The sequence below is a fragment of the Peromyscus maniculatus genome, chromosome 5 (assembly GCF_049852395.1).
Source record: "Peromyscus maniculatus bairdii isolate BWxNUB_F1_BW_parent chromosome 5, HU_Pman_BW_mat_3.1, whole genome shotgun sequence".
Taxonomy (NCBI): Eukaryota; Metazoa; Chordata; class Mammalia; order Rodentia; family Cricetidae; genus Peromyscus; species Peromyscus maniculatus.
Window position 1 is genome coordinate 114,626,084 of NC_134856.1, and position 288,358 is coordinate 114,914,441.

General features: G+C 43.8%; 7 protein-coding genes, 2 long non-coding RNA genes and 2 pseudogenes across 23 annotated transcripts in view; 5 read left to right on the forward strand and 6 right to left on the reverse strand.

The window, feature by feature from the left end:
- LOC102909278 (serpin B6-like) overlaps positions 1-7,205 on the reverse strand; it is a 9,938-nt gene extending 2,733 nt beyond the window's left edge. The window contains exons 1-2 of the mRNA XM_042278327.2: positions 7,090-7,205; positions 5,152-5,294 (exon numbers count right to left, since the gene is read on the reverse strand). Coding sequence (XP_042134261.2) covers positions 5,152-5,294; positions 7,090-7,168 — 222 coding nt within the window. The 5' untranslated portion in view covers positions 7,169-7,205. The remainder of the gene's footprint in view (positions 1-5,151; positions 5,295-7,089) is intronic.
- Positions 7,206-45,521: 38,316 nt separating this feature from the next.
- LOC102908962 (serpin B6) lies at positions 45,522-142,766 on the reverse strand. 8 transcript variants are annotated; one of them, XM_076573149.1, is made up of 11 exons: positions 142,635-142,766; positions 117,246-117,335; positions 71,447-71,516; positions 64,327-64,425; positions 62,376-62,458; positions 56,944-57,118; positions 55,514-55,666; positions 53,202-53,319; positions 49,862-50,004; positions 46,348-46,503; positions 45,522-46,049 (listed from the first exon to the last, which is right to left on the reverse strand). In XM_076573149.1, exons 6-11 carry the CDS (start codon positions 57,106-57,108, stop codon positions 45,648-45,650), a joined length of 1,137 nt encoding a protein of 378 aa, XP_076429264.1. In that variant the 5' UTR covers positions 57,109-57,118; positions 62,376-62,458; positions 64,327-64,425; positions 71,447-71,516; positions 117,246-117,335; positions 142,635-142,766; the 3' UTR covers positions 45,522-45,647. The 8 variants fall into 8 exon arrangements, with proteins under 8 accessions (XP_076429264.1, XP_076429266.1, XP_076429265.1 ...); XM_076573151.1 differs by lacking the exon at positions 142,635-142,766 and adding an exon at positions 142,457-142,595; XM_076573150.1 differs by lacking the exon at positions 71,447-71,516.
- LOC143273455 (uncharacterized) lies at positions 62,419-65,051 on the forward strand. The gene is made up of 3 exons (XR_013051551.1): positions 62,419-62,531; positions 64,405-64,458; positions 64,914-65,051. It is a non-coding gene; the product is annotated as an uncharacterized LOC143273455 (long non-coding RNA).
- Nqo2 (N-ribosyldihydronicotinamide:quinone dehydrogenase 2) lies at positions 90,816-109,075 on the forward strand. Of its 3 annotated transcripts, none has more exons than XM_076573143.1 (7): positions 90,816-90,971; positions 94,496-94,582; positions 97,137-97,394; positions 99,309-99,439; positions 100,892-101,005; positions 102,787-102,888; positions 106,014-109,075. In XM_076573143.1, the coding sequence occupies exons 3-7, from the start codon at positions 97,355-97,357 to the stop codon at positions 106,188-106,190; spliced, it is 564 nt and encodes a 187-aa protein (XP_076429258.1). In that variant the 5' UTR covers positions 90,816-90,971; positions 94,496-94,582; positions 97,137-97,354; the 3' UTR covers positions 106,191-109,075. The 3 variants fall into 3 exon arrangements, with proteins under 3 accessions (XP_076429258.1, XP_042134260.1, XP_006983570.1); XM_042278326.2 differs by having other exon boundaries at positions 97,167-97,394; XM_006983508.4 differs by having other exon boundaries at positions 97,230-97,394.
- LOC143273453 (small ribosomal subunit protein eS10 pseudogene) lies at positions 106,545-115,294 on the reverse strand (annotated as a pseudogene). Its single transcript, XR_013051549.1, has one exon. The product of XR_013051549.1 is annotated as a small ribosomal subunit protein eS10 pseudogene (transcript).
- On the forward strand, positions 118,513-119,057 carry LOC102917965 (large ribosomal subunit protein eL42-like; annotated as a pseudogene).
- Ripk1 (receptor interacting serine/threonine kinase 1) lies at positions 142,541-175,985 on the forward strand. 4 transcript variants are annotated; one of them, XM_042278325.2, is made up of 11 exons: positions 142,541-142,678; positions 148,602-148,809; positions 149,497-149,653; positions 153,171-153,308; positions 155,152-155,380; positions 157,664-157,813; positions 161,925-162,001; positions 167,344-167,434; positions 168,311-168,844; positions 170,667-170,807; positions 173,403-175,985. In XM_042278325.2, exons 2-11 carry the CDS (start codon positions 148,646-148,648, stop codon positions 173,687-173,689), a joined length of 1,968 nt encoding a protein of 655 aa, XP_042134259.2. In that variant the 5' UTR covers positions 142,541-142,678; positions 148,602-148,645; the 3' UTR covers positions 173,690-175,985. The 4 variants fall into 4 exon arrangements, with proteins under 4 accessions (XP_042134259.2, XP_076429259.1, XP_076429261.1 ...); XM_076573144.1 differs by lacking the exon at positions 142,541-142,678 and adding an exon at positions 142,839-142,972; XM_076573146.1 differs by lacking the exon at positions 142,541-142,678 and adding an exon at positions 143,146-143,347.
- Positions 175,986-178,496: 2,511 nt separating this feature from the next.
- On the forward strand, positions 178,497-210,057 carry Bphl (biphenyl hydrolase like). 2 transcript variants are annotated; one of them, XM_006983510.4, is made up of 7 exons: positions 178,497-178,739; positions 184,085-184,188; positions 185,952-186,118; positions 189,628-189,781; positions 196,506-196,637; positions 200,788-200,911; positions 209,635-210,057. In XM_006983510.4, the coding sequence occupies exons 1-7, from the start codon at positions 178,639-178,641 to the stop codon at positions 209,720-209,722; spliced, it is 870 nt and encodes a 289-aa protein (XP_006983572.1). In that variant the 5' UTR covers positions 178,497-178,638; the 3' UTR covers positions 209,723-210,057. The 2 variants fall into 2 exon arrangements, with proteins under 2 accessions (XP_006983572.1, XP_076429271.1); XM_076573156.1 differs by lacking the exon at positions 209,635-210,057 and adding an exon at positions 202,295-202,415 and having other exon boundaries at positions 178,583-178,739.
- A 148-nt stretch (positions 210,058-210,205) lies between these two features.
- On the reverse strand, positions 210,206-214,123 carry Tubb2a (tubulin beta 2A class IIa). Its single transcript, XM_076573147.1, has 4 exons — positions 213,830-214,123; positions 212,502-212,610; positions 212,093-212,203; positions 210,206-211,456 (listed from the first exon to the last, which is right to left on the reverse strand). The coding sequence occupies exons 1-4, from the start codon at positions 213,884-213,886 to the stop codon at positions 210,396-210,398; spliced, it is 1,338 nt and encodes a 445-aa protein (XP_076429262.1). The 5' UTR covers positions 213,887-214,123; the 3' UTR covers positions 210,206-210,395.
- Positions 214,124-223,622: 9,499 nt separating this feature from the next.
- LOC143273454 (uncharacterized) lies at positions 223,623-233,818 on the reverse strand. The gene is made up of 4 exons (XR_013051550.1): positions 233,707-233,818; positions 232,812-232,927; positions 224,433-224,541; positions 223,623-224,143 (listed from the first exon to the last, which is right to left on the reverse strand). It is a non-coding gene; the product is annotated as an uncharacterized LOC143273454 (long non-coding RNA).
- A 37,782-nt stretch (positions 233,819-271,600) lies between these two features.
- On the reverse strand, positions 271,601-274,795 carry LOC102919406 (tubulin beta-2B chain). The gene is made up of 4 exons (XM_006983513.4): positions 274,512-274,795; positions 273,642-273,750; positions 273,274-273,384; positions 271,601-272,912 (listed from the first exon to the last, which is right to left on the reverse strand). The coding sequence occupies exons 1-4, from the start codon at positions 274,566-274,568 to the stop codon at positions 271,852-271,854; spliced, it is 1,338 nt and encodes a 445-aa protein (XP_006983575.1). The 5' UTR covers positions 274,569-274,795; the 3' UTR covers positions 271,601-271,851.
- Between the last annotated feature and the right edge of the window lie 13,563 nt (positions 274,796-288,358).

Genomic DNA, 288,358 nt, shown 5'->3' on the forward strand with positions numbered 1-288,358 from the left:
GGATTTCCATAAGGCCTAAAAGAGTTTAAAAAGGGCTGCTAAACACACATTAACGGAGCCAAAAAAAAAATAGCTTTCTACTTCATGCCTCATGTGGGCTAAGATATAGAGATGCCAAGGTACAGAGATGCCATGGAGTGCAGACTTAAGTTACAGTATGGCGGGTTCATGGCATGTGGGCTTGAACTATAGCATGGTGGATTCCTGCCAAGTTACACAGAGGTTTCACCAAGCCATACAGTGCACTACATGGTAGATTTAGCTTTTGCTAGTACAGACAAAAAAAATAAAAGAGGAAAGAAAGAAAAGGTTTTGAGCTATACATTGCTGGAGGGAAGCATAGACCCACTGCCTCCCAGACTCAGGAGAGAGCATGACATTCAGGGCTGGCTGTAAACATACCACCACCATATTGGGAAGCTGAGGTGAGTAAAGTCAGCAGCCAAGGCTGCGACTTTTTGTACTAGCCACACAGTTTAACAATTTAAAATCTCTCCTGGTCAGAGAAAGATTATAGACTCACAATAAGACAGATTCAGATGAAATAAAACTCTAAACCGTTTACAATGTGTGTAAAAATGTACGTAGGCTTGAAAGAGAGAGAAAAAGGAATACAGACAGTTATATTAAAGAAATAAAAAGTTTTAAAAAATAAAGTCTTTAAAGAGACAGTAAAAATATAAAAATAAGCCACTTAAAGATGGAAATTACACAAAGAATCTGGATTATATTGTCTTTGGGATTTTAACTACAAAAAGAAATTTGATTGTAAATGCTGCTGAGTTAAATCAATATATATATTTTAAAGTTATCTTGACTTCAAAATTTGGATCTAAGGATATGTTGCTTTGGAAAGGAGGCTCTACTTTTGTTTCCACAGGAATCAAGAGGTTATGGATTTGTTCCAGGTTATAATGGATAAATTTGATCAAGCCAGAACCTTAACAGATGGTACCTATCAACAAAGGTTATAGCCGGCCTTCCCAGGACTTAACCATTATCTCAAATTTTCTCAGGATCCCCATAAGAATTCAGCACCCTTTATCAGCTGGAAATAGACTAGAAAACTATACCCACATTCCAAAAAAAATGGATTATGGATGTTTGTCTTTCTTTAGGTTGTTGGTTACAAATTGTTATTGGTCATAGTCAATATCTTTCTAAAAGAAGAAAGGGGGATATGATATGGAATATAGGATATAGATATGATAGGATAAAAGAATGGATTGTTGAACCTACTTTTAAATAGCAACTTGTTTAAAATGTTTTACATTGGTATAGATTTTAGTTTGATACAAATTTAAAGTTAATTTTGTTATACTATGTATATATTTCTACTATTTAAGGTGTGTTTATGTAACTCATTTAAATTGTAATGGATAATTGAGAAATATAGATTAATAATTGGTCTCCATGATAATCAAACTTACAGTCTTGTTAGTTAAGTTTTCTAGGTATACATACATATATTTCAATTAGGTAAGTAATCTTCAAACACATCAAAGACCTACAGAATATGGCATTTAAAATGTTTTAAGAACTTTGACTTTTTGGACAATGAGACACATCTGCTCCTGGGAGCACCAATTTACTTCAAAGAGAAAGATGGGCATCGAAGACACTCCATATGAAGTTTATCTTCTTCTTGGCAAAAATAGCCATTTGGGGAATGTTCTTGCCTGGACTGCTTGACAAAATGTTGTACTGATTGGACATGCAAGACCAATAAGAAGGTGACCACTGAACTTTGCAAGGGAAAATGGTCCTTCAGGTTCCTGCTTTGCAGAAGAAATTGCCAGACATTCTATAGGACATAGGGAAAAGTGACTGAGAGACTAGGCCTATGGGCTGAAGATGGATGCCCCAAAGCTGCAGAGGAACTTTGGATGACTGTTCAGGCAGGCAGCGGTCTCTGTCATTTCCAGAGTTTTGGAAGTTGCTTACAATGCTCCTCCTGTTTACTTAGGTAATATTATATCCTTCTGGGGTCTTTGATGTAGTTGAATACTAGATAGTTATAATTATGGTTTTCCTTAGTTATGATAATAGATAAGGTAGATATGAAACTTTAGACTCACAAATATAGGATAGATGATAGAATATTTTCTTTGAATTTGCCAAATACAAATAGACTAGATATTATAACTGTAATTCTTGCTTGATAACTGTTTTATTATTTGTAATTTTACTATGTTAAAGTTAAAACCTTCCTTTTTGATTAGACAGAAAAGGGGAAGCACTGTGGGATGTCGTTCTGCATGATGTGAATATGTGTTGGGCTAATTGGTTGATAAATAAAACACTGATTGGCCAGTAGCCTGGCAAGAAGAATAGGTGGGGTGAGCAGATGAGAATTCTGGGAAGAAGAAAGCTGAATCAGGAGTTGACAGCCAGAGAGAGGAAGCAAGATGTCAAGGTAGAACTGCAAAAAGATACCAAGCCACGTAGCTAAACAAAGATAAGAAGTATTTGGTTAGTTTAAGTGTAAGAGTTAGTCAGTAATAAGCTTGAGTCATGGTCATATAGTTCATAATTAATATAAGCATCTGTGTGTTTACTTGGGTCTGAGCGGCTGTGGACCGGGCAGGACACAGGAAAACTTCCAACTACAGACCCTCTATAGTTTAAGTGTAAGAGCTAGTCAGTAATAAGCTTAAGTCATGCCCATATAGTTCATAATTAATATAAGCCTCTGTGTATTTATTGGCGTGTGAGTGGCTGTAGACCAGGTGGGCCAAAGGAAAACTTCCAACTACAGACCCTCTATAGTTTAAGTCTAGAAGCTACTGTAGAATCTATGGAATTTCTTGTGATAGGCACAACTGAAGACCCTTTGCAGTCCCACTTCTCTGGTATAGCACACTATTCTGAGCTTTGAAACACATTTCTATAGTCCTATTCTGTGATCAGTTTATCATGGCTCCTTGAACTAGCCATGAGCCAGGTATCTTGCTACCCTTCTCCTCATTCATGTCCTTGACCCCAAACCAACATACTTTATACATAATCAACTATGATTTATGCACTCTTGCTTGGTTCTGTGGATCACACACTTTCTGCCACAACTAGTCATTAGTAAACAAATAAGGGTAAATGTGTAATATAAAACTCTGTCTAGGAAAACTAGTCTGGGCTGGATTTGGTATACAGGGTGCTAACCTCTACTTTAGACAGTTTCTCCCCACATACCTCTGCTGTGGGATGTTCTATATGTCAAATGTGTTGCTCTGATTGGCTAATAAATAAAACACTGATTGGCCAGTAGCCAGGCAGGAGGAGTATAGGCGGGATGAGACTTCTGGGAAGTGGAAGGCTGAGTCAGAGAGATACTGCCAGCCACCGCCATGACAAGGAAGATGTAAGTATCAGTGAGCCATGTGGCAAAGTATAGATTAATAGAAATGGGTTAATTTAAGATATAAGAACAGTTAATAAGAAGCCTGAGCCATTAGGCCAAACAGTTTAAATAATGTAAGTGTCTGTGTGTTTATTTTATAAGTGGGCTGTCAGACTGCTGGGGCTTGGCAGGACCCTGAGAGAAAACTCTCTAGCTACATACCTCCTGGATCCAAAGCCTCTAATCATACAATGTGAAAAGAGCCAATCTTAGCAAATTAATGATTCACTATTTGTGTCTATAAGTTGCATTCCATTCATATGGAATAAAAATGAAAGCTCAGATCACTTCAAATTCTGTGTCTTTGGAGGCACTGTAACATGTACTCCTCAGATTCCAGTAACACAGCCAGCAGGCAGAGCCCAGTCTTTCTCTACTGATGAGACAAGAAAATAAGACATATGGCTTCACAGCCCTGCACTTAGCATAAGCAATATTAAACAGTTCCATTTATACAATATCCAGGAAAGGGCTCAGAGGGAGAGACTATTAACTCCCCACCTCTGTCCTCCCCCTGGACTGTAAAGTTAGAGTCTAAGCCATCATGTAACCATGAGGGAATAAGCCCATGTCAAGGATGGCAGAGCAGAAAAGGAAAGCCAGTTCTCAAGAGCTCCACCCCAGTGCATGGCAGGCCCAGGCTCCACCCATCTCCTGCCTCCTAGTAGGTGATGAACTTATAAGAGTTCAACTACAGATGTCTGGGGTCTCTGTTTCTCACAGTTGAAGGAAGTCGTAACATACATCTTGTCAATAAATAATATCAAAGACAAAAATAGTTTTGACAAAAGAAAAAATGTCATTTAAGAACAAAGCTTGAAATAAAAGGCATTTCTGAAGAAACTGAAGATTCAAATCCAATTTGCATGGGAGCTCTGAGGGCTGGTTAATTGTCCAGAATATCATGCAATTAATCTGGTCTTTTGGCCTAGGAGTATGTGTGAAAGAAAAACCAAACAAAACTAAACAAAAAAAAAAACCACATATGAATGAAGTGAATTGGTGACAGAAAGATGGTAGTCCACCAATAAGTAATATCCTGCATACACATCCTTTGTGTGCTTGTCTGTGAGCAAAAATCTGTGCTTATCCCATCAAACCACGACTGAATTTCACACACTGCTTCAGTGTTTACTGAGCACCAGCCATAAGCCAGGCACTCAGTAGACAGCTGTCTGCCCTCTGCTCTTTTGCCAGCAGGGTGAGAAAGGTTCTTTTCCCACTACATTGTTTCGTGGCAACCAGCTGGAGTTGTGGTCCTCTTGAAGGAAGGAGAAGACATAAGACAGCACTTATAGAAAGACACACTGAAAAGAAAGGAATGTGCACCACTGAGGGGGATCATGAGGAATGGGCTTCATTCAGGGCCACAAAGAGCCTCAGAGACCACAGCTGGAGTTCAGACTTCCATATCTGCAAAGGTGTATGGCAGACTGTTTAAGGTACACTGCAGAGCTCTGCCATCAGGTCTGACCTCAACAGCTGCCAGTGACACCATGACCAATGAGAGAAGCAGGGCCAGGCCTGGACCCATGTTGACTGCAGCCACCATTGGCAACATGCAAAAGGAAAGGGAAGAGAAAGGCCTCCAAGCTGAGAAAGCAGTCCTGGCTGCTGAGCTGCCCAGAGGCATGAGAGGCACAGGCTACGTGAAGCAGTAGTAGACTTGTAGAAGCAGCCTCCTTGTGTTTCAGAAGCCAATGTGAACAGGGGACCTGACCCAGGAGTCTCCTCTGCTCCTGCACTGTGTTTACCTTGGAGATTTTGAAAGGCATCTCCCAGGTGTCCTGTTTGTTAAACTGCTTCTCCCAGTTTCCTTTGAAGTAGACGGCATTCACAAGGACCAGCAGAGTGTCTGAATTCAGTGTACCTGGAGACAGCAACTCTCTGATTTTATCTGAAAGGAATAATTAATAAGCCAGTTAACTAAAAGAATTGGCTGAAGTAAAATACAGGAAAATATTCTGGGAAGAAAAACTTTACTCTTTGAATGAACACAGTAGATGCCAACAGGTCAACAGGTACAGCATGAAAGCAATGATTGATGATTGATGTCTACAGCTTAAATAGTTCAATAGGGTGTTCTAAGACAGAATGGTTATAAGCTCATATTTTAAAAATATTTGAAGGAGGGCCTAGAGAGATGGCTCAGCAGTAAGGAATTTGGTTGTCAGTATCTACAATGGATAGTTCACAAACACCTGTAACCCCAGCTCCAGGTAATCCAATACCCTCTTCTAGCCTCAACAGGTACCTACACACATGTGGCATACATTAACACAGACACACACTCACATAGATAAAAAAAAAATTACATATATATGAAACAACAAAGTGTTTATCCTGATCTTAACATTACAGAGTACATGTGTATTAAAAATCACGCAGAGGCACCACAAGTACACATAATCTAATGTATCCATTTAAAAATTAAATTTAAGCCGGGTGGTGGTGGCGCACGCCTTTAATCCCAGCACTTGGGAGGCAGAGGCAGGCGGATCTCTGTGAGTTCGAGGCCAGCCTGGGCTACCAAGTGAGTTCCAGGAAAGGCGCAAAGCTACACAAAGAAACCCTGTCTCAAAAAACCAAAAAAAAAAAAAAAATAAATTTAAATAAGTAGAAGAGCAATTATAAAATGTGCCTTACAAGTATAAAGCACAGGTTAAAATGGGGGTGGGCCAAGCACCTGAAATGATGCAGGAAAACTGTAGAACACCAGACAGCACCAGACAGGGAAGAGCTGCAGCACAAGCCTTCTACACTTTGCTTGTAAAAGTAACAACAACAACAATAATAATAACCTAAGAGGGGAGGGTAAGAAGGGAAGGAGGCAGAGAAGCAAGGCCAGGAGGCTGGGTGGCTCTGGAAGAGATGTATTAAAGGTACATTTCTAAGAGCCAGAAAGGGCTAGGCAAGGTGTCAGACCCTGACAATATTGAAGAAGCAGATTTGTAAAATTTGTAAATACTTGGAAGAAAGCTTCTTAAACTCTGGGTTATAAGCTTATTGATACTGAATGTGGGGTCAGCAGCAAAACTTGGACAGTTAAAGCTTTCTGAACATGTAACAGCCGAAACTTCATCCAAACTCAAATGCGTGATGGACCCAAGGTGCTTCTGGCAGTGGCTCACCTCTTGCTTCACTGTTTCCATCTGATGCCTTGGGGAAGGGACTAAGGAGACAAACTACTGAAAGCACATTAGGGCAAGAGAGGTGGCTGGGCAGGTGAAGGCGCTTGCCATCAACTCTGAAGACCTGAGCAGAATCCCCAGAAACCATCAGAGTGGAAGGAGAGAAGGACTCCTGTAGGCTGTCCTCTAACCTACACACACACACACACACACACACACACACACACACACACACACACGCACGCACGCATGTGCACACACACACACACATACACATACACACACACATACACACACACATACACACAAACACACACACACATACATACATACGCACGCACACACACGCACACACACACATACATACGTGCGCGCGCACACACACACACACACACACACACACTAGATGATAGATAGACAGATAGATAAACATAATGTTTACTGTACACTAAATTGGTCAATAAGACTTCAGTGGCAAGGTCCTACTCAGCATGTTCAGGCCCTGGGTTCAAACCCCAGCTCTGAAAACAAACAAACAGAACAGATCGACTCTGTGTTCACCTTCTGTCTTTTTGGCCACCCAGGTGTTGATGTGCTGTCGGGACTGCTCTGTATCTCCCTGAAAGTCCAGCTCTTCCATCTCTGCTTCGTAGAAATTGCGGCAGGAATCTTTAAAAGACTGAGACAGAGCAACATAACTACACAGCCACGAGAGAGATTAGCACCAACAGCCTCCTTCCTTGATGATCAAAAGCAGAAAATCAAAATGAATGGTAATTTACAAATAAATATGAGGAAATAACTCAAAACCCAACTGTGGTAGTTAGAATGAGAATAGCCCCCATAGGCTCATATATTTGAACACTAATTCCTCAGTAGGTGAAAATCTTTGGGAAAAATGAGAAGGTGTGGCCTTGTTGGAGGAGGTGTGTCACCGGGATCAGGCTTTGAGGTTTAAAAAGACTAGCTCCAGTTCCAGGACAGCCAGGGCTACACAGACAAACCCTGTCTCCAAACAAACAAAAAGACCAGCTCCATTCCCAGGGCGCTCTCTCTGCTTCCTACTCTCAGCTTTGAGAGCTGCACTCTCAGCTGCTCCAGCACCATGCCTGCCTGACTGCTGCCATGTCCCTGCCAGGATGATGATGGACTCTAACCTCCTGAAACCATCACCCGATGTCTTTTACAAATTGCCTTGGCCATGGTGTTTTGTCACCGCAATAGAAAGTAACCAATACACCAACTTCTCATTTCCAGCTCTCTTTAATCTTAGTTTATGAACAAAGTGGAGTGGTGGACTGAGTGTCAGTAAAAAAAAAAAAAAAAAGTCAAACAGCTGAAACCTTGAAGTAGTAGCCGAGGCTCAGGAGACAATGGGGAAGACCCCCAGATGCAGTACTACACTGCTGTCACTCTAGTAGGCCACCACATGGGCAGAGGGAGGCTTAACCCCACAAGGGCTATGACACCTCTGCACTGCACAGGATGGACCTTCTTCTACCACAGTTTTCCATGATAACAGAAATACAAATGTGCACCATTCAAAATGGTGTCACCTATAGCCCCAGAACACCAGGGAATGGCCATAGAAGCTAAGAAACTGAGTATTTCATTTTAATTTATTTTACTTCATGATGCGGAATTTGAAAAGCTATGTGTCCATGGTCACCATTTCACAAGTTCAGTTTCGGGGAGTGAGCAGTTCACAAAAACACAGTCCATGTTGGGGTGGGGTTAGGTGGTGCAGCCCAGAGGTGGAGGACCAGCCTGGCATGCATAAGGCCTTAAAGCAACTGATCACCAGCACCACAAGACAAACCAAAGTTCCATTCATTTGCTGATATGTTCTGTAAAATGGCAATGGCATTGATGACCACCCACATTCTGCCTTATTACAACAGAAAACTCAATATGGTGTAAATGGGCTGAAACTCCCACTATACTGAGTGTATATGGGATATATATATTTATTACATAATATATAAATAATACATATATTATATGTTGTATATTTATATAATGTATGTTATATATTATATTTATATACTTAAAAAATATACATTTATATATCAATATGCTATCAAACAGCTCATAGCTGCATATTTAACTCCTTTTTGAAAGAACTATCTCTTATTTTATTTGTATGTTTATGTGTGTGTGGCAAATAAATGTACATATCATTTGGATATGTGCACATGTGTTGCAGGAGTGCATATCAGTGTGTATAAGTCTATGTGATATCTAGAAGATAACTCCAGACTACTGTCTCTGAGTACCACATGACACTTACTGCTAGGACAGCAAAAGTCTTTTCCCCGAAGAGCCTGTTGGCTGTTTTGAGCAAGTGCTGTGTTCCGGTCTTGTTCACTTCACTGAGAAGTGACTGGAAGCCCTGGTGGACATCTCCACCTCCACTGCTGCTGCATTTAACCAAAGAAAGCGCCTGAAATCAAAACAGATTCAAACACAACTTCAGCAAGCCCAGTTATAGGAAATGAGTCAACACTCAACTCATCCTCAAAATCTTATAGATCCTTGCTGCCACACAAAGAGCCACCCAGTTAAAGATGAAAGTACCTTGACTGCTCCCTCTCTAGGAGCCTGCCCTGTTCCCTGTCAGCCCTGAGCAGAAATGACCCTTCACAAGCCCAGTCTTCACACTCACTAACTGTGCTCTGGCCTCAAGCATGGCTGCCAAGCAGACCTGCCATGACTCCAGTGCAGCCAGTTCTGACCTCAGACCATGCTGTCTCTTCCCTGCTCTTGGGTCTGGATGGCTCCAGAGTTGTCTGCCCAAGAGAATGGAGGAGAGTGACCCTGTTCCAGGCTGGGCTTTAAAAGGCCTGGCAGCTGCCACATTTGTTCCCAGACATCATGGTGGAAGGAAATCCAAGCCATCCTCCAGGAGACCACATAAAAATCCTGGAGTTAGCCGGGCAGTGGTGGCGCATGCCTTTAATCCCAGCACTCGGGAGGCAGAGCCAGGCGGATCTCTGTGAGTTCAAGGCCAGCCTGGGCTACCAAGTGAGCTCCAGGAAAGGCGCAAAGCTACGCAGAGAAACCCTGTCTCGAAAAAACAAAAACAACAACAACAAAAACAACAACAACAAAAAAAAAATCCTGGAGTAACTGCCATCACATAAAGCTGCTGGAAAGAGATGTAAGACCCCAGCCAACAGTGAACACCTAGATAGACGCCAGACCTCAGACACAATTCCATAGGCCTTCCAAGCCTCTGATAAAGCTACACAAATGACTTCAGCTGCTCCCATAGGAAACAGATGAATTGCCCATCAGTAGTTGTAACAGCTTAGAACTAAAAGAGAGAGACAGAGGGAGAGAGGGGGGAGAGAGGGAGACAGACAGTTTAAACTGAAGGCAAGACTTTAGGTCCTAACTCTCTCCAATAAGGAGGCAGGCTAAGGAAGAAACAGACACATTTGTCTTGTAAAAACAGAAGGGTACTGCGAGGAACTAACCCAGAACGCAAAGTTGTGGCTCAAGGTGGTCATAGATTAGGAAAGACTCTCTTCAAACACAAGTGTGGGGGTGAATCAAGATACCCCCAACCTTGGCATTCAGGAAACTGGACATACACACTTTGCTGTGGTTCAGAATTGCTAGTTCAGAGACTGAATGTGTCCTTTCTCATGTGCTGAATGTGTACCCCAAATTGGCATATTGACATCTGGCATCCAGTTCCTCAGAATGTGACCATATTTGGAACTAAGCCTTTATAGGCACAAAGAAGTTAAAAGGAAGTCATTAGAGTGAGCTAAATCCCATCTGACCTGTGTCCCTATAAGAAGACCATGACCTAGACAGCCAGAGAGGACAAAGAGGCCATTTACAATCCACAGAAAACCAGATTTCCAACTCCTTGATTTTTAGAATTCTCTGGAACTATGAGAAAATACTGTGTTACTTAAGCCACCCCATCTGTAGTAAAAATTTGTTACACGGTCCCTAGCTAATGGTCCCTCACGGAGTGTGCACTGTCCTTATCCCTCACTGTCTCTCCACCTTATTCTGGGGCAGCCTGTCTCTGTAGTTCATATACTTCTGCAGAGAAAAAGCGCTGTACCCAACAAGAACCCCAGTGGTTCTATCCCTCTCTGCCAGCCAAGGGAGACCCCATTTGGGAATGAACTTCAAGATCCTAATTGGAGACCTTATCTGTAGGAAAGTTGAGATCCATTGGGTACAGACAGCAGACAGTGAAGGTCATGGGAGCCTTGGTGCCATGCCTTTGGTATTTCTGTCCCAAGTTAACCCTCACATACACAGTCCCCCACCAGTGGAGCAGGATGCTATAGCTAGGGTTCCAGCATAGATAGCACATTCCCCCATCAACTCTCCAATCACACTCCAGTCATCTGCAAGGGCAATGTGGAATGTGGAGGACCAGCTCAACTGATAGTCCATGGTATTTATCTGCTGTGAAATGGTGCTGGTTACCTGAATCATCTGGCTTGCAGTGTCTCCCTTTGCCCCCATGCAGACCATGGCCAGGGCCGAGGAGATGCCCATGGGTGAGAAACATACATTTTTTGAGCTGTCTTCTCCCAGTATTTTCAAAAGGTTTAAGGCAAAGGTGCCATTTGCTTCCCGCAGAGAATCCCTGCTTGCAAGCCTGGAACGAGGGATTAAATCAGTATCACATGAATACAGGTTGATGTGTAGGCCTGGTCTTCACTCTCACTCACACAGTGACGCTGCAGCTCAGTGAACAAAGGGAAAACACAGCCTGGAAAGTAAAGGTCACGTGCAGAAAGTGATACAGCCCTGCTGAGGTAAATCAGGCCAGCGCCTTGTCTTCCTCATGTGCAGTAATCAGTACACGGGGAACCAGAAGGAAATGGCTCAGAGGACAAGAGGCAGGTAAGGACCCACCAGCCAGGAAGTCCACAAATGCAGCAGTGCAGGCTGGAAACAGGCAACTGCAGAAGCAGGGCCTGTCAGCTCTGATATCATCCCATGCAGTTGTCAAATTCCTTTCCCCAGTTAGGCAGTACAACAGTTCTAAGATTTCCCATCAGCCCCCCTGAGCAGTGGCTGGGAACTAGAGCATGGGAAGGGCATGTAAGAGGCCACAGGGAAGAGAAGTGTGCCCAGATGTAGTGATAGGAACAGAATACACAGCACAGCTTTCCACTACTGCCGTGGACAACTAGACTGGACTGTGAGATTCTTTGGGCCCTGGGATGGTGACACACTCCTCTAATAGTAGCATGCAGGAGGCAGCTCTCTGAGCTCCAGTCCAGGCTGGCCTCAAACTATCATCCCTCTGCCTCAGCCTCCTGAGTACTGGGATTACAAGTGTGCAGCACCACGCCTGGCTTCCCTCCCAGTTTTTTCTATTTGCTGTTGATTTCTGTCTGTTGATTCTACACGTGCAATCCATGAAAACAGACACGCAGATAGAGGTGCCAGGTGAACTTGGTTTTTGGAGCTAAGTGTGAACCATATGCTCCCTCTGTGTGATGACACAAGTCACAGGTGCAGTTACTAAGGGTAGTCCTGAAACACAGGAAACTCCCATTATGAAATGATAACATCAGCCATCCCTGTAACCTGGGCTCCCAGCACTAAAATCCCTGATCACATGACCTTAACCCAAAGATTACTCAGTACATCAAATATCACAGCATAGTCCTAAACCACACCAGAAAGGTACAAACATCCTTAGGAATAGTCCTATCACAAAGTAACTGTCCCCCTATAACCCCCCACAACACACACACACACCTCACCCAGCATTCCTTCACAGACCAGTGTTCCCGATGATAAGAAAAGGACATAGAAACTGGCTAGGCACTTGAGGGCTAGGGCCACCAAAAGAGTCACTTCCAGTAATGATCCTGGCTCACTGGCCTCAAATGCCAGAAGGGAGCTCAAGTTTCTAATCTCCCTTGCCTGGAGGCTACACGTGAGGGTGGGACCAAACTCCAGTCCAGATACAAGTCCTTCTGAACAACTGTAGAACTGGATCTCTAGATTTTCATGGTTTAAAAAAAAAAAAAAGTTACATCTATTTCCAACTTTAGTCCATCTCCCAAATGATTGAATGTTATCTTTTCTCAGGGAGGAATGTTGCAGGACTGTGCTCAGGGCTCTCTGTTGAGACCCATGAAGGAAAAGCTATTTCCTTCTGACCAAGAGATTGGACTCTTCCTCTGCCTAGGTGCATCTAACATTCCAAGCTACTCTAAAACAAAAGAGTTAATCACCTGGCTAACAAAACAAGGAGAAAGGGAGGGGGAATTAATTCACAGGACAATTTCATCCGGAATAGAAAACAGATCAAAACTTTTCATATGATCTCCTAGCCTGGCAGACATAGAATCACTTAACATTTCGCCCAACATGAGTTTAAGAAAAAATACACTAAAAGATCTGGAAAGGTCCTCACGAGTATCTATCTTCACAGATTGAGGGTCTCCAAAGAGCTATGATCTGAGCCTAACTTTCCAGACTCACACACAACTCTCAAAGACCATGACACATTCCAGAAGAGACTCCAGAAAAGAAGGTCCAACACCATTGGCATAAACTCCCAGGCCTCTCTCTGGCCCCGGCCCTCTACGATCCCAAAGCCTATCGCATGTGTTAGGAACCTGGGATCTCACCATCTGGTCAAGCAGGGCCACATATGGCTCCAGGTGCCCGGTCCCCATACATGGACCCTATTACTCACAAGGCACCTCCTTAGTAGATGCTTAGCCAGCTCACCTGGAGGGCCCAAGATGGACCACACAACAGCATCGCCGGGAAGCCATGTTGAGTGGCCTATAGCGGTCTGAGCTGAGATCTGGAAGCACTGGTCCAACCTTGGGTCTCAAATACCGGGAGGGGTGGGGAGGTGGGTGGAGTCTGGAGTGGCCTGAGCCGGAAGATGAGGGAGTGGGAGTGGGGAGTGGGGGGGGAGGGGTAGGAAAAGCAGAGAGTAGTGCCAGATGACCATAACTCAACAATCCATCCCTTCCTCTAGCTCCTGGCCTCCCCGCCTGCCAATTGTTTCCATCCTGGATTCCTTTGCTTACTGCAGGCTCTTGGGAAACAAGGACTAGAACAAACCTAGGTGGTGTCTTTGGGTTGTTTCCTACACAGGACCAGAGTGAGATTTTACCAGCCTGTTCACTGTGTCTTCTTCAAGACTGAATGACAGCCTTAACACCACCAGAGTGTGCCAGCACTTAGCGGGTATAAATGGGATAGAACAGAAGAGAAGTTTAAAGTGAGAGAGGAAAGAAGACTTTTATTACCGAGGCTGGAGAGAACACTTGTTTCTCTCTAGAGAGAGAGCCCATTTTCGGGTTCCTCGTGGCTTTACCCAGCATGTCCGAATAGAGGATGATTAGGACCACGGGCCTGAGTGCAGGTGTCTGAGATGGTCTGCACTTGGCTGTGCTGGGGGAGGAGGTCATTTGTTCCACCCCTTGGTGTCTCTATAAAAACCCTGGGGCAGAGACAGTCGGGCCCGTTGGAAAAGGTTCCAGGCCCTCTCGAGGCTATCCTTTATTTTCTGTTTATCTCCACAAGATTCTCCATGATAAATCCTTCTATCTAATATTTCCTGCTGCTCACACTCAAAACACTGGGGAACTGTGGGGTTGGTGGGTAAACGCCCCACAAAATGGCGCCATGAACAGGGACTAAAGAAAAAAGAAAAAAAAGGGGACTAAAGAAAAAAGGGGGGACTAAAAAAAGGGGGGACTAAGACAAATGAACAGAGACTAAAGACAAAGTAATAGGGACTCAAGATAAAGGAAAACAATAGGTTGTTTTTACAGAGTTTTGGTGAAAGTGTGGTCAGCCCTGCCAGTGGAAAGGCATGCCAGTGTTATAGAATATATATATAATTGAGGGGCGGGGGTTTTATCCTCAAGAGAAAAGGAAAGCAGACTGGAAGGATGTCCGATGCTGTAGCACAATTCTTTTCTGTCAAAATTTTCTATCTTCTATCCCTTTCTCAATTTCTGTGAAAAATAAGTATAAGGTATAGGGTAGTAATATAGTGTAGAAAAAAGACAACTAGACAGAAAAACTCAATTTTCTAACTTTGGGGGCTTTGAATGCAAACTGGGGGAAAAAATCTTTCTTTGGGCTTCATGGTTAGTAAAAAAGCTCTTCTCTGAGCTTATGGGAAAGAAAAAGTTTCCTGTGAAAGCTTTTGACCTGGGGACAGCTGAAATGCTAAGTTCAAGCAGCAGGAGAAAGTGATTTCTCCCTGAGGCAAAAATGGGGGTGTAAGAAGCCAAAGTTTAAAGTTCATAAGTTTTGGGGAAAGTTGGTCTTTCTCTCTTGGGGGGGAAAAAGTCTTTCTCAAACTATAAAACTTTTCTTGGAAAAATTTGGGGGAAAATCTCTCTAAAAAGCTTTAATCTTTCTCAAAAGCTCTCTTAAACTTAAAAACTAAAGCCTTTCAGAACTCTCTCAGAAGGACAAATTAGAATCACCTGAAGATATTAGTATGGGGACCACCTGTGATTAGCTCTAAGGGAAAACAACAAACCTCTTAAGACAACAAAACCTCTCTAAGTTCTGTCTTTCAAGCTTTAAAAATCCTCCCTGCAATACAGGAGGCAGGGATGGAGTTCCTAAAAACCTCTCTTCTAAGCTCTGTCTCTTCAAGCTAATAAAAGGTAGTGGGTCAAAGTCCCCTGAGGGAAACGCTTGGGAGAGTGTGGGTGAAGAGCTACAGAGAGCCCAAAATGGTAAGAAACTTAACCTGAGAAAAGCAAAAAAGCCAAACTTTTCAGTTACAGCCAAGCTGAGGCATCAAGGGTTTTGTTTGAGTGAGCATTACAGAATGAAAAGGTGCTCCTAATCGTCCTAATGCAAAGATCCCCTGAAGCAATGCAAACTGTTAACATTGTATCCTCGCTTCTGACCAAAAACCCAGGGGTGACTGGCCAGCATCTCTGAGTTGGAGTGCATTTCAGGAATGCTAGGGTTCCTGTAGTTGTAAACTTCCTGGAGCACAGAGCTGAGGCAGGAAGGTGCAGGACCCAGGGGAAGAATGCTATGGAACAAACAAAACTAAAGCTGGTGGGAACGGCACAGTTGTCCACTTTCCTACAAGTCCCGGGTTGATAGGTCCACAGGTGCAAAAAGAAATCTGAGAAAAAGCTTTCCTATCAGAGAAAGGACCTTTCTGGGAAAACAGTAAAGCTGAACTGTGTCTGAAACAGTTGTGCTGCTGAGTCAGAACGCTGTCTGGGGAAAGAGCCCAGCCAGGGTAGAACAGAACTATCCAGGAGTAAATCTTTCTTTTCTGTCAGAGAAAACACCTCTTTGAGAAAAGCTTTGTTTCAACTGATTCCCTGAGATGAGGGAGTGTAGCCCTGAGGGGTGATTGCCTCTGGCATAAGCTCTGTCCTTGAGCACCCAGACAAGCAAATGCAACCCACTGAGGAACTGGGTCAGGTGAAAGGCCTGAGGGAAAAACACCTGTCCTAATGTGAGCTTAGAGATGGCAAAAACCTCCCTCATTAGATTTTCAGTCTGTACGCAAACCACACAAACGGACAAAAAGCCCCTACATTCAGTTGCAGGGAAAGCCGCCACAGTAGTGTCGGAAACTGTTTCTGGGGTAGTGGGATAAACTGAGACCAAACTGGGAACTGTCAGGGAGAAAGACTCTGAAGAAACAGAGAGGGGACATAATCCTCCCCAGAAAATTCATGACCTGTGAAAGCTGCTAAGAGTTTGAGGCAGATTGGTGGGGCGGGGGAGCCCCTACCTTACTTCCAAAGGCAGCTAGCAGAGGAACAGAGCAGCCTGAGATATCTGAAGCTCTGCATCTGGGGGGGGGGGGGGAAGAAACAAGCAAAATGAGAATAAAATCAGTAGGAGAAAATCTCTGAAGGAGCTTTGGAAAAGCTCTGTTGTAAATATTTGTTTTTCACTGACTGGCTAAGGCAAACACAGCCCCCAGGAAAGTTGCTATCAGAAATGCCAGGCTCAATGCGCGCTAAAGAAGCAGGTGCAGTTCTGATTCGGGGGGGGGGGGGGGGGGGGGCCGGGGCGTCAAACAAAGGAGAGACACCTGTTAAAGCCAGCTGAGGAGAGAATAGGAATCTCCCAATGTGCCATAGCTGAAAATGTAAAATGCTTGTTCAAATCTCCCGTTGCAAAAGCAAAAAACTTTGTTCAAACCTCCCAGGCAAGAATTTGTAAGCAAGTCTGGTTTGAACTTAAAAGTTGACTCTCAGACCCAAAAAGAACTATGGGAAATGAAGTCCAAAAGCTAGCTTGCAATAAGGGACTGATATAAGGGAAATGCATTCTGGGAAAGGTAGTTTTTCTGCTAAAGATGGCGACATTGCCCTGAAACAATTTTGTCAGCTCAAAAATACGTTCATGGTAAACTTAAAATACAGCTTTTAAAAGAATAAGGAGGAAAATCGTCTAAGAGTTTAAGTGTCAGTTCCAATGAAAAATTGAAAGGATACAGAACTAGGTGCTTCGCGGTTTGGGGCTCGTTGGTAAAATGCCTTATTTACCCTAATAGCTGTGCAATGTTTTTACAGTAGTTGGATGACAAAAAGCTACCTTTAAGAGCAAACAAGCCACTTTAAAATCCTTAAAACAAGGGAAAGCAGTTTTATACACTGAACGTTGTCTTAGATATGAAAAAAACTTATGTTGAAATTAAAGTTCTTTGCCTTGAACGAACAACCTGCAAATCTAATAAGGAGACAAGGAAACAGGCATTCAAAAAAGAAATGACTGCTTTATAGACTGGAACAAACTTCAGAAAATCTAGCTGTCTTACAAAAGAGTTGCTTTACCTGAAAGTTCCTTATAAGAAATCTATGCTAAATATCACAGCTGCTAATACCATCAGGAGTTAAAGCTAATGAAATGAAAATACTAAATCCTGAAAATGCTTTTTCTCAAAGTAAGCTAATGAAGAATACATTTCATAAAAGAACATCTATGTTCTTGACTCCTTTGAATAGTAACAGTTTTGGTGAAAATATTGGAACTAACAACAATCAAGTCAAAATGTTTCAACAAATTCAAGACGCTATTCCACAAAAGAAAGCTGCCATGCTCTGTGGGCCATCTTAGAGCTCACTCCAATCTTCCTGGTCCTTTAGCTGAGGGTAATGCAATCACTGAGCATTATCCCAAGTGGAAATGGCTCAACAGCCACATGCTCTTCATTAAAATAGCAAAAGTTTAAGAAAGCAGTTCAATCTTACCAAAGAAGCAATTCGTCAAATAGTTAAATGATGTGGGATATGTCCAAAATATTTTTCCTATCCCTCACTTAGGGGTAAACCCTCGAGGTCTTCTTCCTAATCATCTATGGCAAATGGATGTTACACATATTGCAGAATTTGGCAAATTAAGATATGTACATGTGACCATTGACACTTATTCAGGATTTTTAATGGCTAGTGCACAACCTGGGGAAGCTATAAAACATGTAATTATGCACTGCTTGAAGTGTTTTTCGTATATGGGTATACCAAAAATTATTAAAACTGATAATGGTTCTGGATATAGTAGTAAGGCATTTCAACAATTTTGTACCCAATGGGAAATCGTACATAAAACAGGTATTCGTTATAATCCTCAGGGACAAGGTATTGTAGAAAGGGCTCATATAATCCTCAGGGACAAGGTATTGTAGAAAGGGCTCATAACTGTCTTAAAATACAACTTCAAAAAATAAAAGGAAGAAATTTACCCTCAATCGCCACATAATGCATTAAATCATGCTCTTTTTGTTCAGAACTTTTTGAATATGGATGTCTATGAACAGTCTGCCGCAGATAAATTTTGGCACAGTGGCACCCAAGCGACTTTTGCTCAAGTGAAATGGAAAGATCCCTGCTCGGGATTATGGAAGGGTCCTGATCCTGTTTTAATATGGGGTCGAGGACATGTTTGTGTTTTTTCACAAGGGGAGAATAAAGCTTGGTGGTTACTGGAGCATCTGGTAAGGAGCATGGAACTAAGGAAGGTCAGCTCCAATGACGTTCCTATAAAGGAACGAGAATGAAAGTGGCTCAATTAGTGTTTCTGAGGTTTTGTCACTGGTTAATGCAAACAGTGAGGAAATAGAGTTCGGAGCTGTGCCGCTTTTGGCTTTACTAGCTCCTTTAGAAAAATACTTCTAATACAGCTATTAGGTGAAGAGCTTTACAGCAGCTAAATATGGTAATTTCACGCTCAGTGTGAAGTAAAGTTTTTCGGTAAAAGGAACCAAAAGTACTGCTGTAATAGAAACGTTAGTCTGAATTGAAGCTTAGGAGAGCTATTATGAATCTGGGTGAAGGGACAGCCTCTAGTTAAAAACCGTTTACCTCTGACAGTGCATCTCTGCTGGTTCATGAAAGGCTGAGAGAACTCTGCAACTTTGGGGTGTGGCTTCGTCCTGAGAATGTGTATCACAACTCTAACAACAACACTCACTAAATCCCAGTGTTGTGTAGCAAAGCTGACTATAAGCTCTAAACTTTAGAAATGATGTACGTACTTCCTGTCTAGTTAAGAGAATCTTTCTAATATAGTGATAATAATTAAGAGTAAGAAGTAGAAAAAGATGAAAATAAGATATGTGAGTTTGTAGAAATTCTGTCTTGTTAGATCTGTGTTAAGAAATCTTTAGGTGTTTGCTAAATTAGATATATGCTAATGATAGCCCTATATAAGTTTGTAAATTAGGTCTATAGAGTGACGGGAGCCATAAGCCTAAGCAACCCTTGACACACATGCTGCCATATTTGGGGTTCTCTCCTCTTTTCTTAGATCTAGGCCTTGCTTAAGTCTCCATAGCACCAGAACCTCTCCCCACAGATACCAGACCCTCTTCTCAGATATCAGGTGAACAAGCTGCAGTTAAGCAATTAGGCAGTTAGACAAGGGTAGATAGATAACCCCCAGAGCAACATTTCCTGCTGGCCGAACAGCCCATAATTAAGTCCCTTTCTCCTCTCAACCCCTTTGCCTACCTATATATGCCTTGAGAGTAAAATAAAATTTTGGAGCTTGATCAGATATCCTGTCTTGCTCTCATTCTTTGTGTCTCTTGTCCCTTTCATTCGCCAGCCCTCCCTTTAGGTCCCCGTTGAAGACCCCGCTGGCTGGAGCAATAGAGTTCCTTTAAGAATATAAGCTTTCAAGAAGTATATAAGGTAGTCTTAAGACATGTAGTAATAAGCTTGTAAGATGCTAGTTGTAAATGTAAGTTTAAATAAGAAATAAGATGGAATGAATATAAGTATATAAGAAGTAATAAGAAATATATTTGCTAAAGTAGTTCTATAGTTCCCTTAAAGAGTATAAATAAGTAGATGTTAATGTTATATGTGAGTTTGTAAAAATGTGTAAATGTTGAGTGTGAGTTTATGCTTAAGCACATGTTATATGTGAGTTTATGAAAGGGTAAATATTGAGTGTGAATCTATGCTTAATGTATATGGTGAAAGAACCTGAGACACAGAAGGTGGTGTCATAGTAGACTGCAAAGCAGGCAATCTGAATGGTTTCAAAAGCTCCAGAAGCCACTAAGAAGCTAAGAATGGCAGTCGCCAGAACCATCACAAGCTGCATCTGTAGCTGAGATCCATGGAAAATCAATGCAACACAGAAAAACCTGAGCTAACATCAAAAACGGTACGGTTTAAAATACTAATGTACCTAAAAAGGTCTCTGTCTGTAAGAACAAAAGTTAGAGACGCTTGTTTGAACTAAAATTGTTAACAGCAAAGAGTTTTGGTTGTAAAACGTCTCTTCATATTTGGAAGTGAAAGCCTGATACCAGAATTTACTTTTTTGAACTTTTTGAAATTAAAATAATGAGATAAAACTACAAAAAGATTTTGGTTATGGATTTCTTCATATTTGGAAGGCTACTACCAGAATTTTGGGACTTAAGAAATGAAATGAACAATAGAGATTTCATTGCAATGGGACAATTTTGAGTTTACTTATAGTAATGACCTAGGAACTGTTTTCTGGAATTGGGTTAAAATGGAACTGTTTAAATGAAGAAATTTATTGTTTCTATCTAGAATCAAGATGCAGTTTTGTGAGAACAAGGGAATCTGTGGCTGTTACATAGAACTAAATAGTATTGTAAAATAAAATAATAATAAAAAAGATGCAGTTTTGTGTATGCATATATACTTTATTAACTGGTGATTCATGAATTGTTTTATGGAACTGTTTATGTAAAAATGGAATTACTAGAGCCGGGCGTGGTGGCGCACGCCTTTAATCCCAGCACTCGGGAGGCAGAGCCAGGCGGATCTCTGTGAGTTCGAGGCCAGCCTGGGCTACCAAGTGAGCTCCAGGAAAGGCGCAAAGCTACACAGAGAAACCCTGTCTTGAAAAAACCAAAAAAAAAAAAAAAAAAAAAAGGAATTATTTATGGAACTGGTTTTGTGTTGCAAATGGAACTGTTTAAATGGAAAAGTTTGGGTTTTCTAACTAGGCTTGAGACTTTGCTCAAAAAATTATAAAGAAAAGGGAGAGTTAATATTCCTTACTCTATTTAAAAAATCGTTGTTTGAGTGGATTAATGTCATGTTTTGTTAGTAAGAAATGCAAATGGGGTATACTAAGAGACTACTTTTAAAGTGTAAAGAGTTTTATTATGAAACTGCTTTTGGATGTTTTGCTAAACATTTTCAAAGTGTTAATAGTTAGATTGAGAATACTGCATTTCAATATGGGTTTATAGGAATTGTATAAGTTTAGGTTCCTCTAACTAGGTTTGAGATTTTGTTTAAAAAATTATAAAGAAGGGGATGGAGAGATGGCTCAAAGATTAAGAACACTGGCTGCTCTTCCAGAGGTCCTGAGTTCAATTCCCAGCACCCACATGGTGGCTCACAACCATCTGTAATGAGATCTGGCTCCCTCTTCTGGCCTGCAGGGATACATGCAGACAGAACACTGTATACATAATAAATAAATAAATCTTTTTTTTAAAAAAAAGGCAAATGTCATTTTAAAAAATTATAAAGAAAAGGAGGAGTTATGAGGTTGAATTATGTTTGCAGAAATTATGTTTAACCTATTGATATTAATGCACCCTGGTTTTGTGGAGTTAAGGAAATATTTAAGTTTGATGTGAATACATCAAAGTTTTTCCTATGTTCTGTTAGCAAAAAAATTCAAATGATTAAGAGTTAAAGTTGTATGCCGGGCAGTGGTGGCACACGCCTTTAATCCTAGCACTCAGGAGGCAGAGCCAGGCGGATCTCTGTGAGTTCGAGGCCAGCCTTGGCTACCAAGTGAGTTCCAGGAAAGGTGCAAAGCTATGCAGAGAAACCCTGTCTCTGAAAAAAAAAAAAACCAAAAAAAAAAAAAAAGAGAGAGTTAAAGTTGTAAGATGGAGAAAATTGTTAACTATATATAGCACCATATATGCTAATTCAAATGGTTCTGTTAAGAGTTTGCTTTGAGTTGTAAGATTGAGAGAATTGTGACTATGTATAACAATATTTATGTTAACCTGTTAATGGTAATGATGAAGCTAAGGGATTCTTTAAGTTTGTAGTTGCCTTAAGAATTTTTGGTTTAGAAAGGGCTTGAGGCAGCTAAGACTGCTGTAGTCACCCTTGGACCTAATTCAAAAGAGAAATGCCATCTTTAACATCCTCTACTCCCATACTGAGAGGTGTAACAGCTATGGAATTGCTGTAAGCCATTAATAGTTATTTTTTATATATTAAGAAAGGGGACCTGTGGAAGTCCATTCTCAAGTTCCTCGTGGCTTTACCCAGCATGTCCGCATAGAGGATGATTAGGACCATGAGCCTGAGTGCAGGTGTCTGAGATGGTCTGCACTTAGCTGTGCTGGGGGAGGAGGTCTTTTGCTCCACCCCTTGGCCTCTCTATAAATATCCTGGGGCAGAGACAGTCAGCCCCGTTGGAAAAGGTTCCAGGCCCTCTGGAGGCTATCCTTTATTTTCTGTTTATCTCTGCAAGATTCTCCGCAATAAATACTTCTATCTAATGTTTCCTGCTGCTCACACTCAAGAAAACTCTGGGGAACTGTGGGGTTGGTGGGTAAACACACACACACACACACACACACACACACACACACACACACACATATACATATATGCCAAGGGTGTTGGATCTGCTTTTCTGGAGCCTCTTCTGAAATGTGTCTGGGTCTGTGTGAGTTATGTGCAGGGTTCTGAAAAGTTAGATCAAACTGATGATCTTTGGAGACCCCCACTATGTGAATATAGAGTCTATTGTGAGGAACTTTTCAGATCTTTTTCCAGCAAGCTGACCCCTCTGCCTAGCAGATGTCAGTGGAAAACAAGGGAATCAGCCTAGCTGTGAGTTTCTACTTTTAAAGGACTGAAACATAAGGAATTCTCAAAGTATCTCACTCCCATTAGCTTCTTGGATCCTTTCCTCTCTAACAATGTTTCTGGCCTATCCTTCCAGCATATCCTTTGGGAAAACACACTCTGTATGTATATATACTAGAATTCTATATATAACTCTAATTTCCACTTTTCCTATTGAGGAATAGCATTTTGTTATCTCTCGGTGGTTTTGTAAGTTGAATTTAAAACATGTGGGCGTGCACACACACACACACACACACACACACACACAATTTTGGAGATCCTTCTATTATGGTATGTAAAGCCCTTCCTTATTCCCTTTCCTGGCTGCACAGTATCCCTTTGTGTGCATATGGATCAGTTCCTTTGGTTTTAGGTTTTTAAACAATGTTATCTGTACCTAGTCCGGCACCCAACAGTGTCAGCATACAAAGTTATCCAGAGGGGTATATTGGTGAAATTATTATGGCCACTCCACGTAATTAAAAGGATATTTATTTAATGGCGTAACTCACAAATTAAGGGATAGGTAGGTCGCAGGGTCTGGGGAAGGTGTATCGCAATCCAGCGGTGTTCTCTGGAGCACTGCTCGGTCTACCTCCACCGTTCAGCGTCCCGGCACCGAGAACCCTCGCCCATCCAGCTCTCAGGTCTCCAGGCACCTCCCCTGGCCCCGCCTCATAGGCATGACAGTTGCCAGAGTCTCAATGGAGGTTGGAACTTCCAGATCCAAGCTGGAATGGCTACCCACTACATCTCCCCCTTTTTGTCTAAATAAGAAGGTTCTAAACTAATACAAAACTATATACAAAGGAATGGTTATCAAATATTGTCCAGGAATAATGAGGGATAATGACCTAGATAAGATGGAACTACAACCAATGCAAACAATATCAAGCAAGAAACACATACTAAAATCCAGAGAAGTATAGAGCATAGGTAAATGGCATGTTATAAAGATCATTCCAAAAAGTGTCCTATCCTAAAGAACCTGAATCTAATACTTAATATATTCTATCTAAGATATTATATATACTAAGTTGTAACTATAACTGCTAGTCTTCAATCCCATCAAAGACCTGAGTAGGAACATAATGGTACCTGAGAAATGGTAGATGGATGCAAGCAACTTTTGGGAATCTTGCAAGAGTAGACCAAGACAGCTGGCAGTCTGGACAGTCACCTAATGTTTCTCAGCATTGTTGGTGCATTCAAATTGGCTACAGGCCTAGAGTATATGACAGACCATTTTCATAAGCAGGAATTCTGAAAGACCATCTTACCCTGTCTTGGCAGAGTACAGTGGTTGCTTTCCTTGTGTCTCGATTGTCCAGAAAGGACAGCATTGCATTTGTACTGTCAGCCGTCAAGGCAAGGGCAGTTCTTTGCCCAGTAGGCCATTTTGTGCCAAAAAGACAAACTTCCAAATGGGAATGTCTTAGAAGCCCAACATTCTCTCAGGATCAAATTGGTGCAGCCAGGAGCAATTGTGTCTCACGTCAACAGAATTTTAAGTTGTTTAAATGCCATATTCTCTAGGTCTGTGAAGTGTTTGAAGATTACCTGTCCATCTGACCTATGTATCTGTAAATCTGGATAACCTAACTAACGTAGCTATAGAGATGACAGGCATAGGTGACTATAAATCTATAAGTCTTATCTGCCAAAATAACCTAAGGACTGAGGCTTCATGTCAACAAGGTAAACAGTCTATAAGCAAATGTATGGTGAAGAACGATGACTTTAAAATTGTGACAATACACAAGATATTTATAACAGAGGTAGGAATATATAGTGTGATATGCAATATGACAATAATCTTAAATATATATCAATATACTGAATATCCTAAACAGAAGTAGAACATACATAAAGTATGACAGATATAAATTTACATTTGTATCAATATAAAAATATTTCAAATAAGAGTAGAAATATATGTTGCCAGAGTCTCAATGGGGGTTGGAACTTCCAGATCCAAGCTGGAATGGCTACCCACTACAGGGGTACATACATTTCAATTCAGTAGAAACTAACAAGAGTCTCCATGGCTAATCCTGAGGGTGATAACCCACCCTATGCATAACAAGAACTTAGTATGCATATTGTGTAGTAATGGCAGAGATTCCTGGATTCCTAAAAGGAGGATTGTCATATCAAAAGATAAATATACTAATCTTTTTCTATCAACTCCCCCACTATAAAGATTGCCATTTCCTCCCTGACAAAGAGTCTCTGCTTGGTCCGACCTTACTCATTCTTAGGAATCTTTTGCAAGGTTTGTCTCTGCACTTGCTGGTAATATTCAGGTTTTTGTGATTTCATTTTGAGCCAGGGTCTTGCCATGCAACTCAAACTGGCCTCAAGCTTGTAATCCTCCTCCCTCCACCATGCCATTTCCAATAGTACGAGAACACATCATCAAGTCCAGCTGTAAATCTAACTTTAACAAGAATCCTGATGCACATCAGTCAACTAGAAACCCCCGTCTTCAATATCTAGTCAGCTTTGATCTGATCAGCCTGGCATGTGTTCAAGAAGAATCTACTGGGTAGATATAGCTAGAACCTTTCACTTCTGAGGTGTCCTTTTAGCAATTTTCTATCAACCAGCACCCACCTACTCCTTAGCTATAAGTTACCTACTATCCATGTTTTATTGTGAACTGAGCCCCAATTTCTGTCTCCCACTACACGATCTTGGTGCAGTGGACCCTAATGCCCATGATGATGAGCCTTGGTAACACTGTCTTTACTGTATTTTCATCAAGCAGACTTTTCAGGCCAAAGCCCTGGCTTTACTCTTTCCAAAGGTCTAGACTCAGTCACTGGGCCCAATATGGTAATTAAAAGGGTAAATGATGGAGAAAAGCTGAGAAGATTCAATCAACATGTGTAGAAAAAGGAACAGGTAAAAATGGACCAGGGGCCCTATGTTCATCTTCAGAGTACTGATGTGAGCTTTATGTTTAAACAGGGTGAGATTTGGGGCAGGGAAGTGAGGCATACATAATTAAACAGTACTGGTCAAGGTGCGGTCTAGTTAACCATAGTCTAAGTTATGGTTCTTCGGTGTGATCCAAAGAGCTCTCATTATTGGAGGGGACAAGCAGGCCCATGGCAGGTGAGTATCCTCATTTGGAGGCTCTGCTGTTGCTGAAGTCCAGAGTGACTCTAGGCTGAACAATAATGGGAGACCCAACACACCTTTGTGGGTTCTGAGAAAGGATATTGTTAAAGATGCCTTTGTGCCTTTAGCCTTGAAGGGAGAAGTTGGGTACCCAGGTTTTTAGATAGACACCCCTTGAATGGTTAATGTCCCTATGTGCAGATCTAAGCGGATGATCCAAGGTAAGAAGACATGCAACGTGACAAGAGTGCCCGGCTTCCTTCTTACTCTTAGTTACTTTGTGGGCCACGTAGAAATCTAGGCTCTCTAACAAATCAGTTTCTAAGAGCCAGTTACCATTTAACAAATGTCATTGAGAAATGTGTTATTTAAGGTGTTATTGGTAACCTTGCTAACAGTTAAAGACAGAGTTTCTGTCAAACCTTGGACTTTTGCCACTCTGCTGGGTGAGAGATGCTCTCCAGGTGTTTTCTGGTTAGCACATGTTTCTGTGTTATTTTTGTGTATCTTGATCATATTTTTATTTCCTTGTATTTTTTAAGACTATATTGCTTCTGGGAATAAAGCCAGAGCCTTGCGCATGCTAAAACAGTGCTCTTCCCTCTGTCTGCTCTCTGTCTCCAGCCCTGACCTTTGCTTTATTATGAGTTCAGACGCTCAAAAGCTATTTTGTCTTTCTGGTTGTCTACCTGTTCCTGACATCTGTTCAATTTTTAAAAATTGTTTATTTTTCTTCTTGGGAATTTATGTTGTTAGTTTGTTTGAGACAGGGACTCACACAGCCCAGGCTGGCCTTGAACTCATTATGTGGCCAAAGCTAGCTTCAAACTGATCACTTTGCCTCCCAAGTAGTGGGATTACAGACTGCGCACACTTGTGTATACATTGCGTACACACACCACACTCACACAAATAAAGAGGAGAGAGACCGGAAGACAGAGAGATTTACCAGGAATGTTGTTCATGAGTGGCAAACGCAGCCCACTTTACTCACGTATTTTGGATTTTTGCTTTCAGCTAAGTGTGTTTTCCTGTGTTATGTTTTCAGTGTGGTGTCTTCCTAGGAATCCAATTCAAGGCCTTGCACATGCTAAGCATGCACTCTGTCACTTAGCTCTAGCCCCAGCATGTGCTGTGGCCGACTCATGGAGACAAATTGAAGTGTTGGATGCCACAGACTGACACAAACCCATGCAAAGTGAGTACTGCCACCCATGTGCGGTTCCCTGAGCGCAACCAGGAAATCCTTCTCCGTGCATGTGCTCCCTCCTGCTGCCTCAGAAAAGAAGGAAAGCACCCTCCCAGCGGCTGTGCAGGCTTCGCCCTGCACATTTTGCAGCTTTAGGTAACACTCCTGTTTTCTGTGTGAACTGTTTGGCATCCCAGGGATCGGCTGACTGATGGAATGTGAACAGCACTTATAGCTGGAGGTCAGTGGTGAGGTGGATTTGTACTAATTTAGCAATACTTCCTGGAAACCAGAACTCAGTGCGTGGAACCAAGGAAGACTTAGTGTCTAGTCAACTGGAACCTTAGCGGAGTAGAAAGCTACCAATGGACTAAGTCCCCATGATTTTCAACTGCTTGGTTAACCCAATGTGATTAAATGTGTAATTGCCACGTAACTAGAGTACAAAAGCAAAGACTGTTCCAGAGGTAGACTCCCTGCATGTACGTTTCCAGTTTAAAAAAAAAAATGCCTTTGTAGTTTTTTATATGCACTATGGTGCTTTCCAAAAACACCAGACAAGTTATTCAAATGGCATATAGCAAAACATCATCACCATGTCACGTTATTTCATATCAAGTGACCCAACAGTTTTCACCAAGGAGCAACCGATAATGGTCACTTATAGTGACTCATCTGTGAAGCATGTTGGGTTACACATCACTTCTAAAAGATATAGATCAGGCATGCAGCAGAGAATATTACAAGACCATGAACATGAACAAGGTGTTTTGCCTTATTCTAGTGAAAGCCAATCAGGAGGCCAGTTTTTAAAAAGTTCTTCTTCACAGCCGGGCGGTGGTGGCGCACGCCTTTAATCCCAGCACTCGGGAGGCAGAGCCAGGCGGATCTCTGTGAGTTCGAGGCCAGCCTGGGCTACCAAGTGAGCTCCAGGAAAGGCGCAAAGCTACGCAGAGAAACCCTGTCTCGAAAATCAAAAAAAAAAAAAAAAAAAAAAAAAAAAAAAAGTTCTTCTTCACAGCAGACCTGGAGTATAATCACAAAAGAGTTGATTCTACTAAGGTTTATAGAGTAAAACAGTGCAGAGATAGAGAGACCAGAGAATGAAAGGGTTTTTGTTGTTGTTGTTGTTTTTATCACCAAGCCAATGTGTTGGAAGGTGAATGGCTATCTAGAAACCATTTATATATCTCTTGTAGGAATGTTGCCTTGGGCTCAGGCTGGTGGTCCAGGATAGTTCATTAGTGTTGCGAAATGAAGAGTTCTACAATGTGTTTCCAAGTGTCTAATCACAGGCCTTAGGGCACTGGGTCATGAGAGGCCTGTGATTTTAAAGTGTGACTACTTACAGATTTGTTTGAAAGTCTGTATGTTTAACTGCTGTCTCTATTTTAAACAACTACAACTATCAACTATTGATACTTTTCCCTAACCTAATGGAGTGTATGTAAAGAAAGGTTCAGTCATAAAGACTTGGAGAGTACAGACATTTAAAAAAGCATGCTCCTAAATTGTAAAGAATGGAGAAAACCTAAAATGGTGACCCATGCTGTAATCTCAGAATGCATGAGCATGAAGCAGGAGAGTTTCCATGAGTTTGAAGTCAGTCTTGTCTACGTAATGAGTTGTAGACCACTTCAGGTCAGCCTGAGCTGGAATGTAAAACCTTCACACACACACACACACACACACACACACACACACACACACACACACACACACACACACACACATTTTAAATTCAAACCAAATGTGAGAGGATTGAAAGGGTTACATGAATCACTAGGGGTCACCCTCTGAGACTCTCCACTGGTTGTTACCAGGATGCCTAAAACAGGTTGCAGCCAGAACTTGAGTTACTCTTTCTTGTCCTGTCCAGAGGCACCAGTGATCTTGCTCTGAGCCAAACCTGCTTTGAGGTAAAAGTGACCTTGTTCTGAGACTTGAACAGTTCTGTGAGTACAGCCACCCTAGAACAACATCTGCAATGTGATATGCAGATCGTGGCTGTAGAAGGATAACAGTTGTCTAAGTTACTCTCAAGAAATTGAAGGCCACTTTTGTTTCTCTCGTTTTTTTTTTTTTTTTTCCATCCACCTACTCTATACTCGCATTGAACCTGAAGCCTTATGCATGCCAGGCAAAGTGCTGTACTACTGAGCTGTACCCTCGATTCTTCTTACTTTCTTTTTTTTTAGTTTGAGATTGGGTCTCCCTAAGATACCTGGGCAGACCTTCAGATCTGTCTGTTGCTATGGGATATCTTTTTGTATATTGTAAATATGTGTTGCTCTGATTGGTTGATAAATAAAGCTGCACTGGCCTATGGCAAGGCAGCTTAGAGGCAGGCAGGAAATCCAAGCAGGTATAGGGGGAGAAGAAAGGAGAGAGTGGAGAGACAGCAGCCACCGCGGAAGGAGAGCCAAAGTCAGCAGACCAAGAATGGCACTGCCATGTGGCATCATATAGATCAATAGAAATGCGTTAAGTTATAAGAGCTAGTAAGCAAGAAGCCTGCCATAGGCCATACTATTAGTAATTAATATAAGCCTCTACATTATTATTTTACAAACAGCTGAGGGACTGCAGGGCCAGGCTGGACTGGAGAACCCTTCCAGCTACAGTCTGTATTCCAGGCAGGCCTCAACTTCGGATATTCTTGCCTCCTGAGTCTCTGGGAGTATGGGCCTGAATCACCAACCCTTATTGCTGAAAACACTGACACTAACCTTGAGACTATTCAGGTGTTGGATGAGTGACCATCGGCCTCAGAGAGCTGGAAACTCTGCCCTGAATGAACTATTTTCTGGACATCATTCCATGAAGAGCCATGAAAACTGAGTGACAGAGGCAGATATTGTCACTTCCTCTACTGTTACTTTTCCTTTGACTTAAGCCAGTCTACCTCTCTGTCCCCAACTATCCCAAACCACGATCCTTGGAGAGACATAGTTCAAACTTGGGGCCACCTGTCCACAATCAGCACTTTGGGAATCGACTTGAACTGTAAACTTCTTCTCAATGATCAGCCTCCTGGATGTCCTGGTTCCCCGACATGCTTCTGTGTCTCTCTTTTTCCACAGCAAAAGAAGCTCATCTTCTTATCCACCTCAGCATCAATGGGAGATCTGTTTCAAAATGCAAATGAGGAGGCTGCTGAGCAGGTACAACCATGCCAAGACAGAGTGCAGCTAACCAGTAGCCTGACCCCGAGATCTCAGATCATTGCTGAAAAGAGCTATTCAGTCTACGTGAGGAGCCCCAGGCCAGTGCTCCCAGGAGACACCTAGAGAGGTTGTCTACAAGGTTGTCATGAGTGAAGTTCTTAAAATTAAAAATACAAAAAATGTAAAAATAAAGCAAAAGAGAAGGCAGTAAACCTGTGATGGGTGAAGTTTGAGAGCTAGGAGGCTAATTTTAGGCAGTCTCTTATGGTACCTAGGCATACCAGGTTCCACCAGACTCTACTACTTGCTCTGGTGGCTATTCTGGGAGACAGGGCTGATAACTAGAGCTTGTACTGCAGCCAGATGGTCTTGGAGACCTAAAATGTACCTCCATGGTCCGATTTCATGGTCATCTTGAAAGAATCCTCTCGAAGACCCACTGGATTCCATACAAAGGAGTTTAATTCTAAAATGCCATCCTGGTATTCTAGAAGGAAAGTAGGGGGTGGTATGAGGTGTATATGTCACTGTTCACCTTGGTGAGGGTGTCAGAGAGCTTAAATGAAGGCACAAAACTTCTCTCCTCAGTGCCTGACTTAGCCTGTTTTCTTTGGCTTTTACCAAATATTTTATAAAGAGGTTTATTTAACTTGTAATTCTAGAGGCTGAGAAGCCCAAGATTGAGAGACTGCATCTTAATGAGAATCTCTTCTTCAGTAGAGATTGTCTGGAGAGTCCTGTTGAGGTGCAAGTCTTGACACTATGAGGGGAATACATACAAGTGACAAGGACAAATGGGCTTCCTAATAGACCCATTCAAGATAGCCCATCGGCAATAACTCTATTAGTCCATAAATGGATTATTCCACTTACAGCGAAGCTCTCATGGCCTAATCATTCCATAAAGACCCCCACCTCCTATTTTACCTCACATAAAGGATTGGCTTCAGCGTGAGTTTCACTGAGAACATTCAAAGGACTGCACCACCCCATCCTGAACCAGAGAACTCCAGCCTCTTGTGAGGAAGGCATCTGTTTGCTGAGCTCAAGGAGAAAGCAATTGGGTAGAACAGGACTCTATCATCTAGTTATCACTGCAGTATTCCCCGGACTTTCTCTCCAAAAAGACACACTGACCCTTCTGTTTTCCAGGGCCATTAGTGTGTCTAAATAAAATATTAGACTTTCACAAGGACAGGGGTATTTCCTCACCTATGAGATAACTATGTAATGTCATAGTCCAATCCTTTAGAACATTTACAATCCTGTTCTTTGCATAGTTTGATGTTTGATCATTGGCTTTGATGGCTTTATTATATGAACTGCCTACAATTGGAAAAATAGTGCCAGTGAATTGCCACACATGGTGTAATTGTTTCATTTGTTCCACAGACTTATTCTACTTACTGAATGGGCCAGGAGCCAGAGAGAGAGAGAAGACACAGTCTCGGCCTCAGTACAGATGTGCACATAGATGAAATATGGTGTGGTATGTGCGTACCAGTACTGAATGTAAGGGGTAAGAACAAGTAGAAGCAGGAACGATAAGTTTTCCTTTGGGAATATGGACCAAAAAGGGTGTCCAGGTCCTTAACACAGAACTGGGAACTGAAGAATGAGGACAAGCTGAGGAGATGACACACAGGAGGGAATATTCCAACCCCGCAGACTAGGAAATGTGGAAGTGTGTGCACACCTCTGGAAACCCATAACTTACTAGTGTATCATTAAATATGAGGCATTGTGGCCTAGTCTGAGTGTTTCATATTCATGACATCATGCCGGTGGGTTTCCAGACTTCTGAGCATGTGGCTACGGCCTCAGAGTTAAGATAGGAAAGCTTCCTTCACAGCAGAGAGGCAGAAGTGGGAACCAGGCAGGGGAAGAAATGCTGCCAGTTTTTTCAGATAAAAAGCACTAACAGGGAACCAGAGGAAAAAGCTGTTTTCTCAAGAGGGTAGGCCAAGCACTCCTTTAATCCTAGCACTAGGAAGGCAGAGATAGGAGGGTTTTTACAAGTTCAAGGACAGCCTGATCTAAATAGAGAGTTCCAGGCTAGCCAAAGCTATATAGTAAGACCTTGTATAAAAACAAATAAAATGAGTACAACACAAAAGAGATATATACCCTGAATGCTTGTGGAGTAGGTGGGTAGGGAAGGAGGAACTTAACATGACCCAGATGGTTGATTTGGCCCAACAGGTGAGTCAGTGACTACAGCAAGATGGGAAAACAGAAGTTAGATGAAGTTCAAAGAAACATGGTTTGTTTATTTACTTTATTGCTACCAGTGTGTGTGTGTGTGTGTGTGTGTGTGTGTGTGTGTGTGTGTGTGTGTGACTCTGTGTGACTCTGTGTGAGGGTGTGTGGCAGTCCACACATGAAGGTTGGAAGTTGATTTTGTGGAAACTAATTTAGCTCTGCCTTTATGTGGGTTTTAAGGAACAAACTCAGGTCAGTAGGCTTGACTGACAAGCACTTTATCTACTTAGTCATATCACTAGCCCTTTACTTTTCCCCCCAGGGTGCTGGGGACTAAACACAGGCTCTCCTAAGTGCCACCAAGGCACTCTACCACTGAGCTATATCCACAGCCCTCTTGTTACTTTTTATTTTGAAACAAGGTCTCACTAACTTACCCAGGCTGGCCTTCAAATTGGTCTGTAGCCCAGATTGGATTCAAACTTGAATTTCTCCTGCCTCAGCCTCCCACATAACTGGGATAACAACCCTGTGCCACCAGATCCAGAATCAATTTCAGTTTTGACATGGAAAGACTGAGGTGCCATGGAAAGTTCAGGAGAGGTCTAGGTACCAAGTGCCAATGTGACTGTCAAATACATATAGCTTGAAGTCACAGGCCTTGGTGAGGTTTTCCCAGGGAGGGAAAGGATTCCTATGAATGCCAATACACAAGGTGAATAGACAGAAAAGAGCTAGAAGCTGACTCTTAGAGGGCAGAGAAATAAGTTATTAAGGACAAAAAGAGGGTCTAGTTCTAAAGAAGGAGCTGAGTGGTTTGGGGCCCTGAGGAATCCCTGTTGGATGGAAGTGGGTGTCCAGAGCTGACACAGTGGCCCTCAAATAGAAGGGGGGGCAGTTTGTTCTTCTTGGAGGACAGCGAGGAGTCAGAGGTGTGAGTGGATTTTACAGGGTGACAAATGGGAGGAAAGTAGAGTCAGATGCTCAGATTCTCTGTGAACAGGCCTGAAGCACTAGGGTTGGAGAACAGGGTGAGGCCAGTGTGGCCAGGTCTACAGGCCCATGAGCTGGAGAGTCTAGGCTGGGCTTCCCCAGCAGGTGCTGGAGGGGTAGGCAGGGCATTTGAGAATTTTCAGCAGAGGTGGAGTAAGAGATGACAGAGCCTCTCCCTGAGACACCTGGAGGATGAGACTGGTAAGGGCCAAGGGAACCGAACCAAGATGACCTCAGGAGCAGGCAGGGAAGGGCTGAGCCAGATGGAGAGAGTATGGTCAGACCCTGGAGGCAAAGTGCACACCCCAATGGCCTGTCCCCATGGAGCCCTGGGCTTCCTAGGGCTCATTGGCATCTTCTTGGAGGTGCAGCACTTAGGGAAGATTTCCGGCCCTCAGCTACCGCCCACTCCCAGTGTGTCCATTCTTTCCAAGGAATGGGCACAGAGCCTAGCATAGCAGGAGCCACCTCTCCATGGCCACCTGCCTCAGCCAGAAGGGAATTCATAACCAGGAGTCCCTATCCCCAGGTCTCATAGCTGAGCCCTGGGCAGCTCTCTTACACCAGTCAGCCAAGACCACAAGACCTGGGACACAGGACTCCTGGTCAGGAACATCCTTCAGTGTGAGGGAATGGGGCTATGACTACAGCAGCCTGGACTCCAGCCGGGGGGACCACAGGGCTGGGGACAGGGGGTAAAGTTGAGGATTAGAAGCTCAAGAGAGGTGAGACCAGACAGGACAAGGCTGTAAGGATGGGACAGAGACTGGGAGGCTAGCTAAGGGCTGAGACTGCATTGGTGAGAGAAGAGGATCCTTAGTTAAACCACTGGCCCTGGTGCATTATGAGGCCGGTGAGGAGAAGGCTGGGTTTAGAAAACCGTCATGAGATTCCTGTCACACCCTGAGGCAACCAGTCTGCTAGTTCTGAGCCCAGCTGCTTCTTCCTTTCTTCCCCAGCTCTAGCGGGGAGTAGCATTAGCCATTCATTCTGTTTCCACAAGAAAGTGCCCAACCGCACAGAGAGCCAAGGCTCCTGGCATCAGTCCCCCAACACTGGAGCAGCACCCCATCTGGGGCAGGTGGGAGGAAGATCAGGCCCAAGGGGCTTGGAACCCCAGGAGGAGCCATGGCTTGTGCTCAGGGAGATGGGGCTTGCTGTCCAACCACTCCAGGCCAGGCTACATAGGTGCTTTCATTGACCGGGTCTGTAGCCTAGCAGGCAGAGAACCTAATCACATCCCATCCTATCTGCTAGTGCTCCTGATGACACTCAGACCGTTTCCAGGAGCCCCTGGGCTCTGCCAAGGTAGCACTTGGCAGGCACAAGTGATGGTAACTGGCTTTGGTCTAGTTTGTCCTGGCTGAGCCCTGCACGTTCCCTTTCTGTTGTCATTGCGTTGTATTTGAGCCCTTCACTGGACCTTAGGGCATTTTTATAGTCATTTCCAAGTAAGGTATGAACTGATCTGGGAATGAATCTCAGTGAGCAGAGTGTTTGTTTCCATCCAGTAAGTTCCAAGTCTGATCCCCAGCACTGCATAAAACCTGATATTTCACTTCCAACTTGACACAACCTGTGAAAAGAGTCTCAATGAGAGATTGTCTACATTGGCTTGGCCTATGGGGATATCTGTTGAGGGATAATTGAGTTAACTAATGTGGGCAGACCCAGCCCACTGTGGGCACCACCATTCTCTATGCATAGGTTTCTGAGCTATGCAGGAATGAAGAAATTACCTGAGAGCAGGCAAGATAGTAGCACAGGTATGAAATTACTTGCCAGATTAGAACTGATATAAGATTTAGTAAAGAATGTATTACAGGAGAAACAAAAACACAGAAAGAAAATTCTCAGAGAGAATAACAGGGGAGGAAGTTATCTGGTCTTAGTTCATGGGCCATTCGTGTGATGTCGTATCTGGACAGACAGGAAGTCTCCATATCACTATCCTGATAAGGAATACATTTGCAGCAGCATTAGTCCTTCCTGAGCCTGGCCACTTGGGTGAGGCTCCCTGGATCATTAGGAGGATCCCATGATGGACAAGGCATCACAAGTTACTGGGTCAGGCTTGAAGCAATCAGGTTCTGACTGCTGAAGGGTGGGCTGTGCTTTTATTTTTGGCCTTTGTGTCTCCAGTTTTCCCTGACAGATCAGCAAAGTCAAGTCACTGACACTAGATCATGGTCTCCTCTCTTCGGGGCCTGCTTCAGAACTGAGAAGGGATGTTGGGGGCCTGACTGACATTGTTGGTCTGTCATAGGGGTGTAGGACTTTGAGGCATAAAAGGCTTGAGTTGCATTTTTGAGAGAGGAAGGAGTGGTCATCACATACAGCACTGTGCCATGGTTTCAGGGGTGTGAGGCAGGCACTGAAGCTGATGGTCATGGGTGATACTCTAAAACCATCTGGAGCTTAATGGCCTGTGATTTGGAAGATACCAATCACATTAGAAGATTAAGGAAGCAAATAAGACCTATGACAGCAAGTAGATCCAGGCTGGGCAGTGGCCAGGGGAGCCAGCCCCTTGTGTCCTCTCATAGAAATAGTTTTCCTGAGAAACGGTGTTTGAAGAATGCCTTTCAAACTTTCACCCAACCTGTAACCAAGTGTCTAATGGGCTCTGCAATCATTTATAACTATATATTTATTCTGTTTACACACGGTATGTTCAACCTGTTCAGAATTAACTGACCTCTACAATAAACATTATAATCGTTGTTACTGGACTTTGGACTTCCATAGTAATTAACTAACTCCTACAAGCTCAGATGAATGCACAGCCTCAATTCTACCATGCTCCCTAGTTTTCCTTTATGACTCATTCATACCCAACTCAAATGAGGTATATATATACAATGTGGCCACCATATCTAAGTCATTTACTGGAAGCATTGAGGTATTGAAAACAACACCCTCTCCTAAAAATAAAAATAAAATAAAATAAAATGTTGGAAACAACCCATAGTTGGAGATGGACTGATAAGATCCAAATGTGGCTTTGTGTGCTGTTCTGAGTCACAACACCAAATCAAATCCCTTTGTGAGGCTCCTGTAAAAGTTCAATGAAGACAAAAGTTCCTCAGTACTTTTCATTACCTTCTTTGCTATGTTGTTCAATAAATAAGGAGGGCAGCCTTTGTTCAGAACTATTAGATCAGAACAGGAGAGGCCAGAACTCTTCTGCATGAGTCAGGCCTGTTTCTTGTATGAGGTATTACCACACCCTCTTAAAGCATGTTAGGTTTTTACCTGCATTTTGTTGATTGACATTAACAAAGAATGCTACTCCAAGTGCAGGGGCTGCTGTAAGTACCTCAAAGGCATCATGGTTAAGGGGTTCCATGAGGCAAAGGAATCGATTTGGTCCTGAAACACCTCAAGAAACATTTCAATGTGGTCTATGAAGGAGCCTCCAGAAGAGAGGACTTGGCCCACATGCCGGAGTCAGTCTCTCTCTTTTTTTAAATTTAATTTTATGTGCACGTGTATGGGTGTTTCACCTGTATGTGTGTCTTTGCACCACATGCTGCCTGGTGCCTTTGGAGGTTAAAGGAGGCACTGGATCCCCTGAGTCCTCCAAAAGAGCTGCCAGTGCTCTTAACTACTGAGGCTGTCAGCAGGCCCAGGGTCTCACTCATACAGCTCTCTGAGGGAGTCAGTTTCAGAGCAGGAGCCTGTTGCCAGACTCTCTGATTCCTCAGGAGGAGACGGGAAAGGTGGTAGGGAGCAGGATTTGTGGCCATCGGTACCCCTTCTGTTATAATCTCACTGTTTCAGTGAGATATCATAGCACCTGGAAGTTTGTTAGCTAGAGATATTCACAGGCATTGTATTGTGGTCAGAGCAGCAGTCTGGTCTGGAGTCTAATGCTACATTTCTAGAAAATTTTTTTATGTCAAAAAGGAATAGAAGAATACATTTAGAGGAAAGGAATGTAGAGGAGACCCAAGGGATAATGGGTGTCAACTGGAGTCTAGTTTCTTCTAAGCTGAAATTGGACGGTCACAAATTAGGGTGGGGCTTCATGATCTACAGTGAGTATTGCTGGTCTCTGGGGCAGAAGCTGGTGTTTACACTAGTGCATCAAGAGGCTGTTGTCCACACAAGTCCAAACAGTGTAGCCGGACAGTATTCTGGGTGAACTGGATCAGCATGCAGACTGAAGAGGTTCCTACCTATGGATATAAGAGTCAAGGTAGTTATTTTAAAGAAACACCTATAAGCATATGCTAGGAAGTCCATGAAGAGTTTTAAAATAATTTTAGATGGAAATGATTAAGGGATGGAGATAGAGGGTAAATAGAAGAGTTGATGATGAAATAAGTATCAATAAAGGGAATGCCAATATGATTTGAAGTTTTGATTTTAGAGGACATTGTGGGGGGGGATCAAAGATGGATTTTTATAGGGTTGCTACTGATCTCATTGAAGTTAATCTTATTAAATAGTTTCATTTTAGATCACAAGAATGCTATATACAGAAAAAGGTAATAGATAAGCTGTTAAAAAAGACCAAACAGCCAAACATAATTTTGACTTTCAACTCATAGCATTTTGACTCTCCACATTTAGGGAACATCGCTGAAGTTCTAACCACACTTGTACAGCTCATTGAGTTCCAGTTAGAGGTCGAATGACCCTTTCACAGGAATCTCCTAATACCATTGGAAAACACAGATATTTATAATTCATAGTAGTAGCAAAATTACAATTATGAAGTAGCAATAAAAATAACTTTATGGTTGGGGGCCACCACAACATGAGGAATTATATTAAAGGGTCACAGCATTAGGAAGGTTGAAAACCACTGTTTAGGCATTTATCCTAAAATTTGATGCAGCTAAGATATGAGAAAGGCAGACATTAATTAGGGAGAAATGGTTACCAAAACCTGAAGGAAGAATTTTTTGGATCACATTATCTAGTAGCCATTATTATCTATTGCCAAAAGCACCTCAGCTAGGAGTAAAACTTTTGAGTATTAGCTATTTCTCCCTACACCCCCCCCTCTATCCTGCCCTCCCATTCCTCACACCACCCAATCCTTTTTGCACCATTATTTCCCGTTTCCTCTTCACACCATCTCCCCCACCTTAAAGGGCACCCCCATGGTTCATTACCACTTTCCTGACATACATGAGTACTTCAATTGAAATGCACATATCCAAAGATTCAAATTTAGCATCCACATATAAGAGAGAACATACAAAGTTTGTTTTTTTCTGTATTAGGTTATCTCCCTCCAAATGATTATTTCCTTCTTCATCTATTTGTCTACAAATTTCTTAATTTCATTATTATGAACATCTGAATAATATTCCATTGTGTAAGTGCACCACATTTTTTATTATGCATTCATCAGTTGGTGGGCATCTAGGCTATTTCCATTTCCTGGCTATTGTGAACAGAGTAGCAGTGAGCATAGATGAGATAGTATCTATCTAGTAAGATACAGGTTTTTTTTTGGGGGGGGGGGTCTATGCTCAAGAGCAGTATAGTTAGACCATTTGGTAGATTTATTTCTAGATTTTTAAGGAAACTTCACACTGATTTTCACACTGCCTGTACCAGTTTGCACTCCCATCAACAGTGAATAGTGTTCCCCTGTCCCACATCTACAGCAGCATTTGTTTTTTGGTGTTTTGTCTTGTTTTGGTTTTTGGTCTTAGCCATTCTGACTGGGATAAGATGACATCTCAAAGCAGTTTTAATTTGCACTTTCCTGATAGCAAAGAATGTTGAACATTTAAGAAAAAAATTCTCAATTGCTGGGGGATGTCTTTCTGCATTCTGTGAATATGTGTGGCTCCCACTGGATAGTAAATAAAGCTGCACTGGCCTATGGCAGGGCAGGATAAGGTTAGGCAGTACATTCCAACTGAAGATGAGACAAAGAAGGATGGAGTTGGAGGACACCAGCCCACTGCCCAAGGAGCAACAAGATGCCAGCAGACCAGTAATACAATGGCCACATGGCAATATACAGATTAATAGAAATGAGTTAAGTTATAAGAGCTAGCTTACAAGAAGCCTAACCCATAGACCATACAGTTGTAAGTAATATAAGCCTCTGTGTGTTTACTTGGGACCAAGTGGCTGCAGGGACATGAATGGAAGAGATTTGTCTCAACTGCAGGGCCGGGCAGGACCAAGGAAACTTCTGGCTACATATGGCATCCAACATGGTAGCAAGAATTTCCACCCAAAACCTGAGAAAGCTTTTAAAAAGGGTTCTAAAATGGAGCCAAGACCAGCTTCCTAATTGTATCTCTTAGACAAGCCATGATACAGAGACACTGCAGCATACCGGCTTGAGCTATAGCATGGCGGATTCCTGCTGTGGTAGATAGAGGTGTCTCCAAACTGTGGAGTGCACTACATGTGGATTTAGCTTTTGCTAGTACAGACCAAAAGAAAAGTTTCTGGGTTACACACTGCTTGATGGAGGTATAGATCCACTGCCTCCTAGACTTGGTGGTGAACATGGATCCCAGAGCTGTTAGTAAACATACCTCCACCATGTGGAGAAGGTGAGGGGGGACAGAGTCAACAGCCAAAGTCATCAAGCAGCTTAACAGTTTAAAATCAGAGGATTATAGATTCACAATAAGACAGATTCAGATGAAATAAAACTAAATGGTTTACAATATATGTAGAAATTTATGTAGGCTTGGAAGAGAGAGGAAAAGGAGTATATACAGTTATATAAAGAAATAAATAGCTTTAAAAATAGTCTGCAAAGAGACTATAAAAATACTATAAAAGTTAATCCAGGTAAAGATGAAGATAAGAGTCTGGATTGGGTTGTCTTTGGGATTTTTAACTGGAGAGAGACATTTGATTATAAAGGCTGCTGAGTTTTTCAAACAAACATATATATTTAAAGGTATCTTGACTTCAAAATTTGAGTCTAAGAATATGTTGCTTTGGAAAGTAGGCTCTGCTTCTGTTTCCACAGGAAGCAAGAGGCTGTGGATTTGTTCCAGGATGGATCAGATTTGATCAAGTGAGAGTGTCTGAACCTTGACAGATGGTATCTATCAACAAAGGTTATAGATGGTCTTGGCAGGACTTGATCATTATCTCAAATTTTCTCAGGATCCCCATAAGATTGCCAGTGTCACTAATCAGCAAGAAGTAGCCTAGAAAACTACACCCACACTGCCAAAAAAGGATTATGGATGTTTGACGTTGTTTAGGGTTTGGCTACAAATTGTTATTGGTCATATCAATCTCTTTCTAAAAGAAGAAAGGGGGATATGATATAGAAATGATAGGATAAAGGGGTAGATTATTGAATCTACTTTAATCCAAAAACCGACAGTTAATCTCAAAATATTTTACATTGGTATGGATTTCAGTTTATTGATACAAGTTTAAAGTTAATTTTGTTTTACTGTATGTATATTTCTATCATGTTTTAAGGTATTGTTTATGCAACTCATTTAAACTTGTAATGCATAATTAAGAAATACAGATTAAGTATCCTAGGTATACATAGATATATTTCAATCAGGTAGGTAATCTTCAAACACTTCAAAGACGTACAGATTATGGCATTTAAAATGTTTGAAAAATTTAGAATTTTCTGGATAGTGAGACATGTCTGCTTCTGGCAGCACAAATTTACTTCAAAGAGGAAGATGGGCATTGAAGACACTCCATATGGAGTTTATCTACTTCTTGTAAAAACTGGCCATTTGGGCAAGAAACTGCTCTTGCCTGGACTGCTTGACAATGTTGTATAACCTGGACATGCAGGGCCCATGGGAAAATGACCACTGAACTTTGCCAAAACAGGGTGAGATGGTTCTTAACATTCCTGCTTCACAGAAGAAACTGGCAGACATTCTACAGGACATGGGTAGACGCAATTGACAAACTTTACCAGAATGGGCAGAAGAGTCCTTAAAATTTCCTGTTTCACTGAAAGCTATGCCAGAGACTCTAGGCCTATACACTGAAGATAGATGCCCCAACAATACAGAGGAACTTTGGGTGACTGTCCAGGCAGCCAGAGGTCTCTGTCATTTCTAGTATTATGGAAGTTACTTTCAATGCACTTCCTTTTTACTCAGGTAATATTATATCCTTCTTGGGCTTTTGATGAAGTTGAAGACTAGATAGTTATAATAGTTTTTCTTAGTTATGATAAAAGGTAAATTAGATGTAAAACTTTAGACTCACAAATATAGGATAAATGATAGAATATTTTCTTTAATTTTACCAAATACAAATAGAATAGATATTGTAACTGTAATTCTTGCTTGGTAACTGTTTTGTTATATATAATTTTACTATGTTAAAATTAAAACCTTCCTTTTTCATTAGACAGAAAAGGGGAAATGATGGGGGATGTTTTTCTGTACGCTGTGAATATGTGTGGCTCCCACTGGATAATAAATAAAGGTGCACTGGCCTATGGCAGAGGAGGATAAGGTTAGGCAGTACATTCAAACTGAAGAGGAGCTGAAGAGGGGTGGAGTTGGAGAGATGCCAGCCTGCCACCCAAGGAGCAACAAGATGCCAACAGACCAGTAATACCATGTCCATGTGGCAATATATAGATTAATAGAAATGAGTGGAGTTGTTATAAGAGCTAGTTTACAAGAAGCCTGACACATAGGCCATACAGTTTGTAAGTAATATAAGCCTCTGTGTGTTTACTTGGGAATGAGTGGCTGCAGGATGCAAATGGGAGAAATTCATCCAACTGCAGGGCCGGGCAGGACTGAAGAAACTTCTGGTTACACTCAGTCTTTTACATTTATTCTTTTGAGAAATCTGTTCAGTTCCATGTCCCTATTTTAAATTGGGTTATTTGTTTTCTTGATATTTAAGGCTTTTCCTTTTTCTTCATATATTCCAGATATTAATGCTGTCAGATATACAACTGGTAAAGTGTTTTTTCTATTCTGCTGGCTGCCTCGTCACTTGAATTATTGTATCCTTTGCTGAAGAAGCATGTTTTTTGGGGGGAGAGGGTAGAGAAATTGTGAATAGTATTTTTTAAGGCAATTGTGCATGCTATTGTTTCCCTGTTTTCATTTTTGGCATGTTTGCAGATAGAAGGCAACTTTTATGCATTAATTTTGCATCCTGCTACTTTGATGAAAGTGTTTGTCATCTGTAGTTTCCTTGTGGAGTCTTTAAGATCTTTTATACATAGAATCATATCATTTTCAAATAAGGATACTTAAGCTTCTTCCTTTCCTGTTTGTATCCTCTTTATCTCGTCCACTTGTCTTATCCTCTAGCCAAGACTTAAAGCACAATATTGAACAGGAATGGAGAGAAAGAGTGGGCATTATTGTCGTGTTCCTTATGCTAGTAGAAATACTTTGTTTTTCTCCATTTAGAATAATGTTGCATTTGGTCTTACTGTATGTTGCCTTTATTATATTGAGGTATGTCCCTCATATCCCTAGATTACTCATAACTTTTATCATGATGGAATGTTGAATACTGTTGAAGGCCTTTGCTGCATCTAATGAGATAATTATGTGGTTTCTGTCCTTTATTTATGTGGTAGATTATGTTTATTGCTTTATGTATGTTGAACCATCCCTGCATTTCTGGGATCAATTCAACTGACCATGATGGATAATCTTTGTGATGTGCTGTTGAATTTGCTTAGCAAGGTTTTTTTGCCTGTTTGTTTGTTTTTGGTTTTTCGAGACATGGTTTCTCTGTGTAGTTTTGGTGCCTGTCCTGGATCTCACTCTGTAGACCAGGCTGGCCTCGAACTCATGATCCTCCTGGCTCTGCCTCCCAAGTGCTGGGATTAAAGGCGTGCGCCACCGCCGCCCAGAGCTTAGCAAGGTTTTTATTAGAAATTTTTATGTCTATGTTCATAAGGAAGGTTGGCCTACAATTTTTCTTACCTTTTTTTTTTTCTTCTTTTATTAGTTTTTTTTTTTTTTTTTTTTAAATCTGGTTTTGGTATCAGGGTAATACTGGCTTTGTAAAGAGAAATTAGAAATGTTCCTTTCTTTTCTATTTGGGGGAATAGCTTGAGGCACATTTGTGACAAACTTCTACACAGAATCTACCTGGGCTCTCTTTAGTTGAGAGATTTTTAATTACTATTACCATCTCATTGTTTGTTAAAAGTTTTTTACATTATTTACTTCATCTTGAATTAACTTTGGTAGGTAATATAAATCTAGAAATTCATCTATGTCTTTTGGATTTTCATTTGGTAGGATAAAAAATTTTTTAAGTATGTCCTCATGATTTTCTGAGTTGCTGCACTGTCTATAGTGATGTCTACTTTTTATCGCTAATTGTACTAATTTAGATCTTTTCTCTTTTTTGGATAATTTGGGTAAAAGGTTATCAATCTTGTTAATTTTTTTTGAAGAACCTACTGTTTCTTTGATTCTTTGTATTTTTTGTTTTTGTTTGTTTCTATTTCATTAATTTTAGCCCCACATTTGATTATCTCTTCCCATGCTGTTTTGGGATGCTGTTTGTTCCTGTTTTTTTCCAAGGATATCAGGCGAATCATTAAGTTACTAATTTGATATCTCAGATTTTTGATGTAGGTACTTAATGCTATAGTGAACTTTTTCCTCTTAAGACTGTCTTATGTCCCATAGATTTGGGTAGGTTGTGTTTTCATTTTAATTCAATTCTAGGGATTATTAATTTCCTTACAGATTTCTTCCTTGACCCAACTGCCATTCAGTAATGTGCTGTTTAGTCTCCATGAACTTATGTACTTCCTATAGTTTCTATTGGCAGCCAGCTTTATTCCACTGTGGTCAGGTAGACTGGAAGATGTTATTTCAAGTTTTCTAAGTTTGTTGAGACTTGCTTTGTGTCCTAACATGTGATAGATTGTAGAGAATGATCCATGGGCTGCTGAGAAGTGTGTACTCTTTAGTTATTGGATGGAAAGCTCTGTAGATGTCCACTAGGTTCATTTAATTTGTTTCACTAAACTCCAGTTAACTCCAGATGGCTTTGATACCTGATCCTTCCACCTCTACCTACCAAGTGCTGGAATCACATGTCTATACCATCATGCTCAGCTTTTCCAGTCTCAGGTATTTTTGCTATAGCAATGGGACAGTGACAAAGGGTGGACATCAAAGGCAGCAAACTTTAATCTCCCTTTCTTCACATCAGCTCCTAAATTCCATGTCTCTTAATGTCACCCACTTTGTCACCGCAGCTTAGCAGTGTGTGAGCAGCATCGGTGCCCTTCACAGAAGAACATCTCTTTTACAGAGCAGCATCTCTTTCACAGAAGAGACCCTGGCTTCTGTAAAACTGCACACAGGTCATGGAAGATCCTTCCTGCCACCCCTTAGAGTCCCAACATGACTCTTTCACATAGACCATGCCCCCCCCCTCAGTTTCTTCACTTCCATTTGAATGCTTCTATTGTATTTCCAGCAAGTGGCAAACACAGCTTCAGAAACTTGTCACCTTTTTATCTGTATTATGTCACTAGTTAGAAAGTCACCTGATGTTTATTCATGCAGCTATGCTCAACTATATTCCCATGAATGACGGAGTATTTCCAATCCGTGGGAGAAAGTGGACAGTATGTATCTAAAGAGGTATGTGTGTCATACTATATGAGAGAAAACAGATATAAGGGGAAATAAATGAGCTGTTCTCACTGGGCTGGGTCCCTGATCACCCCGCCTATCTAGCTTACATAAATTTTGGCACACAGTTCTACACAGACTGTCAGAGGCATGTCTCTGCTGCCCACTCCTCAGAGCTTCAACTCACTGGCTTTTTTTTAACTTAAAGTGGAGTAAGATCCTGATGCTACCAAGAGAAGAGACAGAAGCACTGCTTTTCTGCTCCTGTCACAGGGGGACACATGGCTGCCTGTGTTGGCAGCCATAGGGTCCTTCAGCAGGGATGAACTCTGTAGTCAGCAACACCACAAACCCCCAGAAATGCAATTTCAGGTCACAGAAAAAGCCTTCCCAAGAGACAGACAAACAATTATGAAGGTGGGATGCTAGAAAGCCCTTTATTTCAAAATTATCATTGCACTTATGGATAAGGTCACTTGGGTTACAGACAAACCATGGAGAGTGGATAAAAGGCAGACACAGGAACACCTTTTCCTCAGGGAGAGGAGAACCGGCCACAGAACAGAATGCCATTGGTCTTAACATGCTGAATGAAGAAAAGGAAGGGGTGGTCGGCACAGAAGCGGGGGGTGAACCTCATGCACCTCAGCATCATGATGGCAGCTGTGGCAGCAGCAGCCTCCGTGCCCTCCTCATTGACCTCCACAAAGGACTTATGCACAACCTTGGAGAGGAACAAGTTTTCCTTAGAAGATATTCCAGAAAAGTCTGCCCTGTAGTCAAAGGCATCAGTCATGCCCAGCTTGCACAGGAATTCCTTCATGTCATAATTCTCCTCCAGTTTAAACCGTGGGAGGAAAACCTCCACCTCTTCTTCATCCATCTTGTCCAGCCTTGTCCACTCAATGAATTTCTCATAAGTTATTTCCTTTTCCACCTAGAAGAGAGTTAAAGACTTCAGGACAGTGTTGTCACAGGGCACTTGAGATGATGGGGAGGCTCTACACTGCACGGGGAAGTGTGGCTGTAAGTCAATATAGTAGCTGGGAGGGGTGAGTACAGCTCAGTGGTGAGTGTTTGTCAAGCAGGCTCCAGACCCTGAGTTCCAGCCCACCCTCACAAATGAATGGAAGACAAAAACATGATCATGGGAGCCTAGGAGAGCTGCCCCAGAAGAAACCCAAGTGCCATTCAATTTTTCTCTCACAGCCCCATCAAGGCCCCACGCTCCTTACCGTTCTCAGTTCAACGTGCTCATCTGGAAGCATGATGATCATGTTCAGCTCATTGCCAGCATAGGGAAGCAACAGAATCTTGGTGAATATCTCTCCAATATAGGTCATGTTAACAGTAAACTTCTTAAACATCATTTGCACAGGTTTCTCCTCATTCTGTGGATAGACAAATATTAAACTGAAAGGAGACACAAGTGAAACATTGGGCAGATTCAATCAAGGGAGCCAGTCACTGCAACTAGGAATACTTGGCTTTTTTTTTTAATTATATTGTATATGTGTGAGTATTTGGTCTGAATGTATGTGTGTGTGTACTATATGACTATGTGCATTTATTACACAGACATTTCAAAAAAGAGTGTCAAACCCCTCTGTAACTAGAGTTATGGATGGTTATGATCATGTTTTTATCTTCCATTCATTTGTGCTGGATTCAAACTCTGCTCTTCTTCAAGAACATTTTTTTCTAATTATTGAGCCATCTCTTCAGTCTTAGGAGCATTTTCTTAAATTGACTTCTAGAACACTTCATCAGCCTCCCAAATACTTGTCTAGACCTTACATGCCCCAAAGGCCCCCCTTTTCAAAGCTTGGTCCTCAGGAGTGCTAGATTGGGAGGAGGTGGAATCTTGCCTATTTGACACAGAGTCTCACTATGCAGCTCTAGTTGGCCTCAAACTTGCTACACAGACCAGGCTGGCCTTGAATGCACAGAGAGCTACCTACCTGTTTCTGTTTCCCAAGTGTTGTGAGTAAATATGTGTGCCACCATGCCTGGCAAGGGTACAGAATCTCTAACGGTGGGGGATAGAAGGAGGTGTGTGTGTCATGGGGATGTATCCTTGAAAGGGATTGTGGGATCCTGGACTTTTCCTTTCTTTCACTTCCTGCTCTTGAGCTGAACCATTTTACTTCAGTACCTGTTCCTAGGATGCCATTCCAGTACCCTGAAAACAGGCCCCAAAACAATGGGTTCATGTCATCACAGACTTAAACCTCTAACACCGAGTCAAATAAACTCTTTCTCTTATTAAGTTGGCTGTCTCCACACTTTAGTGTCAGAAAGTTGACTGACCCAATCGCCAAACACCTGTGATGTCCTGGGCCCACAATTCTTCTCTACTGGGGGTCTCATTTATTATCTTTGAACATATTCCCAAATTCACTGTTCTAGCCTGGACTCCTCCCTGAACTCTGAAATAATGCATTTTATAGTCGATTTGACTCCGGCACTTTGATATTCCTTTGTATAGCTGCTCTGCCTACAATTCTTACATGTCCTCCTTTCACTTGCCAAAACCAATCTGTGTCCTTGACTTCTGTCACTCTCATACCCTGCATCTGACTCATTACCAAACTGGGTTGTCTGTCCCTTTGAAATAGAACCCGAATCTGACTTTATTTTTAAAGTCATCAGCACAGCCCTGGGGTACAGTGATGACCTCCTTGTCACTGACCTCAACACAGCAGCCAGAGTTCCCAGCACAGTGTAAGTCAGACCACACCACTGTGGCTGTACACCTTTGTGTGGTACCACTCTAGCAGGAACAAAAGTTGAAGTCCTTAAAACACCCTGGTACAGAAAAGAACCTGCCCTGCTTATGTTCTACTCCACTCTATCTTCTTTGATCAGTCATAGGGCTGTTTGTAGTGTTGTGGTTAACTAGATTAAGTAAGTCCCTTTCTGCCCAACAAACTAGTCCTCAGACCTGGAACATTCCTCTTATGTCCTGGTGTCTGCTCACATATCATCTCCCAGGGAAGGTTTCCTCAGCAGCTCTCCTCTGCAACCACACTCAAGTACAGCATCCTGCCACCTCCTTTGCATGTCTCTGATGCCCTCCCAGCAACCTCTGTGGTCTTACCTAGGCTTATCTCCAATTTCTCTCCTCTAGGAAAACAAAGCTTCATGAGGGCAGACACACTCAACCAGTTAATGTCTGGTGCACAGTGGGCTCTTATGTAACATTTGAAGACCATATTAGTGGCAAATTAGTGAGCAGGAATATTGCTCGTAATATAAATACAAATCCATATCAATGGAAAATCTTGTGCCTTTGGAGGCATGGCAATATATAAGGATTATAGTCAACATCTGATGAAGCCACAGACCAGTCTGTGTTGACAGCAGAGACAAGGAAGCAAGACAATGCCTCCTGACCCTGTACTTAGCAGGGGCCACAGTAAGTAGTTCCTTTTATATAATAAATGGGGAAGGTCTCAGAAGGAGGCTTCTTGTTCTCAGTCCTATGCCCTTCCCCATGGACTGCTGAGTCAGGGTCAAAGCCCTGGTGTGAGCATGAGGAAAAGACCTCATGCTAAGGATGGTAGAGGAGGAAAGGAGAGTCAGTTCCCAAGAGCATCACCCCATTCAGGAAACTCCAGGTTTCACCCATTTCCCACCCTCCTGGTGGCTGATGAACTTGTATGAGTTCAACTATAGTCATCTAGGGTTTCTGTTGCTTGCAGTTGAAGGAAGTCATAATGGATACTTTGTCAACAACTGATTTCAAAGACAGAAATATTTTAATCAGGAAAAAATGAACAGTTTATTTAAGAATAAATCTTGAAATAAATTGCATTTCCTAAGAAAGTAGAGGTTCAAAATCAAGTTTGTCTGGGAGATCTGAGGTCTGATTAAAATCCAGAATTTGATGGAATTAATTTGTTTTTTCAGCCTAGGAGTATGAGAGAGAGAGAGAGAGAGAGAGAGAGAGAGAGAGAGAGAGAGAGAGAGAGAGAGAGAGAGAGAGAGAGAGAGAACTAGATATGGTTACAAACAAACACTGGGCCACCAGCAAATAACATGATCTAACCTCAAAGAGGTTGAATTTTTTGTGTGCGTGTCTATAAGCAAAAATCTGTACGTATCCCATCAAACCAAGACTGAATTTCACACACTGCTTCAGTGTTTACTGAGCACCAGCCATAAGCCAGGCACTCAGTAGACAGCTGTCTGCCCTCTGCTCTTTTGCCAGCAGGGTGAGAAAGGTTCTTTTCCCACTACATTGTTTTGTGGCAACCAGCTGGAGTTGTGGTCCTCTTGAAGGAAGGAGAAGACATAAGACAGCACTTATAGAAAGACACACTGAAAAGAAAGGAATGTGCACCACTGAGGGGGATCATGAGGAATGGGCTTCATTCAGGGCCACAAAGAGCCTCAGAGACCACAGCTGGAGTTCAGACTTCCATATCTGCAAAGGTATATGGCAGACTGTTTAAGGTACACTGCAGAGCTCTGCCATCAGGTCTGACCTCAACAGCTGCCAGTGACACCATACCAATGAGAGAAGCAGGGCCAGGCCTGAACCCATGTTGACAGCAGCCACCATTGGCAACATGCAAAAGGAAAGGGAAGAGAAAGGCCTCCAAGCTGAGAGAGCAGACCTGGCTGCTGAGCTGCCCAGAGACGTGAGAGGCATGGGCTATGTGAAGCAGCCTCCTTGTGTTTCAGAAGCCAATGTGAACAGGGGACCTTACCCAGGAGTCTCCTCTGCTACTACACTATGTTTACCTTGGAGATTTTGAAAGGCATCTCCCTCGTGTCCTCTTTGTCAAACTGCTTCTCCCAGTTTCCTTTGAAGTAGATGGCATTCACAAGGACCAGCAGAGTATCTGAATTCAGTGTACCTGGAGACAGCAACTCTCTGATTTTGTCTGAAAGAACGAATTAAAAAAAGAAAAAAAATTAAAAGGCATGAGAATGGCTTCCCTAGACTCATGTATTTGAATGCTTGGTTCCCAGTTAATGGAACTGTTTGGAAAGGATTAGTAAGTATGGCCTTGTTGAAGGAGGTGTGTCATTGGGGGTGGTCTTTGAGACTTCAAAAGCCTGCTGCCTCTGGATCAGGTACTGCTGCAGCACCATGCCTGTCTGTTTCCTGCCATGATCATCATGAACTAACCTTTCTAAAACCATAAGTAAGCTAATTTGATGCTTTCTCTTATAAGTGTTGCCTTGGTCATGGTGTCCCTTCACAGCAATAGAACAGTAACAAAGACAAGACCCAGTTGGCTAATAGAGTTGGCTGATACATGCAAAGGGCTGACAGGCAAAGAGTACCACCTCCTGCTCTGGTCAGGAGCATGGATAAGGGATTTCACTTTCTCTCAAAATAAAAGGACATTTGTCCTTAAAGCAACAACCCTGATATCAACATGAACACACCTCTTTTGGTTTTTTAAGATTTATTTTGAATTAATGTTTTGTGTGTGTGTGTGTGTGTGTGTGTGTGTGTGTGTGTGTGTGTGTGTGTGTCCACATGTGTGCTGATGTCCACAGAGGCCCCAAGTGTTAGATTCCCTGGAATTGAAATGATAGAAAGTTGATGTGGGTGCTGGGCACCAATTCAGCTTCTCTGCAAAAGCAGTTTGTGCTCTTAACTGCTGAGCCAGCTCTCCAGCACTAAATCCAAACAAGTTTTAGTGAGAAAAAAAATAAACCCAAAAGGTTCTAGTACAAAAAACTTCATTGTTCAAAAAACCACATAAAATATATGAGTTGATGCTAAACCCACAGTTGGAATTTAAAAGCATTGCTTGAGCCAGAAAAACACAACTTTAAGAAAGGAACTTTAGGTTGTTTTTAAATAGACTGATTACAAATTCAAATTTAAAAGTATTTGAAGTGATAGATATATTTATCTTAATCTGAACATTAGAGAATGCACATTGAAAATTAATGGAACCTTGTCAATATGTATATTTATGCATCAGCTTAAAAATAAATTGGAAGTAGAATAGCAGTAATAGAATGGATCTTATAAGTATAAAGCAATACACAATCACAGGTTAATGGGGGTTGGGTCCAACACCTACAGCCAGCCTAGCTAACTAGAGAATGGCAGCATCACCCTCAGAGAGTAAAGAGCTATAGACCTAGAAGGAAAGCATTCTGGACTCTTTGGGCACCAAGGATGGGAGAGATAGCAGCAGGTTGGTTCATTATTGAATAGATGTATCAAATACTGGGAGACACCACATACAGCTGGAAAAAGCCAGATGTAGTGACACATTTAATCCCACCACTGGGAGCCAACACAATCTATGTAACAGGATATAAGTCAGCCAGGGTTACATAGCCACAGTCTTTAAAGAAGAAAAGGGAACAGGAAAAAACTCTGCAAAGTGTCAGAAACTGACAATATTTTAGAGACAGTTTTGTAAAGTTTTCATTTATTTAGAGCAAAGTCTCCTAAGCTGCAGATGGTGATCATACTGCCTGACTGTGGGGCTTGTGGGAAAAACTGCAGCTTTCTGAACAGGCAATAGCCAAAACTTCATTCAAACTCCCATGCCTGATGAATCTGAAGAGCTTATGACAGCAGCTCCCATCTAGCTTCACACCACTTCACTGTGACCTTGCTCCTGAACATACATGAGCACTTCGAACTGTGCATGCCATGGTGTTATCCTATAAAATGCAATGCCAACAAACACTGCAGCATCTGTGATCTACATTCAAAGATTTCTGCCCTTAGAGAGACAGAATGGCTTTATTGTGAAAACTAGACTTTCACTTATTTTCATGTTCTCATTCTCAGTGTGTAAACATCGAATTATTACATCTTTGGGGAAAGGAAGAGATGACTAAATGGATACAATTTCATACAGTATCCTCATCAGGTGGTTCACAACTGCCTGGAACTGCAGTTTCAGAGGATCTGGCACTCTCTGGCCTCTGCAAGGCCCTGCAGGCACAGGCTGCACATAAATGTATGCAGACATATACACATGTATATAAAGATTTGTATAAGTTTCAAATTATTCTATCTTCTGATTGTATTGTATTACATAAACTCTTTACCTCATTAGTATGCACATTTGACTCCATCTTTAATTATGACAAAATTATAATTTTACCAACAGTTTTAAAACATATTTCTGTAGATATATAAATGTGTAACTGTTTTATACACTGTAGAAGGTAATATAAAAATTCCTTAGGCAAAAAGGAGTTGGGATGGGCAGTTTAAGAGTTCTGATTTAGGGGCTGGGCAGATTGGTGCACACCTTTAATCCCAGAACTCGGGAGGCAGAGACAGATTCCTGAGTTCCAGGCCAACTTGGTCTATAGAGTAAGTTTCAGGAAGCCAGGGCTACATACAGACACCTTATCTTGAAAGGAAAAAAAAAACAAAAACAAAAACAAAAAACAAACAAACAAAAAAAGAGTTCTGATTTCTGATTTAGGGCTAAAGATCCAGATCAACGTTAGAGAACTTTACAAGTCCTTGGTTTCGATCCCCAGGCACGTCAAAAAGAAGTCCTGATTTAAAGAACAACGGTCATTATTGTTGACATTTGAAGCGCCTGTGAAGGCATTAACAATATGATTATTAACAATAGACTATGAAGCCAGGCATGGTGGTGCACACCTTTAATCCTAGCACTTGAGTGGCAGAGGCAGGTGGATCTCTGAGTTTGAGGCCGGCTTCATCTACATGGGGAGCTTCAGGACAGCCAAGGCTACACAGACAGACCCTGTCTCAAAACAAAACAAAACAAAACAAAGAACCAAAAACCAAAATAAAAATAAAAAAAAATATACACAGATAGATGTCCTGGTAAGTAAAGATGCTTGCTAACACACCTGAAGAACTGAGTAGAATCCCTAGGACCCAGTGGTAGAGAGAAAACCAACTCCTGTGAGTTGTCCTGAGTGCAGGTTGCACAGATAGACACAAGCACACAATAAACAAACCAACAAATGTACCATTTTTTTAAATAGGCTAACTGCCTAACAGGGACTGGGGTTTAGCTCAGTGGCAAGGTCTTGCTCAGCATGCTCAGGTCCTGGGTTCAAACCCCAGCTCTGAAAACAAACACACAGAACAGAACAACTCTGTGTTCACCTTCTGTCTTTTTGGCCACCCAGGTGTTGATGTGCTGTCGGGACTGCTCTGTATCTCCCTTAAAGTCCAGCTCTTCCAACTCTGCTTCGTAGAACTTGCGGCAGGAATCTTTAAAAGACTGAGACAGAGCAACATAAGCATACAGCCACGAGAGAGATTAGCACCAACAGCCTCCTTCCTTGATGCACAAAACCAATAAATCAAAATTTAATGGTGTACAGATGGGTTTTGCAAACAAATACACAGAAAGTGTAAAATCCAGCCTTCCTGTCTCCAGATCTCTTTAATCTTAGTTTATTAACGAGGTAAGATGGTGGTTGATCTGAATACTACTAAAAATCGCAATGAGCAGCTGGATCCTAAAGGTAGTAGCCGAGGCTCAGGAGACAATGGGGAAGACCCCCAGATGCAGTACTACACTGCTGTCACTCTAGTAGGCCACCACATGGGCAGAGGGAGGCTTAACCCCACAAGGGCTATGACACCTCTGCACTGCACAGGATGACCTTCTTCTACCACAGTTTTCCATGCTAACAGAAATACAATTGTGCACCATTCAAAATGGTGGCACCTACAGCCCAGAACACCAGGGAATGGCCATAGAAGCTAAGAAACTGAGTATTTCATTTTAATTTATTTTACTTCATGATGCAGAATTTGAAAAGCTATGTGTCCATGGTCATCATCTCACAAGCTCAGTTTCGGGGAGTGAGGAGTTCACAAAAACACAGTCCATGCTGGAGTGGGATTAGGTGGTGCAGCCCAGAGGTGGAGGCCTTAAAGCAACTGATCACCAGCACCACAAGACAAACCAAAGTTTAAGCCATTTGCTGATATGTTCTGTAAAATGACAATGACTTTAATGACCACCCACATCTGCCTTGTTACAACAGAAAATTCAATACAACATAAATGAGATAAAACACCCATTATGTTGATGGTGTATATGGAATGGTTTCTCAATATTTCTATGAAATAGCTCATTTCATGGCTATATATTTAATTCCTCTTTGAGAGAATTGTTTTTATTTTTCATTTGCATATTTATGTGTGTGTGGCAAATATATGTATACATATGTGTGCGTAGATATGTACACATGTATGTGCAAGTGTACGTAAAGTCTATGTTAATGCTAGGAAGTTACTTGAAGTATCTTTCTCAAGAGTTAGTTCTGCACCTTATTTTTTGAGACAGCTTCTCACTGAACCTGGAGCTCATCAACAAAGCTGGGCAGGCTGCCCAGTGTACTCCAGAAATGCACTCCTCTCTTTATCCCCCAGTACTAAGCTTACAGACATGAAACTTCATGTTGGGTTTCTATGTGGGTGCTTGGGTCTTCATGCTTTTGTACCAGGCATTTTATTTACCAAATGAGCATCTCCATTCCCTGAGGGAAACAGAATTATGATACAGGATTACAACACCACAGTCTGAGTATCAGCTGAGTGGTCTTAGAAGAGCCAATCTCTCTACACCTCCTCAACCACTGTAAATCAGGAGAGAGAGGGCTATACCTCACAGGGTCACTAGAAGATTTTTTTCCCCTGATTTACTGAGGCTCAACTTGAGCATTCTCAAAAAAAAAAAAAAACCTTTCCAATCTAAAGGTCAAAACTGAAAAGATTAAGATTGTGCAAGCCCCTGACAGGGAAGGAAATGAACACTCTGCTGATATCTCTGGCCATCTGGGAGAGCAATGGAGCAACACACATTACAGTCTTAAGGCTTCATCTTCTTTTCACAAATGTATCTGCCAGCAATGCACACACATGGGCATAAATCGACATTCAGTAACTCACTGTTGGTAATGGCCCACACTGTCACCCACACACACACAAGCGGTTCACCATGTCACTGTACATCTATACTCAGGATTATCAAATGATGGCTAATACTGAACAGTGCTTGGGCTGTGGGTCAGTGGTAGAGTTGGGGCTTATATGTGTGATATCCTGGGTTCCATCTCTCACACCAAAAATGGGAATAATAATAATGAGACAGAGTCATGTGATTCTGAGATTCAAAGAATGAAAGAAACACACAAAAAAAATACAGTTAATGGTATTACACAGGGAAAATTCTCACCTACTATGTTTCTGTATGTGCAGGACATACACATCACCCTATATAAAAGGAACTTATTTCTGGAAAGGTTCAGAGGTAGAGAATGGCTCTTGCTTAAATATTCTCTACAATAAGAATATGCTCACATGTCGTTCCAAAGCATGTAACCAAATACAAAATCACATTAGTGGGCAAAGGAGTAGGGTGAATCCTTAGCCTACTGTCTCGAGTACCACATGATACTTACTTCTAAAAGTTCACAAGTCTTTTCTCCAAAGAGTTTATTAGCTGTTTTGAGCAAGTACTGTGTTCCGGTCTTGTTCACTTCGCTGAGAAGTGACTGGAAGCCCTGGTGGACATCTCCACCTCCACTGCCGCTGCATTTATCCAAGGAAAGCGCCTGAAATCAAACAGATTCAAATACAACTTCAGCAAGCCAAACTATACGAAATGAGTCAACACTCAACTCATCCTCAAAATCTTATAGATCCTTGCTGCCACTCAAAGAGCCACCCAGTTAAAGATGAAAGTACCTTGACTGCTCCCTCTCTAGGAGCCTGCCCTGTTCCCTGTCAGCCCTGAGCAGAAATGGCCCTTCACAAGCCCAGTCTTCACGCTCACTGACTGTGCCCTGGCCTCAAGCATGGCTGCCAAGCAGACCTGGCATGACTCCAGTGCAGCCAGTTCTGACCTCAGACCATGCTGTCTCTTCCCTGATCTTGGGTCTGGATGGCTCCAGTGTTGTCTGCCCAAGAGAATGGAGGAGAGTGACCCTGTTCCAGCCTGGGCTTTAAAAGGCCTGGCAGCTGCCACATTTGTTCCCAGACATCATGGTGGAAGGAAATCCAAGCCATCCTCCAGGAGACAACATAAAAATCCTGGAGTAACTGCCATCACATAAAGCTGCTGGAAAGAGATGCAAGACCCCAGCCAACAGTGAACACCTAGATAGACGCCAGACCTCAGATACAATTCTGTAGATCTTCCAAGCCTCTAAAAAAGCTACACAAATGACTTCAGCTGCTCCCATAGGAAACAGATGAACTGCCCATCAGTAGCTGTAATAGCTTAGAACAAAAAAACAGAGTCAGTTTAAATTGAAGGCAAGCCTCTACGCCCTAACTCTCTTCAAACAGGAGGCAGGCTGAAACAGCAACAAACACCGTTTGTCTTGTAAAATGGAAAGAAGCTGCCAAAACTTAACCCAGAATGCAAAGTCACTGCCCAAGACAGTCTCCCCTCTTATGCCGGGACAGCCTGTCTCTGCAGTTCATACACCTCTGCAGCTAAAGCTCTATGTCCAAGAAGAGCCCTAATGGATATGTCCCTGATCTTCCAGCCAAGGCTGAAACTGTTCCAGTGTCCCTTACCTGTGAAAAAGCTGAGATTCATTAGGGGCAGAGAGGAGACAGTGGGCATCACAGGGGACCCTGGTGTCACCGCTTTGGTGTTTTTACTCAAGCTAACCCTCACACACACACACACTGCAATCACCAATGAGTCAGTGATAGGGTCCTAACAGATAGAGTGCATCCTTCCTCTCAACTCTCCAAACCCCTCTGTCATTTCATTCCCATTTGTACCTCCAGATGAATTATTTTTTGAGACTGAGAACGTGGAGGACCAGCTCAACTGATAGTCCATGGTGTTTATCTGTAGTGAAATGGTGCTGGTTACCTGAATCATCTGGCTTGCAGTGTCTCCCTTTGCCCCCATGAAGACCATGGCCAGGGCCGAGGAGATGCTCATGGGTGAGAAAAATACATTTTTTGAGCTGTCTTCTCCCAGTATTTTCAAAAGGTTTAAGGCAAAGGTGCCATTTGCTTCCCGAAGAGAATCCATGATAGCGAGTCTGGAACGAGGGATTAAATCAGTATCACATGAATACAGGCTGCTGTGTAGGCCTGGTCTTCACTCTCACTCACACAGTGATGCTGCCGCTCAGTGAACACAGGGAAAACACAGCCTGGAAAGTAAAGGTCACGTGCAGAAAGTGATACAGCCCTGCTGAGGTAACTCAGGCCAGCGCCTTGTCTTCCTCATGTGCAGTAATCAGTACACAGGGAACCAGAAGGAAATGGCTCAGAGGACAAGAGGCAGGTAAGGACCCACCAGCCAGGAAGTCCACAAATGCAGCAGTGCAGGCTGGAAACAGGCAACTGTAGAAGCAGGGCCTGTCAGCTCTGACATCATCCCCATGCAGTTGTCAAATGCCTTTCCCCAGTTAGATAGTACAACAGTTCTAAGATTTCCCATCAGCCCCCCTGAGCAGTGGCTGAGAACTCACAGAGCATGGGGAGGGGAAGTAACAGGCCACAGGGAAGGGAAAGGTGTCTAGCTGTAGTGATGGGAACAGAATACATGGCACAGCTTTACAGCTATAGCTGTGGTCAGCTGGACAAAGAACCCAAAGACACCAATTCCCAAACCGTGGAACCAGGGAAAGTTTCTTCATGCCGGAAAACACTTTGTGGTAAGGATTAGGATCTTGAGATGAAATGTCTTGCATAATTCAAATGATCACTAAATGTAATCACATACAGTCTTATAGAAGAGGGGTGCTCATTGGAAGACAGGCAAGAAGAAATTAATTCAGAGAAGTGAGTTCTCTAGATCAAAGGACTGTGGCCAGCCATGATACCTGTAATCACAGCCCTGGGGAAGCTGTGGAAGAAAGCTCTCTATTTCAAGACTGGCTGAGATGCAAACAGAGAGGAAGAGGGGGTGAGGGAGGAATCAGAACCCTGAGATTTGAACTGAGAATAGCAAAGTCATGCAAACTGGTTGTGACAGTGTAACAATCCAGGGCACAGCAGGGGGACCACACAGAACCCCCAGAGACCAAGAACTGTGCAGACACATCTGACCTTCTCCCAGGCTTACTTTAGTGATTTCCCAGGATTGAATTATCTCCGGGGAGCGTCCTCTCCCTGCAGAAACAGGACTAGGACTGCCTTGTTCAAGGTCTCCCTGTCATCCCACTGTGGTTTAGCACCAGGCACTCACTCCTGCTGTGGCCAAGCACGTGTCTAGCTAAAATAACTTTGGGTTTCAATCCCACCTTCATGGGGATTTGCAAGACCCCATCCAAACACCAGGTTTCTTCCTTCCTTCCCTGGTATCTCTCTGCAGTATTATCACTTGAGTTTTCCTCTACATGAGCTGCAAATTGTAGGAAGTATTTTGTTACTAATCCAATATTCTTCAGGCCTTTTGGACTACTGCACTTGACCTGAGAACTTTAATATTTAACATTCCTAGAAGGAGTGTAAATAGTGCTGAATTCTTTTGTGCCTTTTAAATCATCTTATTTGCCTCATTTAAATTTATTTATGGACTCAAGCCTTTGTATTAAAAAAAATCCAATTAATGGTATTTTTTTCTTGTTGGTGCACAAACCTGTCCTTATGTGGCTAGTGAGAATCTCTTTATACTGGTTACTTGACCCTGAGCTCTTGGTCTCAAACATCCTGACTCCACAGTAAGAAGAGAATATTATACTGACCAAGGGCATAGTATGGATCCTCTCCTGGTTTCTTTCAGAAGAGGATTTGTGAAGTACTAACTCTGAGTGCTTGAAGAAGAGACTGAGTATTGGTGCCAATTTAAAATACAGCAGTTGGGTTGGAGAAATGGTTCAGTGGATAGGGACCTGCCATGCAAGTGTGAGGACTTGAGTTTAAAGCCTCAGCACCCATGTATGACCAGACAAGGTGGCACATACCTACAGTCCCAATCCTGTGAGATGGGAGGTGGAGACAGGAGAATGTCTGGAAGCTCATAGGCTAGAAGCCTAGCAAATGCAGAGGCAAACTATGAGACCCTATCTCAATAAGGTGAAAGGCATGGACCCATAGCTGAGGTTGGTCTCTGATCTCCACAGGAAACCAAGACACAAGTGTCTACATCTACACAACATAAGTGTGCATGCATGTGTGCATGTACTCACACACATACACACAACAAAAAGAAAATCCAACTGCTATGGTTGGATACATCAGATGACAAGATAGGATAGATGATGCCTTTAAGGCCCCCATGGGCCATACTTTAAATTAGATCACCATTGCAAGTTCTCCTACATTCTACTCTTCTGAGACCCACTGGCACTTGGAGGCATTCATAGCCACACTCACTACTCTTCTCTTTCATTATATGGATGCTTCATACCAACTAGAGTTTATTGAGCACATCAGTCAGAAGACCTCTAGACCCTTGCTCTATGAATACTACACAGTTCATACCTCTTCATATACGTCATCTGTTCTGGGTCCAACATATTGTTTTGTTATTTATTCCCTTATTTTGATGCAGCACACTGTCAAACTTACTTTCTAAGAAAGATTATAGTTATTCTGGTTTCTTAAACATCTGAAAATTGATTATCCTTCCCTGTTACTGAGTCTGGCAGGGTCTAAAAAAGGTTACATGTGACTTTACATCCATAACTTTCAGTTATGGTACTGCTTCCCGGCTACCAGTTTTGCTGTTTGAAGGCGCGATGATAAGCTGATCCCAGATCCATCTACTACTTCCCCTTTCCAACCCCAGCTCTGAAAGCTTATAAACTTATTCTTATTTCTGATATTCAGAAATGGCCAATTTTGTGTCCCTCTCTGAGCTCCACTCATGTGTTTTGCTGGACTCTTGGAGGATTCTTTCAAACTAGCAATTCAAGAAAATTTCCTCTTCACTCTGGAAACAGTTTTGAAGGTACTGCTCATTTCTCACAGACTGACTCTGCCTCCCCTTCCGCATCATCTATTGGTCAGATGCTAAAACTCTTGAACTGACCTCATCCAGGACTTCACCAACGTGTGCTGCTGTGATAAAATACCCTGACAAAAGCAACTTCAGTGAGCATTTACTTTGGCTCATAGCTCCTCATACCTCCAGAGTTCAGGGGGAGATGAATGCTTGTGCATTCAACTAGCTTTCTACTTCTTATGCAGTCCAGAGAATGGTGCTGCCCACTTTTCTGGTTGGTTTTAAACCTCAGTTAATCTAATCAGGATAGTCCCTCAAAGGCCTGGCCAAGATACTGACCTAATCGAGATAGTACCTCGAAGTACTAAGTGATTCCAGAACCTGTCAACTAGAAAGTCATCACCAACTTCTCCAAGTCCAGACACATAAAAAACCCAGCATTTGTATGGCACTTTGAGGCAAGTGGCTACAGAGATGGCTGATGAGAACGGCAGCTAAGTGATGGGGTCAGATACGTGTACCTTTCACCAGCACAATGGCCCAGCACGCAGCTGAAATATCTGAAAACAGAAACTGGGACACAGAGGGTTGGTGTTCCGTGTGATCCTAGAGCATATCCTTGCAGGCTCCTCTTCCTGGCAGACACTGGGATGGGGGGGGGATACAATTGTTGATTATTCTAATTCAATCTATTGCTATTGGTCTGAGTTAACTGGAACTCATTAAACTAATTTTAAGGTGCTTTTGGCAGGAAATGGTCTAATAGAATTTTAAGTACAGTATTTCTGGATATCTAAAAGATATCAGTTGGTATCTGAAGATGCCAAAATCCTCAAGTGCTCAATTTACATATGTAAAATAACTTAATATTTGCCCTAACCAATGTACAGTACATGCTCCTGTGTACTTTAAATGGTCTGGAGATGAGTAAATACCCAACACAATGTAAGTGCTAGATAAATGGTCCCTGTTACCATACACAGTTACAATGTTTAGAAAACAAGAACAGAAAAAGGTTTATATATGTCTATATAGCCTCAGGCTGGCTTCAAACTCTTATCCCCCTGCCTCAGCATCCTATGTGCTGGGAGTACAGGTGTGCAGCAACACATTTCAGTTCTCCTACCATGTTTGCTGTTAGATTTTGATTTCTATTTGCTATTTCATGCTGACTTCGTGTGAAATTCACGTGTGGGGAGACCTGCAGGTATATGGAGCCAAATAAAGATGGTGTATTGAGCCAAGAGCAAACCAAATGCACCCTCTCTGTGTCAAGACACAAGTCGTAGTGGATACAATCACTCGGGGCAGCCATGAAACACTGGGACACTCCCATGTATACTGATAAGAGTGGGGTCATTCCATGTGCGCCAGGACTATAAAGTTAGTCTCTGATCACACACAGTTACCCAAGGTTCCCTGATACATCAGCTCCCACACCCAAGTCGAAGGAAGGAAATAGCAGCCCCGGAAAAATCCTAGCACAAGCAATTGCCTCCCAAGTGGGCCAAGAAATACTAAGTGCCAAACCCCACCCAGCTTTCCCTCACACCCAGCTTCCTGACACCACATGACTGTTAGATTCCCGTACTTCTGATTCTCACAACTAACGTAAGCAGTAAAGGAGGAAGAGCAGGCCTGTGGCTCATGGCAGAGCCCTTGTTCAGCAGAGCAAGGCTCTGGGTCCACCAACAAAACAAGGAGGGAGGAAAAACTAACTCATATGCCAGTTTCATCTGGCACAGAAACCCTGTCAAAACTTTGCTCATGTCTTTCCTCCTAGCCCGACAGACATCAAATCTCACAACAATTCTTCTGTCGTGAGTTTAATGGGAAAAAAGTTCAAAGATCTGGAATGGTTTCTCTTAAGTATCTGTTTGAAGGCCTCCCTGTATTTGCTGGAACTTCCCAGCACAAGGGCCGCGCCCCTGGTAGAGCCAAGCACACTGGACAGGAAAGAGGGACCAGAGCACCCAGCCCTTGGCTTCTCTCCGAACCCCCATCCCCCACCCTAGATCCCAACGCCTGTCGCAGGGCGTCACCAGCCCGCGTCTCCGGGGTCTCCAGGATCACTCGTAACCGAGAGGCATGCGTGGTCACCTGTAGCCCGGGACCCCAGCGCAGCAGCCGGGTCGGCTCTGCGTCGCTCCCATCCCTCGCCAGCCGCCTCCTCTAAGGAAGCTGGCGGATCTGGGAAGGCCGCGATGTCACCAGCCAGCCAGGACCACAAGGCTACTAACCCAGCTGCGTCATGGGTCGCTGAGGCCGCTATGCAGCACAGGAAACCCGAGCTGGGACCACGGGACTCTTCGCCGCACGCTACTCCCACCCCCCCGCCCGCGTCCACAGCGCCCCTTGTCCCCAAAGCCCTGCATCCCCAGCTAGCCCGCCGCAGAACATACCCCGGATTCTCGGTTTCCCGGCCGGCCGATAGAGAGCAGAGCTGAGAGGACGAGGAATCCACCACGCCCGGGGCCTCAAATACCTGAGGGGCGGGGGAAGCGGGCGGAGTCTACAGCCTGGCCACACCCTGAGGCAGGGGCAGAGGACAAGGCCAGGTGAGCCCCTAAGAACCTCCATCCTAGCCCCTCCTCTGGCTCCTGGCCAACCCGCTGGATTGTGCAGCTGATCTTTCTGGCACTTTCTTAATGCTATGGCTAACTCCAGGCTATAGGAATGCATGAGGTTACTACTCAGGCTGGAGTCTCTGGGTGGTTTCCTACAGCCTGTTTACTGTGCCTTTGTAGTAGACTGAATGACAGTCTTAGTGTCACCACAAGTATACCAGTGTTTGGTGGATGGACATTAATGTGGCAGAGCAGAACAGAAGTTTAAAGTGAGGGAGAAAAAAAAGATTAAACTACTGGGGACGGAGCTAGAGCACCTGTTCATCAGGCACAGAAAAATAGAGGTGGTCAGGGCCTGTGTCCCAAGACTCCACTACTGTGTACTGGAAAAGTCAGACTTGGAAGTGCTGATATTTCATATAAATGAGACTGAAGACCCTGTCTGCCATCTTGCACTCCTTCTGGGAAGCCAGTCGCCTGGTGGGGAGTGCTGGTCTGGTTTAAACCTCTAAGGACAGGTCAACTCTAAATCATCAGACCCTTACCCCAAACCTAGGGTTCCCAACAATGACCATGGTGACACTTACACTGGATGGTTCCTGTGGAGGCTGCCCTGATTTACAGAATGTTAACCAGCAGCACCCTTGGCCCCTCTACCTAGTGTATGTCAGTAAAAAAGCAGGAGGCCACCCTAGCTGTAAATTTTCATGTGTGAAGTTCTGAAACAAGAGAATTCCGAGTATCTTACTATTCCTCCTCATCATCCTTCATTAACTCCACTCTGGGTTTTGTTGTTGTTTTGTTTGTTTGTTTTCTGGTTTTTAGGTGTGTGTGTGTGTGTGTGTGTGTATGTGTGTGTGTGTGTGTGTGTGTGTGTGTGTGTGTTGGGGTGTTTTTGAGCTATCTCCAATATGAAACAGAGATCTTCCTTATTCTTTTCCCCAGCAGTACAGTATTCCTTTGTGTGCAGTGGATTGAGTCCTAGACTTTAGGTTTTCAAATCCACTACATGTGGTGGGGGCAGCATACGTGCATCTGAAGACAGCAGAAGTCTCAGGTGACCCTCTTCGCCTCGGTACCATTACCATAGCTCTAACTATCTGCCTATTTCATTGACAAGTCTGTGGGCGGTGGCGTTCTGTAGGTCACCCAGCAACTCTGCTTCATGATGTGCAGCGGTCATGTCACAGCAGAGGAAATGCCTCCACTATAGCTGGAGGAGCGGTTCTGATTCAGTAAGTTACCTTAAAGAAATGTTTCCAGATCGCGTGGGTTAAAAATGCAGGGGCTCAGCATCTTCCGAGAAAGACTCCTCAACATGAGGCTGCTTAATGCACGCCTGTCACATTTTATGGTGTGTATTCTGCTGGGCTTGTCATGAGAGACAGGTGACAGTCAAAAGGAGCCAGTTTTTATAGGATGTGATAGAAGCACACAGTTGGTGAACTACTCCAATGCGTAAGTAATGCTGGTATTAATGCGACCAAGGCCTGGGATTCAGTTGTCAACTGTGCCCGCAATGAGCACCACTAGAAATGCTTCTAGGACCTTTCTCCAGTCTCTTTAGGTAATTGCTGAGGGACAGGAGTGGGCAGCTGCTGGGAATCTTCCCCACCCCCACCTCCCACCAGTAACTGCACTCAGAGCCTCTGTAGGCTAAGCCCACACTCTGTCACTGATCTCCCGCTCCCACCCAGCTCCCTGGGCTAGCAAGTTTTTATAAATCTGGCAAGTCAGTCTCTATGCCTGATGGGGAATATAAAGGTCACTGTTCGTCATCACTCACAAGTCTTCTGTATTTTCTCCTCTTTCCTATCTTCTCTTCCTCATTTAATGAAGAACTAACTGTGCTTATCTCTGGTAGACAGCCTCAGCCCTGTGGACCCTGGATGGAAAAAGGACAAAAAATGAGCAGGAGGTATCAGTGACTCATTGGTCTCCTGGGTTTCTCACTTTTCCAAGGGGGGTTTCAGAGCCTGAGTCTCCACCCACAGCAAATGCCAGGCCTTTGTACTGGAAGATTCTACATATCAGTGTAGGTGGCAGATGGATGGATGAATGAGGGCAAGGCCACTGTGTGAGGATGGGAAGTACCGAAGGCAAGGAAGGGGGATGCAGCTCAGTGATAAGTGCTTGTGTGCCATACGTAAGATCCACGTTTCAATCATTTGCAACACACACACACACACACACACACACACACACACACACACACATACAGACACACACACACACAAAGAAAGAGAAAGACAGAGACAAAAAGACAGAGATGGACAGAGACCAATGGAGAGAGAAAGAGAGAGATAGAGACAGAGAGAGAGAGGAGGCACCACAATGAACTTAGCAAAACAAAACATTATTTTAAAAATCCAGGTACAGCCCTAAAGGAGAGTATGGAGAAGACCACGAGGGATCTCTCCTGGCATCCTACCTAGAACCTTCTGGCACTATGAAAGCTACCCAACATGGAGGAGGCTTCCAGATCAGTACCAGCATGATTTCTTCAAGCTGTGTGACTAAACTGTGTGGTGACTTCAGCAATACAATTTTTCCATTGAGTTCTGGTGAGCAACCAGGGGCAATGGCAACAGCATGTACTGTTTTAGGGTCTCTAGGACCCCCCTACCTAGCAACTCCAAGGAAAGTATCCCATACCTAGCAAGAGCTTTCTGTTTGATAACCTGTAGCCTCTGGGAGGAGCATTAATCCACCCCCTGGAGACAGAAAAAATGTAAGAGCCAGAGGTTCAGAGGAATGCTGTAACCCAGTGTCTTCTGGACACAACAGAGCCGTTGGATCTATGAACTCAGCTCATCTACCTGTACAAGATAGAGCCAGTCAACATTTCAGTGTGGATGAGAAAAGAGCTTAGGAAGAGCCACTGCTAGGGGAGGTAGAGTCAGGGGTGTTGCACCTGGAAGACTGCCTGTGCGCTCAAGACCAACCCTATACCCAGGTGCATATGGATAGCACTAGCTGCACCCAGTGGGTCATCTTTAAAAGAGAAGAAAGAAAGGAAGGAAAGGAGGAGGAAATGAAGTTGGGGAGAAATGGGGAGAAGGATCCAGAAGGGCTTGGAGGGAATATGATTTAAAAATATATATATATATATATATATATATATATATATATATATATGAAATTTTCAAAGAATAAACTTTAAAATATTATACTAAAAGGAAACATAAACAGAAAGTAAAGAAGAGTTAAAAGGTGTGGCTGCACATACAGCTGAGTGGTAGAGAGGGTGCAATGCATGCTGGGTTGCATCCCCAGCACCTTTAAAAGGCAGACAGCAAACTGGGTGGAGTCAGGCCTGGGCAGAGATGAAGAGAAGCACAAAGCACTCAAGGAGCAGCTTGAAGAACTGGAGGGAGACAGCCAACCAGAGCCCGAAGGGGCTAAAAGGACTGTGATGAAGGTCACATGGCGGGGGTTTAGTGTATCATTTGCCTTTTGAATTGTGGCAACCAGAAACAGCTAGCAAAATTCTAGAAAACAGAGAAACTGTTTGATAAATCAGAAAACCCAAACTGGAAAACGGTTTTCTCAAGGGCACAACAGTGGTGCTGCTGTTCTTTCTCTTTAAGTTTTCTTTTTAATCAGCCTCATATTCCAGGGCTCAGGTGACATTTGCACTCCCCAGCTCAACACAGTAGCAGAGCACCTGAAGAGGCGCCCAGAAGAGGCAGGGCCATGAGGTTTGCAGGTTCCACCATGCCAGAAACCTGGAAGACGGCTTTCATGACCTGAGTTTCAGTTGTCTCTTCACTATTGAAAGTATTCTCTTGTATTTAAAACTTAAATTTTGAGAATCTTGTTACTGTAGAGATTTTTTTTTTTAAAGAACACCTGGTCATAAGAGTTCAAGAACTCTAAACAAAACCTATGTGAGTCCTGCTGCTTCTCCTGCTTTTTCTTACTCACATTTTAGCAAAACCATTCATTTGGAGGTCATACATCTACATGTAATTTTTACTAGTCTCCAACTAGCTTTGCATGTTTTTTGTTTGTTTGGGGATTTGGTTACAGTTTTAAACAGTCTTCCACTCACTCTGTCTGGAAGTCACTATGGAGTTCAAGCTGACCTTAGTCGCCTAACAATATTCCTGCCAGCCTTCCAAATGCTGGGCTTACAGGCATGGACTACCATTCCCAGTGGGGAGGGCACAGCCTATGGGCTGTAAGGCACTCACCAGTCAGGATGTCCACACAAGATTTGCCTCTCAAATATCCTTGGCTTACTCACACAAGCATTCCTAATAATACTATGCTAATGTAAGTGTGAAGCAGACATCTCACCAGGAAGCCAACAGTTGGTTAGGCAGAAAATGCGGCTGCAGGGTTCCACGGGGGAATCTCCTCCAGTGAGGAGGCTTCAGATGCTTGCAGGCTTGACCCACATTCACAGTGAAGTCCTTCAGTTGTGGCAGGCTGGCAGGATGTGGAGACTGTAAGAGGTCCATGAGAGTGTAGGCCAGTGGCTAGACTGACAAGTGGTCTGTGTGAGTCCAGCAACAGTGCTGGGAGTTCAAGTCACTGAAGCAACAGCCATGCCCACTCTCAAGCCCTCTTGTGCTTAATATCAGCACAGATGCTGGGGAAGCCTAGAGACCATTCCCAAAGTTGCATTTTTATATCATTTCAGTGGGTGGTAGTTTTGTGCTGTCAGGGCTCACATGGGCTGGTTCATTAGCTGGTTCTTGGCTAGGCTGGTATCCGAGCTGCAGGGTGGTTAGCTAGCCTAGGCCTTACTTCTGATGCCTAGCTTTCAACAGAGATTCATGGTGGCAAGCTTAAGCATATTATTCCAAGTCACATAAGATGGTTTTAACTATGTTCCTAACACCAAGCCAGTTGTCTTTTCTGGGACAGGGTCTTGCTGTCTCAGACTGGCCTTGAAATAGCAACCCTTCTGTCTTAGCCACCCAAGGACTATAATTGCAGTCCTGTATCAGTTATGCCCATCTAACACTGCTGAAGAGAAAACTGCTGCGGGCCGCAGGAATATATCATAAGAACTCAGCTGGTTATGGCAAAGTCACTACCTGGAGGGATCAGGGAATTCCTCCAGAGGAAGCCAAATCCCAAGGAGTTTTTGGTGTTACTTGGCTTGTTATATAACAGCTGTGTTCTGTTATGAAAATCATGTGTGCCTTCATAGTTTTTCCAATTGACTTTTCCCTAAGAAGGACTACCAGTATAGACTGATCACTCTCTGGACATACACATTCAAGGTATTTGGAGAACAGCCTCAGGAAAGGCTTCCTCTGGAATCAGATTATCTCCCTTAGCCACTTTCAAGGACTACAGGAAACACCACCCAGGTGGGCGCCCAACTTCTGAGGACTAACAATGATAACAGCCCACCTGCAAGTCTCCTGACTTACAGTAAATTCTACAAGGAGACACCGCCTAGGAGAGGTGGACATTAAGTAATAGCTTTATACAATTTAGCTCGGACCCTCCCTGTATATACCGGGACTTCCAGGGCACAGGTCGGAGAAGAGAAAAGAGAATGGAAGAACTAGATGGGTAAGAACTTGAGAGGAACAAACTGAGATGGGGAAGAACTAGATTGAAGGGCTAAAAGAGAGGACTAGAGGAACAAGATGGAAGATGAGGAAGAGCCAGATGAGAGAGAAGGAGACGAGAGAGGAGCTGATAGGGGAAAGAACTAGATAGATGAGAACCTAGAAGGGACAGAACTAGACGAAGGAATTAAGATAGAATCTAGAGGGGACAGTAGATAAATATAGAGAAATCAGGCAAGAAAGGAGCTAGACATGAGAACAGAACTGAAGCTGTGTATAAAGGATGTTATGCCAGAGGTATTAAAGCACGTGGACTACAGAGCTCGGTGTGCTGAGATTCTATTTCCTGAAAATAGTCCTCGCTGTTAGTAGTTTTCTCTCCTGAGCCCCTGGGATGTATAATATTGAGGCTGGTTACTCTAATATTATACAAGAGAAAACCACTGTGCCAAGCCAGGAACAAGCATGAGATACATTAACAAGCAAGAAATCCATGGGGTATGAATGAATTCACCAAACACAGAAGGCAGAATTAGAGTTTACTAGATATGTTGAAGTACAGCTACAGTGAGCAAGGCATAACAGGATCGTTTTATTGGTGGGTTGGTGGCAGAAGGCAGTGTTCCTATGACAGCAATCTGGCAGTGTTTCAATGTAACAGTGCCCTGATTCTTTAGTCTTACCAGCTGGGACACAGATCTCACCGGTTAGGCAGACATCTATTATTTTGCTGAGGAATACATTTTACAGAGTTGGTTGTCTCTTTGGGGGACTGGCTATCTAGGCAAGGCAGGCATGGGCTACTAGGGAGCCTAACTTCTAAGGGTGTCGGCCCACTTTTTCAAGAGTGGAATTCTCTACAGTGGTGTCAGGCTGCCCTAGGACAAATTGCAGGCAGAGTTGGTTCAGGTGAATTCCTTCCCGTCTGTTCATGGCAGCAGTGGCCTTGCTCTGAGGCAAAAGTAGTCCTATGTTAAAGCTAGAATAACTCAGCACACACATCTTCCCCAGAACAACACTGGCAATGTGCCGATGACTCAGGCTATAACAAGATAAAGGCTGCCTCAGTTACTTTCAGGAACTTAAAGGCCATTTTTCCTTCCTTCCTTCCTTCCTTCCTTCCTTCCTTCCTTCCTTCCTTCCTTCCTTCCTTCCTTCCTCCCTCCCTCCCCCCTCCCTCCCTCCCTTCTTTTATTCTTTTCTCAACTCTCCTTCTCTCTATCTCTACCCCTCTCTCACCCATCCCATTTTCTTTCTGCCACACTTAGTATTGAACCTAAAGCTTTGCAGGTGCCAGGCAAGTTGCTGTGCCATTGAGCTACATCCCTACCCTTTTTCCTTTTTAGACTAGGACTTACTGAGCTGCCCAGGGTGGCCTTGAACCTACTTTCTGGTCCAGGTAAGCCTTAAACTTGCGATCTTCCTGATTCAACCCCCTGAGTACCTAGGATTTACAAGCTTAAATCACAGTGTCATATTTATTTTATTTCTAAATATTTATGTGTAATGTGTGTTATTGTGTGAGTTTGTGCCATGTGTGTGCAAGTGCCTGTGAAGGCCAGAGGAGGGTGTCAGATGCCCTGGAGGCAGAGTTACAGGCAGTAGTGAGCCACCTGCAGTGGACACTGGGAACAGAACTCAGGCCCTCTGCAAGAGCAGTAAGTACTCCTAAGTGCTGAGCCATCTCTCCGGGCCCAACCTTCCCATTTTTACTGTAAATACTGGCACTTCACTTCAGACTTCTGACAGGAGACTTTTGGCTCCAGGGGTCTGGAAACTCTGTCCTAACCCAGGCTAACCCACACTTTTCTGAATGTGGTCCTGTGAAGAGTCCTGAAGACAGAGTACCAGGGTAAAGCACAGCCACTGCTGTATAGTCACTGTTCCCTTAGACCTGGGCAATCCTACCTCCCTTTCCACAAAATCCCCAATCACCTCAGCAGGGTGACTTCAGACTGGAGACTCTGTCTGTGCTCAGCAACTTTGAAAACAAACTCCCCCATTACTAAATTCTTCTCGACAATCAGCTTTCTGAATGGCCTGCTTCTCTGACTTTCTTCTCTGCTTTTCTTTTTCCATAACAAATAAGTCATCTCATCTACACCAGCATCACTGGGTAATCTGCTTCAAATGCAAATGAAGAGGGAATTGCCCTGTGCTAGACAGAGTGCAGGTGTCCAGCCAACTGCCATGAGGTCTTGGGTCATTGCTGAAGGGAGGTTCATGAGGATGCCAGGAAAACTGCTCACTCAAGTACCAAGTCAGAGAAACCTAGTATATTTGACCACATGAGTCTTCACTGGGTATTTGTTCAAGGAAAATCTCAGTATTCACACACACACAGAGAGAGAGAGAGAGAGAGAGAGAGAGAGAGAGAGAGAGAGAGAGAGAGAGAGAGAGAGAGAGAGAGAGAGAAGGAGGAGGAGGAGGAGGAGGAGGAGGAGGAGGAGGAGGAGGAGGAGAAGAAGAAGAAGAAGAAGAAGAAGAAGAAGAAGAAGAAGAAGAAGAAGAAGAAGAAGAAGAAGAAGAAGAAGAAGAAGCAGAAGAAGAAGCAGAAGCAGCAGCAGCAGCAGCAGCAGCAGCAGCTTTTCTTGGACTGCCAGCCCCCAAATCATAACAGGGAGACTTATTATTAGTTATGAATGCTTGACCTTAGTTTAGGCTTATCCCACTAGCCTTTATAACTTTTTTAAACCTGTTTCTCTTCATCGATGTTTTGCCTCAGGGCTTCTTACTTTTCTTTTATTCTGTATGTCCTACTCTCCTGCTTTCTCATGTCTGGATGACCAATGCCTGCCTGCCTGGCTGACATGTGGCATCTCCCTCTCTTTCTCCCTTGATCTCTTTTGAGCCCAGATTCCTCCTCCTACTTATTCTCTCTGCCTGCCAGTCCTGCCTATCCATCTACTGCCTAACTACTGGTGTTCAGCTTTTTATTAGACCAAACAGATGCCTTGGGCAGGCAAGGTAAAACAAATGCAACACATCTTTACATAGTTAAACAAATATTCTATTTTGTAACACACACACACACACACACACAGTCAGTAAGACAATAAAATAACAAAAATTAATAACAGTAAACCTGTGGTGAGGGGGGCTTGAATATTATGAGGCTAACTTCAGGCAGCCTGTGAGTGGTGCCTAGGAACACTAGCCTCTCCAGCCCTGCCACTCTAGCAATGGGGAAGCTCTGGGAGACCGAGACTACATTTTTGGCTTGCATTATAGCCAGGTGGTCTTGGAGACCTAGACGATAATTTCCCTGATCAAATGTAATGGTCTCCTTGAACATTATTCTAATTTCATTTCTGTAATAAAATATCCTGACAAAAAACAACCTAGAGAAAAATGGGGTTTATTTCAGCTCACAATTCCAGGGTACAGTCCTTCGTGACAGGAAAATCAAGGCAGGAACTTCAAACAGCTAGTCATATCACATCTACAGGAGAACAGAGAGAAACGAATGCTTAAAAGCTCACTTGCTTGATGGTGTTCCACATAACTCCTCTACTCTTAACAGTTCAGGAACTCTTGCCTAGGAAATTGGGCCACCCAAAGTGGGCAGGGTCTTCTCACATCAACTGACTTAACTATATCTCACAGACACGCCCAAGGGCCAACCCAATGTAGACAATACATCATGGAGACTCGCTTCCCAGGTGATTCTAGGCTGTGCCAAGTTGACAATTAAAACTAACCATCACAAAATCTCATTTGGATGTCACACAATAGGTTAAATTACAAAATGCTAGCTTGGGTATTCTAGAATGAAAGTGAAAGTGGTATGAGACATATGTATCATTTATTATTCCTCCTTGGTGAAGTGGCTAAAATGTTCCCATTCTTTTCACATGAAGACAGACAGCTTCCCTTTCCAGTGCCTACTTGTCTTAGTCTTTGTTGTTAACATGAGTGAGTACTACAGACAATATAGTTTCATAAAGAACAGAGACTTAATTAGCTTGTGATTCTAGAAGACAGGGGGTCTAAGAATGAGGAACTGTATGTTAGTGAGGGTCTTCTTGTTGGTGTGGACTCTGCAGAGTCCTGATGAGGTATAGAGGTTGACACTGTGGATGGGATGCATAGAAAAGGCAAGGATGAACAGGCTTTAAAACAGACCCGTTCAAGGTAGCCCATTGCCAACTGGGAGGTGGTGGCACACACCTTGAATCCCAGCCCTCAGGAGGCACAGGCAGGTGGATCTCTATGAGTTTAAGGCCAAGCTGGTCTACAGAGTTGCAGGACAGCCAGGGTTACACAGAAAACCTCTGTTTTGAAAAGCAGGGTTAGCCGGGCGGTGGTGGCGCACGCCTTTAATCCCAGCACTCGGGAGGCAGAGGCAGGCGGATCTCTGTGAGTTCGAGGCCAGCCTGGTCTCCAAAGCGAGTTCCAGGAAAGGCGCAAAGCTACACAGAGAAATCCTGTCTCAAAAAACCAAAAAAAAAAAAAAGAAAAGCAGGGTGGGAGGAAAGACGGTTCATTGCCCAATTAATTCTTTAGTATATGAATGAATTAGATCACTTACAGCAAAGCTCTCATGACCTAATCATTCCATAAAGACCCCCATCTCCTATAATACCTAACTTAAGGAATTGGCTTCAGCATGAGTTTTGTTGGGGACATTCAAAGCACTGCACCACCCTACCCAGAACCAAAGAACTCCAGCCTCTTGTGAGGAAGGCATTTGTTTGCTGAGATCAAGGAGAAAGTGATTGGGTAGAGCAGACTCTACTGTCTAGTTATCATTGCAGTATTCCCCAGACTTTCTCTCCAAAAAGACACACTGACCCTTCTGTTTTCCAGGGCCATTAGTGTGTCTAAATAAAATATTAGACCTTCACAAGGACAGGGGTATTTCCTCACCTGCGAGATAACTATGTAATGTCATAGTCCAATCAATCCTTTAGAACATTTACAATCCTGTTCTTTGCATAGTTTGGTGTTTAATCATTGGCTTTGATGGTCTTATTATATGAACTGCCTACAATTGGGAAAATGGTGCCAGTGACTTGCCACACATAGTGTAATTGTTTCATTTGTTCCACAGACTTATTCTACTTACTGAATGGGCCGGGAGCCACTTGGAGACAGGAAGAGAGAAGAAACAGTCTCAGCCTCAGTACAGATGTGCACATAGATGGAATATGGTGTTATATGTGCAGTACCAGTGCTGAATGTAAGGGACAAGAACAAGTAGAAGCAGGAACGATAAGTTTTCCTTTGGGAATATAGACCAAAAAGGGTGTCCGGGTCCTTAACACAGAACTGGGAACCGAAGATGAGGACAAGCTGAGATGACAGGATAAACAGGAGGGAATATTCCAGCTGCTTTTCATCCTGAAGTTTATCACATCAACAAAAAACAAGCTAGAGAGTTAGACATAGATGTAAATGCCTTTAATCCCAGCATTTCAGAGGCAGAGGCAGGTAGATCTCTATGAGTTCAAGGCCAGCATGGTCTACAGAGTGAGTTCCAGGAGAGCCAAGACTATGTTTCAATAAAAAAAGAAAGGAAGGAAGGAGGGAGGGAGGGAGGGAGGGAGGGAGGGAGGGAGGGAGGGAGGGAGGGAGAGAAGGAAAGAAAAAGCCAACTAGAGCACTCAACCGCAGAATCCAGCTAGGAAGCTTGCTTCCCAGCAGTGCAGAAGCCTGGCTGGAATGGGAAGGAGGCAGAGGGCAATGCTGCCGTTCTTAGGATAAAGGGAGCTAAGAGGGCTCCACAGTAATGAGCTATTTACAGAAGAGGACAGACAACCTTGGTGCGTGTGGACTAGGTGAATAAGAAAGAAGGACTCTAGCAGGACTCTCAGATGTCTGACTTGGTCCAGCTGTGAATGGTTGACAAGCGAGGTGGGAAAACAGAAAAGTGAACACATCTCTAAAGATCACATTTATTTAGGGGGATGGGCTCATACACCATGCACCTGTAGAGTTGAGAAGACAAACCTGTGAAGCTGGTTCTCCTTTTCTCACCTTTAGGTAGGTTTGGGGTTGTCAGGATTCCTGAGCAAATATTTTAGCCAGCTAAGCCAGCTCAGTAGTGTTTGTTTGTTTGTTTGTTTGAGTGCTGGGGACCGAACCAGGGTCTCCTGAAAGCTAGGTAAGCACTCTACCACTGTGCTACATGCCCAGTTCTCTTTTTGCTTTTTACTTTGAGACAATGCCTTACTGAGTCACCCAGGCTGGTCTTAAATAATCCCAGGATAGACTCAAACTCCTTCTACCTCCCACATAACTGGGATAACAAGCCTGTGCCACCAGATCCAGAATCAATTTCAGTTTTGACATGGAAAGACTGAGGTGCCAGGGGATTTCAGGAGAGGTCTAAGTACCAAGTGTCAACGTGACTGCCAAATACATATAGCTTGAGATCACAGGCCTCGGTGAGGTTTTCCCAGGGAGGGAAAGGATTCCCATGAATGCCAATACACAGGACGAATGGAGAGAAAAGAGCCAGACGCTGACTATTAAAGGGCAGAGAAATAAGTTATTAAGGACAAAAAGAGGGGCTAGTTCTAAAGAAGGAGCTGAGTGGTTTGGGGCCCTGAGGAATCCCTGTTGGACGGAAGTGGGTGTCCAGAGCTGACACAGTGGCCCTCAAATAGAAGGGGGGGGCAGTTTGTTCTTCTTGGAGGACAGCGAGGAGTCAGAGGTGTGAGTGGATTTTACAGGGTGACAAATGGGAGGAAAGTCGAGTCAGATGCTCAGATTCTCTGTGAACAGGCCTGAAGCACCAGGGTTGGGGAACAGAGCAGAAAGCAGGGTGAGGCTGGTTAGTCTGGCCTAGAGCAGGAATGCACTGGCTGGGCCTTCTGAGCAAGTGGTTGGATCTGTTGGCACTGGAGGAAACCTGTGACCTCTGTGGAGAGCAGGGCAGGGAGGTGAGGTCAGGGTGGCAGTGTTGTGTCCCTGGACACCCAGAGGAAATGACAGGTGAGTCAGAGACAAATCGTGATGAATCAACAAGAGGAATCTGCCTGCTCTGAAAAGAGCCAGGGCAAGGACAGTCATGATTCCAGGTCACTGAAGGGATATGGCACATGGGTCATAGGGAGAGTGGCCTTTCCTCTTCTGGACCTAAGGCCACCCAAGTCTAGTCCTGTATTGCCCAAGAGTGCCAGCAACTTAGGAAAACTTCAGGTCCCTTGGCTCCACCCACTCCTGGAGTGTCCCTTCCTCCCAATTATCTCTGAGCCCAGCCAGGCAGGAGTACCCATTTGCTGCAGCCAGAGTGTGAAACCCACAGCCATGATCCACTCACTGCATCCTAGGCAGAAGCTCTCACACACCAGCACAGCCATGCACTCAAGGGCCGGCATGCCTGGGAATGGGACCTGTGCTAGAGGCCGAGGCACCCCCTGGCTGAGGTCCTGAGAATAGGATGAAGTCACATACTCTGGAGAGTTGAGACCTCAGAGGTCAAAACTCTGAGGAGAGGGTAGGGGTAGTGGTGGAGGCTGGACAAGGGAGAAGGGACAGGACAGGGGCTGAGGTAGGCCTGGGACTCAGTGGGCTGTGGCTCAGGGGTAATTCGCTCAGGGCCTGGCTGAGGGTTTGCGGCCAGGACTGCCGAGGGAAGAATCCCTGATTGAACTATGTGGGGCCCAGGCTGGGCAGGAGTGGGTGGGGTTGGGGCGGAGTGGTAGAAAAAGGTCAAGTGACAAGTTAACCTAAGATGACCAGTCTGTCAGGCCGAAGGGTGTGGCTCACTTTGTGTTCCTGGCTCAGCAAGTAAGGAACCTAACCAAATCACATACAATCTGCTGGTGCAGCCATATGCACACGCAGTCACTCTCACTGGGCAGTTTACCTAGTCTGCACTGGTAGAGTCCTGAAGCCTTGTTTTCTTGTTATCATTCCCATGTTTCATATGTGAGACCTTCACACAACCTTAGGATATTTTTATAGTTTTTTCATAACACAAACTGAGCTGGGGATGTATGTGAGTTGGAAGAGTGCTTCCTTTCCTTGCACTGAACCCTGATTCTGATCACATAAAACATGGAGAAGTGTGCAAGCCTGCATGCCCAGCACTCAGGTAGACGGAGTAGAATCTAAAATTCAAGGTCATCCTCCATTACATACGAAGTTCCAGGCCAACCAGGGCTACATGAGACACTGTCTCTCTCAAAAGTAAATACATAAAATAACAATACTACAAATAATCTAACATTAAGTGTCAATCCTTAAAAGCCCTCTGCATTCTGGAAGGTCTTACTATTTAGCTACTTTCTGTCCTCAAAGTGAGCCAAATAGGGTGAGGTTTTACTGTTCAACTGGTAAAACAGAAGGCAAATCTAGAGGTCTTCCTTCCTCTACCTGCTGGATAACAAGCTGACAGTGTAGGGGGAACTGTTTACCAAATCGGAACTGATATGAGGCTTAATAAAGAATGTGTAGCACATGAGAAACAGAAACACAGAAAGAAAGAAAGAAAATTCTCAGAGAGAATCTCCCTGCTGAGATGGAAGGGGGTCCCTTTATAACAGGGGAGGAAGTTACCTGGTCTTAGTTCATGGCCATTCGTATGATGTCATATCTGGACAGACAGGAAGTCTCCATATCACTATCCTGATAAGGAATACATTTGCAGCAGCATTAGTCCTTCCTGAGCCTGGCCACTTGGGTGAGGCCCCCTGGATCATTAGGAGGATCCCATGATGCACAAGGCATCACAAGTTACTAGGTCAGGCTTGAAGCAATCAGGTTCTGACTGTTGAAGGGTGGGCTGTGCTTTTATTTTTTGGCCTTTGTGTCTCCAGTTTTCCCTGACAGATCAGCAAGGTCAAATCACTGACACTAGATCATGGTCTCCTCTCTTTCGGGCCTGCTTTCAGAGCTGAGAAGGGATGTTGGGGGCCCGACTGACACTGTTGGTCTGTCATAGGGATGTAGGACCTTGAGGCATGAAAGGCTTGAGTTGCATTTTGAAGAGGGGAAGGGGTGGTCATCACATACAGCAGTGTGCCATGGTTTCAGGAGTGTGAGGCAGGCACTGAAGCTAATGGTCATGGGTGATACTCTAAAACCATCTGGAGCTTAATGGCCTGTGATATGGAAGATACCAATCACATTAGAAGATTAAGGAAGCAAGGGCCAAAAAGGAGAAGAACTATGCCAGCAGGCAGATCTAGATGAGGCACTAGTCAGGAGAGCCAGCCTCTGTGCCCTCCCATAGGAGCCAGGTCTCGGAGGCTGCCCCTCTTCAGTAATATTTGGCTTTTGGACTTTTAACTATGTAGTGCACTGTTTCCACTGACTGACCCAGACAAAGCACAGCGCTCCAGTGAGGCAAGTAAGCCCCTGGGCTGCCATACTTGGGAGACCATAACTGCAAGACTACACCCTCAACTGGTGAGCAAGGAGACGTAAGGAAACAAAACATATGTTTAGATTCAGTTAAGAGAGAGTCCACTCCAGGAGAGTCCACTGGAAATGTACATGGAGAGATACAGCTTAGCGGGTTCATTTGAATGAAGAAGCTGAATAACTGCTAGAGTCCATCAGGAGTTAAAGGTAGTCAACGCCAGCAAGGGAAAGTGTTGCTTCCGCAGATCGTAGATGTATTTGAGAAGGTGGCAACGGGAGGCAGCAGTGAGCAGGACTCGAGGGTAAGAGTCCTAACAGCCAAACCGACACTGACACCGTGTGGTGAGTCCAGGAAGGCAGGGTAAGAGGTATGAAACAGCAGTGATAACAGCTGTTGCAACGGTGGAGAAACCCTAAGCAGAGTAGGAGTAGGGTGGGGAAGGGTGACAGGACACAGTTGCATCAAGATTAACATCAAAGAATCCAGTTGGCAGAGAAAGAGGAAGGGCTGCTTCTCCTGGACTTCATACTCAAGAAAAGCACAACACACAAACATGAGACAGGTGGGGGTATGTAAATGACCTAGAATGGGCCATGGGGCTCGTGGCTCAGTGCTTTGCGGGGCTTGGCTCACTAGCACACTCACATTCGCTAGAGTGTTTTCTCTTTCTTAAACTGTCTCGACTTCTGTCTCTAGCCATCTCTTTACTGTAGTACACAAGGATCTTGGCAAGCTCAAATTCAGGCCAACAATTGTATGCATTTCTAAACACAGCCCTGTAGTGACATTGTGTTCCCCAATATATCGTGCACCCTAATAAATTTATCTGGGGTCAGAGAACAGAACAGCCACTAGACAGACATAGAGGCCAGAAAATGGTGGCACTCACACCTTTAATCCTAGCCTTCTGGAGGCAGAGATCCATCCAGATCTCTGTGAGTTCAAAGCCACACTGGAAACAGGCATGGTGACTCACACCTTTAATCCCAGGAAGTAACAGCAGAAAGGTATATAAGGTGTGAAAACCAAGAACTAGAGCTGATTAAGCTTTCAGGCTTTTGATCAGCTGAGATCCATTTGGATGAGGACTCAGAAGCTTCCAGTCTGAGGAAACAGGATCAGCTGAGGAATTGGCAAGGTGAGGTGGCTGTGGCTTGCTCTGTCTCTCTGATCTTCCAGCATTCACCCCAATACCCAGCTCCAAGTTCATTCTTAATAATAAGACCTTTTAAGATTCGTGCTACATAGCCCTGTGAACAGTGAAAATATGTAGCCCTGTTTTTCAAAATGTAACCAGAATTTGAAAACAAATTTCAAGATTTCTAGGAAAATGATCAACATTTTAATATACTTTCAACTCCATTTTCAGTCCATATAAATATGTTACATATCAATTTTCAAGAAGAATGCACAAAAATGCAATCTGACATTTAACCCAAGGAAAAACTTGGTTAAATCTCTTTACCTAACTTTTCTAGATCCTGTTTCTCTAGACACAATTATCCCTCCATTCCCAATCATGATCAATTCATGTCATTGCTTGTTGAGCAAATTTTTTTTTTGGTTTTTGTCTTTTATTTTTATTTATTTATTTTTAAGATAGAGTTTCTCTGTGTACCCCTGGCTGTCCTGGAACTAGCTCTGTAGGCTGGACTTGGACTCACAGATCCATCAGTCTGTCTCCGTGGTGCTAGGATTAAAGGCATGTGCAACCACATGCAAGTGTTTGAAAATGAAGTATATCTAGTAAAATAAGAACCAAAATACCTTGTAAGCACCTGTGAACTCACACAGACTCACAACTATTAACTTCCATCAAAGGAGCTGTTGAGGCACTAGATCCCCAAGTGCAACGTCAAACAGCACACTAGGCTGTTACCCCCCCCCCTGTCTCCTTGTTTTACGTACATTAAAAATAGTCTTGAAAAATAAACTTTTATTTTTTACATATGTTCACTATGGGGGGAAGGTTGAAAACCTTGGACCTGCTTAGTTATTTTATTTTTGAGACAGGGTTTCTTTGTGTACCCCTGGCTGTCCTAGAACACACTTTGTAGACTATGCTAGCCTTGAACTCAAAGATCAGCCTGCTTTTGCCTCCCAAGTTCTGGGATTTAAGGCGCTCTCTACCACACATGGCTCTGCTTGGTGATTTTGAGACCGTTATGAACAGATACGACATAATTAAGATTGTTATGTGAGGACTTTTTCCTTCTCTGCAGTGGTGGAAATGTTAGGAAAATAATACACAGGCCCCCTTTTTCTCATCAGCTTTTGTATTTGTATATTTAATGTGTGACCCAAAGACAATTCTTCCTCCAGTGTGGGACAGAGAAGCCAAAAGATTGGACAGACCAGCCATAGCACGAATTACCACCAGATGGAGCTCTAGGGTTTCCTGAGGTCGAAAAGGATGGAGCTGCTTCCCACATGAACTGGGTTTCTTTTATCTGTCCTCTCCCAGTTTGTAGCTCTTGAGGTCACCTCCTGGTCACCGAAGACTTTGATGTACACATCTATTAAAGCAGTCAAAGGATTCTAGGGTTCCTTGATCTAGTTTTTGAGGCTTTTGCCTGTCTCTGGAGGGGCTTGGCTTATAAAACCTCCAGTCAGGAATGGGTTGGCACCCTCAGACTCTCAGGATCCAGATATGTATATCTGGTTTCAGCTAACCTAGACTGAAAGAGAGCAGGGTTTTCAGTGACTTAACTTACCAAAGGAAGGAGTTCTATACTGGCTTTTTTTCATTCCATCCAGTAGACAGACAATTATATAGTTTTGGTTGGACTTTCCCTGATCATTTCTTTATGTAAATGGCCTCATAAGACCATCAGGGTTCCATGTCAGGCTAGACAATGGAGCTGGCCAGGTGTAGCATGAACCTTAAAAGTTCTAATTAATAAAATCAAATCCAAGGCCAGTTATTGGGGTAAATGCTGGAAGATCAGAGAGACAGAACAGGCCACAGCTAACCTCACCTGGCCAATTCCTCAGCTGATCCTATTTCCTCAGACTGGAAGCTTCTGAGTCCTCATCCAAATGGATCTCAGCTGAACTGCTTCTCGAAAGCCTGAAAGCTTAATCAGCTCTAGTTCCTGGTTTTTATGCCTTGTATACCTTTCTGCTTTCTGCCATCACTTCCTGGGATTAAAGGCTCACTTCCTGGGATTAAAGGCATGAGTCACCATGCCTGGCTGTTTCCAGTGTGGCTTTGAACTCACAAAGATCCATGCCTCCAGATGGCTAGGATTAAAGGCATGTGTGCCACCATTTTCTGGCCTCTGTATCTAGTAGCTGTTCTGTTCTCTGACCCCAGCTAAGTTTATTAGGGTGCACAATATTTTGGGGAACACATTACCACCATAGCCAGGCTGTAACTGAGAAATTCAGCCTCATCAGCCCAGGCTTACACTGAAGATCAGATATGCATATAGCAAGCAGTTAGGGGATATAAATATTCTGCAGGTCGAATCAAAAGTGAGCCCTTGGAATTACTTACTGAAGGTCAAGGAATCATAGCTAAATCTCCCTAGTTTGGGTTGCTTGGGACAGTTCAGACACAGGCAAGAGGACATGTAACAAATGGTGCCGCCTAGTGAAGGAAAGGGTGTCTTCTTTGGAAGAGGGGCACAGTTTTTAATTCTTCCCTGAGTTCCCTTGCTATGAAATTCCAAGGACAGTGTAAGGGACAGAGTGTATCTGGGCAAGGGGGAGGGGCTCATTGGTTGCAAGGGGTAAGTCTTAGTTTTACCACACTGACTCCTGAGGCAGGCCTTAATCTGACTTTAAAGGAAAGCTTTACAAAAAAAACAGAGAGAGGGACTGACCCTCTCGGAAAAAAGCAAAATGATAGCTACCTGCAGGTCTCTTAGATCAGGAAGTCTGGCTCAGTGTGAGTGTAGGGTGGAGTGGGGGGTAGGGTGGGGGGACACGGATAACAGACACAACCTTTGTCAGTCAGTCACATGCTCAGCTTGTTACTGGAGTTCTTAGGGTCAAAGTCTAAGCCTAGCTTCCCTAACAAGCTAGGCTCAACCATCCATCCTCAACAGACCAATGAAAGAGATAAGCACTAGTGCAAAGCAGAGAAAGGAGTATTCTATGTGGCTACTAGAAAGAGGAACAAAGAGGTCCAGTTAACTAGGCAGGGTTTTCCAAAGGAACAGAACCTATAGTTATAACGGGGTTTATTTAATTAGTTTACACAATAGAGCCGAAGTAATCCAAAGATTATTGTCTACACAGTGAAAACACTGAGAACCTAGTCGCTGCTCAGTCCTCAAGGCTAGTTCCCTCAACAGACCCAATCTGATACCGAAAACCTCCAAAATCCCTGGAGAATCTCTGGATGTCAGGGAAGGTGCTGGCAGCAGCAACAGAAAAGGGATGAGCACACTCAAGCAAGCGCCGCTGTCTTTTCCTTGGACCTCTTTACTTGTGAGCTGCTGTGGGAAGTGCTGGGTAGAAAGTGCCACCCGGTCTGGAGAAGAGTCTTCTCCCCTCAGTTAATTCTTCCTGGAAATGTTCTCACAGATCTGTTCAGAGGTGTCTTTCAGTTGATTTCAGATCCAAGCAAACTGACAATCAATATTAACTATCCTGGACTGGAGACATGGCTCAGCAGGTAAGAGCACTGGCAGCTTTTCTAGAGGACCCAGGTTCAATTCGCGACAACCACATGATGATTTACAACCATCTGCAGCTCTAGTTCAGGGGGTCTTCTGGCCTCTGCATGTACCAAGCACACATGTGGTGTACCTACACACATGCAGGATAAACACGCATACATATAAAATAAAATAAAAATAAATATTTAAATACTAATCATATTATCTACTGACCCCTTAAATACATCTTAGGTACTGATGCAAGGTCAGAGTTTGGGGGTGTAATTTAATTGTTATTTAGGTATTTTAGAGACAGTCTTACTATGTAGACCTGGCTGGTTTACTGCGCAGCATGAGGACCTAAGAGTGATGCTGGCATTGTGGTGGCACTCACTTGTAATCCCAGGACTGGAGAGGGGTGGGGCAGAATAGCCCCAGCCTACTGAGGTCAATGTATTCCAAGTTCATTGTTCATTGAGAAACCTGTCTCAAAATATAAGGTGGGGCATATTGAAGAAGACATGTTGACCTCTGGCTGTACATGAACATGCACCTGCACTCACATACAAAAGAATAAAAAATATTCCTAAAAAAACCTAACAACAACAAAATCCCAGTTAACTGTTAATTGTTAACAGTTCTTGAAGGGATCCTAGCCCCACTCTGAGCACGTGGTTCTGGCAGGCCTTGCCCTTCTCCCCAATTCCCTCAGCCTTGCTAAAAACTGTTGGATTACTTTCCTGTACTAGCCCCCAAGATCTGTTCCCTTATTTGGCCACTTCCTCCTCCTGAGGCTGACTATCAAGGTCCAGCTATTAAAGTACTGAAGTCCAGCAATCAATAGAGGCCCCTTTGGCTCACCTAAGTAACATGCTCAGTTAAAATTAAATACCCATCCTAACACAGGGTTTCCCCTTGTACCTTTATAAACTGTCATTTTCCGATGTGCCGCATCTGTCTCCTCTCTACCCAGAGGCAGTCTTTTGTCCTCAGGGACAAATACCACTGCCCCCTTTCCCTTGTTCCCTTTTCCTTCTCTCTAGTCCTCTGTCTTTGTCCCTTATCCCTGCCCTCTGTCCCTCTGGGGCAAATAAATCTCCTTGTTCTGGGAACTTGGTCTTGGAGGTCCTGAGCCAATACTTCTCCTTTCAGAATGCAGGAAATTGACAGTTAATCGTTGAATTTGGATCCAAAGAAAAACTGGTTATTTGAGGATTTCACTTTAACCAGAACTAACATGTTAACTAATTGAAATGTTAATTATCAGCTTCCTTCCTGATGATTTGTGTCTGGTGCTTCTAAATATTAATGTGGAAAGTGGCAAATGTCTGCCACATTACAATGTTAAACCTGGAAACTAAGACTAAAAATTCCTATTAGATTATTGCTACGCTTTTTTATGGTTATAAAATTATAATAGGTATGTCCTCAACATCTTTGTTTCTCTGTGTTCTCTGTGTTTGGATTCAATAAAACTCAAATGGCTCAGAAGAGTCCTAGAAGACTACAACTCACTTAAGCCTTTCTTGTCATATGGCAAAAGCCCAAATAACAGAACTCCAACATCATAAAAGCCCTGTTGAGGTTTGAATGTGAAATTTTCCCCATAGGCTCAAATGTTTATCACTTGGTGTTGGAGAACTGTGAAAACTTTAGGAAGGGAAACCTTGCTGAAGGAAGTGAGTCAGTAGGGATTGGACTTGAGAGTGTATAGCCTAGTCCATTTCCCTGTCATCATCTGCCTCCTAACTGTAGATACAATGTGACTAGTTACTTCATATCACTTGTTAAACTGTGAGCCCCAATCCATTATATTTCTTGTCATGTATTTAGATTGTAACAGCTAGAAAAGTAACAAATACCATCCCACATGGTTCAACAGAACCTAAACAGCTCAAAAGAGCCTCCAAACCCAGAGGAATGCAAACTGGGAGGTCCACTAACTGGGGAGAGATTAACCAAGGTCAGACATCATCAAGCATCCAAAAGAGGAGCTGGAGAGACAGCTCAGGGGTTAAAGCATTTGCTCTTGTAGAGGACCCATGGAGCATGAATCTCCTTAGCAAGCCTCCTAGGCCGGCCTCAAACTCGGGATCCTCCTGCCTCTGCCTCCTTCAGCAAATCCTACCATCATGCATCACCACAACCAGCAACGTGTAGCTCAGGTCTGAGCTGGGGCCGCAAGGCCACAGGCAAGTAGCTTTTTCGAAAATTTGTACCACAAACGTTGGGCACCAGATGTAGCATGAATTGTTAGGCGGTCTTATTAATAAAAACAAACCTGAGCCAGGTATTGGGGTGAATGCTGAATGATCAAAGAAGCAGAACAAGCCACAGCCACCTCGCCTTGCCAATTCCTCAGCTAATCTTATTTCCTCAGACTGGAAGCTTCTGAGTCCTCATCCAAATGGATCTCAGCAGAACTGCTGCTAAAAGCCTAAAAGCTTAAGCAGGCTCTAATTTCTGGTTTTCACGCCTTATATACCTTTCTGCTTCCTGCCATCACTTCCTGGGATTAAAGGCTCACTTCCTGAGATTAAGGGTGTGAGTCACCATGCCTGGCTGTTTCCAGTGTGGCTTTGAACTCACAGAGATCCAGATGGATCTCTGCCTCGAGAATGCTAGGATTAAAGGCGTGTGTGCCACCATTTTCTGGCCTCTATATCTAGTGGCTGTTCTGTTCTCTGACCCCAGATAAGTTTATTAGGGTGCACAATATTTTGAGGAACACAATATCACCACAGACCCGGGTTTGGTTTCCAGCACCCATTTTAGATGGCTCACAATTGGCTGTAACTCCAGTACCCACAGATCCAACTCCCTTTTTTTGCCACTGCAGGTACCTGAACATACATGGTGCACATAAACTCATATAGCACATACATACACATAAAAAAACCCTTTAAGAGCATAAATCCTGCTTAACTAAATAAGGGCAGAAATGTAAAATGTTGTTACCAGTAGCTATTCCTTAAAAGGATAAATAGACTTGTCATGTGACCCAACAATTCCATTCCTAGGTATATACACAAAAGGACTAAATACAGGAATTAGGCAGGAAAACATACATAAATAATCAACACAAAATTATTCAAAATAATCAAGCATCTTGTCTATCAACATATAAATGAGTAAACAAAGTACAGTATATACATATATTCACATTATTTATCTACAGAAAAAAATGAAGTTCTGGTATTCACTATATGATAGATGAATTTTGGTGACCAGATTATCAAGGTAAATAAGTCAAGTGAAAATACCACACTTATGAAAAAGAATATACAAATCATTGGAAACAGAAAATAGAAGTCACCAGGGGTGGTGCTTAGATTTAATTACCAACTTGATACAATCAGTTGGATAGACAGTTTCAATGAGGGATTGTCTAGATCAGATTGGCCTATGGGTATGTCTGTGGGAGACTGTCTTGATTGCCTTAATTAATGTGAATAAACCCAGCTTGAACGTGGGCAACACTGTTCTCTGGCTTCGGGCCCTGTACTTTAGAAAGGTAGAGAAAACTAGCTGTGTTCTTGACTGTGATATAATGTGACTAGCTGTTCTAATTTTCTGTTGCCTTGACTTCCCTGCTATGACATACTGCAACCCCGATTGTTAGCTAAAATAAACTCTTTCCCCCTTGCTTTTCTGTCTGGGTATATATCACAGAAAAGAAACTAGAGCACCAAGAGGACTAGAGGAAGGAAGAATGTGGAGTTATTATTAATGGTATATGACCAAACATCTGAGATAACTTAAAGGTAGAAAGAAGTCCATTTGGCTGATGGCTGCAGAGGCTTGAGCTCAAGATTAGGTGTCTCTGTTGCCTCTGGCCTGTGGAAAGGCTAATTACCTTGGTAGAGAGTGAATGAGGTGCGGCCTAGAGGCATGAAACTAGAGAGAGAGCAGAGTGCACCAGGGTACCCACATCCCTGCAGTGGCATATTCCCAGTGATCCAAGTTCTTTCCATGGGCACCTCCTACAGCTTCCAGCACCTTCCAAAAGTGCCATGTCCTGAAGAATAAGTCCTTAGCACATGGACCTCTAGGGACATTCGAGATCCAAACTATGGAATGGAAAAGGAGTTTTTGTTTGGAGTTCTGCAAAGGTTTTGGAAATTGGTAATAATAGTAACTAAAGATTGTGAATGTAACTATAGCCACTTAATTTGACATATAAAACACACACACACACACACACACACACACACACACACACACACACACACACGATTGTTATTAGGAAGTGTCCGTTTTTCACAGGAAAAGAACTACTTTTCGCAGAAGGGAAAGAAATATTAAATAAACCCAAACGACAACTCTGTCAGAGGCAGCCTGACTAGTGTGCTCATCTTTAAAGTAGCTGCACAGTGTTCAGTTATCCTGAAATGAAATATGCGGAGCGGTGTTGAGGAAGGTTCTGAAGGCTTTCCTGCCTTCTTGCCTGCTATACCTAATTATTTGTGTACATTTCTTCAACATAAAAGTGACACAAGTGATAAACTGGAAGACCCTTGAAGCAATGTTTGTTACCAGTGCTATCTGACCTCATTTTGAGAGCATGGCCTGCACCTGGAGCTCAGCATGCAATGTCAATCTTATTTGCTGAAACTGACCCAATAGCAGATCAGTGGAAAGCTGTTACTCCATTTAAGATGCTCCTGGTGAACTGTCCTACTGTTCAACTCAGCTCACACAATTATAAACACCAGAGAATTGTTTATTTTATAAGTGGGCTGTTGGACTGCCAGGGCTTGGCGGGACCTGGAGAGAAGCTCTCCAGCTACAAATGGCGCCCAACGGGTTGGCAAGAGTTTCCAACTAAAACCTGAGAAAAAAGATTCTAAAATGGAGCTATAAACAGTTCCTAGTTGTCTCTCTCAAGTTAGCAGCAGCCTGTATGTTTGAGCTACTATGGTGGGTTCCTGGCATGTGTGCTGGACCTGTAGTATGGCGGGAATGAGGTGTCTACAAGCATCACATTATGCTGTGTGGTGGATTTAGTCTTTTCTAAAAAAAAAAAAAAAGGTTTCTAGGCTATATGCTGCTTTGAAAGAAGCATAGACCCACTATTTCTGAGAGTTGATGGCTCCCAGAGCTGGAGGAAAACGTACCACCGCCATGTTGGGAAGCTGAGGTGGGCGGAGCCAGCAGTCACAGCGCCCTTTCAGTCTTAGAATGCTGCAGTTTAAAGCAATAGGTTCACAATAAGACTGATTCAGATGGAATAGTTTACAATGTATGTAAAAATGTACATAGGCTTGAAAGAGAGAGAAAAAGTAATATATGCAGTTATATAAACAAATAATTTTTAAAAATAAAGTCTTTAAAAAGACAGTAAAGGTAATATAAAAAATAAGCCATGTAAAGATGGCTATCACACAGAGAATCTGGATTATGTTCTCTTTGATATTCATAACTGAAGAAAAACATTTGATTTAAAAGCTGCTGAGTTATGCTAAAATATATTTTTTTAAGGTATCTTAACTTCAAATTTTGGATATAAGGATATGTTGCTTTAGAAAAGAGGCTCTGTTTTTGTTTCCACAGAAAGCCAGAGGCTATGGATTTGTTCCAGATTAAGATACATCAGGTTTGACCAGCCAAGACCCCCTGAAAGGTCTCGGATGACACCAAGGCCCAGATGATCCACCCTCACAGACTACTCCATAATCATAAAATTTTCTTTGTGTCCCCATAAGATACAGCACCCCCTTCCAGCAGGAAGTAGTAAAAGAAGCTATGCCCAAATTCCCAAATATACCAAACTGGCTTTAGAGATGAAATTGGCTCATTCCTTCTCTAAACCCAGACATATTGCTAAAAAAAAAAAAAAAAAAAAAAAAAAAAAAAAAAAGGTTAAGAGATTCTTGTGTCCCCAAATCAGAAGAGCCCTCTGGTATGGGACAGACAAAAACCAATATTTTTATTTAAAACAGGTTGATTATAAATACAATGTCTTTCTAAAGAAGAAAAGGAAATATGATATAGATATAATAGGATAAAAGGGTAAACTGCTGAACCTATTTTAAAGAGCAACAATTTCTTTGAAATGTTTTACATTGGTATAGATTTTAGTTTATTGATACAAACTTAAAGTTAATTTTGTTATATTGTGTGTATATTTCTACTCTTGTTTAAGGTGTTATGTTTGTATAGCTCATTTAAAATTGTAATGAATAATTAAAATAGATTCATAATTAGTCATCTATGATAATCATACTCATAGCCATGTTAGTTAAGTCTTCTAGGTATACATAGATATATTTCAGATAGATAGATAATCTTCAAATACTTCAAAGACCTACAGAATATGGCATTTGAAATGTTTTAAAAATTTAGACTTTCTGGACAGTGAGATATGTCTGCTCCTGGCAGCTCCGATTTACTTCAGAGAGGAGGATGGGCATCAAAGACACTCCATATGGAGTTTATCTTCACCTTGACAAAAATAGCCATTTGGGCAAGAAACTGTTCTTGCCTGGACTGCTTGATCGACTGGACATGCAGGACCCATAAGAAGATGACCACTAAACTTTGCTTGACAAAATGGTCCTTCAGGTTCCTGCTTCGCAGAGGAAACTGCCAGACATTCTACAGGATACTGAGAAAAGTAACTGAGACACTCTAGCCCTGTGGGCTGAAGACAGATGCCCCAACTTTAAAAGGAACATTAGGTGACTGTCCAGGCTGCCAGCTGTCTCTGTCTACCCTGCAAGACTCCCGAAAGTTGCTTGCATCCTTCTCCTGTTTTTCAGGTAATATTATATCCTTCTGAGGTCTTTGATGTAGTTGAAGCTAGATACAATTTTCCTTAGTTATGAGAAAAGATAAATTAGATATGAAACCTTAGACTCAGAAATATAAGATAGATAGGATATCTTCTTTAATTTTGCCAAATAGACTAGTTATTATAAATAAACTAGATATTATAACTGTAATTCTTGCTTGATAATTGTTTTGTTATCTATAATTTCACTATGTAAAAGTTAAAACCTTCCTTTTTTAAAAAAAAGGGGGGAGGGGGAAGTGCTGTGGGATGTTCTGTATGGCAAATGTGTTGCTCTGATTGGTTAATAAATAAAACACTGATTGGCCAGTAGCCAGGCAGGGAGTATAGGCGGGACTAAGAGAAGAGAATTGGGGGAAGTGGAAGGCTGAGGAGAGAGACCTGCTGGCTGCCGCCATGACAAGCGAGATGTAAGGTACCGGTAAGCCACCAGCCACATGGCAACTTATAGATTAATACAAATGGGTTAATTTAAGATATAAGAACAGTTAACAAGAACCCTGAGCCTTTAGGCCAAACAATTTAAATAATATAAGTGTCTGTGTGTTTATTTTGTAAGTGGGCTGTTGGACTGTGTTGGCTTGGCAGGACCTAGAGAAGCTCTCCAGCTACAGAGAATACCATTCAGCTTCTAGTCCCCAGTGGAGAACAGCTTGCCCAGCCCGTTCTTGTTACTGATGCTGCTGTACTCTGGTCATGTATGAGCCCACAGGTTCTGAGGTACCAGATACCTGCAGCTCTGTTACAAATGAAGACTATCTCCAGGTCAGGGTTCACAGGCAGCCCTGAATATGCTGGGGAGTGAAGTAAAAGTGCCATATCCCACCTCTGGATACAAGGAAAATGGTAGCAGAAAGATCACACCACCACTCCTTGAATTGGAAAGATGTCACTGAGTAGGAAGCCAGAAAGCCAACACACACACACACACACACACACACACACACACACACACAAAACAAACAAACAAACAAACAAAAAACCCAACCCCAAAACAGGTGGAAACTTTTTTCTGTATTGTTATTTTGTTGTTGTTGTTTATTTGCTTGTTTTGTTTTTGTTTTTGGAGACAAGGTCTCCTTAGTACAGGCTGGTCTTGAACTTGTAACCCTCCTGTTTCAGCTTCCTAGTATATATACCTGGGATATCAGGCTAGCACCATCATATGCAGTTTCTGATCTATTTGAAAAGGGCCATTGCAGGACACTAGGAATTAAAGCAAAGGGCTTGGGAAGGGGCCTTGGGGAGGTCAAAATCACAGACGGGCTGGCAGCAGCACAAACCACAGCAGCCTGGAAACAGACCGTTCACTACACTGCTCAACAGCTCCCTTCCCCAGCTTCGCCAGCTACAGCTCTGGTTCCAAGACTTTCCACCTTCTAAGGGAGGTCCTTGGCCTTGTAGCATTTAGTTTTAATTAACTATTGTGGACCTATAGATCCTTTTCACAGTTTCCCCCAGTGATGACATCTGGCAAGGGTCTTACCATGGAGTGTCATGGATAGGAGAGCAAAGAATGCGTCCCTCAACACAAAGATTGTTTTTATAGTCGCAGCCATTTCCCCTCCTAAATCCTGGCAACCACTATTCTGATTCCCCGTTCCTGTAATCTGCTCTTTCAGGAATCATGAAGTAAATAACTTTTGGAGACTGGCCGCTCTTTGGGAAATTCCCTGCGGACTGGAGCTGGGTGTATTCAAGGCCCATTCCTTTTTTGATTGCCTAGTACTATGCTGTTGGCGTTTAGTTCTGTTTTACCCGGATATATGCAGAGGCTGTATGTGATAAAGTACAAAGCAGAAGGGCGCCTCTACCCTTCTCCCAGTACAGGCTTCCTGCCAGTCTCCTTCAGCAAGAAGCCAAACCTGTCCTGCCCACAACCACTGGAGCCCAGGCAGCGCGGGGTGGGGGGGTGGGGGATGGGGGGCGTCACAGGACAGGGAGACTTGGGAAGGGAAGCTGAAGTCCCGCGATCCCGCACTGACAGGCCGGAGTTGTGGGTGGGCTATTGCTCACAGGCCGCCAGAGGACAGTGTGAGGGCGGGGCGAGGGGCGGAGCCCAAGGGGGAAGCAGCCCTGGGTCCCAGTACGCAGCCGTGGTGCCTGCAGGCAAGCTTTAGGCGTTCAAGCCCAGGAATCTGGTGGTGTCACAGTGCGCAGTGTTCCCTGCTGAAGGCCAAGGTGAGAGTCAGTTCACTGCTTCTCCAGGGGCGTGCACGTCCTTCCTGCAAGCGACCTTGGGGATTGGGGGGAATGCAGAACGGAAGGGGCCCCTTCTGGGTTTTAGCTTGCGAATTAGACCGTGGACCCGTGTCCCGGAGGTTCCTCGCACCTTGAGCCTTTCTTAAAATATCAGCCCACGTTACCACATTAGGCCCAGGTCCTGCTTAATACAAACGGTTGCATTTTGTCAGCCCACTTGTTAGAGAGCAGCTGCGGGTCTCTGCATATTTATTACCAAAGGGTAAAAGTCAAAGAGGAGCCCAGAGCCGAGTTTCTACACCGGTGCCTTCCCTTACCCTGGTGCCTTCAAGCAACTGCGGAAGACTCTGCCTTCAAGGACTGGCTTCTGTAACTATTAATGTGAAATTATCGGTTTCAGTAACCTCTAATCTCTGGAAATCTCAGTCAGAGAGATACAGAAAACTGAACTTGTGTGAATCAGAGAAACCTCTAGTAGAGTGAAATACAGATGGGGGCGGGTAACCTAAGTGATCACAGAAAGCAGGCGGTCAATGATGTCGCTACAGGATGACATGTTAGCTGTTAGAATGACCAACATAGAGCCTGCCTGTATAGAAGAAAGAGGCACAGTAAATAATACAATGAAAAATCAAAATAGCTGCTGGGTGTTAAGAAAATTATACTTACCTCTAAATATCAGAGCTCATTTCATGTGACTTGTTAACAACCACAGCCTCCCACCAAAAACAAAACAGCAGCAGCAGAAACAAAACACCTGGGTAACTTGCAGTTTCCACCTAAGGAGAGCTAGTAACTCGTCTCTGCCTGAGGGTGAAGAGCCTGTGACAGGAGGACTTTGTCTGTTTCTTCCCATTTCTTTCTCTAGGAGAGTAGGGGAGTTGAGTAAGAGGAAATTCAACTCTGATGCCCACACCCGCCCTCCGTTTACTGTAAATGTGGAAACTGGGCTGACGGTATGCTAGGGGTGGAAACTGGGCTGATGGTACACTAGGGGTGGTGAGGTAAGGGGAGCTGCAGAGAGAGAACAGTGTGTCTGGGGCGCTGCAAAGTCTCAACTAAGGCGGCTCTGGTCCCTCACTTGGGGAATCTCAGGATGTATTTTGCTCATCTGCAGTGGCCTTGGGAACCTCTGAAAATGTGGATCAGGCCATGGGGCTCTCTGCCTAAGGTCTTCCTTAATCTTAGGATAAAATCTTCACCCTGCCCTGTTCACTTGGTTATTCCCCATCCAGCTCCCTGGCTGCATTCCCGACCACTCACTTCAAACAAACCACAGCCCAACTAAATAAGCTTTCTTGCCGTTTCTGGAACTCTCCAGGTCAGTTCTTACTGGGTCCTTACTTGATCCAGCCTGCCTTCCTGGACTTCTCTCTCGCTCCAGGGTTTTGCATGGCTGGCTCCATACCACCATTTGTTCTGCCTCTGTTCTGACACCCTTCTTGTAATGGAGCAGACAGAGGAAATGTGGACTTGCGGTGTCCATGTCATGTTTAGTGACTCTGAGGTAGGAGAAAGTCATCTGATTAGTGCTCTGCCAGAGATGAAGCTTTTGATCTGCTCTGTAAACATGCAGTGTGAACCCTGGGAGGAATTTGACCTCCTGTCTTAAGGACCATCCTTTCCACAAGGCATTATAAGGAGGGGGACCCTTAGCACCCTCAGCTCACAAGAATTTAACTTGCAAATAGGACTCATCAGAAAAGAAAATACTTGGCACTGACTTTCCAGGACATCGAGGTCAATTCTGACTTTGAAAAGGTCAGACTGTACCCTGGGGAAGATGTCATCCAGCATGGAACTTTCCACCCACTGACCCAGCATAACCCTTGGTACCTACCAAAAGCCCTCAGCACCTAGCATGCGACCACTATCACCAAACAAGGGTTTAAGACAGAGAAATCACCTCCATTTTCCTCAAGGCGGTCCTTGAATAAATAAATAAATCCATCCTCCCACCAGTCCTGTAGCATGTAATATGAGCATGGTAACACGGATTGGTTTTCTATTGAATGCGGCAAACACCTTTCATCCCAGTAAAGTATTTCTTCAGGGTATCACTGCAGCCATCATCACCAGCAATTTCCACTGGTAGAGGCTGATCTTGAACTCCTGATCCAGGATTACTAGCATATTCTACCATACCCCAAGCCCTGCTCAGATCCTACTTTTGATTCTTTTGAGTGGATAATCGGAAGTGAAACTAGAGGAGAACATAGTGATTTCCTGTTTAATTTTTAAGGAGCCTCTCAGTTGCCTTCCATAGAAGCTGCACCATTTTACACCTTACCAACACTGAAAGAGTCTCTCTACCTGCCACCAAGTCTTGCTATTCGATTTTAGCCATAATATTTCCCCCAATGACTACTATGCCTTTCCACATCCTTAAAGCTTGTTTATATAACTTTGGGGTAAAGTCTGGTCATGTCTTTACCCATTTCTGAGTTGGACTGTTTGGTTTTTCCCTTTTATCTGAGTGTTTTGTTTTTTCCTGTCAATATCAGGAAATATTGTATATTAGTTACTTTTCTGTCACTGTGACAAAACACCACAATCAAGGTGACTCAAAGAACGGAGTCTATTGTGGCCCATGGCTTCAGGCGATTAAGAGTCTAGGATGACAAGGGAACATGGCAGCAAGCAGCAGGCCTGATGACATCAGCAGGGACCTGACAGTTCACGTCTTCAATCACAAGCAGGATGCAAAGTGCATGAACCTAAGTGGGGCAAGGCGATCTAATCCCAAAGCCTGCCCCAGTGTTTACTCCTTCAGCAGGGCTGCACCCCCCTCCCCCAACCTCTCCAAACAGCATCACCAAATGCAAACCATTCAAACCAATGCATCCTCCCTCCAGAAAGTTGTTTTGGAGAGGGCCAGTGCCATTAGGGAGAACATTTTATCCAAAATCTTTTGCTGAAGAGGAGGGTGCTGAAGATTAAACTCCAGGCCTTGCACATGCTAAGCACATATCCTACCACTGATCTCCCAAGGTCCCCTAGAATCCTATTACATTATAGCCACCATTATGTGCCCTCTTTCTTACTTCTCTGGGCCACCCTGTAACTCTAGATGGAAGACTGAAGCACCTAACTGGCCTTATTTATAGTTGAGAAAAAGGCCCAGTAATGCACAGTGACACCACCCCCTTGACTTCCCCAGTACCCTTCATCTTATCAGCCTCACTAGCTAAAAGGGAAGTCTTGGGATGCAGGAAGGCTGGCTGAGGAGCCACCACTCAAATTTTTATCTGTGGTTCATTTCCCAGGAATTCTTCTATAGCTGCCTGCATGGAAAGTTCAAGTGCTTCCAGAAAACACAGAAAAGTGCTGGTTTGGCATTGTGTGTGGTTTATCCCAGAAGCCCACTTCTCCAGAGGCTGCCTCACCCTCTGAGAAGTCTGTGTTCAGAAGTGTTTGTGAAGCAGCCACTGGGAGGCCTACACTTGGTATCCTGACCTCAGCCCTATCTTCCATTCCTCCTCTGAGTTTATTTTCTCTTCCAGAGTGTTGCAGTCACCAAGAAGAGAGACAGTTCTGAAACTTTGGACTACTCTTCCAAATCAGAGAATCCATCCCCTCCAGCATGGCAGGTAATGACCTGTTATGGAGATGTAAGACATTTAGCCAGAAATTCTATCATTTGTTATTAAAAATCCTAAGCAACCTAGATGCATATATGAATCTTCTTGGTTTATGACATGGATCACTGCATGTAATTATTTTCTTTCATATTTTTACTTTTTCCATTTCAACCTCCTCCAGAAAAAGTGGGATGCACGGCTATCCTGTCATTGTCCAGAAACCATCCTTGGGACAAAAAGTTCCCTAAAAAGGGGAGCTGAGGAAATGGGCTTCTATTTTAGACCAAGGTTTGATTCCATCTTTACCTTTCCCCTCCTTCTGCAGTACTGGGGACCAAACTCAGCATCACATGCACCAGAAACACGTGTTCTATCACTGCGCCCACCTCCAGTGCCTCTGTGTGTGTTTATTATATACATGAACACATCAGAGACACATATGTAATTTTACAACTCATTATTTTTTACTCAGTAATATATAACATTGTAATTCTTTCACTTCAAACATATAGATTTACCTTATTGTACATGTTATGGTATAGATTTGGGTTTTTCCTTTGCTTTTACAATATTTGTTTGTTTGTACATGCCAGAAAAGCACTCTACTGAGCTATATTCTGTCCCTTTACCTGGCTTTGGATTTTTCACCTTTGGTACTACTGATTTGAGATGGGATCAGTCTTACAGGTGCCATCTTATAGTGTATTTAGCACTATTTCTGGGCTGTGCCCATTAGATGCCAGAAGCACCCCTTCCACTACCAGTTATGGCAGTTAGAAACATCCACACCTTTGACAGCGGTGCCCGTGACTGGTAATGCTGCCCCAATTGAGAAACAGTGATGTAGGTATTTCATTTATATCCATTCTCTTGGCAAGCCTTCAAAGTACAGTTCCTTTATAGCACTGTAGCATTAGAAAGTAAAGTAAAACCTAATAAGTAACCCAACACGTGGAATTCAACCTTTACACTCAGATGAATGCCCTGAAACTGTTTGCTTCAAACTAACATGTGTTTTCTATTCAGGGTCCTAGACTAAAAGTTCAAACCAAGAGTTTAACATCTTAGTGCCAGAGAGATTGCCAGTAAAGTGCTTGCCAAACACACATGAGACCTGAGTTCAGATTCCTAACACCCACACAAAAGCCAGGCACAGGAGCACTCATCTGTAACCCAGTATGCAGACAGAGGCATTCCTGGAGCTCTCTGTCCAGCCACTCTAGCCAAATCAGTTCAATGAGAGACTATCTCAAAAAGTAAGGTAGAAAGCCACTGAAGAAGACACCTGACACAGACCTCTGGCCTCTATAATGTAGGTGTACTTACATTGACATGCACCCGTACACACACAAGAGTTTTACTATGCATGCTCGTGTGTGTGTGTGTGTGTGTGTGTGTGTGTGTGTGTGTGTGTGTGTGTACGTGTACAAGCACACATGCATATGCAGGTGCACTTCCATGTGTGTGCACATGAGAAGGCCGAAGGTTGACTCTGGATATCTTCCTCACTCATTCTCCACCTGATTTTTAAAATTCTCTTATTATGTATATGAGTGTTTGCATGTATGTCTGTGTACCACATGCATGTCTTGCATCCAGAGGTCAGAAGAGGGCATTGGATCTTCTGCAACTACAGTTACAGATGATTGTGAACTGCCAGTGTAGGTGTTGAGATTTGAACCCAGGTCCTCTGGAAGAGCTCCTCTGAACCATTTCTTCAGGCCCCTCAACCTTATTTTTTAAATACAGGGTCTGTAATGGAATCTGCAGCACCGTGATTGACCTAGACTGGCTAGCCTCTGAGCTCCCAGTATTCTCTTATCTCTACCCACCCCCTACTAAGTAGTAGTGTTAGACATGTGCTGACACCCTTGGGTGGGTGCTAGGAACCAAATTCAGGTCCTTATGCTTATTTATGACAGAAACAGTGCCTTCATGGTCTGCTCTTAGAATCTTCTTATCTCAATGTCACCACCAAAAGAGGTTCCACATGGCTCTGTCTCCCTCAAGACACCAGGGTCTGCTTCATCCTACTTTATTTAAATGTTAGGTGTCCATGGACGTGGGGGAGGTGGAAGCAGAATACACCAGTCACAGGAGGTTAATTCCTTTTATTTTTTGTTTTGTTTTGTGTTACAGAGAAAGGCTAAAACTTGTCATAAAAGGTTATCCAAACTGAGCAGGCTTTTAAAAGATTTTAGTTGTATGTTTTCTAAGGAGACATGGTTTAGTTCATTGTATTTGTGAGTAAAGGTTGACTATCTCAATCCAAAGATACAATTTTGAGCACATGATTACCAGATCTCCAGAGTCAAAAAGATTGGGTTCACGAGCACTTACAGTTTTGAATTTTAAAGTTTGGGGTGTTTGACTTATAAAGTCTATACAAATTTTGCAAAGTCTGAAAAAGCCAAATTCCAAGTCATTTCTGGTCCCAAGCATTTAAAAAATAGTAGCTACTCAATTTGTATTAGTAAGCCCAAGTTACAGCACACTCTAATAGTACTAAAATATTATTTTATCACCCATTTAAATGGTTGCTGGTTCCTTTGTTCCAATGCAGTAATATACCTATCCATCACTTTCACCCTAGTCTTCACTGAGTTTTGACAAAAAGATGTGCTCTTCAAAGGAAACATCTCTTCCCCTGGTACAGGTAAGAAAGTGCTCATCATCTATGCACACCAAGAACCCAAGTCCTTAAATGGGTCCCTGAAGAAAGTGGCTGTTGAAGAACTGAGCAAGCAGGGATGTACAGTCACTGTGTCTGACTTGTATGCCATGAACTTTGAGCCGAGGGCCACAAGAAATGATATCACTGGTGAGTCTAGGCTTAAATCATATGTCTTAAAATTTTCTGTGTTTTATAATTTTTTTATTTTATATGCATTGGTATTTTGCCTGCATGTAGGTCTGTGTGAATGTGTCAGATATTGGAGTTACAGACAGTTGTGAGCTGCCATGTGGATGCTGGAAATTGAACTCAGGACTTCTGGAAGAGCAGTCAGTGCTCTTAACCACTGAGCCATCTCTCCAGCCCCCGTATTTTATAATTTTTTAAAATGTCAACAATATCTAACTGTTGTTCTGTGACCTCAAGTCTCAAGTCAAGAGTCCATGGTGCCAGTCTCTGTCATTCCTGTCCCCTAGCAACCCAATTCCTCTGCTCCCAACATAGCGAGGTTTCTTTTAAAAGAAAGATTATTCTATTTAATTATGTGTATGTCTATGTGAGGGTAGGTGCAGATGCATGTGGTTGTCTGTAGAGGCCAGAAGTGAGCATTGGATACCCTGGAGCTAGAGTTACAGGCAGTTGTGAGCCTCTGGACATTGGTGCTAAGATTTGAATCTGGGTCCTCTACAGAAGCAGTATGTGCTACCTCTCCAGCCCCATTTTCTGTATTTTCAGAGATATCTGTGCTATGCAAGCAAGTATGAGGGTTGCGTTAGTCAGCTTCTTCACCTCTCACAGAACACTTAACCAACTTGAGGAGAGATTTATCTGGGCTTGCAGTTCTAGGACAGTGGCTGGATCCACTTGGATCATTGCTGCAATGGCTTCTACGTACCTGGGAACCTGAGCACAATGAAACTAATTCTGGGGAAATAGCTTCCTAGGATTTGAACATTTTCAGTAAGATCAGGCAGTAGGCGAGCCTGCAGGGCATTGTCTTAATTAGTGATTGAGGGGGAGGGCCCAGCCTGTGTGGGTTGGGCCACTCCTGTGCTGGTGATCCTGGGTTCTATAAGAAAGCAAGCTGAGCCGGGAGGTGGTGGCGCACGCCTTTAATCCCAGCACTCGGGAGGCAGAGGCAGGCGGATCTCTGTGAGTTCGAGGCCAGCCTGGGCTACCAAGTGAGCTCCAGGAAAGGCGCAAAGCTACACAGAGAAACCCTGTCTCGAAAAAACCAAAAAGAAAAAGAAAAAGAAAGAAAGCTGAGCAAGCTATAAGGAGGAAGCCAGTGATCAGCACCCCTCCATGCATCAGCTCCTGGCTCCAGGTTCCTGCCCTGTTTGAGTTCCTGTCCTGATTTCCTCCAATGCTGAAGAGTGATGTGGAAGTATAAGCCAAATAAACCCTTTCCTCCCCAAGTTGCTTTGGTCATGGTGTTTCATCATAGCAGTAGTTATCCTAACTAAGGCAGAGTTTAGTACCAGGAGTGGGGTACTGCTGTGACAGACCTAACCATGTTGTTTGGGGGAAGATTGTGAAAGGGCTTTGGAACTTTGGGTGAGCAAAGCCATCGAGTAGTTGAAGTTTGGTGAGATGTTCTGTAGGAGCTTGGAAAAAAAGAATGTTAAGAGAAATGCAGACAATAGACCTGGGTTGTGAAGTTCCACAGGGAAGTTTGAGAGTTGCTAAAAGACTATTGGGGCCATTGCATATTTACTATTTTGAATTAAGATTCTGTAGTTTTGGTCAGCTGGGGCTGAAGACTCAGCCATGATTAACAAGAGACCAGTACCATTAAAGTGAAGCCTTTACTTCACTGGGTGTCTTAGTCACTGCTCTATTGCTGTGAAGAGACACCAAAGCAACTCTTATAAAAGAAAGCATTTAATTGAGGCCTTGCTTACAGTTTCAGAGGGTTAGTCCACCATCATCATGGCAGGGAACACGGTGGCATGCATGGGGGCAGTACCATGCCTGACCAAAACTACAGAAGGAACTGTAACAAGGGAACTGGGAACTGGGACAAGCTGGGGACTGAGAAATTGAATTCTTCCTTCCTAGGTGCCCTCTCTAATCCTGAAGTCTTCAGATATGGGATAGAGACCTATGAGGCCTACAAGAAGACAGCTTTGACCAGTGACATACTTGAGGAGCAGAGAAAGGTGCAAGAAGCTGATCTAGTGATATTTCAGGTTTGTTGTTTCCTCAGATTACTGAGTAGGTTCATCCTATGAACAAACACTTGAACATTACATTTGGAACTAGTGATTTTTTTTAGCACATGTACATGGTTACTAGAAATACCTTTCCTAGTTACAACCCTAGTTAGAATACTTTCCTACTTTGATAAAGAGATCCTTATAGTCAGTGTTAATCAAACCTCTGACTCCCTAAGTCAGTATGAATCAAGAATGTACGCATTGGCTCAGTAGTCCCAGAAGCATCTGAATCATGCCAGTCTTTCTGCTTTTATCCTCCCAAAGCCCCTGCCCCAGACATGCCAGCTAGCTGGGAACCAGCTTTTTTCTGCACAGTTTATCAAGGCAGTTTAGCCAACTCCTGCATTAAATGCCCACCACTAACAGGGCAACCTCTCACTAGTTACTACCTACACATTAATGCGCGCGCGCACGCGCGCACACACACACACACACACACACACACACACACACACACACACACACACACCACAGACTGGTGTATATATCCCAAGAAGGAGAAGCCACAACAGAAGGAACTAGCCCCACAGACTGACTTCCAGAAGTACTAACTCCATCTGACCACTCCTGCCAGCATTGGACAGGGTGCAGTTAACCTGGGCCTGTAATATGGACAGTCAGATAAGTGTGTGATTCTGAAGAGTTGCTGCACTGATGAAAATCCAAGTCAAACTCAACAGGAACTGGGGTTGAGTATATAAGGGCTCTGATCACCTGAGATCTCTGAGCAAGAACAGTCATGGTAGCACTTCTGGGGTGCTCTGCTCTCCCCAGATTTCCATCATTTGAGGACTTCACTGACTGCAAGTCTCTGTTTTAATTTGGGTTACTATTGCTGTGATAAAACACCATGACCAAAAGCCAAGTTGGGGAGGAAAGGGTTTATTTGACTTACACTTCCACATTCATAGGCCACCATGGAAGGAAGCCAGGACAGAAACTCAAATAGGGTGAGAATCTGGAGGCAGGACATGATGCACAGGCCACAGAGTGTTGCTTCCTGGCTTGTTCAGCCTGCTTCCTTACAGAACCCAGGACCACCAGCCCAGGGGTGGCACCACCCACAATGGCTGAACCCTCCCACATCAATCACTAGTTAAGAAAATGCTCTACAGGCTTGCCTGCAGCGTGATCTTATGGAGGCATTTTCTTAATTGGGCTCCCTCCTCTTGGATGACTTTAGTTTGTATCAGGCTAACATAAAACTATCCAGCACACATCCTCACTGTCTACTTTGTGGCTAGCATAAGGAACTGTCATCAGGAGACCGTCACTGGAATAGCAACTGGACCATGTTGTGCCCACTGAGCAGATCCTATAGGCTACCTTTGCCTGCTGGGTGCCCTGAAAGGAGAGGTCAGTGGGACTAAAGTATGAATCCTGAGACAGAGCATAGTTTACTTTCTTCCTCTTGTCTATCCCCAGTTCCCACTATACTGGTTCAGCGTTCCAGCAATCCTAAAAGGCTGGATGGATAGGGTGCTGTGCCAAGGGTTTGCCTTCGACATCCCAGGCTTTTATGACTCTGGTTTTCTCAAGGTATGTTCTCTGGGGATAAGAATTGCTACAGATCCTTCCAGTGGGAGGAAGGAGAGGAAGGGAAGGGGGAAGGGGTGGGGAGGGAATCTATCAACTTACATTTCTAGTTTGCATCTTTGTATTAGGAAAGTAAATATTCATTAAGCACTTAATGTATGCACAGCACACTCCATGGATGATAAGTGCATCCTTTTTTAAATTCACAGAGCTTTTTGATTATAGGGGATATGCATCTACACTAATTGTGGTGGTACTGTGTTCCCTGAAATATTGTGCACCCTAATAAACTTATCTGGGGTCAGAGACAAAACAGCCACAATGTTAAACATAGAGGTTAGGCAATGGTAGCATATGCCTTTAATCTTAGCATTCCAGAGGCAGAAATCCATCTGTTCAAGGATACAGCGAAGCATGGTGACTCATGCCTTTAATCCCAGGGAATGGTAGTAGAAAGTAGAAAGGTATATAAGGCATGAGGACCAGAAACTAGAAGCTTTTAGCTGGTTACAGTTTCAGGCTTTGGAGCAGCATTTCAGCTGAAATTCATTCTGGATGAGGACTCAGAGGCTTCCAGTCTGAGGAAACAGGGTCAGCTGAGGAAATGGCCAGGTGAGGTAGCTGTGGCTTGTTCTGCTTCTCTGACCTTCCAGCATTCACCCCAATAACTGGCCACAGGTTTGATTTTATTAATAAGACCCTCTAAGATTCCTTCTATAACTAATCTACACACAAGGAAAAGGAACTATGAGGCTAAGTACTGGGCAAGAGTGAAATGGGTAATGACATGGACAGTACCATTTTCAGCCCCAACCTCAGGGTACTGACTCTGTGACAGTGCTGTGAGATGTTCTGTATGGCAAATGTGTTAATAAATAAAACACTGATTGGCCAATAGCCAGATAGGAAGTATAGGTAGGACTAACAGAGAGAATTAAGGGAACAGAAGGGAAGGGAGAGACTGCCTGCAGCTGCTGCCAGGACAAGGAAGATGTAAGGTACCAGTAAGCCATGAGCCATGTGGCAAAGTATAGATTAATAGAAATGAGCTAAATATAAGAGTAAGAGCTCGACAATGATAGGCCTGAGCTAATGGCCAAGCAGTTTAAATAATATAAGCGTCTGAATGTTTATTTTATAAGTGGGCTCAGGGACTGCTGGGGCTTGGCGGGACCCGGAGGGAAAACTCTCCAGCTATAGTGACACTCTGGCTGATTTTACACTATTTTACACTTTTGGACTCCATATGCCCACCCTGGGTGGGGGGATAATCATACACCTCCTATATTTTAGGAGAGGGTGTGGAAAACCTGGTAGGTACCATGCATTGTATCTGTAAATGTCTTACTGAGAGGACTTTCTACTAAGCAAATGGCTTTACATTCTAAAAGCTTCAAGAATTAAATGTTAAATGTATATGAGGAAAATGAGTCAAGTAACCAAGATACTGACCTTCACTGCATGGTCATCCTGTGTGGGCTTCAATCACCTCCCATCAGCCCTGTGGTCAGTAGTTCAGTTCTCACGGGGTCTCTGAAACCTAGTTCCCTCCAGAAGTTTGATATTCACCTGTCCCTTTGCTGCCTGCTCTGTCCCCATCCCTGTTAGGGGATTAGCTGTCACCTTTAGATGGGGCTGTGGGACATGGGGAGATTACATTTGTCTACCCTGGAAGGAACCTGACTTCAGACTCCCTTCCGACCTTCTAATCTGTAGAGGTCCCAGGAGCACGGTTTCCTCTTCTGGCAGCCCCATGATGCATTTACTTTCTCCCTTGCCTGCAGGGTAAATTAGCCCTCCTTTCCTTAACCACGGGAGGTACGGCTGAGATGTACACAAGAGCTGGAGTCAGTGGAGATTTCCGGTACTTCCTATGGCCACTCCAGGTAAACGGGCCTTGTGAGCCTTCTCTGCTTTGCTGGCGCACTGGACACTCCCCCTCCCTACTGCACCTTATATACACATATGCCTTGTAAGCTTGACACTCCATTTGACTCGCAACTAGATAGAGAAAATATTATTTTATCCTTATTTTTTTAATTGGTAGCAGTTTAAAGACTGGCTAAAAGGAAAGACATACAACTTTTAATAACGCTTGACCCAAAGTTAAGCCAAACCTGGTTAGCCTACTGTATGCTTTCTGGGGATTGTGATAGCCTTGAGGTGGCACCAGGTGTGTGGGTACCAGTGATGAGCAACACCAAGGCCTGGAGAGCCCTCCCCAGACTTACAATGCTCTATGAAGCTAGCACCATCTTAGCCTTGGTGAGAGGTACTACAGACCCTGTGATCTGGATGGCTTCACTTGGGCCTCTGAACACCCTGGAAGATGAATGGCTAAAGAATAACCATCTACTGAGGAGAAAGGCAATGTCAGAGGGAGTTCCAACAGGCTAGGATGCCCATGTGTATGGAACTCCCCAGTGAGGGAAAGAGAACATGAGGCAGACTTCAGAGCAAAGACTCTTAGGAGACCTGGGAAGCAAAATGGATGTGCTCTTTCATATGGTGAGGAGGGATGCCTGTCTAGATGAAAGGAAGGCTTGTACTTAATAGCTCGAGTGATTGCTTTTGTGAATGTAGACATTATGGACAGAAGATGCAGGTATGAGTCTGTATGTACACAAAGCCTTGAGTTTGAGCTCCAGCTCCTTATAAGCTAGTTGTGAGAGTACATACCCATAATCACCACTTGGGAGGTGGAGGCAGGAGGATCAGAAGTTCAAAGTCATCCTTAGCTACACAAGTTTGAGGTCCACCTGAAATATAGGAGTCCTTGTCTCAAAATAATAAATAAAAATTAGGAACTGTCCCTTTTCTTTCTAGGTTCTCAGGAACTGTCCCTTTTCTTTCTAGGTTCTCATTTCTTACTCCCCATTTCTATTGAGATGTTGGCATTTTTATTTCATTATTTATTTATTTTGGTTTTTTCAAGATAGGGTTTCTCTGTGTAGCTTTGGAGCCTATCCTGGAACTCACTTTGTAGACGGGGTGGGGTGGGGTGGGGGTGGGGTGGTGTCAAACTCACAGAGATCTGCCTGCCCTGCCTCTCGAGTGCTGGGATTAAAGGCATGTGCCACCACTGCCCAGCAAGATGTTGGCGTTTTTTAACTCATTTGTTAGCTCTCTCTCTCCTCTCTCTCTCCCCCTCTCTTTCTCTCTCTGTTAGTGAAATTATTCTATTATATCTTTTCAAAAAACAGTAAGAGTTTCCTTTATATAGATAGTATATAATTAAGTTCACTCCTTGCCTTGTTTGCTCTCCTGTGTGGTGTGTGTGTGTGTGTGTGTGTGTGTGTGTGTGTGTGTGTGTGTGTGTGTGTGTGTGTGTATGCACTTGCCCATGCATACATGTGTGAATGCTACAGGTCAATGTCAAGTTTCTTCCTTGATCACTTTCCACCTTATTTTTTGAGATCACATCTCCCACTGATCCTGGTACTTGCTGATTTGGCTGGACTGGATGGCCAGGGAGCCCTGGGATCTGCCTATATTTGCCCCCCCCCATATACTGGGGTTACAGACCCAGCTTTTTTATGATTAGAGTTCAGAACTCAGGGCCTTATCCTTGCACAGCAAACATTTGACCATCTGAGCTGTCTCCCTAGCCCACTGTTACCATTTTAAATTTAATAATCTAAAAGTTCCTTTTGTATTTATGAAGGCTATTGGTTTCCCCTCTCTCTTTTTCACCCAGTCCATTTGCTGAATTCTCCTACTGATGATAATTAATGTTTTAAATTTTTTATTTAATTTTTAAAAATTACATTATTTATTGAGGCAGAGGAGAGCAGGGGCTCCATGCCACAGTATCCACATGGAGATTAGAGAATGACTTTCAGGAGTTGGTTCTCTCCATGGGGGTCCTGAGGATCAAACTTAGGTCATCAGGCTTGGCAGTCTATGCCCTTAGCCACTGACACATCTTACCAGCCCCATAAATTATTTTTGAAAAAGATTTGTTTTTATGTGTTTGAGTGTTCTGCTTGCATGCATGTTATATATCACATGTGTGCAATGCCCACAGAGGGCAGAAGAGAGTATTTGAGTCTCTGGGACTGGAGTTACAGACAGCTGTGAATTGCCATGTAGGTGCTGGTAACCAAACTCTGACTACCAGCAAGAGCATCAAGTGCTCTTAACTGCTGAACTATTTCTCCAGCCCCCAACAGTGGATTTTTAAGAGCTGATTTCCAATAAATAAAATCATGTCGTCTAGCAGAAAGTAATATAACAACATGTATGTAGGCTTTTTGTCCTCTAACTCCACCTGACAGGGAATGCTTGGATGAGGGTGTAAGTTTTGAAGAGCATAGTGCAGAAGACCAAGTGTGCTGTTTCTAGGGAGAAACTAGGCTCTTTTTGAAAGATGACTACAATTAGTGGGTTAGTGTTGCTCCATGAAGGGCAGTTACCCTGTGAGCTTCCTTCTCTGAAGGCTACCCATTCTCATACATGTCACTGACTAAGCTTAAATCTTGTTTTAGAAACATGTACTTTACCTAATTTATAACAACATATAGTAGAAGAAAGGTAAACAATATAAAAAATTTAAAGTCCACTTAATCTACACCACCAGAAAGAATTATTTGTAATTTATTTCCTAATGGCCTAGATAGATCCTTACATAAAAAGTGTTTACTAGTTTATTATTGTTGTACATAAATGGTATACAAGAAATACTTTTTAAAATTTGTTTTGATTAATAATAATGGTCAACAACTTTCTATAGCAGTACATCATAGCTAAAGTAACTTCTCTGTACATAGCATTCAATGTAGCAGAATTTGCCAAATCCATCAAAACTGTAATGTTTAGTGATGGACTCATTAGCCAAGTTCTTCTGCTTATGAAGCACTCTATCCTGCAGCTATCCAGAAATGGGTTGTAAATTTGTAGCATTTGTTTTATAATTTTTTGAAGTATTCCTCATGTCATTTCCCCTTCTTACTAATTTAACTGTGTGCACATAGCATGTGGTTATGACCAGTTCTTTCCTTTCTGACTTCAGCATGGCATATTACACTTCTGTGGATTTAAGGTCCTTGCCCCACAGATCAGTTTTGGTATTGACGTTTCATCAGAAGAAGAAAGAAAAGTGATGGTGGCATCATGGGCCCAGCGGCTGAAGAGCATCTGGAAGGAAGAGCCTATCCACTGCACACCCCCTTGGTACTTCCAAGAGTAACATTTTGTGCTCTGAGCACATCTAACAAGCAGCACACTGAGAGACCTAAAGTATGTGCAGAGAGAAGGTGGTGCTGTACCCAGAGATGTGGTTAACAGTGCCCACCAATGAGTGTCTTCAGTTTCATGCACCTAGATCAGATATTTCAATAATCAGCTTGGTGTGCTGTATTAGTTCTGCCTGGTTGTTAATTACTCATTTTTCATTTCTTTAATGTCTCTCTAAAATCTCTCTTGCTACTCTCAACCTTCATAGTATAGTTTCCTGAACATGGAGGTGGATTTGTTTGTTGTTTCATTTTATTTAACCCATTGTAACTAATGTTTTAGTACTGAATTTGAATTTACTTCTGACTTTCTTTTTCTTTTGATTTGGGGGTTATTATGATGTTTTAATTGAATAGCAGTCTAAGATTTTTTTATTATTAAGTAAGTACACTGAGGATTTTTTTTTAATCATTTGATAGTATTCTACCACTGTTCACAGTGTTACATGATTAACACTGAATAATGACTCTGAAAAAATAGGCACAGATATATGGAGATATCTCTACTGAAGACAAGGCTGTTGCTAGCACCCAGGGCCTTTGTGAATTGCTGGACCCCAGAGTATTAGGAAGTAGGAATTCTTCTGCCCTGGTCCCACAGCTCCCCATTTCCAGTACTGGATGAGAGGACAAGAATTCTGAATAGAGGGAACCTTGCTGTCATCCCAGGTTTCAGAAATCACTACACCTTGGGAGTTGATAACCTCAGCTTGGCCTCACATATCTAAGGACATTATTAATTCTGCCTCCCAAGCAGAAACACTAGCAGTTCCAGAGCTGAGACCTTACTCACATCTAATCAGCTATGTCACCTTGCTTAAATCCTTCATCACCAGGGCAGTGGGAATTACTGCTCTACAAACAAAAGGAAATGGCCACACCATTCCTTTAGGAGCACAGGGCCTTTGTGGGTTTGTAAAATCCTTGTCTGGTGGTAGCCATTGGCTGTGTCAGAGCAACAGCAGTTGGCAATTGAAGTTAAGGTGTCAGCTCACAAGAAAAAAAAAAAACTCTGATGGGTATATCTCATTCAAGCAAGGCTTACAAGAATACAGACTTCAGAATGTCTTTTGTTTATGCTGTGCCTTCACACTGTTGCTGCTACATACTTTTCTCTGGTATCTGATATAATGTATATGTATGTGGGGGGTCCCCCACTACCTGCATTGTAGTGTGTTTATCTCATTAATACATCCCGATTTTCTGGGCATTTTTATCTGTGGGTTATTTAGAAGGTGACGCCTCCTTAAGCTGTATTGTGCATTTGATATCAATAATGTTAGCTTATACAGAGTTTTAATGAATACAAAGAAATGCTACACAAGTAAAGGACTATAAATTTTCCCTAAGAGCTATTTTAGATCACAGTTCAGGTTGACAAAGAAAAATAGCTGAATTTCCTCAGCTGCCAAGATAGCTGTACACTATTAGCCGATATAAAGCTTTAAAGTAGCTTTGGATTAGACCAGGTACCTTGCTAATGGTTTTTAAGATAAACTATTCCCAGGAAAAGCAGTCCAGTTTACAAGGACATAAGAGCTAGCTGTCTGATTTGCTGAACCAAGGTTAAAGGTGCAGAGCAATGTAATTGCTGTGTCAGTCTCTCTTGCTAGGTCTGGCTGATAACCTAGGACAGTGATTAACTCTGTTCTATTAACTGAGTTCCTAACCTCAGTTTTATAATATGGGTATGTAACCTGAAGACTCAAAGTTCAGCCAACTAACTGTTTTTATGTTGGGTCCTGAAATTGCACAGGTGACAGGGAGCAATTAACTGAGGTCTAGAAATGAAAACAGCTTTTGTTCAGACATACTGCAGGAGAAGATTTTCCAACTGGCCAGGGCTACAGACAATAATCTGACCTCATAGCCCCAAGGAAGAGTTGAAAGTTTCCTTTTTTATGGGTCTAAAGTTTGACACAGGACAGAAAAATATATTTTAAGATTTAAAACGCTTTTTGTGTCACTATGCCTTGGAGAGTGTGGAATAAGTTTATATTAAAAGATTTAAGGTAATCCTAAATCAGAACCAGAGCATTTATGACATATTTCTCTCAATGTAAACACTCAGAGTTTGAGAAAGCCCTGCATTTTACAACTGTTAATCACAAAATATTAGTTTAAAATGTTTATTACACTCAGAAGTATAGGATGTAGTATACAATTTCCTTATTTTTCTTAGACTCCTCAGTAGTTTAGTTTTATAACTCCTTTAAAATCCTTTATAAGACTATACCTCTCTATAACAAGAAACCCACGGAGTGTGTTTAAAGGGCAAAGCAATTTATTAAGGAGAAAAACTCACTGTACAGAACAGAATAGTCTCGAATTCTGGAACGCTGTTCCAGTCATCTGAGTCAGTCCCATATCCAAAACCACAAGGTAGAGAAGAGAGAACATATGTGCATCTCAGGTCTTAAGGGTCCCCAAAAGGCCACGCCCCAGGGGCATGGACTTCAAGGTCACAGGCAGGTAGAGCAGTTACCTGCTGCATCTCTAGGAGCAGTGCTTCAAGGTCATAGAAAAAACAGTTATGCACTACACCTCTCTAGATAGGTAACAATGGTTCTTTCTTTGCAGCTGCGTGTTACAGCTCACCAATCAGGGAGTTGACTGAAAAATAATGTTACTTCCTTGCTCTTCGACAAGTTATTTAGATTTATTGCTTGTGAGTTGTCAGGATGACTGGTTTTTTTTTTAATCATTTATTTAAGAAATGGAATGTGACCTTCAAATGTAACTCCTATATTGCCTGAAAGATTCTGTTGGGTATGTATAACTGTGAAGATCAAAGGGATTCAGATTCAACACGAGAGAATAAAGAGAAAAACAACCAGAATAGGTGTGAGTGTGTTGTTTTTCCTAACCCCCTGAGAAAAAGTCTTAGCTTTGCTGTGCTGTGGACTTCCCCTTTGAGTCCTGTCTGTAGCTTGGAAACTGGTTCTTCGTGGGCTGTAGTACTTGGCTCTGTGGAGTTCTGTTCTCTGAGCAATTCTGAATCGAGTTGGGTAACAAGGAAGCATTGCTCAATGCAAGAAAGTAGGAGGGGTTCTGGGGGAAATCCTAACAGCTCCAAGGAACAGAGATGCTGGCACAAGTCTCAAGGTGGAGAAAACAAGCCCCCCACCCTCTCAAAAAAAAATGTCAAACTGCAGGGATCAGGAATAAGGTTGTTTGTGAGCAATTCAGTGATGGAGGCGAAATGGGATCCTTAGAGAAACCCATCTTGTACCACGAGGCCTTCCCAATGATGAGTCTACCAGACCAACAGCTTTGCCCTTTAAAGTGTTATTCCACCTGGATTATACTAGTACTGAGCTCCCTTGCTGGGACAATAGTAATTGGCCTAGCACCACTAAGAGCTATCTAGCAAAAAAAATCAAGGGCTTTTCTATGGCTGGTTCTCTGACCAGGCATTCCAATCACAGACAGAGATCTTAAGGAAATACAGAGAAAATGAAATTATTTGGGAAACTAACAGCTGTTTGGGTTTTGTTGTTGTTTTGTTAGCAATACTAGTTATAATGGTGAGGGAAAGTATCTAAAATACATATGTATATATAATGGATGTTTAATATGCCAGGAACTGCTAACCTTTTCAGTAGTGTGGTAGCTCATTGAATCTTTGTAGTAGCTTTATGAGCAAGTACAGTTAGTTGTCTCACTTTATAGGCACAGAAGATGAATCAGAGTTAGATTAAGACTCTTGCTCCAGGGTCACAGCTCTAGAGGTGCATGTAGGATTTGAACCTAGACATGGCCCTCCACTGAGCTGGTATGTGGTACTGTGGATACTCAGCTCATCTCACATATCTCCCTGGTCATTCTGGTGGCAACACTGATTTCCCTTTGGGTATTTTGTCCTTATGCTGAGCTATGTTATTTTCACAGTGGTGGCCTTGTACCCACTTGTGGCATCAGACAGACCTGACCAATATGTGTTCTGTGGCCCAGAAATAACCCAAGCCAGCAAGGAAATTAAATTCAGGGACTGAACAGACATACTGAGAAATAAAGCCTTTTCTTGATGTAGAACCTGGAGTTGTGGCACTATAAGTCAGAAACCATACATAGAAAGAGTCAGCCTACAACCAAAGCCATGCTGAAGGAAAGATTGCCCAAGCTATAGAGAGATAACTTCTGGTGGCATCTGTTGAAACATGGACCTATGCATGTCTGCAAGAATTAGTCGTCAGCCTTCCAGTTATGTGAGAGAATAGACTGCCATTGGGGCTTGAATGGTCTGGGTTAGATTTGTATCAATTACAATGGAAGCAAATCTGAGTAATTCAACAAATATGATTATATTAAAAACCAGTAAAATTTAAAGCCATGCAATTTATCAAAACCTTTTTCTCTCCAGAGGGGTTCAGTATATAGCAGCATCTAATAAGCAAAAGGAGAAAGGGATTAAATATCTGTCACTGGGCAAACTGGTGGGGGTAGGAGACACTTAATACATCATTCAGTCCCAACATGACTAAGTGGCCTTAAGCACAGCAGCCAGTCCTTGGTGGTATCAGTTTTCCCATCTGCAGTGTAAAGGGGTCTAGCCTTCCATTATTACACCACCTAACAAGCAAGAAGCCAGTGTGTCCCCAGTCCTGGCATCAGTAACTGTGATAGTTAGCTGAATTGGATTAAAAATGTTTATGAGATTAGTGGAATAGCTCTCTGGTGTGTCTGAGAGCATTTCCAATGACAGATGGATCAGGAGGCTTTCACCTAACCAAGAGACTAATCCCTTGATAGATTTATAAGACTTCTTTATTGGGAGATATTGAAAGATGGGAGGTAGGGCCTAGCAGGACACAAGCATGTCCATGGGGGGTGTGCCCTGGCCCCTTCATAAATTCCCTTTTCTTCCTGTCTGAGGTGATATGACTTGCTCTCAATGGGCTGAAACTGTAAGCTAAAGTAAACTTTCTACCTTTAATTTTCTTTCTTAGGTATTTTGGTCACAGCAGTGAAAAGCCAATAGAGTAATTTCTTTCTTGAGCCTCAAAAACAACTTGAAATCCTTGCCTGGGATCCCAAAGTCCTAGGGTGCTGACCTGGGAGGGTGTGTCCACTGCTACATCTAATTTTTATTAGCCCTAGCCATTTCTTTTTCTTTAAGGTGGAACTGACATGCTAAAATGCAATGCATCTGGCCATTTGGTTGATTAAAAACCTACTGGGTTAAACCCTAATAAGCTTCAGATTGTATGTTACAAATCAGATCAAAAACCACCACACTGGGTGTCTGGCTGAGGTTAAACCTTGCTAAGACTAATTTCTCACTCTTTAGTAGACAAGTTATTCCAAAATGCTCTCCTACAGTAGCAAAACTTCTATCAGATAAACCATTATGAACAAACATCTAAACACATTACTAAAATGAGAAAGTGAAGAAATAACTAAGTATATCCCCAAGCTTACACCCCAACAGTAAAACTAGTGACTTTCATCCGAATGATAGGCATGTACAGCACCTTGGGCTGCTGTGGTCTCATGCTTTCACCAACAAAAGTGGACAAATGGTGCCAAACTACACCACAGGTATATGTGATGTGAGCAGCTAATCATCCTTATATAAGGGGTTGGTGACACCTTTATAATCCCAGAACTTGGGTGTAGATATAGGAGAACCACTGTTCATTCCAAGCCTTACTTAGTAGGTTCGAACCAGCCTGGTTTTATTAGGGAGATCTTATCTCAAAAAAAGGAAAACATATGCACACACAAACACATATACACAAACAAAAACCAAGAGAGACCATTTATAAAGGGCCTCTCCTTGTGAAAAGGTAGAAAACTCTGTTTTTAAAAGCAGACAGGCTATCTCTGCCTTAGTTCTGGATGAGAAAAAAACAAAAATCTGTCCTATACCATAGAATCTTGGATTGAACCTATGGCACCCATATCTACAAAGTCAGAAGAAATCTAAAGGAAGTGGCCTCAAATGAAGCAATGAGACCAATTTTTGATATAGGAAATAGGAAACAAAGAGTATAAATTGTTCCTGAAGGAAAACGTCATTCCATAACTATGGCATTTTCCAGAGCTAAGATGAGCTTCATACAAACATTCCAAAATCAAACACACAAGGAAGTAAAACATTATCTTTGACTAAACACAAAACATCAAACAATCTTTAATCAGCCAAGAGTTTCATATAGTAGCATTATAAAACATTACACAAAATAACCATGTGTAAAGTGTCTACAGACATTCAAAAGTCTGTAATTTGAGTAAATTTCAGAATAATACAACTTTTACAGTTGAAATACGTAAAAGTTGAAATTCAACACTGTGGCTAGGTTAGCTAGTAGGCACACAGATAAGAGAATTAATGAGCTAAAAGATCTGCACAGTGGCTAGAAAGAGGACTTAGCCGTAAAGGGTTTACTGTGAAAGCATGGGAACCTGAGTATGATCCCCAGTAACCACCCAAAAGAGCTAGGTATGTGCTTGTAACCCCAGTGCTAGAGGGTGAAGACAACAGATCCCAGGCTTGACTAGCCAGCCAGTCTAACCCAAGTGTCATGCTCCATCCAAGTTCAGTGACAGAACTTATCTCAAAAAATAAATGACTGAGGAAGACATCTCAACATCAACCTTTGGATTCCACCGAAGCAAGTGTAATCCCCACCCCACTCCTGCCCAGAGATCTGGCCAAGTAAGGAAATGAATGAAAACAATGGATTCAGAAGCATGGTGAATTGAGCAAAAAAGACCTGATATATTTCCTAATTAAATGGAGTTCTAGAATGAGAAAGAGGCAGGAGGTGAGAATTCTTGGGTTTTATATAAAGACATTAATTTTATCGATGATATTACTTGGTTGTCAGATTTAATAAGTGCCATATGTCTCAAGAAACACAAATTCAAAACTACTATTGGACAGTTTCACTGTCCAACACAAAGGAAAAATTAAAAGGGCTGCAAAAGTAGTAACCCGATCTAGACCTTAAGAGAAAAATAAACACATTTCACAAATTAAAAAATATATAATTTCAATGAATAAACATTAAAAAAGAAATTTCTTGAAATTATGTGTCTTTTTAGAAGGACAATAATACAAGAAAAGAAAAAAGGCTGAAATGTAGTGGACATGGGGAGCAAGGACAGTGGGGAAGGTGTTGACTCTAAGCAAATGATGACTATGAAATAATAACATGGTCCAATTCACAGTGTGGCAGCTGGAGAGGAGAAAGAGCTTGTTTCAGCTTATGGTTTCAGAGAGAGGAAAAGATCTATAAGGCGGTAAGGCATGGCATGCCTGGAGGAGATGGCTAACTGCACACACATGCAGGAAGCAGAGAAAGCAAGCAGAAAGTGGGGTAAGACTGCAGACCCGCATAGCCCTCCCCAGAGATGTACTTCCTGCAACAAGTTTGCACCTACTAAAGATTCCATAACGGCCCTAACAGAACCACCAACTAGGGAACAAGGTTTCAAATACATGAGCCCATAGGGACATTGCACATCCAAACCACCACACCCATCAAAATCCAGTAAGTGAACTATCATTAAGACAATGGAGTGTGACTTTTTTTCTTCTTTTTAGTTTATTCAACACAAAACACTCTCCAGCTTCACTGAGGTGGCAGACCATGACCAAATCTGCCTCGAAACTGGAATTCATTTGCTGAACCAGCCCCAGCCTCAGCTTTCTTGTCAGCCCCAGAAGGTACAGCACTCCTTCTGTAGGTGTCTCTCTGCCTCCTCTCCTGTGAATCTTGTAGGTTGCTCACCCTCTAGAGTCTAGAGAACCCAGCAGTTCTCAACCTGTGGGTCGTGGTTCCTTTAGCAAACCTCTATCTACAAAAATGTAGATATATAATTTACAATTCATAACAGTAACAAAATTACACTTATAAAGTAGCAATGAATATAATTTTACGGCCAGGGGTCACTACAACATGAAGAATTGTATTAAAGGGTTCCAGCATTAGGAAGGTTACGAACCACTGCTCTAGACCTTTGGGCCAAGACCTGCCAATCTAGGGCTGCTGCAGCACACAGGGTGGCAGGCACCATCTCCTGAGGTAGATGGAGGTAATCTCAGAGATACTGGATACCCTTGTTTGTAAGGTGCCAAGAGAAATGTCTCTAGGCAAACTGCTCCTTCACGTAGTCTCAAGACTTGAAAGACTACATGGCCTTCATTACATGAAGGTTGGTACATTGACTGCCAGTGAGGGGTGTTTGGTCATATGGACATCTTGGCAACCATCACTCCTTACTTAAAAAGGAGTTCATAGATGGCAATCTGGTTCTTAGGTATCAACATCACAGTAGCTTCAGGGTCTGAGATAGAGGCTGGAAAGGTGAAGTATGACTCTTACGAGAAGCCCATACCACTGGAAGCAAGAACAACTACACAGAAATATGTGATAGAGAGGTGGGAAAAATAGAAAAACGCAATGACCCATGCATGATGGAGAGAGGCGGAACTGGACATGTAATGGTGGTGACAGGCGTGAGAGAGGGCTAAGATCTTCTTGCTGTCATTGCCCAGAAGGGTTGGCTGGATGGTGTACAACAGCCTGGAGCTTAAGCAGATGCATACTCAGCCCCGAACCTGCTGCCTGGCCATGGGATCTCCCTGGCCCTGGGTAACAACAGAGGTCCGAGATGAGGAAAGGTTCACTTTCTGGATTGGACCTCCTTGAAGGACCACCGTGGCCCACCATGCCATGGAAGGCAATGTTAGTGTCAGTGGTCCATGCTGCTGACCCAGGTCATGATGAAACCTGAGACCCATGTGGACACATGCAGTCTGTGCCACTGCCTGATGCCTTAGTGTCCTCAGGCTTTGCTAACTCAGGGCACTAGGCTGATTTGAGTGACATGTGTAACTATCTGAGGCCATGTCAAGGCTCGTAGCTCATGCAGCCACTGAGGGCTATGAATAAGTCAGTGGTCCTAACAAAGCCAAGGGCCATGTTGATGTCTATGGCCCATGTTACCAACAAAGCTCATGTGGATGCCCATGGTCTAAATTGCTGCCTGAAGCCATGGTAATGTACCTGTGTAAAGAAGACCTGGTCCCACCCATCATGGGATAGCTGGCCCCACCTCTCAGTAGCACACCAGCACTCACACATGTATATGTACATATATATATATATATATATATATATATATATATATGCCAAATAAATAAATAAAATAAACCCTAGCTCTGCTTCATACTGGCTAGTCCTGAAATTATATTTTTGTGTCAAAGCCACAAATCCTAGTTTGGCCTGAGCTGAGATCCCTTAAAAGATTAGGGAAACTCCTTGGACAGTAGATTAATGCAATAGAACAGAGGATTCAGAAATAAGCCCAAGCAACTACAGCCACCTGATCCTGGACAAAGAAAAAAAGGAAAATTCAGCCTCTAAATATCCACATGTAAAAGAATGAAACTAGATCCTTGTCTCTCATCATGAAGCTTAAATTGTATTAAAGACCTTAAGGTAAGACCTGAAACTTTGAAACTACTAAAAGAAAATACTTCAAGATATAGGCATAGGCGCTGGAGAGATGGCTCAGCAGTTAGGAGCTAGTGCTGCTCTTGAGGAGGACCAAGTTCACTTCCTAGCACCCATATAGGGCAGGTCACAGCCACCTGTAAATCACCTGTAACTTCTGCTCCAGGAGATCTAACATCTCTGGCTTCCATAGATACCTGCGCGCGCGCACACACACACACACACACACACACACACACACACACTTATTTTTTTAATTTTAACACTTAAAGAATCTAGACATAATGACTTTCTAAATAAGACTGCAATAGCTTCAGAAATAACAAAATATGGATTCCAAATACCTGACTTGTCCCATTTATCTGATAAGGCCACTTTGGTCCATGATGTGCCTGGGCTACACAAGAGCTTCCCAGAGCAAAGCAAATAGGTGTGACTGACATATTCCTAAATACTTGTGATGTGCATCTGCTGCCCTCTGGTGGCAGTCTGAAGGGAGCCGTGGGTCCATCTACCATGGGCTAGAGGAGGCACAACAGAGCTACAAAGCCCAGTTCCCTGTAGGGTAACTCTTACTTCCTGGGGCTTCTGCACACATTTAAATCATGGGTTTCCTTTTTGCAACTATATGTCTTGGCATTCAACCCTTCCTCTACCTCTGAGAAAGCAACCACAACTGGGCTTTTGGTGATCAATGGAACTTATTAAGAGCTAGTTCTAATCAGAGAAACCAAAGCTGGAAACAAGGTATGTTGCCCTAAAAGTAATCAAAATCTACACCCCACCCCAGGAAAAAATTAATAGATATCTAATGGTGCCTTCTAAGGAGTTGCTCCAAGAGTTGACCAACTGAATCCTTTCGGATAGAGCCAAAGGCAAACCTTGTACAGTTTCCTATGGTATGACAAACGACTACCTAAGCCAGTGGTTCTCAACCCTCTGTGGGGGCTGAACGACTCTTTCACTGGGGACACCTAAGATAATTGGAAAACACAGATATTTACATTATGATTCATAACAGTAGCAAAAATTATAGTTATGAAGTAGCAATGAAAATAGTTTTATGGTTGGGGGGTCACCATAACTGTATTAAAGGGTCGCAGCATTAGGAAGGTTGAGAACCAGTGCCCTAAGCAATGGTGAGAAATACTGAGTCCAGTATCTCAGAGTCTAAACAAAGTACAGCTAAAGGGTGGGGAACACAAGGGGGGAAAGGCATTAATCCAGGAGGAACATCTGTTCTACTTGGAGGATGAAATTGGTGAGTAGGTCTAAGAACTGATACTTTGGAGAAATGAGGAGCATCAGGCTTCGACCACAAGAAACACCCCCCTCTAATTTTCTAACACAATTTGAACCTACCACAATAAGAAATCCCAAACTCTGTAAGTATCAAATTATAGGAAAAATATATATTCCATATATTTTGTCCTCACACTGAGAAGGGGTTCCTTTTTAGTAAGCTGGTATTTAATTTTCTCTCAAGAACATTTAGAGTGTTATTTACTCATAGGTGATAATTTCTAAACAATTCTTTCCTACCTTTGTTACTTCCAGAGGGAGCTGCAGGTTCAGCCTGTCCAAAAATGCCGTACTTCTGTGGTGTTCAAGAAATGACTCTAGCTTCTGAGGCTGCATCATAACAAAGGAAAAAGCAATAGTGACATGGTGAGACCAGAAGCCACAGACTTCTGAAAAGAAAAACCCATTCACAACATGCCCCTTGGTATTTTGAGCAGTAATATTCAACATACTGAATTAGCTACTAAAACATACAGAGTTGTTTAGAAATAGTCAATTATAAGTACCCATCTACATTAATATGTACTCTAAAAGCAAGCAGAAATTTATCATCCTTCATTTTGGGAGGATTCTGGAAGGGCAGGAAGAAGAGACCCTCAGTGGGTTCCAGTACATGGGATTTGTTTGCTATGTGGAATAAGGATCTCCAGGGAGCCTGCCCAGATACCATCCTGGGCCTAAACAAACCTAACTTTGGCCACTCTCTCTGTAGAGAAGCCTTAATACCATCTTTGTTCTACCTGGCCAGAGGGTTAGAAGACATACCACACCCATACACCCCCTGGCCCCTGAGCCTTTTCTGAATGCTGCTGGCCTGCCGACACTTCCCATGGTGGCCTATTGCTTTCCCTACCACTCTAGACCAGTGCTGGTCTTAGCAAACCTACTGTTGGCTGAGCCACACATTTGTCAACAGATCTAAGTCTTCCCTGGATGCTCTCCTCTTTGTTTAGACTTCTTTATGTCTATGGTCACTCTTCTACCACAGTTAATTCTTACATTAAACATCTTCAGCTTAGCTGGGTGTACTGCATACCTTTAATTCCAGTCCTCTGGAGACAGAGGCAGGTGGATCTCTGTGAGTCTGAGGTCAGACTGGTCTACATATAGAGTTTCGGGGCAGCTAGAGTTACATAATAGAGAGACATCCCCCCATCCCAAACCAACCAACCAGAAACATATCTTTAGCTTGGTTTCTAGCTCCTGATTGGTCAGACTTCTCTGTTTAAGGAGGTACTTAAAGGCTCCATGAGAAACAATCAGAATGCAATGATGAATGGCTTTTGTGAACTACGATTTACTATTTTATAAAAAATGAAATCTAAGATTTCAAGGGATGAACTGAAGATACCTGGACTCATATCCCCATGATACAATTTGTGTTTTCATGAAGCATATTCTTCACTAACAATTATTTTCAATCACTGGAATGACAGTGAAGCTAGATTTTCTTTTGTCATTACTACTTTTCTTCCAGGAATTACTGAAACAGTTTGTGAAGAAAACATTCATTACATACATTTTTTACTTTATCCTCTTCCCTGAGAATTTATCTTAAGGGCATTATTAAAAAGTGACAAATGAGATAAACTTCCATTGCTGGCCCTACCCCTTTCTTTCTCTGTCTGTATTGTTCCAGCAAACATGAAAAACATTCCTAAGACCCATCAGACTTTCTGCAAGAAATGTGGCAAGCACCAACCCCACAAAGTGATACAGCACAAGAAGAGCAAGGATTCTTTATATGCCCAGGGAAAGTGGTGTTAGGACAGGAAATGGACTTGCTATGATGGGCAGACTAAGCCTATTTTGCACAAAAGGCTAAAATGATAAAGAATAATGCTGAGACTTGAGTATGTTGAGCCTAACTGCAGATCTAAGAGAATACTTTCTAGTAAGAGATGCAAGCATTTTCAACTGGGAGGCGTTAAGAAGAGAAAGGGCCAAGTGATCCAGTTCTAAGCTGATTTTGTTATGAGGACAATAAAATCATGGACTTTTACTCACTTGGAAAAAAGTGACAAATGTATTAAGTGAAAAAAAAAGAACAAATATGGGCTTAATTGAAGAAGGTCTACCACCTTTTTTTTTTTTTTTTTTTTTTTTGGAGACATGGTGTGATGATTTGAAAGAAAACGGCCCCCAAAGGGAATGGCACTATTGGGTGAGACCTTGTTGGAGTAGGAGTAGCCTTGTTAGAGGAAGTGTGTCACTGTGGGGGTGAGCTTTAAGGTCTCCTATGCTCAAGCTATGTCCAGTGTCACAGTTCACTTCCTGTTGCCTGTGGAACAAGATATAAAACTCTCAGCTCCTCCTCCAGCATCATGTCTGCCTACATACACACTGCCATCTTACACCATGATGGTAATGGACTAACCCTCTGAACTGTAACCTGTCCCAATTAAATGCTTTCCTTTATAAGAGTTGCCATGGTCATGGTGTCTCTTCACAGCAACAGAAACCCTAACTAAGACATAGAGTCTCTCTATGTAGTCCTGGCTGTCCTGGAACTCACCACATAGACCAGGCTGGCCTTGAACTCACAGAGATCCTCTTGCCTCTGCCTCTCAAGCTACAGGATTTAAGGCATGCCTCACCACACCCAGCAAAGCCTACCACTTTTGTATAATGGTATAAACTTACTAGGAAAAAGTAAGATGATATTATGTATGTAACATATAACATGATGTCATTAAAAGTATTTAACATAAGAAATGTACCAAGGAGAGTTACACTATCAAGAATTACATTTTTAATTTAAAACTATATTATTATTGTTATTATTATTGTAAATTCTAACAATTATTTGGCAAGGTAGCCCTGGCTGGCCTGGAACTCACTATGTTGAGCAGGCTCCTCTCAAACTCATGGAGATCTGCCTGTCTCTGCCTCCCAAGTGCTAGAATTAAAGGCATTTATCACAACAGACTTGGTTCTGGGAATTCTTTGTTTCAAGCTTGCCAGCTACATTTCGTTCCAAAGACACTGAAGAAGACACACGTTTTGGAGGGCAGAGACAAAAAGACTCCCAGCAAAGCAGTAGTTAATGCTTATCATATCCTCTTTGTGTTGGTTCCCTAGACCACTCAAACCCCTGGAAAGGCAAGAAAAAGCTTCCTCATTGGATTTGCACAAGGGGATGCATCTATTACATTACAGGAAGGAACACTGAACTTGAAGGTTCTATGCTCTTTAAAAAAAAAAAAAAAAAGGAGCAAGCTGTTCTTTGTAGGAGTGAGATGAGATGTTGACTATTTCTTGAGGTTGCTCCTTGCAAATACATCCTAAGAAACTGTCTAGGTAAAGCAGTCAAGTATTTCTGACACTCTCAGAAATATTTATTAATTTGTTAATTAATTGTTATTATTTGTTTGTTAATTGTTATTATTTGTTAATATTTATTATCAACTTAACTGGATTTGGAATTACCTAAGAGACACATTCCTAGGCCTGACTATGAATGCATTTCTAGAAGTTGGAGAAAACCCACCCTAAATGTGAGCAACACCATGCCATGGACTGGAGTCTCAGACTGAATAAGGGAGAAGACACCCTCAAGAGCTTCAGCTATCAGTCATGGAGGTAAAGGAAATGGTGTTTGTCCTGTTGGGTTTAGGTATGGCCTTGGCATGATTTTCCTTACTAACCTCCTATTCTTTTGGAATGGTAATGTTTATTCTGTGCCAATGTACACAAGAGTATATAACTTAAATTTTTATTTTATTTTATAGGTGTTCAGAGTTAAGAGAGTGCCTTAAGTTTCATATGAAACAGTAGACAGCAGGAAGTCAAAGACTTTCTTAGGGGCCCTAACGATAAGACAAAGAGAATTTTAATTGTGTCCTTGTCTAGGATCAGAATTGGAAAGGCTGGTTTGACATTATAGCCAGTGCTGAGGAGTCAAAGCTGCAGGTTCTGGGCACTCAACTCTTCCTCCTGGGATGTGGTTATCAGTCCTAAGGCAGTTGTGTCTGAGGTATTCTGTGTTCTTTTTGCCAACTTTCTGCTGACCTTGGCCAAAAGTCTGACTACAATTTTCCTTCCTGAAAATAGTACATAAGATGCTGTGCTTCTTAATAAGCTTGCTTGGCTATAAGAACAGCTCTAAGACTGGATGAGATATAAATCTTGTTGGCTACAGAGTCTTTGAGACTTATTACAAGCCATTCTTTCATATGGCATGGATAGAGATTTCTACTGGTTTGGTTATCCAGTCAAATGAATTTATAAGGTTGACGTATTTCTTTTACTTGCTAAAACATAGAACAGAGAATCATCTTTAGTTGACTTGTGCACATCACACATTTCATACTTGTGTTAATGCAGATATGTATGTTACCTTTAAAAGTTTGTGTGTTTTCAGAAAAAAAAGGGGGGGGGCAGACATCAAGGAGGACAAGTAGCCCAGGCAATCCAGTCTCTCAGAATGCCTCTGTTGCTGCTTCCTCAAAAGTCTGCATTCAGAACAACTTCAAAGCTGCTAGCTAAGATGGTCCAGCCTCATAGACCACTCTGGGACTTCAGATAAGCCCTGCACTTTCCCATCACACAGAGACGAGCTCTCCTAAGACTTGGCCATTATCTCAATTTTCTCAGGGCCACCTAAAGATGCCATCACCCCGAAACAGTAGGAAGTAATTTTAAGAGCACAATGCCCACATGCCCAAGAGGTGTGGTGGGTGGGTTTTTTGGTCATTCAATGGATTATGTATGTTTATCACTATTTAGGGGGGTTGTTTGCAAGTTGTTATTGGTCATGTTCAGGGAAGAAACTAAGCAAAAAAGTTAGATCCAGAGATCTTAAGATAAAAAAGAGGGAATATAGGAATAATAGGGAAAAAGGGCGTAGATTACTGAATCTACTTTTAAACTAAAAAGCAACTATTAATCTCAAACATTTTAAACTGGTATGGGTTTTTGTAATATTGATAAAAATTTCAGATTTTTTTGTTCCAACATACTGTATATACGTTTCTACTCTTAAGGTATTGTATCTATGCAGCTCATTTAAAAATGTAAAGTTCTAGTCCTTGAAAGCTATTATTATAAACTATTTAGGATAATTAAGAAATGCAGGTTAGTAGTCAGTCATCTATAATAATCAAGCTTATAGTCATGTTAGGTATGTTTGCTTTCAAGGTTAAACAGATATATTTTAGGTAAGATAGGTGGTCTTCAAACACTTCAGAGATCTACAGAATATGGCATTTAAGATGTTTTAATAACATAAGGCTTTTCATGACAATGAGATGTATCTGTTCCTGGCAGCACCACTCTACTTCAGAGAAGATGATGGACATTGAAGAACCTCCATATGGAGTTTGCTTTCACTGTGGAAAAGTTAAGGACCAAAAATAAAAAATAAAAAATAAAAAGCCCTTGCCTCAACTGCTGACAGTATGCTGTACAAATTGGACAAGCAGGATACAAAAGAAAGTGACTGCCAAACTTTACCAAGACAAGGTAGGACGGTACTTCAAAATTCCTACTTCACAAAAAGTCTGGGCCTATAGGCTGAACATGGATGCCCTATTGCATCCTATTGATCACACTGTGTGAAAATGTGTCGCTGTTTTATTCTGATTGGTTTAATAAAGAGCTGAACAACTAATAGCTAGGCAGGAGAGGGCAAGCAGGATTTCTGGGAGAGGAACTCAGGAGATGAATCTAGGCACGTGAGAGGCACCAGTGAGACACAGAAGGAGTCGGATATACAGAAAGGAGGAGAGAGAAAGATCATGCAGCAGAATGTAGATAATAGAAATAGGTTAATTTAAATTATAAGAACTAATTGGAGACAAGCCTAAGCTAAAGGCCAAGCTTTCATAATTAATAATATGTCTGTTTTTTATTATTATTTAGGGGTTAGCAGTCCAAAGAAAGTCCAACGAGAAAGCCCAACAAATTCTTCCTTCTTCCCTCCCTCCCTCCCTCCCTCTCTCCCTCCTCCCTCCCTCCCTCCCCTCCCCTCCCCTTCCCTTCCCCTCCCCTCCCCTTCCCTTCCCTTACTTTTGTCGGATATTCTGTCACAGCAATGAAAAGAATGAAGCACTAAAACCTAGCAGGAACTCATACAGATGCCCAGGTGACATGTTAGACTGTCTTTCCCAGCAATGTAAAAACTAGACACAGAGCATAAAAACTGAAGAGAAAGAATGGAACAAATACAGAAATAAGTTTGCTGTTGTGGCAAAACTTTCTGTAGTCTCTGTCTTAATCTCCTTTTTATTATTATAACAAAATATATGTAGCTGAATACTTCATAAAGAAAGTTTTTTTTTAAGCTCATAGTTTGGGAGGCTGAAAGTCTAATACCGGGTGGCCCCATGTCTTTAACTTCCAGTCAATGCTTCAAAGTAGATGGTGTTACTTATTATGGTAAGAACATGTGAGGAAGAGATCATATGGCAAGGCAAAAACTCAGAGAAGCTTGGGGGTCAGGTTCACTTGTTAATTTGACAAGCAAGTATTTTTATTGCTATAAAATAGGGATAGGAGTAGGAGTGAGAATTTAATTCATTAGTAGGTGTATGAAGCACTAAATACAGTGCTCATTTTGTGCCATCAGCTTTTGTTACAGTTATTGAAACATGTTGTTTTCTAAGACTAAAGTACTTTTTCCCAGTCTACTGCTTTTCCTAGAAAATGCCAGTTGAATAGTTCCTCAAGTAAGCATTCTCTGAAGATGACTACATCCATCTCTCTCTGTGTGTATGTGTGTGTGTGTGTGTGTGTGTGTGTGTGTGTGTGTGTGTGTACACGTGCCACTATATATTTTCAGCAACACTATCCACAACAAAGGTGCTTTGTACACCTAATCACATTCCACAACTACACAGTAAGTCTTGCCCACATCCCATCTGACAGGTGCAGAATGCTTGTTTAGCCACATGGAAGGTTTTAGATTCCATCCTTAGAACAGAGAGACAGAGACAGACAGAGGGAAGGACATATGAGGGGCACAGAAAAGCTAAGTGATTTGTCTTCAGAAATGAACCCCACAATAGGCCTTTGGGACTTATACTGCCACCTCCATCCCACTCTCACTCTTACATCCCTTGCATGCTCTTATCCAATCAGTAGGATTTTCTGAAATGGCCTGAATATGGATCAACCTTGTCCATCAGGCAGTTGACTATTGAGGCCTGAGCAGCTTATAACTCAACTCTGTTCCAGCATGTGGCTGGAACAGAGTATTGTGTAAGCATATCTTGTCACTCTTAATACTTGCTGAGTGTGAGGCTATGTGAACCTGGATATGTAATCCAGTCTCATCCACCCAGTGCTAGATTCCTATACCATGCCTACACACATGGCTTGAGGATGCTATCACCAACTGCAAGAACCAAGTGACAGATAAGACATCCAACTTAACGCTGCAGTCAATGAGATTAGAGTACCACTTTCCTTTTGTCCTCCTTTTTCCCCAGGCAAGCCATCCTCCAGGCAGTGGTTCTCATAAGAGTTTCTTTTATTGCCCCTCTCCCCAGGGAAATTTGAAAATGTCTCCAAACATTTTTGATGGTTACAACTTTGGGTAGAAAAGGGTTCCACTAGCATCTAGAGAATGAAGTTCAGAAACAGTTAAACAATGTATAAGATGTAAGAATGCTCTCACCCTGCCCCATCACAACTCATCCCACTAAGAATCACCTTATCTTTTGGGTTGATAGTTAAGTACCCAGTACCATGGTGAACAGCCTCTGAAATGGATAACTTAAGTTTACCCATATTGCTTCAAAAAAGCAGAGCAGAGCTACTAGCAATGGGAGAGGGGTGAGGGTATAGCCTGACAATTCAAACCTCCCTTCCCTTTTTGTGGGGCAATCTCCTTTCTATGATTGGTTTGGACAGTCAGTACAAGCTACAAACTCTACATGTTCCTTATTTTATCCCACAAATTCTCTGAACAGTCCAATTAAGTACTAAGCCAGAGAAGAGTATATGGATGTTTTAGCCACCAACTGAGAAGTTTAGCCACCAACAAGAGATTTAGTGGTAGGGTGATCAAAAGGCATGGCAGTTTAGAGCCAGCTCAAATAGTAAGTTAGCACTGCAGTCAGAAAGACAGCAAAATTTGGTTTGTTAATTTGTTCAATCAGATGTAAATTCCTTGCAAAAGCAATGGTAGAGCTATTTCTTTTCCCTAAGTGCCTGATATCATGGTAAGCCACACTGATCAGCTAATCTTGGAACAGAATGCAAGTTCCAGATAGTCATTCTCAATTCTCTGAGAGCTTTTATCAGACAGCTGACATAAAACTGTGCTGTGGATATGCTCTGAATGCTCTGAATGTGTTGCTCTGATTGGTTGATAAAATGCTGATTGGCCAGTAACCAGGCAGGAAGTATAGGTGGAACAAGCAGAGAAGAGAATTCTGGGAACAGGAAAGCTGAGTCAGGAGTCGCCAGCCAGACACAGAGGAAGCAAGATGTAAAAGTACCGGTAAGCCACAAGCCACATGGCAAGGTATAGATTAATAGATATGGGTTAATTTAAGATATAAGAACAGATATCAAGAAGCCTGCCACGGCCATACAGTTTATAAATAATATAAGTCTCTGTGTGTTTACTTGGGTCCAAGCAGCTGGCTGTAGGAGCTGAACAGAACCAGGAAAACTTTAGCTACAAAACTGGACATGAACACTTGACCCTGCTCTCTTTCTACAGTAGATCTTGGCTTTTTCAATTGTTCTCTTCAAACCTGATCATGTGAGATTCAGAGTATGGGGGAAGGGTGGGCATGGGTCTTGGAAGTTCCCTGGTGCTGTTCATTCTCCAAAAGGAAAATATGATGCTGAAGGCAACTTTCTGCCTCCTAACCATGGCTGGATTAGAACTAAAGGTTTCTTCAGCCAAGCTGAGTGCTTCACCATTGACTCCATGTAATGATGCCATTTTTCCAAACTTTTCTGACTTTGATGCCAGTGCTGCTGATAACTGCTTAGAAGAGGATGTAGAGGAGCTTAGAGATGGGAAGGGTAATCAAAAGAATACTTACTGAAGCTGATGGAGCAATGCCACAGCCCCTGTCTTCATTGTGTCCTCTGCTTGGCATATCAAATGGTGTGCTAGTATGAGGACCCAAACCATTCGAACTTGTGTTCAGTTTTCCAAAAGGAGGATCTTGGTCTATGTAGTCAAAGCCGTCTTGCAAGTTATTTGTACTTCTACAGAAGTTACCTAAGATGATAGAGGTACAATCTCTAGGTCCTGCACTAGTGATAGAGGAGGGAAAAGTGCATGCCTATGCCCCAGGCTGCCAAATGCTTGCTGTCTGGCTGCCTCACTACCCTACCCAGGCTCCTGCTCAATCTCTCCTCCCTTTCCATCTCTCTGCTCCCACCCCGCCCCATTCTTGAGGGAGCTGAGTTCTCCTGATAATTCTGATCACTTTTCTATTAGGCCCACCTCTTAAATGTTCTACCACTTCAACACAGCCACACTGAAGACCAAGAACCCAGCACACGAACTTCTGGGGGACATACTCAATATCCGAAGCACTGTCTTATCTTGTCATCTTCATGTGTAAGCAAGTCAATGTGTACACTCATATTCATGCACAAGGCAGAGAACAGTGTCCACTGTCTGTCTTCAGAAAATTAAGCAAGGTGTTCTCTCTGATTCTGCCTTCTCTGCATCTTTTCTTTGCTTCTCAGGCTCTCTAGCTTTCTTGCAGATCTGCATTCAGCTGAGTGGTCCATATGGCAGCTGTAGCTCTGCTCCTCCACATGGGGCCCCTGAGATCTCCCAGATCAGAGAACTTATGTACATGTTTGATGTAATTCTTGTGTGATTAATGATAATTTCTCCTTTTATAAATTTTGTACTTTTTTCTGCTGTTTTGTGCTTTTAGAGGAATCTCAATATCTTAGGACATATTTGCAAGGAGCAACCTCAAGGGATGAGTCAATATCTCTTTCTAGCAAAAAGCAGCTTGCTTCTGCTTTTTGTAAAAACAGTGAATCTCCAAGCTGTCTTCACTTCCTGTGGTGATGTTTGTCACCTTATTATGTGATCATCTACACATTCACCGCTGTTATGAATGGTTAATGAATACTATTAAATACTTTGATACACACTTATAGATAACCACATTTTCAACTTTAACCTGCTGAGGAAGCAAGTTCTATGGATTGCCTCACTAATCTTAAGATAACTCTGTGTCTGGGAAATTTACATTGGTCTCTGTGTATATCCTCATGAATTCTGCTTTTTAATAACTGAGTTGAGTTAGAAGCTTTATATTGACCCAACCACAGGCCATGCCTGCCAGAAGACCAGGTAGATGGCCAGCCTGATGACACTCCCCACTCTCTAGCTTCCAACAGACCCAATCCTCAGTTGCCCCTCCCCTCCTCAATGCTGTGCCCTAGTCCCTAACTCTGACAGTACACCCCACCCAAACACAGGCCACACCTGCCAGAAGAGTAGGTAGGCTGCCCACCCTTGGGCCTCCTCCAGTCTCTCAGTACACCCCCACATACACCATCCCCAATCCTCCCGTCCTTGTCACCATATCCCAGCCTTTAACTCAGGTGGAGACTCCCTGCTGGACCACAGGCCACATTGACCACCAGAACTCCAGGTAGGCCACCTGCCTGCAGACCTCCTCCATTCTACATGTGCCACCCAACCCTCCTCCCCTCCTCATCACTATGTATCAGCCTCCAACTCAGGCAGAGATTCCCTGCTAGGTCACAGGCCACACAGGCTATCAGAACTCTAGAGCTCAACTCAGGTGTAGACCCCATGCTCAACCACAGGCCACACAGCACAGAAGACAAGAGAGGAAACAGAAACCAAGGAACAAAACACCAACAAAGACAAACCCAGAAATCGGCCCTAGACTTATTACCCCAAACCCAGATGTTTGGATGCCAGCATAAGAACAAAATCAATAAAGCCTGGGCAATATGTCATCACCAGAATACAGCTATCCTACTACAGCAAGCCCTGAATAGTCCAACCCAACTGAAGCACAAGAAAAAGACCTTAAAGGCAACTTAATGAAAATGATAGAGGTCATTAAAGAAGAAGTGAATAAATCCCTTAAAATAAATTGAGGGCCCATCAACGGAAGAATGGATGAAAAAAATGTGGTACATATACACAATGGAGTACTACTCAGCAGAGAAAAACAATGAAAGCATGAAATTTGCAGGCAAATGGATGGAACTAGAAAATATCATCCTGAGTGAGGTAACCCAAACCCAGAAAGACAGTTATGGTATGTACTCACTCATTGGTGGATTCTAGATATAAAATGAACAATCAGACCACAACCCATAGAACCATAGAGGCTATATATATATAGCATGGAGGTCCGTAGGACGACTGTGGCATATAATAAATTTCAGTTTTACTCAATTATTGAAAAAAAAATAGCCAAATGAATGGAAACACATGAACTATGAACCAAAGACTGAGGGGCTCCCAGCTGGATCAGGCCCTCTGAATAGGTGAGACAGTTGATTGGCTTGATCAGTTTGGGAGGCATTTAGGCAGTGGGACCAAGTCCTGTGCTCATTCCATGAGTTGGCTGTTTGAAACCAGGAACTTATGCAGGGACACTTGGCTCAGTCTGGGAGGAAGGGACTGGACCTCCCTGGACTGAGTCTACCAAGTCGATCACAGTCCTCGGGGGAGGACTTGTCCTGGAGGAGATGGGAATGGAGGGTGGGCTGGGGGTAAGGGGAGGGCATGGGAGGGGGGAGAATAGGGGAACCCAAGGCTGATATGTAGAACTGAATGGTATTGTAAAATAAAAAATATATATCACAAAAAAAAAATAAATAAATTATCCAAAACTTTCATTTAAAAAAAAAAAATAAATAAATAAATAAATTGAGGGAAAGACAAACAAAAGATGGGAGGAAATGAGTAAATCTCTTAAAGAAAGCCAAGAAAAAAAAACAGTTGAAGGAAAACAAATAAAAGTGTTCAGGATCTGAAAATGGAAATAAAATCAATAAAGAAAACACAAACTGAGGGAATTCTGAAAATGTGAAATCTAGGTACGTGAAGAGGAACTACAGACACAAGCATCACTTACAGATTACAAGAGATGGAAGAGATAATCTCAGGTATTAAAGATACCATGGGAGAAATACATACAATGGCCAAAATAAATAAATAAATAAATAAATAAATAAATAAATAAATAAATAAATAAATCTAAAAGATCCCCCCAAACCATCCAGGAAATCTGGGACAGTATGAAAAGACCAAACCTAAGAATAACAAGAATAGAAGGAGGAGAAGAATCCCAGCTCAAAGGCCCAGAAAATATTTTCAACAAAATATAGAAGAAATTTTTCCTAACTTAAAGAAGGAGATGCTGATAAAGATACAAAAAGCATACAGAACACCAAATAGACTGGACCAGAAAAGTAAGTCCCTTCACCACATAATAACCAAAACACTAGACATACAGAACCAAGAATGGATATTAAAACCTACAAAGGAAAAAGAGCAAATAATATATAAAGGTAACTATTAGAATTACACCCGACTTCTGTCTAAAAGGCAGAAGGGCCTGGACAGGTGTCCTGCAGACTCTAAAAGACCTCAAATGGCAGCCCTGACTACTATGCCAAGCAAAACTTTCAGTCATCATAGATGGAGAAAACAAGACATTCCATGATAAAGTCAAATTTAAATAATATCTATCTATAAATCCAGCCCAACAGAAGATACTAGAAAGAAAATTACAACCCAAGGAGGTTAACTACACCCATGGAAATGCAGAAAATAATCTCACATCAACAAAATCAACAGAAAGAAGGCACATGCACACTCACATCATCACCACCACCAACATAAACAAAATAACAGGAATTAACAATCATTGGTCATTGATATCTCTAAATATCAATGGACTCAATTCCCCAACAAAAAGACAGAAAGGATGTGAAAACAGGCTCCATCTTTCTGCTGCATAAAAGAAACACATCTCACCTCAGAGCAAAGGGTTGGAAAGAGATTTTCCAAGCAAATGGATCTAGGAAGCAAGCTTGTATAGTCATATCTAACAAAATAGACTTCTAACCATAATTAATCAAAGAGACAGGGAAGGACTCTTCATGCTTATCAAAGGAAAAATCCACCAAGGTGGTATTTCAATTCTTAACATCTATGCCCCAAATGCAAGGGCACTCATGTTTATAAAAGAAACATTACTAAAGCTTAAATTCAAATACACACCCCTACAATGCTGTATCCTATCAGACCATCATGGAATAAAGCTGGATTTCAACAACAGAAACAACAAAAAGTCTACAAAATCATGGAAACTGAACAACTCTCTACTGAATAACCACTGGGTCAAGACAGAAATAAAGAAAGAAATTAAAGACTTCCTAGAATTTAATGAAAATGAATGCACAACATACCCAAACTTATGGGACACAATGAAATAGGTGCTAAGAGGAAAGTTTGTAGCACTAAATGCCTACATTAAAAAATGAGAGATATCTCATGCTAGCAACTTAACAGCACAACTGAAAGCTCTGGAACAAAAAGAAGCAAGCACATTCAAGAGGAGTAAACAGCAGAAAATAAACAAACTGAGGGCTGAAATCAATAAAACAGAAACAAGGAGAATACAAAGAATCAATTGAAATAAAGAGTTGGTTCTTTAAGAAAATCAATAACATAGACAAACCCTTATCTAAACTAACTAAAAGGCTAAGAGAAAATATCCAAATTAACAAAATCAGAAATAAAAAAGGGGACATAAAATAGACACCAAGGAAACCCAAAGAATCATTAGGCCATACTTGAAAAACCTATATGCCCCAAAATTGGAAAATCTAAAAGAAATAGATAATTTCTCAATAGATACCACCTTCCAAAGTTAAATCAGGATCAGCTAAGCAACTTAAATATACATATAACCCCTAAAGAAATAGATGCAGTCATTAAAAGTCTCCCAACCAAAAAAAATCCCAGGGTCCAGACAGTTTTAGTGCAGAATTCTACCAGATTTTCAAAGAAGAGTTAATGCCAATACTACTCAAATTATTCCACGAAATAGAAAAAGGAGCATTGCCAAATTCATTTTACGAGGCCACAGTCACCCTGATACTCAAACCATACAAAGATTCAACAAAGAGAATTACAGATCAATTTCCTTTATGAGCATAGATGTAAAAATATTCAACAAAATATTTGAAAACTGAGTCCAAGAACATATCAAAAAGATCATCCACCACGATCAAGAAGGCTACATCCAGAGATACAGGGATAGTTCAACTCACAAAAAAAAAATCAGTCAATGTAATCCACCATATAAACAAACTGAAAGAAAAAACAAACACATATCATCTCCCTGGATACCTAAAAAGGCTTTGACAAAATACAACAGCCATTCATAATAAGTCTTAGACAGATTAGGGACATAAGGGATATATATAAACATAATAAAGGCAATTTACAACAAACCTATAGCCAACATCAAATTAAATAGAGAGAAACTCAAAGCAATTCTACTAAAATAATGAACAAAACAAGGCTGTCCACTCTCTCCATATCTATTCAATATTGTACTTGAAGTTCTGGCTAGAGCAATAAGACAACTGAAGGATAAAGGGGATACAAACTGGAAAGGAAGAAGTAATGTGTCGTTATTTTCAAATGATATGATAGCAACTCTGAAAATTTTACCAGGGAACTTTTCCACCTGGTAAACATCTTCAGTAAAATGTCTGGATACAAGATTTACTTTAAAAAAATCCCTTCTCTATACAAATGACAAAAGGACTAAGAAAGAAACTCTTGAGGTAACTCTAACCAAGTGAGTGAAGGACTTGTATGTTGGAGCCCACAGTGGTTTCCTAGTGAAATCAGAGCTTGATTTATACAGCAGGACTGCATAAGAGGATGACTGGATTACTGGCCTGGGTAACAGGTGTTTGGAAGTGTCTACACTTGGTTGTATCTAGCAAGAGGGAGGTCTTTTGCCACTTCCATTGGCATTGTTATAAAAAGCCCTTTTTAATAAAGTTCTAGGCCGTTGGGTATTGACCCAAGTCATCCCTAAGCTATCCTGTGTTTCTGTCTTTCTCCTGTTCTGGGCTAGGCCTATCATTCTATCTACAAGTTCCTTATTCCTTTCTCCTCATAGAAACCCTGTAAAAGGTGGGGATTGGTCCCCCACACTTGTATAAAAAGAACTTCAAGGCTTTGAAGAAAAAAATTGAAGAAGATATCAAAAGATGGAAAGATCTCCCATGTTCATGTATTGGTAGAATTAATGTAGTAAAAATGGCCATCTTACCAAAAGAAATCTACAGATTCACTGCAATCCCTATCAAAATTACAACACAATTCTTTACAGACCTTGAAAGGGCAATACCCAGCTTCATATAGAAAAACAAAAAAACCCAGGATAGCTAAAACAATCTTGAACAATAAAAGAACTTTCAGAGATTATCATCATCCCTGATTTCAAGCTGTACTACAGAGCTGTAGTAATAAAAACCACACGGTATTAGCATAAAAATAGACATGTTGATTGGTGGAATTGAATCAAAGGCCTAGACATAAATCCACACATCTATGGACACCAAATTTTTAATAAAGAAGCCAGAAAAACACAATGGAAAAAAAAACTTCAACAAATGGTGCTGATCTAACTGGATGTCTGTATGTAGAAGTATATAAATAGATCTATACTTATCACCCTGCACAAAAATGAACTCCAAATGAATCAACCTCAACATAAAACCAGATACACTGAACCTGACAGAAGAGAAAGTAGGCAATAGCCTTGAACCTACTGGCACAGGAGAGAACTTCCTAAACAGAACACTGATAGCACACTTAGTATAATCGACAATTAATAAATGGAACCTCATGAAACTGAATAGCTTCTGTAAGGCAAAAGACATCATCAATAGAACAAAAGGATAGCTTACAGAATGGGAAACAATTTTTACCAACTACATCTGATATAGGGGCAATATCCAAAAAATACTAAGAACTCAGGAACTAGACATCAACAAACCAAATAATCCAACTAAAAAATGGGATACAGATCTAAAAATTCTCAACAGAGGAATCTCAAATGGCTGAGAAACACTTAAAGAAATAATCTACATCTTTAGGCATCAGGGGGAAAAAAATCAAAACTACTTCGAGATGCCATCTTACACCTGTCAGAATGGTTATGATCAATAACACCAGTGACAGCTCATGCCGGCAAAGATGTGGAACAAGGGGAACACTCCTCCATTGCTGGTGGGAGGGCAAACTTGTACAGCCACTATGGAAATCAATATGATGGTTCTTCAAAAAATTGGGAATTGATCTACCTCAAGATCTAGCTATACCACTCTTGGGTATGTACCCAAAAGGCACTCTGTCCTACTACAAGGACACTAGCTCAACTATGTTCATAGCAGCTTTATTTATAATAATCAGAAACTACATGCCTCAATCAAAAACTGGATAAAGAAAATGTGGTACATTTATACAATGGGGTATTACTCAGCTGTTAAAAAGATGAGATGAAATTTGCAGGAAAATGGATAGAACTAGAAAAAAATCATTCTAAGGCAACCCAGATCCAGAAAGACAAACATGGTATGTACTTACTTATTAGTGGACATTAGCTGTTAAGCAAATGATAGTCATGCTACAATCTAGACCCAGAGAGGCTAAGTAACAAGGATGGCTCTAGGAGTAACACATGGATCCTCCCTGGGAATGGGAAATATATTTTGTGATGGACTGGGGCAGGCAGGGATGGGAATAGGAGGGATCAGTTGGGGGAGAGATGAAGGGAGAGTGGGAGAGAGTATGGGGAGACATGACTGGAATGAGGGGGCACTGGAGGGACAATCTAGTGCAGTGGAAACTTTCTGGAACCTATGAGGGTGACCCTACCAAGGACTCCTAGTAATGGAGGATACAGAGCCTGAACTGTCCATCTGTAACAAAGCAAGACATCCAGTGGTGGAACTGGGACACCAACCCAGCCATAAAACCTTTGACCCACAACCTGTCTTGCCTATTAAGACGTGATGGGACAATGGTGGCTCAGAGCTTGTAGAAGTGGTCAACCAATAAGTTGTCTAACTTGAGGCCCACACCATGAGAGAGAGAGCCTATGCCTGACACCACCTGGAGGGCCAGGAACATAAAGCTGTGTGGCCCAGAGACCTAGGATAGAACTAAACATGACTGACCTCCCCCCCCCAAAAAAAAACAAAATCAATTAAATTATTCCTAATGATACTCTGCTATACTCATAGATTGGTGCCTAGCTCAATCATCATCAGAGAGGCTTCCTCCAGCAGCTGATGGGAGCAGATGCACAGACCTATACCCAAACATTAGGTGCTCAAGGACCCCAAGGAAGAGGGAGAGGGAGGACTGTAGGAGCCAAAGGGGTCAAGGACACCAGAACTCAGCCCACAGAATCAACTAAGCATGGCGATAGGGACTCACAGAGACTGGAGTTGCAATCACATAGCCTGCTTGGGTCTGCACTAAGTCCTCTGCATACATGTTATGGTTGTTTAGATCAAGGGGTTTTATGGGACTCCTAACAATGGGAGTCGGGGTGTCCCTGACTCTTTTTCCAACTCCTGGTACCCTTTTCCTCCTAATGGGTTGCCTCATCCAGCCTAGATATGAGAGTTTGTGCCCAGTCTTACTCCATCTTGTTATGCCATGTTTGGTCAATATCCCTGGGAGGTCTTTTTTTTTTTTTTCCTGAAGGGAAATGGAGGAGTAGTGGATCTGGGGGAGAGGAGAAATAGGGGGAGGAGGACTGAAAAAAGTGGAAGGAGGAGAGAAGAGGGGAGGCTGTATTTGGGATGTATTGTATGAGAGAATAAAAAGAAAAAAATAAATGTTCATTTTGATGAGAAAGAAAGTTTTATATTGATGTTGTTATATTTATATTGTTGCTGAGTTAGCCTGTAGTTTCACTTTCCATCCTTGTCTAATTTTCATATGAAGAGCAGTCTCAAAGAGTAAACTGGAGTCTAGTCTTTCTTTCTGTAATTAACTCTAGATTAGCTGGATTAAGAATCAAATAATTTGTTCCTTGGATTTTCTTTCAATCACCAGTTGTTGTGCTTTGAATGAAAATGGCCCCCACTGGCCCATAGAGAGTAGCACTATTAGGAGGTGTGGCCTTGTTGAAGGAAGTATGCCATTTGGTGGGCTATGAGGTTTCAGAAGCTCAAGCCAGTCCCAGTGTCACGTACTTTTCCTGCTAGCTGCCGATTTGGATGTAAAACTCTGAGCTACCTCTCCAGCACCATGTCTGCCTGCCAGCACCTATGCTTCCTACTATTGATGATAATGGACTATACCTCTGATCTGTAAGCCAGCCCCAATTAAATGTTTCCTTATAAGAGTTGCTGTGGTCATGGTATAGACACCCTAAGACACCAGTAAAAGCATCTGAATATGAAGCTTTGTTTGGTTTTACAGAAATCCCAGTCACAACTGCTGCGGGCCGCAGAAATATACCATAAGAACTCAGCTGGTTATGGCAAAGTCACTACCTGGAGGGATCAGGGAATTCCTCCAGAGGAAGCCAAATCCCAAGGAGTTTTTGGTGTTACTTGGCTTGTTATATATCAGCTGTATTCTGTTATGAAAATCATGTGTGCCTTCATAGTTTTCCCAATTGACTTTTCCCTAAGAAGAGCTAACAGTGTGGACTGATCACTCTCTGGACATACACATTCCAGGCATTTTGAGAACAGCCTCAGGAAAGGCCTTCTCTGGAATCAGATATCTCCCCTAGCCACTTTCAAGGACTAAAGGAGACATCACCCAGGTGGTCACCCAATTTCCGAGGATTAACAGTGATAACAGCCCACAGGCGAGTCTCCTGACTTAAGGTAAATTCCACAAGGAGACACCGCCCAAGTCAGGTAGACATTAAGTAATAGCTTTACACAATTTAGCTCAGACCCCTCCTTTCTTACAGCCTTACTAACTTTATAGATCTCTAATTACTTACCTAACCACTTCTAGGAATATTTAGATAACCTTCTGTGCTAACAGCTATGCTCAGCCAGAACTCCCAGTTCAAGCTTCCCTGTAATTATCATTATTGATAGCATCCAGCCAGGTCCATCACCGGATGGAGGAAAGTACCTTATCAGAGATACCTCTGTACTTTCTAAGAACAGACTTAAGCATCCAGGCCACCTGTTTGAAAAGGCCTGGTGGATGTGCTAATTAAGCTTAACTTCCTCCTTTCCCAAACCTTACCTCCAGTTCCAGATCTCCCTTTAGCTATCACCAGAGGCATCTAGCTGTACACAGGTTGCCTAGAGACTGAGCACACTTTCCCCCACCCTGCAGAAAAACGGCAGACAGCTTGGACAGATAGGAGCCACAGGAAAAAAGAAGACAGTTTTATTTTCTCCCATTGACCTAGCAACTTATAGATTTTTAACATCTTTTACCAAACACATTTAAGGTTATAGTTGTGCACGTAAGACCCCTCTTCTTAGATATTACCCATATTTAGCCTTTAGTTGATTCATTAGTCACTTCCCCTTTGGGTCACAAATGGTAATTAACAACTAGTGCCCTTCTTTGTAATTCTTATCAACCCTCCATTTGATCCTGATAGTGGACAATCACTGCCTGAGGAAGTTCAGGCTGAGTGTCCTGGGTGGAGGGGAGGATTGTGATTTTGGGGAGATATATAACTGTAAAGCAGAGGACAGAGGGAGAAGAGAGAAGAGAATGGAAGAACGAGATGGGTAAGAACTTGAGAGGAACAAGCTGAGATGGGGAAGAACTAGATTGAAGAGCTAAAAGAGAGGACTAGAGGAACGAGATGGAAGATGAGGAAGAGCCAGATGGGGAAGAACAAGATGAGGAAGAGCCAGATGAGAGAGAAGGAGATGGGAGAGAAGCTGATGGGGGAAAGAACTAGATAGATGAGAACCTAGAAGGGACAGAACTAGATGAAGGAATTAAGATAGAAGCTAGAGGGGACAGTAGATAAATATAGAGAGAAATCAGACAAGAAAGGAGCTAGACATGAGAACAGAACTGAAGCTGTGTATAAAGGATGTTATGCCAGAGGAATTAAAGCAAGTGGACTATAGAACTCGGTGTGCTGAGATTATATTTCCTGATAATAGTCCTCGCCGTTAGTAGTTCTCTCTCCTGAGCCCCTGGGATGTATAATATTAAGGCTGGTCCCTCTAATATTATACAAGAACAACAAATAGAGCCCACAAAAACTGAAACCTTGAAGACATTAAAACTTTTCAATTTGACATGAGCTTGAGCCAAATCTTCCTGCTTTCTTCTTCCTTCCTATATCCTGGCTCCATACAGGGTGAATTTGTGGAAGCAAGTGGCAGTAGGCAGCAAAACCCCCAGCTTTCTGCATGAAGACTGGAAACAGAAGTCTCCTAGAAGCAGAAAATACTGGGTAGACGAGCAGGAGGAAGAAAAATAAGCAGAAGAAGGCAGCGCTATAAAGTTTATATAGATAACTAGGATCATTTCAGAGCTTCACATGTGTGGATCTGACCTTAATCAGCATGCCAAAGAAGTGAAAACTAAACTTAAAAAAAAAAAAGAGTAGTATTTGGGCCACTTAATATGCACATGGAACAAAGTTCAAACTGCATATATGCATAATATATGCAAACTGCATATATGCATAACTTGTGGTCTGACACTCATCATGTTGGTATCTGGATAAAACAAAACTAACAGCATTCTTCATAGGTGCTAATTAGCACCCAGCCTTACATAACAGCCAAGATATACATAATGCAATCCAAAATCATTTGGCATTCAAAGTACCAATCAGTATCAACTTGCATGGGAAGAAAAAAGTCAAAGATGCTAACCCAGATATTAAGTAGTCATTACTTATCTCTGAATAGTAGTTTTGGGTCTTTTTTTCTGATATTTGTACAGAAGAGAATACTCATATGACAGACTTTAAAACAAAAACTTTACAGTACATTTATTGCAGCAGTTATAAATGTGCTACAATAGAAGATCCTTGTCCTTGCAAGATGTGATTTAGGCAATGGCTTAGCAAAATATGTGAAGATGAAGCGTAAGATAAAGACAACACAACTATAGCAAAATGTTTACAACTGTGAGCTGAAGAGCAGGGTAATTACTTTAGTATTTCTGAAAGTTATGTTTAAGTTCATTCAAACATTTTCAAACCTATTAATTCCACTAATGCACTTAATGTGGGTGACTCTTAGGAGCACTCTGCTAAGTTAAAGAAGCCAAACACAAAGGATGGAACATGGTATATGTATTTATATTTCACTTATTGGGCATTATAGAAAGATCTTTGGTAACCAGGGACTGGGGTGAAAAAGAGAGACCATAAAATTGTGGAGAACTTCCTAAGGCTGTTGGGAGGTTTTCTGAATCATGATTACAGTGGCAGATATGCTACTACGTCTATTTGTCAAAACTAAACACTTAAAATTGGCAAATTCTAAGTAGTGCATACTTAGTAGTGGATTGAACTGTGTCCTATCAAAAAGATATCCATATGTTCTAACCTCCAATAACTGAAAAACTGACTACATTGGAAAGAGAATCTTTACAGGAGTAATTAAGGATCTTGAGAGACTATCCCGTACTTATGGTGACCCTAAATTCAATGACTTATGTCATTCTACAAGGATATAGAAGAGGATTTGAGAAATGGGAGATCCAGAAGAAAAGGTCAATTGAGGAAGAATCAAAAGAAATTAAATGATATAGCTGAAAGGCAAACAACATCAAGGACTGCCCAAAGTCACCATAAACTGGGATAATCAGAAACTCTAAAAGGAACCAACCCTGTGACATCTTGATTTCAGACTTCCAGCATCTAGAACTGTGAGACAATGAAATTATGTTGTTAGGTCCCAATTGTCTCAAAGCAAAAAAAAAGAAAAAAGAAAAAAAAAAAAACCAACTTTTCAACGGTGAGTCACAAATAGGCTAACAAACAATGGAGAAGTAGAAAGCCCCAGTAAAGGAATGGAGGCTATAAAAAAGAAGCGCAAGTTTGAAAACTGAAAAACACAATGACCATAATACAACTGACAATCTACACTCCAAAAATCTATCATGAAAAAGCTAGTAAAATCTAAAGACAAGGCTGGAAACATGGGCCAGGAGTGAAGAGAACTTGATGCTCCAGAAGAGGACCAGGATTTGGTTCCCTGCACCCACATGGCAGCTCACAACTATCTGTAACTACAGTTCAGGGGACCCAATACCCTCTTCTGGACTCTGTGATAAGTGCATACATGTGGTGTACTTACATATATGCAGGCAAAACACTCATACACATAAAATAAATCTTTTTTTAAAAGCCTAAAAATTAAAGACCAACTCTTGAAATATCTTCCATCCCATGTAGTTCAGAAGGGAGCAGCAATTCAGATTGACTACAGATTCCTCATCAGTAATAAGCAGAAAAACAGTAATATCATGAGCCAACTGGATCCAATTGACACTTATGGAATACTCTTCCCAGCAAAACAGAATGTACATGGTTTCCAGGGACATGGGGAACATTCATCCTGGATTGTAGCCATCTAGAATTGTAATTACACAAAATATGTTCTCCTTTAATACAAAACTAAACTAGAAACCAATAAAAAGATAATGGAAGCCTGGATGGTTGGTGGTGCATACCTTTAATCCTAGAACCCAGAAGGCAGAGGCAGGTGAATCCCTGAGTTCAAGGCCACCCACATCTCCATAGTAAGACCCTATCTCAAAAGAAAAAAAAATCACTACATACTAGGAAAATAACATAAGATGTAGGTAAAGGAAGACTAAAAAGTTACATCATTAAAATGTTTTTATTAGAAAAGGAAGTCTTAAAACAATAAACTATAATTCAACACTAACAAATAAAGAAAAGGACAGGGCCACCACAAACAGAAGGAAATAATAAAGATAGGAGAAGTCAATGAACCTGAAAATAGAAAACAAAATCCTAACTTTTATTTAAGAGATCAGCAACTTTGATAAATTCCTAGAAAGACAAAGCAAAAAAAGGAGAAGATAGGGATTATCAATATACCTTATTCATGTGGTATGCATTTCAAGTAGTCTAGTTAATGCTTGATACCTCAGGTGGTACAGAACAATTATTCTCTCTCTCTCTCTCTCTCTCTCTCTCTCTCTCTCTCTCTCTCTCTCTCTCTCTCTTCCTCCCTCCCCTCCTCTCTCAAGTTAACTTATAATTTGTTAAGTTAGTTATAGTAAGATGCTAACAGTAATAAAATCTAACAATATACCACAAAGGCACATCATCAGCTTCCCTAATTCTGAGTTTAAGAAAGAACCATTACCAACAACATGAGGTCTTCAGCTTATAGACCCACACAAGCCTTTTCAGTCTCTATAATTTTACAGTCTGGTTCCCCTTAAGAAAAAAAAAAAAATCTACTCTTATCTTTCTATCTATCTTTTTGTTTCTGCCTCTCTGGAGTACCCAACCAGTCAGTGCATGCCATGACAGGTATCCATGTAGTCAGATGAAATAGTTTCAGTCTGTAAAAAGAAAAAAATTCCCTTTGCTTTACTTATATATCCCTCTTCCCCAAAAACTCTTGGCAACCACTGACCTTGTAGAATCTCCATATTTTTCCCTCATTGAGGATGTCATATTTGAAATCATATTGTGTTGTTTTTTTAAGATTGAATTATCTTACTTAGAAATATACAAAAAAATCACACTGAATTCTTTAATTCTAAAATTCATTCTAGTGCCAAGTAGTATTCTATTTACTATAGCTATTGAAAAGTAACTCATTTACTTTAAGTTTTGGAAATTATGCAAAGCTGCTGCAAAAATTCAGATACAGGGCTGGGAGAGATGGGTCAGTGGCTGTTCTTGCAGAGGACTTGGGTTTCAGTCTCAGCAGTCACATAGTAGCTCAGAGCCATCCATAACTCCAGTTCCAGGAAATCCGATGCCCTCCTCTGACCTCTATGGGCACCAGGCATAAAAGCGGTTCACAAGCATGCAATCAACACTCATACATATAAAATAAACCCTTAAAAATTAATTCAGATAGAGGAACTGGAGATATGAGTTAGCTGTTAAAAGCACATACTGCTCTTATAGAGGACCCGTTTATTTCCCAGGCCCACATTAGACAGCTCACCTGTAACTCCAGCTCCAGGAAACCTGATGCCTTTCTGTGGCCTCCTGGGGAATCTGCACTCATGTATACACATTCAAAAACAACAACAACAAAAAATCTTAAAGAACACCCTGAAACACAACTTGGGTACAGGGACCTGGGGAAAACAGCTCAGAGTTCCTTCAACAAGCATGCAAACAAAATGGACCTGAATTCAATTCCCAGAACCAGTGTAAAAAATCTGGCCATGGTGATGCCAATGCCAGAGATGCAAAGACTGGCAGGTTCTTGAGGCTGACTAGCCAGCCAACTTAGCCTACTCCACAAGCGAAAGGTAAAGTGAGGCCTTGTCTGTTAAAAAGGGGGGGGGGGGGGAGTGCACAGTGAGAGGGAGATACTGGAGGTGGACTTCTGGCCTTCACATATGTGCAGTTTTGCACACACACAACCCCCAATAAACAACAACAACAAAAAAAAAAAAACCAACTTTGGTACATGTGTTTGTACGTTAGATTTATGTTCACTTGGGTACATAACAGTGTGTGAAACTGCTAAGTCATACAGGAACCATAAAAGTAACATTTTACATTCCTTACATTTGTGAATGTTGGGGATTTGGCCATTTTGAGTACTTTACGTCAAAGTTGAGTTTCCATAATGTTCTATGACATTAAGCATCTTTTTAATGCTTATCTGCATGGTGAGGTATCTGTTAAAAGGGCTGTGAATTTTCTTAAGGTGGTGGTTGTGTGTCTGCTCTCCGTCTCGACTATCTTTTGACAATAAGTGATCGTGTATTATCGTGCAACTTCTTAATGACACCAGTTAGTAACACTTTTTTTTTTTTTTTGGCTTGAGATTTCACAATTACCATTCTAGAGGGTAATTTCACAATTACCATTCTAGAGGGTAATTTCACAATTACCATTCTAGAGGGTACAGCCCGCCGCGGCGGATGAACGATAATTTATTCGCCAGCTCTCCATCTCGGGATTTTCCGGCGGGCCAAGCTGACTCCGCCCTGACCGAGCAGCTAGGATCACCTCTATTTAAGAGCTCTCTCGGAACTAGCTGGAAAGCAAGGCACAACTGCGATTCTTTCCGCGGGCAGGCCTCCGGGATCGACGTGCGAACGCGGCGTGCCAGCCAGGCGGAGCTCACACGGCCCAGCTGGGAGGCTGGCACCCGAGCGCGCTCACCGCCCCGGGGCGTGAGCAGAGGCGGAGACAGAGGCGGAGGCAGCCGCCCCACCCGGCGGAGCCCGGTAGAGGAGGACGAGCGGCCCCCGGGGCGGTCTCGGGAACGCGGGTGTCGGTGCCGCTCACCTCCCGGGCGTCGAACGGCCTCGCGGGCGCTCGCAGGAGCGCGGTGTTCCGCGGCGGCGAGCCTGGCGCCGCTGGAGCGCCGAGCTCGGTCGCGTCCTCGTCAGGGCCCAGGAGCCGTCCTGGCCGGGCAGCCACGGCGAGGCGCAGCTCCTGAGACCCACCGCCCGTCCTTCCTCACCTGGGCCGGGGGACTCGGCTGAGGGAAAGGCAAGTAACCCCGAGGTAAGTCAGCGCCGAGGCTGCGGCCGGGTCCGCCGCTAACTTTCCTCAGCGGCTTGCTTCCCGGAAGGGGCGGGGGCCGCGCGATTCCAGCGCGTGGGCCAGAGGGCGGGCCTGGCTTCCGGAAACCCGGTAGTGGGCGGGGCCGCCGGCAAACCCGGAAGTCGAAAAAGCGCGGCACTTGCTGTCAGTCTTCTAGCGGGAGGTGGGAGCCTTTCTCAGCTGGTTTTAGCTCAAGTCGCGACGGAAAGTGGACATCAGCGCCGTGGCCACGGTTATGGTGTGACTGTAGGACAGGTGTTTCTCTCTTGCTATTCTTTTGGTGGGGGTGATGGGTTATTGACCTCTAAGTGCGCTAACAAGATTACATAAATATTCCTGGCCCTACCAACCCTTCACAGGGTTATTTCTGGTGTATTTGGGGCAGCAGGAGGTTGCAGAGCAATCAGTAGCTTTCATCGTTATCTCAGAGGTGATCTGGCAGTTGAGGAGTGATCCACGACCTCAGCGAGAGAACAGTGGCAAACATCCAAGGCTTCTCTGGTCCTCAGTAGCATTTGCTTTTATGGATTGCCGCAGACCCTCTCTGGGTTATGAAGAAGATAAGCCACATCCTCTTCACCTAAGCGTTGAATAGAGAGAACCTCCTGAGGATGGATGGTTTGGTCCAAGGTGACTCATTCATTGTCTCTTGCAGGTCATTTGATTTCCTTGCTCATTTATTTGTGGCAAAGAGTGAGGCTGTTTTAATCAATAAATTCCACACAACTCCATTAATCTTTAGAACGTTATTAATTCTTGCTTAACACATGAAAACTCAATGGCAGCGTGAACTTTGAGATGTAATGACTTAGTCATGTGATTTTGTATAGCCACTGGGAAAACACTACTAAGGCTCTCCTGTATACAAAAAAAATGAGAACTAGCCCTGTTTAAAATGAAATTTGTTTGTATTAGTGAAAAAACAACAGTAACAATTACCAGCTTTAATTTTCATTTTTCTCTTTCTTTTCTGTTTTGAGCCTCATATATAATGTTAAGCCTTCAGAATTGTATTAAGAAATATGCCTAAGGTAACAACTTACAAACTGGGCAGGGTACTGCTATTTATTAATCTATGACATGTTAATATCACCAATAGAATCTGGGAATTGAATCAGAAGTACAGCTTCCCACACTTTGGTTGGATATTACTGATCTTGTTTGTTTGTTTGTTTGTTTGTTTTGTTTTGTTTGTTTTTCAAGACTGGGTTTCTCTGTGTATCCCTGGCTGTCCTGGTACTCACTCTGTAGACCAGGCTGGCCTCAGACTCAGAGATCTGCCTGCCTCTGCCTCCTGAGTGCTGGGATTAAAGGTGTCTGGCTGAGACAGAGTCTCTTTATGTAGCTCTTACTGTCCTGAAGCTAATTATGTAGAAGACCAGGCTGGCTTTGAATTCCCAGAAATCCACCTGCCTCTGCCTCCTTGGTGCCTGTATTAAAGGCATTTGGATTTTGCATCTGGGGCTTCATCAGCGTCTGGAGTTTTCAAAAGATAAATTATTATTTGCCTTTCTAGAAAAGTAGCATGTATTAGAGAACTGAGAATGGAAGTCTGAGAAAAGGGGTAAGGTTTGAGTCTGTTCATTGCAGGTGAAGCGATTAACCTCAACTTTTAGTTTCTTTATTTGTAAATTGAAAATAGTCCCGATAAGGTTAATTCACAGGTCACAATGTGCTAATGTATTTGATCATACTTCGTTAAATTTTATTCCAACTTTGTCTTTGGTTGGTGATTTGATTCCTTGTTCATTGCCCTGTTTGGAGACAAAGCACAGGCTGTTTTAATTAAAGAACCTTGGAGATGGCTTCTGATCATGTCACATACCTGAGTAAAGTCAGAATTCTGTTAGGGAAGAAGTGGGCCACAATAAGCAAGTGACATTCTCTCATCTCTGTCCCCTGCTCTTATTGTACATGATTGTCATTGAAAAATTAAGAGAAAATTAATTGGGTTTAAAGGGAGTCCAGCCGTTACAGGGGGCATGTGTTTGTACACACACACACACACACACACACACACACACACACACACACACACACACACATTTACTGAGACAGGATCTCACTGTGTAGTCCTGACTGGCCTGGAACTCACTAAGTAAGCTTGAACTCAAACAATATTATATAACGTAGACCTATTTTGCCAGGGTTGATTTTGAAATTCTGGAATTTCTGATTCGTTTCAGTGGGAAATTTTCACTTCTCTGTGGTTGTGCATTGATAATCATTTATTCCCAAAGCATTAGCAAACCCCATTCAAAAGGACATGCTATTAGCTGAAATTAGCTATGACTTGCAATAACAGGTCAACATGCCTGTTTTGATTATCTGGCTTTCTACCTTACATTCAGTGTTTTTGAAATCTTTGATATTATAGAAAATGTAATTAAAAATATATATACATAAAGGTGAGCCAGGCATGGTGAGCTACAGCTGTAATCCCAGCACTCCAGAAGCTGAGGCAAGAGGATCACAAATCTCAAGCCAGCCCAGGCACACAGCAAGACCCTGACTTAAAAGTATAGAGAAGAAAGTAAACACTTCCCTACAGTGTAAATAAAATGCTGGTGAATATTTTGGTGGTGGATATTTTGGTGTCTTTCCCTATGCCTTTTTCTCTATTAAATTGCCATATAATCTATTTTATAAATACTTTAAAATCTGTTTAACTATATCCTTTATTCTTTAACAACTAAATAGTTCTTTAAAAGTTTTTTTAGAGCCGGGCGGTGGTGGCGCACGCCTTTAATCCCAGCACTCGGGAGGCAGAGGCAGGCGGATCTTTGTGAGTTCGAGGCCAGCCTGGGCTACCAAGTGAGTTCCAGGAAAGGCGCAAAGCTACACGGAGAAACCCTGTCTCGAAAAACCAAAAAAATAAAAAATAAAAAATAAAAAAAATTAAAAAAAAAAAAAAAAAGTTTTTTTAGGTACTTAACAATTGTTTACCACGTTTGGTTCTGGTAGGCACTGGGGATAGTGGCCAAACAGGTTTTTTGGTTTTGGTTTTTTGCCTCTGTAAACTTCATTAGAAACAATTTTAAAATAACTGTTTGAGGAGAGAAGTCCAACTCTGTAAATATCTCAAAACAGGAAGTCTTAAGATGGGTCCTCCAGGAAATGAAAGTGCCTGGACACCTGGCAGACCAGCAACCTCTAGGCTTCCTGACTAGGATTTAAAATACTGTGGCTGGGGAGGGGCGCACATCGTGAGCTGGGGAGACTAGGCAGGTCCACATGCCCTAGAGCATCTATAGGAAATAAGGAATCGGGCCTGGAACACATGTTAACATCTATCCCTTCTGTCTTCACACTATCCCAATTTTATTTTCATAGATTATTAGTAGAGACTTGCTGGGTAGTCTCAATTCAGTGTATCAGTCTTAATTCAACATGTAAGCCAGTAGCACTCTAGGGCTGCTTTTCACTCAGAAGAGAACGTTTTCTTGGGGATAGCAGAGCTCTTCGAACCAGCCTTTACTTCGATGGGAGATGGCCATTGTAGTTCCATCGCTTCTCATTAAAGACATCATGTTGGAAGTGCTTTTTGTACACTTAGAAATGTACCTGTGTACCCAGGCCCAGTGACACAGTGGGGTTCTCAGAGCCACGGCATTGATAAACATAAACAGCAGGGCTAATTGTGGCCATAGCCATTAAGCGGGCAAATGTATTTTCATGTGTTATTTTCTCATACATTCCTTGCCACTTCCAAGATGAGCTGTCATTTCCTTTCACAGATGAGGAAATTGAGACTAAGTAAGTTCCTTAAAGTCACAAGGCACATGAATGGCTTCTGCTAGCAAGCCTCCAGCGCCTCCTCGCTCCTCCTCTGCCTTCCTGCCTTCCTGCCTTCCTCTGGGCAGCCTCCTCTCCTTGCCTCTGCCCCGCTGCCAGTCTTCTTGCTTGGCAATGCCTGAGACATGGAGAAGATCATTTGTCATGTCCATCTGATATCAGTTGCACTGTAATCCTGGTGTCCTCTAGGGAGCCTCTGTACAGTGTAGGAGATTCGCTTACCCAAGCGTTCTGCCACAGGCCACTAGACAAGATCACAGGCAGCCCATGCTTGTAAGATATTATCTGTTCCTTGAATAACTTTAAGATAAAGACTTCTCACCTAAAATATCAAAAACTGTTAACACAGTGTTAAGAGGACTCCTCTGTACTTTTAATGCCATTGACTGTCTTAGATCTTCAGAGTGTTTTCCACTCTGAACAGAAAGTTTCCTCAGGAATGATGGAGCCCTTGGGAAGAGCCTTTACTTCCATGGGAGATGACCATCATAGTTCCATTCCTTCTTATTAAAGTTGTCACCTTGGATATGCTCTTCGTACAATTCTTAGGCCTCCTGGATTTTCTCTTTGGTCACTATTTCACCTTTTAAGTACTCATTAAGAATGTACTGTAACCCATAAACTACTTACTGTCTTTCTATTTTACCTTCCTAATTTGGAGTTTTCTGTCTTCTTTTCCCAGCATTCAAAGTGGGAATAAAGTTTGCTTGTGTTGAATAGCCATTGTAACGAGACTGGTCATTACAGTTGTATGAGTGGGTGGTCAGGAAGATGTTGAACCCAGTGAAGCTGCCACACTCATCCTGGCACTGTGGCCCCATGCCTCCCCTCCAAAGCACTCTCCTTTAAGTCCTCATTCTGAGAAACACGGAATGCCACTCAGCAGAGATGAGCATGTCTCTTAAAGTCCTCATTCTTTTTCACATCTTCCTATTCAGAGTGTGTTATTCTCTTTAATAGTCTTCCAGTCCCTAATTTTGCTCATACTTACTTGGGACATATTTATTTCTTAATATTACTTAATAGACTAGTTACCTGAGGTTCTCACCCAGTGCTTAGTACTGCCACCTGTTATATACGCAGGGTCTAGCTAATAGGGAATTTTTGTTATTTATACTTTGGAAAGGGAGTTTATGTAAGTAATCATGGGAGAGGACAGATTCTGTCTAGCCTGCCTTGAAGGTTTTTTTTTTGGCTTTAACCTTATAATCAGACGATGACCTCTTTGTACATAAACATTCTTAGTTTGGAGAACCCTGCCCTAAAGAGAATGGCCAGGATCATCTGAAATCAAAGCCCAAACTGATTTGGAGGTGGCTCAAGGTTATGAATTCACAGAGAATCTTTTTAAACACCTCATTCCTGGTCCTAGACACATGTATTTATGCTTTTTATTTTTTCTAGTCCATCTTTCCACTGAGAAGTAGTATGCCGAGGAGGTCCAGTGACAGGAAGACCTCATTCCAGCCCTCTTACATTGAATACCACCCCTCTCCTCACCTAGGGCCACGCTGGTACAGTTGCCACCATGTGAGGCATTACTCCTTGTCCAGTGTTGAGTCTGCTTTTTGTTCCTGGAAATTGGCCTTTTCTACTATATACTAAACTCTGAATTTCAGTGGATGCTCGAATTATGTTATCTGACATGCATAGCTCTTTGTGGCAGAATGTTTTAAAATTTATCTAGTGTTCCATGTTGCCAGAAATGAAAGGTCCACTGGAATAAAAGTCACAGTCATCTGTAACTCTTAGCTGAGTAGCTCATATTACAGATTATACTTATCCTCAACAAAAACAAAGGCACACCACGTATGTGGTACCTTTGTGGGCTTCTTGTTTTCTGAGACAGGACTCACTATATTGTTCAAGCTGGTCTTAAACTCACTATGGAGTACAAGCTAGCCTCAGACCTTCAATCCTCCTGACTCAGCCTCCTAGGTAATGGGATTCCAGGCATGTGCCACCATGTCTGGCAACATGCGGTATTTTTTTTTGTGTGTGTGTGTGTGTGTGTGTGTCTTGTTTTTGTTTTTTAAATAGTGGTCTTTTAAAATCATGCCCTAAGACGACCTCTCTGTTTTATTTATAGGACACAGCACTAAGCGAGAACCAGTGCTGTGTTGAGCATTCAAAATGCAACCAGACATGTCCTTGGACAACATCAAGATGGCATCCAGTGACCTGCTGGAGAGAAAAGATCTCGACAGTGGAGGTTTTGGGAAGGTGTCCTTGTGTTTCCACAGAAGTCATGGATTTGTCATCCTGAAAAAGGTGTACACAGGGCCCAACCGTGCTGAGTGAGTCGGGAACAGACATGGGTAGGCCCTACCTAGCCGCCTACAGAAAGTAGGTGTCGCCACCTATTCAGCTAAGCACATGGAGTTTTAAATGAGGCTCATCTGCTGGGAGACTTGACACACTGGCCATGTGAGGGGTGACCATAACTCTTACTGTTGTTTTGGGTGAGGACGTTGGGGTGAATGGAAAGATATTAGTGCTTGAGAAATGTATGGGGAAGACATCACTAAAGCAGAAACCTGGGTAACAAGGGAGGCAGAAAACAGGGCCATGGGTGACAACACCGAACCTGAAATACAAAGCAAAGGACAGTACCATCCTGAAAAGTCCCAGCAACCTTGTAAAAGGCAGTCAGTGGAGGGCTTCTCCCCTCCTCAGACCAGCTTTGAGAATTGTGCCTTTTTTGTTGTATTCTTCAGGCCGGGTCTGTGCTGCACTTTTTATTAATTTATTGATTTGAGTGTTGTGAGCACCCAACTACCAGTTCCTAAGACAGGGCTGGAGGGGACACATAGGTGAGAAAAGGCCTCTGCTTTCTCGGACCTGACTGCCTGGAGGAGACAGAACAGACCCGACTGTGACAGTCGTCTGCAGTCTGACACACGGCAGGACAGTGGGGCTTCTTAGGAACCTGGGTAGAAGGTTTTGCCCCGCCCTGCTCAGCATATTGCCTTTCCTGCCCACAGTTACAATGAGGCTCTCTTGGAGGAAGGGAAGATGATGCACAGACTAAGACACAGTCGAGTTGTGAAGCTGCTGGGCATCATCTTAGAAGAAGGGAATTACTCGCTGGTGATGGAGTTCATGGAGAAGGGCAACCTGATGCATGTGCTGAAGGCCGAGGTCAGTGGCACTCACAGCAGTCTGTGCTGACAGTCAGATCTGGCTGCTCGTGGGGGTTCCTTTGTTGCTTTCTGGTTGGGAATTTTGTTCCGTGATTTGGACTCTCTTTTTCTTTCTTTTTTGTTTTATTTGTTTGTTTGTTGGGGTTTTTGTGATTGTTGTTTTGAGACAGGGTCTCTCTGTTACGTACTCTTGCTGTTGTGGAACTCAATATATAGACCAGGCTGGCCTTGAACTCACAGAGATCCACCTGCCTCTGCCTCCCACATGCTAGGATTAAAGGTGTGTGCCACCACATCTAGTTTAGTTGGGACTTTGTAAAGTTAGTCCCTCTTATATCTGTGCCTCTCCCCTCCTTGGAGGTTGTCTTCCCCCCCACCCCTCAAGCCCCCTGGTGATTCTCTCTGTCTCCACTGCAAGGTCGCTCTCTACTGTACTTCCTAGCCTTTCTCTAATCCTGTCCTCTGCCAAAGAATCGTCTTCTTCTTACATGTAGTCAGTGTAAGTGATAACGAATTTGGGTTGATTGATGAAAATTTGTATGTTATAAACGATAGATAGTGATTAAGAAAAGCGTGTACACTGTTGTTGACTGTAAGAAAAGGTGGAATGTTAGTGACTGTACTTTTAGACCATTTAAGAAGTTACTATGTTAAATCTAGAATATAAACCACAGCACTGTAAAATTTAAGAACAGGAAAAAATGGAATTCATGAAAACTAGATAAGGTCTTAAAGTTTCTGTACCTATTAGGAGCTAAGTCTTGTTCTTGTGCTAGTTCTCCAGGAGCCTATAGCTGAAACAACACAGGCAAGTGCAAGAGGTGGACAAGGCAAGTGAGCAGATGATGTGATGGTGTTTGATAGGCACATAGTCACCTGCTGCGGAACATAGGCAAGGAGCCCACCCCAACCTGAGCTAAGTGGGAAAGGACAAGTTGAAGCAGACAACTAGAGAGGAAGCGTTCCAGGCACAGAGAATGCCATGTGTGAAGGAGTTAGAGGATGCCAGTTTGTGGAACTGCCAGTCACCAGCTTTGGCCAGCACGCAGATTGCATGTAAGGGGCTGAAGCATTTGGCTGCCTTTGTAGCAAATATTTCCCCTCTTTCCATCTCCCTACACCTTACAACTGCCAAATCAGATCTCTCAGAAATATGAACACCCGTGGGAAGGGTAAAAGATGATACGCATGGCATTGTAGTTTGACCAGATGGTTCTCTTCCTCCAACCCAGGTAAGATCAGCCATGTGACAGAAGTAGGCATTTTGATCCAGTGATACATCATCTATGATGGAAGACATTCTGTGGGCTCAGCCAATGAGAATCTTCACAGGATAGGCCCCAGGAAAAGTCTAGGACCTAGAGAAGCAAGAAGAGGTTGGGTTGGGGGACAATCATACTTGCTAACAAGGCTTTCCTGAAAGTATGCCAATGAAGAGAGGACTAGATCTCTGCTGCTATTTTTAGTTAATTAATTTTTGTAAACAAGGTCGATAGCAATGCTGCTCTCAAACGTTCAGGCTGAAGTGATCCTTTTGCCTCAGCCTCCTTAATATCAGACTATAGGTGTGTTCCACCACACCCAGCCTTCTGCTGTCTTTTATATTGTGGTGGCCAAGCTCTTGATGCCGTGGTTAAGTTACAGCATGGTGTGGATAAAGATGGTGTCCTAGCTTGAGTTTCTGTTGCTGTGAAGAAACACCACGACCACAGCCACTGTTGTAAAGGAAAACATTTAATTAGGGCTGGCTTACAGTTTCAGAGGTTTAGTCCATCCATTATTGTCATGGCGAGAAGCATGGCAGCATGCAGGCAGACATGGTGCTGGAGAAGGAGCTGAGAGCTCTACATCTTGCTTCTGCAGACAGCAGAAGGAAACTGTGCCACACTGGGCGTAGCTTGAGCCTATGAGACCTCAAAGCCTGCCTCCACAGTGACACACTTCCTCCAATAGGCTACACCTACTCCAATAAGGCTACACCTCCTAATAGTGTGAGTCCCAATGGGCCATCCATTCAAGCACATGAGTCTATAGGGTCCCTACCTATTTAAACCACCACAGATGGTGTGAAGACTGTGATTTGGTATGACTTGAAAATCTAAGTTCCATCACCTTGACCTTTTCCTGTGAACCAGTAACAAACACACATTGACTTTTAGGAATCATTCTTTTGTAAGCTGGTTCTTGTATTGAGAAAAACTGAAATTTACCACTAAAATAGAAACATGCATTTTTTAAATAATAACATTAAAGTTGATATAAATAGAGTATAATTTTAAGAGTGACCTGAGTTTCTACAAAGGTCTAAGGTGTCTGCTGCCAGGTCACAAAAACAAAAACAAAAACAAAAAAAAAAACTGATGGACCCCAGCATAGTTTTAGAATCATGCATGTAGCAGAGATGCTTATGTAGCTGTCAGCAGTGTGAACATATTTCCTTATACTTATTTTCTCTTAGTGTCATTTCACATTCCTGTTTCCCTGACATTATTATATTTAATGTAAATAACAATGTCATATCACATGAATATGCCATGGAGATGTTTGTGGATTTTGCTGTTCATTCAGATAATCTAGACATCATTTTAGAGGCCATCTTTGTAGTAGTGGTAGAAATAGAAATAATAGTAATAATAGTAGATGTCATTGTTTGCAAGGAACTTGATTTCATATTCTTTTAAACATGAGGTTTTTTATTACAAAAGGTACTAGACATAAAGGATCATAGAGTGGATAAAAATCAAGCGGTCTCAGGATATTCTTTTATAAATTATTAATTTTTAAAAATTAAAATGTTGCCAGGCGGTGGTGGCGCACGCCTTTAATCCTAACACTTGGGAGGCAGAGGCAGGCGGATCTCTGTGAGTTCGAGGCCAGCCTGGTCTCCAAAGTGAGTTCCAGGAAAGGCGCAAAGCTACAAAGAGAAACCCTGTCTCGAAAAACCAAAAAAAAAAAATTAAAATGTAATTACATCATTTTCCTCTTTCCCTTTCCTCCCTTCAGTACCTCTCATGTACTCCCCCCACTCCCCTCAATTGCTTTCTCTCTAATTCATGGCTTCTTTTTCCTTGTCTTTTATTTTATCTTATTTTTTAATACATTCCAACCTTTCTACCAAGTCCCCTTCCCCCATCCACTTTTCTTCCCTTTCTCTCCACAAGAGGGCAGGCCTCCCAAGGATATCAACCAAATTTGGCTTAGCAAGTTACAGTAAGACTAGGCACCTCCCTCTATTAAGGCTGGACAAGGCACCCCAGTATTTTTATTTGCATCCAGATTGGCATAGAATTTTTTTTTTTTGCACTGAATAAAATATAGCATTAGTACCCTGTAGGCCCTGGAATGGAATCTTTCTTAAAAGAGGCTTGTTTCCAGGGACAGCAGCGCTGCAGACCCCCTGATGGGAGAAACCTGCTTACACAAACCTTGGCTCACATCCCACCATCTTGGATGGAGTGGTTGCTCTTACCTATTAGATTATTTCTCCATTTCATAGACTTAATGTGTTGTTTCAGATCAGTGTCCCGCTTTCTGTAAAAGGAAGAATAATTGTGGAGACCATTGAAGGAATGTGCTACTTACATGACAAACGTGTGATACACAAGGACCTGAAGCCTGAAAATATCCTTGTTGACCGTGACTTTCACATCAAGGTAATCCACAACCTAGACTTGGAGAAGGTTGAGTAATTATGGTTTGAATTTTCCACTGGAAATCCATTCCCGTAGGTGATCATGATCAAGGAGGACCTAGCTCAGCGTTGAGCAGGCTGGTGCTGCTGCAAGGCTGCCATGATATGAAAGGGCAGGTGTGGCTTGATTGGCTCGGGAGATAACTAAGGATGCAGTGGTAAAAGAGTCTCATCCCTGGTTCCTGGGTTTTGTTTCCCTCTGGTTAGACTGAAACATGGAAGCAATCAAGGGTTGCTGTCTTCATTCTGGAAGGGACTCTCTGCTCATCATTTTCCCCAGGAACTCTAATGACTGAGACTTCTCCATCCTGGAGATAAAGGGAGTATGGAAGTGTGTGGAGCATATTCTTAGAAATGGCTGAAGAGTTATAGCAGGAGTCAATAGCCATTTTGGCCTCAATTCTCCACTTTATATAGCTAGGGGTGTGGTTCAGATAGTCTAACACATCTGAAGTTTGGGGCTCAGTCTGGCACCTCAAAGCAAAGACCTCTGCTTTGACATCTTGTTTATTTTCTTGTTTATTTCTATTTTCATTTAAAAAATCAATTTCCTTTTGAAAGCTCTTTTTGTTAAACAGTAAGAAAAGGACACCCATCTTTCAAGGGCTACATTTAGCTAAGGGAAACAGCAGCACATGTAATTAATTAACCTTGGCAGCGAGAATGCGAGCTGGAGACCTGAAATGGGAATAGATAGCTCAGGTTCAGAGTCCTGGGTGTCATCCCAGAGCCACCCCAACAAGAAACAAGAAGAACCTGAAAACATGTAGCACTGGGGAAAAACCAGGACCTGCTTGTAAGATCCACAGCAGACACTGTTCGTGTCTTAGTCGGCCATTAGTCCCAGTGTCTTTTAAGACTGTTCCTTCTTTCAATTAACAACTTACCCCTTATGTTCTGGGTTAAAACCTGTGAATAGCAGGTAAGCACATGCTCTAGCTCCTCCCCAAATGCTTCTTAGAGACAGAAGGGGAACTTCCCCTTGGATTCTTCCGGTACTCTCCTGCTCTGCCATTTCAACCTGCCACTTCCTTGTTTGCTCTGTGTCTAACTTCGTTGTCTTTCTCTGCCTTTACGTGTGTTTCGATTTCTTTCTCCCCATCCTATTTTCTCTTAGGTTCAGGCTGCCAACTCAAAACAAATAGTAGCAACAGTCTCACCCTCTGGGTGGCTTTGGGATGCTTGGAAACATAGCCATGGTCCTCTGGATGCTACTGGGCACGTAGAAGGTGTTAACACAGCCATGGTCCTCTGGATGCTACTGGGCACATAGATAGAAGGTGTAGTAACCAGTCTCCATCTTCCCCAGAAAAACAAAACCAAAAAATATGCAAAGTCAATGAGAAATTAGCACAAACACAGTTTTGTTGTCTTGTCCCCAGTCTTTTTATTGCTTAAAAATTAGATGTGAAGGGCCCAGCAAGGTGGCTTAGCTAATAAAGGTACTTGCTGCTGAGCCTGAAGACCTGAGTTCAAAGCTTGGTGAACGGAGAGAAGGGATTTCTGAAAGTTGTCCTCTGACTTGTACACACACATATCTTGGCATATGTGGCTCCCCAATAAATACATAAATGTTTAAAAAAAACTTTGGAAAAAACATAATTGAGATGCCAGAATTTTCCATGAACACTCCAAGTTTGTATGAGAGTCTATTGAGAGGTAATTATTCTAGCTAGACCCAGTATAACTAGAAAATTGTGGCACACGTGTACTGGATAGTCCTCAAATCTGATTTCATAGATACCGAGCTTCATTTCCTTGTAGCCTTCATGCAGTAAGTTCTGTTGGCCCCACCTCTTTTGCAGATAGCGGATCTTGGTGTGGCTTCCTTTAAGACTTGGAGCAAACTGACTAAGGAGGAACACAACAAGCAGAGGGACGTGAACAGCACCTCCAAGAGGAATGGGGGCACCCTCTCCTACATGGCACCCGAACACCTGAATGACATCAACACAAAGCCCACGGAGAAGTCAGACGTGTACAGTTTTGGCATTGTACTTTGGGCAATATTTGCAAATAAGGAGCCCTATGAGAGTAAGATATTTATCGATGTCGGGTTTTGATAGAAGTCAAAACTGTTACATACGGGTTGGTGAGATGGCTCAGTGTGTAAAAGCATTTACCACCAACCCTGACAACGCGAGTTCAGTCCAAGCTCCAGGACTTAGATGGAGAAGGAGAGAACTGACTTCCAAAAGTTGTCCTCTGACTTCTATACATGCACTGTGGCTTGTAGATATATCTCCTCTCTATCCCTCTTCCTCTCTTCTTCTCTCCCTCCCTCCCTCCCTCCATCTCTGTCTCTCTCTCTCTCTTTAATACACACACACACACTAAATTCTTGAAATGTAATATTTTTTTTAAACTTTCACATGAAATAGTGGCCTTTAGTGAATTCTGTTAAAAGTCTATGACTATTCATTTAATTGCTTTCTATAGTATCCCACATCTGATTTATTCACTGCTGTGTCTTTAGCAGACACACACACACACACGCACGCACACACACTATGCATGGATGTACTCAGAAGACTTTTGTTGAATTAGTCATCTCAGTTTAGGATAAACTCATCAGTTGGATAGATACCTTTATAAGACAGCTTAGCTTGGGAGTTGCTGTAAAACTCCAGGATTCTTCCTGGAATAGGGACGGCCTTTCATACTACCAGGTATACACCCCATGCTTTGACTGTATTTGTGAATGAGCCTTTTTCTTTACCTGTTGTGGGCAGTTCAGTCAGTTGGAAATGTAAAGATGAGTGAGTGAGTGTTTGTTTAGGGGAACAGTCATCCTTGGGTTTGGTCAAGCATGCAAAGGAACGGCTCCTTTCTGTGAATTCTTCCTGATTATCAACACCAGCAGATCAGGGATCCTCATCTCTGCTGATGCTCTTAAACCTCAGTCCCTGACCATGACCAAGATAGCCACTAGCGTGTTAGACCAACACATGTACCTCAGGAACCTCCGAAGCAGCACACCCAAACAAGCTCTCACGTTTATCCCCACTCTCTCAGGCTCCCTGTGCTCACCACCCATACTGAATTACACAATAAGCAACTTTAGCATCACCTGAGACTCACCCTTGTCCCCGTCTCCCACAGCCAATAAAACCTCAGAACCTGAATTCAGCAGCTAGGGATAGAGCTCCATGTTAAAGCGCTTGTCTAGCATGTGTGGGGTCCTGGGTTCAAGCCCTCGAACTGCCAGAAAAACAAATATGAATTCTATGAACATCTCCCTGTCCCCACTGGCCTTTTTAGTTCAGACCCTCCTTATTTCTGCTGCAGGATCTTTGAGCTTTTCACCATCATAAAGCAGCCAGGATGGTTGGTCGTCATCTTAAAAGGCAGACGGGACAGGTTGAAGAGATGGTTCAGTGGTTAAGGGTACTAGCTACTCTTCCAGAGGACTTAGCTTTGATTTCTGGCGCCCACATGGCTGCTCACAACTGTCTGTAATTCCAGTACCAGGGTATCTGACACCCTCTTCTGGCCCCATAGGTATTGCATACATGTGATGCACAGACATAGTGCAGGCAAAACCCCCATACACATAAAATAAAAATCAAGGAAATACAAAGTTTGGAAGGTAGAGGGACCACCTTGCCTATTTAAAATCCTTCCAAGACTCCCATAGCCCTTGGGTTCCTCAGTGTAAAGTGTGAGGCCCTTTGTGGTTCCGCCTTGACTACTCTCCACCTTCCTCTCTGCCTCTCCCTCATGTCCGTGTGCCCACTTACCGTGGGCACAGGGCACTGATGCATTATGATTTCTATCGTTCCCATTCTATCAGTTTCCTGCCGTCCTAGCTAGGAAGCCCCCTCAGGAGTCCTCCTTCCTGCTTCTTTACCTTGAAAACTCCTCTTGTTCTGGACTCAGGAAAATCTTCTCTGACCTTCTTCTCCACATGATTGTGTTACCCCTCATACTTGCACTAGAGTACCAATCATCAGTGTTTATTTTAAGTCACTCGCATTAAACTGAGCTTCTTAAATCCCAGGCCATCCCTTTTTGCCTCTGTGTTGAACTCTGGGGAATGCCCTGGCTTTACCCATGCATTATGTTTGTTCTGTGAAAAAGTAGCTTTGTTTTTAATTTTGTCTCTCATCTGCCAAAGTCAAAACCTCATCTGTCATCTCAACAGTAGACTGTGTTAACTCCTTGTCACAAGGCTGTTGCTCTATGGAGTAAGACAGCCATGGGAAAAGCATACACTAGGTAGGAACAGAATGGCAGTATTGCCTAGGTCCCGTCATCTTTCTGCTTGGGAGTAGATTGGGACTGAGAGCCCCAACTGAAGCTCGTCCCTCTTTGCAGATGCCATCTGTCCTGAGCAGCTCTTGATCTGCGTAAACTCTGGAAACAGGCCAAAGGTGGAAGACATCATTGAGCATTGCCCAAGGCAGGTCATCAGCCTCATGGAGCGGTGTTGGCAAACAGACCCAGAAGACCGGCCAACGTTTCCTGGTAAGAGTGGGTTGTGTGCCTGTTTAGGATGCATCTCACATGCTGACACTCTTCAGTAAGGTGACACCGGTAGTTTAGTTACTTCTGTTGCTGTGACAAAATACAGGACAAGCAACTTGAGCGAAGTGTTTATTTTGGCTTAGTTCAAGAGTACAGTCTACCATGGCAGGAGGGCATGGAAGCAAGTGGGAGGAGGCTGGCCACATCGCATCTAGAGTCAGGAAGGAGAGAGAGAAAGACGTTGACAGTCACTTGGCTTTCTTCTTGTGTTCAGTGCAAGGTCCCAGCCCATGGGATAGCACTGCCCACATTCAGGATGGGTCTTCCCTGCTTAATACCCTCACTGGCACACCTAGAACTGTTTCCTAGAGTCACCTAGAAGGGTGACCCTAAATCCAATCAAGCTGACAATGAACATCAGTCATCACAGGTAGGAATATGCTTTGAGTACCACTTCACATGTGGCTTCAGACTGGCTCCACACAGTTGGAGCATCTCGTCACTGAAAAGGTACTACCCTTCCCCAAAGCACGGGCTTCTTCATTTTCTTCTTCAGTTTTGGGGATGAGCATTCTTACTGTTTTGAAGTGCATGTAATGCTTTCCATATTAGCTGTTGTAAGTATACAGTCCAGTGGTGTGAAGTCCATTCCTGTTTTTCAGCAACTTTTACTACCATCCATCTCCAGGACTCCTCAATCCAGAGTACAAGTCTGTACTCAGGAAGCGTTACTCCACTTCCTTTTTCTCTTTTCCAGCCTTAGCAGTCACAGATTCTATTGAATTTGACTGCCCTAAGTATCTCATATGAGCAAAAATCACACAGTACTTCTGTCCATATCTGTCTTGGTTTACTGAGTATAATGTCTCTAAGGTTTATCCATGTTGTAGAATGTGCCAGAATTTCCTTTCTATTGCTGAATAATATTCCATTCTGTAGATAGATAGTTGTGTATTCATCTGTTGATAGACACTGGGCCTTACCATTTCTAGCATCTTTCAACTAATTTTCCTCCCCTTGTTTCGCATCTTCTTGGTATAGTATCTTCTTAGAAATGGATTCTGCCCTTTAGGTTGGCCCTGGAATTGAGGGAAATGAAGGAGATGTGGTGTTTGGCCCACTTTTGCACCTGCCTCATCCCCTAGATTACCTAGGAGTGTGTGAATTACCAAGCAGAGGAGCAGAGAATACAGTAGAAGGCAGTTGGGAATACAGAGCATCATGCTATTGTATTTCTGTGAGAAAACAACTGGAGTCGCACCCTCTGCTACTGTGTAGCCCAGGCTGGCCTCCAATTCAGAGATCCCCTGCCTCTGCCTTCTGTTGCTGCCATTAAAGGTGTGCACCACCACACCTGGCTAGAGCCCCACCTCTTAAAGATCCCACAACTCCTGACAGTGCTGCAGGCTAAGACCAGGGCACACACTGGGGGTCATTCAAGATGCAAACTGTAGCATTTTCCTGCTTCTAGGTAGGTTCTTGAACTTGTTTTAGAATTCTAGTTTGATTCATCTATAGTGTTTTTCTCTGCATGGTCTCCTTGGACATTCTAGGCATTATATTACCCATATGTCATTCATCACGTGGTTTATTTTTCCAGTTTGCCATTTTAGCACCTTGAGTGAAGCTTTGCTTTCTTTACTTTCTCCTTCAGCATTTCCCCTTTGTACATGTAGGATACATCAGACAGTGTTGTGGATTTGCTTCAGTCTTCATAGGTAAAGAAACTTAAAAAGAACGCTTTTTGGTTTTATTTTCCATTGTTTGGATTGCCATGTGTCATTTTTCTGATACTACACATATTTACACTTCTGACACTATGCAGGCTATCATGAAATTCCACATATAAGGGCGTAGTCTCACATGACTATCCCCCACATTGAAACATAGGATAACCAGGCTACTGCCCAGCTAACCACAAGTTTGGGCGTCTATACCCCCTCTCAGGTTTGGTAATAGACAGATTCATCTGGCTCAAGAAATCTTGCACTTAGGTCTCTGTTGTAGAGTATTAGATTCAGAAACAACCGGAGAGAAGAAGTATATAGATAGGCAGTGGGTTCGGGTGGGGGCTGCTGAGCCTTCAGACCCTCTGCAAGAGTGCCTCCCACTCAGCACCTCTTTTCTTTACCTACCCAGAAACTCGTGGGACCCCAGCATTTATGGGTCTGTGTACGAGTTTTATTACATGGACACAGGTCAAGCAAATCATTGGTCATTAGTGACCGAACTTAATCTCTAGCTCCTCTCCCCAGGGGCCACAGGGTGCTGCCAAGCATTCTAGCTCTAATCAGTGGCTTGGCTTTTCTAGCAACCATCCCCTGTCCTGAGGCTATCTACTCCCCCTGCTTCTGCCCAAATGATACCATTATTACAATAGGAGACTCAGGGATTTTAAGAGCTGCCTACCACGAACCAAGTGGGACAATGGCCATTTCCCTTGTGTTTCTGTGGTTATTTTAAGTATTTTGTTTTTGCCTTTCAGATTAGTTATTTGTCTTAGTGTGAATTTTTGTTTCTTTGTGCTGGAGTTTGCTCAGTTTCCTGAATGCACAGGTTTTTCCTTGTACCATCTTTCAGAGTCTTTCAAGTGTTTCTTCATTTGAGTGCATTTTCAGCTCGACCTCCTTCCTTTTGTCTTCTGGAGTTCCGATGACATACATACCAGATGTTGGTTGTGTACCACAAGTCTCTGATACTGTACTCCCGTTTCCGATGAACTTTCCCTCTTCTTCAGATTGGGCAGCTCACTGCTTACCCTCTGCCCCTTCCATTTCACTATAAACCCTTACTGAGCTTTTTGTTTTGTGTTTTCAACTCTAAGATTTATATCTGTTTATGTTGTGTGCACCACGTAAATCTAGGCTGTCCACAGAGTCTGTGGGAATAGGGTGAAATCACAGTTATTTTCTGTAGTGTTAGCTGATTAGTAGAGTGATCATTGACCAAAGGTTTTGTGTGCTAGTAGGTTGCCCCATGCATAGTCCTCTGGCTGGAAAGCACAGGCTTTTGTCATTGTTTTGTTACTGTTATTGTCTGTGCTTGATGATATTGCTGGGTTGCTAGCTTTTCAGCTTTGACTATGGGAGATATGAAGCAAAGAGAAAACACACTGAACTTGCTGCCATGTGTTTTCACAGACCCTGAGGTCCATGCAACACTGTCTGCCTTTCTTTCTCCCAGGGTATCCATATGTTTGTTATGTATATAATATCTAGGATGTTTTATTGTACTTAGCAGGAAAAATATGGCTAGTCCATTTTCCTAGAACTGAAGATTTCCTGTTTTCTTTTGTTAAGATGGGGCCTCACTCTGTAGTGTAGGCTAACTTGGAACTCACTATGTAGCTTAGTCTGAACTTGAACTTGTGACCGTCCTTCTGTCTCAGCCTTGCAAGTTCTGGGATTACATGCATAATTCACCATGTCCAGAACCACCCCCACCCCCACCCTAGTAGCTCTAGCTTTTTAGTGTCAGAGAGACAGAAAACATGGAGTTCAGTCATCCTTATTCACTTGGAGATTACCTCACATAACAGAACTTTGTGCTGTGGCCAGAGCAAGGCACACTGTTCTGCTGGAGCCAGGGATTGCAAGTGTTAGCCCTATTCTTTCTACCTGGCACTGAGCTCTGGTCTCTTCATCAAAGTCACTGATTTGGAGCTGCAAATTTTATTTCATTGCTTTGTCTACACACTACGGTAAGTGACTTAAAAATAATAGATTATTAATATTTAACTTTTCTAATTAAGAAATTTAGGGGTCTGGGAAGATGGCCTTGTTGGTAAACTATCTTGCATGCAGGAGGACCTGAGTTTGATTGCCACATAAAAAAAGCTGACTATGATAAGTGCTTGTAATTCCACTGCCGGGGAGGAGGAGACAGGCAGATCCTGCAGCTCATTGGCCAGCCAGACTATCCTTGGCAAGGTCTAGGCCAGCAAGAGACCCTGTCCCAAAAATCAAGGTGGATTGCAGCTGAGGAGTCATCTTTGGTCCTCCACACACACTCACACATGTTAGCATACACACAGTCATACACAAACATGCTCTCTTATGCACACACACACACACACCAGATAAGAAATTTAAAGGACTGTTTTTTCATACAGGCATTGAAGAAGAATTTAGGCCTTTTTACTTAAGTCAATTTGAAGAATATGTAGAAGAGGATGTGGCAAGTTTAAAGGTGAGTGATTATAGCAAGTGCCCAGAACAGCAGTGTACAAATACGCATTATCAAGAATGGATACAGAAGCAGTGTAATTTGTGACTGAGATTTGAAGTAAGCTAGCGTGGGGAACACAGGAAACAAAATTAGAAATTGTATGAACTATCATGTTGGCAGTTGGGCCCATTTCTCCATTGAAATGTGTGAAGTGAGAGGGAAATATATGTACAAAATACAAAGACACCCACCATTGAAGAGACTGGAAGTTATTAATTACAAGTGGGTCAGTCATTCTGAGGAATTTATTAAAATAAAAAAAAAAATCCTGGGAATATGGCTCAGTGATAGATGATGTGTGAGGCTTTGAGTTCCGTCGCCAGCACCACAAAACAAATAACCACACATTAGAAAGGGGGAAGGGGCACCAAACAGGAAGAGAACAGAGCGAATCTATGGAGACACACAAAGGAACAAAAATGCTAACCCACAGGCTAATGCTGAGAGGGTTAGAGAAGCAAGCAGACACTGCTGGGAGCAGAACCACACACATGCTGACAAGAAGAGCTAGTTCCTCCGTGTTCTTCAGCTTTGTGCTAAGTTCTCAGTGGCAACAGCATCTCAGGCTGCAGAGAGGGGTTTGGTGTCTGGAGTAAGAGAGGTTTAAAGTTTCCAGCCAGCCAGCTGAGAGGAACAGAAACCTGCATACACATCTGTACGTACATACACACACACACACACACACACACACACATGCACGCACGCACGCATGCACCCCTTAGTCATCACTGTGCTGCCATAACTATCTTAGGATCATACACATAGATGTGGAAAGGAAACATCAATAAATAAACCAAGCAAGCAAACTGATTTTTAAGGAAGGAAGTAGGTAGGTAGGAGGTAGGTAGGTAGATAGAGAAACTAGCAAGTGTTTACAGACTTTGGAGGGATACTTAGACTGTAAAAGAAACATATAATAATCAAGGTAGATACTAAGTCAAAGAAGGATTACCTCACACTTGATAATGACAAAAAGGTTCAGTTCACAGGAAGATAACTGTAGCTTTCAATATGGACATACCTGTAGTATCATGCCCTTAAATACACAAACCAAAATAGACAAATCCTCAGCCGTGCTTAGAGATAGTAATACATCCCTTTTTAATTGATGCAGCAAACAAATCCAAACAATCAGTAAGAATTTAGACTGTTCAAAACTCACATTTTTAACACACTTGACCTAATGTAAACATACAGATCTCTGTATCAAATAATGTCCAAACAACTACTGTCTTAGTTTTATTTTCTTAATGTGATAAAATACCCTGACAAAAGCATCTTAAAGGAGAAAAGGTTTATTTGGCTCACAATTCAAGGGTACAGTCCATTACAACAAGGTCAAAGTAGTGGAGACTTGAAGCAGCTAGTCACTTTATAATCCACAGTCAAGAGCAGAGAGCAATTAATTCATATACCCATACTAGTATCCTGCTTGCTTTTTCCATTCTCTAGGATCCTCTGCCAGGGAGTAGTGCCACCCCCAGTGGGCTGGTCTTCTTAGTAATCAAAATAATCCCCCAGAGACTTGTCCATAGGCCACTCTAATATAGATAGTCCTCTACTGAGACTCTCTTCCCAGGTGATTTTAGAGTATGTAAAGTTGACAATTAAAATTAACCATCACACTTACCTTTAAATACTTTGCAAAAAACACAGAACATTTTAAAATTAACATGTATAAACATTTTAAATGCTTGATTATAATATGGAACTGGAGAAGTGGCTCAGTGATTAAGAGCTGTGACTGCTTCTCCAGAGGACTCAAATGCACAGGACCCAGAGGAATCTTACAAATCAGAAAGACAAGCTGCTGTATTAAATCATAGACAGAGGCAAGATGTAGTAGCACAAACTCAGACAGAGTCAAGTAGACCTCTGAGTTTGAAGCCAGCCAAGTCTATATAATGGAACTCGGTTTCAAAAACAACCATAAAAACAAACAAGCAACAATAAAAATGCAGAGACAAAATACTGAAGTCAACAAATCACCAAAGGAAATGCTCAGACAGTGACTGCATCAGAAAAGTAACCCTACCAGTAACCAGGAATCAGCATTCCAGGTGATACAGAGTGTCTACAGATGGGCAAACATGGAGAAACTTTTCAAAAAGACATGAGAGAAAGGCAAGTAAATGCTGGTATATGGTTATGGATTGAAAGAGCATATAATCCAATAAAGCTGTTAGTGTTCTTAATGTCATTGATGTATAGAGCACAATACTAATGGAAAAAGCCCACCCAAATTCTCTAGTAAACTCAACAAGCTGAAGTTGGTCTGAGGGAAAAAGAAACACAACATACTCACCCCAGGAAACTGATGAAGTAGCTAAAATAATGTTTTTGAACAAGAATCATAATAAGAAGAAATGCCATGTCACTGACCAGCAAATTTCAAAACTGTATCTGGTATCACAAAAAAACAAATTGAATCACTTAGAATATTTTTATCCCTAAAATTACCATTTTTGAATGATTGGTAATAGTAAGTGTTGGTAAATACAGACATCCCAATTGGTGAAGTTTTTGAACAATAAATTACCTATCAGGCATTGTAAAAACCTGTCCTCATGTGTGTTCCAAGTGTTAGGAAACTAACTGTCCATGCGTGCATACTCACAGCCTTAGGAGCCCATCCTAGCATGCACATTCAGACACGTAATTGCAAAAGTTGCTTATACTTTAGTTAACAAGTAAAAACTTAGAAACAATGCAAATGTCTTAAGTAGATGCCCCAAATCATGACGGATCTAAACCCACACAGCCAATATTGAAAAGAGGTGAAAATAAAATGTAATTACACAGAAGGACCTTCAAGTCTTATTAGTGAAAACACAAAGTCACAGAACAGCACTATTGTGAGTCCCTTCATATCAGATAGTGTGTGTGTATTTGCATGCTTTGGAATGTGCATGCCAGTGCCTAAGAGGGAGAAAAAGGCTGCATGTCCCACTCTGAATAAGGATTCCCTCTAGAGAGCAGGGCAGAGGGCTGGAGGGAATGGCACACAGGATGGAAAAGGAAAATCACTTTTACAAAATGTTAAAATTGCACGAAACTGCTGGACATGATAACACAGACCTTTAATCCCAGCACTTAGGAAGCAGATGCAGGTGGATCTCTGAGTCTGAGGCCAGCCTGATCTATGGAAGTGAGTTCTAAAACAACCTATGACTACATAGTGAGACCCTGACTCAAACAAAGCAAAACATAAAGCTGCATTTCATATAAATAAAAGCAGTATTTAAAATGCTGCAAGATGTGGACATACTAATGTGCTGTGGCATTCCTTCCCAAATCATGCGTTGTTTTTTTTTTTTTTTTTCAGCAAATGGTTTTTGAACCACTTACTGATGTGAGCATTCTGTTAAGAACAAAATACAAATGGGAGTAGGAAAAAAATCTTAAAGTTAGAAATGTGTTAAGCTTGTTCCTTTGGTGGGCTTCTGAAAAGTCTGATTTCCTACATTTCTTATTTTCTTTAATGAAAATGGTACTTACGGAAGAATATTTTCTCTCATCCTTCTGCACCCCGACCTGAGGGTTGAGCTTAGGGCCTCATGCATGCTAGGCAAGTACTATATAACTGAACTGTATCTCCACCTCTGTTTTCTATTTATTGTGATAAAATCAACTTTTTTTTAAAAAACCATTTTTAAGTTCAGGATTGCATATCTATCACCACTTTCCATTTCTAGAATTTTATCATCCCAAACTCTGCTTACTAACTAATTAGTCTTTATTTCTTCTTCTCCACAACAGTCTCCATTTTCGGTCTCTGAATTTGCCTGTTCTAGGTATCCCACACGGATAAAACCCTACAGTGTTTATCCATTTGTAGAAGCACTTTGTTTACCATGTCATTCATGTTGTTGCTGAATAATGTCCCACTGTGTGGATGATGCCACACTTGTCTGTGCGGTCATCTGTTGATAGAGTCAGAGTTCCTCGCTGTGAGCTCTTGTTGAATGATGCTGTGGAAACATTGGTGTACAGGCCTTTGTTCTGCTCAGGTGCTTTCAGTTCCCCGTGATATTTACTGAGAAATGGGATGGCTAGGCCACGCAGGTATCTTGTTTCACTGTTTAGGAGCCTTCCAACCATTATCCATGGCATCTGAACCACCTCACGTTCTGCACCAGCAGTGTACAAGAGTTCAGTGGCCATAGCCTGACAAACACATGCTGTTTTTATGTTGTTCTTCTTTTTTAGCCATTCTGTTCAACAGGAAGTGGCATTTCTTGGTGGTTGAGCATCTTTCCTGTGCTAATGCTTATTCCCATTAAATATCTTCTTTGAAGAAATGTCAATTCAATTTTTTCCGCTTTGGGGTCTTTGTCTATTGTTTTTGTTTTTTTGACAGTGTCAAACCAAACAGCCAAAACACATCACCAACTCATGACCCACCTGACTCCACCCCACATGCTGGGGTTATAGACATGTCCCACCACCGTGCCTAGCTAAAATAATGTTGTGCTTGGGATCCATCCAGGACTTTACACGTGCTGGGCAGTAGTCTACCATTGCATCATATCTCCAATTGCTGGTTTCTAAGTTGAGTTATTTGTAGAGGTGGAGATGGTGGTGGTAGTTATTGTGGTTGTTGAGTTGTGTGTGTGTGTGTGTGTGTGAAGTATATATCCTGAATGTTTATCTCTTATCAAATATATCAAATTTACAAATATTTTCCCATTCTGTGGGTTGCCTTTTCGCTCTTCGGGTGGTTTCTTTTGATGCATCTAATTTTGATGTGGTGAAAGTTTGATTTGATTGCATGGGGATTATTAGCTGTGCTCTTGGCGTCATTGTCAGGAAATAGTTGCAAGAACCAGCATCATGACCATTTCCTCCTATACTTCCTTCTAAGAATCTTGAGTTTCAGCTCTTGAATTCGGGTCATTGATGTATTTTTAGTTCCTTTTTGTCTATGGTAAGGGTCCATCTTCATTCTGTATATATGTTATGTCCAGTTTTCCCCTCTGAAAGCCCCAGGGCGCCCTGGTCAAACATCAGTTAACCATGGAGTGGGAGTGCTTGTTTGATCTGTGTGTCTGTTTTATGTAACTGTCAACGTTTTGATCTCTGTAGCTTTGTGGTAACTTGAAATTAGGAAATATAAGTCCTCCAGTTAACTATGTTAATTTGACATATCATTTTATGTATTGGGGAAAATGTTAAATTTCTGGGGGAAAAAGTTACTGCTTATTAAATTTATATAAAATGTCTTCATAGTGTGAAGAGCTTGGTTCTTTTCAGAATAATTTTCTGCTTATTACTAAAGTCTGTGTGTATCTTCTCAATTATAGAAACACTATCCAGATCAAAGTGCAGTTTTGAAGAGAATGTATTCTCTCCAAAACGATTGTGTGCCCTTACCTCCAAGCAGGTCAAATTCAGGTAATGTCCCTATTTATTCATTTGCTTTCTCAGTCATTCATTTTAGCCTCTAAAATACTCTGAAAACCATACGGAAACTGGAAGAAAATGTAAGATCAAACAGCTGCCTTAAAAGAATTCTTGCATGCTCTAGAATCTAGTTATGTAATATACGGAGGTGCTTTTTTTTTATTACGACAAAAGCAAAGACATCATGTGAGATACCAAGGTCACTGTCATCTGATCTGGAGCAAATTACCTAATCTCTTCCAAACCTCATCTGGTCATAGATATGATGGCCTACACTCCCACAAGCTTTATATGTACTTCATTAAAAACGCGCATGTGTGTGCATGTGTGCGTGTGCCTGCATGCCTGAGTCTATGCACCACATATGGGCAGTGCCCATGATGGCCAAGAGAGGGCATCAGATCCCCTGGAACTGGAGTTATAGGTTGTTGTGAGCTACCTGACATGGGTCCTGAGCTGAGAACTGAACCTAAGTGCTCAGCAAGGAGGTTCCCTAAACCACTGAGCCATCCCTCCACCTTTTCTATAGGCTTTTAAAGAAAAAGAACAATAAGATGTACACAGGACATAGCTGCTCCTTTTTTAGACCCCACATGGTTCCAAGGCTGACAGTCACCGTCTTGATCCAATGCAAATCCTCTTCTGCCTCAGCCATCCCTGCAAAACTCTGTTTAGTTGCTTGTGATAATTCCCATGTTTTTCCCTGACAGCGAGGGTTCCTGCTGATCATATATTAAACCCGTAGAAAGCAGACGATTATATGCTTTTCATGATTCTTATTTTCAGCATGTCACTCCAGGACAGGTTCATGAAAATGTTCAAGTTCCTATTTTGGTTTTTATATTGATCATTTCTTCTCTGCTGCAGAACAGCCCGGTTCGCTGCACAGCTCCCAGGGACTCCCCATGGGGCCCGTGGAGGAGTCCTGGTTTTCTTCCTGTCCAGAACCCCCACAGGAAGAGATTGAGCGCAGTGTGCAGGCTAAACTCCAAGAGGAAGCCAGTTACCATGCTTTTGGAGCATTCACAGAGAAGCAGGAGAAAGCGCAGCCCAAGCGGAATGTGGCTTACAGCATAGAGGAGGAGAGGAAACGAAGGGTCTCCCATGACCCCTTTGCGCAGCAGAGACCTCATGAGAATGATCAGAGTGCAGGCATCAAAGGTCTTTCTGATCCCAGCAGAGTCAGATATGGCAATGCGGCACACCAGCCGTCAGGGCCGGCCAGCCAAACACAAGTGCCGCTGTGGAACAACGGATTATATACTCAGCATGGGTTTGGAACCGCAGGTGCAGGAGTTTGGTATGGGCCAAATCCAAGCCAAATGTCTAAGACTCCCATACCCGAGAGCAACCTGCCGGGAAGCACACCCACCATTCCATTCATCTCCCTGCCACCATCAGGTAAATGAATTTTTAACAGTCCCTGTCTTGTCTTGTCCTTTTCCCCCAAAACTGAAGCCACCAACGTTGTCATCAATTCTAAGTTATTGATGGGACAAAGAATAAGTTCCTTAGAGCCTCCAGCTGGCAGGGGCAGCCTTCCACGTTGAAATGGTCTCCATCAGACCACACGGTCTGCAATTGGATTTGGATTAGAGACCCTTGTAACTGATAGGCATCTCTCTTCAGCCTGTGGGAGATACCAGCTTCTCCAATAAATGGAAAATATTTTCTTATGTTCTTTTATTTTGCTTTTTGTCTTCTGAGGGTAAGAAGGAAGTCTTAGGTATTTTTGTTTCTTGTTTAAGATATAGGCTACAGTTTGTGGTAAGAAAAGTATTTTTCACCTTCCATAGCTCTCTCTTGTGAAATCTAGGCTAGTTGATATAGTTTTCAATACTCTAGCATGGAAGTAACGTAGTATCCATCATTATTACCAAATAACAGTTCCCATGATACCTTCCCTTACCCAGATGTCATCCATCAGCAATAACTGTACTGTGTCCTAGGAATCCAAGGATCAGCAGTGTAGAGGAAGCTTTGAGAACCAGAACTTTCTGAGCTGGCTGTGTAGCTCAGTGGAACAGAACTGGCCTAGCAAGCATGAGGCCCTGTGTTCCTTGATACAAAACAATTTGTCTTTCAAAATGACAGATTCCCCCAAAGTATTCTGCCTTTTCTTTAGGTTTTCTTGTAAGCTCTGTGGAAAGCACATTATTGGACAAGGTATTCAGCAGGATCTATACCATACACATACTCATGAGTGGGATGTCTTTTGTTTCCCTTGCCTTTGTAGCTAAAATGTTTTGTATCACCATTGTATTTTCTTCATTCATGTGATTAATTCAATAAAAATGTCTAGAGTGCTCCCTGCTTCTTACCTGACTGCTGGAGAACTGTAACATAAACAAGCAGCCTGAGCTCCTCCCCTCACGCAGCTTTGAATCGGCACGGGGGAAAGCAGTCATCACCAATATTTAATAGGTCATTTTCTGGCCCAGTCTCCATATGAGTAGCCCAGTCTTACTAGTTGGCTCCAAGAGTCCTCCCTCTGTCTTGCCAACAGTAGACCTTCTTAATGATGCTGAGTTTTTGCCAGTAGCCAGGGAATCTCAGTTCACGGCCAGTCATGGAATTACTATACCCTGAGGAGGATCTCACAGATGTGGTTCTTCTGCTTGCTTCTCTGATAAGATAGACCTAACAAATGTGAACTTTCTAGCTCTAACTGCCATAATAGGAGGGTGTGTCTACCAGTAAGTGGGAAAGGAGAATAAAGTAGCACTTGGGTTGCTATTATTTTGAGTAATGCTGCTGTAAGCTTGAATGTAGAAGGCTCAGTCTGTCTCTCTCTGGGTCTCTCTATGGGTATTTGCGAGAGAGAGAATGTGTGTGTGTGTGTGTGTGTGTGTGTGTGTGTGTGTGTGTGTGTGTGTGTGTGTACATAACCTAGAAATGGAATTACTGAATCATACAGTAATTCTATCTTTAATTTTTGAGAAACTGCATGCTGTCTTCCACTTTGGTTATACCATTTTCATTCCCAGTAATGCATAGGTGCTTCATTTTTTCACAGTCTTGCCAACACTGATGTCTTTCTTTTAATGGTAGGCATCATAATGGTTGTGAAATCAAATAGCCACATTGTAAAGAACTGACTGTTAAGGGTGCCATAGGATAAGCAGTTGAACATCCATATGAAGCCCTGCACAACGTTACATGCCGTATATTTTTCTTTTGGGTTCAGTCTCATGCATTTACCTATATCTTTTTCTCTATTCAGATGAGTCCATAAAATATACTATATGCAATAGTTCTGCTGTTCAGATTGGAAACTACAATTATATGGATCTTGGACCGAGTTCACAACTACCAGACAACCTGTGCAGAGAAGAGCCAGCTTTCAAGCACCAAGCCATCTTTGGTAAAATGCTTGTTAAGGACCAGTGTTGGGCTGAGGTGCAGCTATTGCAGATTGTTTATCTCGTATGCATGAGGCCTTGAACTCAGTTCCCAGCACTGAAGGGAGTTTTTTGAAAAGGGTACAATGTCTTATGACTTGAACACTTCTTGACCATTTTTACTTGTTGAGAGGAACATAATAGAACCTTAAATTTTCTTTCGAGATTATCTCTGAAAGTTATTCTGAGTTTCCTCAGTAATTTTTTTAGATATATAATTACTTGTATGACTGTTTTTTCTGCTTGCACTATATTCGTGCCTGGTGCCCAGAGAGGTCAGAAGAATGTATCGGATCCTTTGGAATAGGAGTTAGGGATAGTTGTGAGCTGTCTGGATGCTGGGCACTGACCCAAGCGAGAATAACCAGTGCTCTTAACTGCTGAGCGATCTACTCCAGCCCTTACTCAGTAATTTTTAATCCTTTGTTAATCTATTTTTTTAACACAGGGATAATCACAGTATCTAATTGGTAGTGGTGGTGTGAAGCTTATACTACTCAATGTGTATTGAAAATGTAGGACACTAACTGTGAATATTAAACTTGTCATCATCATCCATGATCCCGTTCACACTTGGAGAAATGGCTCCCTCGGCTCTGCAGCAAAGGGATTCTGTACAATGCAGAAGGCCATGCTGTCCACAGCACTGTGTGATAAGAACAGGAGCTCTCATAGGTGTCCACGGCTTTCTGCCCTGAGACAGCGATGCATGCCTGTGATCACATCACCAGGGTGGCTGAAGTGGGAAGATAGTGAGTCCCAGGTCAGCCTGGCTATAGCAAGACCCTCTCTCAAAAAGGAACTGCAGTTCAGCCTTCTGATTAACTGTGGGGGTTGGGAGTTTGGGTTGTTTTGTTTGTTTTGCTTTGCTTTGTTCTATGAAGGGGCTTGTAGTAGGCAAGGCTCTGCTTGCCCTGAGGCCTCTCCATCCTTGGAGTGCAGAAGCAGCCACAGATAGTCTGCACATGGATGAGGATAGATATGGTCCCCAAAACTGTTCACAAAAGGCAGGAGCCAGACTAGGCCCACAGGCTGCATACTTTGCCAGTCGCTGAACTACTGCACTGGAAGAGTGACCTTTAAAATGCCCAGGAGATGGATTCTTAGCTTTTGAGGAGCTGAAGTTACCTTTGTGACTCTCCTGACACCCAGGCCTCCTCTCTAGAGAGACTGGAAATTTGCAGTTATTGAGGCTCTTAGACTACTGCCAGAATCGACAGACTGCACTGTGGTGCTGATGACAGAGAGGGGAATGAGGGGCCTCGTTTGTCCCTCACATTCAGCCTTCTGAGCCTTCTGACTGTGATGATGAATTCTCCCTTTTCTTTTCTTTCTTTCTTTCTTTTTTTGGATTTTTCAAGACAGGGTTTCTCTGTGTAGTTTTGTGCCTTTCCTGGAACTCACTTTGTAGACTAGGCTGGCCTCGAACTCACAGAGATCCACCTGGCTCTGCCTCCTGAATGCTGGGATTAAAGGCTTGCGCCACCACTGCCAAGTTTTTTTTTTTTTTTTTTTTTGGTTGTTGTTGTTTCCCGAGACAGGGATTCGCTGTGTAACAGGCCTAGCTGTCCTAGAACTTTGTAGACCAGGCTGGCCTTGAACTCACAGAGATCCACCTGCCTCTGCCTCCTGGGTGCTAAGATTAAAGTCATGCATCACCAGGCCTGGCATTCTTTTTTTTTTTTTTTCTTGAGACAGAGTCTATCTCCTCTGTCTGTCTGCCTGTCCACCTCTCTCTCTTTCTCTCTCTCTCTCTCTCTCTCTCTCTCTCTCTCTCTCTCTCCCCCCACACCTCTGCCTCCCAGGTGCCAGGATTAAAGGCTTGTGCCACCATACTGAGCCATATCTTATTTTCATGTGTTTCCTTTACTTATTTTTATGAAAGTCTAAGATGATAGAGCTAATAACAAGAGAAAGGCCATGTGTATATAAAATGAAGGGTCAACAGTTAGATGAAGGGAGAGAAAACCTTAAAAGGTGTATGTACCTCATCTGTTGAGAGATAGAGAAGACATTGTAATTAAATGAGGGTGACACTTGGTCTCAGTGTCCTTATTAAGAGGAAAGTGAACTGTCTAGAGATGGGTGGCCTTGGTCTGTGGCCATGTGAAAGTTGACAATGTCCCAAAGAAACAACGCCCTCCCCATTCCATGTAGTTAGTCTTAACCAGAACAGGCTGCAGGTGCGAGCTGAATAGAACAGCCATGTAGGGGATTGGTTCGTGAAGCCACCAGTTGTGGCTCAGGGAAGTGTCATCTGCCATGAAGGAAGGGACATCCTATTTTAAGTTGTACAAAGACTCCTTAACGCCTGGAGCTAGGCCTAGTATTGTCCATCAAGTCACTAGCAGTTCTCCCCAGGCGGTGGTGCACCCTTAGAACCCCAGTCCTCGGGAGACAAAGGGGCTACAGAGCAAAGACTGCCTCAAAGAAAACAGAAAGTTCCCTTTATTGCGTCTCTTGGTCTGCTTCACTTTCCTGGGCCGTTTCAGCATAGCAGACAGGAGAATGTTCAAATGAGCAGCAGTCTGAGGCGTCTCCTCTTTTCTGTTTTGCAGATAACACCAGTAGTCTGACTGATAAACACCTGAACCCCGTGAGGGAAAACCTGGGGAGGCAGTGGAAAAACTGTGCCCGCAAGCTGGGCTTCACTGAGTCTCAGATCGATGAAATTGACCACGACTATGAGCGAGACGGGCTGAAAGAAAAGGTTTACCAAATGCTCCAGAAGTGGTTGATGCGGGAAGGCACCAAGGGGGCCACAGTGGGAAAGCTGGCCTGGGCACTTCACCAGTGTCACAGGATAGACCTGCTGAACCACTTGATCCGCGCCAGCCAGAGCTAAGCCTGGGCTGGCTCTGGCAGTGGGAACCAGACTGTTCGCCCGGTGTACCAGCCCCGTTTGCCCCTGGCCTTCAGAACTCATCTCAGTATGAGCCCTGCATCTGCGCAGTGTCATGCATTCTGGAACTAGAGAATAGGAAGAGAAGTCTGCAGCCAACTGTGGTTCTTCAGAAAGTACAAGCATGAAGATTGTTCAATGGCCCAGGACAAGGTTGGGGTGGGGGATAAAAAGAACAGCTTATTGGGTTGTGAAAAGGAGAGAAGAGGTGTTGGAGGAGAAAGTTGGTCTTCATTCAGCTTGTGCTATAGTCTTTAGTTATGCTATTTACTCAGTTTCCCGTGGTTTCGTTTGGGCAAGGGGGTAAAAAAAAAAAACATTCAAAGAATGTAAAATCCACTAGCTTCCTACTTCATGCACTGAGTGCAGTCAAGTTCTGCTCAGATGCCTAATACGAAGCCACGGTTCTTCCTACAGTAATAGGCTCTGTTAACTTTAGCATCAGTGCTGTGCTGTCACCTTAAGCTTTAAGAATCGTGTGCAATTCTAGTCTGTCAAATGTAAGTTAATGAGGAGATGATAAGGAGTGCTAAGGAGGAGGAAAATCTAAGGGCAGCGGGAGATCAGCAGATTCCAGCAGTCACCACTGACAGATGCTGCTGATTGCAGCCACTCTAAAAACTGCTCTAAGTTTTTCAGTCCTCTTCTGCCATTCTGACGCTTCGTGCAGTTCCTCAGCCTGCGCCCCACAGAGGGAACAGCTGTGCAGGAAATACCGATCAGGAAACGGCACCTCTTCCTCCCTGGATATGACCAGAGCCTCAGCACTGCTCACTGTAGAGCTGTTTCCTCAGTTTACCCAGAAACATGTACTGTAAAAAAAATATGTTTCTTCTATGTGCCATGAATCAAAGAGGACAGCTTCAGAGTCCAGTCACTGTGCCTTTAGCAAGCCCATGTGCCCCCCGGGAGGAAGTGGAAGAACTAGAAGAAAGACTGAAGCTGCCTGAGCCAACCACAGTCACTGTTGGCACCTGCTGGCCAGAGGCTACGCAGTGACAGTCAGTCTGGTGATTAGAAAAGATTCAGGTATCTGGTTGACAACGGTGGGTTGTGATTCTGAATCCCCTGCAACCTCAGAGATACATAGCACTCCTAGAATGGGCTGCAAAGCAGCTTTGGCTTTGGTGGCCCTTTGGTACTGGTTGGCACTTCATCCTCCACTGTTGGCCTATCCTGAACTCTGTAGAATATTTAGAAACATTCCTGGCCTCCATCTGCTGGATGCCAGTAGGACAAGTCAACTCCACCCACCAGATGTGACAGAAATGTCTCTAGACATGGCTACATGTTCTTTGGAGGGACCTTGCTGTAACTTTATATGCCTCAGTTCTGTCACAGGTGCTGGGTTCATGCCTTCAGTGCATAGTATGCACACATTGGAAGGGATTTGGAGCAGGGAAGGTTCCAGACTTTCTTGGAGGAACCTGGATAGTTTTTAAATACTTTCTTCTTAACTTATATTCTAATGCTGTTTTAAAAAGACAGAATTAGAATTTTTAATGGAGTTTTGAGGGGGATGGGGGGGGGTGACAAGAGAAGCCAGAACTGTTTTGGGAATTGTAGTAGCAGTCAGGGTCCTAATGTTAAAATCACGTCTATTAAGTGTTCTGTAAGGGAAGAATTATGGGTCCATTGCAGAAGACAGGTGCTTCAGGTCCAGGCCCAGATTGTGACCACAGACTGGGTTACTGGCCAGGCTTACCACTGACATCCAGACGATTGCTTGGCACCTTGAGTTGTGGCTGAGCCTGTACGAGTTGAAGGACAGTCATCAGATGAAGCCTTATACTTCTGCCACGCTGGCCAGTCCCCTGTACAAGAAAGGCTTTGAACCAACTACACGGAGCCAGTCATTGATAGGCTAGACCCAGAGACCTTCATTTGCTCTCTGCACCCCATAGGCTGCCCATGACGACTCATGACTTTGTAGTCAGTGGCACCTGCTCCACACAAGTGCACAGGACATGGGTGTCTCGCTGGGAGCCCAGCATGGATTTAGAGCACTTCTTTAAAGCCACCTCCCAAGCTGTGCAGAATGCTGTGGACTGGGGTGCAAGCCAGGCCTGAGTGTCATTGTCCACATCATTGAAAAAAACAAGATCACCACCATCAGGACACTGAAGGCCCGAGGAGACTAACCCTGTTCCCAGAACCCAGAGTTCTGTTTGGTTCTGTTTTTAGTAACCTTTCTTTAAAAAAAAAAAAAAAATAGTGAAATAAAATTTTATACTTTAAATACAGGGTACTGAATGATGTTTGTGTGAATATACTGCTCATGTTGGCATTTCTTGTGCATTCGATTGAAAAGGTGTTCCCGAGCAGTACGCACTGTCCCCACGAGGTCACATCACTGAAATCCACATGGCTCAGAGGCCTTACCTTCAACTCAACTCTAAAGTGCCACCCTGAAAAGCCACATTTACCTCTGAAGGGTTGCGGTGCATGCCAAATTCCACGTCGACGCTTGAGCAGAAACCAGATAAGCAAGGGGAGCCCGACCAGAAAATGAGGGAGGAGACTCCACAGTTGCTCCCAGGCACAGGTTTTCCACTTGCTGTGGTTGTGATCCTGCCTCCTTCTGTTGTGTAGTTATATATAGGAATGAGAAGAGGAGTTCAGCCTCAAAGACATCCTAACCATTTATCTTGATGTTCTTTTTCTTTGCTTTTTAATGAGTTCTTTACAAAAAGATGCAGCCTGTAACACAAATTGCTAAGTGGTCTTACTAATTAAAAAAAAAAAAAACGGAACCAGATATTGGGGTGAAAGCTGAAAAATCAGAGGAATTGAACAAGCCAGCCACAAGTTCTTATCTCTAGGAAATCCTCAGCCCAAGAGAGCTACTTCCTGGACTCACACCTTATATACCTTTCAGTGCCCTGCCATCTTCTTCTCTCCACCCAGCCCTATCACTTCCTGTCTGTACAGACCTCCAGACCTCTATAGTTAACTAGTGCTAGGATTAAAGATGTGTGCTACCACTGCCTGACCTCTGTGTTTAATATAGTGGCTGGCTTTGTCCTCAGATTCCCCAAGCAAGCTTTATTTGTTACAGCACAAATAAAATATCACCACAGTAACCTATGTAATCATTTCACTTTGACTTGATGAAGGTTCACAAATGAGCAACATACCCACTTGGCTCTTTTTCTTTATATTTACTTGTGTGCACTTGAGCTACAGTGCTCATGTGGAGGTCAGAGGTCAACTGATGGGAGTCTGCTCTCTATTCAAGTTGGGGTAAATGTCATCTTGACAGTGAGACCAACAACATAGTTTTTTATTCCTTCACATCAGTTCCTTGGAAGAATCTTTCACCTTGCTTTTTAACCACACTTTCCAAAATGCCATGTTCATATTCAATGAAAATTACAATAATGTGTCAACTCTCGTCCATATATCTGGATGCTCCTTTATCTGTGTCAGCACTTCCTCAGCTGTTCTTTGCTGGAGTTCCAGTACTTGGGAGGCTGAGGCAGGAGGCTCGAGCATCCAAGCAAAGCTAGCTTCACCCTGGGCTGCTTCTCCATGGTATAAGCAATTTACAAAGTTCTCTAAAAGGTTGATAATCAGTTTGTGGCTAACATCGAGTTGCTTGGTGTGATAACATTTCATAGTTGCTGACATAATATTATCAAAAATTGAGCCAATGAACCAATCGCTTCTTCCTTCATGTCCAGGCTTTTGGGCCAAGGAAGGTGAGGAAGAGGGGAGGAAATCAAGGTGGGCTTCATGGTTTTCTCGCCTTGAAAAAAAGTTTTTTTAAATGGAGAAGGGAGGAGCTCAATGGCATTTTATAAGCAGCTGGTTAAAAAGAATCAAGAGCTAATGTTGTTGCAGTGAGAGGTATTGTTTCTTAACATGGTGTTATGAAACCACTAAGCAGGCCTGAATGCTGCTCCACAGCCATGTGGTCCAAGTCGTCCTGACTTCCCTGACTGTAGTTGTTTTTACTCTTGGTCTTTTGGGGGGCCTGCCACCCAGCTCCCAAATAAACACAGAGTTCTTGCCAGCTTTTCTTAAATGATTCCATCTCCTTTGCCTCTGGGCTTTTACCTTTCTCTATTTCAGTGTATCTTTTCTTTCCTTCTTATTCCGTGTCTGGCTGTGTGCCTGTCCCCCCCCCCTTTTTTTTTCTCACTCCTTCATCTCTCCTCCCAGATTTCTCCTATTTATTCTCTCTGACCGTCAGCCCCACCTATCCTTTCTCCTGCCTTACTTTTGGCCGTTCAGCTCTTTATTTGACCTATCAAGTATTTTAGACAGGCACAGTAACACAGCTTCACAGAGCTAAACAAATGCAACATAAAAGAATGCAACACATCTTTCCATCATTAAGCAAATGTTCCACAGCATAAACGAATGTACACATCTTAAAAGAATACTCTCCTACACACGGATAACCTAAAAGCTTGCTGCTATCATTTTGCTTAGCAGCAAGGGACTCAAAAAGAGATAGATCTATGGAAAATGTAATGTAACCAGGTGTGGTGATACAGGCCAGTAATCCCAGCATGGGGCCAGAGGATCAGGAGCTCAAGGTCAACATCAGCTACATAGTTCTAGGCCAGCTTGAGCTACTTAGGGCCCTTTCTCAACAAAAGGAAACAATGGTGGTCTTGTCTCTCAGAGGCTCTGCCTAAACGCCCAGCAGGTGGCCCCGCCTCCCCAAAGCTTTGGAAACCACGGCAATTGCAAGCAAGGAGCGGTGCCAAGTCTCCCAGGACTATCCACCCTGGGAGAGCCAGATGTAAGAGAGAACAGGCTTCGTTTCTGATCAGGCCTGACAAGAGGCGTGGCCGGCCGGGGCGTGGCTTCGAGTTCGGCACTTGCAGGGTGGCATCCAGCTGGGCGCACGCGCATTTCGCGAGGAGGTGCGACCTGGAACTATGGCGACTGCAGCGGTCCATCCTGCGGCCCTGCGACTGCGGCTGCTCCTCTCGCCCCTGAAGTCCAGGATCCGGGTGCCCCAGGCTGCAGCCGCCTTCGGGTAATAGAATGCTCGGAGCAGCTTGGGGCGCCAGCCGCTGGCAGGGGAGGGACAGGTGCCTGGCACCCTCAGACCGGGGTCCAGATCCCGCCGAGCTAGTGCGCGAGCACTTCGGTGGCTGGGGTTCGGTTCTAGGGCCTGGGCTGTGGTCCAGCCTCCTCAGATGGAAGGGACCGGGAGGGACTTTTGCTGGTAGTCATGGATCCCAAACCCAATGTCTTTTAGCCAGTTGCTGGGGACAGTAACTATTCCTGCCTCCTCAGAAATCCGCCTAACCTGCTTCAGTCGCAGGGCCCAAGTTTCCTGAGTCCTTTTGCTTGCTAATCTGGAAAGTCAGTGTGCAGGAGAAGCTGCTTGGGAACCTGTGTAAATTCAAAGACCCAGGTCTCCCTGTCCGAGGTTCTCGTGTGGGTGTGTGGTGATGCCCAGGAAACTGCATCTTCCCTTCCGTTCTCCACCACACTCCACTCCAGCCCTTGGATAAAACAATAATAACATTCGTGGAGACCTGCTGTCTTGAGAATAGTTGCTCAGTCTCAAGAGAATCTGAGCAGAAAATGTGGATAGAGCAGTCTGAAGCTGTGCGTATCCCACCGTATACACACGCAGACATACCCACTGCGCGTGTGCGGTTTACGGTGGGCCATTGACACTATGACTGGCATTTAGAACTTTCCTAGATCTAATGTGGAAACCGATCATTTGAGCACTTAATTTGGAAGCAGAAAGAACAGGAAATTGAACCAGATTTTTAAACGTTCATAGCACGATTGTGTAGTTCTTGGGTTTTGTATCTAATTCCGGTTTCTTCCTTCGTTTTAGGAGTATGTGACTTTAGCGGCTCCCCCCCCCCTCTTTTTTTTAAATCTATACAGGTGGAAAACACGTCAGTGGCTATGGTTGTGTGAATTGCCAGTGAACAGTAGGCATTTTACCCAGTTCCTTGATTGCAGGAAGGGGGATTGAGATGATGCTACCAGGGCTGTGTTAATGCCATACTCATTGGTGACTTGATGGATGTTGAGAGTCCTATTCACTTAGCTGCCCTGTGAACCATTCTTCCTGGAAGATCTCTGTGAAGGTTTCCCTGGGTCTTGTCCTGCCATATTCGAAACACTGTTTCATACTGACATGGCCTGTAATCTGAGAAACAGCCTGGGCTGGTTAATCCTGAAGCCAGGCTGCAGCTCTGCGCCTGCAATCCGAAGCCATCCTGTGCAAACATCTTCACACGCAGGGTCAGCCCTACAACTAGCTGGGTTGTGTGGTACGGAGCTGCTTGTCTGTCCACTGCTTGGAACTTTGACCCTTTTCTTACATCATGATCTCTATGGACTGTCAAAAGTATTCTCTGTGGGGAGCTGTATGTCAGTTTGATAGTAATAATTTACAGAATCTGACAGTCTGACTGAAAACAATATTTTCTGAGTTTACCCTAAGGAGGCCCTGCCAGAGAATCAGGTCCAATCCTTCCTCTCATGCCTGCCTCCACCCACTACTTGGCAATCAGACTGAATGTCACCCCAGCACTTTGGCCTGTTGGAAATTCAGTTCTGCCATGAGGTTAAAGAGAAATCATGGCCTTATGAGTTCAAATAGCTTAAATAGCTGTATTATCGTCTCTTCTAGCTGTGTGACGGTAGACAAGTTACTCAACCTCTCTGGGTTTCTGGCCTTGCAGAATTTGTATTTGAAACAATGACTGTGAAAGGCCTGGAACAGAATAAATATAAACAATTAACAAGTGCAATTAATGATGTAAATGGTGAGCATATAAATAATAGTGTAGTATATAAAAGAAGTCATCAAACTTCATGTAACAGAGCCCTGGCAGAAGCTGATACTGTTACCCACAGTTATTTGTTAAGAAGCAGGGTACAAGCGGTAAGGACTTTCAAAGTGAGCCTGTATCTTATTGAACAATCCCCACTTTCATCTTGAAGCAAGGTGTTGAAGCCAAGATTCCGGGTTGGATGCTTGGATGCTCATCCTGGGCTGGATTAGCTAATCCTGTGATCAGCATGTTAGCTTTCCCACCAACTTCCAGCCTTTCTGTGGTAATGTTAGGGTAGGTGCATCGTGCACCTCAGGAAGGAAAGACAGAGTGCAGACACATGGTAGAAAGAACTAAATTCAGTTTACCTACTTTCCCCAAGCTGTTACGCCCCCTCTTGGTACCATGTAGAAAAATCCCAGGTCGGAGCTAAGGACGCATGAGGTACACTTTGAGGGACTCTGAAGCCTTTTGTTCTCTAAGAAATTAACTCAGTCTTGCTGGTCTGTCGGACTAAGTACAGTTGCCTCCTTCCCACTCAGATTGTGGTGTTGTGCAGGCTGGGCTCACAGATTTAAAAGCCTGGCAATGACTTAAATTCAAAATTTGAGCCCTGCTGAAATAAGAGAAAAGAGTGCTGGCATTGGTAGGCTGAACTTGCTGGGCTGCACCTACAGCCCAGGTCTCCACCACCCCCACCTTCACTCGAGAGGCTCCACACATGCACACAGTAAGCACTGAGCTATGCCTGCCCATTGCCTGCTAGCCTTAAGCTTCAGGAGGACATGCTTTTAGTGTCCTGCAAGGTGTGACTTTGGAAGCAGCTATAGGGCTGCGGCCCAGAGACAGAGACCTCAGGATTGTCCTAGTCACGGGTGTTGGTAAAACTTAATACCATCTCATAAACACATCTGCTTCAGACACCATGATTGGAAGACAGGTTGTTGGGAGAATGGGAGGGATGGGTGGGAAAGAAGCTCTGATGGCCAAAGAGAACTGGGTAGATGGTTCTTTAAGTTTTCTGAGGGTTTCTGTCTTCATTCCTACCTGAGAGTTGGAGAAACCCAGCAGTGAATGTGGTTCCAGAAATGAGCAAGCATTAGGGCCATCAAGAGACTGGGCTACAGGCCTGATCTTCTCCACATGGACTTAGCTGTTTGCACAAGGAACTGACCACAGTCAAAGAGACCCCCTGACAAGCTAGAGCCAATGCTTTGGGCTTGAAATGGCTCCAAATGATGTATCATGTATTCCTATGGAAATAAGCCAGTTCTCAGTCACTCTATGATTAAACATGAACCTTTCTTTATGTTTGAAGTTAATAATTTATTAATATTTAATAATCTTGTTTGTAAATAATTCTCTGTCTTCTCCCCAGCCTTGGAGAGAAGAACCAGGTTCTTGGCAGGATGGGCCAGTGTGGTGCGTGTACCTCTGGTGTGGCAGCACACTGGATGCCTATGATGAAGCAGAAGGGATCATTTCCACTGACTGCAGATCCCCACACCATCCAGTCCCTACCCTTGTCCCCCTGTCCTCTCACTCTGCCTGGCTGAACACAGGCTTATGAGCATGCCACATGGTCTCAGACCCATCAATGCTGTCCTGCAATGTTCTTAGTTAGATTTTTACCCTTCTTTGGCATTTTTTTTCCCACAAAAGACGCTTTTCTCTCTTCTCAGATACCTCTACCCAACCTGACATTTCTTGTTCTCTCCACCAAAGCCACTTACTTCCAAGACTTTGCAAATCCTTCCCTGCTAGAGTTTCTAGTAAGGTGAACTCTAGCCAGCTGATGTCCCTAAACTCTTGTTTAGTCGGTGATAATTTAGAAAGAAATCTGGAATGGGAAACCAACACTTAGCTCCAGCTTCCAGGTGCAGGAAGCAGTTGGGTTTGTTGTTTTGCTGTTACTGAGGAGACTGAAGGAAAGACGCTTTTGTGAACCAGTGCTCCAGGGAGAGACTGATGCCCAGGGCTCTGCTAGCAACACCAGTCCCGAAAGCCACTGTCTCTGGGCACTGAGGAAAATGGGGAAGGGTTGTACAAAATACCTGCATAGCGCAAAATGGCTTTGACAAGCGTGTTCTTGGGACTGCAGGGAAGGGAGCCCCTAAAAGAGCTCTCGTGTATAGAGAGCAGAAAAAGGAGACAGCATTTCTGTGCTTTACTGCTAACGGGAGCCCAGGGACTACTCCTGGGGGGGGGGGCTTTATTTAATAAAACACGATGCACAGGAAGGAATTTTTATCTGACCCAGGTGCTTCCAGCATAATCCTGCCTCCCGGGGCGCTGGGTCTTTGTTTTCTCTCCTGCTGGGCTGGGAGCATGCGAACATGTGCTGAATGAAGTGAGTCTTTGTTAGTGGAGTGTGTTTTATTTGCATCTGTCTTGAATCTAAGATGCTTAAAGTCATCCTAGCAATAAAACCCAATTCTTTGGAGGAATAGGATGTTAACAAAAACAAATTGATGTCGTTGGCTGTTGTTTAATGGCTTTATCATTGTTCCTCTGGTGTTTGTGTAGATGAGCTTTCTTTAGGCTTTCTTATTTCCCAATTTTGCCATCTAATTTTAAGAAATTAGATGCTAATGTTAGATGTACCAATATTCAACATCCACACCCACATTCTTTATTAATTTTGTTGCTATTGTTTAAGACAGGTTTTCCCTAACTATCCCAGGCTGACTTTGAACTTGTGACAATCCTGCCCCCTCTACCTCCCAAGCGCTGGGATTTCACCTGGGTCACCATGTCCAGCTTGCACTCTTTATTACTTGAACTTAGCGAATCAGATAAAGTCAACACAAGGAACAAAACCCTTGTTTTTTCAAAAGTGCCATCATTTTGACCAAGGTCAGAGATGGGGTGGGGTACGCAGAAGAAAAAGGAAGTCAGTGGTGACTTAAGTTTACTGCCAATCCACAGGAAGAGAGATTCCTCTTAGCATCTGTCCTGGCATGCCCCTCACATCCTGAGTGTGGCTGCCCTCTGTCAAGGAAGAGACCAGGAAGACCGTAAGGCCAAGAACTGAAGCAAAGGCCATGGATGAATGCTGCTTACTGACTTGCTCAGCCTGCTTTCTAGTGCATACAACCCAGGACCACCTGCCCAAGAGGGACACCACCCACAGTGGTCTGAGCCCTCCCTCATCAGTCATGAATATTTAAAATTCCCCCATAGACTTGCCTCTGGGCCAATCTAATGGAGGCACTTTCTCAATCGAAGTTCCTTCTGGCTTGTGTCAAGTTAACACATACATCATACATACACACACACACACACACACACACACACACACACACACACACACACGCAAATCTAACCAGGGCAGAAGGCAAGCCCCTGGGTGCTGTAGTGTGTCAGAACAGGAAGACACTGTTCAGATTTGCACTCTGTTATAAGGACACAACCTTGATTGGAAAACTCAGGCACAGATCAAATCAGTACAGCATGCCCCGAGTGGGGTACCAATGCTAACTCGTGCACAAGAACTGATACTTCAGCATATTAAATATGACAGTTTGACATGACAAATAAGTCTCCCTCTTGGGACTTCTTTCTCTTCCAGCACTTCAGTGACTTCTGCCAAGGTGGCTGTGAATGGCGTTCACCTGCATTACCAGCGAACAGGAGAAGGGGAGCATGCAGTTCTTCTGCTTCCCGGGATGTTGGGTACGTGTGGATTTTAATGGATTGTTTCTGTAGGCTGTAGATTCTCCGTGATGCATCATGATGCTAGATGCCAAGCATCGATTGTCTATGTGAGTGCTTGCTAAAAACTTTTAAGGAATACTTGCCTCACTCAAAGTTGAATGATTTGGAAAAGAAAATAACTTTCTACTGCATTAATTTTTTATTCTTCCCACATTTAAACACACTGTGAAAATGGTTTCCTACTATTTGGGAGGGTTGCAGGGGTCAAGGAAACAGATGAAAGAGTAGATGATGAAGACAATAAGCTTATGACCAGCTATACCCATTAGTTTACCTCATATCGGGGGTTAGGTATTTGTGTAATCTCAGTATATACTTATTGTGACTTGCTTCTTTCTCCTCAAGGTCACATGCTAAAATTTTCAGCTACTTTTGGTCCTCCTTGCCAGGCCTTCACTGATACACTCCCACTGAGAGTCTTGGGACAGACACTTAGTGCCCTTTTCTTAAGCTTCTGTGTTCAAGGAGATATTTACTCCAATAACTGACACCCAGTTAAACCATCAGCAAAAACAATTTACCACGTTATATTTTATTATTATTTCAACACTGCAGTCACTAACTACACAAAGCACCCGCCCTAGTATAATTTTTCATTTCTGTAAAATATTAGCATGATTCCAAAGCTTTAAAATGGAACAGTGGGATTCTCTCTCCTACCTTGTCCCCCAGTACCCATGGGCCACTCAGATCATTATGTACTGATAATCATGTATATTCTCCAAACATTTGTTGAAGATTTTAGTACTCTTGGTCCTAGTCTTCGGATGCATATGTTTCCTCGTTTGTGAAACTATTATTTTAGTCTGCCCTCCTCTAACCCTGCCCTAATTCCTGCCCCTCCTTCAGGATAGTCCCTTCTATATCAGGAACATACAAGAAGCTCCTGTGAGAGCCGTGGACAAGGGCTGAAAACCCATCCGTCTGCTTTTGAGCTCAGCTGTGTGTTTCCTGTCTATTTGTGGCCTGAGTACTTGGGTGCTTAGGGAAAAAAAAAAAACTGCGCAGTAAATACATCTGCCACTGGATGGAGCTCCTACCCAGTGATCTTCCACACACACAGTGGATATGAGCCTACCACACTTCCAAGTGGCTGGTTGGTGAGCTGGGACTTGCCAGTCAGGGCCACCACAGGCTCTTGGCATAGATTCTTTTGTGCTGGTTTGATAAAATATAATTTGATTTCTTAAACACACACATTTCAGCATTTTAATTTACTTTTCTCTGTTTTGGTTGTAACTAAAAAATAAAGTCTTAAGAGTCATTAGCTTAATGGCAGATAAAATATCTAGAACGTGAGACTTCTACCTGGATGCCACTGGGCTCCCCATCATTTCTAAGTCATCTTTCTTTAGATTAAAGAGAGAGAGAGGAAACCCAGAAAGTATCAAATGAAAGTTCATTTCCATATAGTTTAGTTAATTCTTTCAATGGGTGGGTAGGAAAGAACTAACAGAAAGGCTGTCAAAAGAGCCACAAAAATACTGGTCCTGAGCCTCGCTTCCTCAAAATCACCACTAGGGGGAGACCAGAGGCAGGGCCTAACTCCATCTGGAATGGAAATCCGCCTCTGGGTGGACGCAGGCGGCCCTTGCAAGACACCTTTCCCTGACTGACTGAGAAACAAGAACCGTGTTTTGAGATTGGTACTGCTTCCGTTTCGCTCTGGTATGTTGGCTAGACTGACAACATTCAGAATGTAACCCCGTGGCTGTTTTTAGGAAGTGGAAGCACGGACTTTGCACCACAGCTTCAGAGCCTAAATAAGAAGCGCTTCACAGTGGTGGCCTGGGACCCTCGAGGATATGGACAGTCCAGACCCCCAGATCGAGACTTCCCACGGGACTTTTTTGAAAGGGATGCAAAGGATGCTATTGACTTGATGAAGGTGAGACCCAAAGAACTGCTGGAGTGAGGGAGGGTGACTGGACCCCCCTTCGTTTCTTCTAATCCCTGCTGTTCCTTCTTTCTACAAAGGCAATACCTAATGTAAGTCGTATGTAAGCAAGATCTAAAGGGCCAAGTAGACACAGAGCCCAGCTGTCTAACGAGGGTGCCAAGACACCCAGGCTCTGCCTTCCTGGCTAGTCTCATGGCATACACAGTTTTAGTTTTGCTTCGTGTTACTTCATTTTTTATTGTACAGTCTAAGCAGGCCATGAGATCTTTCTGCTTGAGACTCTGGTGTGCTAGGATTGCAGGACTACAGCACTGCACACAGCAAAATACAGTTTTATATTGATGTCACTGGAGTCTGAAGACAGAGGCCCAAATCCATGGCTTCCTGTGTACCAGGCGTAGGTGCTCATCCCGAAGAAAGCAGCAAGAGGTGGTGGTGAAGAGGCAGGAATGCATTTTGAACAAAACTGCCCTTTGGAGGAGGTGGAAAGTCTTTCAGCCCATCTTCCGGGTACTGACATGAGCTTTAGGTTTACAGAGAGCAAGAACTGGAGAGAAGGCAAGAAGTCTGCATAACTAAACGGTCTTGTTCAAGGTGTGGTTCGATGTCATCTCAGTCCTGGGTCTGCAAGGTGGCCTGAAGAAGTCGTGACTGCGCATGAATGTCATCTCACGGAGTGATCTGTCTGTAAGGCTCTGCTGTTCCTGGAATCCACGCTGACTTCAGGTTTAGGACAATGTGGGTCTGGAAAAGGACACTATAAAAGGCAACAGTAAGATGTCACCACTGCTCTTATGTTTATGCCTTCAGCCTTGAAGAGGGTTGTTTTAGTTAGGGTCATCATTGCTGTGATGAAACACCATGACTGAAGCAATGTGGGAAGGAGAGGGTTAATTCAGCTTATGCTTCCACATCACAGTTCATCATCAAAGGAAGCCAGGACAGGAACTCAAGCAGGGGAGGAACATGGAGGCAGGAGCTGAGGCAGAGGCCATGGAGGAGTGCTGCTTACTGGCTTGCTCCTCATGGCTTGCTCACCCTGCTTTCTTATAGAACCCATCTGCTTTCTTAGAGGTCACCAGCCCAGGATTCATCCCACTCACAATGGGCTGGGCCCTCCCCATCAATCACTAATTAAGAAATTGCTCTACAGGTTTGCCTACAGCCTGATCTTACCGAGGCATTTTCTTAATTGAAGCTCCCTTCTCTCTAATGACTCTGCCTTTGTATCAAGTTGACATCAAGCTACCCGGTACAGGGGTTAAGACTGCTTATGTTGGTTATGTACCACCAGCCTTTAGACAGATGCTCCTTGAGTGCCCAACATGCCTTCATGCAGAGTTGAGCAGGAATCCAACCCAAAGTTAAAGAAGATACAAAATGAAGATGTCGAAGTCCAACTTTTATCCAGTTACCTTGTAGGTCCAGGTGAGGAGTCAGTGCTTTTAAGTAAACATGGTATTTTGTTTGGTTATTTTGATTTTTTTTTTTTGAGGCAGCATCTTGCTGTGTATCCCTGGTCTAGCCTCAAACTCACTGTGTAGCAGGGTAGCCTCTACCTCCTGAGAGCTGGGATTACAGGTGTGTGATACTGTGGTATCATACCATACCTTACAGTCGTCCAGTTTGCTGCTCTTGACTACGTGTCGAGGAGATGCTGCTTCCTTCCCGATGAACGTACTTCTTCTGCCACTGTCCCCTCTCCACAGTCTCGTTCTCTGTGGTTTCAATTACCCGTGGTCAATTGTGGCCCGGAAATAGTAAGTGGAAAATTCCAGAAACAATTCATAATTTGTAATGTTTTATAATTTAAATTAAGGCCGGGCGGTGGTGGCGCACGCCTTTAATCCCAGCACTCAGGAGGCAGAGCCAGGTGGATCTCTGTGAGTTCGAGGCCAGCCTGGGCTACCAAGTGAGTCCCAGGGAAGGCACAAAGCTACACAGAGAAACCCTGTCTCGAAAAACCAAAGTAAAGAACAAAAAATAAAAAAAAATAATTTAAATTAAGTTTATTTTTAGCTCATACATTAAAACATAAAAAAAATGTATATGTCAGGGGGTTAAATAAGGTTCCAGTGCATGTCTATACTGCATAATGTTCAAAGCAGGTTAAACATGTCTGCCACATCAACTGTTGTTGCTCAGTTGCTCTCTACTGCTTTCTACCTTGTTTTCTGAAACAAGATCATTCGTTGGCCTGAAGGTCACCAAGTAGGTTAGGCTGGCCAACAAGCCCCAGGGAGCCACTGTGTCTGGCTTTTGGGGGTCCTGGGAGAAAACTCCAACCCTCATGCTTGTGCTGCACACACTTTGCCAACAGTCCCCAACATTTATCATTTCCTCATGAGAAAAACTTCCAAAATATTTCCTCTGTCTTTCTGAAGTGCAAGTTCATTAATGTTATCTGTAGCACCCTGTCGTGAGTTTTAAATCCCATGCCATTCTGAGTGGTACAGTGAAGTGTGATGCTGCCCAACCATCCTGTCTCCATCCTGCCCAGACTGTAAGACATCGTCTCTCCAGCACATCCACTCTATACTTCACGTACATGTGTAGCTCTCGGTACCATGTATGTTACAAGGCATCCATGGTGAGGGTGGGGTCTTGGAATGTAACCCCAGCAGGTACAAGAGAGCTGCTGTATTTCACTGAATGCATGCATTGTCTTATTCCATGCATCCTCTAGTGGCAAATGATTAACTTAATTTTAAGCTACTTTTTGCTAGAAGTTGCTCAGGGACATTAGTCACTTTTGTGATTATGAGCAGTGTTGTGTATATCCTGGGTCTGTCTCCTGGTAAATGAATCCAGGAGGTAGTGTGCTAGGCTATAGAGAATGTATCCTCATTCTGCATATTAATGTCAGTGATTATCCGGAGTATGTGCACACACATGTGATCCCACCAGCAATTATCCTGACTAACATGTTAGTTTCTTACCTTTAATCTTTTACTTGTGGAAGCCTCTTCCGTATGCTTTGTTAGCTTTCTCTACTGAGCACATTTCCAGGGGCCTGGTTGCTTCACCCAAGGACGGACGCAGCTTTGCCACGACTCCGTGCTCCCTCTGGTCTCTCTAGCCAGATCCTCCCACAGTCGCAGCTGTGGCTTCACCAGATACCCTGCTGCATTTTATCTTGCGCTCCTCTCCAATCTACAGAATTGCCTCGGAGCCTTGCTCGGGTGTATGCAACACACAGTGCTTGCCCTACACAAAGACAGCGGATTTCTGCTGATTCTGTACTTTGACATTTTATTCGACCCCAAAATATGCTTCCTGCATAGGTCAAAATAATACTGTATACTCAAGTTTTTATGACAGTTACATTGTGGCAATGCTAATTGACACCAGGTCTCCAAGCAGCAGACTTGCAGGACTCGGCTCGCCACCACCCAGGTTCTTTAGAGAGAGTGGAGTGGTGACTGTGTCGTGTGTCCTGCTGTGCTGGCCACAGGTGAACACTGACTATGCCAAGCCTTCTGCTGTGTTGCCCACAGGCGCTGCAGTTCAAGCAGGTCTCCCTCCTGGGCTGGAGTGACGGGGGCATAACGGCACTTGTAGCTGCTGCGAAGTACCCATCTTACGTCCACAAGATGGTGATCTGGGGAGCGAATGCCTATGTCACTGAGGAAGACGTCAGGATTTACCAGGGTAAGTTCTGCCAGTCATAGACGTTGTCATGACGATCCTCCTTGCTCCCTCCTCATCTCTCGTGTTGATATGTGTCGGCTGGCAAGTCATATCTCATCCACTTACAGTTCTCAGCTCTAAGGTCAAAAGGAGAATGAGTTTTCAGGAAAGCCATATAATTTAAGCAACCTAGAAATGGATAGCTTTCTATTTCCAGAAGTGAAACTCGGATGACTCAGGCCAAGGCTCTGGGAAAGCAGTGTTTACGTTCACTACCACGGGTAGAGAGCTTGAAGGAAGGAGGCGGCCCTGTGAAGTGTTACTCAACCTCCTTTAAAATAATGTGAAAGCCACTTGCAGTGACGCATGCCTGAAACGTCAGCTGCTTGGGAGGTTAAGGCTGGAGAACTCTGAGTTTGAAGCTAGCATGGGCAATGTAGCAGGGCCTTGTCTCAAAATAAAAATCGTGAATGAGGCCAGGCGATCGTGGCGCACGCCTTTAATCCCAGCACTCGAGAGGCAGAGGCAGGCGGATCTCTGTGAGTTTGAGGCTAGCCTGGTCTATAGAGTGAGTTCTAGGACAGGCTCCAAAGCTACATAGAGAAACCTTGTCTCAGAAAAAAAGAATCTGAATGAATGAATACATGAATATTATAAAGGAAGCACTGGGCTGAACAATTAACCTGCATTTTCGTTACAATCATCTGTGAAGTTTTCTTGTCTGAAGTCTCATTTAAGCCTCTCCTTGAGGATTTTGGGGGCACAAGAGAGGCGCTGGTGACCTTCAGCCTTGGGTTCAACTATGGCCTGCCACTTGCCTTTTTTTTTTTTTTTTTTTTTTTTAAGATTTATTTATTATGCATACGGTGTTCTGCCTGCAGGCGGGAAGAGGGCACCAGATCTCATTACAGATGCTTGTGAGCCACCATGTGGTTGTTGGGAATTGAACTCAGGACCTCTGCAAGAACATCCAGTGCTCTTAACCTCTGAGCCATCTCTCCAGCCCCGCCACTTGCCTTTGAAAAGCTGAAGCCCCGATGAGAAGTTAGTTCATGAACTAGAGACCAAACCGGGGCATCTGATCCTCACTCTCCCTCATTTCTCATCTCCCAGCACTGCTCTCTGGCCTGCACCCACAGCCAGAGCATCTGGAAGGATTGCAGTGACTTGGCACTCAGCCCTGGCATGGTTTAGCCTCTAGCAAGCTTTCTGAATTGGGAGGATCACGCTCTCAGAAGGAAAGAGAGGTACCCCAGGGATTAAGGGGGGCCATTGGGACAAAAGAGAAGCTGCCTGGGTTTCCCACCACTTCTACCTGCCACCTGGGCCCATCACAAACCTCCCTTTCTCACCGGAAGCCTTTTGTGTCTTTACTAAACCGTAGATGGCCTAACAGGATCAGCTTACTCCCAGTGGGTCTAGCATTTTCTCGCCACAGCTGTGTCCACAGTATGTCTTTGGTGGGCCTTTCGGCCTTCAGAGCCTGAAATATTTACCCTCTAGCCCTGGCAGAAGTTGGCAGAGCCCTGCACATGCTAAGTCTCTTCCAGGTGCTCAGCCATTCACGTTGTGAGCTACTTAGAGGCCACATCCTGTTCTAGAATCTGAGTTCTCTGCGAGCTTCCCGTTTCTCCAGCAATTCAAAATTCTTAAGTGACGGATGACAGAAACCAATCCTAGTCTGACCTCCTCTCGTCCCCACCTTCCTCCCGTGTGGCTCAGAGTCTGCCTTGGCAGGGTGTTCCACTGTCGCCATCCACGAGGTCCTGCTGCCTTGGGCACCAGATGCCTTCACTTCTCGTAAATCCTTGACTTCCCTTACTGGGCCCTTCCTCTCTGCTTGAACAGGTACACAAGATTCTTCCTCCAAAACACTGCCCCCTTTCCCTGTGGTTCCTCCTCGCCATGCTGTATCCTGCCTCACAGCTCTATTAAAATAGACGTCTGTGTTCTCGCTCCTTTGGTGGCTGTGTGGTCCTTCTGTCCCTCCCTGCTGGGTGGTTCTCACCATAGCAAGTATGATATTGTCGAAGATGGTGGATACTTTTGACTTGTCCGTAGCACTCCCTGACCGTCTAGACGTTTGAGTCACGTGCTGAGTTTGTGTGGTCTGCAGAAATACCTCCCCCGGACACCCTGGTTATCTGTGTCACCTCTGTCTGGATAGTCACTGATCTTTTCAAAGCAGCAGCTTCTAGTGCCGACTTGGTTTTGTTTTCTGCTTCCATTATTTCTGTCTCCTTCTGCTTGCCTTGGATTCTGATTTGCTTTATGTCCTCCAATCTCAAAGTAAAAATCTTGATTATGGATTTGAGATGTTTATTCTTTTCTGATATATCATTTAATGCTGTAAATTTTACTCTAAAGCAGCTAGATCTAACAACCCATGTGTATATATATATGTATATAAAGGGAATTTATTAGATTGATTTACAGAATTCAGTCCAGGTACCCCAACAAGGGTGGAAACAGGTACTTAGCAGACTTATGCTTACTGAATTAACTCTTAATTAGTAAGTTTTCTTTGCAATTCTAGGGTTTAGCATGGATTATATGCTCTAAAGGGAAATAGGGGGATATGTCAGTTGCTTTTGGGATCCAAATTCTGTTGTGAATCAGCAAACATTTTGATTCAATTGGTTATTCTGGGCACTTGACTATGAAGCATAATTACTAATTTTGGGTAGTGATTATGCTTTGGGACAGAAACAGCTTCCTCTTTAAATAAATTAACAGAAGTTAATAAATAAATGCAAAGAATCTTTTTGAGTACATGTTACATGCCAGGCACTATTATCTGCACATTCTGTGTAATTACTTACTCCTTATTCTACAGTGTTAATATAATTCATATTTTCTGCTTAGGGAATTAGCACTGTGAGGTTTAGTAACTTGCCCAGTTTCACACAGCAGTAAGTCTAGGAGCTGGGACTCCTACATCATCATTTTGACTTCCAAACCTATGGTCCCAACCATTGCTTGAAAGACTTCTGGCTTCCCCTAGGTGTAGCTGGGTTTCCTGCCCTGAGATCTTGTGCTCTTTCCTCTGGGATCCTGAAGCCTTGCCACAGACCGACATTCCCATAGACACCTTCCATTCCAAAGCTCTACATAAATTAATCCATTAAAGGGGCCTCATGCTGTTCCACAGCAGGAGCACGGCTGGGCACCAGCCAACTGGGTTCTCAGAAGCTGTTGGCCTTCACATCACAAGGAACTTGTTTTTCCTAATTGATTTTTAAAGCTTTTATTATTATTATTATTATTATTATTATCTTTTTTTCGGTATTTAGTCATTATAATTTAACCCTTCTGTCATAAGTGAACTATGTTAGTTGTGGGCCTGCTGGAGGCCAGGATTGATTCTGCGGACACCCTTACTATCTTTGTGAGCTTTGTCCCAGCTCACCCTGCCTCCCCAGAGCTCTGACCCTCCTTGTACTTTGGTTACATAGGCTTACGCTCCCAAGCAACAGATTTGTCATCGGGCCACACCACCATGACTTCTTGCATATACTGCCATCCCTGGCTTGTTCTTTCTCTTCATTACACTGCTAAGATTCTCTCATGGTGCTGCTGTGGCTGTGGTGCTCTGGTTTCCACCGCTGGATTGTATTCACAGGTACATCGGGCAAGTCTGCCAGTTACTTTGTGCATCCCTTTACCTATGGACAACTAGTTTACCTCCTGTTTCTAGAGACCCTCCTATCATCTCCAGGAAACTGCTGACCGCTGGATGCAGGGACCACATGATGAGTGACAGCTTGTCACTCTTGTATGGCAACAGTGAGCATGGACTCAGATTGGCCTTGGCTCCCCCTTTTGCTGCTGGCTGCCTGACTCTGTTGTCAGGGTTTGCTTTCTCTCTTCTGGACTCACTCAAACGTATTTACTAGTTACTGTGGCTCTGTTGAAGCACGAGAACTGTGTTTCATGGGTCTGGGGAGAAAGCTCAGCTGATAAGGGACTTGGCACGAAAGCATGAGGCCCTGACTCCTAGCCCTAGCACCCATGCCAAAGGCCAAGTGCAGCAGCACGTGCTTCGTTCTGGAAAAGCAGAGACAGGACCCTAACCAGCCAGCCTAGCCCCATCTGTGAGCCTGTCTCAAACAAGGCAGACAGTGCCTGAGAGGAATGGCATGATACTGTCCTCTGGTCATCATATGCGTGTGTCCACAGACATACACACACACACACACACACACACACACACACACACAAATTTTTCTTTTTAATTTTATGTGTGTAAGTGTTTTGCATCCAGAGGCATCGTATTCCCTGGAACTGGAATTACAGGTATGTGTAAGTTGCTATGTGGGTGCTGGGAATAGAACTTGGGACCTCTGGAAGAAGCAACCGGTGCTCTTAACCACTAAGCCATCTCTCCAGGCTCCAGGAAAGAATTTTTTAAAAGTATTTTATGAAAGATGGGCTTGTTCTACTGAAAGATGGCCCTTCACAGGATGTGGTCTGCCAGACACCCCTGAGTGTAAGTATCCACAAGCAGTTTTTAAAGTTTTTATTATTATATTTGGGAGATAGGAGAGGTACTAGGAATTAAACACAGAGCCTCATACATGCATTTATTTTGCCACTGGACTCCCTCCCCCAGGATTTCTTCACATCTTATTCTTTCCTTTTCCCGCTCTCCCAACTCACCTTTCCATTCTGAAATCCACCCCCTCTTTATTTTTTAACCAACCTTACCATAACCATCTCTGAAGTCTTTTCCACTCAACCCTTCTAGTCTCCACAGTCAAGTCCCCCTGGCTTCCCTCTGGGTATCTAGGCCAATCTCAGGCAGAGGCAGAGGCAGGCGTCTTCTTCAGAAGGCAGTAAGGCGGGAAATCACAAGGATTCCTCCACTGGAGTACTTCCACTCATCGAGTGCACCTTGAGAGCATGCCAGGTGCCGAGCACTGTGAGCACCCTACAGTTACATCTGATGTCAATGTGGGTTACTGCTGTCACCTGACCTTTCTGGCGTGTCCTTTAGCAACACCTGTGCTAAAGGCTTTCATATGCAGCATTTAATATGTTCAGGAGCACCAGGATCTTAACCATAGTGCTTAGGGAAGTATGGGAAAGATCAGGCTGAGTAAATCACATTGGCTGCATTATTTTTAAGGTAGACGTTATCTATTATTTTTCCTTCCAATTAATCATTTATAATATAGTTTAGACTTAGCAGTTAGCTCGACACACTTTTTCTTCAACAGAGCCCTTACGTAAATGTGTAAATGCCAAACAGGACCATATGAATAAAGGTTCATGTTGAGGATTTAACAGCTGTCCATTCATTTTCCTTCAATCTGTTGCATCATTTGCTTGTTTCTCATGAACCAGAAAAAACTTTTCTAAGTAGCTGGTCCTTTATATCTGCATCTGTGGGTCAATCAACCATGGCCAAAAGTATTTGAAAAGTAATTACTTCTGCATTGAACATATACAGACTTGTTTGGTCACAATTTCCCTAAACAATATAGTATACTACTTATACAATATTTAAATTACATGAGTTAAAGTAAAATAATGCAGAAATGGTTTAAGTATTTGGGAGTTCCTATGTCAGTTCTGTGCACATTCTCTGCAATTTTGCATAATTGGCAAATCCACAATTTGAAGTCCACAGGGGTTCCTAATAGCAACCCCCCCTCTGTGTTTTCTGGGGAGATGCAATGCACATGTCTACTCACCCCAGAGAGGGATCCATGACAGACCCAAGTATGGATACCACTAAAGTCCAACTTTGTCAACTGTGAGTTTTATTGGGGTTACTTGCAAAGAGCATTAATGACTCAAAGACATCTATATCACCAAAGCCCACTCCAGTATAGGTGACAGCTCACAAAGCTGGGAACCCGTAGTAAACTGCTAGCCCACAGGTGACTCATCAGGTTGGAGAATGTCCTTTCCAGGTGCCTCAGTTGGTCTAAATCTCTTCTAGGCAGTTCAGCTGGCCTCTGCTCCTTCCAGGCAGCAGGTCTGGTCTCAGAGTCTTCTTTGCAGCTTTTCTCCTCTGAGAATCGTCTTTGCAGCTCAGCTTTCTCTAGTCCGAAGAGGACTCTCGGCTTTTATCGCTTATTCTGGCAGGGAGGGGCCTAGTGAATCTGGTCAGTTTCAGGGACTTCCTGAAGCTATTTTGAGTTGTTTACCTTCCTGCTTAAGGAACTTTCTGCAAGACAGAATGTTTCAATATTAGAGAAAACTGTTATACAACACTTTAGGAATGAGAGATAACTATAATGTCTCCTCTGGAGACACCCATTAGAGAAATGTTTTCCTTTTATGTTAATATCTTTAGCAGATAGTGTTCAACTCAGGTCTGATTTCATTCAGTCACTAATGAGTTATCATGTTATGCTTGTGGGAAGCCTAGCCTAGAGTCTGATGTGTAGCAAGGCATAAACCAAAAACGTTTGCACTGGGCACACATTCCCTAAGGGAAAGAAAGATGGACAGTCAAGCACAAGGCAGAAGGCCTTCAAAAACAGTGACAAGTGCTGAGTAGAGCAAGAAAGTCATAGAGAGCATGCGTGGTGTAGGGGGGCTCTCTAACATCTGAGCAGAGACTTAGATGATGTGAGTGAGCCACGAGGGTACTGGGAAAAGTCTTCCCAGCAGGTGGGACAGTGAGCATGAGGCCCGGAGGTGGCCTGGCTTGGGTTACTTGAAGTAATACCTTAGCCTGATAATACCTTAGTCTGAGACTGGACTCATCCTTGTCAACCCCTCTGTTTTTCAGGTATCCGAGATGTTTCTAAATGGAGTGAGAAGACAAGGAAACCTCTGGAAGCCCTATATGGATATGACTACTTTGCCAAAACCTGTGAGAAGTGGGTGGATGGCATAAACCAGTTTAAACATCTGCCAGATGGTAAGTTGCATGGACTGATGGTCCCTTTGCTAATTGCAAGGGATACTTGAGTTCCTCCCTTGATTTCCCAGCATTCCTTCATAATGAACAAGCACACCCATTATCCTCACACTGTTAATGTGTGAACAGAGACAGAGGTTTTTTGTACAATAAAACGAGCCCTTGTGTAATAAGTGTAAGTGCCAGACAGGACCATGTGACTAAAGGTTCATGTTGAGGCTTTAACAGCTGTCTGTCCATTGTCTTCAGTCCTTCACATATGTAGCAGCACAAATCTGTACTTCAGAAACCTGTTTCTACTTTCTAATTGAAGAACAGGTCATTAGAAGGAGAGCCACCATACAGACAATTTCTTCCTTCCTGTCTGGATGGGCCTACCCTCTCCTCATCTTACTTCTAGGACAAAGCAGCAGGAAGTCTCTGCCATGTTCTTCAGCCCCAGCAAAGTCAGAGAGGGGAAAAGGCTGTTGAATTCTCTTTTCAACTTCAGAGCCAATACATAACCTTAGCTGTGGACAAGTACCTCCTTTTGTTTATCTTAAAAAACTAATAAGATTCCCAGTAAGAATTAACATCTTTAAGCAGAATTCAAAGTTTATTTTTATATAGCTATGTGTTTAGTCAGCTTTCTGGCACTGTGACAAACACCTGAGATAATCAGCTAACTAAGAGGAAAGGTGTATTGTGACTTAGTTCTGGGGGTTCCGGTCCATAACTAGGGAGACCCACTGCCTTTAAAGCTAGGTGGTGCAATGCATCATGGTAGGAGAGCTTGGCAAGGCAAAGCCATTTGCCTCATGGGCAAAAGGAAAAAGAGGAATAGACTGGAGTCCACTTCTCCTCCAAAGACACAACCCCCATTTCCCATGAGCTTTCACTACGCCCCACCTCTTAAAGGTCCCACCACTCTCTCCTGCTTCATGCTGGGAAACAAGCTCTAACATGAGAACCTGGGGGAACATTAAGATCCAAACTGTAGCAAGCTGCTTGGAATGGATGTCTACCCTCTCTTCTTTTTAGTTTTGTAATTGCTACAAAAATAGAGTAGCTGAGATTGAATGTTGGAAACATTGTTACAGAATGCTTGTATCTGAAGGGACAGTTGATCTATTAGGTAATCCTTTCCAGAATGAATCATCTGTAATGTCAAAGCTTTTGCAATGAAAGGGACTTTGGAAATGTTTTGTGTCTGGTTTAAGTTCAAAGGAGCAAATCCATGCCTTATAATGATCCTGTTGAAATGCAATTTTTCATCCATAGTAATGAGTCCTAAAAATGTGTTTCTTTGCATCTTAAAACAACAGATCTCTGGCTCTGCTGGGGTTGAAGAACATGGCAGAGACTTCCTGCTGCTTTGTCCTAGAAGTAAGATGAGGAGAGGGTGGGCTCATCCAGAAAGGAAGAAATTGTCTGTATGGTGGCTCTCCTTCTAATGACCTGTTCTTCAATTAGAAAGTAGAAACAGGTTTCTGGAGTATAGATTTGTGCTGCTACATATGTGAAAAAATGCCATTAAGCCAACGAGTCAGTTCTCCATGAAAGCGAGCACACTGAGAAGTGTAGTCTGGTGCTTTCTGGGAGAAGGCCATGAAGAGATGGAAATAGTGTTACACTGACTGTTCAGAAGCACATCCTAACATAGAGAACCCAATGTGGAAATCATCTTAGAGCAGGACAAGTAGTTCATCTCCCTTCTGTACTTATTGATCTGACAGGAGTCTTTTGTTCATGGCTGTGTGCTCAGGTTTACAGACACTTGGTCCAGCATGGGTGATTGCACAGCTGTGGAGTTATTGGGGCCTGGATTTGAGGTCTTGGCTTGCTGTCAGAATGGCTTTGGGCAGTGACTTGATTTCTGGACAGTATACTAATACATACCTCATTAATTTTTGAGGAGATTAAGTGAGGTAATATATATTCAGCTATGGTAGGGTGCTGTGGACAGTTATTATGAAAATGCTACTACTGTGATTTTTTAAAAAAGCACCTAATTTACAAATGTTTGTCAATGTCGAATGAGTTAAAATGTAAGAGCTAGCTTGGCATGGTGGCATGTGCCTTTAATCACAGCATTTGGGAGGCAGAGACAGATGAATCTGTGAGTTTGAGGCCAACCTGGTCTACATAGTAAGTTCCAGTCCAGCCAGCAATACACAGCGAGATCCTGTCTCAAAATTAAAAAAGAAAAAAAAAATGCAAGTGCTGTAAGCATTTCCATATCCTGCATTACCATATACAGCAGGCAATTGTAGAGCTGACTTTCATCAACATCACCCCATACAGCTGGCAGGTATGTACTGCTCAGAGCAGTGCTTCCCGGTCGATGGGTCACTCTCCCTTGGTGGAGAGCAATCACCAGCTGGAAAGAAGAGCAGGGGCTTGGTGTCTGGTGGGCAGTGCCCCACGCACTGGATCTCAGCCAGCTCAGTTATATAGCACCATCCTTTTGGAACAGGCAGAGATGGGAGGGCCATGGAGGAAGGAACTAGTAGCATGGATACTGGAACCTTCAATACTGCTGACCGTATGTGTAACCTCATAATAGCCACAGGCAACTGTGATTATTGCTGTTTGAGACCGAAGCTCTACCTGGCTAGGAGCCACCAAGGTGTGGTACTCAGGGGTGTCCCTAAAGCATAAACACTGAAGAGTAACTTGTGTCCCGTGTACAGGATAACTTCACGGTGAAGTCCCTGCATCCTGAGGACTGGCTAGGCCTTCAGCCATTGAGACACAACCTCAAAGGAGTTTTCAAATGTCAGGCATCATCAACATGACTGACAGGCTGCCTCTTTGTAATATAAGACTTGCGGGGGGTTTTTTCGTTTGCTTATTTGATTTTTCTACCAGTTTACATGAATAATGAATTTAAATCAGGAAAAGCTGTTTATTTACTAGTAGAGCATCACAACAGGCAAGCAGAGCACAGAAATAGAAGAGGGAAGACTGAGAATGTTAAAAATGAAAGGACCCTCAGTTCGATCTAGCTTCCACTGACAGGGAAGCCACGATGCAGAGGGACACGTGTGTCAGCAGATTGCAAAACCCCTGAAAAGGCTTACCTTGACTTGAGTTCCAGAGGTTCCCAGTCATGAGAAAGCAAGCGCTCTCGTTGTTTTGCATCTGTGGCAAGGTACTGGAGCACTTGGTTGAAAGACATCATAGGATAGTTTTCTGTTGGTAATACAAGATAGGATAGAAAGTGAATTAGGTACAGTTTAGACTTACCAAAATAGGATAGATAATGGAATATTTTCTCTGAATTTGTCAAATGCAAATGGACTAGACATTGTTGCTGTATTTATTGCTTATATATATTGTATATAGTTATTGTACTTATTGTATATATTTTTTCTTATATAGTTATAATTGTTTGATTTTTTATTTTTATTAGACAAAAAGGGGAAATGTGCTGCTATTTTATTTGTATGTTAATAAATAAAGTTTTGCCTGGAGATTAGAGGAAATAGCAAGCCATTAAGTAAACATGGAAGTCAGGCAGTGAGTGGTAGCACACGCCCTTAATCCGATCACATGGCAGGCAGGGTCTCTGTGTGTTCAAGGGCACACTAGGGAGCAGCCAAGTGTGGTGATACACGCCTTTAATCCCAGTACCAACCATAGAGACCTGGAAGTCTATACAGACAGGAAGTGAGGTAGCTGGGCAAAGAGCCAATGAGATGGCAGAACAGTAAGGCAATAAAGGCGTGGGTAGACAGGAAGTAACTTAATTCTGGTAGCTGCAGAACTGGAGAGGTAATGTTGGTGGCTATCACTATTTCCCTGATCTCTAAGGCTTTTGCCCCTATATTTGGCTTTGTGTTTTTTATTTAATAAGACCATTTAGAAATTTGTCTACACTTGGTGGAGCCAAGCTGGTCACATCCCAAATCAGAGAGTGAAAAGGGAAGAGAGAGTAGGCTAGGTTTCCACAGTCCCCTCAGGTGCATGTCCCCAATGATAAGGATGTCTCACAAGGCCACACCCTGAGGCTTTCACCACTTACTAATGGCACCTCTCTGGGGACCGAACCTTTGGTGCCTTTGGGAAGCACTGAGGACCAAAATCGAGCAGCGTATCTCTGTGGAGTTCTGCTTCTTCCCTGCAGAGAGACTGTGCTAAGGGGATTCCCTGTGCTCTTTTCCCTCAGGTAACATCTGTCGGCACTTGCTGCCCCTGGTCCAGTGCCCAACCCTCATCGTGCACGGGGAGAAGGACCCATTGGTCCCACGATTTCATGCTGACTTCCTTCACGAGCATGTGAAAGGGTCACGGTGAGTCTCGTCACAGCCTCTAAAACTCCTGGTCACCTCAAAGCCTCCGAGGAAGTGAGAGAAGCCATAGGAAGGAAAGGAAGTGGGAGAAGTGGGGGTCAGGATACATGCTCCCCATTTGGAAAGAGAGTGCCACTGGGCACAGAGGATCCGAGCTCTGGGTCCTGGGGAGCCTCAGCAGAGGGACTCTGGTAAATGTCTTTGAGCACAGTGAGGCCATGTGTTCCTGGGCACTGAGCTTGTGAACAGAGGTGGAATTTTTCTATCCCGACCTCCTAGTCCCAAATGAACATACAAAAGCTTATATTAATTACAAAATGCTCAGCCAATAGCTCAGGCTTATTATTAACTAGCTTTTACATTTCAATTAACTCATTTCTGTTCATCTATATGTTGCCACATAGCCCATGGCTTTACCAGTCCTCTGTTCTGCATCTTGCTTCCTAGGCAGCTCACTGGAATCTCTTCCAATTCCACCCTCCTTCATCCCAGTCCTGTTTGATTGTCCCGCCTAACTTTATCCTGCCTTGCTATAGGCCAAACAGCTTTATTATTAACCAAGGAAAGCAATACATATTCATAGCATACAGAAGGATCATTCCAGAGCAGAGCTCTGTAACAAGAGAAACACGTTAGATTTGTAACACCATTGGTAACAATTCAATATACCTTGGGATTTTTAGCTCATTTAAAAACAATAACAATAAAAAACACCCATAAAACAAAACCAAGAAAGCAAATTGTCCTTTGCTAGCCACCACATATAGTTATATTCTATATTTAACTCTGAAGCCTTTTTGTCACTAAAATTATATTGTGAGCTCTACAAGTCATATCCATCTTAAATATATACTTACTCCCTCCATGCACCTGATTTTGATGCCTGTGGAGGGCCAGTACTGTTTAGCAAACTGAGCACCTAGCTTAGGTCCCTGCCCTCAAAGTCCCTGAAGCCCAGTGGAGAAAGCTGGTATCCCAGCAGCTTCAATGCCTGAGAGTGAATCTTCTCAGTGATTCTTTTTTTTTTTTTTTTTTTTTTTTTTTGGTTTTTTGAGACAGGGTTTCTCTGTGTAGCTTTGCGCCTTTCCTGGAACTCACTTGGTAGCCCAGGCTGGCCTCGAACTCACAAAGATCCACCTGGCTCTGCCTCCCGAGTGCTGGGATTAAAGGCGTGCGCCACCACCGCCTGGCCCTCAGTGATTCTTAACAGTGGGCTTCTCTGGGGATTTGGACGTAAGGGGAGGGAGTGTTTCTTATTCCACAGCAAAATACAATTACATAGTAATCTATATATCTCCCTATATATGAAGTGTGTGTGTGTGTGTGTGTGTGTAATTCTTTACATTGAAAGGACATTCTTCACCCTACATATTCCTTCTGTAGCAGTTCAGCCATGAGTTAAACAAACGTGAGAACATGAGCAGGAATAAGAAGCACTTTGAGAAGATTGTAAAGTAAGTGGAGAATGAAGGTAGAAGTTAGATTAAAATTACACTGTGGGTAAACTAGAAGTTCAGAGTAAATAAGGCGTTTTCAAACTTGACTTTTATAAAATTATAATAATACTAAGCCATGGTTGTGGCACAAAATCCAAATAGTTTATTTTCTTATTAATCTCCCAGATGTTTTCTGTTCATCTCAATCTCTGTTTTATTTTAATTTTATACATTTAGAGTATGCAATGTGGTATTTCCATGTAGAATTTTGTATTTTAAAGATATTTTACATAAAATATCTAATTATACTTCACTACAGACTTTGGGAAAGTAGTTCCATTTTTAGATGAGATTTCAAGGCTGGTCGATGTCAAACAGTGTTTTAAGCTATTTAGTTAGTAAGTGACAAGTTCTATATTTTCCTAAACAGAACTTTTCACCACAGCACAAATGTCTCATGAATGTCATAAAGGCACAGCCATGCTGGGTAGCCTGGCTAACTGTCTTCTGCTTCAGAAATGACTGGTTTTTACACAATGACCCTCGTGATAAATGCAGAGGCTTCCCTTAAGGAGCCAGGCTCACTAAATGTCTGTCTGTGAGAACGCTTAGCCTAGGAATGCAGTCCCAAACCTATCTCCTAGCAACAGAATACATCAATATTGGAGGAAAATGTGCCCTTCCTGTACATTTGGCGGAAATCATTTTCTCATAACAGTGTTCATTGGAACTTATGGGTTGGAGGTAAAATGTTATTAGCAACAGTTCTCTAAAACCGGTCTGTGTTTCCCACTCCTTTGGCTAAAAGAGCACTTTATGTTGGTTGGGTACCTACAAGACCATGGCTGGCTTCTTTGGGAGCCCCCAGAAGGAAACTGGATTCCTAGAGCTGCAAATCCCTGCTGTGCATCTGCACCAGGCCCTCTGAGGCAGGACAGCTGCACACCTTGCCAGGCACGTCTTTAACCACACTTAAAGGCGTAGTCTGTCCTCACAGGATTTTGCCAAGAAGCACTTACTGTATATGAGTCACACCATGCTGCTTTTACCTCCTTGGAAGGAGACCAGCCTCCAGCTTTGTTAATCTGTCTCCTTCCCTTCTCTTTTCTCTCTTCATAGGAGAGGAATCATAGTCTCTTAAAAGCAAGGAGGCCTTTGTTTGAACTTTTTAGTTTTAGGCAGCTGCATTTCCCCCACCGAAATTCTTGGATAAAACCCATAGTCAGAGCTGTTCTGACTGCAGCAGTAAGGTGAACAGACCCTGTCTTTGGAGTCCTCATGCCCGATCCTAGTTTCAGGGCTCCCGTGTAGCCAGGCCTCCTTCCTGGCTGAAGGACTTCTCGCCTGGCTTGTCTGCCAGCCTCTGGGTGGATGTTCCCCATTACAAAGCGTACAGCAGCCCCAGCAGCCATCCGAGAAATCTTGCCGAGTGGTAATTGGTACCCATGTACTCTAGAGCTGGTGTGAAGAGGCTCTGAGAGGCAACAGAGCTAGGCTGCCTGGAGAGGCTGTGACCTCACAGCTAGGTCAAGCCACTGTGCTGTGGCCCAGCTAGCCTGACTACCACAACAAAGTTAGAGAGTTCCTGCCTTAGCTGTCTTCTAAGAAAGACTTTCAACTCTACAGTAATGCCAGAGCATCCCCCATGCAACCATCCGCTCTCCATGTTCAGTTCAGAGTTCACTAAATGACATGACCTTCTCAACACTTTACTATAACTCAGGGTCCCTGGCACTGGACATGATTTTGCACAACTGTAGGCTGTAAGTGTTCTGAACGTATTCAAGGTGGGTAAGGCTAAGATGTAGTGTTTGGCAATATAGATCCATTAGGTGCATTTTTATTTAGGGTATTTTCTTAATTTTTTTCTGCATTGCTGAGGGTGAGGTCAGGGCCTCCACACATGCTAAATATGCATTCTGCCTCTAAGCAACACCCTCAGCCTCAAGATTGTCAACATGTGGTAGCGTAATGAAGACATCACTCCATTACAACACAAACATCCATCTTCTTTCATTTCTAGAGATGTCGACAGAGCAAGTCTCTTCTGAGCCCTCTCTCCCCAGCTCATAGACAGTCTTTTCTCTGATCCTGTGACCCAACTGGCTTTCCTTATAAGGACACTAGTCATAATGGATCAGGATATGACCACATTTTGAACTAAGTCACTTCTTTAAAGATGCTGAGATTTCAGTATGTGATTGGGGTTGGGAGAGCAGTTCATTCCATGCAAGTGTTTTTGAGAAGGCTTCAGGTCTCAGGAATTAACAGAAGCTGGAGTCTGCATTTCAGGTCATGGCTCAGTATCTTCTGCTCAGGGAAGCCTCCTTACCCCATGGTCACATGGCTCCGTGTTCATACCTTTTAAAACAGCTCTCAGCATGTGATTTCATTTTTATCCTATAGAATACCTCTCTCAGGATATAACCTAACACATCTTACCGGCTCTGTGCATGTCGGGGGAGGGAGGAGGAAGGAAGGGCAAAGGCAAAAAGCAGATGTATAGACAGGAGCAGAAAGCACCCAGAGGGCAGAGTCTGTAGTGGCCCAGCTGCGTGGTGAGTCAGGCTTGGGAGCCAGGCAAGTGGGAGAGAACGGGGTAAAGTCAGTGTGTACAGAGCAACATTGCAGGTTTGCGTCAACCAAGAGGAAAAGCCAAGGGAGTCTTGTCTGGAAATGAAAGGATGCTGAGTGGCATTTGTGGCATTGGGATTAAGAGCACTGGAGGGCTATTTGACTGTGTACCCTTGAGCATTGCAAGTGACATCTCTAGCTTGTTTCCTGGTACGTAAATTGTAGGTGCAAGGTAATAATGTCTCAACCTGACTTTTAACAGATTAAACCAGCTCTACTCACATTAGGGAGGGCGATTACCTTGCTCAGCCTATGGATTCAGGTCTTAATGTTATTCCCAAACACACTCAAGAATAGCTGTAATATTTTCTGATCAAATATCTGGGCACCCTGAGATCCAGTCAAACTGATAGGTGAAATTAACCATGTCTGTGGGGAAGGCTTGACAGGCACATGCTCCCCTTCACAGGGTTCTTGGGCTTGGGTGGCTTTCCTGGAGAATATGTTAACAGAGTGAAGGAGAGGGGCAGGAATGGTCATCTAGGTAGTGGTGGCTAGTTACTGTGTTCTTGTCTGGGTCACTGAAGGGAGAGAAGGCCTCTTTCTGGGGCTTCCTTGGCTCAGCAAGTCTAGCCACCAATGTAAAATATCTTGGCCTGCTGGAGCAGTGTGAATTGGAACATGAAGATGGAATTGGTTCACAATAGCAACTGAGTTCCTTTTCTCAGTCATATAGCAAAGCAAGACCAAGGGCCTGGGGAGGGAGAGGCTGATGGACGGCACCCACTGCGGCCTGTACTTTTATACCACATCTTGTTGGGAGCTCCCACCTTCATGCCCAGGTGATTCCTCCCCTGGAGAAGCTTAGCAGAGGAGAGCAGTCAACTAGGCTCCCCTGTGGCCACAGGGTTAGCTCCAAACAGAAGTCACTAGCGCTTACTAGGCTGAGGCCTTTTCCATTCAAAACGAGCAGAGTCTGACCCTTTCCAGGTAAATCTTAAACATTTTTTTTTTTGCAAAACTTTTCTTAGAAAAAAATTCTTCCAATTGGAGATTTTATGTCAACCAATAAATTATGCTTCTTGAGTCAGAATATTCATTAATTTGCTGTGCTTAGTTAGAACCTTCCTAAGGACTTACCGATAGCAGACACCAATGAAATGCCTACAAACTGGTGCATGTGGATGCATCCTTTCTTTTGGTCCCCATGATAATCTCAGGGGTACCATTACTACCCTGTTTCCCAGGGGGAAAATGGTGGCTCTGGGTGAGGGTGTAACTGCTGGTGCTGAGGCCATGCTGCCTCCATAAAGCCCTTCACCCGCTGATGACCCCCTCAGTTTATGTCCATCTCTCACTGCAGTTGGTGGGCCCCAGCTGGATCCCTGGTGTCTCCGCAGGTTTGGGAAAGCCTTGTCCTCCACACACCAGAGCTGGTGGAAGTGCTCCAGGGGGGCGTGTGCTCCCCCTCCCCACACCACAATGATTTAATTTCTTTCCCATGAGCGAGACATGATTGTAAGATTTAGGAAAAGAGGCCTCTCCTTGAGATGTCTGCCCCCAGCCCCCGAACGTCTAGTAGGGTAATGTCTGGGGTGCGGTGCCTTCTGGCTTCACTAGAGGAAGAAGTTTGTAGTTCTCACATCTTTACCTTTTCCTTAGGACTTTCTCAAAAGCATGATCAATAAAAGAAGACATTCCGTTTCTGTTATGGGCCGCCAGGTTTGCATGGCTTTGGAGGTCTGCCATTGAAGGATGAGGAAAAGGTCTGAGTAGCCTGTTGCTGTCCCGTTTCATGATGGACAAGAGCCCCTCACAAAGAATCAGCTGCTCTTTTGGTTTCCAGAGAAAGCAGAGGAGCATACAGTCCTCCTGGCTGACTTATTGGTTCAGAACATATTGAGGATCTTGTCACATTCATTCAGAGTAAGGATGCTAGAGCACATTCATTATGGCCTTGTCACTAGTGGACAGCTCTCACAGTTTCATTTGAAAGCTGAAAATAGTGAGACTGGAGACAAAATGGTGCCAGTGAGATCAGCATCTCATGCCACCATGACTGAGAGGGAGGGGCTGGATCAGCAGAGCTGAGATGACCACTGGGTTTACCCCAAATTTCACAGCTTCTTCCTAAGAGATCTAGACTTTCCAAAGATGCCTCATGCTATAGGACCCCTCCCCTGCAAATAGGAACTTTAAACCGTTAGGGCTCCTTCACGATGTTGCACGAATCCTAAATGGTCTTATAATAAAAACCCGGAGCCAGATATTAGGGTAAATGCTAAAAGACCAGAGAGACCAAGGAACAAGCCACAGCCACTTCTCACCTCACCAGCTCCATGAATCGTCTGAGTCAATGCCTCTGAGTCCTCAGCCAAAAGGGCCTCTAGTTCCTGTCTTATCAAGCCTTATATGCTTTTCTCTGCCCAGCCATCTCACTTTCCATCTCAGCCTTCCTAGTGCTGGGATTAATGGCACATGTACTTCCTAAATACTGGTAGCAAAGGCATGAGATCTCAAGTGCTGGGATTAAAGGTGTGTGTCACCACTGCCTGGCTCTGTTTCTTTTAGACTGGATTAATCTCATGTAGTCTAGGGTGGCCTTGAACTCACAGAGGTCCAGATAGATCTTTGCCTCCAGAGTGCTAGGATTAAGGGTGTGTGCCACCACTGCCTGACCTCTGTGGCTAGTTCTGTCCTCTGATCTTCAGGCAAGCTTTATTAGAGTACAACAAAGTATCACCACATCACAGCCATCTGAGACATGTGTTTAATGGTAAGCTTTCCTACTGATTTTCCTGGAGAACGTGATTGTTTGAAAGCCACTCATTGAGCCATGTGCACCCTTTTGTTGTCTGGGTAAGAACTGGGTCAGCAGCAGAGCGGCTGGCTGCCTGGCCAAGTGTTTATGCCTGGCTGTTCTGGTCCTGTTCCCATGAGGTTTCACAGCAGGTTCCCCAGAGAGTGAAGGGAGGATTTACACTAAGAACTTGGAAAGGCATCAAGGAGAACAATTTTCTCCATACTTTCATCAGACTATCCATCCGTCCATCCATTTATCCATCCACCTACCCATCCACTCATTCACCCACCCACTATCCATCCAAGCATCCACGAAAGCACCCACCTGGCATCTAGAGTAATTCTCTCATATTTTTAATATAAAGAATCTCATGTTTGTTTTCCCAAGATCTAGAGATGTTGTAGAAAAACTTTAGGCTTCACTGTATAGCTAAAAGAAAGTGTGTGGGGGGGGGGGAGGGGGTTCACAGCTGGCCTCTTCCTGTCCTTCTTGGGAACAGGCAAATTGTAGAAACAGGGCAGAACAGATGACAGCTGAATTGGCTATCTCTAGATGTACTTCAGGATGGTTAGGTCAGGGTTTCTTGGCCTCTGAACCCAGCTTAATCCAGATAGATAGTAGTAGTTTGGCCTACACTTGTCCTTCTGTTACCCCAGCATCCTGGGAAACAGTCTTTTCTGTATCCTAAAAACTGCAGCTTTGAGCATCCCTGCAGCCCACGCCTGTGTGTGCAGCTGGGTCATCTTTGGGACTAGTATAACTCATCCCTTCTAAGAAGCCCCTTTTAAATTTAAAAGATTCTGGTTATTAATAGCATTATTAATCTTTCAGCTGCATCTGAAAGATACCCTCAGCATATATTTCCTTTTCACTTGATCATCCTGGTCCTCCCACCCCCGCAGGAGGCCCAGCATCCTCTGAGGGTGACTGCCTTCCCCGAGTCCTCCCAATTGCCTGCTGAATTGCTAAGAGCCATCATCAGTACTGCTGCTGAAAGACCAGAGAAGCACAGAATGCATCATTGGAATTTTGCTCCAGTCTAGCTCTTCTGACACCCAGTTGTCACTGTAGACAGCATGGCTTGAACTTGAGCTTGCCTCCTAAAAGCTCTGTTTAAACTCTACCTCTTCACTTTAGAAGCTAATAGATAATATTTTTAATTGTATTTTTTACATTGCAAATCAGTCTCCTCTTTGACCCACATCAGATTAAATGCAAGAAGCCTTTCCAGGACAGAGGGGTCCACCAAAGACACGATGTGACAGCTGCAGAAGTAGCTCTGCACACATGGCTGCAGATGAACCCCGTCACCCACCCCAAATTCCTGAGGCATTTTTCCATCCGTCTGCTGCCTGTAGTCGGGCTTACTTGCTCTGCAGTCTGAACATGACAGGATGGCTTGGAACCTCGCATGGAGGCTGCTGCTGGCTAAGAATTCCTGCTAGGCTTGCCCACGATGCAGATACAAAAAAAACCCAAAACCTCACCTGTGCAACTCAGTGAATTCTGACCATTTCTCATTTTTGTCATCTTTCCTTTTAAGAGTTAGGATTGCAGTCAGTCACTATCATCCCTGTTATTTTTGTAATCATTTCTCCAATAAAATCATTTCCCCAATTTAAAAACACATTTGTTAAAAATGGATTTTTAAAGTAATTACCAGGTCACCTTCTCCACCGTTTTCGAGTCAAACCATGTTTGTTACCTGATGCAATCCCAAACATATTGTCACTGGTCAGTGATGGCTGTATGGTCTATTTTTGGGGTGGTCAGAATTCCCTTAAGGAGTTCACCCTGACATTCACATTCATGGGAAGTTGATATAGTTCTGAAAGATTCTCATCAAGTGTTGACGAGATGGAAGCATTTTAAATATGTACAACTGATCCAAAGCTGGGTTTGTCTCCTAGGTTGCACCTAATGCCAGAAGGCAAGCACAACCTGCATTTACGATTTGCAAATGAATTCAACAAGTTGGCAGAAGACTTCCTGCAATGAAATTACAAGAAGCCTTTGGTTTCTGGGTGATGCTGTACTAAAGGATCATGTCCTTGTCTGTTACCAGGATGCTCCAGAATGCCTTCCTTGCCTTTCTCCTCAGTTCACACACCTGCCAGGCTTTCTACACTCCCCATGATGTGACTCTATGCAAGCAGGAAAAATAGCATACCCAAATCAGGTTATAGTTTTAATTGCTGCAAAAAAAATGAGTATTGACATTTTTAACATTAAATTATGAGTTTCTATCATTGTCATAATAATAAATTCTTACCATAATTTATTTTCAAATAAATTTTATGTGAAAACTTAATAGTGTTCACATTTACTCAAAAGCTGGGTTTGTCTTAGTCCTTTATTCATAGGATATCTGGAATGCTAACAATTAAACATTAAGCAAAAGTCCCACAGTATTATCCCCTGAAGCTTTGTATTTCCATTTAAAAAAAAAAAAAAGAATGTCAAGGAAAAAAGGACCATAGGTATTATACACATGCTTTTTATTAGTATAGATATCTTAGACAATACTGAAATCTTGAAAGGAGGTCCACACTATTACGTCAACAGTGAATTTCTGACAGAGGCAAACTGAGCACCATAATTTACAAGTAGAAAGACCATGCTGGAGGACAACAGAAGTTCACTAAGGGTGCACAAGGTATCTGAGAAGTTCTCAAGCCTCATCCTCGCCCTCCTCCTCCTCGAACTCGCCCTGCTCATCAGCCGTGGCATCCTGGTACTGCTGGTATTCAGACACCAGGTCATTCATGTTGCTCTCTGCCTCGGTGAACTCCATCTCGTCCATGCCTTCACCCGTGTACCAGTGCAGGAAGGCCTTGCGCCGGAACATGGCAGTGAACTGCTCCGAGATGCGCTTAAACAGCTCCTGGATGGCGGTGCTGTTGCCAATGAAGGTGGCTGACATCTTGAGGCCTCGGGGAGGGATGTCACACACGGCCGTCTTCACGTTGTTGGGGATCCACTCCACGAAGTAGCTGCTGTTCTTGTTCTGCACGTTGAGCATCTGCTCATCCACCTCCTTCATGGACATGCGGCCCCGGAAGATGGCGGCCACGGTCAGGTAGCGGCCATGGCGCGGGTCACAGGCGGCCATCATATTCTTGGAGTCGAACATCTGCTGAGTGAGCTCAGGCACTGTCAGGGCTCTGTACTGCTGGCTGCCCCTGCTGGTCAGAGGTGCGAAGCCTGGCATGAAGAAGTGCAGGCGTGGGAAGGGCACCATGTTCACAGCCAGCTTGCGCAGATCTGCATTCAGCTGGCCTGGGAAACGCAGGCAGGTGGTCACCCCACTCATGGTGGCTGACACCAGGTGGTTGAGGTCGCCATATGTGGGTGTGGTCAGCTTGAGGGTGCGGAAGCAGATGTCATACAGGGCCTCGTTGTCGATGGAATAGGTTTCATCTGTGTTCTCTACCAGCTGGTGCACAGAGAGGGTGGCATTATAGGGCTCCACCACAGTGTCAGAGACCTTGGGTGAGGGCATGACACTGAAGGTGTTCATGATGCGGTCTGGGTACTCCTCTCGGATCTTGCTGATGAGCAGGGTCCCCATGCCTGAGCCAGTGCCTCCCCCCAGTGAGTGGGTCAGCTGGAAGCCCTGGAGACAGTCACAGCTTTCAGACTCCTTCCTCACTACATCCAGGACGGAGTCCACCAGCTCAGCACCCTCTGTGTAGTGGCCCTTGGCCCAGTTATTTCCTGCACCACTCTGGCCTGCAGGAGAGAAAGAGAATATTAGACACTTAGGAAGTCATTGGTAATGTCATTGGACTATGAAGAAAAGGAAAAACTGGCCTTAGAAAATATTTAGTAGTCTTTGTATTATGGGAAGGAAATATTGTAAATGTATCAAGGCCCTAAAAAACCCTGGGGATCATAATAAAGTAAGAATCAAGTTGAAGAGGACACATTTTAACAATACTCAGTAGCTTCTAAAATTAAACAGGGAACATTCTGTAAATACTCTTAATTATGTATAATTAAAGAGTCAGTGCAAGGCAGATCTAAGCATTTGGTCTACACCTTGGTCACTGAAGTGGTTACCTGGCATCACTGGTCCTTTGAAATCACCTGCAGCCTGTGATGCCCTCTTTGAAGAATTTCATCCTCTCCACCCCTCCCCCTAGAGGCCTCTCCTCATGGAGGCCTTTAACAGCCCCTACAGGCCCACACTCTCCTCTGAGCTGTCAGGAGTGAACAGACATGATATTGTCAGCTGCATAGGTGAGGTCAGGACTTGTGGTCTGTGGACACAGGCTCAGCTGGGCACTGCACACACAACTATAAAGCCCATGGCTGCTGGGAAGGGGTGAGTCATTTGGCCAGCTCCCATGGAGCATGACGACTTACCGAAAACAAAGTTGTCTGGCCTGAAGATCTGGCCAAAGGGTCCTGACCTCACTGAGTCCATGGTGCCCGGCTCCAGGTCCACCAAGATGGCCCGAGGTACGTATTTGTTGCCTGTGGGGACAAGAGCTGACTTACAACTGGGCTTGGCAAGGAGATAGATGTAGCTGCATAATTCATTACAGAAATCCCAGCATTGAGACAAAGGAAGAAAAGGAAAATGGAGACATGAAGCATGCAGAAATCTTCGGGAGCTATAAAGTGCTTTTATTTATTTTACTTATTTATTTATTTATTTATTGCAGTTGGCATTTTCAATGAGATGCAAAAAGCATTTCCTTGTTGTTTGCATGCTCCTAGGCCACTTCCTCTGCCACAGCATGGAAAGCAAGGCTGACATCCAAACCCTTACCAGCAGCTTCATTGTAGTACACATTGATTCTCTCCAGCTGCAAGTCGCTGTCACCATGGTAACTGCCAGTGGGGTCGATGCCATGTTCATCGCTTATCACCTCCCAAAACTGAAATGCAGAGAATCACATCATGCTTAGGATCCTAACTGTCACCCAGAAAGGCCTTGGTCAGACAGCAGGCAAGAGCCTAGGGAGCTGCTGGCCCCTGTGTGTTTGGGCAGCAGCTGTGGCAGAGGGTCTTGGAAATGCGCAGTGAGTGCATCGGCCATATTATGACCAGAGATGCAGGGCTGGGAGGAGCCTGGAGAAGGAAGTGGGCACAGCAGATCCCCTGCCAGAACTGCAGAGGCAGCAATTCTCTCACTCCAGACAGGGTTGAATGTTACTACATACAGGCTGATGGATGGGAAAGGGCAGAAGGGAAGATCAGGTGCCCCGCCCCCTGCGCCTCATGGGATGAATGACTGCTGGCACAGACTTCATGGCAGCTTTCAACAGCCCAGTTTTATACACCTGACTGACCTACATATTGGCTTTCGGGTATTAACCTCGGGCTAGGAATGTTTGGGATGGGCAGCGCAATCCTACCAGGGCGCCTGGCAGCCCTGGAAAAAGCTGGCCATCCTGAGGATACAGCCTCCATTGTGACTTGGCAGCAGGAAAGGGGGTGGGGAGGTTGGGTGGGCAATATGGCGGTGTTGAAAGAGACCACGTCCTTGTACAGGCGCCCGCCCACACCCATGTCGAATGCCCACTGCTGCCTCCAGGCTGCAGTCGGGTCTCACAGCCCCAATTCTGTGCAGTCACCTGCTGTCTCACAGACGAGAAAGACGACCAGCGCATTTTATGTAAAGTCTAGAGGAGCACTTGTAAGGGAATTCGTCTAACACCCTCGTCTGTTGGCCCAAAGAGACGCCTCTGTAACATCTGTCAACCCAATGACACTGCATTTTTTTCATTCATATGACAGACAAAAAAAATATATACAAATTACATTTGACACGAGGTTCTCAACACGTATGACAGTGACCCCCCCCGACCCAAATTTCAGAGACGAAAAAACCCAGAGGAATGTCAGCTGCATCTCGCAGAAGGGTTGTGTCCCAAAGCAATGTAATGGACCCTGATTTAAGACACCCTGTCACGCTCATCGTGGCAGGTTGAACGGCTTTTCAGGACCTGGCCCGCCCAGTAGCCAGCGGCAGAATGCGTCACTGGCCCGGGCTCCTCTGGCTTCCCTAGGCTCGACTCAGTCCCCGGCTCACAACCTTGGGACCCCCGCCCGAGCGGACGACCCCACCCACTCCCTCCCCAGGGGCGCGCCCACCTTAGCGCCGATCTGGTTGCCGCACTGGCCCGCCTGGATGTGCACGATCTCGCGCATGGTGCTGGCTGCAGAAGGGGTGGAGGCGCTGGCCCTCGGAGCAGTGCGTAGACAGAGGGCTGGGGAGCGCAAAGACTTGTCGCCCTCCCCCAGCTCAGCCTTTTATACCCGGGGACCCGCCCGGCCACGCTGACGTTATGGGGGCAGGGCCGAGGGGCGGAGCGGCAGGGACTGCGGCACCGCGAGAGGGAGCCGGGGCGCGGTGCGAGGTGCAGGGGTGCTCGCCTTGCACCCAGCGTCCTAGCGCTACTGCCGCCCTTGGCCCATCCTGCTGGCTTCCCCTCAGCGTCCACCTGAGCTGCTCCGCCACTGGCGAGACCTTTGGGTCACACTGTGGTTCCTCTCCCATCTCACCCACTCCCCACCACTCAGGGACTAGAGATTGGGGTCCCGCCTCCCCAGTAGCAGGACAGGAGTCGCCTGGCTCTTGGAGTTGGAGCCCAAAACTGAAGATAGATGTCAATCTGAGCAGGGGCAGGTGCATCTTGGGCTGATGACTGAACTTCCTCTCCATCTCTTTCAAGTCTGGGTGGCAACTGAGGGGCGTTAAACTGCAGGCTGGGTACCGCTTGGGAGGAAGAGGGGGTGTTCCGAGAGGTGCTGGGCTGCTTTTTCAAGGACAGAGAGGATGTGCTCTACAGGTCGATTGCTGGGCTGGGGGAGGAAAAGTGCTCGGAACCAGATTTGTCATATGTCTGCTCTGAACTCCTGGGTCCTCAAAGCCTCTTCTTAAATGTCGAAATTTCTCCTTGCGTGCACATGAGCAAGAGAGCGAGGAAGAGGAAAGGGTGAGTCTAATACAGCACTGAGGTCAAGTGTACTCCTTCCAAACCTTAGGCCACCTGCGAGGTAATTTTGGTTGCTGTTAAGCCACAGGTGGCTACTGAGCTCTTGAAACACAGGGTCCCTTCCTGAGTTGAGATGTTGCTGTGTGAGAAACAATGGTTTTCATGGGCTTGGTAAATTAGCCAAAGAACTCCACTGATAACAGGTCACAATGTTCATGTTTGGATACAGGGTTTGAAATATTTTTTAAATGACTCACACGTATAAAAATATGATAGCCAGGAAAATAAAAAATACTGGTGCGGTCCACATTCAGGTCTCACGTTACATTTCTCTTGGTTAGTACTGCTCTATAGCATGCATCATAATTACCCTGATTCCGTCTGTCAGAAAAGCAAGGTTTACAGCTACAAAGCCAGAAAGCCAAGGAACCTGCATTCTTCCTATTAGCAGAAACCCTGGGTGAGTTTCAAAGGTTTGGTGTGAGGGCTGGACCAACAGGAGTTATTCTTCGTTGGGTTTGGAACAGTGGACAGGTAAACAGGAGCCTCCACCTTTTCCTCTTGGGAGCCAGTTTCTTCAAACATTAAATAATTATAGGTGCCTTGGAGCTGGCTTTGTGAGCAGGAAATGAGAAGGTATATATGAAAGCAGGCTGCGTTTATAAAGCAAAGATGCTTCCATAAAGTCCAAGGTGATGCTGTTGTAAAGGTGGATCCTGCTTGCCATATTAATATTGGGTCATTCGCTGAGGTGGAAGCCACAAGCCAGTCACTCACGAATTAGCCCGGGCTAAGTCCCATATTCATGGGCTCTGCTTCAGGGAACCAGCCTTCCAGGCTCCTCCATCCTAGCAGGCAGGCAGTGCTGGTACCTCCTCAGATGGGAATGGATGTCCTAAATGTTCTCCTCTCTCCCACCCACCACCACTGAGTATCAGCTGGATAACCTGTCAGCTGTTGGGTCCCCACTGGCAGGTTATCCAGCTGATACTCAGGGACAAGGCTTGGCCTCCATCTCTTCCCCATTCTGCCTTCAGTTCCATTTCTTGGCTCTTTGTGATTAGCTAGAACCTTCCAGACCCTCTGCAGAAAAGGCCCTGCTTTGGAGAATGTCACTGGTTATGGCATTTTACAAAGTTTTCCTGGAGAGAGTTGCCCATTGGCCTGTGTTGCTTTGTTCATGGTAGAAGTTTAAGGCCAAGAGGAGCAGAGGATATGACTCTGAAGGGATGACCCTGGGATGTGAGGTTCCCCTAGCAGACATAGACTAGGTCACCTCAGGGAGTGCAGCTTTTCTACTGTTTCTTCTCTGAGTCCTCCAGCATTTCCCCTTTGAGCCTACCTCACTGGGTAGAAATACTGTGCTGAGAGACAAGCAGCACTCAGTGTGCTCTGGACACTGAGTAGCCTGGAAGTAGGTGAACAGTGACTGTGTTGCTCAGGGCAGGAACAGGCTCCTGAAGACCATCTGCTTTGGGCATTATCTGGAGGCAGCCGGCTTCCGCCATCGGGCGCCCAGCCCTGATGTCTATTAGTGTATAGTCAGGGAAACACAGATTTTAAACAATGCCTGCCCTGCCCGGAGTGACTCATCTGAGGGCTGTTTGCTTTCCTCTGTCTCGCTCTCTCCAGTATGACTATCCAAACTCCATCCCACTATCATATCACAAGGCATGGCTGCTTTGTGGCGCTCAGAGCGCATGACAGGAGGAAATGAGCCAAGTAATTCTCCCTGCTCTCAAACAGGTCTCTGAAGAGCTTTGTGGAAAACAATTAGCCCTCCCTTCTTTTAATTGTTTTTCTCATTTAAAAGGGGCAGTTCTGCTGGCTATTGGGCAGGTCATGTATGGTAAGGGACAACAGTGTCCTCCAATCGTAGGCCATTTTCCTGCTTTAGACCTGATATTACCAGCATCATCCCTGCCCTTACATTACATTAAGGCATTACAGAGTAGCAATGACAAAAACTGAGACTAGAGGGTGGATGGCTGAGCATGGATTCAGGTCTTACCCTTCTCTCATTCTGCCCAGTTTTCCTTCTGGCCTTCACCAGGCTCCACCATGAAGGGGCCCAGTGAGAAAGCTTTGGGGAACAGTGTTCTGTGGGTGTATGTTAGTTGCAACCTTGACTGATGCTCCTTCTGTAGGTGACAGACATACTTGAGACAGATTTGTCAGCCCGCTTATAAGGGACCTAAAATTTTGAAAACATTAGTTTCAGCATTAACCCCAACCAAATCTATTGATTTTGCATCAGATAACAGTCATTTAGAGTCAATGTGTAGTGATAGTTTCCAACCACCTTCAAGGATGTGTCAGGTACTATTTACAAGTATAAATCTCCTTTGTAGATGGAAGAGGCTCCTCCTGGCCAGAGGCTGAACTCATCTTAAGCTCTAATTCCACAAATATTTGTTATGGACATGCTTCTTGGCCATAAAATTTAAAAATTTAGAGCTGGCAAATAGCTCATAAGTAGAGATGTTTGCTGTACAAGCCTGGCCACTGAGTTCTATCTCCAGAGCCCCCGTGAAGGTGGACAGAGAGAACCGACTTCACAAAAAGTTGTCCTTTGGTTTCCATGTGCATGTGCATGTACTTGGGCACATGTGCACATACACAAAATCATTTTTATTTTAAAATTTAGAAAGTATTAAGAGGTCTAGTGTATCCACTCATCTCTAGATGTGCAGTATGTATTTCACTATTGATTTGTTTGTTTGTTCGGGAGGTTGTTTGTTTGTTTATTTTTCTCTGTGTAGCCCTGGCTGTCCTGGAACTCACTTTGTAGACCAGGCTGGCCTAGAACTCATAGAGATCGAGGTCTGCCTCTGCCCCCAAGTATTGGGATTAAAGGTATGTTCCACCACCCTGCTCACTATGGTAGTAGCTTCCTTTTTCCTCCACTTGTGGGTGGAGGTGTTGTTGTTCCTTCTGACCATAATTTTAACGTTTGCCTTTGTGATTAAGAACAAACGCTATCTTCTTATTCCTTGACTTAAATCAGATACAATGTTACAAAGTCCCAGACACATGCAAACTTCCCTCAACTGCTGTCAAGCTCCCCATCACCTAGACATACCAAGTCCACAGAATGAATTGTTTCATATGCCTAAGGCTGTCAGTGTGAAGGGAAGAACCACCCCCACCTCATTCCCTGGCTGGTAAGAGCACAGGCCACACAGGCTGAGTGAGTGGGTGCCAATCCCAAAGGCCTAACCTCTGTGTACCCACTTCCTGGTCTGTGAACTGCAAATAATCATCTTACCAGCCCTCTGCATCTGTATATTCATCTAACCATATTTAAGGAGTCAAAATTATTTGAAACAAATGCTCCCAACTGGGCGTGTATCAACTTTGTTGTCATTGTCTAAACAATACGACACACACAGTAAATACAACACGATATGTATAATGTTGGGTGTTGTTAGTAATCTAGAAATAATCTGTAGTCTAAACGAGGCTGTGCATAGGCTGTGAAGAGTCTGTACCATTTTATATAAGAGACTTGAGTATCTAATGGACTCCTGGAGCCCATTTCCATGACACTGAGGAACAACTGGACCTCCCTGGGGCTGTTACAAAGACTGAACAGTCCAATGTGTAACAGCAGTTACAATCCCACCTGCCACATAGCAAATGTTGGTTACATACATCTGAGTGATTGCAGCTGGCATGATCATTTCCTCTCTACCCTCCCCCATCCCCCACTTCTCTGCCCTTTTCTCTCCCTCCCCCACTCAGGGAGCTTGCATTCCTTATTATTCTTGCCACTGTGGCAATATATCTGATAAAACAAGACAGGGAGGATTTATTTGGGCCCCTGATTGCAGAGGGTTCGGTGTGCATTCCTTCTGTCCCATATGCTCCTGCCTAAGTCAGAATCGGCTCATGTCAGTGCCACAGTTTGTACCATCCATATCTCCCAGATGCTCTTGCATTAAAGTCTTGATTGCTAGCATCTGGTCCTATAAGGGGGTAGCGGAACCTTTAAGAGGTGGGGTCTAGTATAAGGAAGTTAGATCACTGAGAGAATACCCTTGAAGGGATATTGGGACTCTGGCCCCACCTCCTCTCAGTCTTCAATTCTTAGCCACCATTCACAGAACACTTTCCTTCACCATCAGTTTCCACCCTAAAGTACCACATCCACCGCAGGCCACAAAGCAATGAGTCAACCCATCACGGACAGAACTACTAAAATTAGAAGCCAAGTGAAACATTCTTCCTCCTGACATTTGTTTCATCCCTGGCATTTTGTCTCAGGGACAGGAAGCTGACTGACACAAGTACTTTCTATACGGCGCTCTAGTTTAGTAGTTCTCAACCTGTGGGATGAGATATCAGATATCCTGCATATCATTTACAATTCATAACAGTAGCAAAACTACAGTTATGAAGTAGCAACAAAAATAATTTTATGGCTGGCAGTCACCACAACATGGGGGACTGTATTAAAGGGTCGCAGCACTAAGAAGCTTGAGAACCACTGTTCTGCTTAATTGAATCTTTTCTGCCCTCTGTGCCCCATGCTGTTGTGGGCACACCCTTCTGTTACCTTGTGTACTCTTGGTCTGTGAGAAGGACCAGTGGACTGCAGAGGCGACAAAACAGTGGCACTCTTAAGCAGCCGGTTGAAGCATCCTTTGAATGATCCTCTAAGCCCCTTGGGCCTGCAGGTCCCCAGAGGACCCCCTGCACCACGCAGGGCAGCAGAGTGAGGCACCCTAACCTGCGAGAGACCTTGTTCCCATTTCTTCGCAACATTGTTTCCCTCATCACCTATTCACAGAACAGGGCCTTTTACCATCTCAACCAAGATCTGTTTTGCCAAGGAATTTGGGTGAGGCTGAACATGCCACGCTCCATCCTGCTAAGCTAGTGTAGAAAACACTATTCAGTTCTTCCAGAACATTCCAGAGCCCCAGATCTGTTCGGTTTTGCTTTCAAGGCAAATAGCAACTTGGGCAGGTTGACATCAATATTTTCTTTTCTTCTGGAGGGAAGGATGCCAGTTGTTTGCACAGAGACTAATAATTCCGCCTTTGCGGAAAGTGTGCAGGGCAGAGTTTTGCAGCAAACATTTGCAAGCATGAGGGAGAGAGCCTGGCTCGGAGATGGCTGCCCTGTGTGTTCATCCACGAGGTCCCTTCCCGGCCACACCGCTGTATTTCAGCCTCTGATTCAGAAACGACCCTTCCTTCCCTGTCCCTACCGTGGTCGGTGCTGCTTTCTCAAGAGCAGTCTGCATGGGAGGCTGAATCCAAGGGGAAGTGCTTTCTAAACACCAACTGACATCCTTTAGCTAAAAAGGAATATTGGAGTAATCGTTTCAAAAGTGCTTATTGGGCTGAGAGCACTTCAGACATGACAACAAAACAAAAAAAACAAAAACAAACAAACAAACAACAATAACAAACTGTCCAGGGCTGCCCTGACTATATAACTGGGACCTTCGGAGAAATCCCAAATCGTTTCTGGTTGTTATGTCTTTTTATATCCCAGATTAACCCCAGAAACAGCAGACTAATTGGAAGGGTTGCTGCTTCACATCTGTCACTATAGATTTGTTCAGTGCCACATGTACAAAACAGCCCTAAGCACTATCTTCAAGTGTCAGATGTAAGACGAATTTTAAAGGTTTTTTTCTATAGTTGGCCCACGTAGCCCATGCACATGGCACATCCATGGAACCAACCAATCATGGATGAAATATATCCAAAAATAACAGAAAGAGGTGTCAACACTGAGCATGTGCAGACAGTTTTTCTGTCATGCTAAACAACTATTTGCCTAGCTTTGCCATCGTATCAGGGATTATCAGTAATCTAGAGACAACACACAGTAAACAGGAGGAAGTGTGTAGGTTATATGCAAACATCTGAACATTTTATTGGAATCCACGGGGATCTTGGGACCAATCTCCTTGGATACCAAGAAATAATAGTGCTCATAGCCCCAAATGTTGCTACTAATGTAATACCACCAATACTTCATGGCTATTCTAACACGAAGCATGCATGTTAGAAATACATACATACATATATATAATGTTATATAATATTATATATATTCATTATAATGAATATATATGACCTTTCTAAAGTTTATTAGGATGTTTTCCTCCATTATAATGGACCTATGTGACCTCTCCAAAGTTTATTAGCCAGATCACCTTTGTCATTTGGCACTACAAACAAAGAGCTTACTAACGAATGAGCTAAGTTATTTACCCTGTGATAAGCACAGGTTTATCTGAGTCCAAAGATTATGTTATTTCCATTCTACACAGTCCATGTGTGTTAGGCAGATTCTAAGATGACCCCTTCTCCAACTGTTCAAACACTAATCTAAGTACTGCTGGGATGGGTTTTTATAGGCAGGTTTCACATCAGTTTGCCTTAAGGTTTCCTGGGTAGGCTGTCTCTAATGGTCCCCCCAAAACAAGACTGTTAGCAGCTGTGACAGAAGAGCACCTCAGTTTGGACCATCAGGCTCAGTGTGCTCACCTGTTGACCTCAAAGCGAGGGCTACTGTGTCACAGAAAATGACTAGACACTTGTAGATATGGAGAGCAGTCTTTGGTGAATAGCAGTAGAGATGAGAAGGCCCTCAGATGAATTGAGTGAAAAGAGCCTCTGAGCTTCAGATGACAGTGTAGACCAGGATGGTCCACTCTGTGATGTCCTGAGGAAGGGACTCATCTTCAATGCTAGGTTCCTGATCCCTGGAGACTGTACAATGATTGCTTTACTTTTAGCTGCTCAGTTTGTAGTGACTTATTACACAGGAATACAGAACTAGCAAGGTTGTCCTTCAGTACCCATGGGAAAGGGTTATATAAACCTGCAAATGTGTATCCCCTCCATACAACAGTTTGTATATGTCTAGGACCTTCCACACCCCCTTGTATACTTTAAATCATCTCTAGATTAGTCACAACACCTAAGCAGTGTAAATGTCATTTAAATAGCTGTTTATACTGTAGTGCTTACAGAGAGCAGCAAGACAAAGTCTTGCTCTGTACATATACAGACAGCCTTTCCCCACAAATAGCTGAAACTTGAGTTTGGCTCAATCTACTGATAGGGGACCTATGGCTATAGAGGGACGGTTATACTTGACTTCTTCCATGATGTGGGATGGGAGATTTGAAAGGAGATGTTGAGAATGCTCTAAAGCCTAGGATGCTCAAGAAGGGTCATGGAGAACGGAGCCAAAGATGATAAGAAAGCCAACCACTTGCACTAGATATGCAAATGATGGCCATGGGTAGCAAGGGCTCAACCCAGGGCATGTGGCAGAGGAGACCAGAGAGCATCACATGAGTCCCATATGGGAAATGGGCAAACTAGAGGTTTTTTGTTATTGTTGTTCTAATATGTCACTGCATGAGAAGAAGTCTTCCACAGAAGCCCAGCTAACTGGGTAAATGAGCCCTGGAACCACTGGAGTTGCATCCATAGAGGTTTCTACCTTGTCCTAGAACAATAAGAGCCAAAGGAACCAGTGGCCAGGACTAACAGTGTTACTATAAAGACATTAATTAGGAAGTCCCTTTTTATCTGTGGCCAGGTGGTTTTTGATGACCCATGGCAACCCCATGCAGATCACACCTGTTCTCTATGTTTACTTCCAGTTAAGCCATGGGGCTCCTGGCTTAACTATTTCATCCTCTCCCAGGACCCTCATGAAGCAGGGCTTTGAATCCCTTCTACTCTAGGGAGGCCTTAGACTCAGAACTGAAGGAACAGTCCAGAGCTCTTGTCACTGCTTTGCCCCTGTTCCAAGGGCTGTCATTGGACAGCTCTGACCACACCAGCTACAAGACGCCTTCATCACACCAGTGCCTCAGCAGAAGCTGTACTAGTATTTTAACCCCCCCGCGCACCTGTTTTGTTGTTAGTACCAGTATCCTAGGTAGAACATGACCTCTGCTGCTGGAGCACCATCATTTCCAGCAGAAAGATGGCCGGCGATACTGCTGATCAGTTGTAGGGCACCATATTCACAGGCAGCATGCTCTGGTCTGCATTCAGCTGGCCTGAGGAGTGACTGACACCAGGTAGGTGAGGTCATCATATGGGGGTGTGGTCAGTTTGAGGGTGGAGAAGCAGACGTCATGCAGGGTCTCATGGATGCAGTAGATTTCATCAGTGTTCTCCACAAACTGGGGCTCAGAAAGTGTGGTGTTGCAGAGCTTGACCTTGGTGGCTAAGACTATGCCAGAGGGTATGATGTCTAAACTGGTGCCACCCCCCAGTGCCCTCTGTGTAGTGGCCTTTTGCCCAGTTATTTCCTGTGCTGCTCTGGCCTGTCAGAACAAAGAGAATATTAGAGACACACATAGGAATCCCAGATTGTGTCATTAAAACTCTGAAGAGCAAGCTGGGACTATTCTTGAGAGACCCTGGATAATCTTTTAGACACACTTTTGTTTCCAAAGGTAAAATTTCCGTAAATTAATGACCCTCAAAAAGGCCGAGATCCAGAGTGTTGGGGAAATGTTGATCTCAGTTGCTAAGCTACAGCTGAGGGGAGTAGAAGCACTGCTGTGCTGTTGCTATGGAAACAACAATGTTCTGTGCATGTCAGAAAGCTGAGAGGATTCTGAGTTTTTACCCCATGGAAATGTTTGCGATGAAAACGCTTAGCCAGGTTTTAAACGTTACACAATATAAACATATGCCATCTATGCTGTAGCACCTCATTATCTTCAACCTTTCTGATTTTATAAATTGATTTAAAAATAAGAGTCACCTTTCCAAGACTCGGGGTCGGGGGGGTGGGGTGGGAGAGGTTGGAATTAAACTGGGGAGCTGAATATGGTGGCATATGCCAGGAAGGCCAGTACTGAGGTGGTAGAGGTAAGAGGATCATCCTAGGGTGTATGAGATTGTCTCAACAAAAGAATCAGCTTGAAGGAAAGGAGCCGCCTCTGAAAATAGGCACAGAGAACATTCTGTAGATACTCTTAATTATGTATAATTAAAGAGTCAGTGCAAGGCAGATCTAAGCATTTGGTCTACACCTTGGTCACTGAAGTGGTTACCTGGCATCACTGGTCCTTTGAAATCACCTGCAGCCTGTGATGCCCTCTTTGAAGACTTTCATCCTCTCCACCCCTCCCCCTAGAGGCCTCTCCTCATGGAGGCCTTTAACAGCCCCTACAGGCCCACGCTCTCCTCTGAGCTGTCAGGAGTGAACAGACATGATATTGTCAGCTGCATAGGTGAGGTCAGGACTTGTGGTCTGTGGACACAGGCTCAGCTGGGCACTGCACACACAACTATAAAGCCCATGGCTGCTGGGAAGGGGTGAGTCATTTGGCCAGCTCTCATGGAGCATGACGACTTACCGAAAACAAAGTTGTCTGGCCTGAAGATCTGGCCAAAGGGTCCTGACCTCACTGAGTCCATGGTGCCCGGCTCCAGGTCCACCAAGATGGCCCGAGGTACGTATTTGTTGCCTGTGGGGACAAGAGCTGACTTACAACTGGGCTTGGCAAGGAGATAGATGTAGCTGCATAATTCATTACAGAAATCCCAGCATTGAGACAAAGGAAGAAAAGGAAAATGGAGACAGGAGGCATGCAGAAATCTTCAGGAGCTATAAAGTGCTTTTATTTATTTATTTATTTAATTTTTGCAGTTGGCATTTTCAATGAGATGCAGAAAGCATTTCCTTGTTGTTTGCATGCTCCTAGGCCACTTCCTCTGCCACAGCATGGAAAGCAAGGCTGATATCCAAACCCTTACCAGCAGCTTCATTATAGTGCACATTGATTCTCTCCAGCTGCAAGTCGCTGTCACCATGGTAACTGCCAGTGGGGTCGATGCCATGTTCATCGCTTATCACCTCCCAAAACTGAAATGCAGAGAATCACATCATGCTTAGGATCCTAACTGTCACCCAGAAAGGCCTTGGTCAGACAGCAGGCAAGAGCCTAGGGAGCTGCTGGCCCCTGTGTGTTTGGGCAGCAGCTGCCGCAGAGGGTCTTGGAAATGCGCAGTGAGTGCATCGGCCATATTATGACCAGAGATGCAGGGCTGGGAGGAGCCTGGAGAAGGAAGTGGGCACAGCAGATCCCCTGCCAGAACTGCAGAGGCAGCTGTTCTCTCACTCCAGGTAAGGGTGAATTTCTGTGACAAGGGGATTGAAGATTCCTGACACAGACCCAGCACCTCATTGAAATGCATAGGTTTATAGCTGTCATACATACTGGCCTTGAATGGACGAGTTTAGAGAGAAGCCTGAGGGGGAACAGAACAACAGTGGAAGGCTGGTTATTATTAGGATGCAGCTTCTATTGTGAACCTCAAACAGGAAAGAGGTGGGGGGTAGACATTTTTGTATCATGCCCACCCACATACATACACTGTGCCTGATATGAACACCTCACGGTGGCTTGGAGTTATAGCGCTACCTAGTGCCATCATTTGCTCACAAGTGGAAATAAGACTATCATGTTGTATGTAGACATACATGTAGACAGTGCCCATGTGAACAGGATTTATTTAGGATCCTCATCTGCATGGTGCTACATTTGAAACACATGTCTAGATAAAGACTGAAAGTCAATTACAAAAGAGAAATATTCTAGGCCAGTACCCTTTAAGCATCCAGGATCAAACAGATGTGGAGTTTCTTTACTAGGAAATGACAAGCGGAGTATGCAGGAATTGATGGGTATGGGGGACCAGGTGGCAAATTGGTGGGGATAAGTATGTAGCAAAATCAGGTCACTTACATAGGGAACAGTGTTCTCCCTAACCCGCAGATTCTGTGGTGCTTAGGCAGACAGTGTGTGCCTGGGTGCCTGGAAACAAGGCAAAATTTAGAGGCATTTGGAAAGGATTAGAAGCCTGGCAAAGGTGTGGTGAAACTAAAGTCGTGGGTAAGAAGCAGGCAACTGCAAGCCGTTGGCTGCTCTTCCATTGTTTCGGCTCCCTCCCCGGATCTATTATTAAATGAGACTAGCAATGGAATGAAAACTCATTGTCTTGAGGTTTGGCCAGTGAGTTCTCCAGGTAGACTGGCATCGTGTCCACTGCCCCTTTGGAGCCAGCCAGGCCATCTTCCACCATGCTTTCACACTGATAGGTGTTAAAAATGTGAGTAACCACACACTTCCGGAAGAAGAGACGATGGCGGTGTGGGAGCTTATTAGCAAGGGAGTTCAGCTACTCCTACACCCTTGGTGGAAGTCCTGCTTTGGGACAGGTCATTCTCTCAAACAAGCACAGAATTTGGGAGGGACTCACACGGGGTGCTGAGAGAGGAATGGCACACCCACCTCGCTAGCCCCCTCAGCTGACTCAATCCTGGTGATCAACGGGATGATAGATGCGACAGCCAGACTGCTCTTACATCTGACTGTGGTGGTTTGAATGAGAAGGTCCCCTGTAGCAATTCTTTGGCCCACCAACCAGCTCCCAAATCATGGCAGAGACTTATTGTTAGTTTTGAATGCTCTGCCTAGCTTAGGCTCATTTCTGGCCAGCTCTTTTAACTTAAATTAACCGGTTTCTCTTTATCTACCTTTTGCCTCACAGCTTTTCACTTTTCTTTCCTTCTTTATATCTTACTTTGCTTCCCCTGTCTGGATCAATTTCTGGCCCCAGGTGTCTCTCTCGTTCTCTCCTCTCTCTTCTCTCGATCCTAGAATTTTCCTCTTACTTATTCTCTCTGCCTGCCAACCCAGCCTACCCTTGCTCTACCTAGCTACTTCCTGTTCAGCTCTTTATTAGACCAATCAGGTGCCTTAGGCAGGCAAGGTGAAACAAATGCAACACATCTTTACATAATTAAACACATATCCTTACATCATTAAACAAACGCAGCATAAACAAATGTAGCACACCTTTACACAGTTAAAGTAATATTCCACAGCATAAGCAAATGTAACACATCTTTGCATAGTGAAATAGTCTACAACAGTCCCCCGAAGACTCAGGTATTTTGAACAAGTATTCCCAGCTTGTGGTACTGTTTGGGGAGGTTTAAGAGGTGCAGTCTTATTAGAGGAAGTGTGTCACTCAGTGTCTGCTTTGAGAGTGTAAAGGCCCAGGCCATTTCCGGTTGCTCTGTCTACTTTGTATTTGTGGTTTAAGATGTGAACTGTTAGCTTTCTGTTCAATTCACCGTACCTGCCTGTGGTGGCCACACCCCCGGGGAATGATGGTAATGGACTTTCATTCCTCTGGGACCATAAACTCAAACAAACTCTTCTTTTTATAAGTTGTCTTGGTCATGGTGTTTTATCACAGCAACAGAAAAGTAACTAAAGTAGCTGAGTGAGGTCTTGCCACTCAGATAAGCTTCTAATTTGTGAAAAGAGAGCCTGAGGCATTTTCTGATCCTAAAAAGTGACTGGGTTAAAAGCCTGCTCTAAATGTCATTTGAGGGGCAGAGTTCCATCCCAAGCAGGTAACAGAGTTTGGCAGTGTCCTCCACATGGTTCTAGCTTTAGAGTCATGATGGATGCAAGACTAAAGGGGTTGTGGAATCTTCCTCTGTGGTTTCAGAGGGCCACCGGGGCCTGGCAACATGTGGGAGGGGAATCCCTGTGTGAGATCCTGAGAGGGCAGGAGACCCTGGGAGGCCATTTTTCACAGCTGTGGACATGAAGCCCAGGCTACATTAGAGACCCAGACATGTTAGAAATGCCAGAGCCATGAGATACCTGCCAAGGAGAGCTGCATACTGGGAGTGGGGCCAGCCAGACCAAGAGAGAGATGTGTGTCACGGGGAGAAAGACCAGAAAGTAGAGTCATCCAAGCCCTTTGAAATTAAATTCCCAGATATGGGACTTTGATCTAGAGGATTTGGTGTTTGTGCTGAGTTCTAGTCTTGTTTGTGTCCAGTATTTCCTCACTGTGCCCCCAGTCCTCCTTTTGGGAATGGAAATGCATACTCTGTGCCATTGTATATTGAAAATAAGTAATTTGCTTTCTTATTTTACAAGTCACTCTCTCTCAAAAGAGACTTTGGACTTCTAAACAGGGTTGAATCTATAGAAGACTATCAGGACTTTTGAAGTTGGACTAAAAGCATTTTTGTATTATACTATGGCCACGAACTTATGAGGACCCGGTTTTGGAATGCGGTGGTTGGAATGAGTGACAAACTCTTGGAGGAAGCATGTGACTGGAGGAGGGCATTGAGAGTCTAAAGACTCACGCCACTTCCAGTTTACTCTCTGCTTTGTGCTTTCTGTTCAAGATGTGACCCCCCATGCTCCAGCCACCACCCCAGCCTGCTGCCCTGGCTCCCTGCAGCAATAACGATGGATTCTTACCACTTTGTAACTAACTGTAAGTGCAAACAAGCCCTTCCTTCTTTAAGTTGCCTTGGTCATGGAATTCTATCACAGGAAAGGAAAAATAACACACATAAACACAGAATAGATTGTGGTGGTATTGTGTTCCCCAAAATATTGTGTACTCTAATAAATTTATCTGGGGTCAGAGAACAGACAGCCACTAGATACAAAGGCTAGAAAATGGTGTCACTCACACCTTTAATCCTAGCATTCCAGAGATAGAAATCCCTCTGGATTTCTGTGAGTTCAAGGCCACATTGGAAATAGCCAAGCATGGTGACACACGCCTTTAATCCCAGAAAGCCAGCCTTTAACCCCAGGGAGTGGTGGTAGAAAGCAGAAAGATATATAAGGCGTGAGGACCAGAAACTAGAAGCATTTGACTGGTTAAGCATTTGGCTGGTTAAGCTTTCAGGCTTTGGAGCAACACAGTTCAGCTGAGATTCATTCTAGATAAGGACTCAGAGGCTTCCAGTGTGAGGAAACAGGACCAGCTGAGGAAATGGCAAGGTGAGATAGCTGTGGCTTGTTCTGTCTCTCTGATCTACCAGCATTGACCCCAATAACTGGCCTCGGGTTTGATTTTATTAATAAGAACTTTTAAGATTCATGCTACAATAGATGAGTGGATGAAAATTCCTGAAAAGAAGCTGTGTTTGGCTGTGAACAAAATACTCCTAGAAGGAGTCTGTGTCTGCAAAGACTGATGGGTCAATTGGAATTTTAGTACTATGGAGAAATTAGAACTTTGTAGGTTCGGAGGCAAGTTACTTTATCTTGGTCTAGTTTTAGCCTCTGAGACAGCCATTCCTTGCCTCACTCTGTATCTGAACTGACACCTCATGATAATAAATAAAAAAACCTCTTAGAAACTATTGACTTATCAGAATACTAGTTTCCAACAATCCAAGAGCTAAGAATGTCATCAAATAACATCTTGACCTATAGAGACGTGCCCCCCCCCCCCATTTCAATGTATCTGCCTCTCTGGTGTACCCACCACGGTACTTCAAACTTGCCTTGATGTATGACTTTTGTTGGCTTTATAAAACTATAAAAAAAAATTCATAAAACTGCTTCCACATTGGAACACAGAATTTGGGGTAATTCAAAATGGCTCCAGAATACAGTTTATTCCCTTTAAAATGAGAGCTGTGGTTTAATGTCAAAACTAGAAAGAACAACTACTGAAGTAAGAGGTGACAGCATACAATCAGACTGGAGATTTGCAAGAAGCTGCGTGTGAAGGTCTCCTACAGGAGGGTTTAAGATACAGGTGGCAATTTGATGGATTCCCGTTTGTGATCTGAATATTGATACACAGGCATCTGAAACATCTGTGGGAACACACAGCATCTCTGAGAGCATCACAGGCATCCTTCAGGAAGTCAGGATCATGCCCTAATAATTGCTAAGAACTAACATAGGAGTTCCTTAGTTCTCTGTCTATCATTTTCCAAAGCAGAGCATGGGGAAGTGTGGTGATCATGGTGAACTTAAGCGATGATCTGCCTGGTGGTCCTAGACACAAAGCAATCCACCCATGGCTTCCTGTAGCATTAGCCTTTTCAGTTTCTTCCAAACCCAGAGCCTCCGACTCTATGGCCTCTTGAGGGCTTTGGTGGGAAAAAAAGTTGCAACCTCTTTTTATGCTTTGTTTTTGCACATATCATATTGTAGACTGCTGTGAGATGCTGTGAATATGTGTTGCTCTGATTGGTTGATAAATAAAGCTGCATTGGCCTATGGCAGGACAGGATAAGGTTAGATGGTACATTCAAACTGAAGACAAGAGGAAGAAGGGTAGAGTTGAGGGGACACCAGCCCACTGCCGAAGGAGCAACAAGATACCAACAGACCCATAACACCATGGCAACATAGAGATTAATAGAAATGGGTTGAGTTAAGTTATAAGAGCTAGCTAGCAGGCTGGGCGATGGTGGGGCATGCCTTTAATCCCAGCACTCGGGAGGCAGAGCAGAGCCAGGTGGATCTCTGTGAGTTCAAGGCCAGCCTGGGCTACCAAGTGAGTTCCAGGAAAAGGCGCAAAGCTACATAGAGAAACTCTGTCTCGAAAAACCAAAAAAAAAAAGAACTAGCTAGCAAAAAGCCTGACCCATAGGCCATATAATTTGCAATTAATATTAAGCCTCTGAATGATTATTTTATAAGCGGCTGTGGGACCTCAGGGGCAGATGGGACTGGAGAAACTTACAGCTACAGTGGACTCTTTAAATTGCCTGGTGTCTGGAAAAAAACTCATATCAGAGGTAAAGAATCATTAAGGTAAGGAAAGAAGACAATATGTGTAAATAATTGGTAGGAGTTAAATTAAATTAGGGGTCCTAGAACCATTTGTTTGACCAAACAGCTAGGTTCTGGGAGCTTCCTCAAGTAGACACATAGGATTTGACTGTAACACGGCAGTCTTAGAGATTTCAGTCAGTTTTTGGTGTATCTCTTATAAATATGAATGGGCATGGGTTAGTAAGATGGCTATCAAGTACAGGTCTTTTATCACCAAACATGACCATCTGAGTTCAATCCCTGGGACCCCACATGATAGAAGAGAACCAACTTCTGCAAATTGTTCTTTGACCTCAACATGTGTGCTATGGCCCATGCAACTTTCTCCATAAATAAATATAATTTTTAAAGGCTTTTAAGAGCTGGAGAAATGACTCAGCAGGAAAGAACACTTATTACTCTTACAGAGGACCTGGGGTCAGTTCCTGGCATCTACATGGTGGCTCTCAACTATAATTCTAGTTCTAGAGGATCTGGTATCTGATTCTGGCCTCTGTGAGCACTAGGCACTCACATGGTATACATAGATATGTGCAGACAAATACACACTCATAAAAAATAAAAATAAATAGAATATTTAAAAAGATGTTTTTAGTGAGTATGGATAGGACTGAAGAGATGAGTCAGAGGTTAAAAGCACTTACTGCTCTTACAGTGGAGTTCAGTTCCCAGAACCCATTTCATGCAGCTCACAACTTCCTGTAACTCTAAATTCAGGGGATTTGAAGCCTCTGTCCTCCTCGGGCATCTTCATTCATATGCACATACTGACACACTGACACACAGACACACAGACATACATAATCAAAAATAAGTAGATCTTAAAAAATGGAGAGGCAACCAAATACCACTACACCAGGAGACCCGAGCCAACAGAGAAAGGAGGATATATAGATATCATGTAGGGAGAAGAAAAATATTTGAAAATCTCATGAGTATCTTTAGATAAGACAAAACAGTGAGTCTGGGAAATAAGAATAGAAGACCTGGCCAGGTGTGGAGGCTCATGCTTGTAATCTCAGCTCCTCAAGAGCTGAGGCAAAAAGATTACATGAGTTCAAAGTTACAACTAAAATGTCCACAGACACAGCCTTATCCTTATTTAGAAATCTGTTGTGCTTATGAAAGCCTTTTGTTGTTGAAATACTCTATCTGGTAATTAAAAATGAATTGCTGTCCTTAGGTTCTCTCCTGGAGCTTCTCCACTGGGGGGTCATGTGATTCCTTTTATGAGAAGCTGCACTTAGAAAGATAACAAATCCCAGGATCAGAGAGAGAGAGAGAGCAGTGGGATAAGTGTTGTGGTCCTTACAAATGTCTCTGCCAATTGTCTTCACTTTTTTTAAAATAAACTCATCACAGAAAGACCATTGAAAATATTAGGGCTGAGAATTCATGAATAAAACTCAATTCTTATGTTCTTGTACATGGAAAAAAAACAAAACCCAAAAACCAACAACAACAACAACAACAAAAAAAAAAACAAAAAACAAAAAAAACAATGAGTTCAAAGTCAGTCTGGGCTACACAATGAATTCCAAGCCATCCTAGGCTATAGAGGGAGACCATGTCTCAAAATAAAATATTAAAACTAAAGTCTAAAGAATTTTTAAAAAAGGTTTTCAGGAACCACAAAATGTAATAACATCAGGAAAATCCAGCGGAGACGCTGGAAGAAAAGTTGGATAACTCTTCTAAAAAGTAGAGTTAAGAAGGAGGAGGAGGAGGAGAAGGAGAACTGGGAAGCAGGAGAGAATAGTCTGGAAGGTTCAATAGCACATAGATAGGAACTCTACAGATAAGAAATGGGAAAAAACGGAGGGAAATATGATCATCTAACTATATGAAGGAAATGACTGAAAACAGGGATTTTTAGATACAGTTCTCCATGGGCATCTATCACTTCTTACAATCTAAGGCATGATGTAGTTACTTTGAAATTAATTTTCTCAAACCAGTTCCTTGGGGGAAAGACAGAGATTTATACATGAAACATGGTGCAAACTAGAGGAGATAGGGAAGAAGCCACAGCTGAGTCCTGCAGCCTCTGGGATGGTATCAGTCATCCTAAAGAGCTCTTCAGAGATGTCCCCAGTTGAGGCAAGGGAGTAAAGCTCTATACTCCCTTCCATCTGGCCAGTCCTGACCATCAGGGCCATGACTTTGGGGAGGCCATTCTCTTAATCTGAAGACAGCTATGACAAAGGAATACCCTGATGGCCCCAGCTACCCGCAGCTGGGGGAAGCGAAAGCCTCAGAGAAGTCTGGCAGTCTCTACAACTTCTGCTTTGCTACTTAAATGACAGACTTGTAGTTTTTAAAGTCTTTTTAAGTGCATGTTGACTAAGAGCTCCTCCTTATGAGACACTGCCTCACTGGTGTCTGCAGAGGGTGTGTACTGGCTACCCACAGCAGGAATGAGTACAACCTTGGCTGGGAGCTAAATCTGGGAGCAATGGAGGCAGTCCTATGCTACCTGTATGTGGAGTGTGGATTCCAACCCTACCTGTATGTGGAGTGTGGATTCTCTCCAGTCAGAACAATGCAATTAAAATGCCCATTGCTGTTCCACAGGGAGATGGCTCCTCCTGTTTGCAGACTCCACATCTATCTCAGTTGGGTCTGAACACAAGTAGAGGAAAAACGAGTGATTTACTGAGAAACTTCAACACCCACCCCCACTCTGCAGCTAGGCTTATTCAAAGAGAAAACAATAACTGTGTGTTTCTTAGAAGTGGTGAATTAGAAGTATTTGCATCTTTAGTGATTTTTCAATTTACAAAAGACCAATAATCTAACACTGTGTCATGAAACTTGCTTAAGCTTTTACTATCATGCAAGTTACATAAATGGAGTTCAGGGTCTCATTAACAAACCTATTTCTTCGTCTCATTTATATTCTGCTTATTCAATTGGTGCCTATTAAGTGCAGAAAGCTGGTGAGGTGGGTAGGAGAAAAGAGAGAAAAGCCACACCAAGTGTCTGCTAGGTTCAGTAACCAGCAATGATACTACACACACACACACACACACACACACACAGAGAGAGAGAGAGAGAGAGACAGACAGAGAGAGACAGAGAGAGAGAGACAGAGAAAGAGACACAGAGAGAGAGACACAGAGAGAGAGACAGAGAGAGAGAGAGAATCTCTTTACATGTGAAGAAATTGGCTCAGGAGGGTTAAAAGAAGGCTCTTCCGTGCCCCCAGTATCATACAATACCAGAAAGAAAGGAAGAAAAAAATAAAACAAACAAAAAAAACAGTAATTGCATCTCCTGATGCAGACAGCGCTTTTTCTGGAGATTCACAGCCAAGCAGTTTCCTAGGCAACCAGCACCCAGCCTCCAGGACTGTCTGCCTGAACTCAGAGGAAGGAGGAATGCAGCCAATGTCTACTCACCCCCTCATTTCCTGCCTTAGCGATGATGCTGCAGCCCTTTGTTGGGGTGTTAATGTGGCAAAAACAGAAAGCCCAGAGGCCTGTCCATGGGATTCTATTTCAAATGAGCTATTTCTACTCACTGAAGGTCCAGATCCATTGAGAACCTTGCTTGTGAGAGCGCTGAGCTCATTTCTATTTTTATTCACACCCTTGGTTCCTTTTTTGGGGGGGAGGAGGGGGTCCTTGGAGCAAGAATGAGTCCTCTTTATTCACATGAGGTGGGACCCTCTGAGACCCGTGAGAAAAGAAAGCCCTCCCCTCCCCCAGCCCTGGCCATGGGAAAAGGCTCGCCAGTGTGCTCTCCAGTTCCCAGACCAGGATGGGGACAGGACTAGCATGTCTCTGTGTGAAACATCCTGTTTGGCCTGGTGCCAGGTCTTTGCTTACTGTGCGCTTTCCCAGTGGACCTAGAAGATGGTCTCTGGGACTTAAGGAATTTGCTTTTCAGGTGAGTGCCATCACCACCTTCGCCTTTCTGCCCTCATCCATCCAATGCATTTCCTTTGCCCATTACTGAGAAGCAGAGACACACTTGCCCTTCTGACACCCATGTGAATGCAATCCAAACTCCTGCGTGTTGATAAAATCCATCTCCCCTGGTAATATATGGAAGGACACATCGGTGGACCAACAGGTTACATCTTTGCTTACCATTTCATATACCAACTGCCAGCTGCAGAGTAGTCACAGGTCATGATCAAGAGATAGCAGCCTCACTGTGGTCCTGGCCCACAGGGATGGGCTTGGTTCTGAGGTGTGGGAAGTCATCCACTGCCAGGATCTGGAGCTGATGGGTGTAAGTGCCTGGCAAAGTCCCCAGACTTGATAGGGTATGGAGTCAGGCTTTGTGCTCTGGAAAGGGCAGTGCATGAGGGAATATAGGGGTCAGAGAACACTCTGGCAGACAGACAGACAGGGAAAGAGGCCATTCATAAACAAGATGGCATTCTTCTGGCTCCTTCTTCTCCCAGGACAAAGAGTTGACAGTTCCTTCCTCCTGTGGTGGACTCCCTCTGGCTGATCTGCCTTGACACGGCCTAGGCAGGCCCTGACCCTGGACGCTATAACCCAACTAGCTCACTTTTCCTTGTCTAATTTGACCAGTCTAAAATGAGGTGAGGGGGACCTGACCTATGCTACCCCAAACACTTAAAAACCCAATCCCTCCTCAGGGAGGAGGGTGCAGATTTCAGTTTCTGGATCTCCTTCCCACACGTGGTGAGTTTGTCTTGGGGGGGGGGACGGCGCTACATGGATACACTTTCCCTTTTAACAAAACATGTTTGCTTGCTGTGACTATGACCTATTTCCTAGATTTTAATTCTTTAGTCAATGGAGAAAACAAACCCAACCCAAGACCCCTAGACGGTAACATTTCGGGGGGAGGGGGAGATTCATCCCCCAAGTTCATGTAATTGGAAGGCTACTGACTCATTAAGGTCAGTATGAACAAAGCCAAACTCAGAAAGGACAGGAAGGGTGTGGTGGTTTGAATGAGAATGCCTCCCTTTGGCTCAGGTGTTTGAAGGCTTGGTCCTCAGTTGTTGGAACTGTTGGGGAAGGACTGGGAGGTGTGGTCTTGTTGGAGGAGGTGTGTCACTAGGAGTGGGCTTTGAATTTCAGAAGCCCAGGCCAGGCCCAGTCTCACTCTCTCTCTCTGCCTACGACTGGCAGATCTGATGTGAGCTCTCAGCTACTGCTCCCGTGAGGGCCTCCCTGCCACTCTACTTCCCACCAGGATGCTCATGGACTGAGCCACCAATTCAGTGCTTTCCTATATGAGAACTGCCTTGGTCGCGATGTCTGTTCACAGCAATAGAACAGCGACTAAGACAAAGGGTGTGATAGTAAAACTCTCCTGGCCTCTTCCCATCCACGAATGGGGGACCCCCAAGTTTAGCAAATGGAATTACTAGGCTGGTAATTTGGTTTCTCCTTTTTCTCTGATAGGGAGATTCCTATTTAGAATTTACCTCCAATGCCTATCAGAGAACAAGAGATTTTTTTTTTTCTGGAGCTGAAATGAAGGATCTCTTAGAGTTAATTATTGATAGCTGGCTTCTGAGAAACTCAATGACCTTTGTTCCCAATGAGATTAAATCTTTCATCTTTACCTCATTAATCATGTCTTCTCAAACTTGAGGGCTCTGTCTTATCTCTCCTCTTGTTGCTCATCTCACCTAAATCAAACATGAAAAGGGTCTTTAACAAATAGTCAAGAGTGTGTGAAAGTTCTTTAGAAAGAAAGAGGACTGCTTTCTTAGAAAAATGAGAAGACTGGTCTTGCAGAGGACCCCCGTTGAATTCCCAGCATCCACATGGCAGCTCACAACACCTGTAACTCCAGCTGCAGGAGGGAAGATGCTACCCCCTCACCTTCACAGGCTCCTGTGTATACGTGATGTGCACACACACACACACCTTATAAGAAAAATTAAACATTTTTTAATGTGGGGAGAGGAGTACTGGGCCACTCTCTTTAGGGGGATATGTGAAGTTGCCCTTATCCTGGAGACAGATAAATCTTTTGTTGCTTTTAAAGCTTCTATATTTCTGTCTTTCCTCTGTCCCTCTACAGATTTAAAAGACATAAGGCCCACTATTGTTTTAACCTAGAATTTGAGTCATGGTTAAATTTCCCTTTCTTCTCTCTAGAAGCCTTTTGGATTCTAGCCACTCCCATAGTCCAATATGGACTCCTCTGTTGTAGAATATTAGTTGAAGATGTATTATATTCGTTTATGCTGTGGAATATTTGTTTAATAATGCTGAGATGTGTTGCATTCTTTTATGTTGCATTTGTTTAACTCCATGAAGCTGTGTTACTTTGACTGTCTAAAACACCTGATTGGTCTAAGAAAGAGCTGACCGTTCAATAGCTGGGCAGGAGAGAGAAACAGATAGGGCTGCCAGGCAGAGAGAACAAATAAGAGAAGAAGAAAAGGAGAAGGAGAGGAGAATGCCAGGGTCAGACACCCAGCCACACAGCCAGACATGGAGTAAGAAGGAAAGAAAGGAATATAGAATAGAGAAAGGTGAAAGCCCAGAGGCAAAAGGGAGATGGGATAATTTAAGTTAAGAAAAGCTGGCCAGATACAAGACAAGCTAAGACCAGGCATTCATAAGTAAGACTATGTCTCCCTGTATTTATTTGGGAGCTGGGTGGCAGACCCCCAAAGAGTACAAAAGGAAAAACCAACTACATTTCAGTGCCCTATGCTGGGCACCAACATTGTTTTGCGTTCAATACAATGGCTGCACCTTAAGCACCTTAAGCAATTGCTGTCCCAAGCGGCCATTGCAATTCCTCAGCTATCAGCAGCAGTTCAGCCACATGGGCCAGAGCCAGGAGGGAATTCTATTCCCTCAGGTACCAGCTCTGTCATGGCCACCAAAGGAAACCTTATCTAAATCTCTATCTTTCTATAGAACTCAGGATTCAAAGGTTGAAGTAAAATCAGGCTAACTCAGAGAGATTGAATAGAAAATAGCTAACTTTCTCTCCTTGCTCACATTTCCCGAAAAAGGGACAGCCTTCTGCTCAGCCCCAACTCAAGAACCCTCAATACACTTAGTTCCTCCCTACCACTTCCTGTCAGCTAATTGCTACTCAGCCTCCTGTTGTTGTTTGTTTTTGCTCTTCTCCCAAAAAATCACACACAGAGGCTTATTTTTATGTATAAATGCCTGGTCTTGGCTTGGCTTCATTTCTAGCCAGCTTTCCTTAACTTAAATGATCCCGTCTACCTTTTGCCTCTGGGATTTTCCAGTTCTCTTACTCTTACTTCATGGCTTGCTGTGTAGCTGGGTGGCTGGACCCTCGAGTCCTCTTCCTTCTCTGGCTACTTCTTTTTTCTCCTCCCAGAGTTCTCCTTCTATATATTCTCTCTGCCTGCCAGCCCTGCCTAACCTTTTCCTGCCTTGCTATTGGCCATTCAGTCCTTTATTAGACCATCAGGTGGTTTTTGTTTTGTTTGGTTTTGGTTTAGTTTTTTTCCAGACAGAGTTTCTCTGTGTAGCTTTTGGTGCCTGTCCTGGAACTCGCTCTGTAGACCAGGCTGGCCTCAAACTCTCAGAGATCTGCCTGCCTCTGTTGCCCAAGTGCTGGGATTAAAAGCATGTGCCACCCTCCCAGCGACTACAGGTGTTTTAGACAGGCACAGTAACACAGCTTCACAGAGTTAAACAAATGCAACATAAACAAAAGTAACACACCTTAAAATAACATTCTACAACAGCCTCCTGATCCCAGGTTAATTTTATTTAATCAGGGAAATGTAACATGTCATGGCATCCTTAACAAAAGCAGCAGAAACAAATGTAACACGCCTTTAATACAGTTAAAATAATATTCCACAACACTACCCTTCTCTGGGTTGAGATCATGAAATTGCTTTCTCCATTTCTTTGCTATTTGGGGCATACTGCAAAGTAATTTCTCCTGCTATATGCATGCTAGCCTAACTTGGATGAATGATTTTTAAATTTTTTAATAATATGTATTTTTGTTTTAAAATTTATTAATAAAAAACTTGCAATTAAAAAATGATGCACCAAAATTAACCAGCCCCAATGGATGCTTATTTTAAAAATAAAGGAGTGACTGTTCACATTTACCATGTGAGATCCCCACTGAGATTCAAGCCCTGATGGAGGATGGACTTGCCTTATCATGGAGCTGAGCACACCACAGGCAGGAAGTAACAAAATGGCTTTTTTTTTTTTTTTTTTTTCCGTCTTGACCAAAGACCGCATCAAAATGGAGGTGACTGTGTGACTTGATCACCATCATGGTTAGCAACATCAAAATTGTGGCATCCACAGAAGTTACCATTGAGCCCTCAGGGGATCTTGTACCATAGGCACAAACATCCCAGTCTTCTTCTGGATTCCTATGTGATCGTGGAACTGGGAGATTCGAAGTAAACACCGAAACTGGTTCTATTGCCACGCAATGAGGTTAATGACTTTCCTATATCAGAGTAAGGAACTAATATCAGACTTCCCCTGTGGACTTTTTAGATTATGACACATTGTTCCGCATAGCATTATTTACTGGTTTCTAAGAGGGATTTAAATTTTTTTCAAGCCATTTGCACTGTCCAGCTAACATAGAGAACTAATATTTTGAGATAGCTGCGCCTAGAAAGCAGAGTCCAAACATTGGAGAAACACAGATCCCAGCATGGACCTGAAGAATAAATTGCCAGTGCTAGATAAACTACTTCCGGTAGGCAGGTGTGGCTACTAGAAGCAGCTTCAGCATGCTTGGGTAGGAGTCTGGGGATGCAGGCGCCACTGGGTCCTAATGCCTGCTGTATCTCCAGGCCTGTTTTCCTTTTGAAACAGAATGTCCTTTTACTTCTCCCCACCAGACTCCCTTGCTCCACACGTGATGGTTTTTGTTTCTGCCCCACTGCACCCTGGGTACCTCTGCTTTTGCGTTCACCATTCAATTCCAGTGACATAGAGAAGCTAAGAAAACAACAAGAGTGATGCCAACACTTTCTAGTTCTTTTAGATGTTTGGGTTTTGGTGTATGCACACACGTGTGTGTGTGTGTGTGTGTGTGTGTGTGTGTGTGTGTGTGTGTGTGTGTGTGTATGTGTGTGTGTCCCCAGATTACAGGGCTTAAATCCAATTCACATACAGTAAATTGCAGAGATGCTCTCCCACTCTAGACAGCCCTTTTTAATTAGAGGAGAAAATGAACCTGAACCAAGACCCCCTAGACAGTTACAGGAAGAGACAAGGGCTCAGTGACCAGGTAGCACAGCAGTGCCAATATTCACGGGTCACCAGAGGTGGCAGCTAAATACAAGGTGATCCTGTTGGATACCAATGTACGTTCCTTGGGTATGGTAATGGCATTAAGGGTATGTAAGATGATGTCTTTGTCTTTAGGAGGAGTTGGCAGGAATATCTGGAGTCAAATGCTAGGATAACTGTAATATGCTTTCATATAATTCAGCAATGCACACACACAGACACACAGACACCAGCCGTTGAAGAAAGACATTAACAGCTGATGTTACAGGAACGTGTATAATGGCTGACTGTGGTGTTCTTTTGATTTGTGGCTGTCTTAGGGTTTGTATTGCTGTGAAGAGACACCAGGATCATGGCCACTCTTACAAAGGAAAGTATTTATTTGGGGTGGCTCACTTACAGTTCAGAGGTTCAGTCCATTATCATCGTGGCAAGAAGTATGGCAGCATGCAGGCAGACATAGTGCTGGCTACATCTTGATCAGAAGGCAACAGGAAGTGGACTGTGACCCTGAGGGAAGCTTAAGCAAAAAAGAGACCTCAAAGCCCATCCCCACAGTGACACACTTCCTTCAGCAAGGCCACACCTCCTAACAGTGCCACTCCCTATGAGCTTATGGGGGCCAATTACTTTCAAACTACCACACCACAGTGAGTTTCCTGCTTTTTGTTTTGTTTTGTCCAAGCAGGGTTAATGATTGGCTCTAGGCCTGAAGTATAAGTCAGATTTCCTCATAACTAACTGACCTGGAGTTTTAGCCAGATGCATGGTGTGGTTAGTGGCCACCATGCCAGCTTCCTCATAAATATACAATGCAGGAAGGGTGAAATATGGTAAAAACACTACCTCCAGATCCACTCATTGGCTGGGTAGTGGTTTCATGCGCCTCTAATCCCAGCACTCGGGAGGCAGAAGCAGGTGAATCTCTGTGAGTTTGTGGCCAGCCTGGTCCACAGAGTGAGTTCCAGAACAGCCAGAGCAACACAGAGAAACTCCATCTCAAAAAACCAAAACCCAAACAAAACAAATCCACTCATTAAAAATATTTTTCATAAAGCAGGCGGGTAAAGCCTATTTTTATCTTGTATTTTCTTGTTCCCCCATTTTCAATGCTTAATTGTTTTTCTCATTCAAAGGAACATTTTTATCTGATGAACCCTCCTGTGGTCGGAAGTAGAAGCTTATGCTGTGTTGAGATTACACCACAACATGGACACAAGTCTTTTAGGTTGTGGCATGATTCTGCTTTACCTTTTTCTCAGATGTATTTATTTTGTGTGTGTGTGTGTGTGTGTGTGTGTGTGTGTGTGTGTGTGTGTGTGTGTGTGTTCTCGCGTGCGCGCACCTTGGGTGGAGGGAGGAAGACAACTTTTAGAAGTTAGCTGTCTCCTTCCACCACGTGGGTCTCAGATGGAACTCAGGCAGTCAAACGTGGTGGTTAGTGCCTTTACCCATGAGTGATCTCACCCACCCGTGGTTCTGCTCTTAAAGCCTTAAGGAAGTAACTTGCTCAACCAAAGCACACATTTCTGGCCACTTCTGTGCAATTAGCATTAAAAACATAGTTGATACCAGGATGGGCAAAGGCATGGAGAGCCCATGACACTCTTGATCACCTGGACTTTTGGAGTCCAAGGGCAAGAACAGAGCCTTATTTATATCTGTACCCATAGTGCCCATCATCATACATGTTTGCTGACTAAACCAGTGAATAAATGTTAAAAGTAGAAGACAAGGATGTGACAACTGAAGTCTGTAGCAGCCAAGTCATTGTTTCCCTGGCTTAGGATGTTTGTTGACTGAATATAGCAGATTGCTAGCTAATGCTGGGAGGGCTGAGTCATGATTTAGAATTATGAGTATGTAGAATATGTAATTAATCGAGGACTAGATGGTATTACAGAAACAAAACCAACAGTTGTGCTAGAGTAGGTGGTTAGGGGAACAGTCTTTTAAAAAATGTAATTATATTCATAATTTCTGTGTGTGTGTGTGTGTGTGTGTGTGTGTGCCAAAGCAAGAGCATGAAGTCAAAGGAACTTTCTGGAGTTAGTTTTCTCCTTCTACCATGTAGGCCCTGGGGACTGAACTCAGGTCCCCAGTCTTGACGGGAGGGGTCTTACCTGATGGATCATCTTGCCAGCCCCAGGGTACCGTTATTCTGTATACAATGTGTTTTGTTTCTCTTTTGGGTGGACAGAGTCTTGCTATGTACCCCTTAATAGATTTTCTGTATCTCAATAGTAAGGTTTCTCTGCATCCGCAGTAAGCCAAATCAAGCCAAATTGAAAAAGTGAAAGAACAGGTTTATTTTGAGCAAAGAAGCTAACTCCTGGGTGAGATCTCCAGCCCCCAGAGATCAAGGCAGGAGAAGAGGCAGGAGAAGTCACATGTCTGGACTACAACAGGTAGCTTAAATACCCTGTAGGCAAGGGGCTATGACTGTCTTCTATAAGCTGGGTTTGTGCCCAGGTATGGAGTGCTTTACGTGGAGACTTTAGGGGAGGAGTTACCATAGCCACCAAGTACGCAGGACTGGGCTTTTGGGGCCTTCCCTTTGTTGGAAATTCTCTGAGGGTGTGGGGTTTGGGGGGACAGGAATGGGGCTTTCATAGGAGCGAGCTGGAAGTTCCAGCTGAACACCCCTAGCTGACCTTGAACTTGCAATCTTCCTGCCTGTGCCTCCTGAGTGTAGGGTTACAGACATGTGCCACCACATCTGGCTATCATTATTTTTATTTCTTTATTATATTTATTCATTTGTTATGGGAGGTGTGCATGTATGCCTAGCGCTTGTGGAGGTCAGAGAACAATTTGTGGGAGTCAGTTTTCTCCTTCCAGCATGAGGGTCCTGGAGATCAAACTCCAGTTGCCAGGCTTGTGGCAAGCACCTTTACCCACTGAGTCACCCTGCTGTCCCCCATTTTGTTTTGTAATGAAAATTATTTTAAAATGGGCATTACTTCTGAGTGTGCTGGGGGACTGCATTTACCTCTGAGCAAATGGGGGCAGTTTTAACATGAAAAAGAAATATCACAATGTGGAGAATTAGTTGCCTCTGTTCATATGGAGTCTAGTTCAAAGACTTACATAGTGGATTTATTAGATTGTTGGGAAAGAGAAAGCAAGATGTTGACAGTATTAAAACCTGGGACCGTACTGGGCCTCGTGCTCTGGCCTTGTTTCCAGTATCCAGTCAATAACATGGGCAGAAGTTCTGGTGAGGATCTCCTCCCCAACAGGACTTCATGTATCCAACACTGGCCTTGAACTCAGTATGTAAGTAGCCTCGGGTGGAATTGAACTTCTGATCTTCCTGGCTCTACCTCCCAAGCACTGGGACTATAGGCATGTGCCAGTAAACTCTGTTTATACAGTGTTAGGGGCCAGACTCAGGGCTTCATGCATGCTAGACAAGCACTCTCTCCACTGAGCTACATCTTCAGTTCTCAGAGAACGTGCCTTTTAAGTGGCCTATTTGGTGCTTAACAGTTCTGCACAGATTCAAGGCTGTGAATGTCAATTGCATTGGTTTCATGTTCCATTCATGACAGTGCGGTGGGTTTAAAATTAATTCTCACTCTGTGATATACGAATGGTGCCATTCCTCGCTGATAATTAAAGAACACAAATTATATTTAATGAAGCTAGAGTTTTCCTGCCTGGCCCACAGTCAGGACAAATCTTTGTCACCCACCAGTCCCACAGCCGCTCAGACCCAACCAAGTAAACACAGAGACTTATATTGCTTACAAACTGTATGGCCATGGCAGGCTTCTTGCTAACTGTGCTTATAGCTTAAATTAATCCATTTCCATAAATCTATTCCTTGCCACGTGGCTAGTGGTTTACCGGTGTCTTCACATGTTTCTTATCATGGCGGCTGCTGGCAGTGTCTCCTTCCGCCTTTCTGTTCTTTCTTTTCTCCTCTCTGTTAGTTCCGCCTATACCTCCTGCCTGGCCAATGGCCAATCAGTGTTTTATTTATTGACCAGTCAGAGCAATTTGACATACAGACCATCCCACAGCAATTTAATGTGTACTATTGTTCATCAAGTCACCAATGTTTTGAAATTAATAACATCCATTGCTGGAGAACATGAAGTTTTAGTACATAAACATGTGTAAATAAAAATATCTAAATCTGCCAGGTGATGGTGGTGGTGGTGGCGGCGGCGGCGGCGGCGGCGGCGGCGGCAGCAGCAGCGGCGGCAGTGGCGCACGCCTTTAATCCCAGCACTTGGGAGGCCAGGGGCAGGCAGATCTCTGTGAGTTTGAGGTCAGCCTGGTCTACAGAGCGAGATCCAGGACAGGCATCAAAACTACACAGAGAAACCCTGTCTCAAAAAAACCTATATTAGGATATATATATATATCCTAAATTTATTTATTTTATTTAATTTCCATCTCAGTTATGAACCCCTAAAGGTAGTAACAACTTCAGTGTAGGGTAGACCCATACTCAACTTTTCTCTGAGATGGGTTCCAAGTCGGAGGTGCGCGCAATACCAGACTGCTGTGGAGAGTGGTCGAGTATCGTCCATTTTCCTGACGTCTGTCACACTGGTGCCTGATGAGGTGTCACACTCCCTCCCAGGTTCCCATTATAAAGTTCATGATGTCAGTCTGCCAGGTTCCCACGTTCTGGATCATGGCCTCATTAGTTCTCCTGGGTGGCGACTACTTCCACATCCTTCTAAGTCAAAACACAAAGACCTCTTCACAGCTCTTCCACAAGGTGCTGGCACCCAGGGAGTCTCTCTGGCTGGTGGACGTGTGTCACAGTTAATGTGGGGTATTCTGCAGACTGGATAGAGATCTGGGAAGGTGCTGCTCCTGAGCATGTCCGAGAGGTGTTTCCAGAGAAGGTTAGCAAATGGATGAGCAAAATGGGTGGTGAAGACCTCCTGGAATGTGGGCAGCACCATCCTGCGGGCTAGAGATCCAAATAGGACAGAAGAGCATGGAAGGGAGGCCCTTCCTCCTCTGCCCCTTCCACTCTGAGCACAGTGCTCTTTCCCTGATGTTGCTCTGGAAGAGCAGACTCCAGGTTCTTTGACCTTTGGCCTCAGAGGCTTGCCCTAGTGGTTCCTTGGGGGCCCTCAGGCCTCTGGCCACAGACTTGATGCTGAACTCATGGTCTTTTGCTACAGGCCGCAGGAATATATTTTAAGAACTCAGCTGGTTATGGCAAAGCCACTACCTGAAAGGATCAAGAAATTCCTTCAGAGGAAGCCAAATTCCAAGGAGCATTTCATGTTATTTGGCTTGTCATATATCAGCGGTCTTCTGTTATGAAAATTGTCTGTGCCTTCATAGTTTTCCCAATTGACTTTTCCCTAAGAATTACTAACAGTGTGGACTGATCACTCTTTGGACATATACGTTCGAGGTATTTGGAGAACAGCCTCAGGAAAGGCTTCCTTACCCGTAGCTCATCTGTTTCAGCACTGGAATCGGATATCTCCCTTAGCCACATTCAAGGACTAACAGGAATAACAGTCCAAACCACCACATAATAAGTCTCCTGATTTAAGGTAAATTCCACAAGGAGACACCGCCTAGGTCAGACGGACCTTAAGCAATAGCTTTACACAATTTAGCTCGGACCCTCCTTTCTTACAGCCTTACTAACTTTATAGACCTCTAACTCCTTACCTAACCACTACTAGGAATATTTAGATAACCTTCTGCACTGACAGCTATGCTCAGTCCAAACCCCAGTTCAAGCCTCCCTGTAATAATCATCATTGGCAGCATCCAGCCAGGTCCATCCCCAGATGGAGGAAAGTACCTTATCAGAGATACCTCTGTATTCTCTAAGAACAGACTTAAGCATCCAGGCTACCTGTTTGAGAAGGCCTGGTGGATGTGCCAATTAAGCTTAACTTCCTCCTTTCCCAAATCTTACCTCTAGTTCCAGATCTCCCTTTAACTATCACCAGAGGCATCTAGCTGTACACAGGTTGCCTAGGGACCGAGCACACTTTCCCCCACCCTGCAGAAAAATGGCAGATAGCTTGGACAGATAGGAGCCACAGGAAAAAAGAAGGCAGTTTTATTTTCTCCATTGACCTAGCAACTTATAGATTCTTAACATTTTCTACCAATCACGTTTAAGACTATAGTGGAGCACATAAGATCCCTCTTCTTAGATATTTACCCAAATTTAGCCTTTAGTTAATTCATTTCCCCATTAGTCACTTCCCTTTTGGGTTGCAAATGATAATAACAATTACTGCCCCTCTTTGTGATTCTTATCACTCCTGTTTGACGCTGGAAGCCTGGCTTTGCACTGCCAAGGGATGACTGCTTGTAAGTGTATGTATACGGGGACTCATAGGGCATGGGAAGACTGAGATGATTTGGAAGAATAAATGACTGGACCAAGAGCTCCGTGTGCTGAGATTCTATTTCCCAAAAATAGTCCTTGCCGTTCGCAGTGTTCTCTCCTGAGCCCCTGGGATGTATAATATTAAGGCTGGTCCTTCTAATGTTATACAAGAGTCTTTCTGGTCTGGAGGCTTCTAGCTTCTCGGACCGAGTCGTTACAAATATTTGCTATCGTGCACTGTAACTGTCATCACACTGCTGTACCGTAGAACCTTGCAACTTCTTCCTCTGGTCACCTGCTCTGACAGTCATTCTCTCTCCATTCCCTGCTCCTGTCTCCTCCTCAGCCTCCCCCTGGTAAGCACTATTCTACTTCCAGTTTATATCAGATCAGCTATTTTTAGTTCCCACATATGAGTGAAATCATGTGTTTTGTCTCTCCGTGCTTGGCTCCTTTCACTCAGTTTCCTCCAGGTCTATCCACATTGTTGCAAACGACAGGATTTCAACCCTTTTCCGGAACCATGTGCTGTTTACGCTTTACCACATAATGAGGAGGAAATAGCACGCTTCATTAAGAAGAATGTATAAGAAGCAATTGATAACAAAGCACCAGTCTGTCACAAACAGTGAAAAACTGGATGTAACATTGCAAAAAACTGCTTTTCAGGCCTGAGAAGATAAACGTCTAATGACTACAGCCTCTGGAGGGAGAGACATAGTAAGATGGGCTCCGAATCACTCCTGCTTCCTGCCTGGGACCTTCCCTTATTGTGGGTCAGGGAACAGACATCCAATCAGAGCACAGCAGGCTTGTGGAACTGCTAAGAGAAACCACGCCTGAGGGGAAGCTGTGAAGGTTCAAGAATAAGCAAATGACGCCATAAATATGCATAGTATTTTGAAAATATTGGCTGAACGCTAGGCTGTTATGTGCAGATGAGATTCTATAAGGCTGTGCAAAGACCAACTGTCAAGAAAAAGAGCCACTACAGGGCTATCAAAGCTGCAAAATCCTGAGAAATCTTCACTCTGAGCTACAGCTTGGGGCTGTCTCAAGTGAACCTCAGGGCTTTGCATAGACATCTCAATAAGGTTAGAACTTTGGAGTACCATGGTTACCCCTTACTTATAGGGAAATGCTCCAAGATCTCCCTGTGGGTTCCTGAAACCCAGGCTAGTACTGAGCCCTATAGATACACTGCATAATAAGCATACCTATGATAAAGTTTAGTTTATAACTGAGTACAGGAAGAGATTAATAGTCATAATTACACAACTAATAAAAAGAGAATAATTATGACAGTATACTGTTTTAAATACTCCTGAATTGTTCATTTCTGGAATTTTCTATTTAATATTTTCAGAACATGACTGACTGCAGATAACTGAAAGTATGGGAGGTAAAACTGGAAAGGGGGACCACTGTGTAAGTAAATCAGCATAGGGCAGAAGGCAGCATAGATTTATCATAACAGTGCTTAGCAACAAGCTGCGGAAGGGTCAAGCTGGTCTAGAGGTAATGTCCTGCCTAGAAGAACAAAGCCCAAAGAAGTCAACAATGAAACATTCAAAATGTCCAGCATTCAACCTGGAGATGCCAGACACACAAAGAGACAGGAAAATCCAGAAAGGTCAACTTGATCAGTAATAAACATTTAGAAATAACAGAGGAAAAATGTTATTAAAAGACAATAATTTGCCAGGTGGTGGCGGCACCTGCCTTTAATCCCAGCACTTGGGAGGCAGAGAAAGGAGGGATCTGTGTGAGTTCAAGGCAAGCCTGGTCTACAAAACAAGTTCCAGGACATCCAGGAGTGTTACACATAGAAATCCTGTCTCAAAAAACCAAAGTCAAAACCAAGACAAACAAACAAACAACAATAATAACAACAAAACCATGATTTTAGGGCTGGAGAGATATAGAGAGATATTTCGTGGTTACGAGCATGTGCTGCTCTTGGCAGAGGATCTGAGTTGACTCTAGCACCCACACTGGGTGGGTCATATCCACCTGTACATCAGTCACTGAACACACCCACATTCATGTGCACATACCCATACACAGACCAACATATGTACAAAACTAATAAATCCTTTTTTAAAAGACAATTTTAAGGTATCTAATATAAACATCATAGGATTTACAGTAAAATATAAACACAGGGAGTAAACAAATAGTAGGTATGAAATAGGGGTATTGTGACATGTCAATTATATTATTATATATTATAGTAATAATATTAATATATTAATGATATATCACTTATTATATTATGCATTGTAATATATTATATTATTATTTGAAAGTAAAATGAAATATAAACAGCACCTGAAATTGAAGTTTCACTGGAGCATCTTAACAGGTCTAGACACAGAAGAAGAAAGGCAGTCAATTTGAAGACATGTCAATAGACACCATCAAACTGAGTCACAGGAAGAAGAAAAGAGATGTTAATAAAGGATCAGACCTTCAGTTCACTGTGAGAGGACAGCAAACATACACACAATTAAAACCCCAGGAGGAAAGAAAATAGAGCTAGACATTTAAAAAATGACCCCAACTTTTTCTAGTTTGATGAAAATACCAATTCATGCATTAAATAAACTCAATGAACTGCAGCAAGGTGAACAGAGAAAAACTGAGCAAGTTACAACATAATCACAGCAATGGAGGTCAATCCTAAAAGAAGCCTCAGAGGAAGATGTGCTGAACGCAGGGAATAATGGGTCCCCTGACTTCTCCTATGGTGTAGGTGACGTCCAGAGGAACTGAAGTGCGGACCCAGAACCCTCCATCAGGCAGAAGAGGCTTCATAGTGAAAGCGTCATGAGGACCTTCCAGGGACGTGAGACAGGCTTTATCCGTAGACATGAGCCTCAAGAAACCTAGGAAAATTCCTTAGGCTAAACAAAGAAACTAGACTAAAACTCAAGTCTCCAACACAGTGACGAGTCCAGGAAGCAGCAGATACTGCAGTCTGTATGAAGGAAAAGGGGCTGAAACACAAGAGTCACACTCATACTACCACCTCAGCAAACTGATCACATTGTAAGACCTAGCAGCTGTCCCCTCATTGATGGTAGAACTGCCTACAGGGCTGGTGACCTTGGGAAGGCCCCCAGGACCTCAGCTGCTCCTGAAAACTGGGACCCTGGACACTCCAGCTAACTCCTAGATCACAGGCTTCACTTCAATGCCTAACAACTTTGACCTTGACTTTGGCATCTTTTCTGATCAGACAGGAGAGTTACAAACCCATTCCTGTCCTGACCCATAATTTAGGCACTATCCTAGAGGCTTTGCTTGGTCACACAAGGAGAAAGGACAGAAGGGCCCAGCCAGTCTTCACACATTGTCAGCGTGTGGGCCCCGTGGGTATTGTGACATTGAGCTCGATTCCTTCCACAGGCCACTTTCCTTCCACATTGTGTAACACCATAGGCGTCATGGGCTCCACACTGCTGGGTTTCACCTTTCCTTTACTTGGCCACCCTGGGAGTTAGCAAAGACATTATGTAAATGAAGCACTAGCTGGAATGTGCTGGCTTTGTGCTGCCACCCAAGATGATTCAGTATGACCTAGAAAGTGGATCAAACCAGTTTCTGTCCCTGGTTCCAGTTTCCGGCATCTCTTGTCCGTCGTCCTTTCCATCTCACTAGGAAATCTTCAGCAAGGCGTCTGTCCCTGTGTTACAGGCCGTTACGACGCTGGGAAATTCATCTGTTCATATCCTAATCCCCGAACTGAGGGCTTTAGGAGGTAGGGCCTTGGGTGGTCATGCCATGAAGCTGGAACCCCCGGGAATGGGGTCCATGCCATTATAAAAGGCACTCCTTGTCCAAATGTGTGGGACCAGATGTGTTTTGGATTTCCGATCTTCTAATTTGAGAATATTTGCCTGTATGTTAATGAAATATCTTAAGCAGGGGGCTTGTATCTATTCATGAAATTCATTTATGTTTCATATACACCTCATACACACGGGTGTATAAGTAATTTTTAAGAAGGTTTCAAAATCATCTTGGGCATAAAACAAACTTTTCTGGTGTAGAAATTACCTCTTAGGGACACTCAAAAAGATTCAGATTTTGGATTTGGGGTGGTGAGCTTAGGATGTTTGGCTTTTACCAGGTTATCACCCTGTTCAAAACCAGAACTGTCATAAAATGTGTCTGTCTACTCAGACATGGTCAGCCAAAGTGGTCCAGGGTTGAGGATCAAAGGAAATAAAGAACCAAGGACCCAAATAGATAGTGGGTTATATACATGGAGAGGCTGCAAAATTAAAAAGTAATTATTTCAGGCATCAGAATTATAAAATCAACATAACAACAACAAAAAGTACTCAAAGTTGAGGGCTCACTCATTAAAAACATGTACTGCACTTGCAAAGGATCCAAGTTCCTAACCACCTGTAATTCCAGCTCTGGGGAATCTGACTTTCTTTTCTGGTCTCCATAGGCACAGACACCACAAATAACAAGAATAATGGATTATTTCAAATTTTTATATTACATTTTTGCTGATTCAGTTTTATGACACAGAAAAATAACATTGTTTTTGTTATTGATGGTATAAGTATGGTTTGTGTGTATGATGTGTACGTAATGTATAATGTGTGTATATGATGTGTGTATGATGTGTATGTAATGTATAATCTGTGTATATGTATATGATGTGTATATGAGATGTATGTAATATATGTGTGTATATGTGTATGTAATGTATAATCTGTGTATGATGTGTATATAATGTGTAATCTGTGTATATGATGTGTGTATGATGTGTATGTAATGTATAATGTGTGTATGTGTATATAATGTATAATCTATGTATATGATGTGTATGTAATGTATGTGTGTATATGATGTGTATGTAATGTATAATCTGTGTATATGTGTATGTAATGTATAATCTGTGTATATGTGTATGTAATGTATAATCTGTGTACACAATCTGTGTATATGATGTGTGTATGATGTGTTCATAATGTATACTGTGTATATATGATGTGTGTGTGGAGACCAGAGGTCAACACTGAATGTGCTCCTCAATTGAATTCTGCTTTATTTTTGGAGCCCAGGTCTTTCATTGAACCCGGAGCTCGAATTCTGGCTAGACTAGTTGCCAGGAAGCCCCAGGGGTCCTCTTGATTCCATTTCCCCAGCATCAGGATTGCAGGCTGCTCCACCATGCCTTTCCTCTTACCTGGGCGGTAGGGATCCAGACTCAGGTCTTACGCTTGTACGGCAAGCCTGCTGAGCCATCATAAGTGTGTTTTTGAATGAGGAATATGATTTTAAGAGAACAAGAAAACCAAATTTATTCCAAAAGCTTTTTCTTATAAAAGAAAAGAATGGGGCTGGGAGAATAACACAGTGGGTAAGTGCCTGCTACAGACGTACTTGAGTTCAAAACCTCAGTAGTAACGTAAAAGCTAGGTGTGGTCACTACATGACTGTAAAGCTATCCCTGGGAGCAGGCAGGACTCAGGAAGGCAGGCAGAGGGTCCCGGGGTTCACTGGCCAGCCAGTCTAGACAAAACAATGAGCACCATGTTCAGGGATGGACCCTGTCTCAAAAAATAAGGTGGAGAGGGTGACACTTGACATTGACCTCTCTCTCTCTCTCTCTCTCTCTCTCTCTCTCTCTCTCTCTCTCTCTCTCTCTCTCCAGACACACAGAGAGGAGGGGGGAGGAGGAGGAGGAGGAGGAGGAGGAGGGAAGAAGGGGTTTGAATGGGTTCTGTCATAAAAGTGAAATGGCTACAACAGTCCCCAGATTTGCACAATTAATCGACTGCTGCAAACCTCACTGAAGCAAGCTAGAACCGGTTTTAGAAGAGCTTGGCTTTGCATTCTAATTCAGTATGCCCAAAATTGAGAGATTTTCACCATGGAAGGGGATCTAAAATTCTTGACACCTCAGTTTCTCAGAGGAGCCTGGCTCTTGACAGACACTGTTGGCATTGCCCCCGTCCCTTCATTTGCCTTCCCGAAGTTCCCCTCACCCCTCTCTTACAGTTCTTATTACAACGTCCGACAGTTGGGCTGTGATGTTACATACCACAGCTGATGCACATCCACCCCAAACATTTCTCCTTCCTCAGCAGTCTGTAACCCAGCCCTTCACCAGCTGCTGAGAAGCCAGAGCTAATTATTTGGAAGCAGGTCAAGTCCATGGTCATCTCGATGGGAAAACCTGCAGGCAGGAGTTCCAACCAGGTGACATAGTGCTCAGAACAAAACGCAGCGTAGCAAAAAATGTGCTGGTTGAGAAATGATGGGGACAAGTTTCTACACTCAGGAAACTTGAGGTTACATGGAAGAATACGCATGTACAACTTCCATGTGAAACTGTCAGAACCAAGGGTGGCCTGGGAAATCACCCGAGTTTCCAAAAGCCTCTGGAAGGGGTGTAAGAATGTCAACACTGTGATAAGTGGAAAACGGAGGCATAAGTCAGAGGGGAGTGTGGGAGACCCACTCCCGCTTTTACCCCAGGGTACTCTTGAAGAGAAAGGAGTGAGAAATATTTAGATAGAAATATAGAAGGGAGAGAGACAGAAACACAGGATAGCTCGGGAAGGCCTGGATCCTCATTCACCAGCCACTCTGTGTCTTCTAAAGGACTTTTTAAAGGAATGCCAAAGGGCAGGGTGAAAGACCTCCCCTTGCTAGATCAAAGCACACTGCACATCTATGTGCAGACCCTTCCAAACACCTGGTAACCATGCACTTGGTCAAGTAATCCTCTAATGCAGCTCTGCTGGGTAAAGCAAGCTCAGATCTCTAGGAAACCTTTGTGGGACTCCCCAGGGAAGGTGGGAGCTGCAGTTTGGAGACAGGTCAGCCAGCAGTTAAGGAAGGAGAGCTGGAAAGCATGGGGTAAGTTATCCATGGGGTATGCTCACTTCAGAAAGCATTCAACATTACACTAAGGTCTAAGGGTGTGGCCTGAGAGTAGAGCAGCACTTAGCATGTACAAGGACCTGGCCAGGGTTTAGAGGTTGGCACCAGAAAATGCCGAAGCAAAACAAACCAACAAAGTCACCACATTGGGGACTTGTACTTTGCACCCTGGAAGTCTTCACACACTGACAACAACATGAAGCATAGACTGAGTTTTCCTTACAAGCAGTGCATGTCACGTGGCAGATGTCAATAAATATAGCTGAATGTATGCTCAGTGAAGAAGGACAAGAAAAAAGAATTATTCTTTGTGGGCTTAAAGGGCAGACAATAAAAAGTGTAGCATCTGAAACTATCAAGACAGGAGGGGCAGGAGGCCTGACAGGTACTGCAGCCATTGTCTTAATTTGGTCTTGGCATGCTAGTGTTGCAAGAAGGAGTCGCCGGGCTCTCTGGAGCTGCCATGAGTCACAGCTGCCATGACACCCTAGAGTCTCCTTCTCAGGGTACAGTGGCAGCCCCTGTCCCGAAAAGCTTGCTACATGTATAGGGTTTCTGGCCGCTCCCCAGAACCACTGGGTCAGAACCTGCATATGGAGATCCCAGATAATAAGCCAAATCTGATGTGGACTCTGAAACTCTGCCCCAGGACACAAATCATCCTGAGAAACAAGGACAAGAGAAAAGAGTTGGAGGCGGAGGGGGGGCTAAAAAAAAAACCTGTACCCTCCTCCATTTCCTCTCCTCAAGACTGACAGCGGGGTCAGCTGATAGGAACCTCTGGATTTCCGCACAAAATTCTGAAATTTTATGTGACTCAACCTAACACTCTGAAGAGGGCCCTGTGTGTGACTCATGCCTCCCACTCACTCAGTTACAGCGTGGCATCGATATGTTCCTGTTCTCTGACCTGTGTGCTGGCCATGGCGCCAGAGATTAGCCGAGGTGTGCCTTCTGCTTCGGGGGTGGGAATCCTTCTGCAATGCCTTTCACGTCATCACCAATGACAAGCCATAATGATATCATACACAGATAATCTGTGTTAACCTCGTGATGATCTGTACCACGATCGTTTGCATTTTATAGATGAGAAAATGAAGCCCCAGAGAGGTTGAATAAGTTGTCCAAAGACACACAGCTTGAAAGCCAAAAGGTATAGCTATTTGATGCCCTGAGTATTTCACTTAGCAAAAGAGCCCCCCACCTCCGCCCCTGACACAAACACTTTTTCCCCCTTTTGGTTAGTGCTTGAGGGAGAATGACATGGGGTAGAGACAGGCAAGAAATACTAGGTTGAGGCCATGGTGACTTCCAGGACAGCATGCTACAGTTTGGATCTGGGGCGTCCTGCACCCAGCCCTTGTGTTTAAGGCATGGTGCCCAGCTTGATGAGGTAGAACCTTTAGGAGGAGGGGCCTTGAGGGAGGAAGTTAGATCGTTGGGGCTGTGACGGTTCTTGAATGTCATCTTTACTGGATCTGGAATACTTATGAGACAATGTCTTTGGGCATGTCTGTGAGGGCATTTCCAGAGTTGCATTTAGCAGGAATGCTCCCCTTTAGTGTGGGTGACACCTTGTAGTTGGCAGCCCAGATACAAGGTCTGAGGGAAAAGCAAGAATCTCCCCCGTTGCTTTGTGCTGAGGACTCAGTACTGCCGCTGCCGCTGCCGCCGCCGCCGCCACCACCACCATCTTTCACTGACATCAACCCCTGACTTCTTTGGCTTTCCACCGTGGAATGAATACCAATGAGTCACCAGGAATCTAAGCCTTTGGCTCCAGAATGGAATTGTTGTGGTATCCAGCTTCATGCTCTGAGCAGTTACAGGTTTCTCAGCCTCTCCTGCATGCAGACAGCCTTTGTCAGGTCACCCAAACTGTGTGTGTGTGTGTGTGTGTGTGTGTGTGTGTGTGTGTGTGTGTGTGTGTGTGTGTGTGTGTGTTCACATTCACATTCTATCTGTTCCATTCCTCTAAAGAATGAGGCTAATACAGGGCACATCCTTGAAGTGGACACTGGGTCTCTGGCTTCCCCCACCTCTCTGCTTCCCAGCCACCATGAGTTGAACTTACTTCCTTTACCACAAGCTCTGGTCATGATGCTTGCGGTGTTGCCACAGGGCCAAAGTAACAGGACCGTAACCCGAAACCATGAGCCCTAATAATGTTCCCTCCTTTTAGTCAGTCGCCCCGGTGGTGGAGAGCCGGCTGGTCCAGAGGCCGTGGTAGAGTCTGTTAGGATGACTTAGGGCTGTGGCGATTGCTCGAAGGATAAAGTGCTGGTTGTGTGTGGTAGTTTTGTCAGCTCCACACAATGGAGCATCACCCGGGGAAAGGGAGGCTCTGTGAAGAATTGTCTAGATTAAGTTGGTGACCTAGTTACCATTAACTGTGGACTTGACACAGCCTGCAATCACTTGAAGAGTCTCTGTTAAGTAATAATCTCTATCAGGTTGGCCTGTGGGCATGCCTGTGTGTGATTGTCTGTATTGGTGATTGATACGGAGGCCTTCTGACTATGGATGGCACCATTCTCTGGGCAGGTGGTCCTGGGATGTAAAAGAAAGCTGGCTAAGCGTGGTTTGGGGTTGAGTCAGTAGAGAGTGCTCCTCTATGGCTTCTGCTTCAAGTTCCTGCCCTGCTGGACTGTCACCTGGAAGCTGCAATAAAGCCTTTCCTTCCCTAAGGTGCTTTTGATCATGGTATTTGTCACAGCAATAGAATGAAACAAGAACAGATGGCCTGTGGATCTGTTTTTTTGTCTGTCTGGTTTTTTTGGTTTTTTTTATTTATTTTTTTTTTTTTTGATAGTGCTAATTGATTTGGGATAACCTAGCCTAAGTGTCTGGCACCATTTCCTGGTTTGGGTCCTGGACTGTGAAAGTGAAATGAGCTGATTGAAGCAAGCCTGTGGTAATTTACTCCTCTGTTTCTTGGCTATGGATGTGATGCTCCCACTGTCTTGAGCTCTTACCACTGCGACTTCTGAAGGGCTTGAACTTTCCCACTTTTACAACTGATTGTAGGTTTCAGTTCGCTGAGAGGGGCCAACAGGTGTCTCTCCCAACAAATTACATTCAAGGATGAGGGAGAGAGCATGAACAAGGCCTGAGCCAACCCCACAATTTCTCAAGAACAGTTCCTGCAACCTCCTTGAAACTTACCCAAGTATGTCCAAAGATAAAACCCCAGCCAATTAAAAGCATACTAATCTAATCGCTGCTTTCTTAACCAGTTATGTTTGAGATGAACTAACTGCTCCTGAAAATCTCTTAGCTGTGCTTGAAAGGAGCCTGCACGCTCCTCTTAGGGCGTCACCATTTTGCACAGCTGAACGACCCCACATGCATGCTGGAATATTAAATGCTCTTTGCTCTTGCGTACTCTCTGAGTCTGGGGTCTTCCTTCAGTGTTTCCCCGCAATGATGGGCTGTAACCTGGAATTGTGAGCTAAGACAAACGCTTTCTCCCTGCAGTTGTTTTTGTCAGGGTGTCTGTCACAGCAACAGGAATGAAAGTGGGACAGAGTAAAAACAAGACTTGAGTTCAGATCCCCAGAACCCAGACGAAAGTCAGGCATGTCTGTAACTCCAGTGCTGGAGGGCAGAGACACATGGCTCCTTAGGGTCTGCTAACTTCCTGGTCTAGTGAGTTACAGGTTTACCAAGAGACTCTGTCTCAAAAAATAAGGTGGAGCAGGGATGACCCCACCTTGGACTACTGGCAACGATGGAGAGGGTGCCTGGACTAGTCTACTCTGGTGACCAGTCTAGTGAATACCCTATCTGTTATCATAAAGCCTTTATCCAGTGACTGATGGAGGCAGATGCAGAGATCCACCACTGGACACCAGGCTGAGCTCCAGGAATCCAATCGATGAGAGAGAGGAGGGATTCTGTGGGCAGGGGGACATCGAGATTATGATGGGAAGATGTGCAGAGATGACCCACCACACTAGTGGAAACCCATGAACTGTGGACTAATGGCTGGGGAGCCCCCATGGGACTGAACTGAGTCCTCTGGATGCTGAGACAGTTGTTGAGCTCTAACTGTTTGGGGGACACCCAGGTGGGGAGGGGGCATCAGGATCCATCCCTGGTGCATGGACAGGCTTTTGGGAGCCCAGTGCCTACGATGTGACACCTTGAGCAGCCTTGGTGCAGTGGGGAGGGGCTTGGACCGCCTTGGCTGAGTGTGCCAGGCTCTGCTGACTCCCCATGGAAAACCTTAATTTGGAGAATGTGGGGTTGGGGGGTGGCTTGGGAGGGGGGCTGGGGGTGGGAGGAGGTGGGATATGTAGTTGATATGTAGGGTGAGTGGAGAATTTCTTGATAAAAGAAATGAAAAATATAATAAGGTGGAGATTGAGGAAGACATTCTGATAGCAACCTGACCTCCATGTGAGCTTGCATGAGCAAATGCACCTGCACACATGTGGACATAGACCAACCACACACACACACACACACACACACACATACACACACACACAGAGAGAGAGAGAGAGAGAGAGAGAGAGAGAGAGAGAGAGAGAGAGAGAGAGAGAGAGAGATTTAACTTTCCAAAGTCAGAGTTGAACACCCAGATCTGAAAGTGACATCTTACCTAGCTTGAGAAGAATGGAGGTAGGAAAACAAAGGCCTTTGGGGAGCCCAAGGCACAGAAGGACTGTGCCTAGGGGTAAAAGAAAGGAAGGGGCCAGGGCCATCCCAGGTTCTCTGTGGTCTGATACTCTAGTCTCAACTTGCCCCCACCCCACCCCAGACATCACTAAAAGTGGCAGGAAGAAGTGGTAGAACTATGAGAACTGGGCGTGTTGTGCTGATCTGTAGGAGAGTTGGGTTGGCAGGAGAAACTCGTGGCTGGGATGTCATTGAGATTATCACGTCTAGTTTCTTTGAGGAAGTTTCTAGTCTTATCTTCTGGGACTGGCTTGCAAAGGAACTCACCCGACCTGGGTGTGGAGTTGGGGTCAGGAGCAGTGTGGTCTCACAGCAATCGCCAAGGTCTGGGCCTCAGTTGTGGAACTGGGCCAGGACTGCAGGAAGTCCAGAAGGATGGACATGGGCACCGGGAACCCGGCAACCCTTCCTCCGTCCACATCTTCCTCTGTGAGTCAGTACTTCCAGGCTCTGTTAACCCTTAGCATGGCTCCCTCTGAGGCTGATTTAGGGGAAGATCTTTAACTTCTGCCTTTCTTCTACCCGCTGATCTCAGGGTTGCTTCTGAGCCTTGGGCTCTGTAAGAAGGTGTAGTGGTGTGTATAGAGAAAAGACTGTAAGTCCTAAAGATAATCGTGTCTTCTGTCTTTTTGAACTTTCCAATTGAACCCTTGAATGACGGATATAGTATTTGACACTAAAAAAAAAAAAGCTTTATATGATATACAGACACAATAGCCATATGTTGGTGCTCTGAGTAAAGTTCTGCACACAGAATGTGTATAGGGAAAGCTAGGCCTGCCTCTCTCTCCACACAGCACACACATCAGCCCCTTGGTCTTTATCCAGACAAGGAAGCATGGTTATGTGAGTGCCATCCAAAGAGTAGAATGGTCAATGTCACAGGTCAAAAATGCAAAATCTTGGCAGGATCCCTCTTTCAACAGAAGACTCCAAAGCTGTAATCTGACGAGATGTGTCAGCCTCAAGAAGGAAGACATAGGCTCTGCACCAGGCAACAGCCACTGTCTGCCTTCCAGGGGCCTGCCAACGTTTCTAGGGGGAAGCAAAACCAACAAAAGATAAAGGAGACCCAGCTCAGCAGTGGAACAGATGCATGAGGCTCTGTGTGTACCTATAACACCACAAAAAAAGAAAATAGAAAAAAATGAGGTCAGCAGGGTTCTCGGTAGAGACAGCTCCTGTCACCTGGTTTCGTTGGCTGTAACAGCATGTCCTGGTGTTTCATGAGCCACTGTTTAATTCATCTTCCTTTAAGAAACGGCCTCTGGCTGATATGCAAGCCCCTCAGACCTTCCAACCTTGGGGACAATGGGTGCAGTTTCCTCTATGAAAACTGCACTTATAGAGAGCCCACGGGAGCGAGTCCATGTCTTGTTTGGGTTTTGCTCATCCTTTTCTTGTGGTGTTTGGATGTGCTTATGTCTGCTTCTCTGGGTGGCCTGGACACTCCCTGAAGGCCAGAGGGTGTCTATCCACATTCCTATCACTACCACTGTGTCAAAGTAAAATTTAAAGTAAATGGCTGGTGAAACAGAAGCGTGGCGGTTGGAGACTTTAGAGGAGGACTGATCTGGAAGCTGCAGAGAGAAAGGCTGGGCGTCACAAGTTTGAATTCTCCCTGAACGTGTCTCCCTCACCTTCCCCATCTGTTAACCAGACCCAAGAGCAAAATCTGTTTTTATAATTAGTTGACTAATTAATTAAATTTTGAGACAGGGTCTCACTGTGTAGCCCAGGCTGGTCTGAAACTCGCAGAGATCTACCTGTCTCTAAAGTGCTGGGATTAAAGGCATGAGCCACCATGCCCAGCCAGAAGCAAACTTGAAATTCTCAAGCTAAGCAAATCAAAATGCCCCTTTACCATGGGGATTGCAATGAGGAGAAAATGCCAGCCGCAGTTTCCATGACCACTGCGAGCTAACAGCAGGAGAGGAAGGAGGAGACTCCTGTGGGAGTCTTGGTGGGAGTGCAGATGCATCTCTCAAGCAGGCAATTAAAAATAAACAAAAGGCTGGCGAGATGACTCAGTGGGTAGCGAGCGGCACTTGCTCCCAAGCCGAACTATCTGAGTTCGATGCCAGGAACCCGCACGCACGGGGAAGGAAAGAAGAGCCTCTCCACAGCTGTCCTAATACCTCCAGGTGTACCACCCCACCCAACACTAAATAAACAATTCTAAAGAATGTTTTTAAATGGTTTTTATGAACACAGCAGAAGGGGGAGCTACAGAGCCGTGTTGTTTGTAAACTGGCGTGGGGGAGCTTTCTTTTTCTTCCCAAAGTGTAGGAAAATTCATTTCATTTGAAAACGAGCTCCAGAGCTGGGGGTGGGGCTCAGTGGTAGATTATTGGCCTAGCTTGTGAGAGGCCCAGGTCCAATAAGTAAAATAAGAACTATGATCAACTTCCATACAACTGTATTTTGTTTTGTTTTTGAGACCGTGGCACGGAGCCCAGGATGGCTGAATTTATGATCTTTCTGCTTCTACCTCTGAGTGCTGTGATTATGAGTATGTGCTATCATAAAAGTGTTAGGAGAAGTGAGAGAAGTTAGAAGCAAAATAACGTCTACACAGATATATCATCTTCCCAAGCGTATTTTTAAAAAGATAACAGATATGGAAGAAAATGTAAAAATTAAGAAAATTCTGAAATGAGATTCTGTCAGAAAAGAAAGATCTGTAAAAAGAGATTTAAAAAATAAAGAAAATATCACAAGCAAAGTTTAAAAGGTACATAAGAACAAATAAACTGGACAAATACTGCATGAGAGAATTAGTATATAGAAAGACAGACAGACTGACAGGCTAGGCGTGGAGTTTATGGGAGTGAAGGAGAGTGATGAGGCATCATGTGGACCGTGGTCCAGGCCCTGGGCTGGATCCTCAGGATGGATACATACATACATACATACATACATACATACATACATACACACACACATACATACATACATACACACATACATACATACACACATACACACATACATACATAAATACACACATACATACATACACACACACATACATACATAAAGTCTTTTCCTACCGAAGCAGTTAAGAAACTGGGCAAAATTAAGCCTTTGGGTATGAGGCAACAGTGACAGCCATCTCTAAGGAAAAGGGAACAAAAGAGGATGCTGTGTGATTTCCCCAACATGTTATCTGGAAGCAGTTTCCATGCTGTGGAGCAACAAGGGGTGGGACGGGGCGGGGTGGGGTAGGTGGAGGGGGGCAGGGGGGCAGGGAGGGGTGCTCACATAGAGTGGGAATCAGAGATCAGCATTCAGAGCCCAAGTCACTGGATCACAGAGACAGCACTGACTAGAAGGAACTTCATCAAGGGAGCTCTACAGCCTGGGCGTGGTAGAACACACCTTTAATCACAGCACTCAGGAGGCAGACATGGTGGTGGTGGTGGTGGTGGGGGATCTCTGTGAGTTTGAAGCCAGCCCCACCTACACAGAGAGATCCAGGACAGCCAGGGCTACAGAGTGAGACTCTTGTCTCAAAAAATAAAATAAAATAAAATAAAATAAAATAAAATAAAATAAAATAAAATAAAATAAAATAAAATAAAATAAGAGAGAGAGAGAGAGAATATGCTCTGGTAGTTAACATAACATAGTGATCTTCTTAACCCAAGCAAATCTATCTCCAAGATAGAGCCCTTGGGAGGATGCAGAAAGAGAGCTGGAAAGTAAGCCGGACCATAGGGAGAGCTCCCACAGGCCTAAAAGGCACTAGGACAGAAACGTGTGCCCCTGTGAGCGACACTGCCACTCAGGGTTTGGGGGCTCTAGGCATTGTTCTGTCTACTTCTAATAATCTCAAAAGGAATACAACAAAATTCAAATTTCAAATAGCAAAAAATTCACAATGTCTGGCTCCCACCTGAAAACTGCAGTGTGATAGGAAAAGATAGCCCATAACCAGGAGGAAAATCCATCCAAAAAGGCAGAACTGCGGATAACAGAGATGATGGAAGCAAAGAGAAGGACCATGAGGCTGTGAATGTAAATGTGTTCTACATTCAAAAACGCAGAAAAAGGAGAAAGAGGGGGAAATGGGATGCTCTTTAAGATCCAGGGGGAACTTTGGAGATTAAAAGTCTAATATCTCAGTTTGAAAATCCTCACATCAGGTTAATAGGGGGTTAGTCATTGTAGAAAAGATCAATGGATTTGAAAGCATAGTAATAGAGACTTCCAGACCCATTCAAAAAAAAAAAAGAAAGAAAAAGAAAAAAACTGATAAAACCTACCACTGACAAGAGCCAGATTGACAGTAAACCATTAAGACACAGTTAACAAAGTTAAATGTGTAAATAATTAAAATCCTTCAATATTAGGTGAGGGTAGGAGAAAAACATTTGAAGAAATTATAGAAGATAACATTGTGAATTTGATGAAGTCTCACATACTTAAACCACTTAATGAACCCCAAATACAGTAAACTTGGAGGAAACCCCATCAAGATAGAGCATATCAAAACTGCTGGAAGGGCTGGAGAGATGGCGCAGTGGTTAAGAGAACTTGTTGCTCCTGCAGAGGATCTGGGTTCAATTCTCAGCAACCACATGGCTGCTCACAACCATCTGTAACTCTAGTTCCTGGGGGATCCAATACCCTCTTCTGACTTTCCTGGACATGTCTCTGAACCAGGCAGGCACAGGGTGCACAGACACACATTCAGGCAAAACATTCATGCACATATAAAATAAATCTTTAAAGAACTTAAAACCTGCTTGGAAAATAGTGATTAAAAACAGAAAAGTAAGCATTTCATACAAGAAGATAAAATTATTAATTACTGGTAACTTCACATCTTAGTACAAATCAGGAGACAATAGAATGATGTCTTTTAGGGAAGGTAAGTTGTCAACTTAAAATTCTGCCTCCAGTGAAAACATCTTTGAAAAATGAGGCAAAATAAAGGTTTTTAAAGCCTAATCTAAAGCTGACAGGTTCATTGCTACCTTAAGGATGTTGAAGTAAGTTTTGTAGCAAGAAAGAAAGTAGAAGTATCCAAAGAAATGCAGAGATCTGAAATTGGAACTTTTGAATCAAATGAAGCTGTTTCAAGCAAAAATAATGACTTACAAAAACAAAAAAAAAAAAAAAAAAAAAAAAAGACTTGAGAGCAAGACAGGGCTCCAGGCTGGACAGCTGGAGCAAAAGGAAGTGCAAAGCTGTGGGCAATTCACAGGGTTTGGGGCTGGCTGTGAGGGCACTACTTGAAGGCATAGTGTGGTAAAGTACATATTATAAACCATAGCACAAACACTGAAAACAAACATACATAAGGCAGTAGTGGAGATAAAAGTGGAATTAGAAGGGAGAGTAGACGGAAAAAAAAAAACAGTAGATAAAACTGAAGCAAAAAAAAAAAAAAAAAAAAAAATGTCAGGACCAGCCTGAAACCAGCTGATTCCCTTGGCAGCTCCCAGGATACCAAACGTGAAAAGAACGGACACACAAAACCTTAGAAAGATGGAATCTGATTGTCATTTGAGAGTTAAATGGGAGACTGGGGCATGGGTTCAGTCAGTAAAAGTGCTTGCCATGAAAGTATCAGGACCTGAGTTCAAATCCCCAGCATCCACATTAAAAAAAGGTGGGTGTAGTGACACATGCTGGTGATCCTAGCACTGGGGAGGTGGGCCCGGGAGCTGGCTAGCACTGGGGAGGTGGGCCCAGGAGCTGGCTAGCACTGGGGAGGTGGGCCCGGGAGCTGGCTAGCACTGGGGAGGTGGGCCCGGGAGCTGGCTAGCACTGGGGAGGTGGGCCCGGGAGCTGGCTAGCACTGGGGAGGTGGGCACGGGAGCTGGCTAGCACTGGGGAGGTGGGCACAGGAGCTGGCTAGCACTGGGGAGGTGGGCACAGGAGCTGGATTGTGTGTGTTTTCAGGTGGATGAAGAGAGGCCAGAGGAGTGGTAACCTTGGCATTTCAGGGAATTAACTTAAGCAACTTGTTCTGGAATCATTCCATGGTAAGTAAAAGACACAGACACCTTGGTTTTCTGACTTGTTTTTTTTTTTTTTTTTTTGACTCTGAAATGCTTAAGGTTTGTCGCAAAAAGGATCACAGCCAGTTACAAAGTGCTCAGCATGAGAGCCTGATCCATAGACATGCAAATCTCCGAGGTTCCAGCTGGACAACAGGCTTAAGTCTACATTCAAGGACCCTGAGATCATCTGACACATTCCTTACCTTGCTATTCTCTCTCATTCTCTGTAGGAGTCCCACACTAGACAGCAGCCAAAAAGCCAAGAAGCAGTCTTCCTGTTATAAATTTCATCTCCAATAGACAGTGCTGCACTTTCCCATTGTGCTGTCTCTCCAAAGTCCCCAGATCATGGAGTTATTGAGAGGTGGTGGAAATGTCAAGGTAAAGCCTAGTGGGAGGTCTTCTGGTCAGTGGAGAAATGCCCTCAAAGGGGATTTTGAGGGCTGGAGAGATGACCCAATTGTTAGGAGCACTAAATACTCCTCCAGAGGACCCAGTTCCATTGTCAGCACCCATATTGTTCACAGCCATCTGTAACTCCAGTTCCAGGAAATTGAAGCAATGTCCTCTCCTGGCCTCCTTGGGCACCAGGAATGCACATAATACATAGATATACATGCAAGCAAAACACCTCTACACATAATTTTTTTTTCTAAAGAAGGGAGGGTAGAATTCTAGGATGCTGTTCTTCCTCTTTACTTCCTAGCCACAAGGAGATTGGTATCACTCTACAGTGTGCCCCTTCTGTGACAAGCTGCCTTACCACAGTAGCTAAATGAAGAGGGGCACACAACCATGGGCCAAGGCCCAAGTGAGCCCCTCTCCACCTCTCCTTTGGAGACAGGATCTCACTGTGTAGTGGTTCAGGCTAACCCCAAGCTCTGCTCTTTCCACCTTACCTCCTGGTGTCCCAGGTACATGCCAGCACGAGCTTTCCCTGTCCCAAGCGTGTTACCCTAGGCACTTGTCCCAGTCGTGGCAAGCTGTATAACACATTCAGCTCTCACTTCACCTTGATACATATCCTTCTCTCTTCCCAGAATACACTGCATGTCTTCTTCCCAAGGGTTCCTCAGCTGTGTGTGTGCACGCGTGTGTGTGTGTGTGTGTGTGTGTGTGTGTGTGTGTGTGTGTGTGTACACATGTTAAAGAATGTGCTCATGATTTTGTTACTGTGTTTGTGCACATGTGCATGGAGGCCATAGGTCAGTGTCAAGGGTCTTCTTTAATCACTTCCGTGATGGTTTGAAAGAAAATGGCTCCCAAAAAGAGTGGCACTACTAGGAGGTGTGGAATAGGTGTGGCCTTGATGGAGGAAGTGTGTCATTGTGGGGGTGCGCTTTGAGGTCTCCTTTGCTCAAGCTACACGCCCCTCCCCCCCCCCCCCCCCGTGTGGAACACAGACAGTTCACTTCCTGTTGCCTGTGGATCAAGATATAGAACTCTCAGCTCCTTCTCAAGTACCATACCTGCATGCTGCCATGCTTCCTGCCATGATGATAATGGGCTAAACCTGTGAAACTGTAAGCCAGCCCCAATTAAATGTTTTCCTTTATAAGAGTTGCCATGCTCATGGTGTCTTTTCACAGCAATAGAAACCCTAACTAAGACAACCTCCCTTCTTATTATTTGAAAGAGGGTCTCTCAGATTCTGCAGTGCTGACTAGCCAGCTACTGTGCCCCTAGGGGCTTATTTAGAGATGAGCATCCGACTTGGGTCCATAGCCAGTCAGGCTCCTTCTCTGTAGCAATGGGGTGATATGAGCCTCAAGCTGTCACCCCTGGGGAGATCCTTGCAAAGAGCAATGGTGAAACAAAAAACTACAGAGCCCAGAAGTGATCAGGAGAGAACAGGTTCCAGGGACACAATGCAAAGCCAGTCCAGGCACCTCCAACTTTTGACATGGTAACGTGAATCATCATCTACAAAGTTCACACCTGAGAATTACACAATCAAGTGACAAAAAAAGTAGTCTCATAATGTCTTAAGTGAGTTTATGATTTTGTATTGGTCTGCATTTATAGCTATCATGGGATATGTCATCTAGACTCTAAATATTGCTGTGAAAGATCTGCTTCTGGGCTTTTCAACAATGTGAGCCAATAATTTCTCTTACAATACTGGGCGTGATCACTTTCTTCTTTCTATGTACACTAACACCAGTTGGACCTCTGTACCGATATTGTGAATTGTTTTATACAGGGATTCACACAGCTGAAGTGATATGTTAAAAGTCTTCCAAATTCTTCACTGACAACTGAGGTCTCTCTCCACTCTATAGTATAGACTCTACAGTATAGACCAAATGGTAATAAGCCTAGCACATAGTAGGTGCTAAGTGTGGATTCTCTTTTCTTTTCCTATAAACTGAGATACTAAAGCCACGTTGTACTGTTCTGTTTTGTGTTGTTAGGAGGCTCATTTTCCTCACACTTCTTTTTTTTTTTTTAAAGATATATTTATTTATTATGTATACAGTGTTCTGCCTGCACATATCCCTGCAGGCCAGAAGAGGGCACCAGATCTCATTACAGATGGTTGTGAGCCACCATGTGGTTGCTGGGAATTGAACTCAGGACCTCTGGAAGAGCAGTTAGTGCTCTCAACCTCTGAGTCATCTCTCCAGCGCCCCCTTTTTTTTAAAGATTTATTTATTTATTTATTTATTTATTTATTTATTTATTTATTTATTTATTTATTATACAGTGTTCTGCCAGAAGAGGGCACCAGACCTCATTAAGGATGGCTATGAGCCACCATGTGATTGCTGGGAATTGAACTCAGGACCTCAGGAAGAGCAGTCAGTGCTCTCAACCTCTGAGTCATCTCTCCAGCGCCCCCTTTTTTTTAAAGATTTATTTATTTATTTATTTATTATACAGTGTTCTGCCAGAAGAGGGCACCAGACCTCATTAAGGATGGCTATGAGCCACCATGTGATTGCTGGGAATTGAACTCAGGACCTCAGGAAGAGCAGCCAGTGCTTTTAACCACTGAACCATCTCTCCAGCCCACCTTCACACTTCTTCTAAGTTTGTAACATTTGCATTTTCTGGGCTCTGGTGAGGGTCAGGGCTATGTTGAAACATAGTAGGAACAAAAGAGCCACGGAGGGAGAGAAAGGTCCAGGTTCAGTCTCATAGTCACCCACTTTCCAGGAGAGGAACTCCCCATAGAGAACCACATTCATCCTTTCTCAGGATGGTGCCCTATGACCTAGTTATCATCCTTAAAAATCACACCACTTCATTGTCATTACCTTGCAGAGTGAAGTCTCCATGTGATTGTTGTTGGAAACGAACGAACTCATTCAAATGGTGCCACATACCTATTCAGTCAGAGAACTAAAAGAAAGAAACTACAAAGTTGCAAAGCAGCTTGCTAGATTCTGTCTCCTTTAGGGAGAGATTGTATCTCAGAGTTGTATCTATGAATAATGTAGCTGCTGAATGTAGAATGTGTCTTCCCGTGTTCACTTCCGCAGACTCACGTGTCTCAACAGGCCTGCCAGACTCTAGCCACCAACTGCCCATGGACATCCCACATACTCTCTCTCTTCTACCCCCTCTCCAGCCCTTTACCTTATGTTAGCTCCTGTCCCCAATCAGTTTCCTGGAAACACCTTCCATGTGGCCACAGAGGCTTCTTTTTTTGTGTATACTTATGTGCCTTCCCTTATCACCAAATCCATCAAAGCAGATCCCTTCCCCCTGGTAACCAGATACACAGGCAACAGCAAACACATTTGTGCTGGAGAGAGAAAAAAATCCATCATTTTAGCTGTCCTGACATGAACATTTCATTGCAGATCATTGAAACATGGTCTCTGTAAGTCATGGGTATGTTGTATCTGTTAGCTTAAAATTAAGAAGGCCTCAAGATAAGAGGAAGAAATGTTTGGATCCAGAAATGGACAATGTCTACAGCCATACCATCCTGAATACTGTCCATCTGAATACTCCCAATCACACCAGAAATATGGGTCAAATTTTGAATTTTGTCTTCAGTTGCTTTAGAAAATAAGACTTCTCCTCACCAGAAAACACTTCAAAGGCTTATCTCCTTTCCTAGTGCATGCTCTCTTTAAGCCTAAGGGACCTATTTATATTACTCTGTGAAAAAATGGTTCTCCCCTCTACTCTCAATACAGAAAACTATACCCCCAAATTTGAGATGCCCCCTCACCAAAGCAAGGCATTTCTACAGTAGATACCACCTGGATATCCACTAGTTCAATCTAGCTATGACACTGACTTCCTGGAGGCAGCATCATATCACACAATCTTAGGGCTGTGACCCACAAAACTGCCCTGCACCACAGATGCCAGTGACAATCCAGTGGCCGTGCCCTATACTTCTGACCAACAGCTGTAAATTGTGGCTTTTATTGACCTCTCAGATTCGACAGATTTCCTAGAGCAGCTTACAGAACTCAGAGAAGCACTGAAGTCTACTGGTTTACTATAAAAGGAATTATAAACTGTGGGCATCTGATAAAGGGATGCTCAATGCAGGGCACGTGGGAAAAGATACAAGGTGTCCATGTCTTTGCTGGACAGACAACCCCTATGAACTTCCACATTAAGTCTAGCCTGGTGAACCAGTGAGTGCAGGAACACATACAGCGGGAGGAATAGGACCCAGTGGCTAGGACCTAGGTAAGAGTGTAAGGACCCCCCCCCCTTTTATGAGAACCCCAACAGGTCTCATCCTGATGGTCTCCTGTTAGTCACAGCTGCTGACTAAGATGGCAATGATCGTTATACTCAGAAAGTAGGTTGTCTGCTACAGCACCTGTACTCTTTCAAGTGCTTAATGTTTTTATGGTTTAAAATTTAAAAAGAAGAAGAAGGAGGAGAAGGAGAAGAAGAAGAAGAAGAAGAAGAAATTATGTGAAATAGACTGCACCAAAATACATTTTTGTGGGTACATGATAATCAGAATATCTCAAAAGGAGCTAAGGAGAGGGCAGTTAAGAAACCAAGGGAAGAATGAATCCGTTTCCAAGTGAACACGTGACTTGACTTGGAAGCATCTTTACCGCAAAGGAAGCTGCTGACACACTCAGAGGAATTCAACATTCTAGGAGGTGTCAAGCAGTTTTCCCCAGCAGTTAAGTCATGCTAACCAGGACACCAGAGCATGTGAAAGGGGGTCTGTGGTGGGGGGAGTCTTAGCTGTGACACAGTTGTTTTAGGGTCTCTCGTGCTCCCCAGCTTTTCCTAACTCCCCATTAATTTTCACAGGGTTTAATTCTGATAAAAATATTTCTCTTGCACTGGGTAACACATGCTTTTAATGCCAACACTTGGGAGGCAGAGGCAGGTGGATCTCAGTGAGTTCAAGGCCTGTCTGGTCTGCAAATCAAGTTCCAGGACAGCCGGGATTGTTGCACAGAGAAACCTTATCTTGAAAACCAAAAAAAAAAAAAAAAAAAAAAAAAAATTCTCTTGCAAATATGATTGCATTAACACATGTGCACGTGGAATTTTAAAATAAAGAAATGCAATGTCATTTTCAAACAGTGACCTCATTAGGGACATTTGGGCAGAACCAAACCAACCACGTCTTCAAGTTTTCCTTTGAAGTGAACTGCACAGAAAAAGCAGAAGATTTTAGCTGAAACTGCTACTAGTCTAATAACACCTTAGCACTCCTTAGGCCGGTGCAGCTGGGTAGGCCAATGGGGAGCCCTGTGGGAGTTTGCTTCCTTACCTCAAGATAACCAAAATGCCCCATCCTTAATCCCAACCTCTAGACCTTGCAGCAGATTTTATAATTTGGGTACCCTGCTTACTCAAACTGAATATCCTCCTTAAAGCACGTTAGGAGGCATGGAACACTGTTAGAGCTAAAAACATCCATGGCAACCACCACCCACCTCACCACCCCTGCCCCTCCAACACACGTACACCAGATCCCATCACACAATGGCCACCTTCCAAAGGAAATTAGTGTTTTAAAAACACTGTCTTTTGAGGCTGGAGAGGTAGCTCAGTGGTTGGGAACACTGGCTGCTCTTCCAGAGGACCCAGGTTTAATTCCCAGCACCCACATGGCAGCTCACAACTGTCTGCAATTCCGGTTCCAGGGGACCTGACACCCATGGCAAAACACCAATGCACACAAAATAAAAATAAATATATTTTTTTTTAAAAAGTGCAAAACCCCCCAAAAACCCACACATAAAAAAATAGTATTTCTTATTCCAAGTATCTAAACATTTTTCTCGTCTTTGAGGTGACATAAAATCCAGAGCACCTGCTTGAATGGTCAGGTTGGCATCCACTCTTCCCATCGTGCCAAAATAAGCTCTAGCTGTGTGCCGCCAAAGGGCTAGCTGGCTGGCATCTGCCTGTTCTTTTCTTACAAGGTATGAGAGAGATGCACACTTCCAGGATGCCACAAGGAGCTTGGCACTCATCCTTTCTCTTTTCCAAAGTTACTGTCATGGATCTGACAGGCTGCCGGAAATGCCCAGCCAAGGACAGGTCCAGGGAGCTTTGGCAGCTGCCCCAAGTGTTCGGGGCATTTAAAACCAATGCCGTCCTTCAAGGAGGTTGTTGGAAGCTTTACACCGGCTCAGCCAGGACTGACACCTGCCAGTTTGCCATTAAATATAGAGTGTTGGAGCTAAAGATCCTGACCCACTGAACCCTACTCACTCTGTCAGGCTTCTGTGATCTAGACCTACACAGTGAACTGCTGTCCTTTTCCATTTATGGAGCCTAGGAGTGGGGTGGATTTCTTTTCAACACTATTCAGAATGGCACTGCTCCCCCTCCCCCTTGGAACTGCTTCCCAATATATTTCAACCTTTTATTAAGATAAAAATTCTTTATGCCCTCCTTTTAAAGTAATAGACCTATACAAAATGAAAAAATATAAGGCCAGATATAAAATAATATTTTTTCTAGTTTTGAATTCATCTAAAAGAGTAGAAAAATCCCAGAGATGGTCTTCTTGACTTACTTTCTTTTCCCAAGGAGCATATAAATAAGTTCTGCACAGTTGTTTTCTACTTCTCATCCTCAAGTGAGAAACTGGCCCAGATTAGAGTATCAGTGCCATTCTGATAAAGTACAAATACTTCCATGGAAGTATCTTAACCCAGAATCCATGTTTGACTGGACTCCTAATGCTTCTTTCATTGTTGAATTCAAGTCTAGTTCAGGCTTGAGTGCAAAGCTCAGATCCTGGGTCTTCATGGTAAGAATGTAATAAACTATGAAAATTCTCATGGTTTGTCTTTTTAAAGGAAAACTCCCCAACCACTCCAAATTTATATTTCCAAATAAACTGAAATGAAGATTAGCACAAAGTTCATAAACCTGTGGACACTGTGGCTGGGAGAAACCTGAGAATACACCTATCAAATATCTAACATATGTTCTTAAGTGCACATAACTTCATTAACTCAAAGAGGCAGGAAATCCCACTTACAGAAATAGCTTTTCTTGTGTGCACAATGCTACAAAATTATTCATTGTCGCATTACATGAAAAAGTCTGAATGACCTGAATGCCCACTGGTAGGAGCAGGCCAAATCAAACACAGCGTACCTACATGGTGAATGCCCTGTCTCTTGAACACAGCTGTTGGGCTCAGTGGTATAATGCTTGCTGAGTGTGCAAGAAGGCCCCACATTTGATTCTCAGCACCATGAAAATGATATAACTTGGTGATTATTATCAACATTATTAATAATGGCACCCTTCAGAGAGGAAGGCTGGATCAAGGACCACAGGAGGAGAGGAAACTTACTTTCCATACTCCTTTAAATGCTGTGCTGGGTGCCTCTACGTAACTGTTCAAATAAAACTTTATAAAGGGAATAAAGGCCTGGTGAGGTATCCACATGAAAACACACTTTGTGTGCTTTCAGGCAAGCACTCCTGCAGCAAACAAGTCATGTACCAAAGGGCATTTTAAATTTAGGTTGCTTTCTCCTATTGGATTGAGTAGGATCATTCTTGGTTGGTTTCAGTTATATTAATTCATACCATACCCAAAGAGGAAATGCCTCTGGACTTTCATTCTTTTCTAAAGGAAGAAAGTTATTATGTGGTCAGAAAGATGGATTTAAGTTGGTAATAAAAGAACTTAATAAAGAGAAAGAGGAGAAAGAAAAGAGGACACCGTTAGGACACAAAGGTTTATGTGATTTTAGCCATTACAACAGGAGTTCAGAAAGATCTCAAGTGTTACATTGATGTTATCAATATTACAAAAAGAGAAAAAGTGACAGGCAACAGTGAAGAGCACCAGAGACCCAGCACAAACCTAAGACCATCTTCCTTCCTTCAACTGCCAAAGTATTTTCACAGGTAAGCCCCCCACCCCCTGCTTTCATCTCAGCTTTCCCTAACCTTCTTGGCCTGGGAAACTCAAGCCTCATCCTCGCCCTCCTCCTCCTCGAACTCGCCCTGCTCATCAGCCGTGGCATCCTGGTACTGCTGGTATTCAGACACCAGGTCATTCATGTTGCTCTCTGCCTCGGTGAACTCCATCTCGTCCATGCCTTCACCCGTGTACCAGTGCAGGAAGGCCTTGCGCCGGAACATGGCAGTGAACTGCTCCGAGATGCGCTTAAACAGCTCCTGGATGGCGGTGCTGTTGCCAATGAAGGTGGCTGACATCTTGAGGCCTCGGGGAGGGATGTCACACACGGCCGTCTTCACGTTGTTGGGGATCCACTCCACGAAGTAGCTGCTGTTCTTGTTCTGCACGTTGAGCATCTGCTCATCCACCTCCTTCATGGACATGCGGCCCCGGAAGATGGCGGCCACGGTCAGGTAGCGGCCATGGCGCGGGTCACAGGCGGCCATCATATTCTTGGAGTCGAACATCTGCTGAGTGAGCTCAGGCACTGTCAGGGCTCTGTACTGCTGGCTGCCCCTGCTGGTCAGAGGTGCGAAGCCTGGCATGAAGAAGTGCAGGCGTGGGAAGGGCACCATGTTCACAGCCAGCTTGCGCAGGTCTGCATTCAGCTGGCCTGGGAAGCGCAGGCAGGTGGTCACCCCACTCATGGTGGCTGACACCAGGTGGTTGAGGTCGCCATATGTGGGTGTGGTCAGCTTGAGGGTGCGGAAGCAGATGTCATACAGGGCCTCGTTGTCGATGCAGTAGGTTTCATCTGTGTTCTCTACCAGCTGGTGCACGGAGAGGGTGGCATTATAGGGCTCCACCACAGTGTCAGAGACCTTGGGTGAGGGCATGACACTGAAGGTGTTCATGATGCGGTCTGGGTACTCCTCTCGGATCTTGCTGATGAGCAGGGTCCCCATGCCTGAGCCAGTGCCTCCCCCCAGTGAGTGGGTCAGCTGGAAGCCCTGGAGACAGTCACAGCTTTCAGACTCCTTCCTCACTACATCCAGGACGGAGTCCACCAGCTCAGCACCCTCTGTGTAGTGGCCCTTGGCCCAGTTATTTCCTGCACCACTCTGGCCTGTCAGAGCAAAGGAGGATTAAATCAGCCATGATTGGGTTAAATCCCTTCTTCTTCTTCTTCTTCTTTTTTTTAAATCACACCTCAGACATAGTTATTTCAAGTTACCACCAAGTGGCCAATAAATATTAAACAATAATCTATTTGGTCATCCATGCAATTATAAATGAGTTAACAGAGCACACCTTGCTTTGAAAAAGCTCAGATGCATTTGTCTCTAAGCGTAAACTAAGACTTAGCCAGCATGCACCTGGATGATGCTATTTATGCTCTCAATCTGTCAATCACACTCCTCCACCCCTTATACCAGTGGTAATTGGCACCTCGTGCCCTTCTGTCTTTAGCTATGCCAAATACTCACCGAACACGAAGTTGTCTGGCCTGAAAATCTGCCCAAATGGTCCAGACCTGACTGAGTCCATTGTGCCCGGCTCCAGGTCCACCAGGATGGCCCTAGGTACATATTTATTACCTGCAGGGAAACAAGAGCTGGCTTAGCCCTTCAGGCAATGATCTCTGCAGAGAAGGGCTTGGTACCACCTCTTTCCTGATTGGTACTATCCCCAAACAAAGAAAGGCCTATGACCAGGCTTTCAAAGGATTTCGTTGACACAGTAGAGGCTACCCCACCCTGAGTGGTCATCCTAAAGTCAACACCTTCTCCTGGGGCCGCATGAGAGCAGGGTATAGAGGTGCCGGAATTGAAGATGGGGAGTTAGAAATAATTACCAGTGGCTTCATTGTAGTATACATTGATTCTTTCCAGCTGCAAATCACTGTCTCCATGGTAACTGCCAGTGGGGTCGATACCATGCTCATCACTGATGACCTCCCAAAACTGAGACATAAAAAGTCTGCATTTAGCTATGCAACGACCCCACCCCGAATTGCAATGAGAAGCTCCCACCCAGTTTTAACAACCCGACACTGCTGAAGCTTTAATGAGTGGCATGACCCGGGCACAGCCTTAGGGCTTGCATTGTACAAGATCAGAAAGTTGAAACTGGGCGGTTTCCCAGGCGAACAGCTGCTCTCAGCAGGAGGTAGGAATGGGGGTGGTGGTGAAAAAACCAGCCCAAGCCTGGGATTGCGGGTCACAGCCGCCAGTGGCGGCTGGAGACAAACGCTCTGGGACTTAGGAGCAGAAAGAAAGGGGCAGGCGGGGAGAGAGTGAGGCCAGGCAACTGTAGAAGGGTATTTTAAATGCAAAGCACGTCCAGCCAGACAATCGCTCTCCTCCCCTCCCCCGCAGCTCGCCGGGTGTTCAAGCGAGTAAAATCAATTCTCCTTGCGTCCCGGCCCCTCCCAAAGACCGGCGCACACAGCCCAGCCTGCACACCCCTCCTTCAGGCACGCGTGGCGATCAGAGAGGAAAAGAAAGGGCACCCCAAATTTCGAACAGTTCCGGGAAAAATGAATAAGACCCCCGAGCTTTAAAGTCGCCTCTGGGCACACGCCCCATCCTATTGCACAAAGCAAGTCAGATCCACCCTTGACGAGACCTGGGTCCACCTAGGATCGCGCTGTGCTCTGGTGCCCAAGTATCCCGACGGGCGCTCTCCTAGCATTCCTCCCCCATCCCCTAAGCTGCGAGCCCACCTTAGCGCCGATCTGGTTGCCGCACTGGCCCGCCTGGATGTGCACGATCTCTCGCATGGTGCCTTGTTAGCTTCTTGCTGGCTTGGATGTATGTCAGTGGGTCTGACGGTGCTCCCCTTCCACACCCTGTGCAGGGCCACCTGAAACTTAGTCCGGAACCGATGGGCTGAGGGCGACGGCCGGGTGGGCTCGGTCTTTTATGTAGGGAGGGTGGGGCGGACCAGACAGACCGCGCCCCCCAGTTAAAGCCCCCCAGTCCCGTTCTAGCTGGCGCTCTCCAGGCCGGGTTGACGTAATGCTCTGAGCCCCAGGGACGGTCCAGGGGGCTGGACTATGGGCTTGTGGCCAATCAGCGTGGGCGTGAAGACCTTGCGAGGGGTGGGGGTTCCTGGGAGAAGCTGGGGCGTGATCATTGTCTCGAACTTGAGGAGAAGGGGAAATCGAGTATGGGGAACTGGGAGCGTGAATCCTACCGGAGTGCGGCGAGGCGGGGCGATTAGTATCAGAGTAGGGATTGAGAGAGGGCTGGTAATGGATAGGGAAGAGAGGGCAACTGGAGCAGGTGCAGTCCGGTATTGCGAGTGCGCACAAGGTAGGGGGATTTAAGCTAACAACTTGCGTTACCCCAGCAATCCCTCTTCTAATATTGGGCAGGCTTCGCCAAGCCAATGCACCTGGCGAAAGTACTGCCCCCTTCCTCATCCACGGAGATCAACGACTGTCCAGGAGCATACGCCCATTACATAGAATTTTAGGAAAAGACAGGTGATCCCAGGAAGTCCAATGTAATTGGAAAAACAGAGGTCCAAAAGATCCTGACTTTGGACACCGGGGAGCATCAGAGCGCGTTCCTCTCCTCCCATAGCATCAGCTGTCCTTGTCTTTGTCTTTGTTACCTCTATCCCTTTGCTGCAGTAGCAGCATTCAGGGGTAGAAGGACCTCTGAGCCCAGCCCTGCCTAACCCACTCCAAGAATATACAGCGTTCAGCCTGATACCAATAACACTTTCTACCCTGTGATTGGCTTTTGTTCCTCCCAAGTGATGGAGTGGGTGTGGCAGGCCGCGCTGCCTGAACTGTGCTGCGGGCAGACCGAGGGTGGAGTTCTGGGGGCGGGCCTGTCGGGGAAACAAAGAGTTCACAAAAGCGTGGGATGTATTCCACAACTGAGTATTTAAAAACCAGCCAGGCGCTGTCCTTCCCAGAGTTAGGCCATTCTGTTGTAAGGAAAGGGGGTGGGGTCCGAGAACTGTCTTTACCTAGAGCATTAGTATCTTCCTTTGCAGCTCCCATGAGGTCCCAGCCTTAATGCTGCGGATAGAGAGTGGGGGACACGCCTAAAAACTGCGGTACCGTGAGCCAGCCAGAGACCACCGCAGACCCTAGCGCACTAACATCAGCGCGTGCGCAGACGCGGTACACACACACACACACACACACACACACACACACACACTCCCTTCAAACCCGCATTTTCTAGGTATTCGTGGAAGAAAACGATTCCTTTGTTACTGTCTCCGCGCGTGTGTGAGATATACCTGCGTGCTTCTGAGGGAGGGAGGAAAAAGAGTGTCAGAGCCTGTCCCCTGCTATCCCAGGTTGGAGGTCGCGGTCCCCACGCGGGACTAGTAGTTTAGGAGGTGATGTGTGACCTTTTGCATTCTCTGGGGAGAGAGGCCCTAGTGACTCAGGGTCTCGCTGTAGGGTAGAGCTCGCAGCTGTCGAGCGAGAGAGGGCCTGCTAGAACCATCCGCAAGCTGTCATCGCCTCTCCTTTCCGCAGGGGGAGGGGGTGTAGTACGGGCGTAAAACTCAATTCTAATGTACAAGGAGAAACAGCCAGAACAAAAGCCTTGCCGCCTGCGATTGCCAGCGTGCCCAGACTGGAGCTCTTCAGCCATAATTCTCCAGACACCGCTGCGGCTGCTCAGGTCAGGGTGGGGTTGAGAAGAGGAGCAGAACAGCAGAAGGTGTGCCCACATGTCCACTAGCAGGGCTCCAAGGACCCAGGCTCTGACTCCGGATTTCCCCACCCAAATCCTCCTACAGATGCAGAAGCGTGAAGACGGAATACTTCCCAAGGTCACACAACGAGTTAATGACAGGGCGTGGACTGTCTCCAGGACGCCCGGATTTTCAGGGAAGGTGACTACACGCACAGCCGAAAGGGCTATCCCAGGTGTAGCCCTAGAGGTGGTGGGCTGTGGTGGTGCTCAACTTCCCTGAAAGTAACACAGACAGGGTGTCACCCGCATTGCGATTACTGATTACTGACGGCTGTGCAGCCGTCTCGCCTAGCTGCGCCAGCCAAGGAGCAATCCTGGAGCTCAGGGGCCTTTGGGGGCTCAGCTCTAAACCCGGTAATCTGAGCCTGCCTTTCTCACCTAATGGATTCCTTGCTCAGCTTCTGTTTCACAGCCAGATCTTTGCAAAGGAGCTGGTAAAAACTCATGTTTACGATTATAAAGATGAAAGGACCTTTCCTCTCAGATTTCTCTTAGCGGAAGAGGTTTGGAACCGCGTGACTAGAAATCATCCTCAAAGCTGGACGCCTGTGGGGATCCAGCCTTTTGGTCCAACATCAGCTTTCTTTTCATGCGTTTTGCCCCATTGTCCCCACCCAACTTGTCAACTTGTCATTGGGATTACGGTGTTGCACATTTTAAATTTTTGCAAAGACCTGATTTTTTTTGTGTGTGAAATATTGACAACTGCCCCTTCTTTCCCGAATGGCTTTCCATTCATCTCCAAACTAAAAAAAAAAAAAAAACAAAAAAAAAACAGCCTTATTTCACTTGACTCCAAGGAAGAGATATACTGGGAAGCAAAATCAGACAGGTTCCCAGCATTTGTTTTTGCTTCTTTATATTAGATTCCTCTCCCTCTCCTCTATGCCACGTATCAGACATGAAGATTTAAGGGCAATGTATTTCATTCAGTATCTCTTACGTACAAATTGGTTTTCAGGTGCACAAGCATCTCTGTGCAAAATCTAATCCAGCATTTTTTTTTATACAAGGAGGACTCCAAATCATTATAATGATATGTGCTTTTACAATTGTCAGATTATTTTCAAGGGCAAATCCTCAACTGTGCATTTATTGTACACAAAGGGTCATTGTTTCAAGTAACTGAAGAAGTCGGACAGAAAGGAGACTTTTCATAAATATGTAGTAAATTTTGAAAATGTTGTTTTCTTGATGCACGATGTATTTTGACCCATCTATTGAAATCACGGGACATTTAGTTCGGGGTTGGTTTTTTTTTTTTTTTCCCTCATTGCTAGCCTGCATTTGCCACTTAAAGTTCAGTTCACCGCCCCCACAGGCTTGTCTATGCAGCCTAGATGTACGCGGTTTCCTAGGCAACACACATTTTGCCAATGAATGGAAAGGAATTGAAAGAAAGACTGCAAAGACTGCAGATCCCTGGTTATTTCCTCCCCCACCCCATCCGCTCTTCTTATTGCTCTGTGGTTAGAAATATTGGGAAGTTATCAACCCTAACATTCATGTAAAAGAGTCAAACACCCAGAGAACTGGGCCTAGAAAGGGGTCGCAGCCCCAACCCCCATCCCCCCACCCCTAACCCCCATATAGTAGCAGTGGGCGGATGCTGCGAAAGGGCTCCCGGGCTCTACGGTCTTGGTCCAGCGGGTCCAGGTTCACTTCCCGATTCTCTATTCCTTTCCCTCTTAGACAAGAAAAGCTATGGTGCCGACACGGCGCTGTCCACCGCTCTAGAATTTAGGCGCTACCTGGGTGGGGGCCTCGGAACCCTGTCTGCCGCGCTGTAGAGTTTCGCAGGAATCAGCCACTCGGGCAACAAAAGACTGGGATCCGCAGAGAAAATTCTGCATCTTGAATGCAGCAAATGCACCCAGGCGCGGGCACCTTAGCTCTTTGTTTCTCATTGAGGCTGGGTGTTTTCCCATGGCCAGTGCCCGTGAATTTTGATTTAAAAGGCTAATGTTCAGTCAGCAAGCCTTTCACATGGGAGGGTGCCCTCCTCCTGCCTCTATCACACAAATCGGCAGGAGGAGGGGAGCCTCTGCTTTTCTAGGGCATTAGTTCCCTTTCATGGGCTGCCTCCCCTCCTCCATCCTTAGCAAAGATTTTAAGATTCTTGGACCTGGAGGACGGGGAAGCACAGAAATGTTCACAGTGCCGCCTGGTTAACTGTATTTCCATAGTACAGAGTCATCCTGCGACAAAAAACGAAACTAGAAGTACTCAAATGAAGCGTGCTAGAAGAACTCTGACAGCCTGCCCTTGTAAGGTGCTGTCTGTGAAAGCCATTGGTGTGAAAATGGATCCCGTTTTCAAGTCGAGTACTCGGCAGAGGATAGAATGGGGGAGCCATTTTAAGTTAAGGAGGCAGATTGCTGTAGTATCAGTGTGACCGTAGGCTGCCACCCACATTGTTCCACTAGCAACTGCTGCTTGGCAGTGTCTCCAGAGCTCATGTTCTCTCCAAAATCTACCACAGACCTCTGCTCGCTGTTTAAATAAAGTGAGAATACACATACATACTAACCCCTCTGCCCTTTGCCCTAATGAGCATGTGCCAGGACCTCTTAGCAAATCAGTCTCTACTTCATTTCCCAATTGGTGGCCACTAATAAAAACTTACCAGAAGGTTTAGTCTGGTATGCATATTCAAAAGAATTAGCTGGGTGTAGTGGCACACTTTTAGTCAAAAGTGTGACAAAAAGTAAAAAAAAAGAGGAGGAGAATTGAAGACAGGATCCCTAAGAGTTGTCTGTCAACCCATGTTCATGGCAGGTAGTTCTCAAGAACCAAAAATATGTAAGCATTGCAAATGACCATGGCTGAGTAAGGAGAGAAACAATGTGGTCTGTATGTATATATGATGAAATATCACCCAGACTTTCAAAAGAAGAAATTCTGGTACAAGGGCTAATTCTGAGACCATTACATTAAGTGAAACTAGCCCATGATAAGACAAAGCCGTACAGTTCCATGCATAGGTATTGTACAGAGGAGTCAAAGACAAGGAGACACAGTAGAATTGGGGTGACCAGGAGTTGCAGAGGGGAAAATGGGGGGTTATTTAATGAGTAAAGAGTTTCAGTTTTGCAAGATAGTTGCAACATTTTGAATATAAAATCACTCCCTTGAAACTGGTTCCAAGATATCACCTTACACCTAAAATCCTCAGGATCTTAAGACTTTTATATAGAGTATGGTAGGATTTGCAAAAAGCCCACAATCATCCTCCAATTTCTTTAAGTCATAATATTAATATAAATAATAATTAATAATATTAATAAAAATAAGTACTGCCAGTAGTTGTTGGGGGTATATATGCTCAGCAGACATAATAATTAAAAAAATAAAGAGGAAGGAAAAATGATCATGGATTAATGTTTGCCATATGCCTCATTTTCAATGAGAGATCATTGGGGCATGGCTTTGGCTAAATTCTGCTGGAAAAACTAAAGGAAAAACTATGAAGCAAAATGTTGTGACAATCAATGACCTCTATGGAGAGAAATGCATGGTTTTATAAAAGAGACAAATTCATAGCCAGCAGAATAGGAAAAGACATGTCAGAGACAGCCAGCTGCAGAGGAAGTGTGGACTTACGAGCAGAGAAGTGAAGAAATGGGATGAGTTACGACCGACAGAGAGTCACCACAAGCCCCAGATTGTGCCTCGTGGCAAGAAAGCTCCTGGCAGCCACTCTGCTGTTCTCCCTGCGGCAGACAGGGAGACATGCCAGCCTGGCGTGGGGGTGGGGAGAGTGCAGCAAGCCCTGAGGGTGTGAGTGGGGGGGTGTGTAGACATGAGCTGGCCATGCCAAAGACCCCGGTGCCTCAGTCTCATGGGAGTGGCAAAGCCTTACCTGGGCGAGGCTCAGGCAAATGTCAAAGCTTCCCCTCCCGGTTCATGTGTGGATGTTGGCAGTGTGTGCAGAAAATATCTTTCGAAGCTTTGCCAACTTCCCCCTCCCTGTGTCTACGCTCTGAACAGTGCTCCCTAGAAAGACTGACTGCACCCACAGAGATCAGCAGATCCCATCTTCTTGATTCAGCTGTATACCATGAGCCCTGCCTCCACATTCAGCTATATGCACTAACCCCGCCTCTGTGTCCAACTGTATACAATAAGCACACCAAGTTTCCGGGTGGCTGCAATTATTCCATCAAAGAGTCCAGTCCACCAGATCCCAGCTCTTCTATGTGTGTCTGTCATTCCTTCAGTCTGTCTTTTCTTCACTCCCTCAATGCCCTAGTCAGATCGATCGAACCCAAGAACTATGCAGTGATGCAGCCTGTGACTGAAATGAATACAATTTTACCAGAGATTTCCAGAGAGAGCCTTTCTGCCTTCTCTGTCCACTGATGGGAGGGACATACAAACTCTGTCCATCACCCACAGAAGTGATGTGTTCTAAGTTATCATTTTGTGATGGAAGAGTGGTAACACAAATGGTTGATGGATGGTCCCCAGTGTGGTCCTGTGGTGATATATTGTGTCCCCCAATATATTGTGTACCCTAATAAGACTTACCTGGGGTCAGAGAACAGAACAGCCACTAGATTAGACATAGAGACCAGGCAGTGGTGGCACATGTGCCTTTAATCCTATCACTTGAAAGGCAGAGATCCATCTGGATCTCTGTGAGTTCAAGGCCACACTGGAAACAGAGCCAGGCATAGGCTTTAATCCTAGCACTTGAGATCTCATGCCTTTGCTTGGGAAGGACACAAGTCTTTAATCCCAGGAGGTGATAGCAGGAAGCAGACAGGTATGTAAGGCATGAGGATCAGGAACTAGAGGCTTTTAAGCAGTTCAACTGAGATCCTCAAGGGTGAGGACTCAGAGGCTTTCAGTGTGAGGAAACAGGATCGGCTGAGGAGTTGGTGAGGTGAAGTTGGCTATGGCTTGTTCTGCTTCTCTGATCTTTCAGAATTCACTCCAGTATCTGGCTCTGGGTTTTTTTTTTTAAATTAATAAGACCATTTAGCAATTTGTGATACATGGTCCTGGATTGTCTGGAACAAAATATTCCTAGAACATGGGCCCAGGAAACTTCAGCAAATAACTCAAGGAAACTCTTCTTCTAGTGATGAATGCCAAAGGCAACACTCATGTTGGAGACCCTGGCCTTTTGCAAGTGTCCAAAAGGGCATCATCAGAAGGGTATTTATGGAGTCCTTAATGTTGGGGAGTGTTAGCTAGTCTTGTGTCAACATACAGACTAGAGTTATCTGAAAGGAAGGAACCTCAATTAAGAAAATGCCTCCATAAGATGACTGTAAGGCATTTTCTTAATTAGTGATCAATGAGGGAGGGTCCAGCTCATTGTGGACGGTGTCATCCCTGAGCTGATGGTCTTGGGTTCTATAAGAAAGCAGATTGAGTAAGCCAGGAGAAGCAAGCCAGAAAGCTGCACCCCTCCATGGCCTCTGCATCAGCCCCTACCTCCAGGTCCTGCCCTGTTTGAGTTCCTGTCCTGACTTCCTTCAGTGATGAACAGTGCTGTGAAAGTGTAAGCTGAATTAACCCTTTCCTCCCCAATGTGCCTTTGGTCATGGTGTTTCGTTGCAGCAATAGAAACTCTGACTAAGATGGGGGTTCCCAGGCCTCCCCAGCCTTTGTCTTTCCCCCTATTCCTGTTGGGCTTCTCGTTACTTAGACGACTACTGCATGAGTGACCTGGCTTTTCACGGGGATCAATGTTCATGGCTTCGGTTCCCGAGGAGTTGATGCTAAAGTTAGAGGTTGTGCTTCTGACGGGAGGTTCCTGTTCTGCACTCTTCCCACTCACCATTCAAGGTTTTTGGATCATCTTTTAAAAGACTCCTATTGAATGTCCTCAGGCTCTAGGGATGCCCCTGTTCTCAAAGCTGTTCACAGGAGTGTTTTCAGCCTCCCACCCCGCCCTGCCCCAAGGCCTTCCGGGTGACAGGATCGGCCTAGTGGAGCATCTCCATCTGCTGTGGTTTGGATACAGTTGGAGTGTGTGCCCCAAAGGTTCACGTGTTGGAGGCCTGGTCCTCAGGGTGGTGATGTTCAGGCAAGGGAACCTTAAGAGGTGAGGCCTAGTGTAGAGTGAGTAGTCTCTGGGAGCCTTGCACTCAGAAGAGATTTGTGCATTTCTCCAGGGACCCCAGTTAGCTCCCCTGAGAGCAGGTTGATATAAATGTATGAGTGTGAAGCTCTCTGGTTTCCTGTCTTACCATGGGATCATATTCCCATCCTGGCACCACTTAGCCATGCTATTTACTCAGAAAATCCCCATTAGAATTATGCAGTTGCAGGTACCATATTCTCAGACCTCCAGAACTGCGAGCTAAATAAACCTTTTTTTTTTTCCAGAATAAAATGTTTTATTATAAAAACAGAAAACGGACCTATTCATCAAGCAAATTTGCATCTTGTTGAGCTTTTATTTATTTTACCTTACCTAAGATTGTATATCTTTAGTCACAAATGAAGAGTCTGAAGACAAACCATCTTTAGTATTATCTCTCGTTTTTTTTTAGTGACTATGATACCAAAAGTTAAAAAACTAGTTTAGGGGTTATGAATACATTATGAAAATAATGTACCTTTAATCAATACTTCAAAGTTATCAAATTACTTCAAAATTTGAAAGAAGAACCCTGGTTGTGTTGTAATTTGAAGTACAGTTGGGAGTTCCTTTGATTAATATTAATTTCCTCACCTAGGAATCAAACGACCTGGATTCCATCATCAGGGATTTGTTCCTGTGTACCACGCATGCTTGTATCCTGGAAACCTATCGGAACCGTGATGTTCCTAAGAGGACAACCCAGTGCCTCTGCTACCTTTAAAGTGGACTGCTCAGACCCAGTTTTTATCATGAGCAGAGATCCCAGGGAGAGAAGGCTATCTTGAAATGGGAGACTGGCTCCTAGCATGCACACAAAGATGCTGTGATTCCAGGCTCAGACCAAGCACAACTCTGCCAGTTCAATGCCCTTCCAAGATCACAGGAAGACTTGACCCTAATTATTGGGAGATGGATTCTCTGAGGAGGACTCAGAGTTTAGTCATGAGAGTAGGATTCCCATGATGACATTCGTGACTTTTTAAGAAGAGGAAGCGACCTGAGGTGGCACTCTTGCTGTGTCTTGCCATGTGATGTCCTTGGCATGTGAGATATAGCACAAGGCCTTTGTCTATTGCTGAACAGATAGATGCCTGTACTAAGTCCTAGGATGACCAGCTTTCAGAACTTTGAATCAAATAACCCAATTTCTTGAAGATCTATCCAGTCTGTGGTGTTCACTTACAGTAATAGAAAATAGACTCCAATGTGAACTATACTGCACTGGTGCCTTCCTGAGTGGACGAAAGGGAAAGGTCTGATTGACCATCTAAGAAAGAAGCCTTCATAGTGCCATCTTCTAGCCAGTCATGTATAAATTTCATTCTGGTGTACAGAATTCACCTGACAAATATTCACCTTGTGTTGGGCTCTGTCCTATGTCCCAGGAAGACAGCAGTGACCAAACCAAACACCCTTTGCTGTCCCCCAACTCACACTGCAGGTAAAGCTGTGGAATTAGAAAGGCAGAATTTCTCAGAGCTGTGGTTCATATCGGTCCTGTCTATTTTCTCAGTCTTTATATCATAGCTTTATTCTTTTTCATATCTTTCCCATTTCTCTGCTAGATAGTGTAGTGCACCTAAATAGTTAAAGGGCACATATGACTTTGATGATAATAAATAGTGTCTGTGATGACTTGTTAGAGAAGGTGCCATCAAGGTCATCTGAGTCACACTCACACTTTGAGTATAGACACTATCCTGCTCCCTACCCTCACCCCCGTTCATTTAGCCTTCTTTTTTTTTTTTTTTTTTTTTGGTTTTTCGAGACAGGGTTTCTCTGTGTAGCTTTGCTCCTTTCCTGGGACTCACTTGGTAGTCCAGGCTGGCCTCGAACTCACAGAGATCCTCCTGCCTCTGCCTCCCAAGTGCTGGGATTAAAGGCGTGTGCCACCACCGCCCGGCTCATTTAGCCTTCTTTACTCACCTCAGTTTTCTGTTCTCTTTATTCTTTCACTCTCTAAATGATACAGGAAAAAGATTCTGGGGAAAGATAAAACTCAGTTCCTTTAATCTTTGTGGGAGTCTTTCTATGGAGACCTTTGCATTAGAAGGCATGTTGGGAAAAGTAAATATGCTTGCCACCATGTTGTAGCCAAGCCACCATGCTGTAGCGAAGCTGGCGGTACATGTGCGTAATCTAAGCACTCAGAAGGCTGAGACAGGAAGACCATAAGTTTTAACACCAGCCTGGACTATATACCAAGACCCTTTGTAAAATTTAAAAAAAAAAAAACACTCCTCAATGCTATAAAGTCTTTCCCTAGACGTTTTCATGTTTCTTCATTGCACAGAAATACCACACAGAAAGTCAAAGGTGCCTCCACTTCCCAAACATACAAATCCATTGTCAAGTTCACTGCTGGAGTTTGGGAATGAGGCCCTTAGGTGTCTACCATTTTTACCATGACAATTTGATTTTAGAACCTAGTAAGAAGCTGCATAATTCACGCAGCGGAGCAGCCCACTCTATTGGCTTTCTTAGCCTCTCACAGGCTTTGACCTTGGACAAGCTACCCACTGGGTCTGTCTTATGTTCCTCATCTGTAAATAGGAATAGTAATGTGCTGCCTCCTTCTTTCTCACCACACAAGGAGCTCTAGGAAGAGTTTCGATAATGCCACTTGAGCTCTTCCAAGGCTGACCCTGCATGAGCCCAGGCTGTCATTATGGGAGGGCTGCAACACATCAAAGGTGTCTGATCAATTGGTACAGTGTGTGCAGCAGAACCCTCACCTTGACCTTTTGAATTCTTTCATGCCCCTCGCCTGCATGAATGGTATATATGATGGGATCGAAAGGTTGTTCCTTGAATGTTATTGAACTCTGCTTTCCCTCTATCTTCTCATAATTATTCACCTTTTGCTTTTAGGTAACTGACTGCAGGAAGGAAGTAAACATATTGTCTCATTGCTCTTCATGTTCTATTGCTGACATTTCATTCTCCAGCCAGGGGAGATACCATGATGTTTCTGTTTTCTTTGGAGATTTTGTTCTTTTTTGTTTTATTTATTTATTTTTTTGAAATATGATCTTACTATGTAGCCTAGATTAGTGTGAAAGTCATAATCTTCCTGCCTTATCCCCCAGTGCTGGGACTACAGGCATATACCACCTGTTTTAGTTTGCTTTTTATTGCTAAGAGAAAAGTACTGGCTAAAAGCAACTTGGGGAGTGTCCTAGTTGGGATTTCTAGTGCTGTGATGAAGCACCATAACCAAAAGCAAGTTGGGGAGGAAAGGGCTTATTTGGCTTACACTTCCACACTGTAGTCCATCAATGAAGGAAGTCAGGACTGGAACTCAAACAGGGCAGGAACCTAGAGGCAGGAGCTGATGCAGAGGCTTTGTGGCTTGCTCCTTACAGCTTGCTCAGACTGCTTCCTTAAAGAACTCAGGACCACCAGCCCAGGGATAGCATCAACCACAATGGGCTGGGCCCTCCCCCATCAATCACTAATTAAGAAAATGTCTTACAGTCAGATCTTATGGAGGCATTTTCTTAATTGAGGTTTCCTACTTTCACATGACTCTAGCATGTGTCAAGTTGACATAAAACTAGCCAGGACAGGGAGGAAAAGGGTTTATTTGGCTTACATATCCTGGGTCACAGTTAAATGAGGGAAGTCAAGGAAGAGACTCAAAGCAGGATAGTGGAAACAGGAACTGAAGTACAGGCCTTGGAGGAACACTGCTTACAGGCCTGCTACTCCTGGCTTGCTCAGTCTGGCTCCACTCCTCTTGTTTTTATTTATTTTATGTGTGTGGATATGCGTGTATGTCTGTGTGCCAAATGGGTACTGAGAATTGAACCCAGGCCCTTTGGAAAAGCAGCCAGTGCTCTTAACTGATAAGACATCTCCATAGTCCCTCTGTTTACTCATACAACCCAGGACCACCAGCCCAGAAGTGGCACTGACCTGGGCCCTCCCACACCAATCATTAATCAAGAAAATGTCCCACTGAGTTGCCTACAGGCCAGTCTGATGGAGGCAATTCTTCAACTGAGATTCCCTCTTCCTAGATATGTCTAGGTTTATGTCAAGTTGACAAAAGCCAATCAGCACACCACCATCCATGGTGACAGATATTAAATTGCTTAAAAGTGGAAATGAAGCCTGGAAGATGAGCCTTTTTTATTTTTAATGCATTTGTAATTCAGAGCCTGGACTCACTGTTGATTAATATTGACGTGTACACCTGGAGCCGGAATTTGGTGTTGCCACTATCTCTGGTATTCAGTGTCTGGGATTCTTTTGTCTCTGTCTTGACCGGCCAGCCATTCAGCTCCTTCTGAGTTTAAAACTGCAATGACCCGTTCCTCACATGCCTGGGTCAACTTGAACCAGGGCTCGCTGGTCACCTTCACAGCAAAGCTTGCCTTTCTTTTGCTCTGCCCGAACCTTTTGCCACGGGGCAGGGGAAATGACCACATGAAGATGCTCATGCGTCTGCTGGACAAGGACACATGGGACCAAGTGCTCAGTAAAAGTACTGACTGTTAAAGCTCGCGAGGACATCCCTGTGTCTGTCGGCCACATCACACCTCCTCTCTCTCTCACACCTTCATCTTGTTCTCATGGTCACTGCTGCAACTGTGACATTATTGGTTTTCTTTCCTTGAGACAAGTTCTTACTATGTAGCCCTGGCTGACCTGGAATACACTAGGTAGACCAGGCTGGCCTCAAACTCACAGAGATCTGCCTGCCTCTGCCTCTTGAGTGCTGGGATTATAGGCGTGCGCCACCATGCCTGACTTAATTCCAAACGTTATTTTTTTCTGGTGTTCCCATCACCACCATTGCCCTCCATCTGTTTTTTAATGGTTACTATTTTATCTTTATGTATAAAGTTGGGAGAAATACTTAGTTCTAAATTATTTCAAGTCCTATTTGTCGGTAAATTGGTTGTAATAAGCAATACACAAACAGAGCTTAATGCCATCCCAGATTTGTGTGTGTCTAGCCTTGACTTGGAAGGACCACCAGAAAAGGTGAGCTCTCAGAATGCACAGTGCTCCCAGTCCCGACATGACTCTGCAGGAGACAGCACATGTGTGCCAGGCTTGTTTGTACCAGCAAGTGAGGAAAGCAGTGTGTCCAGTGCAGCCACTGTGGAGCCTGTCTCTGTTCTCACGGGAAGCATTCACTGTGGTCTTCTGTCTGGAAATCTTAAGAATATAGTTCTCTCTTCCAGTAAATGATACACAAGATGGGGAGGTAAACTAAACCTCACAGGAGCACACCTGGGCTTGAGGTATCCTTTTGTGGTCCTGTGGAGTGAGTCTGGGGCAAGCCTTCCACTGCAGAACTAGGTTCCCACCCCTAGGACTTACTTTCAAATAGCATTATCTTCTTTTATAGTGTGCTGTTGTGATGGAATACCATACTGGGTAATTATAATGAGCAGAAATTGTTTGGCTCATGGTTCTGGAGGCTGGGAAGTCCAAGATTGAGTGGCCATATCCAGTGAGGGCTTTTTTTGTTACATCATTCCCTGACAAGAAGTGGGAGATAGAACACAAGACAGGAAAGGCAAGGTGTGTGTGTGTGTGTGTGTGTGTGTGTGTGTGTGTGTGTGTGTGTGTGTGTGGTGTGTGTGTGTTGGTGGGGAACAGTGGTTCTGAATTTCTCTTTTGGTAAAGAATCCACTCATATGAGAACAGTTGAGCCTCATAGCCTAATCACCCCTTAAAGATTCCACCTCTCAACACTATTGGGGTTAAGTTCCCAACACATGGGTT

Bases quoted from the DNA above. Each gene is read 5' to 3' on its own strand.
- LOC102908962 (XM_076573148.1), bottom strand. From the start codon at position 62,126: ATGGGAGCGACGCAGAGCCGACCCGGCTGCTGCGCTGGGGTCCCGGGC. The intron at 57,119-62,073 runs GTGACCACGCAT...CCCTCGTTCCAG, and splicing joins GCTGGGGTCCCGGGCTACAG to ACTCGCTATCATGGATTCTC. The intron at 46,504-49,861 runs GTAAACATAGTG...GTCTATCCACAG, and splicing joins TGCCTTTCAAAATCTCCAAG to AATGAGGAGAAACCTGTGCA.
- Nqo2 (XM_006983508.4), top strand. The intron at 97,395-99,308 runs GTGAGTCTAGGC...CTTCCTTCCTAG, and splicing joins CACAAGAAATGATATCACTG to GTGCCCTCTCTAATCCTGAA. The intron at 99,440-100,891 runs GTTTGTTGTTTC...GTCTATCCCCAG, and splicing joins CTGATCTAGTGATATTTCAG to TTCCCACTATACTGGTTCAG.
- Ripk1 (XM_042278325.2), top strand. From the start codon at position 148,646: ATGCAACCAGACATGTCCTTGGACAACATCAAGATGGCATCCAGTGAC. The intron at 153,309-155,151 runs GTAATCCACAAC...CCTCTTTTGCAG, and splicing joins ACCGTGACTTTCACATCAAG to ATAGCGGATCTTGGTGTGGC. The intron at 155,381-157,663 runs GTAAGATATTTA...CCCTCTTTGCAG, and splicing joins AAATAAGGAGCCCTATGAGA to ATGCCATCTGTCCTGAGCAG.
- Bphl (XM_006983510.4), top strand. From the start codon at position 178,639: ATGGCGACTGCAGCGGTCCATCCTGCGGCCCTGCGACTGCGGCTGCTC. The intron at 189,782-196,505 runs GTAAGTTCTGCC...TCTGTTTTTCAG, and splicing joins AGACGTCAGGATTTACCAGG to GTATCCGAGATGTTTCTAAA. The intron at 196,638-200,787 runs GTAAGTTGCATG...CTTTTCCCTCAG, and splicing joins GTTTAAACATCTGCCAGATG to GTAACATCTGTCGGCACTTG.
- Tubb2a (XM_076573147.1), bottom strand. From the start codon at position 213,886: ATGCGCGAGATCGTGCACATCCAGGCGGGCCAGTGCGGCAACCAGATC. The intron at 212,204-212,501 runs GTAAGGGTTTGG...TTGTCCCCACAG, and splicing joins GTACTACAATGAAGCTGCTG to GCAACAAATACGTACCTCGG. The intron at 211,457-212,092 runs GTAAGTCGTCAT...TCTCTCCTGCAG, and splicing joins GCCAGACAACTTTGTTTTCG to GCCAGAGTGGTGCAGGAAAT.
- LOC102919406 (XM_006983513.4), bottom strand. From the start codon at position 274,568: ATGCGAGAGATCGTGCACATCCAGGCGGGCCAGTGCGGCAACCAGATC. The intron at 273,385-273,641 runs GTAATTATTTCT...GTTTCCCTGCAG, and splicing joins ATACTACAATGAAGCCACTG to GTAATAAATATGTACCTAGG. The intron at 272,913-273,273 runs GTGAGTATTTGG...TTGCTCTGACAG, and splicing joins GCCAGACAACTTCGTGTTCG to GCCAGAGTGGTGCAGGAAAT.